Here is a 288,300-nt window from a genome sequence, read left to right as displayed (position 1 = left end):
ATCTGATCTGATCTCCTCCAGTAACACCTGCATCTGATCTGATCTGATCTCCCCCAGTAACACCAGCATCTGATCTGATCTCCTCCAGTAATACCAGCATCTGATCTGATCTCCCCCAGTAACACCTGCATCTGATCTGATCTCCTCCAGTAACACCAGCATCTGATCTGATCTCCCCCAGTAACACCTGCATCTGATCTGATCTCCTCCAGTAACACCAGCATCTGATCTGATCTCCCCCAGTAACACCTGCATCTGATCTCCCCCAGTAACACCAGCATCTGATCTGATCTCCTCTAGTAATACCAGCATCTGATCTGATCTCCCCCAGTAACACCAGCATCTGATCTGATCTCCTCCAGTAACACCTGCATCTGATCTGATCTCCCCCAGTAACACCAGCATCTGATCTGATCTCCCCCAGTAACACCAGCATCTGATCTGATCTCCCCAAGTAACACCTGCGTCTGATCTGATCTCCTCCAGTAACACCAGAATCTGATCTGATCACCCTCAGTAACACCTGCATCTGATCTGATCTCCTCCAGTAACACCTGCATCTGATCTGATCTCCCCCAGTAACACCAGCATCTGATCTGATCTCCCCCAGTAACACCAGCATCTGATCTGATCTCCTCCAGCAACACCAGCATCTGATCTGATCTCCCCAGTAACACCTGCATCTGATCTCCCCAGTAACACCTGCATCTGATCTGATCTCCTCCAGTAACACCTGCATCTGATCTGATCTCCCCAGTAACACCTGCATCTGATCTCCCCAGTAACACCTGCATCTGATCTGATCTCCCCAGTAACACCAGCATCTGATCTGATCTCCCCAGTAACACCAGCATCTGATCTCCCACAGTAACACCAGCATCTGATCTGATCTGATCTCCCCCAGTAATACCAGCATCTGATCTGATCTCCCCCAGTAACACCAGCATCTAATCTGATCTCCCCCAGTAATACCAGCATCTGATCTGATCTCCCCCAGTAACATCAGCATCTGATCTGATCTCCTCCATTAACACCTGCATCTGATCTGATCTCCCCCAGTAACACCAGCATCTGATCTGATCTCCTCCAGTAATACCAGCATCTGATCTGATCTCCCCCAGTAACACCAGCATCTGATCTGATCTCCCCCAGTAATACCAGCATCTGATCTGATCTCCTCCAGTAACACCTGCATCTGATCTGATCTCCCCCAGTAACACCAGCATCTGATCGCCCCCAGTAATACCAGCATCTGATCTGATCTCCTCCAGTAACACCAGCATCTGATCTGATCTCCCCCAGTAACACCAGCATCTGATCTGATCTCCCCCAGTAATACCAGCATCTGATCTCCCACAGTAACACCAGCATCTGATCTGATCTGATCTCCCCAAGTAATACCAGCATCTGATCTGATCTCCCCCAGTAACACCATCATCTGATCTGATCTCCCCCAGTAACACCAGCATCTGATCTGATCTCCCCCAGTAACACCAGCATCTGATCTGATCTCCCCAGTAACACCAGCATCTGATCTGATCTCCCCAGTAACACCAGCATCTGATCTGATCTCCCCAGTAACACCAGCATCTGATCTGATCTCCCCAGTAATACCAGCATCTGATCTGATCTCCCCAGTAACACCAGCATCTGATCTCCCCAGTAACACCAGCATCTGATCTGATCTCCCCAGTAATACCAGCATCTGATCTGATCTCCCCAGTAACACCAGCATCTGATCTGATCTCCCCAGTAATACCAGCATCTGATCTGATCTCCCCAGTAACACCAGCATCTGATCTGATCTCCTCCAGTAACACCTGCATCTGATCTGATCTCCTCCAGTAATACCAGCATCTGATCTGATCTCCCCAGTAACACATGCATCTGATCTGATCTCCTCCAGTAACACCAGCATCTGATCTGATCTCCCCAGTAACACCAGCATCTGATCTGATCTCCCCAGTAACACCAGCATCTGATCTCCCCAGTAACACCAGCATCTGATCTGATCTCCCCAGTAATACCAGCATCTGATCTGATCTCCCCAGTAACACCAGCATCTGATCTGATCTCCTCCAGTAACACCTGCATCTGATCTGATCTCCTCCAGTAATACCAGCATCTGATCTGATCTCCCCAGTAACACCTGCATCTGATCTGATCTCCTCCAGTAACACCAGCATCTGATCTGATCTCCCCAGTAACACCAGCATCTGATCTGATCTCCCCAGTAACACCAGCATCTGATCTCCCCAGTAACACCAGCATCTGATCTGATCTCCCCAGTAATACCAGCATCTGATCTGATCTCCCCAGTAACACCAGCATCTGATCTGATCTCCCCAGTAACACCTGCATCTGATCTCCCCAGTAACACCAGCATCTGATCTGATCTCCTCCAGTAATACCAGCATCTGATCTCCCCCAGTAACACCAGCATCTGATCTGATCTCCTCCAGTAACACCTGCATCTGATCTGATCTCCCCAGTAACACCAGCATCTGATCTGATCTCCTCCAGTAATACCAGCATCTGATCTGATCTCCCCAGTAACACCAGCATCTGATCTGATCTCCCCAGTAATACCAGCATCTGATCTGATCTCCCCAGTAACACCAGCATCTGATCTGATCTCCCCAGTAATACCAGCATCTGATCTGATCTCCCCAGTAACACCAGCATCTGATCTGATCTCCTCCAGTAACACCTGCATCTGATCTGATCTCCCCAGTAACACCAGCATCTGATCTGATCTCCTCCAGTAATACCAGCATCTGATCTGATCTCCCCACAAACACCTGCATCTGATCTGATCTTCTCCAGTAACACCAGCATCTGATCTGATCTCCTCCAGTAACACCAGCATCTGATCTGACCTCCCCAGTAACACCTGCATCTGATCTCCCCAGTAACACCTGCATCTGATCTGATCTCCTCCAGTAACACCTGCATCTGATCTGATCTCCCCAGTAACACCAGCATCTGATCTCCCCAGTAACACCTGCATCTGATCTCCCCAGTAACACCTGCATCTGATCTGATCTCCCCAGTAAAACCAGCATCTGATCTGATCTCCTCCAGTAATACCAGCATCTGATCTGATCTCCCCAGTAGCGCCAGCATCTGATCTGATCTCCTCCAGTAACACCAGCATCTGATCTGATCTCCCCAGTAACACCAGCATCTGATCTGATCTCCCCAGTAACACCTGCATCTGATCTGATCTCCTCCAGTAACACCAGCATCTGATCTGATCTCCCCAGTAACACCATCATCTGATCTGATCTCCCCAGTAACACCAGCATCTGATCTCCCCAGTAACACCAGCATCTGATCTGATCTGATCTCCCCAGTAACACCAGCATCTGATCTGATCTCCCCAGTAATACCAGCATCTGATCTGATCTCCCCAGTAACACCTGCATCTGATCTGATCTTCTCCAGTAACACCAGCATCTGATCTGATCTCCTCCAGTAACACCTGCATCTGATCTGATCTCCCCAGTAACACCAGCATCTGATCTGATCTCCTCCAGTAATACCAGCATCTGATCTGATCTCCCCAGTAACACCAGCATCTGATCTGATCTCCCCAGTAATACCAGCATCTGATCTGATCTCCTCCAGTAACACCTGCATCTGATCTGATCTCCCCAGTAACACCAGCATCTGATCTGATCTCCCCAGTAACACCTGCATCTAATCTGATCTCCTCCAGTAACACCAGCATCTGATCTGATCTGATCTCCCCAGTAACACCTGCATCTAATCTGATCTCCTCCAGTAACACCAGCATCTGATCTGATCTGATCTCCTCCAGTAATACCAGCATCTGATCTGATCTCCTCCAGTAACACCTGCATCTGATCTGATCTCCCCAGTAACACCAGCATCTGATCTGATCTCCCCAGTAATACCAGCATCTGATCTGATCTCCCCAGTAACACCTGCATCTGATCTGATCTCCTCCAGTAACACCAGCATCTGATCTGATCTCCCCAGTAACACCAGCATCTGATCTGATCTCCCCAGTAACACCAGCATCTGATCTCCCCAGTAACACCAGCATCTGATCTGATCTCCCCAGTAATACCAGCATCTGATCTGATCTCCCCAGTAACACCAGCATCTGATCTGATCTCCCCAGTAATACCAGCATCTGATCTGATCTCCTCCAGTAACACCTGCATCTGATCTGATCTCCCCAGTAACACCAGCATCTGATCTGATCTCCTCCAGTAATACCAGCATCTGATCTGATCTCCCCCACAAACACCTGCATCTGATCTGATCTTCTCCAGTAACACCAGCATCTGATCTGATCTCCCCAAGTAACACCTGCGTCTGATCTGATCTCCTCCAGTAACACCAGAATCTGATCTGATCACCCTCAGTAACACCTGCATCTGATCTGATCTCCTCCAGTAACACCTGCATCTGATCTGATCTCCCCCAGTAACACCAGCATCTGATCTGATCTCCCCCAGTAACACCAGCATCTGATCTGATCTCCTCCAGCAACACCAGCATCTGATCTGATCTCCCCCAGTAACACCTGCATCTGATCTCCCCCAGTAACACCTGCATCTGATCTGATCTCCTCCAGTAACACCTGCATCTGATCTGATCTCCCCCAGTAACACCTGCATCTGATCTCCCCCAGTAACACCTGCATCTGATCTGATCTCCCCCAGTAACACCAGCATCTGATCTGATCTCCCCCAGTAACACCAGCATCTGATCTCCCACAGTAACACCAGCATCTGATCTGATCTGATCTCCCCCAGTAATACCAGCATCTGATCTGATCTCCCCCAGTAACACCAGCATCTAATCTGATCTCCCCCAGTAATACCAGCATCTGATCTGATCTCCCCCAGTAACACCAGCATCTGATCTGATCTCCTCCATTAACACCTGCATCTGATCTGATCTGATCTCCCCCAGTAACACCAGCATCTGATCTGATCTCCTCCAGTAATACCAGCATCTGATCTGATCTCCCCCAGTAACACCTGCATCTGATCTGATCTCCTCCAGTAACACCAGCATCTGATCTGATCTCCCCCAGTAACACCTGCATCTGATCTGATCTCCTCCAGTAACACCAGCATCTGATCTGATCTCCCCCAGTAACACCTGCATCTGATCTCCCCCAGTAACACCAGCATCTGATCTGATCTCCTCTAGTAATACCAGCATCTGATCTGATATCCCCCAGTAACACCAGCATCTGATCTGATCTCCTCCAGTAACACCTGCATCTGATCTGATCTCCCCCAGTAACACCAGCATCTGATCTGATCTCCTCCAGTAATACCAGCATCTGATCTGATCTCCCCCAGTAACACCAGCATCTGATCTGATCTCCTCCAGTAACACCTGCATCTGATCTGATCTCCCCCAGTAACACCAGCATCTGATCTGATCTCCCCAGTAATACCAGCATCTGATATGATCTCCCCAGTAACACCAGCATCTGATCTGATCTCCCCAGTAACACCAGCATCTGATCTGATCTCCCCAGTAACACCAGCATCTGATCTCCCCAGTAACACCAGCATCTGATCTGATCTCCCCCAGTAATACCAGCATCTGATCTGATCTCCCCCAGTAACACCAGCATCTGATCTGATCTCCCCCAGTAATACCAGCATCTGATCTGATCTCCCCCAGTAACACCAGCATCTGATCTGATCTCCTCCTGTAACACCTGCATCTGATCTGATCTCCCCCAGTAACACCAGCATCTGATCTGATCTCCTCCAGTAATACCAGCATCTGATCTGATCTCCCCCAGTAACACCTGCATCTGATCTGATCTCCTCCAGTAACACCAGCATCTGATCTGATCTCCCCAAGTAACACCTGTATCTGATCTGATCTCCTCCAGTAACACCAGAATCTGATCTGATCACCCTCAGTAACACCTGCATCTGATCTGATCTCCTCCAGTAACACCTGCATCTGATCTGATCTCCCCCAGTAACACCAGCATCTGATCTGATCTCCCCCAGTAACACCAGCATCTGATCTGATCTCCTCCAGTAACACCAGCATCTGATCTGATCTCCCCCAGTAACACCTGCATCTGATCTCCCCCAGTAACACCTGCATCTGATCTGATCTCCTCCAGTAACACCTGCATCTGATCTGATCTCCCCCAGTAACACCTGCATCTGATCTCCCCCAGTAACACCTGCATCTGATCTGATCTCCCCCAGTAAAACCAGCATCTGATCTGATCTCCTCCAGTAATACCAGCATCTGATCTGATCTCCCCCAGTAACGCCAGCATCTGATCTGATCTCCTCCAGTAACACCAGCATCTGATCTGATCTCCCCCAGTAACACCAGCATCTGATCTGATCTCCCCCAGTAACACCTGCATCTGATCTGATCTCCTCCAGTAACACCAGCATCTGATCTGATCTCCCCCAGTAACACCATCATCTGATCTGATCTCCCCCAGTAACACCAGCATCTGATCTCCCCCAGTAACACCAGCATCTGATCTGATCTGATCTCCCCCAGTAACACCAGCATCTGATCTGATCTCCCCCAGTAATACCAGCATCTGATCTGATCTCCCCCAGTAACACCAGCATCTGATCTGATCTCCTCCAGTAACACCTGCATCTGATATGATCTCCCCCAGTAACACCTGCATCTGATCTGATCTTCTCCAGTAACACCAGCATCTGATCTGATCTCCTCCAGTAATACCAGCATCTGATCTGATCTCCCCCAGTAACACCAGCATCTGATCTGATCTCCTCCAGTAACACCTGCATCTGATCTGATCTCCCCCAGTAACACCAGCATCTGATCTGATCTCCTCCAGTAATACCAGCATCTGATCTGATCTCCCCCAGTAACACCTGCATCTGATCTGATCTCCTCCAGTAACACCAGCATCTGATCTGATCTCCCCCAGTAACACCAGCATCTGATCTGATCTCCCCCAGTAACACCAGCAATTTGATCTCCCCCAGTAACACCAGCATCTGATCTGATCTCCCCCAGTAATACCAGCATCTGATCTGATCTCCCCAGTAACACCAGCATCTGATCTGATCTCCCCAGTAATACCAGCATCTGATCTGATCTCCCCAGTAACACCAGCATCTGATCTGATCTCCTCCAGTAACACCTGCATCTGATCTGATCTCCCCAGTAACACCATCATCTGATCTGATCTCCCCAGTAACACCAGCATCTGATCTGATCTCCCCAGTAACACCAGCATCTGATCTGATCTCCCCAGTAACACCAGCATCTGATCTGATCTCCCCAGTAACACCAGCATCTGATCTGATCTCCCCCAGTAACACCAGCATCTGATCTGATCTCCCCCAGTAATACCAGCATCTGATCTGATCTCCCCCAGTAACACCAGCATCTGATCTCCCCCAGTAACACCAGCATCTGATCTGATCTCCCCCAGTAATACCAGCATCTGATCTGATCTCCCCCAGTAACACCAGCATCTGATCTGATCTCCCCCAGTAATACCAGCATCTGATCTGATCTCCCCCAGTAACACCAGCATCTGATCTGATCTCCTCCAGTAACACCTGCATCTGATCTGATCTCCTCCAGTAATACCAGCATCTGATCTGATCTCCCCCAGTAACACATGCATCTGATCTGATCTCCTCCAGTAACACCAGCATCTGATCTGATCTCCCCCAGTAACACCAGCATCTGATCTGATCTCCCCCAGTAACACCAGCATCTGATCTCCCCAGTAACACCAGCATCTGATCTGATCTCCCCAGTAATACCAGCATCTGATCTGATCTCCCCAGTAACACCAGCATCTGATCTGATCTCCTCCAGTAACACCTGCATCTGATCTGATCTCCTCCAGTAATACCAGCATCTGATCTGATCTCCCCAGTAACACCTGCATCTGATCTGATCTCCTCCAGTAACACCAGCATCTGATCTGATCTCCCCAGTAACACCAGCATCTGATCTGATCTCCCCAGTAACACCAGCATCTGATCTCCCCAGTAACACCAGCATCTGATCTGATCTCCCCAGTAATACCAGCATCTGATCTGATCTCCCCAGTAACACCAGCATCTGATCTGATCTCCCCAGTAACACCTGCATCTGATCTCCCCAGTAACACCAGCATCTGATCTGATCTCCTCCAGTAATACCAGCATCTGATCTCCCCCAGTAACACCAGCATCTGATCTGATCTCCTCCAGTAACACCTGCATCTGATCTGATCTCCCCAGTAACACCAGCATCTGATCTGATCTCCTCCAGTAATACCAGCATCTGATCTGATCTCCCCAGTAACACCAGCATCTGATCTGATCTCCCCAGTAATACCAGCATCTGATCTGATCTCCCCAGTAACACCAGCATCTGATCTGATCTCCCCAGTAATACCAGCATCTGATCTGATCTCCCCAGTAACACCAGCATCTGATCTGATCTCCTCCAGTAACACCTGCATCTGATCTGATCTCCCCCAGTAACACCAGCATCTGATCTGATCTCCTCCAGTAATACCAGCATCTGATCTGATCTCCCCCACAAACACCTGCATCTGATCTGATCTTCTCCAGTAACACCAGCATCTGATCTGATCTCCTCCAGTAACACCAGCATCTGATCTGACCTCCCCCAGTAACACCTGCATCTGATCTCCCCCAGTAACACCTGCATCTGATCTGATCTCCTCCAGTAACACCTGCATCTGATCTGATCTCCCCCAGTAACACCAGCATCTGATCTCCCCCAGTAACACCTGCATCTGATCTCCCCCAGTAACACCTGCATCTGATCTGATCTCCCCCAGTAAAACCAGCATCTGATCTGATCTCCTCCAGTAATACCAGCATCTGATCTGATCTCCCCCAGTAACGCCAGCATCTGATCTGATCTCCTCCAGTAACACCAGCATCTGATCTGATCTCCCCCAGTAACACCAGCATCTGATCTGATCTCCCCCAGTAACACCTGCATCTGATCTGATCTCCTCCAGTAACACCAGCATCTGATCTGATCTCCCCCAGTAACACCATCATCTGATCTGATCTCCCCAGTAACACCAGCATCTGATCTCCCCAGTAACACCAGCATCTGATCTGATCTGATCTCCCCAGTAACACCAGCATCTGATCTGATCTCCCCAGTAATACCAGCATCTGATCTGATCTCCCCAGTAACACCTGCATCTGATCTGATCTTCTCCAGTAACACCAGCATCTGATCTGATCTCCTCCAGTAACACCTGCATCTGATCTGATCTCCCCAGTAACACCAGCATCTGATCTGATCTCCTCCAGTAATACCAGCATCTGATCTGATCTCCCCAGTAACACCAGCATCTGATCTGATCTCCCCAGTAATACCAGCATCTGATCTGATCTCCTCCAGTAACACCTGCATCTGATCTGATCTCCCCAGTAACACCAGCATCTGATCTGATCTCCCCAGTAACACCTGCATCTAATCTGATCTCCTCCAGTAACACCAGCATCTGATCTGATCTGATCTCCCCAGTAACACCTGCATCTAATCTGATCTCCTCCAGTAACACCAGCATCTGATCTGATCTGATCTCCTCCAGTAATACCAGCATCTGATCTGATCTCCTCCAGTAACACCTGCATCTGATCTGATCTCCCCAGTAACACCAGCATCTGATCTGATCTCCCCAGTAATACCAGCATCTGATCTGATCTCCCCAGTAACACCTGCATCTGATCTGATCTCCTCCAGTAACACCAGCATCTGATCTGATCTCCCCAGTAACACCAGCATCTGATCTGATCTCCCCAGTAACACCAGCATCTGATCTCCCCAGTAACACCAGCATCTGATCTGATCTCCCCAGTAATACCAGCATCTGATCTGATCTCCCCAGTAACACCAGCATCTGATCTGATCTCCCCAGTAATACCAGCATCTGATCTGATCTCCTCCAGTAACACCTGCATCTGATCTGATCTCCCCAGTAACACCAGCATCTGATCTGATCTCCTCCAGTAATACCAGCATCTGATCTGATCTCCCCACAAACACCTGCATCTGATCTGATCTTCTCCAGTAACACCAGCATCTGATCTGATCTCCCCAAGTAACACCTGCGTCTGATCTGATCTCCTCCAGTAACACCAGAATCTGATCTGATCACCCTCAGTAACACCTGCATCTGATCTGATCTCCTCCAGTAACACCTGCATCTGATCTGATCTCCCCAGTAACACCAGCATCTGATCTGATCTCCCCAGTAACACCAGCATCTGATCTGATCTCCTCCAGCAACACCAGCATCTGATCTGATCTCCCCAGTAACACCTGCATCTGATCTCCCCAGTAACACCTGCATCTGATCTGATCTCCTCCAGTAACACCTGCATCTGATCTGATCTCCCCAGTAACACCTGCATCTGATCTCCCCAGTAACACCTGCATCTGATCTGATCTCCCCAGTAACACCAGCATCTGATCTGATCTCCCCAGTAACACCAGCATCTGATCTCCCACAGTAACACCAGCATCTGATCTGATCTGATCTCCCCAGTAATACCAGCATCTGATCTGATCTCCCCAGTAACACCAGCATCTAATCTGATCTCCCCCAGTAATACCAGCATCTGATCTGATCTCCCCCAGTAACACCAGCATCTGATCTGATCTCCTCCATTAACACCTGCATCTGATCTGATCTGATCTCCCCCAGTAACACCAGCATCTGATCTGATCTCCTCCAGTAATACCAGCATCTGATCTGATCTCCCCCAGTAACACCTGCATCTGATCTGATCTCCTCCAGTAACACCAGCATCTGATCTGATCTCCCCCAGTAACACCATGCATCTGATCTGATCTCCTCCAGTAACACCAGCATCTGATCTGATCTCCCCAGTAACACCATCATCTGCATCTGATCTGATCTCCCCAGTAACACCAGCATCTGATCTGATCTGATCTCCCCAGTAACACCAGCATCTGATCTGATCTCCCCAGTAATACCAGCATCTGATCTGATCTCCCCAGTAACACCAGCATCTGATCTGATCTCCTCCAGTAACACCTGCATCTGATCTGATCTCCCCAGTAACACCAGCATCTGATCTGATCTCCTCCAGTAACACCTGCATCTGATCTGATCTCCCCAGTAACACCTGCATCTGATCTGATCTTCTCCAGTAACACCAGCATCTGATCTGATCTCCTCCAGTAACACCAGCATCTGATCTGATCTCTCCCAGTAACACCAGCATCTGATCTGATCTCCTCCAGTAATACCAGCATCTGATCTGATCTCCCCCAGTAACACCTGCATCTGATCTGATCTCCTCCAGTAACACCAGCATCTGATCTCCCCCAGTAACACCTGCATCTGATCTCCCCCAGTAACACCAGCATCTGATCTGATCTCCTCCAGTAATACCAGCATCTGATCTGATCTCCCCCAGTAACACCAGCATCTGATCTGATCTCCCCCAGTAATACCAGCATCTGATCTGATCTCCTCCAGTAACACCTGCATCTGATCTGATCTCCCCCAGTAACACCAGCATCTGATCTGATCTCCCCAGTAATACCAGCATCTGATATGATCTCCCCAGTAACACCAGCATCTGATCTGATCTCCCCAGTAACACCAGCATCTGATCTGATCTCCCCAGTAACACCAGCATCTGATCTCCCCAGTAACACCAGCATCTGATCTGATCTCCCCAGTAATACCAGCATCTGATCTGATCTCCCCAGTAACACCAGCATCTGATCTGATCTCCCCAGTAATACCAGCATCTGATCTGATCTCCCCCAGTAACACCAGCATCTGATCTGATCTCCTCCTGTAACACCTGCATCTGATCTGATCTCCCCCAGTAACACCAGCATCTGATCTGATCTCCTCCAGTAATACCAGCATCTGATCTGATCTCCCCCAGTAACACCTGCATCTGATCTGATCTCCTCCAGTAACACCAGCATCTGATCTGATCTCCCCAAGTAACACCTGCATCTGATCTGATCTCCTCCAGTAACACCAGAATCTGATCTGATCACCCTCAGTAACACCTGCATCTGATCTGATCTCCTCCAGTAACACCTGCATCTGATCTGATCTCCCCCAGTAACACCAGCATCTGATCTGATCTCCCCCAGTAACACCAGCATCTGATCTGATCTCCTCCAGTAACACCAGCATCTGATCTGATCTCCCCCAGTAACACCTGCATCTGATCTCCCCCAGTAACACCTGCATCTGATCTGATCTCCTCCAGTAACACCTGCATCTGATCTTATCTCCCCCAGTAACACCTGCATCTGATCTCCCCCAGTAACACCTGCATCTGATCTGATCTCCCCCAGTAAAACCAGCATCTGATCTGATCTCCTCCAGTAATACCAGCATCTGATCTGATCTCCCCAGTAACGCCAGCATCTGATCTGATCTCCTCCAGTAACACCAGCATCTGATCTGATCTCCCCAGTAACACCAGCATCTGATCTGATCTCCCCAGTAACACCTGCATCTGATCTGATCTCCTCCAGTAACACCAGCATCTGATCTGATCTCCCCAGTAACACCATCATCTGATCTGATCTCCCCAGTAACACCAGCATCTGATCTCCCCAGTAACACCAGCATCTGATCTGATCTGATCTCCCCAGTAACACCAGCATCTGATCTGATCTCCCCAGTAATACCAGCATCTGATCTGATCTCCCCAGTAACACCAGCATCTGATCTGATCTCCTCCAGTAACACCTGCATCTGATCTGATCTCCCCAGTAACACCAGCATCTGATCTGATCTCCCCAGTAACACCTGCATCTAATCTGATCTCCTCCAGTAACACCAGCATCTGATCTGATCTCCCCAGTAACACCTGCATCTGATCTGATCTCCTCCAGTAACACCAGCATCTGATCTGATCTCCCCAATAACACCAGCATCTGATCTGATCTCCTCCAGTAACACCAGCATCTGATCTGATCTCCTCCAGTAACACCAGCATCTGATCTGATCTCCCCAGTAACACCTGCATCTGATCTGATCTCCCCAGTAACACCAGCATCTGATCTGATCTCCTCCAGTAATACCAGCATCTGATCTGATCTCCCCCAGTAACACCAGCATCTGATCTGATCTCCCCCAGTAATACCAGCATCTGATCTGATCTCCTCCAGTAACACCTGCATCTGATCTGATCTCCCCCAGTAACACCAGCATCTGATCTGATCTCCCCCAGTAATACCAGCATCTGATCTGATCTCCCCCAGTAACACCTGCATCTGATCTGATCTCCTCCAGTAACACCAGCATCTGATCTGATCTCCCCCAGTAACACCTGCATCTGATCTCCCCCAGTAACACCTGCATCTGATCTGATCTCCTCCAGTAACACCTGCATCTGATCTTATCTCCCCCAGTAACACCTGCATCTGATCTCCCCCAGTAACACCTGCATCTGATCTGATCTCCCCCAGTAAAACCAGCATCTGATCTGATCTCCTCCAGTAATACCAGCATCTGATCTGATCTCCCCCAGTAACGCCAGCATCTGATCTGATCTCCTCCAGTAACACCAGCATCTGATCTGATCTCCCCAGTAACACCAGCATCTGATCTGATCTCCCCAGTAACACCTGCATCTGATCTGATCTCCTCCAGTAACACCAGCATCTGATCTGATCTCCCCAGTAACACCATCATCTGATCTGATCTCCCCAGTAACACCAGCATCTGATCTCCCCAGTAACACCAGCATCTGATCTGATCTGATCTCCCCAGTAACACCAGCATCTGATCTGATCTCCCCCAGTAATACCAGCATCTGATCTGATCTCCCCCAGTAACACCAGCATCTGATCTGATCTCCTCCAGTAACACCTGCATCTGATCTGATCTCCCCCAGTAACACCAGCATCTGATCTGATCTCCCCCAGTAACACCTGCATCTAATCTGATCTCCTCCAGTAACACCAGCATCTGATCTGATCTCCCCCAGTAACACCTGCATCTGATCTGATCTCCTCCAGTAACACCAGCATCTGATCTGATCTCCCCCAATAACACCAGCATCTGATCTGATCTCCTCCAGTAACACCAGCATCTGATCTGATCTCCTCCAGTAACACCAGCATCTGATCTGATCTCCCCAAGTAACACCTGCATCTGATCTGATCTCCCCCAGTAACACCAGCATCTGATCTGATCTCCTCCAGTAATACCAGCATCTGATCTGATCTCCCCCAGTAACACCAGCATCTGATCTGATCTCCCCCAGTAATACCAGCATCTGATCTGATCTCCTCCAGTAACACCTGCATCTGATCTGATCTCCCCCAGTAACACCAGCATCTGATCTGATCTCCCCCAGTAATACCAGCATCTGATCTGATCTCCCCCAGTAACACCTGCATCTGATCTGATCTCCTCCAGTAACACCAGCATCTGATCTGATCTCCCCCAGTAACACCAGCATCTGATCTCCCCCAGTAACACCAGCATCTGATCTGATCTCCCCCAGTAACACCAGCATCTGAACTGATCTCCCCCAGTAATACCAGCATCTGATCTGATCTCCCCCAGTAACACCAGCATCTGATCTGATCTCCTCCAGTAACACCTGCATCTGATCTGATCTCCCCCAGTAACACCAGCATCTGATCTGATCTCCTCCAGTAATACCAGCATCTGATCTGATCTCCCCAGTAACACCAGCATCTGATCTGATCTCCCCCAGTAACACCAGCATCTGATCTCCCACAGTAACACCAGCATCTGATCTGATCTCCCCCAGTAATACCAGCATCTGATCTGATCTCCCCCAGTAACACCAGCATCTAATCTGATCTCCCCCAGTAACACCAGCATCTGATCTGATCTCCTCCAGTAACACCTGCATCTGATCTGATCTCCCCCAGTAACACCAGCATCTGATCTGATCTCCTCCAGTAACACCTGCATCTGATCTGATCTCCCCCAGTAACACCTGCATCTGATCTGATCTTCTCCAGTAACACCAGCATCTGATCTGATCTCCTCCAGTAACACCTGCATCTGATCTGATCTGATCTCCCCCAGTAACACCAGCATCTGATCTGATCTCCTCCAGTAATACCAGCATCTGATCTGATCTCCCCCAGTAACACCTGCATCTGATCTGATCTCCTCCAGTAACACCAGCATCTGATCTCCCCCAGTAACACCTGCATCTGATCTCCCCCAGTAACACCAGCATCTGATCTGATCTCCTCTAGTAATACCAGCATCTGATCTGATCTCCCCCAGTAACACCAGCATCTGATCTGATCTCCTCCAGTAACACCTGCATCTGATCTGATCTCCCCCAGTAACACCAGCATCTGATCTGATCTCCTCCAGTAATACCAGCATCTGATCTGATCTCCCCCAGTACACCAGCATCTGATCTGATCTCCCCCAGTAATACCAGCATCTGATCTGATCTCCTCCAGTAACACCTGCATCTGATCTCCCCCAGTAATACCAGCATCTGATCTGATCTCCCCCAGTAACACCTGCATCTGATCTGATCTCCTCCAGTAACACCAGCATCTGATCTGATCTCCCCCAGTAACACCAGCATCTGATCTGATCTCCCCCAGTAACACCAGCATCTGATCTCCCCCAGTAACACCAGCATCTGATCTGATCTCCCCCAGTAATACCAGCATCTTATCTGATCTCCCCCAGTAACACCAGCATCTGATCTGATCTCCCCCAGTAATACCAGCATCTGATATGATCTCCCCCAGTAACACCAGCATCTGATCTGATCTCCTCCTGTAACACCTGCATCTGATCTGATCTCCCCCAGTAACACCAGCATCTGATCTGATCTCCTCCAGTAATACCAGCATCTGATCTGATCTCCCCCAGTAACACCTGCATCTGATCTGATCTCCTCCAGTAACACCAGCATCTGATCTGATCTCCCCAAGTAATACCAGCATCTGATATGATCTCCCCCAGTAACACCAGCATCTGATCTGATCTCCCCCAGTAACACCAGCATCTGATCTGATCTCCTCCAGTAACACCAGCATCTGATCTGATCTCCCCCAGTAACACCTGCATCTGATCTCCCCCAGTAACACCTGCATCTGATCTGATCTCCTCCAGTAACACCTGCATCTGATCTGATCTCCCCCAGTAACACCTGCATCTGATCTCCCCCAGTAACACCTGCATCTGATCTGATCTCCCCCAGTAACACCAGCATCTGATCTGATCTCCTCCAGTAATACCAGCATCTGATCTGATCTCCCCCAGTAATGCCAGCATCTGATCTGATCTCCTCCAGTAACACCAGCATCTGATCTGATCTCCCCCAGTAACACCTGCATCTGATCTGATCTCCTCCAGTAACACCAGCATCTGATCTGATCTCCCCCAGTAACACCATCATCTGATCTGATCTCCCCCAGTAACACCAGCATCTGATCTCCCCCAGTAACACCAGCATCTGATCTGATCTGATCTCCCCCAGTAACACCAGCATCTGATCTGATCTCCCCCAGTAATACCAGCATCTGATCTGATCTCCCCCAGTAACACCTGCATCTGATCTGATCTCCTCCAGTAACACCAGCATCTGATCTGATCTCCCCCAGTAACACCAGCATCTGATCTGATCTCCTCCAGTAACACCAGCATCTGATCTGTTCTCCCCCAGTAACACCTGCATCTGATCTCCCCCAGTAACACCTGCATCTAATCTGATCTCCTCCAGTAACACCAGCATCTGATCTGATCTCCCCCAGTAACACCAGCATCTGATCTGATCTCCTCCATTAACACCAGCATCTGATCTGTTCTCCCCCAGTAACACCTGCATCTGATCTCCCCCAGTAACACCAGCATCTGATCTGATCTCCTCCAGTAACACCAGCATCTGATCTGATCTCCTCCAGTAACACCAGCATCTGATCTGATCTCCCCCAGTAACACCTGCATCTGATCTGATCTCCTCCAGTAACACCAGCATCTGATCTGATCTTCTCCAGTAACACCAGCATCTGATCTGATCTCCCCCAGTAACACCAGCATCTGATCTGATCTCCTCCAGTAACACCAGCATCTGATCTGTTCTCCCCCAGTAACACCTGCATCTGATCTCCCCCAGTAACACCAGCATCTGATCTGATCTCCCCCAGTAACACCTGCATCTAATCTGATCTCCTCCAGTAACACCAGCATCTGATCTGATCTCCCCCAGTAACACCAGCATCTGATCTGATCTCCTCCAGTAACACCAGCATCTGATCTGTTCTCCCCCAGTAACACCAGCATCTGATCTCCCCCAGTAACACCTGTATCTGATCTGATCTCCCCCAGTAACACCTGCATCTGATCTCCCCCAGTAACACCTGCATCTGATCTGATCTCCTCCAGTAACACCAGCATCTGATCTGTTTCTGCTGAACTGGAAAACTGTAGCATGATGTTTGAGAGTTTGTGGAGGTATCTCTCTCTCAACTCTATAAATTTCTAACAGTGAAGGAGAAAGTGTGTCTCTGTCTCGACCTCACCCGTGTCACAGTGAGCACAGACTCATTCATGTTTTTCTATATTCAGTCTGTGATCACTGAGTCTGTATTTGGTGAAGAGCCATCTCTGTTTTGGATCTCTTACAGTGTGCAGATATTTTGATAACATCCGATAACATTCCAATTTGCTTTGGTTATTACTTTCATTTTTCCAATAGTCCAAACATGAATTTTTGCTTTCTTTTATGATTTGGTTTATTGTGATCTGGTTTACTTCAGCAGTGCTGGTCTGAAACTGGTGTTTGTTAGTTGTTAGTGGGTTTGTGAGTTTTCTAGTTTTAGGCTTCAGCTCTTGGGTTTTAAAGGCTTCATGTTGCAGTGTGTTAGGGGAACTTGAATTTAGGTGTGTCCTCTCTCTCTCTCTTTCTTTGAATCTCTGGGTTGTGAGTATTTTTGTGTACCTCTGCCTCTGCTTCACCTGATGTACAATGGACACATGTTCAATCTTCTTTAGGTTGCCATGTCTTTTTATGCCTTCTTATTTCAATGACCAGATGGTGGACACAAGGTAATGTTGTAGGCGACTTTGTGTTTTTGTTTGTTCTCTCCAATGTCCCATATATCGAATTGAAGATTCATTATTCATTTTATTCTTATTAGCTGTTTCTGAGTTGTGACACAAATAGGCAGAGAGGACTTTGTGGATTGAGTTCTTGTGTGTTTCAGTGGTTTATAATGGATCTTTAGAACTAGAGTTTAAGTAAATCCAAAACTTTAACATAATTTTATAAATTTCAGTTGAGAGGTATATGGCCTAGTTCTGCTCTACATGCATTATTGGGTGTCTTTCTGTGGACGTGAAGGACACATCTACAGAATTCTACATGTAAACCTTCTATAGGATGATTGTCCCAAGCATTATGGCTGTAATTACTGAATGGAAACCAGACTTCACTTCCAAATAAAGCAATGAGGAGTAGAACACTATCAAATATCTTTGTCCAAATTTCTCTCTCTCTCTCTCTCTCTCTCTCTCTCTCGCTTTCTCTCTCTCTCGCTCTTTCTCTCTCACTCTCCCTTTCTCTGTCTCAATGTCTCTTTCCCACTGTACTCCAGTGATGTGTCGTTACACAGTTGGCTAGCTCCTCTTCCATGACAGACTGTTACCTTCTGAAGCGGAAACACATTTGATTGTGAACATCTGGGCCATTACAATTGCAAACTAGAGCTCTGTACATCAATCAGAGTGCTTTCAAAACAAAGAGACCATCCTCCGATCTATCTGTGGGGAAACGGGGGCATTACATGCTCCTGTAATCCCGGCTAATTAGAGGGATAATGGGAATGAGATTTATGAATCCTGTGCTGCTGCAAATGAGCAGGGATGCACACCAGAGCCACAACTCACTCACTCATTCTTTCTATCTATCTATCTATCTATCTATCTATCTATCTATCTATCTATCTATCTATCTATCTATCTGTCTGTCTGTCTGTCTGTCTGTTGTCTATCTATCTATCTATATATCTATCTATCTATCTATCTATCTATCTATCTGTCTGTTGTCTATCAGTCTGTCTATCTGTCTATCTATCTATCTATCTATCTATCTGTCTGTTGTCTATCAGTCTGTCTATCTGTCTATCTATCTATCTATCTATCTATCTGTCTGTCTGTCTATCTATCTATCTATCTGTCTGTCTGTCTGTTGTCTATCTGTCTGTCTGTCTGTTGTCTATCAGTCTGTCTATCTGTCTATCTATCTATCTATCTATCTGTCTGTCTGTCTATCTATCTATCTACCTGTCTGTCTATCCGTCTGTCTGTATATATATGGAGTGGTGGTGGCATAGTGGGCTAAAGCACCAAACTGGTAATCAGAGGGTTGCTGGTTTGACCCCCACAGTCACCACCATTGTGTCCTTGAGCAAGGCACTTAACTCCAGGTTGCTCTGGGGGGATTGTCCCTGTAATAAATGCACTGTATGTCACTTTGGATAAAAGCGTCTGCCAAATGCATAAATGTAAAATATCTATCTATCTGTCTGTCTGTCTATCTATATGTTGTCTGTCTATCTATCTATTATCTATCTATTTGCATTTTCTGATGTGTAGAAGGGATTGTTGGTTGACTGCAGTGAACATATGGAGCTGGTCTGGCAGATGGAGAGAGTGTGTTCTCTCTGGTCCTTGGGCAGACTTCCTTTATCCAGTATCACTAAGCTGACAGCAGAATGTTCTGAGTCTTTTTAAGAGTGCAATACTAATGCAGAGCATCTCAGAACCTGTAATATATGTGCATGACATCATATGAACACTGCAAAAAAAAAAATATATATATATAGTAAAAATATCTAAACATTCTTTAAACAAGACACATTTAATTGAAAGCAAGATGGCATGATATATTTTGTCTTGTTTTCAGATAAATCTGACTAAATTTATTGTGGTTTATGCTTAAAAGAAGAAACAACTATTTGCCAATGGGGCAAGAATAATAAACTTAAAAACAAGTTACTTATTCTTATCCCATGTAACGTCACTAGCAGTAACAGGCAGACGAAGACAATGAAGTGTGAAGAACCCAAGTGCAGTATATTTATAAGATGAAATCCAAAACGAACAAACATGAACGACTTGACTACGTTACACTAAAACAATACCTAACATCCGACAAGGGCAAACACGAAGGCTTAAATACATGAACACACAACCAATCAACAGACAGAACTAATGAACAAAAACCAATGATGAGACAGAACCTTAAACAAGACTAATACACTTTAACCAATGAAAAGACAAGACTGCTAACATGATACTCAATCACTGAACCACATGAATCACATGACATGAACACATGACTAGAAAACAGGAACTGAACGATTAAAATAAAACACATAAACTCATGACCTTACAATTAAACACAAAACATTTTGCTTGTCATGTAAGACACAAGTATCATCATCATCAATACCTTTGTTTCCCATAAGAAATACATAATCATATTTAAAACAAGAGAAATTTGCTCAAAATTGCTTTGAACTAATGTAATCCAGAATATTTTATTGAAATCAATGCTATTTTTTACTTATACTTAAAATCTTTTAATAATATTTTTAATAAAATTATAGAATAAACAATCATTTTTTGTCTTATTTGAACTCAAACTAGTCTATATCTTAAATGTAGTCCTGTATCTACATTTCACAGTGTTATTTGAAGTATATTGATCTTAAAGCGTTTACAGAAAAGCAACTTAAGGGACCATTTGCCTAAAACTGCACAAAATGAATTTGATCTCATTTCAAGATGTCTGTTGTATTTGAATGTGTAAATCTGAGTACTCGATTGAAAAAACTCTTACCAAGTGCATTTTGTCTTATTTAGGCAGTTTTGTTCCACTAGTTGTGAGCATAAACCTCACTGAAAGCAATAGTTCACCCAAAAATGAAAATTCTGTCATCAGTTACTCACCCACATGTTGTCCCAAAACACTTGTGTTCCAACAAAAGGAGATTTTAGGCACAATGTTTCACTGCATCTTTTATCTATACAGTGGAAGTGAATGGTGACTGAGGCTAACATTGTAAAATCTCCTTTTGTGTTCGACGGAAGAGAGAAAATCATATGGATACCATAAGCATCAAAATATGAGAATCTCTCATATAGAAAAATCATAAACAGTATCATCAAAATTCCTACAGTAAAATCACTTTTCATATTATTGCCTCATTGGGAATTATCACTTATGCTGCATTCCTCATTCGTAAGTCACTCTGAATAAAACTGTCAGCTAAATGATTAAATGTAAAATGTTGGAGTAAATGATGACAGAATTTACTTTATCTTTAATGTATTTTATTTCTTATTTTATAACAAATATGTATTGCCTTTTATTTGGTCAATAATATGCAAGTAAAAATAAAAATGTATTTGTTTAGAAATAAAAATACCTAACGTGCAGAATGACCCAGTTTTATTGTCCGACTCGTTTAGACTTCAAGGATTCTGTAAGTAGCCCCGTAATATCAAAGCCATGGTATTACCCTGGTACTTTCCTACATACCACGTTTCTAAATGATTTCCATATTTATTCACATGGCAGTCCAAGGCACTTGACAGGACCCAAATAAACATGAACTTTTAGGTACTTTTTTCTCTTTTCATAATTTCCCTTAAGAAGTTCAAACAAACATGACAATTCTGTCATTGTTTACTCATCCTCATATCATTCTAAACCTGCATAGTGTGTTGTGGCTACACATCGTTGATGACAAATCTGTCATCATGCACAGATTTGAGAGGGAGAGGGGAATATTTTCAGAGAAAAACAACTTAAATTTGGGTCTCTCACCCAGAGCTATTGCATGACTTCAGAAGACTTGGAATATAGCGAAAGACTCATATGGACTACTTTTATTCTTTTCTGTTCTGTTTGGGGCTTGATAGCTCTTGGTCCATTTGCTTCCATTGTTGGAAAAGAGCAGCGTGAACATTCTGCCTAACATCTGCTTTTGCGTTCAATGGATGAAAGTCAATATAACGATGAGGAACTATCCTTAAGTGACTGTTGTTGTGAAAACTGCTCAGACTGTTTGTAGAAACAAGCGTTTATGGTCAGTTGTGATGTGACTCTGGAGATGGAGGGGCATACCATATCCGGAGCTCGCCGTCCAGCTCCGCTCATCCATCCTGGCGTCTTCATTGGCCCCTGCGGTCCCTGCGGTCCCTGACCTTGCGCGGCATTGAGAGGACATCTCCCATTACACCAGTGCATTCAGATAAGCCCATTCCTTTTCTTCAGCATCTCTTTAATGTCAAGCCTGAAATATGAAGTCATTAGGCGATATTAAAACAGTGCTGACAAACTAATTAACAGAAGACATTATACGGGATGGGCTCGATTAATCCGCTTTAATTGCTCTTTTAAATAGAGGCTCCAATTAAAATTAATAAAGATTTACCGGTGATCACACAAAAGCACGCGAGGAGTCGCTGAAGGGCAGGCAGAAGTCAGGCATCTTCACTGCTCAAGTTGTGCTCCCCGTGCAGGGAACGACTCAAAGTGGCAGACCGGACTGAAGAGGGCGTTTGTGTCACACGCAGCTTACAGATTAGTAATTCTGTTTCCTCTAACACAGTCCTCAAGAGATGATTCCACGAGAGCCAGCTGTTTTCAACTGCTGGGGTATGAGGTCGCAGAATGTTCTCATGGGGTCACAGATAGCGGTGAAAAAACCAATGCTAAATGCCAATAATATAATGCAACTAATCCATCTTACCATCTTTTAGAAAAAATATAAAACAAGATATATTTACTTGACAAACCAAATGGAGTTTTGCTTAAAACAAGAAAGGAAAAAAAAACTTAAACTTAATTGAAAGGAAAAACAAGTGTATTATTCTTATCCCACTGGCAGATGTTTTAGTCTTTTTTTTAAGCATAAAACTCTATTTACTCAAGATATTTTGTCTTGTTTTTAGAGAAATCTGTGTCATTTTGTTTTAAGAATATTTCAATATTTTTACTGTAAAACAAGACAAAAATACTAATGTAGAAAGCAAAATATCAGTGTAGAAACAGATTATTGACCAATGAACATTTTTAAAGTTTGATTTGCAGGACATTTTTGTTCCTTTTGCATGATGCAAAACCAGACGTTGAACCATATGAAGAACAAGCGGTCTGTTGCGTTATTAAACCAATCAGGTCAGAGTAAACTGGTCAAGGAAAACCTCATTTGATTGGTTACAAGAAGCAGGTAGCTCCGCCTTCCCATAACGCTTTTTCAGTAAGAAATTCATGCCAAAATTATGAGTACAACAAAGATGGAACAGCGTGTATCTGATTATTACAGGAAAATATTTATGCCACAAACAGTCATTGACACGTTTGTAGTCGTTTATTCTACACAGTCAATCTGTTTCGTTGTTCACTACACCCTTTATTTTCTGGGGTCAAAATCAAAAGTAACAGTCAGTATCTGGTGTGGCCACCAGCTGCATTAAGTACTGCAGTGCATCTCCTCCTCATGGACTGCACCAGATTTGCCAGTTCTTGTTGTGAGATGTTACCCCACTCTTCCACCAAGGCACTTCCAATTTCCCAGACATTTCTGGGGGGAATGGTCCTAACCCTCACCCTCCGATCCAACAGGTCCCTGACGTGCTCAATTGGATTGAGATCTGGGCTCTTCTCTGGCCATGGCAGAACACTGACATTCCTGTCCTGCAGGAAATCACACACAGAGAATGAGCAGTACGGCTGGTGGCATTGTCATGCTGGAGGGTCATGTCAGGATGAGTCTGCAGGAAGGGAACCACATGAGGGAGGAGGATGCGTTGAGATTCCCTGCAATGACAACAAGCTCAGTCTGATGATATTGTGACACATTGCCCAGACCATGACAGACCCTCCACCTCCAAATCGATCCCGCTCCAGAGTACAGAGTACAGGCCTCAGTGTAATGTAACCTGTGTGATAAACGCGAGTCCGACCATCACCCCTGGTGAGACAAAACCATGACTCGTCAGTGAAGAGCACTTTTTGCCAGTCCTATCTGGTCCATCGTTGTTGCCGGTGATGTCTGGTAAGGACCTGCCTTACATCAGGCCAACAATCCCTCAGTCCAGCCTCTCTCAGCCTATTGTGGACAGTCTGAGCACTGATGGAGGGATTGTGTGTTCCTGGTGTAACTCTGGTAGTTGTTGTTGCCATCCTGTACCTGTCCTGCAGATGTGATATTCAGATGTACTGATCCTGTTTAGGTGTTTTTACACATGGTCTGCCACTGCGAAGATGATAAGCTGTCCTTCCTGTCTGTGTATTCCTCTGTTGTCTTAGAGTACGGACATTGCAATTTATTGCCCTGGCCACATCTGCAGTCCTCATGCCTCACTGCAGCATGCCTAAGACACATTCATGAAGATGAGCAGAGACCCTGGGCATCTTTATTTTGGTGTTTTTCAGAGTCAGTAGAAAGATGTCTTTAGTGTCCTAAGTTTTATAATTGTGACCTTAATTGCCTACCGTCTGTAAGCTGTTAGTGTCTTAACGACCGTTTCACAGGTGCATGATCATTAATTGTTCATGGTTCATTGAACAAGCATGAAAACATTGTTTAAACCCTTTACAATAAAGATCTGTAAAGTTATCTGGATTTTTACAAAATTATCTTTAATGTACAGTGTCCTGAAAAAGGACATTTCTTCTAGTTTAGTTGGCACTGCATCAACTTTTCATTTAAGTCTATCTGCAAAGGCTGCGTTGAACTGTGTCTTGTTTGGAAAAGAAACTGACTATATCCAGAACTTCATTAAAAATAAAACGTCAGCCACTCTTTCCTGATGTTAGGATCATTAGGAATCAAATACAAAGAGTCTGTTTTTCCACAACCTGGCACTGCACAATGTTTTGTAAACTTTGCAGAGCCGGCCTTCCGTGCCGACTCTCGTCTCATCACCGCTCTAACCGTGAACCTGTGGGCGGGCCAAAGAGGCGATGATGAAGATGTAGGCGTTGACCTGTTTATGCAGAGGTGGACTTGTGCTGCTGTATTCATCTCTATTACGTAATACAGACGAGGAAGCAGAAAATGAGTCATTCAGGAATATTGGATTCAATAAAGCCTTTTTTTGGACTAACAAATACGTTTTGAGTTCTGAAACTTACAGTATGTTTATATAGTACTGTGACCTCTTATATGTCAAAAGATCCAGGAAAAGTTGATTTCTCAATTCATGACCCCTTTAAAGTATTGCTAATATGTTTTTCTTACACTTACAACTTGATTTACACCTTTACAAAATATGCAATTTATTTTTACGCGTTCAGAAATCTTACTCTGTACATGCAAATATTTAAGCACTATTTTACCTTCATACGGTTCCTTCGATCGACTTAAGCTTGCGATGCTTTTGGGAAGTACAGCCTACATCGGTCGGTTTGATTACTAATAATGAAACCGAAGCACAAAACAGTCTTTCAATGTTACAATATCTGTATTTTTGTGTTACCAACATTCAAATAATCAAATAATGGAATGAAAGTTTAAAGCTGTTGTTGTTTGAACCAGCTGTTTTGATGCTACAAAGATGGAGTTTTTTTTTCTTCAAACTAAGAATGTATTCGGCAACCAGATACTCCTTTTGAGCCTTCTGCCAGTTCATCCATCAGTTATTTTCACCACTTCCAGAGCAACACGTGGAATGGCTAGTTTCTAAGAAGCACTTGGACAAACTGTGATGTAACACACTCGTGTGGTGTTGTGATACTTCAGCTGGTATAGTATCGTAAGATATGATTATGGTATCAATGTAACACCTCTTACAGTGTTAAATCGTCATGTAACGGAGTTGTAAAATTGGATGTAACTTTCCACAGATGCAGTTATTAAGTGATTAACACACATATTGTTTATGTCTTGTGTCTACACTTCTGAAAGTGTACTGACCCCATTGACTTCTATTGGAAGTGTCTCACTGGAATCTTAAAGAAAAGCATTGACGAGTCGCAATCAGTTTTTGTGGTAATCAACGTTATGCTACAAATACTGTTGATTGAGATGAACTTGTATTGAACCTGGAATATTGCTTTAAAGTGAGGCGTTTGCAATTAAAAGCAACTCCGTTTGATCAGGTAATGTGACAGAAGGGACTCGTGTTAAATCTGTTTAATACAGAATCAATATATGAATGAAAAGTTGAACATACTTTGTGTTTCTGTACCAGATGATGACGTTCTGACATTTACTGTCAATCCATAATCAAATGTTTCCCTCTTGTGGTCAAAATTATGAACAGCAACATGTTGATGCATTTACCTTCCTCATTCATTTTCATGTTCAATATGTGAATGAAATATAAAATTCACAGTTTTTATCAGATTTATCATATCTAGCACTCAAATTGTAATAGTAATTCAAGATGTTGCCATGTCCCCATCTTGAAAAACTGGCAATTCATGAAGAAACCTTTCTAATCAATGTTTCAAACAAAAAATGCTTCCTTGGGAATATTGTTTTAATTAATTTATAGGTCTTTCCTTTGCCCTCAAAATCACTTTGTATCCTGTTAGTCTTCACCATTCTGTGATGGTTTTGGTATTTAGTTATTATTCGTCTCATGCTAAAACATTCCAGTCTTTTTGACAAAATTGGTATTAAATGGTTTAAAAAAATTAAATAATGGTGAAAAAAAATCTGTTTTGTTATGTTTTATTCTTTTTCTTTTATTCTCTTTCTTTCTTTTTTATTATTTTCTTCTCTTCTCTTTCTTTTCTTTTCTTTCTTCTTTTCTTTCTTTTATTTTCTCTCTTTCTTTTATTCTTTATTTATTCTTTTATAATCCTTTTATTCTCTTTCTTTCTTATTTTTTATTATCTATCTTTTATTCATTATTAATAAATGTATTATTTTATTCTCTTTCTTATTTATTCATTATTTTCTTCTTTTCTTCACTCTCTTTCTTCTCTCTCTTTCTCCATTTCTTTTCTTTCAATCACTTTCAAATCACTTTCTTTTATTCTCTTTCTTTCTTCTTTTTATTTTCTTTCATTTATACCTTATTTATTTATTCTTTTATTCTCTTTATTCATTATTAATTGATTTATTCTCTTTCATTCTTCCTTTTATTCTCTTTTTCTTTATTTCTTATTTTTATTCTCTTTCTTTCTTTTATTTTCTTTCTTTCTTTATTCTCTTTTTCTTTTTTGATTTATTCTTTTGGATTTTAAAGGGTACTTACCCATTTTCTTTTTTTTATTATATATTTTATTATATATATATATATATATATATATATGTTGTGTAATGTACGACATATTTTGTACATTCATCTATTATACGTTGTGGACACATTACCTTTGAAAACTACCTTGATCTTGCCATGAAATAGCCTGTGATGCTGACATGGCAATACAAATAAAGAAATTCTTTCTTTTTTCTTTTATTCTCTTTCTTTCTTTTCTTATTTTATCCTCTTTCTTTCTTTTTTTAATTCTATCTTTCATCTTTTATTATATTATTTTCTTCTTTTATTATCTTCTTTTATCCTATTATTTTCTTTCTTTCTTATTCTTTTATTCCCTTCTTTTATTCTCTTTTTCTTTACATCTTTCTTTCTTATTTTATTCTTTCATACTTATTTTACAGTATTCTCTTCATTTATTCTTTTATTCAATTTCTTTTTCTTTTATCATTTTCTTATCCTTTTATTCACTTTCTTTTTTTATTCTTTGTTCTCTTTCTTTCTTTTTCTTCTTTTCTTGTCTTTCTTATTTTATTCAATTTCTTTATTCTTTTTTCTTTTATCTTTCTCTTATTCTATTTTATTCACTTTATTTATTCTTTTATTCTCTTTCTTTCTTTTTTCTTTCTTTCCTATTTTATACACATTCTCTTATTTTATTCTTTCTTTATTGTCTTTCTTTATTCTCTTTATTTCTTAATTTGTATTCTTTTATCCATTATTTAATTTTTCTTTTGTTCTATTTTATTCTCTTATTCTGTTATTCTTGTTCGTTCTTCTTTTATTCTCTTTCTTTGTTTATTCTTTTATTCTCTTTTATTATTTTTCTTTCTTTCTTTATTATTTTCTTTTCTTTCATTCATTGTTTCTTTCCTCCTTATTTGTTTTCACTTTCTCCTTTTATTCACTTTCTTTTTTATTCTTTTGTTCTCTTTTTTCTTTTATTATTTTATTCTCTTCTTCTCTTTCTTATTTTATAAAATTTCTTATTTTCTTTATTCTTTCTTTCTCTTTTTTATTCTCTTATTTGATTCACTTTATTGTTTTATTCTTTATTGTCTTTCATTCTCTTTATTTTTTTGTATTTATTCTCTTTCTTTTTTCATTTTCTTTTATTCTCTTTTTATTTCTTAATTTGTATTATTTTTATACATTTATACATTATTTATTCTTTTTAATCTCTTTATTCTTTTATTCTCTTTCATACATTATTTAATTTTTCTTTTGTTCTATTTTATTCTTTTTATTTTTATTCTGTTGTTCTTCTTTTATTCTCATTCTTTCTTTATATTTTCTCTTTGTTTGTTTGATTGTTTTTTCTCTTTCTATCTTTTTCTTATTTTTATTCTCTTTCTTTTATACATTTTGTTTTCTTTTATTATTATTTTTATTCTATTTATTTATTCTTTTATTCTCTCTCTTTCTTTATTTATACTTTCTTTCTTTCCTTATTCCAGCTCTATTTATTAGAGACTGCTGCATGTACAAACCAGCTTTTGAAAAGGCTGGAAGAGCTGTTGGCATGGGCCAGAATGAAGATTAAGCCAACAAAATCATGTGGTCTGTCTGTTAGACAGGGGGTGAGGGACGATCGGATTTCATTTAAGGTGGAGGGGGAAAGAATCCCGGTTGTAGCAGAGCAGGCTATTTGAAGTTTAGGGAGAGAATACATAGCAGATATTTCAGAAAAAACATGGCAAAATTGTTCTGAACAACTGAAAGAGGGCCTGGATAAGATCTCCCTGGCAAATTCAGGGTCTGGTGTTACCAATTTACACTCTACCATCGCCTGATGTGACTGCTAAAAATGTTTGAGGTTTCTACAGCAGCAGAGGAAAGGATGGACGCCAAGACCAACAGTTATTTCAGAAAGTGGCTATGCCTGCCACGTTGTCTCTAAGATGTAGCATTGTTTAGAAGAAATGCTTTACAACTGCTTCTAAAATTACTCACTCTGGGCTACAAGCAGGAAACGTCCAGGGTGTTTTGGAGATACAGGAATCAACAGACCAGGAAGTGAGGGCAGGTCAAGTCCAAGTCTGAACAGGCAGAACTTAAGAGGCAGAGGATGTCCGAATCCAGGCAGTTTCAAGACTGAAGAATCAAGAGATTGTTGGAAGAACACAGTCAGGAAGAGCAGGTCTTGGATAGGGGTGGCCCCCAAACTGTGGTCAGCAGTCTCCCGAAAACAGAGGAAAGCAATGGTAGTTTTGGAATTAACTAGGATGGAAGAGGAAGTTTATAAGGTTAGGGCAGTCAGCCAGCAGCAGCAAGGGTGCTGGACCATATGGAGGGGACATCTGATAGTGTTAGGATGGGCTGACCTATGGAAGGATGGGCTGACCTTTCTATCGTTCTTACTTATCGTATTCTTTCTTTCTTATTTTTTTATTTTCTTTATTCTTTTATTCTCTTTTGTTCTTTCTTTCGTCTTTTATTCTTTCTCTTCTTTCTTTTATTCAGTTTCTTTCTCTTAATTTCTTATTTTATTCACTTTATTTCTTTGATGCAAGTTGTTGAAGTAATGTTTTTTGGATGATCGAATCTAAAAAGGGAGGCACAGGCGTTGGGAAGGGGTCCGCCTCTGGAGCCAATGTTCTCAATTTCTGCTAGAATTTGGGCACGGATACTTGGATTAACCTGTAGAGGATCCATTACCGAGTAGGAGCTGGTAAAGCAGATGCTGAAGAGAGTGTATATGTGGCTGAACAGGTTTGAGCTGTGAAAGGAGGATTAGGAAAGGAAGGAAAGATATGGGTGGAAGCCGGCGGCAGAGACAGCCTCACATTTGAGTCTGTGCCATTTGGGAATGAGGGAGTCTGAGGGAAGGCAGTTGGAATAAAAGGGTTAGATGGCAAAAGTGGAGGAGCAGATGTATCAGGCAGAGGCAGCCTCACGCTTGGATCTGCTCCTGAGTGAGAAGGAAGAAGAGAGGAATTTGGATGCAAAAAATTTACAAAGGCACTGCCGTGAATGGCAACGTTTGATTAGCCCAAGGGAAGGGATAGGAAAGGGGGCCTGCGATGGCTGTTTGAGGAGGTATGTGGGGATTGGAGATGGCAATATTTTGGTAGAATGCTGTTTAAGGAACGTTAAGATGAAAGGAGTGGGGATTTTGGAGGTGAGTAATAGTGATGTCCGATTCTTGAATGAATAATTTTTTGAGCTGATTCTCAGCAAGTAACCGGTCGAGCCGGTTCACAACATCAAACTGAATCGAACTTTAGTTCCGAGATGATGACGCGAGACTCACAGCTGCAGTAAATACTGGCTACGCAGCATGAAGAACTGTCCAACTCAAAAAGAACTGAATGAGCCAGTCCCACTCACTGTCAAAGTTTGCATCAACAGCAAAGGATAACAATTCTTTATGGTGATGTCATTCAGGCCCCGATAATCTATAGTCTATGGTCTAAGTGAGTCATCCTTCACAAAGAAGAATCCCGTCCCTGCTTGTAAGGAGAATGGGCGAATAAGACCGACTGCCAGAGAATCATTGCTCTACCTGGTCATGACCTTCCTCTCAGGAGTAGAGAGGGAATACAGCATCCACGAGGTGGAGAAGTGCCAGGGAGCAATTCGATAGCACAGCCATACGGGCGATGAGGAGGAAGGGTCGCAGCATAGGACTTGCTGAACACTGCCCTCAGATCAAGGTATGTCGACGGCACTCCAGATATGTCCGCATTTTCATCCTGCAATGAAACATAATACTGGTCAGGGGAAACAGCAAAGTTAAGATTGTATGTTAAGCAACCGACAATAAGGACTCCAAGCAAGAACAGTGTTGTTTGACCAATCGATGTGTGGGATGTGCTTTACCAAAAATGGATGCCCCAACACTACTGGAGCTGATGGAGACAGAATAAGGAGAACTGTTCCATATGATTCCTGGAGATAAAAGTGACCGGCTCAGTGGAATGAGTGATGAAGGACAGTGGTGTTCCGCTCAGGGTATGGCCGTTGATAGGTTCATCCAGTTGAAATGTGGGAAGTCGACATTTGGATGGAAATTCAAGGTCCATAAAATTACCCTCAGCACCAGAGTCAATAAAAGCAGAAACCTTATGAGAGGCCAATCCAAACTGCAGTCCAGCCGGAAGAAGTGTCTGAAGTCCATGGGATTTATCTAAAAGTGTTGTGCTTGCCAGTAATCCCTCTACTACTGACGAGCAATATCTTTCAATGGACAGGCTACAGTAAGGTGACCCGGGGCAGCACAATACAAACACAGTCCATTAATAAGGCACCACTGTTTCTGATTTGAGTCCAGGCGACTTGTATGGTCAGGTTCATGGTCAGGTCAAGATTCAGGCAAGTAGGCTGGCGAGGCAGAGCGAGCAGGATGATCTACCGCCAAAGCAGGTGGAAAGCGGCGTCTGTGGTGATGGCGATGTAGACCGAGGCGTTGATCGACTCGAATAACGAAATCCACCAAACTGTTGAAGCATGAAGGTAAATCCAATGAATAAATCTCATCTAAAATGTCATCAGAAAGCCAATGCAGAATGCGATTTTTGAGGCATTCCATTCACAAGAAGCAGCAAGAGTGCGAAACTTAATCGCGTAATCCACAACACATCAACCTCCTTGGGAGAGTCTCTGACCTTGAGCCGAGTGATCAAACACAAGGTGGAGCTCTGAAATAAATGAAATGAAGCGCAGCAGGCATGCTGGTTGTCCCATGTAGCAGTGCCCTATTCACCAGCCCTACCAGTGAGGAGTGTAATGACACAAGCCATCTTCTTTGTGTCTGAGGCGAACGTGGAGGATTGCAATATACAGCACAGGGAACACCATGAGATGAATGCGCTGCAGGATTCAGCCTTACCTGAATACAGGGTAGGATACGGAATGTGTGCTTCAAAACGTCCAGAATACACAGGCGTCACGTGATGGAACCTCCCGCGCAGATTCAGGAGTTTTGAGAGGGGCGGAGAGATGAGATTGGCGAGATGTGAGGCCATCACCTCCAAAGCCTGGTTAATGGCAGAGATCTGGTCTTGCTGACATCCCAGCAGAACTCCCTGCTGAGAAAGGGCAGAGCGAAGAGTGGAATCCTCCGCTGGGTCCATGTTGGGGGCAGATTATTCTGTAACATGTAGGTCCTGGACAGAATGACCCAGGAGCAGAGGTAACCATTCAAAAATGATTTATTAAAAAAGTCAGTAATGCGCCACCATGCAGAGTAGAGAGTAGTGCGTCAGTGGAGTGTGTGCGTTGTGGAAGTCAGGAGGAGCTTTGCAGAATCCTCCGTAGAAGTGATGAGAGATGTCCAGTGGACAATCTGAGCAACAGCAGAAGTATAGATCTCCGGCACGCAACAATAGTGCAGAATTCCTTTGTGGATTACCAGGCTGAACTCAGCGAAGACTGGAAGGCAAACCACAACCCGAACAATGTGGGCAAACCAACAGAGTGGCAAGACAGGACCAGCTAGACAAGGAGAGCGAGGTTAGTACTCAATTTAGCATAATAATAATCTGGCAAAGAAACCAACCAAACAAGATGATGAATATGTAGGGAGTGCAATCAGGCTGGATTAAGTGTTGCCCGACAAGTAATCACTGGCATGATCGGCGGCGCCCTGAGAACAATGAACATTCCCATGGAAACGCCGATCATGCCAGTCGAGTGTGCCTGCGAAACACGAGGGAGGGAAAATAACAAAACAAACCTGTGGGCTTTCCAGAACAGTGACACAATCTTTCTTTCTTTTTCTTTTATTCTATAATCACTTTTATGCCACAAATCTCAATTTCTATCTCATTAAATATTAAGTGCACGTTTTCAGAAATATTGGCAGTAGATTTTCCTCATTTGTTATTCTGAACAATGTGTAGAGGATGAGAATGACACTTTCAGAGGAATGTCTTTAGTTTGCAACAAAAAAAAATCAAAACAAATTAATCTGAGAGAGACACCTTGACACAACAATGTACATTTTAATTGAAAACACAAATCAATTTCTGTCTAGTAGATTGATCTAACTGCTTAAATAATTACCTCTGTTTGTTTTGTTCACCTTTCCTCACAAAGCAATTAAACTAATGTTTTAATTTCTTTAATTTGATCTTTTCAGATGTAATTGTTGCTTGTGTGCCTCACAGGGCTTTGAGTTTAATGCGTTTGTGCTGTTTCTCTGCCAATATGAATAAATAATTCAAGCAATGGGTATAAGCACAAATGATTAACAGTGCTTGTAAATATGCTCATTTATTGCATGTCGGGGAGACCAGGGCTAGTTGTCCCACTTTGTACTCTAGTAAATATTTCTCAGGAAGGTTATTTATGAAAAGTCAAACAAACCTTAAATTCTTGACTACAAAATATGCTTTTGATCATTTCCACTGTTGTTACACAGGAACAATGAACACACTTTGACAGCTAAACACTCTAGTCTAAACACAATTTTGAAATGTTGAACAAAATGAAATTAATCAAACTTAAATCATTTGTTTTTATCTTATATTATTAAATATAATTCAATATGATGGAATTTTGTTATGAAATTTAAATGTGTAAATTATTCCTATAATTCCTGTAACCATTTATCAACCTATTAGAGGTTTACGTTTTAACAGTAATATAATTATAAAACACAATTATTAATTTAGTAATATTCATTAATGTTAATTTACCAAAATACTATTGTTCATTGTTTGTTTATATTAGTGAACTGCAATAATACAGCCGTAATGTTAACATATAGAACCTTTAATATAGAAATGGATCAGTATGTGAAGAAATCAACATTAATGAGTGTGTGTGTGTGTGTGTGTGTGTGTGTGTGTGTGTGTGTGTGTGTGTGTGTGTGTGTGGACGTGTATTTATCACTTTATGGGGACCAAATGTCCCCATAAGGATAGTAAAACCTGAAATTTTTGACCTTGTGGGGACATTTTGTCGGTCCCCATGAGGAAAACAGCTTATAAATCATACTAAATGATGTTTTTTGAAAATGTAAAAATGCAGAAAGTTTTCTGTGTGGGTTAGGTTTAGGGGTAGGGTTAGGTTTAGGGGATAGAATATAAAGTTTGTACAGTATAAAAACCATTATGTCTATGGAAAGTCCCCATAAAACATGGAAACACAACATGTGTGTGTGTGTGTGTGTGTGTGTGTGTGTGTGCTTTTTTTGTCAATATAAATGATATTTAATAAAATCAAAACAAAAACCAACAGGCATTACAGAAATATGATGCAACTGAAATTCAGAGTGTAGTATTTACAAAATAATTATAATTTTCAATGACACTTTTGTGTCATTGAAATTTTGACTGTTTTGAGATGTAGCCTTTGTGACAACTAGCCCCGGTCTCTCATAGTTTGCAGTATTTTCAAGATAATTAATAGATGTTTATCACACCTGCTTCCAAAAACCAAAGAACAGTATGATTTAATTAGTCATATGTAATTAATGTAATTAATGTGATAAAGTAACTCTTGGAGAAATAGTCACTGCGCGGCTGGGAATCTGCAGCGGTGGCAGATCTCCTCTATGAGGTCATGTTGCACATCATTCACGATGAGAGAATGCATTGTTGATGTTTTTAAGACACACCGGTCTGAGAGTTTGCGTGTCCCTCACAATGAATGTGCTGCCTTAGAAATGTGCCTTAAATTGACCACAGTGAACAATGCGGTCAGCATACTTTACTGGGCAGCCTTTATGCCGTGGATTAGTTTCACCTTAGTGACCTGGAGTTCAGCAAAAATGTTTTCAAAGAAGCTTTACACATCTACATGGGATGTGCAGTTAACTGAATGGAAAAACAGCTGGTTAGAGGCTTTGAAAGGTTAATGGAATAATTTCATACTTTATAATTTAGTGGAAACTGGGAATGGTTGTAACACTTTTTTCTTCAGCGCCTGTAACTCACTGAATTTTTGAGCTAGAGTTCTCAAACGTTTATACAAAGTACCACATTAGTTTTCTACAAATGGCACCAATTCAAACCTCTACAAGACTATCACAGACCTCATGAGTTGATGTCAAATACATCTTTCGGGGTGGGTTGTAACACATGCTGGGGTCAGTTGTAACAATCAGACAAAAGAAGCATAATCAGAGGACACGTCATGCAATGTGCTTCAAATGAGGTTTATTGAAATAATAGAACAATCCAGAACAATGTCTCTCTTTCTCTGTGACTGACCATAACTCAAATCCACTTTCTGTTTGACTTAGGCGCATGTGTGTGTGTGTGTGTGTGTGTGTGTGTGTGTGTTCTTAATCAGAGTCAAGACGTGACAAATGAATGTTGGTAACCCTGAAGTGCAGGCTTGGTGGACCCAGAGACTGCATAGAGCACATTTTACGCACACTTCCTTAGGCTTCGAGTTGCCAAATGGCTCCATACAGATAACACATATCTGTGATAACACAGATAACACATCTCTAGTGGCTAACCTGTCATATGCTTACCTCACGTGGAGTCGGTCCATAATACAGAGTCAAACAGTCAGCTAACACCTCCTCCTGCACCTCAGAGAATACTTTGTTGCTGCTCCAGTAACCTACACTGGGAAGATCAATGGACCATATCTGCAGTGATTTGCAATATCAGTTCACTGTTTCATGGCAGATCCCATGTGCCTTCACAACTGCTCTGACTGACTCGCCCTTCTTTGTGACCTCATCAGATGCTTTTTTAAAACTTTGGTAGGCACACCTCTGTCTGCCTTTCTTTTCCACTGCCTAGGCATCCTGTAAAATTATTAAAATCAAGAATGTGTTCTTAGCTGTATGTAAGGGGATGATTGTAACACCTTTTGAAGATGTGTTACAACCCACCACATTGTTTACTAGCTGTATTAGCATACAGCTAGTGATTAGTGGTTTGAAATTAGCAGGGGGGGAAATGCAAACATTTTACCTGAGAAACTACAATTTAATCTAATACACGTCATATGATTTTATCTGCAATAGTAGAAGTAACAAATATAGGATTGTTACCTCAAAATCAGTTTATCTCTATAGAGTCTGCATGCACCTTTTTCCAGCCGTGACAAACACCATGTGGAATTGGGGAGGAAGTGGGTAAACACTGAAATAATCATATGACTCTTATCTTATCCCTGATGGAGGAATTGGTGGTGTTACAACTCTTTCCATGTTACAACGATAACCGGTCTCCCCTTAAACCTGTGTGCTGTCATTTTTTTCTGTGGAAAGCAAAAGGAAAATCTTCATGCAGCTCTTTTCCAGACACACAGTTCATAGAGACAACGACTGCCAAGTCCAAACATTAAAAGAAATCATAAAAGTAGTCCATGAGACTTGTGTGCTATATTCCAAGTCTTCTGAAGCCATACAATAGCTTTGTGTGAGGAACAAACTGAAATTTAAGACCTTATTCACAGAAAAATGTCCCTTCTGCTGCAGCTTTGAGTCTCATGCTCACAACACATGCAAAAAACAATGATGTGGCAGGGCCGGGAGGCATAATTAGCCTAATACGGTTGTGTCACGTGACACGGTGTGCCACAATTCTAACCCTTAAATGACAGTCTCGGTCTTGTGAACAGTATTCAGTTGATTTTAACTTATTTAAATAATGTTTTGCATATATCATACAACATCCATGCATGTGGACGATGTTAAATCTACTTCACTGCAGCATGCGACGAGAGTTTTTTTCTCTGAAACCCTCCTCCACCCCAGCTTCACTTGTCTAGATCTGTGTAACAGTTAAAGGACGGGCAAGGAGGAGGCGAGAACCGGCTTTTCAATATAAATAATAGTTTAATGATAAACTTAAAAGAAGTCACAAACACACATGACGTACATGTCCATAAACGGTCTCTCTCACCCGCACGATCCTCTGCAGTCGACCTTTAACGCTCACGGAGGCATAATTAGTCTAATACGGGACCCGGGTGTGTAGGATCACGACCCGGCCCCGCCCTCCGCCCTGCCACAATCTGCTACATGGGCATTGTTTGTATGCTCGATGCAACATATCTTGTGTTTTTCTAATTGTACAGCAGCACCAGGTCCACATGCTTCACTCCGTATTTCTTTGTATTTTCTAGCAGCATAGCAGTTCTAGTCAGCAAGGACCAATTTCCAGTCATTATGTCATTCACAGATCTAAATCGTTCCGAGAGTTGTTATGGCTAAACTACTCTTATGCTTATCCTTTTATATTCTGTGAAAAAAAAAACATGTTAGGACTTGATGATAAGTAAATAAGTCTATTTGAACCTTTAAAACATAATAACTATTGACCTAAAATATGAATCTTTTATTATTAAAAGCGAAACCACTCAGATGATGTACAGGAATATGCAAACTAAATGACATGATAAATTAGCATATCTTGGCAAGATTTCGGGGAAATGCAAACACTCAAAATAAATAAATAATAATAATGATTCCTATTTTTAAGATTTAACCATTTCAATTTCATAACAATATTCCATCAAAATGAAACTGATAAAACATCAAATATTTAGTTTATTATTTCATTTCACTAAAGATTACTCATTTAAATTTTGTTATGAAATTGAAATGCATAAATCTTCAAATATTTGTTTGTGTGAATGCTTCTACAGAACATGCAACAATATATTTTCATCAGTCCTTTTACTGCAATACTCTCATTTACTATTTATTATACAGCTAAATGACACTTATTTACTACTTTAGAATAGTCATTATTACAGATGTTCCGTGATCTCTCCACAGTGACAACTTAACAGACAATAAATCCACCAGGAACATTTAAACTAAAAACACACCACAACTTTGTCCACAGTGGCGGTATAAAAGCAGAGTATATTCCAATAAAGCAAAATACAAACTAACATTATTTCCCAAGCCGATTCCACAGACAATATGAAACACACTTGATTTATCTGCTCGCTTGTATTTCAGTCGAATGAGTACATAGAAAAACCCAAACCTGTTTTCCTAAATGTTGAAATTGTCTAGGAGCAGAATAATTTAAGTTATTTAAGACTGTTCTTGCACAAAGTGCAACAGAAATGATTAATACTCATAAATTAACGGCAGATGGCTACACAGAAAATGTCCTGTAGGTGGTGCTACAGGTATGAAGGGGACTTGAAATCCTCAGGTACGTCACTGTCTAGTTTGCAGATAACCTTGTAGATGGCTTTTTTCCAGGAGGGGTCGGAGTCTTTCGTGAGTGAAATGGCGCTGTAAAACTCCTGCAGTGTGATTTCAGCAACCTCCAGGAATCTGTCTGGAACCTGATTGAAAAACAGAAACAAACAGTCAGTATACACAGTAGCATCACAAACAGACCTGAAATGTTTGCAGTAATATTTACAGGATAGTCGCTAGTGAACGGTTTGAGACTGAATGAATTGTTGTGGTGCCATCAGCCAATCAGTGTTGTCATGATGTCATTGTCCTGCAGCTTCAGGCCACGTGCAAAGGCAGCCGAGTAACTGTCTTTGAGATGAATCGGAACAGATAAGAGAACTCCAGGTTTTATTGATCTCTTTGTATATTTCTCACACAGTCTGGTCCTGGCATTTGTTCAAAAGTCTATCTACTGATCTACTTTTTTGTGGATCATTTCATTCTAAAGCCATCTCAATGGGAATCCACATGATCGTGAATTTCGCGTGATGGACTTCAGGTGGCAAAGAATTTCCCCCTGCGGATTTCGTCTGTAGTTCAAGTTTGGTGAACTTTGACAGGCGGATTTTCAAAAAGGGCTGGGTAAAAAATTCCAATCACGGCCTTTATTAAAACATTAAAATACTCACTGTTTCAGAAGTGTAGATACAAGACATAAACAATATGTGTGTTAACATGATTTTACTGTCATTAAATCACTTAATAACCACATCTGTGGAACGATATAGACAATTTGACTACTTCGTTGCCATGACGATGTAATTTTAACAAACCCTAAAATGACTGTAAAAATAACAATTTAAACAACATAACAGCTCAAATAATACATAAGTTTTAACAGAATTAATGAAAGTGCTTTTATAAAATTATAAGCTTCACATTTCTGCCTTTTAAACCTCCAAAAATGGACCCCATTGACTTCCATTGTAAGTGTCTCACTGGAACACACATTTGTGCTTTTTATTTTAAAGAAAAGTATAAATACATTTCTGTGGTAATCATCAACATTAAGTCAAAAATGCTGTCGACTGAACCCGGAACATTCCTTTGAACCCCAAGATCATTCCCCAAGGGGGACGTCCTACCCTGGTCTGAAGAAGAAACAAGCTCTTTGCCCACCCTAAAAATCAAAATGTCACCCCAAAGTTTGCATCCTTGTACCGGCCCTGCTTCCAAGACTATTTTTGTGATTTTGACAAAACCTCATCTGTATTAGCTAGCTAGAGAGTGTTACATTAGTGTTAAGTTTAAATCGTCAGGATTCGCAACAACGATAATCAAAGCATAACAGAAATTCAAATGTTTACGTTTGTGAGGCATAAAAACACATTTTAAGATCATCCAAGGTAAGATTTAGTGATCAGACATTTCTGTCTGCTGACTCGAAGCTCTCTCACTCTGGCCCTGGAGCAACCCTTATTATTGAGTGCAGACTTCCCTTTGACTTGCATTGTTAGAATTCTCCAAATGTAAAGGTTAGGGCAACTCATGGCCGGGTCTAAGGGATTGCTGGGCCCTCCGAGATTTTCCTTGTGCCTCTCTGAAACTTCTGATGCCCACCAGATCAATGCCCCAACACAAGCAAAATTATCAAGAAGGAGTACCTTGGTCCAAGGAAGAGATCAACAGTTGCCCACCCTAAAGGTCAAAATGCTGCCCCAAAGATGATATTCTAATACGCCCCCTGGGGCAACTTCAGGAGTGATTCCTGTATTCCGTACATACATGGAGCGATACTTTAGACAGAGGATGCACGAAGTTAAATGCGGTTCAGTCTTGCACAACTTTGCATGTGTACGTGGCCTTTGTCTAAATCAATACATTTGCTTCCAGCCTTTGATGTTATAATAACCCACAGATGAAGGGCAGTAAAAGGCAAGTGTGTTCACGCATGCTTACGAACTGTTAGTACCCACAGAACTCTGAATCAACACTGTGGAATCCATGATGTTTTTGTACCATCTTCAATGTTCTTCTTTGCTCTTTGTTCACAGTGGCAATAAACCAAATACAGTGTCAGAATCATTAGATGCCCGCTCTGGATGGACGCTTTGATTTTTTGCAGCGTGTCGCTTCAAACTTAACTGCTCGGAAAATGCGTGAAGAACTCATTCCCATCGCAGGAATTCACGCCGTGCTTAACATCATTTTGAAGGACGTGGTTTCTGTGGGAAGAAGGTGGATCTATCCGGCAGCATTATTTCCCCGAGAGTGGCTTCGCTTGCCATTGACTGCTTCTCCAGACACAAAAGGGAGACCCTGGGAATGGAATGTCTTGGTGCTGAGGTAAAGACAACTGTCTCTGCACGTTCCCATTGGCCGTCCGTTCGCTCTGGGGATTTCTGGCTTCTTTCGCATCAGTAGCAATACAATCGGCAGTCAGGCGTGCTCAGCGCGTAATCTCAAGTTGTTTTTGCAAATTCTGCGGCTTCCTCTTACCACAGTTTGATGCGGCAGCAGCAACCCTGGCCGCTGGGATAACGGCACAGATACAGGTGGGGCGTGACACGGGTCAGGACGAGGACACACATCATACACAGCCAACGAATCCACATATCTCTCATAGCCGGGCCGATGTGCATATATAAACCGGATGTTCCTGAGCTCAAACAAATAATTTAATAGTCTCACTTGGAATCTGTGCCGTCAAATCTGACTTTCAGTTTTCAGCAATACACGCATTTCTAAACATCATTTGCCAAATGCTTGTTCCTTCGTGAAATATTTTCTCTAATTTGATGATGCATTCAACTACCAATAAGAGTGTACTGTTGTGTTCCCTGCTCCACTTAACATATTGTAACGAACCAAACTTTTGTTTTTGTATAGGCCTTATGTGTGTTTCTTTAATGGGTGTTTAAATGGTATCAGTCCAGTCTTCTTGGGGGGTGGGGCCTGGGAAAGTCCCACTCTGTTCTTCCTGAGATTGGGTGAGGGGGGAAGTTTGTGCAGCTAGTCTGGGTGCAGGTTAATTTGTGGACACATAGTACCCGAGTGTTGAACGGCGTGGGAATGAACCATAGAGCTACTTTAAAAACGTGCCTGAGAGTCCTGACCCTTACAAAAGATCTAGAGTTGCCGCAAACTTGCTGCTAATTATTTTCACACGCAAATGAATTTGTTATTCGCCACAAATGTTTGGATAGAAGTTTGCAGCTCTTTACCGGTAGTGTTGAATCTGCAGCAAACCTTTGGCAACAATGAAGAGTTTGCTGCCAAGCTCATTTGCATGTGAAAATAATTGTAAGTAATTCAACTGCAGTCAAAATAGTTAACTACACTACACTCCCCTAGTGAAAAAGTAATATACCAAATTGTATTTAAAACCTATTTATTTCATGATAAGTATACGACAATAACATATCTACTGTATGTACTAATTAAATTGCACTTATTTCATGCTTTCTTCAAATGCACACAGAGAAAATTTGATCAATTAAAATGAAGTGATAAAGTAGTATACAAAAGCAATTACATTAAGTTCACATATAGTGTACTTTATGAAAGTACACTTGTTAGGTGCTCGTTTCCATCCTATGATTCTACAACTTGTTTGAACAGTGTTAAATGCATCTGTCAAAATAATGTTCTTCACGCACAAAAAAATATTATTTCTCTATTAAATCAGTCTCAATCAGTCTTTGTTTGTGTCTGCATTCAACAACGTTGCACAAGTACAGTTTGCCCTGTGTTTTATTCCATTTTTAAAGCAGCACGTTGCAGTCGATATTGTGTGACTTGAAGTTGTAAGGGTTAAAGTAATTTCCTCATCCCCAATAATAGGGTGCAAAGCAATACTGTATGTTCAATCTTGTCTTACTTTGAATTAAGACAAATTTCCCCCTTGAAAGAAGAAAAATAACAAAACCAACAGAGAATGTACAACTGTTAATTTGCTTGTTAACAACGTGCAATCTGTATATGGTCATTCTAGCACTATCACGCAAGTCATATCATGTTATAACTATCTACATAAACATCCTATGTGTTACAACTACATAGGATTATGTTTCTTTCCAGGAATCAACTGTAACGTCTGTTGATGTTTCTGCTTGGGGACTTGCTATTGGTTGTTGTGTTTGCATAATTAATGAGGAAGGTCTGTGTAGGTTTTACATTTACATTTATGCATTTGGCAGACGCTTTTATCCAAAGCGACTTACAGAGCACTTATTACAGGGACAATCCCCCTGGAACAACCTGGAGTGTCTTGCTCAAGGACACAATGGTGGTGACTGTGGGGTTAGAACCTGTGATCTTCTGATTAACAGCCCTGTGCTTTAGCCACTACGCCACCACCACTCACTTTGGGGACTGTTTGGTGGTTTTATTAACTAACATTTAAAAGTAATTGGGGTTGTAGTTATGTTTCGAGTGAAAATGAAAAGGGATTTGTCATTGAATAAATTGTGCTTAAATATATTATTTTAATACTCACAATTTAATATACTGTCCATCTTTTATACGGTCAAAATACCCTTTTGGAAAAGAACTTGGCAACACAACAAGCTACAAACATTAGCTCATTAGTGGAAAGGCTAAACTAACACAGTTGAACTACTGTAATGTTACAGAGAAATGTTAATATTGTTGCTTTTTATAGTCACTCCTCAACATGCATGTATAGATCAATACCTCCCATGTAACACACGTAAAGGCGTACACACCTGGAAGTCGTTGGCTTTGTTGTAGTGCATGTTGAGTGCGCGGAACAGCTCGGACTCTCTGCTGACGGAGATGTCTTTCACATCATTCACACCGTCTATGATGGCCTGACGAGCAAACTTCTCCATCTGGATGTAGTAGAACTCTCTGAAGTTACTAAACCACTTGATCAGCTGAGACGTGATGCAGCGATTGAACTAGAACACATTTCAAATTGAGAAAATAGGAGTTCCAGGAAGCTTGTAAAAAAAATTCAATAAAAAAATGAAAACATCATTTAAATTACAAAAAAATACAAATAAAAACTAAATAAAAGAAATGGACCATTTCTGCTCATTAGTGTAATTACAATTCCACCTGCATGCTGGATGCTAAAACAAGTGAAATCCCATAGACTTATACTGAAGGAGGAACCCACGTCATATCTAGAGACCAGAACATCAGAGAGACTTGAGAGTGGATTCTTTTGACGTGAACCAGTAAGATGCCACCTAGCAACAAAGTGTAACACCCTAGCAACCACATAGCAACACCCTAGCATCATGGCAGTGAGTTTTGGATGGGCACGTACCACAAAAATTTTCCTCTGTGTGAAATGTGAAAATCTAGTTTTGGATATTTGTTGATGTTTCTATGGCAATGATCTATGGAGGACCAAATGAATATATATTAAATATATAATAACTATTTAAAGAAGTAATTAAATACATAATGAAATAGTTAGAAATCTATATAAAATAACAGAATGAATCATTATGTAAACCAATAAATGTCCCTTGTATTTCATTTTAGCACTAAAAATGTTCATGTACTTCTGGACATCGTCTATTAAGGGCGTCACCTTCAGTTGAATGTCCAATTGACCCTTCACTAAGCTCCGCCCCCCTTAGTTACTGTTGCTCTCTCTGATAAGCTCTGCAGATCTCCCCATTGGAACGGATGGGAGATTGCATGAACAACACAAAATATCCTCAAACAGAATGGATAATATTTTACATGGGCTGGTATGAAGAGTGACATTAATGCATATTCATTTTGTTAAAGAAACTGTTAAATTACAATTTAATGTAATTTGATTAAAAACTGTGGAGACTGTGAATCAGAATGAAGGCAAACGCTTATTACAGTCACTTGAAAAGAGAAAAACTATTTAATACTGATGACACATCTAACAATATCAGCGTAAGTGAACAGAGCTGTTTATAACGTCTCATAACACATTCATTTTGATGCAGTGAATGTTTATTTACTATCGCTTTTATTATGACTTGACTCAACACATAAATGAATAAACGTTCAGTTATTAGCTTTCATTTATCTTGGAGTAAATGTAGGTGTCCTTGCAGATGTTACATGTTCATTTGGGAATGAGAACTGACACGGTTTAATCCAGAACATGCTCTTCTCCAGATTTATTTAAAAATATAGAAAAACACTGAGTGTATCCTGTCTGGGTAACTCGTGTCACTATTACAAATGACCCGGCAACAATGTGTTTTATAAATAGTCTTGATTATTTTGATAAAATCCCGCTTAAAAGTTCTCAAACACACATTAATCCCATAGACTGTCATTGGAAAATTGCAAACGTGTGTCAGAGTAATGGCGCTGGGCAACAGTTGCTAAGACAGGATTGGTCAGATGTGCATTTCACACATCTCACAGAATCAACAGTTGTGCATGTTGTACATACTGCGAATTTCAGCATTTATTTTGCCCGACTTTTCCTTTACATTTTCTATATGGGTTAAAATGAAGCGATAATCAATGTTTTAATTGCTAACTTGTACAAAGTATTTAGTAAAGTGTATTTAATGATTTGTTTAAATATTTATTCATCATCACAAAACGGAATTGCAAAAATTATTGTCCAAGTTCGGAATTACGTACTACCATATTTCTACCATATCTGGGCAGATATATTAAGAGTAGTGTGGGTATAAACTCAGCCATTGACTGTTTTTAAACAGCTTTACCAATCATTCCCCTTCTGCCATTGTTAAAAAAAATAATATTTCCCACCCCAAACTCACACCATTGGTTGAGTCAATGTTGCTTTGTCATGATGCTCAAACTAATGGAGCACACTTTTGAAAGCGCCACAAAGCCAGTCAACCTACACCTGTCTTATAGTTGTCTCTGCATATTAAGCTGGGATAGGAGAAAGTATTTTAACATCAGTAACATTTGACACTAAAACTATTATTCGGCAATTGAATAGTGTTTAATCAGCTGTAATCACGCCTCGTCGTTCCCACCCGATGTCTTGCACACACAATCACAGCTATTCAAACAGCAGCTGACACACATGTCTTCACATCAGCTCTGTTATTATAACAGCTCATCCGCTAACAGAGAGGAACAGAGAGCTAAAACAATCCCTGAAGGGCTGAACTTCTTCTGCGGACTGTGAGAAACCACGGATCGAGGGGTCAGAAGGAAGATTCTTTCTCAGTGAGTTTGCTTGATCGGAATGGAGTCAGACACTGGAATTAGTCCAGCCTTTATGTGCCGTGACTTCCCACAGGAGGGTTGGCCTGGGACAAGCAGGAGGTTGGCCTTGACTCTCCTTACTGATCTCCAGGGGTCAGGGGAGCCCAGTTGCCCTGTTATGCCCTGCTACAGCAGGAAAGGAAGGCTCAATGATCAAGATACAAAATTTCAGTGCTATGTGCAGGGGCGGTTCTAGAGGGGTCTCGGACTATATAACACTTACACGGAGTGAATTTCGGTGTCACACTAGACTGATAATGGTACCCTTGCTGACCCCCTGTGAAAAAATCATGGCACTGCCCCTGACAATGTACTAGAACAGTGCTGTGCATTGAGGATTTAAGTTATTATGTGCACAATACTACAAATCTCAGAAGTGTCACGGATCATTTTTAGGAAAAATACTGGGTGCAGATCAAATCTCCAGAATGTACATAACAAATGTATACACTTACTTTTTATTAGATACAAAGAAATGCATATAAACTACGATGGAAACACATTTAACCAATATATTCCTATGTGTCAAAAAAGTCATGTGACTTTGCCTCAACAAGTCATGTGACTGAATCATTCATGCACATCTGGACTAATCAATGGATCAGTATCATCACATAACATCTGAAATGTTTCTCTGGTTATTCTTAAAAATACCAAAATGTGTCATCAAAATGACTTTTACCTCCCAGAGCTGTATGACACGCTTTTCTCTGAGACATAAGGCCGCATAACAGCGTACTGAACTTCATCAGCAGTTCTTCAATAAAATATTGAAGAGATTGCAGAGTTTCCAGATACAGCTGAATTCAAACCCTGGTTTGCATCGGAGTTTTGTCTGACTGCTCATTATCCGGCTTATTGCACGACTACTTGTCAATAAATAAATAAATGGATATGAAATATGGATTTGAGTTCTTACTTATAGGGACCGCAGAGTGACAGGAGAAGTAGGAAAGGTGAGCCACAATACCCGAATGAGTATCAATAAATGGCACGATTGACAAATCATAAGCCAGTATTTCATGAGCTGTGTAATATTGTGCAATATAGAGCAATACATAACAACACTTTAGGGTTAGAGTTATGGTAAATAATGATAAATAACTACAAGTATTGATAACTATTGGCAAGGCATTTAGATTAAGGGTAAAAATCTAAAGGAATATTCTGGGTTGAATATAAGTTAAGATAAATCAACAGAATTTTTGGCACAATGTTGATTAATTTCGACTCGACCCACCTTTTCTTTAAAAGGTTTAAACACAGAAACATGAAGATTATAATTTTATAAAAGCACTTAATTCCCTCATTAATTCCTCTTTTCAAACTCATGTATTATTTGAGCTGTAAAGTTGTTTAAATCACTGTTTTAAGGTTTACGCCGTTATGTCGTCATGGCAACAAAGTTGTTAAATTGAATTACACAAATGCTGATAGAAAGTGATTTTATTGGACTAAAATAATGTATACTTCACACTACACTTCTGAAACAGTGAGTATTTGAATGTTTACAGATTAAACCCCATTGACTTCCATTGGAAGTGTCTCACTGGAACACACATTTATTAATTGTTTTAAAGAAATGGAGGAACAAGTCTAAATACATTTCTTTGGTAATCACACACACACAGACACTCACACAGACACTCACACACACACACACACACACTCACACAGACACTCACACACACACTCACACAGACACTCTCACACACTCACACAGACACTCACACACACACGCACACACACTCACACAGACACTCACACACACACACACACACACTCACACAGACACTCTCACACACACACACACACACTCACACAGACACTCACACACACACACACACACACACTCACACAGACACTCACACAGACACTCACACAGACACTCTCACACACACACACACACACTCACACAGACACTCTCACACACACACACACACACTCACACAGACACTCACACACACACACACACACACAGACACTCACACAGACACTCACACACACACACACACACACACACTCACACAGACACTCTCACACACTCACACAGACACTCACACAGACACTCACACACACACGCACACACTCACACAGACACTCACACACACTCACACACACACACGCACACACTCACTCACACACACACACACACTCACACAGACACTCACACAGACACACACACACACACACTCACACAGACACTCTCACACACTCACACAGACACTCTCACACACACTCACACACGCACACACACGCACACACACTCACACACACTCGCACACTCACACACACACTCACACAAACACACAGCTATACTCGCGCCTCAGCACTCTTCTATTGTTGTGTGGTGAAAGCTTGCGAGCTGAAGGGTTAACGCTCAATAGAAGAGGTGCTGCTCCCTTTGTCTCCTTTCGCTGACTTGAGAAATGCTTCTATTAACTTTGTCAAAGTTAAACCAGTGATTCAGGAACCGTCAAGCCCGACATTCAGGAACATTTGCGCATCCACTTGCTCAAGCATCTATTTTTGTGGTATTATTTTGGGCTTGTTTGCCGAAGCTATTGCAAGCTCTTTTCTGGATTAGAATAACTAGTCTAGTATGATATAAAGTGCATTCTAGACCAAAACTGTGAACGTAACTCATTATTCATTCATTAATCCTCCTAGAATATATCGTGTATTTACTTTTAAGCTATTTGAAACATAATAGGGGACAGCGGGGCTATTTGTCATCATGGAGAAGTTGTCACAAGTGCTATATGTCATTAACTGTTAGGTTTTGAGTAAAAGTTCAAATCCAAAAGTAATAATAATGAGTGGAGAGTGGTTTTTATTTTGGTTTTAAACACCTGTTTGAAAATATGATTTAATTATAACGTATATATAATTTATTTATTCATTTTTTGTCCAGGCTGAAATCTAATATCACATTTTTGTAATAGCTGCTGAGTAAATAAATGAATGAAATAAAACAATGTTGACATACATTAACACAATGAACGTAGATCTTAACTAAAAGCGTGTTAAAACTGTTAATAACTACAATTTCTGTTTGACAAAACAATGGTTTGATTATTTTATGGTTTGAGTACTTTTTACATTTTTGTTCTTTCATTAATTGGTTGTTACTGTAGGCTTTTTAATGGCAGCTTCTATTGTGACAATTTACTCCTTAGGGTAACTTTTTTTTCTGACCAAAAATAGTGAAAATATTTGATTTTTTTTTTTTTGTAGTCAACACTTTAGAGGGAGTGCCTATACAGAAATTGACTTTCAAATATAAACCCACAAATAAAATTCAGTAAATGTAAACAGTGGCAATATTGACCAATATTTTGGTCGAACAGACAAATGAGTAAAAGTGAAGTACCTTAACATCAGGGAAAAAGTTCTTGAGTAAATTTGAGCTGGGGTAACGCGTGTAGAAGAACATCAGTTTGGCTTTCTTCAGATGGTTTGGGGTCAAACCCTCCTGAATGTGAAGAACGTTAAGGCTTCAAAAATATCATTTTCTGGTCATGTTGTGATCAATGTGATCTGAATTAACTTAAAAAAATCACACACAAACAAATTATACATTTTATAAATGAATGCATTTTTTGATAATAAAATCAAATCAAATGAATAAAACATAAACACAGCATGAATTGTTCTCCAAACAAAAAAACATTGATATCTATTGGTCTAAATCAATTCCATTTGGACAGCTCTGTACTGACCAGGGAGTCGATTACCACACGACAGCATGTGCTAACGAGAAAACAAGCTCATCAAATCAGATAAAGACTTCAATTAGAGACCTGCAGTCTGAGCTACTTGCCTCTTATCTGCCGATAGTAATTGCTTTGTTGTGAAACACGAAGTGTTAATATAATCTAGAAATAACATTTTCTCAAGGAGGATGTAAGGTGTCCGCTTACGTCCCGTTACATTCGAGCAGCACTTAAAAATAGTGAAATCATGCATACTGAGGAATTCAACATAGGTCCTCATACTGTATGCTTCCCTAGTGTGAGGTCGCAAACAAAAGTAAAAACTGCAATAAAAGATTCATAAGCTGACAGAAGGAAACACGTTGGTTCTGATGTAGAAACATAAGAACTTAGAGATGCTGCTAATATTTAACCCTCGTTTCTAATCAAAGAATCACTGATCAGACAAAATACATTTTATAAATATAATGATGTTTAAAAGCAAAGCAATATCGGCCCATACGACACGCTGGCCATTGATGTGTATAATGATAGCTGAGAGCTTGCTTTCCACAAACAACCAAAAGTGACCTCTCTCATCCAGTCCAATCACATTGAGAGTGCAGAAACACATTCCGCACCTTTTCAAGTCCGATGGAAAAAAAAAATCAGAGAATTTCCAGAAGAGAAACTGTTGCTTTTTCTGCCTTTGAAAATTGGCTTTTGTTCCTAACAATTCTTATCAAAGCCTTGTATTCCTTTTTATTTGTCTTTTCCTGGACTTAAAGTCATTACTGAGCCCAGATTAAAGAAGATGCTACAATTTTCTTTGGGGTTACAGAGATCAAAGCGAAAATTCTCCTTGAAGTCTGCGTTAGTGGAACAGCACACCGCTGCACTCAATTCAACGATTGTTCGCAGAGCACGAGAGCTGGTCGTTTGTTCAGCAATATCTGAATGTTAACTACTAGATATTAAATAAAGGCAGTCAGCTAAACAAAGAAGGGGATTTTCAAAAGAAGCTCAATATAAACAAAGACCAAAATCCTTAGAAATCATTTAAAAGTAGATTGTCTTCTTGTGACATCTAAAACATGAAATGTATTTCTTTCTGATTGCATTCAAAGGACACTCGTATTAGTTGTGCATCTGCATGCATGCAATAAACATCCTCTGAATTAAATCATACTCATGTAAAAGAAAGATCACGAGTGGGATCGCTTTAATATCTCAATTGTTATTCCTAGACAGCCATGATATCACATGCAACTCCTCTAGAGTTTCAGAAGAGATCTTTACAATGTCTTAAACTGGGCTCAGATTTACCAAGACACCAAAGTCTCACATATGATGCATACATTCATTTTCAGACAGATCTTATGAAAATGACATGACTGTAGTGACATATTTTGCAAAATGATATAACGTGGTTCCATGCACGTGTCGCGGCAGTTCCGAGGATGTCCACTGTGTGGTGCATAAAGCGAGTTAAATTTGATAAAAACAGACATGTTTTTTAAGGATAATGCTCTATAGAGTTTTAAATCTACAAAACTGACGTCCCTTCCCGGAACGTAAACCTAACCGATGAAGCAACCACGTCAATTTGTCTTGCTTCTACGACACTTTTGCCTTTCGTGTCAACTCACGTTCTCTTCAGGACTTGTACCCAGGTCCTTTGCATCGCAAGTGCAATGATCTATCAGTTTGATCACACTCGAACAAGCTTGTAAACGTATGAAGTCATTGTTGTTGTAGCGCCTCTAGTGTTTGTTTCACTAGGAAACTGCTGCGATATGTACAATGAGCAAAGCAAATATACTTTTGCAAATGTAGTTCTAGTAACGTGATTCCATGAGAACAGCTCTATACTCTTGCTACATGTGAACAATTGTCTCATTTGTGTAGCGTTAATTACCCTAATGAATTTAGGATGTGTGTAGCCTGACAATAATGTACTTTTAAATTTAGTGGGATAAGATATAAGAGAGATGTAATATTTTGTGATGACTTTTTAGGTTTATTTTTGGTTTGACAATTCACCTGCTGCGGCCAAAGCATTATAAAGGATATACTGAGTGACATGAAGGAGCTTCTCTCTGCCATGCTCTGCAGATCTCCACACTCCATCTTGACATGTGGGAGGCACAGGGTTTCCACTGCGACTAGTCCAGGAGGTGCTGGGCGATGGTGCTGACCCAGATGCCCAGAAGTCACCTTGGACCTCATGCCGACGCTTCCCCAAGAGTGCTCCATGGAGTCCGGAGATGATCTCTCCAAGGACGGAGGCAGACAAGGCAGTCCGGAGAAGGTAGAATGCGGCCCATATTTCAGAAGGTGCTCAAGGATCTGGCTGTCGTGGAGGGGAGTGTTGTAGCACAACTGGAAGGGAGTCTGGTGGAGAGGATAGGGTCTCTTTACGCCCTGATTGACTGAGTTTAACTGGGTTAGGGAAGGTTTACGAACCACCAGGGATAGAGCTTCGCTCTGGTGTTCTGGGCTGTTGACGGGGGAGCTCTCAAAGCGGTCCGCAGACCCGGATTTGACAATTTCGTCAGAGTCTAACTGCTCCAGAGGGGAATTTTGTTGGGTTTGCATCTCAGATTCAGAGTACTCCGGACTCTGGCAAGGCTGCGGCTCGGATGATTGGTTTAGTAGAGTCATCGAGAGCTCTCTGAAGACCTGGTCAATGCTTTCACTCAAGGTCCTGGTCAGCTCGCATTTAAGAGTCTCCTGAAGGTTTTTCACCTCCCTATCCGATGTGAAATTGTTGTTCAGATGGTCTCTGTATCTGCCACCAAGACATTTGTCAAACATCAGCCGTGGTTCTTGATTATCTTGTTCCGATCTCCCATTTTCCCTGTCCTCGTTCTCAGAGTAATTTTGGTCGTACACATGCAAGATCTTCTCCTGAAGTTGATGCAAGAGACACTGCATGCTTTGGAGCTGCTCCTTCAGTTTGTGACACTCTTCATCTTTGCTTGTCTTGCCTCTGGTGTTGGGTTGTATGTTGGACCGATTGGGTTCCTGGTGTTGGGGAAGCCTCTGTTTGCGTTTGTTCTCCTTCAGAAATTCTCTTCGACACCGCATGGCTTCACATTCATTTTCTTCTCCGTGCGACCTGGAATTGGGCGAGCCTGCCATGCCTCGTATGATGTTCTCCACCCTGGCGCGTTTGGCTTGGAGGTGCTTGCTTAATGGCCGCTCAACATCTGCGCTTAAGAGTTGACTCCCAGGTGACAGATCCTCCATGCTATCATGGAAAGACATGCTGCTCTGGTCCTCTTGAGCAAAATCGGTCATGTTGGATACAGAATTGACCACGCTTGCACCAGACACATTAGCCGAAGGCAGGTAAAGGAGGTTGTTGTCTAGGGAAGTCCGTTTATTGTGAATAGTTTTATGCAGGAGGTGAGATATGATGGAGCCGTTGTGGTAAGATGTGAGGGGCTCGTCGTACTTGCTTCTGCGGAAACAGGGAAGCAGGAGATCGGCTTTGTTGCCATCCATGCAGCTCTTGCTCAGCTTGTGCATGCTTTGTTCAGGCGGACTCAAATTCATGTTCTCACAGGCTGCAGTTGCCGATTCCGTATGCAATAACGAGCCTTAGGAACAGGTGATCTATAATACTATGAAACATATAAGGAAAAGAATTACGGTAACTCTGTACATAAATGCCTCATATGCCACAAACTGCTGTCATTTTTCCTATTACAAAAGCAAACATTATAACATCTGATACATCAATGTGCCCAAGGTGGATTCCGAACAAACGAGAGAGGTGATACTTAATGTTATTAAACATGTATGATTTAGATCTGGTTTTAAAGAATTATGATTGTTCTATTTATTCTATAAAATATTAATATTTAAAGAACCATTCAAGTTTTTGAGCTTCTTTTTTATCTATTATCATTCATCTACAAACAGATGATTAATATACGATTTCATAGTAGGAGAAATATGCAAAATAATACATCAAATACTAAATAACAACACATTATCATTTTGTTTTACAATGTCACTGTTAAATTTAACGTGCATTTTATAATTAGTGTAAATGTAAACACACAAATTTAAACCCACAGTTCCTTCTATTGGTATTTATACACAGATCTTTCAGATTCTCTATACAATGTCAATTTTACATAGAATTAAAAACTATTAGGCTACAATGGAAAAGCTCTAGAGTACATCATTATATAAACACTTTATACATACATACACAAATTGCAAAGAGTAAAAAAGACTCTTTGCCAATTTGCCATTTGTAAACATGTAATATTAATAAATATTAATATATGCATGAAACATGCATGAAACATGCAGCACATACTTGTATCACAAATATTTAAGCATGTATATGTGCACATGCAAATGTATTGTCTACATGTTTATATTTGTAGGTATTTAACATGAACATTAAAGGCACTCAAATAGCAAAGTTTGAGTTTTTAGTCAAGAAGTAAAACTAAGGGCAATATAAAAGCATGCATTCCTATGGGAGAAACTGATGAGAAGAGAAAGCGCGCTTACCTGTTGCTCTGGAGACGCGTGACTGACAGTGTGTGCTGGTCTGGCTCTCTCTCCCTCTGGTGATGTGGGTGCGGCCAGGCCCGCCCCTCGATCGACACACCAGCCAATGAGAAACTAGGAACAGCATAATGAAATAAGTAAACAGATGCAGCAACTGATGCGCTAAGTATAAAGTTCCCATGTTACACATAATGTGGAATGCGAAAGTGGAAAATTTTAATTTAATACAAATGATTTTATTATAAATTATATTATCAGCAAAAGAATAAAAGGTTATCATGAATTTCAGAATTTCTTCCATTGTGCTTCAATGACAGCATGCATTAGAGCTGGAATAAACTCCTATATATTACAATAAATACACAAAAAAATTACACAATATGTATATGCAATATGTGTCATATTATAAGCTGCTTACAGTGACAGTTCAGTAACTATTGCACATGAAGGATTATTGTACAACGCACAAAATATTTTCTTCAATTTCAGGCACTTTCTATGAAGGGCCAAATTATTCAAAAGTAAGCAATTACATAATTATTTAAATAAATTATTTTTTAAATGTATATACAATTATAAAATGAATCATTAAATCACTAAATAAATCAACAAATGTCACTTGTATTTCATTTTGACATTATCTTTAAGTTGATTTCTCATTCACGCATGAGCTTCATGTCTTTTCATTTTCAGGGTTACGGACAGGAGAGATTATGGGAGGCCCCAGGGTACCAGCTCTCAAAAAGATAGACTTATATATATTTAGTAATAATGTAATATATATATATATATATATATATATATATATATATATATATATATATATATAAACATCTTTCATATCATTCTACCCCTGTGCACTATTTACCACTTTTTTAAAGCCTTAAAGGAAATCATATAACCCTGTTTTATTATGATTCAAAGTTAAATATGAATAAACGAGACTTCTTAAGTGTAATGTATATACAGTACACACACATCAACGTCATATGACAATTATTCGTCATAATTGTGACAAGTCCTAATACAGACAAATTGTTAATTATTTATACTGTATGTTAATTAATTAATTAATTAATTAATTAATCAACAGCCAAATTTCATAATTGTGAGAGCCCTGCAAGGACAACCCAAAATAAAATAGATGACACCGAAAGCACATGCTTTTACTGTACATAAACTACAGCACAATTAGCACAAAATGACTAAATCGGATTTTTGCATCCAATTGTCTCTTTAAAAAAATATATATACAAATTTACGGAACATTTTGTAACTCCTTTTCTATCTTTTTTTATCCTTTCTTGATGCAACACGTCTCCAGCATTTTTGATCCGTTTACTATATATTTTACTCTGAAAATTTTTAAAGTTGAACTACTCTTTTTCTCTTTTTTTTTTTTTTTTACGCAGAACACTTAACGGAGGGTTCTTAGAGGACTTTTATTTAAAATAATCACGGAAAAATCAAAAAGCAGGTTCATCATACGTAACCAAAACACACACAGACACACATGCACATATTTTAGCATGTCTGCACTTGGCTTCCTGAGGGTCAGACATGTAAGGAGGCCAAGTACAGACATGCTAAAATACATAATTGGCTGTAATGTATGATTTATCTATTTAAAATATATATTTTTTTCATTAGAACGATGGCTGTTTCTCGTTATAAGAAGTATAACCGGCCGCTTAGGGCACCCTAAACATTTTTATTTCTATTTGTACATAGTTATTTCTATTTATTTATAGTCATTTATTGTTAATTTGTATAATTGTTTATTTGTAACATATTGTTAACTTTTTGTTAATTTATTTTTACTTTATTTTGAAAAATAACTGCCCTACTAGCCCGATAGCGTTTCAAAGATGGCCGCAAGAGTGGAACGAGTTGCTAAAAAGATTTAACATCGCTCAACGACAGTAGTCATCACTTTTCAAAGTAAGTCGTCCTCTTCAATAATGACATTCTGTCATTTACATCATTTATTTCTTCCAACAGTTCCCTTACATTCTCTAGATTGGTTGAAATTAAATTACATTGAAAACTGAAAATCTCTTACTGTACCAAGATCAGCCCGAGCTGCAGTGTGAAAAATATGTGCCTAAATCATGAAACCAGAAAGTCCAAAGAAACCGATAGTAATAGGTGACGCCGACCGTCATTGAGTGAGGTGTCAATACCCGTAACCCTAAAAATGTAAAATTAAAAGACACAAAGCTCATGCTAAAATGAAAATGGATGTAAACTAATGCCAAAATAACCTACAAGGGACAATTGGTTATTTATCTAGTGATTTAATTATTTTTTCAGTTGATTTCGTTATGTATTTTGTAATTTATATATATATATATATATGTATATATATATAAAATTACATGAACAACCTTTTTTTTCTTCTTTTTTTTAAATCACATTAAACTACATAGAAACTTTTTACCAGGCTTTCATCGTTTTTTTAGTACTTTTCATATGCTGTGTAATATAGATATTATTGTGTTACCCTTATCGTAGAAACAGACTATCAACACTAAAATATAAAATAGTATTCAAATTATTACGTATCAAAAACGAATATGTCTAATCTAAATAAAGAGTGAAATAACCATAAATCATTTCTATATTTATGATAAAAAAGGTTTTTCAAAAGTTAGTGTATTTGTTAACCAATTGGACAAAAGTGAGCATGCTTGAGATTAAATATGAAACAAAACAAAGAAAAATCAAGGGAAATATCACTTTTTACTAGCCATCATTTCCAATCAAGCTGTAATTTTGACAAAATATGCAAAAAGCGTAAACAAATTTAAAAGTTGTTTTTAATTGTGTATTTAGGATACATAAAATGTTAGCTATGAAATTAGCCTTAGCAAGACAAAAGAGTCGGCTATTTTATTTAATAAACGAATTCCATCACATAATTCTATTAAACACAAAACAGAATTTGAGATGTGCTGGAAATGAATTTTCATGATTTGAATGACAATCTCCTGTGACGCATGAACACACGCTGATGGACACTGTTAGTAGACAAATTAAATAAACGTGATTGTGAAAAATGTTCATCGAGACTTTTCTGAAGAAACACCCTATTATGTTTTTTGAACAATGTGCAAAGGCCTAGATTCATTTGATGCTAAAAATCCACCATAAAAGTGACAATTGATTTGTTGTATGGTACAATCCATTCGCGCCCCTCTTTCTGACTCATTATGTTCCGCCCCGCGTAATTTCCGGTGTGCAGCAGCAGCGCTTCCGCTCGTGCTGTGAGAGCTGCTGTTGTGCGCGCGGTGCTCACCGAAGACATGTTCACTCACTCTCGCTGTCTCACCCGCAGCCTCGGCCGCTCCATCACCGCCCTACGACAGGTACGTGTGTGTTTAACGCGTCTGTGTCCCGCCGAATGACGGAATATAGATAATACCGTTAATGATGATTAGAGCGATAGGCCGCGCGCAGGCCCAAGGGCAGCAGGGGACACACACACACACACACACACACACACACGAGCTGTACGGGAGTTATGTCATGTGTTCTTCGTGAACAGTCTTTAAATAAACACTAGAGATCTGTGAGGTCATGTGACATCGCGTGTCAATCAAGCTGTCACCTCTAATAACGCTAGGCGTGCTGAGGGCTTTATCAGTTTGTATTTTGACGAAACACGCCAGGTCTTGCTAAAGTTAGTGTAGTAATGCTTGACTATGTTTACATGAATATTAAATGCCATTCATTGAGAGGTATTTGCATTATTCCACTCTGTGACCTACAGTGATGTGAAAGTATTTGCCCCTTCCTGATGTCTTCTGTTTTTGTGTATTTTTCATACCAAATTGTTTTAGATCTTCAAACGAGATATAATTTAAAATAAAGGCAATCTGAGTAAACATCGCTGTGCTCTTGGAAGAATTTTGGAAGGACTGACACTTCTGGGAAGGTTCACTACTGTGCCAAATTTTCTCCATTTGGAGATAATGGCCCTCACTGTGGAGACCCAGAGCCTTTGTAACCCTTCCCAGACTGATGTATTTCAATCACATTTTTCCTCATAATTTCAGGAATTTCTTTTAGCCAACTTCATGCTGCTGAAAAGTTTTATTTAGGTGTTGATTTGATTGAACAGGGCTGCCAGTAATCAGGTCTGGGTGTGTCTAGTCCAGCTGAACCCCATTATAAATGCAGTTTCATAGATTTGGGGATTTAGTAACTAAGGGGGCAAATAACTTTTCACACAGGCCCAGTTGGTATTGGATAACTTTTTTGCTTCAATAAGTAACATGATCATTTAAAACTTTATTTTGTGTTTACTCAGATTGCCTCTGTTTTATGTTAGATTATGTTTGAATTTGAGACAATTTAGTATGAGATATCAGGATGGGGGCAAATACTTGTTCACAGCAATATACACTCAGGACCACTTTATTAGGAACACCTGTATGCGAACATTCATGCGATTATCTAATCAGCCGATCGTTTGGCAGCTGTGCAATTCATAAAACTATGGAGATACGGGTCAGGAGGTTCAATTAATGTTCACATCAACCATCGGAATGGGGAAAAATGTTATCCAAGTCATTTCAACCATGGCATGTTGGTGCCAGACGGGCTGGTTTGAGTATTTAGTATTTTTTATCACATGAATAAGTAGTAAACATACAAATAGAGGCTAAAGAGTAAACTTGAGTGTAGATTACAGAGTAGGCTGTACTGAATTATGGCACAAATGACAATTCACCTGTAGTCCCATTTTCAGTGCATGTTATTTGCATATACATCCTGAGATATTCTGAGCAGCGTTCTCATAGATGACGCTATTCTTACAAACTGCTCCCAGATGACTGACAGATAAAAAAAAGTGAGAACTCACCTTCTGCCTGTTCAGCGAGACACGATAGAGTACGGCAGCATTTTATTCATCTGCTGGTATATAATCAAAGTGTAATCAGTTGTGTTTCCTCAAGCATGCGTCTTTGTGTCTAGCTGCATTTCTTGTCGACAGTAGCAGGTAAATGTGGGAAATTACCCGCCACTGAGCATGAATACCCATGTTGTTAGATTAGAAATTCTGCAGGGGCACGACATGTAGTGTACGACATTCAACAGTTTATAAGACTTTTTACAACTAAACTAATTACTAAAGCAGTGTCAAACATAACCTGCAGAATGACTTCTGACAAATACTGTACTCTCTACAACATCTTAAATAAATGTTTGGATTATGCATAATAACAGTGTACAGTAGTTGTATATTGGCCATTATGTTCTCTAAACATTGGTATCAGCTTCAGCCTTTAAAAAAAACTCACATCGGTTGACCAGTAGTTAAGATATCTCCTATCTACTTCTGGAGTTATTGTCACGAGAGTCCTGCAAATGGGCGGGTACCCGATGGGTGAACCGCTAATATCCAATCTGATGGGTGTAAAAATATCTACTTTTGTGGTTTGGGTGCAGGTCGAAAATCAATAGGCACGGGCGAACTGCGGGTCAAATAGCCAAGGCTATATTTTTTTTAAATGTCAAATAATGTTTATTGTTTACATCAATTTATTTACACCTATGCATTCATTTATTTGGTCACCTCTGTCTGTGATTAGGCCTAGGGTCTACATGATGCATGTAATAGCCGCGCTGCACTGGGGCACTCCATAAACTCCCTGAAATCAAATTCGATGATGCATTACAAATCGTTACGATAGAACTAGAAGACGTGAAAATAGGGCTGGGCGATTATGGCCAAAAATTTTATCACGATAATCTTTTTCATTTTGTTCGATATCGATATTTATCATGATATACATTTACACATTGCACTTTCTTTTTTTATTTCAAAGTTGACGGAAGAATAAATTCTAAACAGTCAAAATACTCTCTACAAAACTGCACATGGGGTCCAGAGACGGCCAAAGCAGTGGGGTCTGCGGGATCTTTTACCGTCTTTTACCGTTTATCAATTGAAAATGAATGTTAAAAGATCATCTGTTTGTTCTGAAGCACAGTGCCAGCAGTCTAGTATTTGTAGGAATATTTTTACATTAAAATGAAATATTTTTTATATTTCTTTAGATTCAGATACCCAAGTGTAAGGGGGTTAAGATGGGCAAGGAGGCGGCGAGAACCGGCTTGTCAATATAAATAATAATTTAATGAAAACTTAAACCAAAACATAAACACGCATGACGGACATGTCCGTAATTCTCTCTCTCTCGAACAGTCGTCAACGTCTGCCTTTGTCCCTCGCGTGCGCCCCATCAAGCCGATTGGGGACCGGGCGCGCAACATTCTAGCCCGGCCCCACCCCCTCCACTCCACACTCCTCCCGGCGTTACCTCAGGCCGGGGTGCCACCGACATGACCTACACCCCCCCCCCCTTTCCCTGGGGAGAGGTGTGCTCTGCGCCCCGTCAGGTCATCCCCGCCTTCCTCGACCTGGGAAGAGACAGGAGGGGAAAACCAAAAAAATAGGTGAGGGAAAAGGCCAACATGGTGCGAGAGAGAGAAAAAGCTCACTCACCGGTTCTCTGATGTACAGTCGCGTGGTCCTCGAACACTCCTCCCCACTCTCCGGCGGATGACAGCCGCTCCTATCTGGCCGAACCGGAGTCAAACCTCCGACCCCCACCGGACAGAACGCCCCTCCGCTTTTCTGGCGGCACGTGGGGACACTCCTCCGCCCCTGGCAGCGGCCCTACCGCTCTAGGCGGTCGTGTAGTTGCTTCCCTCCAACCCCTCATGGACAGCGGATTCTCTCGATCCCTCCACGTCTCTGGGGACATCAGGGCACTCCGCCCCCGGCAGCGGCTCCCTCGCTTCAGGCTGTCGGGAATCCAGTTCCCACTCGCCCCACGGACGGTGGCCGTTCCACGCTTCCGGGCAGTCGGGCTACTCCGGCAGATGGCAGTGGCGCTCCCCTGGGTGGACTGCAGTGTCGAGGACTCTGCGACGGGCATCCCTCCTCCTTCCCGAGTTTTGGCACCAACGTAAGGGGGTTAAGATGGGCAAGGAGGAGGCGAGAACCGGCTTGTCAATATAAATTATAATTTAATGAAAACTTAAACCAAAAGCACAAACATAAATGCACACATGACGGACATGCCCGTAATTCTCTCTCTCTCTCGAAACGTCGTCACCGGCCGCCTTTATCCCTCGCACTTCCCATCAGGCCGATTGGGGACCGGGCGTGCGACATTCTAGCCCGGCCCCACCCTCCTCCGCTCCACACCAAGTATGGGGCATAGAAGCCCTTGTGATTGTGGAATGATGCTGATTGTGGGTTCAGGGGTGTCCCGAGAGAAAATTTTGAAAACATTTGTATATTTTCATTAAAGTGAGAGACTAGTCTACCAACTAGTAATTTGAGTCTTTCCTTATCCATTCCAGATATCTAATACATTTTCACAAAATTAGAACAGAAATCGATTTGATTATTATTAAAGACTATTATTAAAAACATGCTAATTAATAAAGATACATTTAGAAGGGAAAAACCTTATGGTCTAAAAGGTGCTTTGAAACCATGTTAACTGATGCAGCGCTTCATGTCTACACACATGCAGGGAAAAGAGGCGAAATGAAAACAACACCCTAACAACTTTTAGAAGGGGGCCCTTGTGTGTCATAATCTGTCCCTGAGCCTATGGTGTGGTTCATGCATTTGTTCTAAATAGCCTGTGTGGGCAGATTGTCCACATGTAGATGTAGACAAAAGTTTTGTATTGTTTACACTATTGATGCACTTTTTCATCTTTGTTCTGTTAATTGACACCACAACGTTAGGCTACGCATCTATTTTTCGACCACGCCCCCACCTCTAGAATAGAATAGAATAGAATCCTTTATTTTGGTCACACATTATACACACAGTTTTTTGCATATATACAGTGAAATTTATTAGTTTTCACATATCCTAGCTAAGCTAAGCAGAGTGCAGGGTCAGCCATGATACAGCTCCCCTGGAGCAGATAGGGTTAAGGGCCTTGCTCAAGGGTCCAACAGTGGCATATTGGTGGTGCTGGGGCTTGAACCCTGACCCTGGTCAGTAATCCTGAGCCTCAACCACTGAGCCACCACTACAGTGAGCAAATAAAGCAGTCTTTATTTTAAACGGGTTGGGTATGGAATTAAATTAGAGCTGATGTCGGATAACTGGTTGGATGTTCAGTTAATTACCGTGGGTGCGGGTTAACAAAACCGGCTCCATGCAAGACTCTTATTGGCACTCCAACTGTGAAAAAAACACTAAAACCTAGGAAATTTCTTTATTTTTTTATCTCCGGCATCCTGACTAATTGATGTCGTCCTATTCTTTCAGGGTAACAGTGTTCTTGCAAGATGGACTACATCAGGTGAGTTGTGCCTCTTGTTAGGTCTCACTGTTACTGTAACTGAGTTTTTGGGATATTGCCTCTGCATTGTAAGACACAGGAGGAGTTTTATATAGGTTCATACATTTATATAAGTTTTAACAAAGTCTTTTATTTCTTGAAAGCCAACAAACATGTTTTGATGTTCCTGTGTCTATTTTTTTCTCCAGGTATTTCAGCTAGTCAGTGTGTCGCCTTCACGAACAGTCTGTAAGTAAAAAATCAGAAAAATAAAACGCACTATTGATCCCAAAGGAGGAATATAGCTGAAAAAGTACTTCCTAGGTCTTAAGATCTGTGCCAAAACTTTGTGTGCTCCTTACGTTCTAACCTGTTTTGTAACGCACTACATAAACGGTTCATTTCAAGAGTTTGACGTCAGCATGTTGCTAAGCTAACTCCACAATACTCTAATGCACATAAAAATACTCTGTACACACAATTATGAAAAAGTAATACATTTTCATCAACTTTTTATATATGCTTTTCATACATATGATCGCTAATGTCTGGAACAGAGCAATGGTGTTACCCACAGATACAAAGTAAAAATGTTATTGGATCGTGACGATATTTAATGTTTGTTTTTGATTCTCAGGAGATTTGAGAGCCGGTCAAGTGTGTATCAAATCAGATACTTCAACACAACTGCAGCTCGTAGTATGTATCAGCCTGTGCTTTTTATCTTCACAGAAATGTGACTAGGCATGTGCTCACACCCATGCCTATATTATGCACAAACATTTGCACACATTTAAATTATTTAAGTATATATATAAGAGTGCGATCGAAATGGTTTTATTATTATTTCTTAGATTATTATTATTTACTACTGCTGCTACAATTTTGCTCTCTTATTTTAATGATTTAGTATAATTGTGTATTTTTTATTGCCATACATATTCATACCATACAAACTCTTGTCTTCATAATCAAAATGTAATCTAAAAAATTCCTCCACCTATATGCCCCAATAGTCAAATAGCTGTTTTTTCTTTAACATCTTACCAATCATTAAAGCAACAAAGGTTACGGTGATCATCTTGACAATCTTCTGATGTCATTTCAGGGAATGAAGTTATCACAGTTAACACACCGGCGTTTGCAGAGTCTGTCACAGAGGGAGACGTGAGGTGGGAGAAAGGTAAGATACCTCTTCTGTGTTTTATCAGCTGAGCTTTAAAGACGTCTGTCCTGTTTGTAGCATGTTCACTCTGTTTTACCTCTCTGTCCAGCTGTTGGAGACACTGTCTCTGAAGATGAGGTTGTGTGTGAAATTGAGACTGATAAGGTAAGAGCAGAACACCACTGTTTGAACTCTGTGTCTGTTCTTGGAAGTTGTTTAAATGTTATTATTTAAACAACAATGTTATAAATTGAATGAACAATTTTGTGTGTCACGTTTGACAACATATACGCATAATAATTTCTTCTATTTTTGTGTATTTTACCTATTATATATTTTTTTAGATCTTCAAACGACATAAAACAAAGGCACCTTGAGTAAAAACAAAATACAGTTTTCAAATCTATATATTTTTTCTTTAAGTAAAAACGTTATCCAACGCCTATATCACTCATGTAAAAAAATGAATTGCCCCCTTAAACCTAAAGGGGACCTATTGAGCAAAATTCACTTTTACATGGTGTTTGTACATAAATGTGTACACAACCACCCTACAATGTTAAAAGTCCACCCATTCCTCTTTCTTATATTTCTATTAATCAAAAACAGTGTGTCGAAATGAACTACTTTAGTTTCTGCTCTAATGTGACGTCACGTTTCGAGCAGGCCTTGCCCACAACGGGTGACAGACTCGACCCTATTATCATAGCTCCTCCCCTGAGTGATCCACACTCAGTCCGCTGGAGCAGATACAGTGAGAAGAATAATGTCTCATAAGTGTTCTGTTGTTGTTGCTGAACATCCCGGCATTAGAGCCACTGAACACACAGTGCACACGTTTTGTTTTTAAAGGAAATGTGCACCAAAACATACAAAAATTAGTGTATGTTTGTGCAAATCATTTTACACCAGACTGCTTTGTGAATGAGTGTCAATATAAAGCAGGATTTTCAAAAATAATTATTCTCAAGCATGGATCAGAACCAACTGTTCATGTTCCAGCTAAAACTAAAGTTGCCATTGTCCTGATTGCTTTTACGGAGACCTGAGCTATGTCGTTATTTTTAGCTTACTATCTGTATAATTCATAACCGCACCTATATTATGCACTAAACAGTAAGGTGATTGTCTTTTTGAAAACTATGTAAGTTTTCTGTGAACTTATGTTGAGAGTTGTACTAAAAGTGGAATGTTTACTTGCAAAGGCCAGCACATCTGTACCACAAGGTATGTTTGTTGCCAGACTGACTCACCACAGCTGTGTAGTGTCAATTAACCATTCAGAAACATCCTGGTTCATTCTCACTCTTGTGACTTCTGCTGGAGTCTCTCCTTCATCAGTGTCCGACTCTGGTTCATTCATATGTGGCTGAACTCCGGCATTTATGCTGACAGTCATATTAGTTCTGATTTTTGTTGCTGCAATATCCAAAGCATGAGCTGTAAATACACAGCTCTCTTCCTGAAAGGGGACGGGGAGCAGCAGCTCATTTGCATTTAAGGAGACACACACGAAAAAAACTGTGTTTTTGATTCCACCCAAAAAGAGACATTTACAACATGATATAATAAATGTTCTGTGGGGTATTTTGAGCTGAAACTTCACAGACACATTCTGGGGACACCTTAGACTTATATTACATCTTGTAAAAAGGGGCACAATAGGTCTTTAATAGCTGGCCGTGTCACCTTTAGCAGCAACAACATCAATGAAACACGTCCGATAACTGGAGATCAGTCTTTCACAAAGCTGTGGGGGAATTTTGTCCCACTCTTCTTTGCAGAATTGCTTTAGTTCAGCCACATTGGAGGGTTTTCCAGCATGACCTGCCAATTTGAGGTCCTGCCGCAGCATTTCAGTAGGGTTCAAGTCAGGACAGGACTGGACAAGGCAGTGGTTTTAGCTTCACCACTCTTCCATGGATGGCATTTTTGCCCAGTGCTTTCTGATAGTGGAGTCATGAACAGTGACCTTTATTGATGCGAGAGAGGCCTGCAGTTCCTTGGATGTTGTCCTTGGCTTTTTTGTGACTTCATGGATGAGTTATCGCTGTGCTTTTGGAGACCTTTTGGAAGGTCGGCCACTTCTGGGAAGGTTCTCTACTGTGCCAAGTTTTCTCCATTTGGAGATAATGGCTCTCACTGTGGTTCTTTGTAGTCCCAGCGCCTTTGAAATAGTTTTAACACTTCCCAGACTGATGTATTTCAATCACCTTTTTCCTCATCATTTCTAGGATTTCTTTCGACCTTGGCATAGTGTGCTACTGGGTGAGACCTTTTAGCCAACTTCAACTTTGCTGCTGAAAAGTTTAGGTGTTGATTTGATTGAACAGGTCTGGGTGTGTCTGAACCCCATTATGAATGAAGTTTCATAGATTTGGGGATTTAGAAACAAGGGGCTTGGTACAGGCCCAGTTGGTATTGGATAACCATTGAAAACCTCTGGAATGTGATCAAGAGGAAGATGGATGGTCACAAGCCATCAAACAAAGCCGAGCTGCTTGAATGTTTGCGGCATGAGTGGTATAAAGTCACCCAACAGCAATGTGAAATACTGGCAGAGTGCATGCCAAGACACAAGAAAGCTGTGATTGAAAATCAGGGTTATTCCACCAAATATTGATTTCTGAACTCTTCCCAAGTTAAAACATTAGTATCGTGTTCTATAAAAATGTCTTTTTTATTATTTTGACCAGTTAAATAAATGCTCTAAATGACAATATTTTTATTTGGAATTTTGGAGAAATGTTTTCAGTACTTTATAGAATAAAACAAAAATGTTTGTTTTATTCAAAACTATTTACATCAAAACTAATAATTTTTCCTAACCCTTGCATAGATGCACAGGCCTTTTAAGTTTTTTTTTTCTTAATGTATTTCACAATGTATGATTGTGCCCTTTATGTATTTATACATTTATTACACTTACTACATTACAACATTTTGTAACATGCTCGTTTATATGCACTTTACAGACATGCGATTTACAGTGAGTTTACTTTGACATGTATAACAAGCTCTAAATTGGTACCGTCTCTTTAAGAGAAGCATTTACTCTTGAAAGAGCGCAGCGCATATTAATGAGAGAAGTTGCATGATTGTTTTTAATCCATGCAATGGATGATTAGAAATAATGTTTCTTTTTATCTTTTTGATAACCAAATGACTGGAAATAACAGAAAGGATATTAAGAGACATGAAATGAAAATGGGGTGCCTGGGTCTCGTCTTTGGATACAAAATAAACTGAACGAAGCAAAAGGAAACTTTGACTTGTATAGTGTTTATTGACTTGCTTGTACAAATATATATTGTACATGTTGTCAAATTGAAATCTACAAGTTCTCGAGTTTTGCAACACTTTTTTTTCTAACAGACGTCCAATAGGATTGTTACTGGTATGTAGTCATGCTTTAAAACGGAGAATGTTGTAAAGACAGTCCATGAAAAAGGTTGAGCAAATTCAGAGTTGACGTCATTAAATGCAATGTTAATGCCATTTCTCTGCTGAACTAAAGTGATGGTGACAGCGACAGACAGATCTGGACCCACTGCAGCCAAATTAAGTCAGTTTCCTTCATGCGCTCACGAGACACAACATGCTGTAAAAGAAGAGACTGAATCCAGCTTCTTAATCGGCGGCTTATTATTCAGTAAAAGGGTTGCAAAGCTCAAGTTGTTCTTTGCCACTGCACAACTGAATGAATCAGAATATTTGCTCGCCAAGTGGCTAATAAAATACATGTTTTAGTCGCATTGCACAAAATTTGGTCGCATATGTGAGTGATTTACTCGCAATGTATAGGGCTGATTAGGGCTGCTGATTTAATGCGTTACAATTGTGCGATTAATTACATGAAAAATGAGGTGTTAAAGTCATGCCCACGACCACACATACATTCTGTAATAAGGAGTTTTAGAAACGTTGGAGCAATTCAAGCTTGATGTTTTTAGGAATCTGTGACATTAGGGGCAGTCAGTACATCCTTAAAACACTGTTTATGAGTAGAGATGCTGACATTAGCTTAAAAAGCATCCATCTGACAAATGAGTACATAGACCAACAATTAAAAATAGTGAATACAGAAGTATGCCAATAATAGGCTTCTGTTCATTGATATGGAAATAAAACAAACACTATTTTGACTTTTTAAAGCCACTCTTTTATTGTATATATGCTTGTCTGGTGCCACAATATATGTACAGTATATAAGGTATTTGAATTATTTTAAGTATATATTACGTTTATGGTTTTTAAATTCTACATAATCTTTATTTGGGGGTGTTTCTCTTTGGGGGTGTTTAATTTTTATTAAAGGTGCAGTATGTAAGATTCAGAAACCCTTGTTATTAATGACACCTGTGGCCATTTAGTGAACTGCAGCCAGCTACCTGTTGCTCGTGCTCGCGCACACGCTCCATAGGGACGCAAGCGAGTGAGCATCGACCAAAACAATGAAGAATTTTACAAAGAGACAATGTGATTCACGGCATCATGCTGACAGATGAGCTAGCATAATTACAGTTACACAGTTATGATTGTTTTACTTCAAACTTTGAGACTGTGTATTATATTTGACTCTCCAGGGCTGGAACAGGGCTAAAACAAAGTGTGGATATAGATCTGACAATGCGAGACTGTAGTTTTAAGTAATCACTTTTCTTTGCATGATACATTGACTGCATTTATATGAAAGCCTATGTCTACTTAATAAGCACATTTTACTGAGAATTCTTTTGATGTAAATCTCCGATTCATTGCTGTTGAAGTTTTCAGCGGTAACCAAGGTTAACGAAGGGTAAATTCTGAATGTGATTTGTTTGCATCACTTAAGTTATTGTTACTAATTGTAATTTGTTCTCTATGAATCTAACCTAATAAATTGCGGTGCTTTTACAATTTTTTATTTTTTTGCTGTCGATGGCTTTGCTACCACTTTATTAGCCTATGCTGTTGCAAGCTAAACCTGAATAATGTATTACTGTTGTTACAAACAAGGACGGCTCAAGAACTGAGAGGCCCATGGGCCGGTACACCATGGAGGCCACCTCATGATGTGTCATGTGACTTTGTTCACTTTTATGCTCTACAGGACTCTTGCCAGATTTGGTTGGATTTTTCAAATTGATGGAAGAAAAGTTTGGAGCAATGTCTTACATGGCCAATTCTATGTACTTTTAAACTATGAACCGATCCAAAATCATGTGTAATTAATAGAGATGTGCACAGTATTCAAATACCAAAATCACTATTCGGTTATTCTGCACGTGTTTAGAGGTCTTCAATCTGAAGGAACCCAACAAACCTACAGGTTTTGGGCCAGGTTCGGGTCAGTTTTTCATGTAGGCTATAGAGCGAGTTACGGGCTGTTCACGCGTGCGTCGAGGCCATGTAAACACGAACTGGACAGACATCTTTGATTGTTGTGCCATAACTCACTGTAAAGTTTAAAAGAACTTCAATATTTATTAATGCATCTCGAGACACCTGCGTTCTGTTTCATCATTTGTTGCGTAGCATCAAGGTTTTTCAGTGCTGGTGTCACAAATCGACATTCTGATGAAGTTCAGGTTGCAAAGTTACACGTGTTTCCAGATTGTTTTTCACCTGGCAAAGTTTCAGCGCTTGATAGTAACAGTGAGCCAATGTTTTTTCCCCTTTTCTTCTGGTGTGCAGACAATAATTACAAGTTAAATGCTGAATCCTTAAAAAATCGAATCACCCCAAAGAAATCCTATAAACCGCGGCCTTCACTGCCTCATGGAATGTGAACTGCTCGTCAGAATTACACATTTTCCATCGGTTAAGAAAAGGCTTACTATGTTGCAGCCAGTGACAGATTATTTTTGTTTGACTTTAATTTCTTTATAATTTGAAGATTTATGTATTGTGCTATTTTGTCTCATAGCTCACTGTGCACTTTATTCCCTGCAATCTGAGATTGTGTTTGACGCATCCATGGCAATAAACGTTCTTTAGTCCCGACAAATAACACAATAACTGTTCGTGAACTTGTGGTTAACCAAATATTACAAAAGGTTACCGTGCACATATTTAGGGTATTAAGGCATCTCTCTCTTTATCATTAAACATTAAATGCATGAGGACTTAAACATTTTAAAGTTCTCCATACTGTTGCACGAATTCTGTCGCTTATTTGACTTTATACCATCAGCTTTGTACACAGCCAGAGTAAACTGCACCTTATCTTTGTGTAAATCAGACACTGTTCTCTGTAGTCCTTCAAATAAACACACTGCACCTGTGAGATGCAGATTCCTTGAGTGCACACTCGAGTGCCTGTTCTCGCACTGCTGTCGTTCAGCACACATTCGGCCAAACTAATAGTATTTTACATAAGGCTGATATTTATATGGATTTATAATAGAATCTCAAAATAAATAAGTTGTTTAGAGGCCCCTCGGCAACAGCCCAATCGGCATGACGGTTAATCCGTCCTTGGTTACAAAGGTGGTAAGACCTGGTTGTGGAGCTGAAACAACTTTATGGCATCTGATCCATATAGTATGGAGTTCTGGGTTTATTCTGTGAAGTTATGTGTGCAATCTGTACACTGTACAGTGAGTTAGTGAATTCTCGTCCATCATGCAGACGTCGGTGCAGGTGCCCTCCCCCGCTGCAGGAGTGATCGAGGAGCTGCTGGTTCCTGATGGTGGGAAAGTGGAAGGAGGAACTCCTCTGTTCAAACTGAAGAAAGGAGGTCAGTCATACAATCTGTGCACCACTAGATTTGAACATTTATTTTTCCTAATATCTGTGTTCTGTATTCTACCATTTTATTTTACTGTGTTAAAGGAATATAAAATATAACTTAAGATCTGGTCTAAGCGCTACGTCTTATGGACATACTTTAGAAGCGATATGTTTACATGAACAATTATAATCGAGCTACTGCAGGTTTTGACGTGCACATGCTTAGAGCTGGGCAATACGGCTGCAAATGTTATATCTCAATATTTTTCAGCCTATTGACAATATTTTCTATATATATATATATATATATATATATATGTGTATATATATCGATAATTATGGTTTTGCTCTGAAATTTTAAAGGCATTGAATAAAAACCAACCTATTGCAGTTTAATAATCACATATTTTGATGTTATTTTGATTAATTATGCAGCCCTAATGGATCATGAAATTAGTCTACTAATGCACTTTATGAAACATAATGGCCAAATACAAATTTGTGTTTGTTTTTACAAACTGAGTCAAGTCCAAATAATTGATAGCATGTCACAGATGCTGTACATGGAGCAAGTTGTATTGAACTCTAATGGCAATAGTTCGGCAAAAAAAAATTGATTCTGTCATTTACTCACCCGTGTGCAGTATGTTGCTCTCTTCCATAAGCACAAAAGGAGACAACTGTGCTGTTTGCTCTGTTCCATGCAATATCTAAAGCTTTTAAGCTTCAAAAAGGAGGCAAAAGCACCAATTTAAGTGTAATAAATGTAGTCCATACAACTTGTGCCCTCTATTCTAATTCTTCTGAAGCCATTTTAACTTTTAAGTCATTATTTACTGAAAATCCTGACATCTGCCTTTGTAATTAATAACAATTTTAATTTGAACTGTTCCTTTACAGATTATTTTCAAATGACTGTATTTTACATGTTCATAATAAACATCAAGTCAAAAAGCAAATAGTCTTTCTTGTCTTTCCACCTCAGTCAGTGGTCATTATTATAAATAAGTGATTGTTTACACACAGCTGCAGTGGTTAACACTGACTATATTTAATGTTTCAGCGGGAGCTGCTAAGACAGCAACAGCACCTCCTCCTGCAGTTGAGTCTCCTGCAGCAGCAGCGACGCTGCCTCCTCCTCCTCCTACTGCCACTGTAGGCCCCATCCCCACCTCAATGCCCCCAGTGCCCCCTGTGCCAGGACAACCCATCCAGTCCAAACCAGGTCAGTCACTGTCATGAAGGCACTGAGCTTGAAGAGTTTTACAATTTGGCATTGAAAGCTGAAGTCATTTCTGCACACCGAACACAGTTGCAAAAACACCCAGGTCAGTTTTCAGTCAGGTTTGTGAGTTCCTTCCCCGTCTGCTGTTGATTGAACAAGCTGACGGTCCCGCCTCAACTCATGCCATTGGTTGAGTCAGTGTTGTTGTGTCAGGCTGGATGGGTCACTCAAAATAGAGAGGAATTTTTATTGCGCCAGGGTGTCTATGCAGTGTTTACAGGTTTTAAGAAAATTAACCTATGAATGGCTTATTTATAGCTGTCTGCAGATTAAGCTGGGCTAAATTAAAGTATTTTAACACCGAAAAAGTTACGCACTTCAAAGTTAAAGCTGTTTAACATGGTACGCAGTAATCAAGTTCCCTGTTTGTTTTCAGTGGTAGAGAGGCGACAGAACAGAGAAATAGCACATTTTATTGAAATAGTTTTTATTTTAATTTTTTTATTAGCTTTCACTTTTTTAATCACAGAATACAACTACAGTAATGGCTTCATTCAGAGACTATAGGTCCGTCCCAAATCACACACTTCTGCACTATTCTTCATCATTTTGTAGTATGAGTAGTATGCTAACACTGAAAATGCAACAATAAAGTGTGTATTTGGATGCACCTCTTTAACTGAAATAAGAGTGTGGAAGGTAGGACACTTAAAGGAATATTCCTGGTTCAATACAAGTTAAGCTCAATCCACAGCATTTGTTGCATAATTATGATTACCACAATAATTGACTCGTCACTTCTTTTCCAATGGAAGTCAATGGGGTCAATAATCTGTAAACATTAAAATACTCACTGTTTCAAAAGTATAGACACAAGACATAAGCAATATGTGTGTTAACATGATTTTACTGTGATAAAATCCTTTCTAACCTTTTCTGTGTGAAGTTATAGACAATTTTACTACTTCACTGCCATGACGATGTAATGCCAACAAACCGAAAATCCTTAAATGACTCAAAATTACAAATTTTATTTTACAGCTCAAATAATACGAGTTTTAAATGAAGAATCAACAGAAGTCTTTTATACAATTACAAACTTCACATTTCTGCTTTTAAACCCTCCAAAAATGTACCCCATTTACTGTACTGTACTTCCATTGTATGTGTTTCACTGTGACCTAATATTTTTTAAGAAAAGGAGGGATGATTCGAAATACATTTTTGTGGTAATCAACAGTATGCCACAAATGCCGTCAGTTGAGCTTTAAAGTAATTGATCACCCAAAAATGAAAATTCTCTCATTTACTCACCCTCATGTCATCTCAGATGACTAAGACTTTTAGAAGAATTTCTCAGCTCTGTAGGTCCTTAAAATGCAAGTGAATGCTTGCCAAAAATTTTAAGCTAAAAAAAAATCACAAAGGCATCATAAAAGTAATCCATATGGCTCCAGTGTTTAAATTCATGTATTCAGAAGTGATATGAGAGGTCTGGGTGAGAAACAGATATATTTAAATCCTTTTTTTACTTTGTGCATATTTCCCCCTAGTGGGCAGGGAGAAGAATTTCTTGCAAAAAAAGGACTTAACGATTGATCTGTTTCTCACTTGCACCTATCATATTACTTCTGAACACATGGATTTAATAACTGGAGTCTTTTGGATTACTTAGATTTTCTTTTCTTTTTTTAGCTTCAAAATTTTGGCACACATTCACTTGCCTTATGAACCTACAGAGCAGAGATATTCTTAAAAAAAGTGTTCTGCAGATGAAGAAAAAAAGTTATACACATCTGGGAGAGTCAGTAAATGATGAGAGAAGTTACATATTTGGGTGAACTATTCCTTAAAGTTGTATTGAACCATGGATATTCTTTTAATGCACTTGGCGCTCGAGGCTTGCCATAGTTAGCGGAAGGGGTGAAGTTACCTTTCCACGATGCTATTCTGACAATTGTAAATAATGAAGAATGTAGCAATTAGTGAAACTTCAGTGAAGGCAGCACCTTATAACTGTAAGTTAAATGATTTACCATCAACCCACTCTTTGTGAGTATGTGCGTTGTTTGAGATACAAGTGTTGAACTGATGTTGGCTAGCGTGCTAAAGCTAGCGGCAACACATCGCATGCATTCGAAACATCACATCGATCAGCTGTTTAACGGTGAACACTTCTGTGTTGTAAAAAAAAAAGTAAAGTGTTCCAGTTGGGATGATATTACTCTACTAAAATTCATACACTACATGGCAGAGTGCACAGTGTGTATTGTAAGTGCATAATTTTTTTTGCTCACTAGCTTTGAGCTGATGTAGTAATGGGCATTATTTCTTATATGCATAGGAATACATGTATTTGAGAGGCAGCGAGATTACATCTATTACAGTATAAAATGCTTGTAATTAAGGTTAATTCTGATGCATCATATTGTGAAAGTTTCTGTAGTGGGTTTTCTCTCCGCTTACGATGTAAATTAAGTTGGTAAAGTCTAGCACTGATACTTTTAAGTGTTAAAGAATATTTTGTGTCAGATGTTTGTCACTGAGGGACTGTAGTTGAAGGACAGCTCAGAACCATCTCTTCTGTATTTGTTGTAGTTTCAGCCATTAAACCCAGTGCAGCTCCTGCAGCAGCGGCTGTAGACACTGGAGCCAAACCGGCTCGATCAGAACACAGGGTAAGACATCACTTGTTCAATGAATAACACATATTTCTGAGAACTCACAAGGAAGCATGGCAAATATACAGTTGAAGACAAAATTATTAACCTCTATGAAATATTAAGTTATTTTTCAAATAATTCCCAAGTGCTGTTTAATGGAGCAAAGATTTTTTCAACATAGCATTTCTAAACATAATAGTTTATTTAGGCAACTTAGTGTTTATAATACAAATAGAAACAAAATTATAACCAAGAATAAAAAAATCTACAGTTCAAAATGATTATCCCTCTGATGTTATTAGTCAATGGTGTATCCCTTTTGCTTGATAACAGCCTTTAGTCATTTGTTGTAGTTCTCAACAAGTTTTAGGCATTTCTCCTGAGTCGCCGCAGCCCATTCCTCTTTAGCAAATCTCTGAAGCTCCTCCAGATTTGTTGGTCTCCTAGCATGGACTCTTGTCTTCAGTGTGGCCCACAGATTTTCTATGGGATTCAAGTCTGGGCTTTGTGCAGGCCAGTCAAGGACGTTCACTTTGCTCGTTTGGAGATAGTTCTTCACCAGAAGTGATGTATGCTTTGGTCGTTATCATGCTGGAAGACGAAATGTCAATCCAAACCAAGTTTTGTTGCAAATTGCCTGAGGTTGTCTTTCAAAATCTTCTCGTAGTCTTCCTTTTTCATGATTCCTTTGACACTGATGAGATTCCTAGTTGCAGATGCACTGAAACATCCCCACAGCATTATACTCCCACCACCATGTTTCACTGTGGGAACGGTGTTCTTTGGGTTGAGAGCCTCTCCTTCATTCTCCAAACATAGCCAACATCTCTTTGGCCAAAGAGCTCTAGTTTTGTCTCATCTGACCAAAGGACACGTTTCCATTATGCATCATTTTTCTCTAGGTTGTCCTTGGCCAACTTCAGTCTAGCTTGGAGGTGTCGCTTCTTCAGAAGTTGAGTTTTTCTTGGTCTGCAACCTCGCAGTCCATTCCTGTGCAGGGCTCTAGTGACTGTCTTCGTTGAGACATCAATCCCAGACTTGGCTAAATCATTCACTAGTGTCTTGGCAGTTGTTCTTGGGTCTTTAGAAACCTCACCAGTTTTCTTTCCAAGGTTTTTGAAATCTTCCTGCCTCTGCCAGTCTTGTTCTTCACTGTGTGGGTCTCTTCAAACTTCTTGATAATACTTATCACGGCAGTTCTTGACACATGAAAACGCTTTGATAAACGTGTATATCCTTCTCCTGCTTTGTGAACATTAACGATCCTTTTTCTTAAGTCTAAACATATTTATTTTGTCTTTGACATTATGACAGTTTTATTTTACTTCACTAGTTGTTTTGCAAGATACTAATCCTCCGTTTGAAGTGCAATTTAAAGCCTTGGGGGATTAATTAGGTTAATTAGGTTAAGTAGGCAAGTCAATGGATAATAGTGGTTGGTTCCGTAGACAATCAAACAGGTCATTTTTTAAGGGCGCTAATAATATTGACCTTAGCAGTTTTTTTTTAAAGTTTTTTTTTAATTATTTTATTCCAGGCAAATTGAAATAAATAATGCTTTCTCTAGCATTACAAATATAATAAGAAATACTGTGTTAAAAACCCCTTGCTCTATTAAACATCACTTGGGAAATATTTGAAAAATAATTAAAATTTCATAGGGGGGCTAATTATTTTGTCTTCAACTGTAAAATGCTTCCTCTGGTCCAAATTTATTTACCCGTATGCTACATGGCAACAAGAAATAGATTAAAAATTGACCTGTTTTAGTTTACTAATACATATTCCAGGTCTTGTTGGGTACGATTCATTAGTGCACATTATTCCAAATAAAAATGTTTTCTTTTATCTAAATGTAATAACTTGTGTATCCCACCTCGAAAATGGCTTTTCTTTTTGGCTGACGTCACAGAAGCACTCTTATATTTCAATAGTCATATAGTGACACACCATCAAATACCACCCAAATTAGTTTTTTTCTCATTAAATATTATGTTTCACTTGGAAAATGTGTTGTAGACAGTGTTTAGTTTTGACTTTAAATAGGCTTACACGTGAAATGAGAAACCAAATGAAACCTGAATTCACTTGCGCTGTCACGATCATGCATAAAACTGGATTGATTGAGATCAATAAATCAATAATGATTTGCAACAAATGTTGATCAGTCGTTGGAGACCTAAAATGTTTTTGTTCACAATTGCTTGTATTTGTTGGTTTTCAGTATGAAATTGCAACTTGAGATATTACATAATATATGACATGCACTCTAGTTTTAACTATTGTTATCATCGCCATAGCTTTATTTCACTTGGTTTATTGTTGCAGGTGAAAATGAACCGCATGAGGCTGAGAATCGCTCAGAGACTGAAGGAAGCTCAGAGCACCTGCGCCATGTTGACAACCTTCAATGAAGTGGACATGAGGTGTGTTCCTTTAATAACGAACAATTCAACGTTACAGCAATATCGTTTCTATAATCAAACTAGAGTCTTTTTTACATTTATGTTTAATACACTACCAGTCAAAAATGTGCCAAAACGTACACAAATGGAAGTATGGGAATAATGTAGTGACCAATAGGGTTTCACGGTATACCACGGTTTGATGGTTATCATACCATGTACAATTGCTCTCATACCGTTGCAACCCTAGTGACCAAAAATAAAAAAAGTCTTATTTTTTGATAGTACTTGTAGTCCACACTAGTGTTGCCACAATACCTAATTTCAGTAGTCTGCAAAGAAACCAGTGACATTTTTTTGGTTCTTAAATATTTTTAAGTAGATAGTTTATTTTATTTAGAGTTTTTAAGGATATCGTAAAAGTGACACACAAATTTCAAGTAAATACGGCAAAGCATTGCTAAGATACAGCCTCAGATGCTTTTTGGTGACTTACCATCTAATTTGTTTGTGAGCTATTCGAGAACCGTTTCATGTATCGAAAAGTTTTTAATATATTTTTTGTCATAAGTGTCCCTAGATAATATACAACAAATTATGTGCAAATTGAACTCTCTGTATAGGCGGAGTTAGAAAAGGTAGTATTTCAATTCAAAATGGTGGACTGAAAGTATGGCCGATTATGTCAAATTTGGTATCCACGTACGCAGCATGACCCAAGGAATGAGTGCCGTCACATGTTATAATCGTTTTTACACATTTTGTTATTTTTATACATTTTGTTTCGACCACAAGGTGGCACTTACCCCAAACCCTCAAGGCATTTTGCCGATGATGCATATAAAGTTTCGTAATGATCTGGCAATGCATTTGTAAAGTACAGCATTTTACTACAAAATAAAAATTGGCTGATTCCCAATATGGCGGAAATATGAAAATGAGACTGTGTATGCTAGCAATAAAAAGAAAACTAGCAAACACTATAGGTGCCTCCACACCTTTGTTGCTTGGCCCTTAATTACTTCTCAACATATCACTGCATTTTTACCAAACATTTATTCAGTACAACAAAACTCTTGCTTCTGATATATTGCTTAATTTTTTATTATTATTACAACTACTACAGTAAATATAAAATTTCACTATTCAGTTGTAATATATTGCGGTCACATTTAAATTTCAGGTGTCTAGCTTTTATTTTGACGTGTGTTTTTGATGGAAGTGCGCAGTTTGCTACATGTCCCAGTGTGATCATTAAAGCATAAATACTGTGATTTATTTACTGTATATAAATATACAGGATGGTCTACATGTGCTTGCTTGATTCCCAATGTCAGTGGAGTGTCCAGTGTATGAGCGGTCGGCTTCACACATTCACTTTAAAGCACACAGCTCGCGTAGACTAAGATTGCAGCCTTTCACGATTGACATTAATTTAATTTGATTAATTTGGCATAAATTGTGTGAATGTCAAATTTGTATGTGAGCATTTGGAAGCAGTTGTGTCAGTCAGACAGTGTGTGGATTTTGAATTGAGTCGGTGCTTGGTACTGCAGAAACAATGGTATTGTGACATCTTTTTTTATTTGAGTATCGACTTGGTACCGATGTACCGGTACTTTTGACATCCCTAGTCTGTATACAGTAGAGCTAGATTAATGACAAAATTTCAGGAATGTGATTCTTCCGGAATAATCCGGAATTCTGGTTTTTGTGTAAATCTGTTAAAAAATAAAAAGGCGAGGGAGGTTAAAATTTCATCGGGGTTCATGTTATCAATAATGTCCTGTCCACGTTACGCACACACATTGTTGAGAGCGAGATGGAGGCTCCTGATTTTTGCCATCAGGACTTCAAGACAGACAGGTTAATAAAAAAGCGCTATATAAGTGCAGACCATTTACCATTTACCAAATGCGCCATGGAAAATTTTATTTTAAATACCACGTCTAAAATTCAAATTTACCAAATTCTAATTCAGATCTTTTTGTCTAAAACCTAGCTTCATAAGTCTGGAGTTCCCATGTTCGCTGGACACAGTAATGACCGCTTTTGCTTCATTATCTGATCCAATTAGTTCCTTTTAAAAAGAAATACATTTTTCTAATAATTTTAGTTTTGTAAAGAGATTCATTTGCAGCACGATTGTTCACTATTTTCAACCATTCAAACAAAAGCTTTTATATCAAAAGGTTTTTAATACAAGATTCTGGTACTGTACAGTAGAAAACACTGACATATTGTAAAGTCTGATGACGGCCAGTGAAAATTTCGCTTATTGTCCAAACCTGATTATCAGCTCCGCAATGCCCATCCAAATGGTTATAGATCTGAATCTGGTCTACAGGAAGAGAGTTGTGAAACCGAATACCCACTTAAAGCATGGAATGTAAATATTTGGTCCTAATGTTGGTAAAAACAAAGATAAGAAGGGTAAAATGCACTTTATTAATTTACAAAGAAACGTTAATGTCCATGATCTCCCTCCCTCACCTCTGAAGAGGACACTTACAGGACGTCTCCCCAGCACAAATGGCCATATTGCCTTTCACCCACTCTAATCTCGTTGCCATTGATGGGGTGGGAGGAAGACTCCGCTGGGCCAAACGGCTTGTAGAGGAAGGAGCGTGCTCGGTTGACGGCTTGCAAGCATCTGCACCGGACATCCTCTGAGAGCGGCGTGTGAGCCGCGTGGAACGTTATGGCCTATTATGACGACCCAATAAGATTTAAAGCGTTTTGAAAGTGAAGATTTTTATCGCGTCTTCTCTCCTTTCTATAAGAGCTTGTGTCTTGGGACAGCATTAATTCTGTTAGCAGAGAAACCAGAGAGGCAAAACAGAGTTAGAGACAGGAAAATAGAGAATTACCAAGAGCTACAGCCCAGCCTTTTTCATCTATAGTCTCAAAACATGAGCAGTCAACAGCATACTTGATGGAAGATTTGTGTTCTAGAAAGGAAAGTTACCTTGAATGCCACAAACCACTCAAAACAAGTTATTGCAAATTGGATATCTTCACATTGATGACAGGTTATTGTGTGAATATTTTGCATTTGGTTAGTTGACTCATAACGTCCTTGAGCTTCGTTATTTTTTTGGTGGTTTAGAGTGAAGAAATATAGGTTCTTTATCAACTAAATGGCTTTAACCCTTTTCAACATGTAACGGGTTGACGAATACAAGTCCTCCCATTCAACATACTTCTAAAGCATGAGAAATTGGGCATATAAAGATTAAAAACTACATTCAGACATGCAACATCTTTTGCTGTTTATATTATTAACCCACATACAGTAAATATTTTGGACATATTCAATATTTAAATGTAATAATTGCTGGTTTTGATGAAGTTACTGCATTTAAAATAAATGCCAGTACACATTTTATATGTATTGTGTATATACACTCACCTAAAGGATTATTAGGAACACCATACTAATACTGTGTTTGACCCCCTTTCGCCTTCAGAACTGCCTTAATTCTACGTGGCATTGATTCAACAAGGTGCTGAAAGCATTCTTTAGAAATGTTGGCCCATAATGATAGGATAGCATCTTGCAGTTGATGGAGATTTGTGGGATGCACATCCAGGGCACGAAGCTCCCGTTCCACCACATCCCAAAGATGCTCTATTGGGTTGAGATCTGGTGACTGTGGGGGTCATTTTAGTACAGTGAACTCATTGTCATGTTCAAGAAACCAATTTGAAATGATTCGAGCTTTGTGACATGGTGCATTATCCTGCTGGAAGTAGCCATCAGAGGATGGGTACATGGTGGCCATAAAGGGATCCACATGGTCAGAAACAATGCTCAGGTAGGCCGTGGCATTTAAACGATGCCCAATTGGCACTAAGGGGCCTAAAGTGTGCCAAGAAAACATCCCCCACACCATTACACCACCACCAGCAGCCTGCACAGTGGTAACAAGGCATGACGGATCCATGTTCTCATTCTGTTTACGCCAAATTCTGACTCTACCATCTGAATGTCTCAACAGAAATCGAGACTCATCAGACCAGGTAACATTTTTCCAGTCTTCAACTGTCCAATTTTGATGAGCTCTTGCAAATTGTAGCCTCTTTTTCCTATTTGTAGTGGAGATGAGTGGTACCCGGTGGGGTCTTCTGCTGTTGTAGCCCATCCGCCTCAAGGTTGCGCGTGTTGTGGCTTCACAAATGCTTTGCTGCATACCTCGGTTGTAACGAGTGGTTATTTCAGGCAAAGTTGCTCTTCTATCAGCTTGAATCAGTCGGCCCATTCTCCTCTGACCTCTAGCATCAACAAGGCATTTTCGCCCACAGGACTGCCGCATACTGGATGTTTTTCCCTTTTCACACCATTCTTTGTAAACCCTAGAAATGGTTGTGCGTGAAAATCCCAGTAACTGAGCAGATTGTGAAATACTCAGACCAGCCCGTCTGGCACCAACAACCATGCCACGCTCAAAATGGCTTAAATCACCTTTCTTTCCCATTCTGTCATTCAGTTTGGAGTTCAGGAGATTGTCTTGACCAGGACCACACCCCTAAATGCATTGAAGCAACTGCCATGTGATTGGTTGATTAGATAATTGCATTAATGAGAAATTGAACAGGTGTTCCTAATAATCCTTTAGGTGAGTGTATACAGTATATTGTCTTATTGTTTGTGCAGTTCTTTTGAGAAAACCTCAGATCTACCAACAGCAGCTGCAGGGCAAATGGGTTTTATTAGAGCAGATGCAATAACAATGATGGTGATCTGTGTGCCTTATTTTAAATTTTGAGATTTTATTATGTTGTGATTTTGAGCGGGACCTTGATTGTCAACAGAGATGTCTCATAGTTACCAAACTGATAAACAATGCTGCAATGCTAACATTTATTCTACAAGTTTATGATAATAAAATATAAGTACAACACACACGCACACACCTGGTGAAATCTTCCAAACATCTAGATGGAGCACAGCTGAATGTAACAGAACGCAGGGTTTTCAAACTATTTTCAACTTAACACGGCAGTTTAAAAACACAATCGTTAAGGCATCGCCAGTCAGCGGTTGGTGTAACCGCAGTTTGCAGATGCACGGTTCAGAAACAGTGGTGCGCACCTACTAAGCTTATTACGGTAATAAGAACTCTCGGAACAGAGGCACACTTCCTGACCATTATTTCACTGAATTGGCTAGCGAGTCTTCACAATGACAAAATATCTTGCATCGTATTTTGAGTATGGCCTCTTTTGTACTTATTGACTGCTTTCTTGTTAATGTGCGCTTGTTAAGATGCATGTTAAACAACTGCAATTCTTAAAGAGACATTACCATTTTAGGGAAAAATTAATGTGAACTCTGTTAATACTGTTATATTTAATTAATTCTGTAATTAACTCGTTAAATCGACAGCCCTAATATATATGTAATGTGTGTTTGTGTGTGTGTATTATATATATATATATATATATATATATATATATATATATATATATATATATATATTACACACATATACATAAATACACGTACATACAATACTGTGCAAAAGTCTTAGGCACATAAGATGTTTCACAAAACATTTGTCTTAAAATGGTTATTTATATCTTCTGCTTTTCTGTCAACTTTAGGAAATGTAAATGTTAGACTCCCAAACATTACTTTTGCAAATAGAAAAGATTAGAATTGAAGAACAGGGAGCCCTGCAACAGATGTCATGGCCCCCACAGAGCACAAATGAGCAGCTAACATCATTTCACTAATCCCAGAAGCTGATATCCAGCATGCCAGAGCGAATTGCAGAGGTTATGAAGAACAAGGGCCAACAATGAAAATATTGACTCTTTGCATATATTGAGTGTTTTTGCCAATAAAAGCCTTTAAAACTCATGAAACTCTTATCATTGTTTTCCAGTATACCATAGAAACATGTGAAGAAATTATCTACAAATACTGAAGAAACAAAATTTGTTACTGCCAATGCTAGAGGAAGACTCTCAATGTTGCACTGCTTGGTTTTAATTACATTATAATGTATTTGTGTTGTATGATACGATACAATATTTTTACACCCCTATATATTGATATATTGTAGATATCAAAACATCAAACCAAATGGTGAGATAACTGCATTGTTCTAGTGCCAATAGAATCCAGATGTGCTGCCGCTGGAATTGTATTTTTAAAAGAGTAATGTTTCCCAAAATGATTTCATGTCAACTACCCGTTATCCTTTACAACAGCTGTTTGTGGTTGTATTACATGTTAATATTGTCCTTTTTTCTCTATGACAGCAACATAACAGAGATGAGGAAACAATATAAAGATGCTTTCCTGAAGAAACATGGCATTAAACTGGGCTTCATGTCAGTGTTTGTTAAAGCTGCTGCCTACGCTCTGACAGATCAGCCTGCTGTTAATGCTGGTACGTGCCTCTAAACACACATTGCTTTACTTTGTAATCAGATTACACCCGACACTGGTGAGGAGTGCTGTTAATGTACTCACTAGTTAGATTCTCAGCTTGTTTTGCCATTTTCAAAAATGTACACACACTCAAGCTAGTTCAGCTCTTAATGTGTCACCACTTCAGATGAAGCCACATTTGAGCGTGTGGTTCTGTGGTCATCTGTTTCAAGTCTAAAGAACACGTTTGACAGGTCACCTTTCTGCCTGTTTCTTTCCAAACCTCATTGGCTTGGCCTACATGCAATGCCACGCTTAACACACTTTCATCAAGCCAGTGTGTCTATATTTGCCTAGAGTCGGTCGCTCGCAAGAAGAGTCACACAGGTTCATGTTCTTCATCTGATATTTAAAAATAACTTGCTCGTCCTGCTTTCAGAAAAAAACATTTTTGTTTGACAGTTTTTGCTGAGAAAATTTGCAAGGTTATTTATTTATTTGTCAAACAAATGGGAAAAAAATGGTCTCTTCTCATTTTGGTGTTAATTTGAATTGTAATGTGACTTATGTATTAAAGTTTTTCTTTTACACACCATTCAAAATAAAATAAAAAGATGTCAGACATGGAATTATCTAATTCAAAAACATTTGAAAAAATCAAGTTAACAGGGCACAGTAATATACATTTTGCCACACTAAAATCAGTATAGATGCAGCATAAATGTATATATTTATTAAGAAAGCTTCATTTTTATCTTTCCAGTCATTGATGATACAACCAAAGAGATTGTGTATCGGGATTATGTGGATATCAGTGTGGCAGTCGCTACACCAAAGGTAATTTTTACAGATGATCTTGTCCTCTAATGATGTTCTTATAGAGCTACTGAAAGGGTGAATCTCATAAAAACATGCCATGGTCACGTCACCTCAAAATCAAAAGAAAAATAAGAAATAATGTTTTGCATAAAGGACATTAAGCCTGTTTTTGAGAGTTTTTGTGTTGTTCAATTATGACAACTGAGCACATTTCCCCGCCTAAATCCTCATGACTGCAATGTGTCTAGTTAACATTTACTTTTGACTTTTTTTTTTTAATCCTCATTATTCTCCATGGTTACTCATTACTGTAGCAGTAATTGTTTTAGAAATATCTTTTGCATTACAGTAACGTGAATTACCCTGTCTACATCGGTCGTTTGACGCAACGGCTTGAGCCTGTCTACGCTGAACGAAATGTTCTAAACTGTTTATTTAGGTTGTTGGCAGTAAAAGCGTTAGCGCGAATGGAACTGAATACCCGTTTACTGTCGCCACTAACGTCCAGTGTAGTCTGGGTTCGAGACAAGTTAAGCTCAATCGATAGCATTTGTGGCATAATGTTGATTACCACAAAAATACATTTTGACTTGCCCCTCCTTTAAAAAACAAAGCACAAATCTGTGTTCCAGTGAGACACTTACAGTGAATCCGGAATGTATTCACAGCGCTTCACTTTTTCCACATTTTGTTATGTTACAGCCTTATTCCAAAATTGATTAAATTCATTATTTTCCTCAAAATCCTACAAACAATACCCCATAATGACAACGTGAAAGAAGTGGTGGTGGCATGGTGGCTAAAGCACAGGGCTGTTAATCAGAAAGGTCGCTGGTTCGAACCCCACGGCCACCACCATTGTGCCCTTGAGCAAGGCACTTAACTCCAGGTTGCTCCGGGGGGATTGTCCCTGTAATAATTGCACTGTAAGTCGCTTTGGATAAAAGTGTCTACCAAATGCATAAATGTAAATAAATGTAAGTGTGTTTGAAGTCTGCAAATTTATTACAAATAAAAAAACGAAAAAGATTATGTACATAAGTATTCACAGCCTTTGCCATGACACTCAAAATTGAGCTCAGGTGCATCCTGTTTCCACTGATCATCCTTGAGATGTTTCTATAACTTGATTGGAGTCCACCTGTGGTAAATGCAGTTGATTGGACATGATTTGGAAAGACACACACCTGTCTATATAAGGTCCCACAGTTAACAGTGCATGTCAGAGCTCAAACCAAGCCATGAAGTCCAAGGAATTGTGTGTAGACCCCCGAGACAGGATTATATCGAGGCACAGATCTGGGGAAGGGAACAGAACATTTCTGCAACATTGAAGGTCCCAATGAGTACAGTGGCCTCCATCCATAAATAGAAGAAATTTGGAACCACCAGGACTCTTCCTAGAGCTGGCTGCACGGCCAAACTGAACGATCGGGGGAGAAGGGCCTTAGTCAGGGAGGTGACCAAGAACCCGAAGGTCACTCTGACAGAGATCCAGTGTTTCTCTGTGGAGAGAAGAGAACCTTCCAGAAGAAAAAGCATTATCTCTGCAGCACTCCACAAATCAGGCCTGTATGGTAGAGTGGCCAGATGGAAGCCACTCCTCAGTAAAAGGCACATGACAGCCCACCTGGAGTTTGCCAAAAGGCACCTGAAGGACTCTCAGACCATGAGAAACTACAGGTGAAACTCGAAAAATTAGAATATCGTGCAAAAGTTCATTAATTTCAGTAATTCAACTTAAAAGGTGAAACTAATATATTATATAGACTCATTACAAGCAAAGTAAGATATTTCAAGCCTTTATTTGATATAATTTTGATGATTATGGCTTACAGCTTATGAAAACCCCAAATTCAGAATCTCAGAAAATTAGAATATTGTGAAAAGGTTCAGTATTGTAGTCTCAAAGTGTCACTCTAATCAGCTAAACACCTGCAAAGGGTTCCTGAGCCTTTAAATGGTCTCTCAGTCTGGTTCAGTTGAATTCACAATCATGGGGAAGACTGCTGACCTGACAGTTGTGCAGAAAACCATCATTGACACCCTCCACAAGGAGGGAAAGCCTCAAAAGGTAATTGCAAAATGGCTGTACACCGACGCTCCCCATCCAACCTGATGGAGCTTGAGAGGTCCTGCAAAGAAGAATGGGAGAGACTGCCCAAAAATAGGTGTGCCAAGCTTGTAGCATCATACACAAAGACTTGAGGCTGTAATTGGTGCCAAAGGTGCTTCAACAAAGTATTGAGCAAAGGCTGAGAATACTTATGTACATGTGATTTTATTTTAAATTTTTTAATACATTTGCAAAGATTTCAAACAAACTTATTTCACATTGTCATTATGGGGTATTGTTTGTAGAATTTGGAGGAAAATAATGAATTTAATCAATTTTGGAATAAGGCTGTAACATAACAAAATGTGGAATAAGTGAAGCGCTGTACACACACACACACACACTTCCAATGGAAGTCAATGGGGATTAATCTGTAAACATTAAAATACTCACCATTTCAAAAGTATAGACATAAGATGTGTTTAATACTCACCATTTCAAAAGTATAGACATAAGATGTGTTTAATACTCACCATTTCAAAAGTATAGACATAAGATGTGTGTTAACATGATTTTACTTTGATTAAATCACATACTGACCTTTATGAAGTTATATCCAATTTTACAACGTTGTTGCCATGGCAATGTTTCGCATAAACCCTAAAACAGTGATTTAAACAACTTTACTGCTCAAATAGAATACTAATTTTAACAGAAGAATTAATTAAAAAGCTTCACATTTCTGTGTTTAAACCTTTCAAAAATTGGCCAAATTGACTTCCATTGTAAGTGCTTCATTGGAACACAGATTTTAGCTTTTTTTAAAGAATAGGAGGGTCAAAATAATAAAATAATTGTTTGTGGCAGTCAACATTGACAAATGCTGTCGATTGAGTTTAACTTGTATTGAACCCAGAATATTCCCTTTTAAGGTGTCACATGCATGAAGAGAAAAGATAACCGCGTTGCACAGCTTGTTTTTTGAAATGTGATTTCTGACACAGAAGATGTCAATTATATCAGTAAGAAGTGCGTTATATATTTTGCAGTTATATTTTGTAACTGTGTGTTGACCATGTTCTCATCTCACAGGGTCTAGTGGTGCCGGTGATCAGAAGTGTGGAGGGAATGAACTTCACTGACATTGAGAAAACCATTAATGAACTGGGAGAAAAGGTGAGCACTTTGGCTGGAATGATTCACATTTACTCTTACTGGAACAAGAAGTAGATGCATCTGCAGTGTAACGATACGGTTATTTAATTGTAAATGGCACAGCTAACCAGAAATATTTGAGATAAATGTTACATGACCTAAAAAACAGCAGTGGTGTCAATGGTGAAACAGAAGTGAAAACATCAAACCAAGTGTAAAAAATGTTGCGGTTCCTGCCTTAAATGGACTCAGTTCCTTTTAAAAACTATTAATCAGAGCACTTGGCACATTTTATTTAAAGCATCAGCCTTGAAGACCCATGGAACAAAACAGCAAAATTTTAGTTTTGTGGCTTTGAGTTCATGGCTTTTAGCTTTGAGTTCCTAAACTTTTAGCAGAAAGACACATTTAAATTGTTGTCCAAATCAGACATTTTGGAGTGTCTGTACTTTTTCATGTCTTGCTTTTTTTCTTCTGTTTAGGCTCGTAAGAATGAGCTGGCAGTGGAGGATATGGATGGCGGCACGTTTACCATCAGTAATGGAGGAGTGTTTGGATCCATGTTCGGGACGCCGATCATCAACCCTCCACAGTCGGCTATTCTGGGCATGCACGGCATTTTCGACAGGCCTGTGGCTGTTGGTGGGAAGGTTAGATTTGATATCACATTATCAGTCATTTTATATATTGTAGTGGTATCTTATAGGTTATCAGAGTTCTTGTTGCCTTGGACTTACAGTGACACCTAGTGGTGTGGATGCTGTATCATTCAAAATCAATGCTGTTCAGTTGTAGGTGCAGTCATGATTAAATTGATACACGAGTGGAAGTGTCCAATAACAGGGTAGTTACTGCGATTAAGTGAGTAGTATTCAGCTGGTCATGTGATTCTAAAATGGCTCCCTCCATGTGCGGACCCTCTCCATGGAGAATAAAACAGATATTATAATGTTACTGATATGAGTCCTCATCTCATGTGAGAGGGTTCATGATTTTATTCATGTTTCACGATTACATAAAAAAATTTTGAGTACATTTTTTTTGAGGAAATGTTTCTGTGGCCGGCGCTGGAGGATTCTACAGTATAACAGCGGGCTCTAGAAGTGAAATAAAAACAGTCACTTTTGTGATTTGCTGTATATTTGTCATATTTCCACATCTTGTAGATAATAATAAAACATTTAATCTGGTGAAAAAAAAAATATATATATATATATATATATATATATATATATATATATATACACACATATCCTTAATCTGGAATATAGGCTATATAAAGCTTGATTTGGTGAATACTTGAGCATTCTAATGGAGCAAAGTCTGTCATTTCAAAATAAGAGTCCCAAACAAGGTCCTGTAAATGTATTCTGGGCTTGTTAATATATAAAAGTCCCGTGTTATGTACCAAATCTTTTTTTCTTGTTATTTTTTATTATTTTGGTTGCACAATAAACTGCATCAGAGATTTTATTTATTTTGGACTCTTGTAGCTATTGATGCACCGAAATGAAAATTATGGGCCGAGACCGAAAATTCAGGATGCACTTGGCCGAAAACTGAAAATAGTAAAATGGTTATTATTTTTTATAATTTTATTAATATTATACATTTTATTTTCATGAAATTAATTCATCTGAATTGAAAATCTACAAACTAAATAAAATTATCACATTTTATTGAAAGTAACGCACCAAAATTGGACAGAGAATATATTAAAACATTGTTAAATATATGATTCTTTATTCAGTTCTTTAACAATCAAATTTAACCAATTATCTAAATAATGTAACATTCTAGACAACTACAATGATATGAAAAACAGCAGTCAAGTAATGAACTTAGCAGCTCTGGGCTAGCATCTTGCAAATATAAAAAGTTGAAATATGCTACACAGTGATTCAATGAAAACAACAGGCAGAACACAGAACGGCAGAGACAAACATATTTATACTTTAATATAAAATGATTGTGCAAAACATCAGTAATAAAACTAAAACCATCCTCAAACTGTAAACAACAGATGCATCCTCAAGTGAAGGACATAGTTTTGCAGGGCTAAACATATTTGAATTGCTATATACAGCAAATGTGACCGGTTTCTCTTCAAGAATAAAAGTTACTCAGCTTTCTGGCTGGAGAGATGGTTCCTCTTCTCATCAAGAACATGAGATGCTGCACTGAATCTCACTCTGTGCTGGTGCTTGGGAAGATAAATACCGGTGTGCAGTCCGTGCAAGCCATGGAAAGCGATCTTTCGTCATGCACCAGTAGTCAAGGGGATTGTCGCGTTCACGTGATATGAGCGTGAAGCGATCGTCTGTGTTCCGCAACTGCTTTCGGGTCCTTGAATAACATGTAACGTGCGAGGAAGGGTACCTGGTGGACTTTCTGGTGCCCTCCTAGGGTAAGATGGTGCCCTCCTAGGGAGTTGGTGCCCTACGCAGACTGCGTAGTATGCGTATAGGGAGTGGCGGTACTGCTTTGAAGAATTTCCACACCGCTGACATCGGCCTTTGCTTGGTAGCGCCGTGATTATGGCTAGAACGATCGAGAGTGAAACCTGAGCACAGAGGGGCGGAGGCATATATTTTCAGCTCATATTTTCGGCCTTTTTTCCTCTTTCAGCCAAAACAAAAAATTTCATTTTCGGCCGAAACATTTCAGTGCATCCCTACTTGTAGCCTCTGTGTTCCTCTCGTTTCTGAAACTGCATCCTCTTTTCTTTTCTTTTCTTTGCTTCCTAGCTCCTAATCCCATTCTATCATATCAAACACCTTTTCAGTATCAAGTGAGATGGCAGTGACAAGTCTGATCATTCGCTACTGACCACATGATATTAAAAAGCTTATTGTTATCAGAAGAGCTGAAGCCCCGAATAAACCCCACCTGATCTATATGTATAAAAGATGTCATTACTTAATCAGGTAACCAGAATTTTTGACTATTTTTATGTCGAGCTGGATCAGAGAAATTGGACGGTAACTTATACAGTCGCTTGGATCTTTGTCCTTTTTAAGAATCGGACAGATCCGGGCTTGTCATGTTGGTGGAAGCTTTACATTCTTAAATGGTTCTGTATAAACGGACAGTGGAGTCTGTAGCATAAGATCTAAAAATCTCTGTGGCAAAGCCATCTGGCCCCGGAGCCTTAATTACCTCACCAAGCTCAATCTCAGAATCAAGAAAATAGTTTTGCTCAGTCGTCAGTTTAGGGAGATCTAATTGTTCCACAAAGTTTCTAATGTCTTCATTAGTAAATGAAGAGGTGGAACTATAGAGATCAAGATTCATTCTTAGATCTAGATATAGATGGATCTAGAATTCTTTAAAAGCATTAGTAATATCAATGGTTGAGGTAAATATTTTACAGAATGTTTTATTTTTTTTGCTTAATTTGGACAAATTTATGTTTCAGTGCACAATTAAAATGTTTTAATTGCAATATGCCAGTGTGATAAACTGCAAAGTCTGTGATTTAATGGAAAAAATATATAATCTGCAAGTGATGCACACTTTAAAATGAAACGCCATGTCATGATCATCACTCGTGAGTGAGATGACAGAGTGCACTCTGAAGTGCACATACACAGAACATACAGACCATGTATTTAAATGAAATCACAGTTTTACAGAGATTAATAAGCACACTGGGCCATGGAGCATACTGCTTATCTGGAGGAGAGACACTACCATCAAAAACACACAGAAACGGCAAAAAATAAAAGCTTGATCTGAACGGACGCATGTTTTTGCTTAAATATTACATTTGCTGGGCACATAAAATGTCCTTGAAAATTGTGACTTGTAAACAGTGGGAACCCTGATTTAATGCACCAAACACTATATTGATATTTAAAAAAGGGAAACTGTCTCATGAACTTATTGTAAGATGACATCATCATATATATAATGACGTAGCAGTCTGTATATATGAAAATGCACAAGAGATATTAGTTCACACTTTAAATATATCTTGTAAAATGTATATGTAAGAATTTTCAAACTTGTTTTGTGGTGGGCATGAATGCAATGTAATGGTGATTGAGAGATACACACTACTGGTCAAACGTTTTGAAACACTTGACTGAAATGTTTCTCATGATCTTAAAAATCTTTTGATCTGAAGGCGTATCCTGAAATGTTTGAAACTAGTTTTGTAGACAAAAATATAATTTTGCCACCATATTAATTAATTTCATTGTACAACAATACAAACGGTATAGCAAAGTCTCTACTGGTTGACTTATTTCTGCTGTGGCATCACGCAACCCGAATGACATGTAAAAAATACATATTTGAAAGTTGTTTCTGCTTTTCACCAACTCTCATGTTCTCTGTTCATTCAGGTTGAGATCAGGCCGATGATGTACGTGGCTCTGACATACGACCACCGTTTGATTGACGGCAGAGAGGCGGTCATTTTCCTCCGAAAGATCAAGTCCGTGGTGGAAGACCCACGAGTGCTGCTGCTAGATATGTGAAGAGACGTGGAACATGAACGAACAGACACCTCTTTCCTCACACAAAAGTTCTCATCTCGCACAGAATGGTTATAACCACACAACATCCCCCATCTGCATTTGCATTCGCATTCTGTCGATAAACAAGGGGATGAAACGTATGTTTGGATTTGCATCGATTAGCCTCAAGTTAAGTTGTGATATAATGTCTGCCGGGGATTCAGAATATAACCGTTTGTTGCCCTCGCGAGAAAGCTATTACGCTACATGCTTCTCGCTGTCCTTATTGCTTTATTGTATGTACAATTAAACGCACAGAAAAAACAATCCATACAATTGTTTTTCTCTAAATGGTAAATGAATTAGAGTAATATACAGTATATCTTATTTAATATTTTCATTGTAAAACCAGAAACGCTATGTTCCAATGTGTCAGTTTCAGGTGTTTGTTTTTGTACACTTTTTAGTAAACAAGCCCACAACATGTCACGCACATCTCCAGAGGAACAGATTCTGTCTACCCTGTGTAAAGAACCAAAACTATATAAGGAGGAAAAAAGATTTTAAACAATAAATGAATGAAATGCTCATGGTCCGTGCCTATTATTTTTATTATTATTATTATTTTACAAACTGAGGGACGAGTCAAATACTTTTGTGTTGATTAACATTATGCCACAAATGCTGTCGACTCTTGAGCTTATGGTACCTGGAATATTTAAGGAACTGGTTTTTGTTCAAGATAAAGGGATATGAGGGATTAATATCAAAGGGCCTTTAGTCTGAAACACTTCAAATGCAGTGGTTTAATCCATGTCTTCTGGAGCAATCCAATCGGTTTTGGTGAGAACAGACCAAAATATAATTCCTTTTTCATTGCACTCTCTTTGCACGATCATGACTTCAAGCTCTCCTATGCTTGTGCAGAGCACTAGTAAAGTCTTTCTAGCAAGTCAGTTCACCGTCGGCCCAGTCTGGAGCGCTCCCAGGAGCTTATTTCCAGTCCTGACCGTGCAGCTACTATCTACTTGAATGGGGAAAATACAGAAAGCTCCTAAATGGTTGATCAAGATTGTGATCAAAGAACATATTTCAAATCAGCAATAAAATGTAATAATATTGGAATAATAAATTGTGCTTCTTTACCTCATAAAAGCTAAAACACACAATTTCCCCATCTTGTATGTGCATGCATGTTGGTTGACAAGTGATGTCTAAAAGGTGATTGGCTCTTTTAACAGTAAAGCGGGACTTCCTTTATACATCTGTTGACCGTTGGGAGCTGGAAGTCCTTGGTTGGGCATTACAATTTCTCCCATTCATTTAAATAGAAGTGACCCATCTCAGCTAAACAGTCTCTGGCACTAGATGGCACAATAGGAAGTGTAATTGAGCTTTGAAATCATGATTGCCAAGGAGACTACTTTCAAGATTTATAGTGAAAAATGAATTATATTTTGGTCTGTTCTCACCCAAAAACAATTGGACCACTTCAGAAGACATTGATTTAACCACTGACGAATGGGTTAATTTTTATGCTGACTTGATCTGCTTTTTGGAGCTTCAAAGTCCTGGCCACCATTCACTTGCATTGTCTGGACCTGCAGAGCAGAGACATTCTTGTAAATATCAGCATTTGTGTTAAGCTGAAGAAAGTTAAACACACCTGGGATGACATGAGGGTGAATAAATGATGAGAGATTTTTCATTTTATGGTGGGCTTCTTGGCTCTGGCTGTTGGAATAGCAAATACATCTCCTGAACTACCATATTACATCTGTGTTTGTCATTATAAGTCGTCTTTAAAGGCATGAATGGTTTATTTGATGCAATCACACAAGATCAAGACATGGTATTGAGATATTTTGCATGTTTGAAACATGATGGATGCTAATAAAGCCTTAATTCAGCTCAAGCAGTTTTATGCTGTTCTATTTCTGCAATGACTGGGTATGTGAGAACTTTATAGTTTAAATTATTTTTCCAGAAACTAGAATTCTAATAGATTTTACGGCAGGCTGTTCTCCTTGTACCAGCAGAGGGTGCTAACAGCACAATGATGAGAGATCTCATCAGGAGTCTGTGGAAGTACAGTATCATCATAATGTTTGCTAAAACTTGCTAAAATAGTGCCTCCGTACTGGACAAAACAATACTTGAAGTGTTTTCATTGTGTGTGTGTGTGTGTTGAATATTGCATTTTCACAATTAACCTGATGTGATTAATATGAATTCAACACTCAACTAGCATTCAATCATTATTATGATATTGTACAATTACATTGAAACAAAAAATTAAAGCATAGAAAAATGCCAGAAATGTCCATATTGTTTATATTTGTATTTATTTATTTTTTCAAGGAAAATATAACAAGACACACAACTGTATATTAAATAATTGAAGAAAAATATTATATAAATCAGCACAAAATCGTATTTACCCCCTTTAAAGGCATGAATGGTTTATTTGATGCAATCACACAAGATCAAGACTTGTTTCATCAGACCAGAGGACATTTCTCCAAAAAGTAAGATCTTTGTCCCCATGTGCACTTTGGAGCAGTGGATTCTTCCTTAATGAGCAGCCTTTCAAGTTATGTTGATATAGGACTTGTTTTACTGTGGATATAGATACTTGTATATCTGTCTCCTCCAGCATCTTCACAAGGTCCTTTGCTGTTGTTCTGGGATTGATTTGCACTTTTCACACCAAACTACGTTCATCTCAAGGAGACAGAATTCGTCTCCTTCCTGAGTGGTATGATGGCTGAGTGGTCTCATGGTGTTTATACTTGTGTACTATCGTTTGTACAGATGAACATGGTACCTTCAGGATGAACCAGACTTGTGGAGGTCCACACTGTTTTTTCTGAGGTCTTGTCTGTTTTCTTTAGATTTTCCCATGATGCCAAGCAAAGAGGCACTGAGTTTGAAGGTAGGCCTTAAAATACATCCACAGGTACACCTCTAATTCAGTACACATCCTATAAGAAGCTAATTGTCTAAAAGCTTGACATCATTTTCTGGAATTTTCCAAGCTGCTTAAAGGTACAGATAACTTTGTGTATGTAAACTTGTGATCCACTGGAATTGTGATATAGTCAATTAGAAGTGAAATAATCTGTCTGTAAACAATTGTTGGAAAAATTATTTGTATCATGCACAAAGTAGATGTCCGAAATGACTTGCCAAAACATCTTGGTTACGTACATAACCTCGGTTCCCTGAGACGAAGGGAACTAAACATTGCTTAGCAACGCATATGAGGATCTTCTTACACAACCTAGTTGAAACCTCTCTACAATAATGTAAATATTCTAATATTGACTATGGTGTTTGAGCCCTGCCTGTTTTGGTGCAAAACTGTGCCCTATAAAAACAGGTGCACAGACACCATTTCCTCAGAATTTCTGACTGAGAACAAGGAGTGCATTGCTCATGCCTCAAGAACTCTGAGCCTTGTTGTGTGGCTAGCGTTCGCAACGCATATGGGGAACAGAATCCCATCATGCTGCACTACACAACGTAACTTCCCAGAGAGGAAACAGCATTTATAGCATTTTTATTGCATAGGACATAGAAACAACATTTTGCAAAATATTGTGAACAATACTACTCTCTCGACAAACATCAGTGCGGAGATTGGGAACAGTGTTCTGTGTCTCTTATCGAGCCTTCTTCAGAGCACCGGAGGTAACCACGGGCTCTGTTTTCCGCTTCAAAGCACTGTGCCCGTCAGGAGCGCTTCTGTGGCATGGGGGAGTTCCTCCCGTCGGCTCGAGGCAGGCGCTAGTACGGCTGCTTCCATCTGGGCCACGGCTTGCATGGCCTCACCGGTGGCTTGGCGGCGGCAGGTGCTGGCGCTGAGGTAGCGGGTATACAGGCTTGAAACAGAGTGAGGGCGAGCAGTGATTGCTATGCTCCATTTGGGCATAAAGTGTCTTATAGCTTGTGACTGCTGCTGAGTCGCGAAGTAACTCTCAGAAAACGTAATCACTGCCCCACCAAAGAGGCTGGCTGGAGACACTGGGGCATTCAACAGTGATGTTTTCTCTCTGTCACTCATCTCTGTGAGGGTCAGCCATATATGCCACTCCAGAGCCGATGGCCTTCATCGTGACTTCCGTGGCGCACAGTGCTATGCCAGTAGCGGCCCGTAGCTCTTTGAAAGTCCCTGGATTAAAGCCTTGCTCGTCCATTTGTCTGAGGAGCATTGCTTGGAATTCCTGGAGCACTGCCATTGCGTAGAGTGCTGATCCAGCTTGTCCTGCCGCACCAGGCTGGACATCTGTCTACACAGCTTAGAATCAAATCAAATCATTTTATTGTCACTACCATGTACACAAGTGCAACAGTAGGTAAAATTCTTGTGTGCAGTTCCGAGCAACATAGCAGTCATGACAGTGACGAGACATATACCAATTACAATAAACAACATACTTACACAACAACAATTTACATATCAAATGTACACATACTTACACAACACAATATTTATATACAATGTATAGTAAACAATACACACAATATAGAATACATAATATACAATACAATAAGTAAAGAGTATATGAAATATATATATATATTATATAGGTTGTTGTATTGAGGAGAATATGTTGACAGTCCAGTATGAGATTATAAATGAATAAAGTGCAGTGCTAATTATTGATCCTGATAGATCAAGTGTTCAACAGTCTGACTGCTTGGGGGAAGAAGCTGTCATGTAGTCGGCTGGTGCGTGTCCTGATGCTGCGATACCGCCTGCCTGATGGTAGCAGTGAGAACAGACCATGACTCGGGTGGCTGGAGTCTCTGATGATCCTCCGAGCTTTTTTCACACCGCCTGGTATATATGTCCTGGAGGGAGGGAAGCTCACCTCCGATGATGTTTCTGGCAGTTCGCACCACCCTTGCAGGGCTTTGCAGTTGTGGGCGGTGCTGCAGCCAGTCAGGATGCTCTCTACAGTACTGGTGTAGAACCATGTGAGGATGTGGTGGTTCATTCCAAACTTCCTCAGCCGTCTCAGGAAGAGGCGCTGGTGAGCCTTCTTCACAACGGCCTCAGTGTGGACGGACCATGTGAGTTCCTCAGTAACGTGGACACCGAGGATCTTGAAACTGCTGACTCTCTCTACCGGTGCTCCATTAATGGTGATGGGGCTGTGTTCTCCGTATTTCCTCCTGAAGTCCACTACAAGCTCCTTGGTTTTACTGACGTTGAGGGAGAGGTTGTGCTCCTGACACCAGCGTGTCAGAGTGTGCACCTCCTCTCTGTAGGCTCTTTCATCATTGTCAGTGATCAGACCTACCACCGTCGTATCGTCAGCAAACTTAATGATGGTATTGGAGCTATGTGTTGCCACACAGTCATGTGTGTATAGTGAATACAGGAGTGGGCTGAGAACACAGCCCTGCGGGGCTCCAGTGTTGAGGGTCAGTGATGAGGAGATGTTGCTGCCCATTCTTAACCACCTGACATCTGCCTGACAGGAAATCCAGGATCCAGCTGCACAGTGAGCTTTTTAAGCCCAGAGCCCGGCGTTTCATATCAAGCTTGGAGGGAACTATGATGTTGAATGCTGAGCTGTAGTCTACCAACAGCATTCTCACATATGTGTTCCTTTTTTCCAGATGGGAGAGAGCAGTGTGTATTGTAGATGCAATGGCATCATCAGTGGAGCGGTTGTTACGGTAGGCAAACTGCAATGGGTCCAGAACGATGGGCAGAACAGAGCAGATGTAATCTCTGATTAACCTCTCAAAGCATTTGCTGATGATGGGGGTCAGAGCAACAGGACGCCAGTCATTTAAGCAAGTGATTATAGCTTGCTTCAGTACAGGCACAATAGTTGATGTTTTAAAGCATGTGGGGACTACAGACAGGGAGAGGGACAGATTGAAAATGTCCGTAAAAACACAAGCCAGTTGATTCGCGCACGCTCTGATGAAGCGGCCCGGAATGCCGTCTGGACCCGTGGCTTTACGGATGTTCACCTGCACTGATAGTGTTACGGAGGGCATAACTGGCTTGTTTACGCTCCTCCGTGTTAGAAGAATTAAAAGCGGAGGTCCGCGCATTGAGTGCCGCGCGAACATCGCCGTTAACCCGTGGTTTCTGGTTTGGGTAATCCGTATTGTTTTGGTCGGAACAACGTCCTCTACGCACTTCCTGATGAAACACGTTACACTGTCAGTGTAAACCTCGATGTCGTCATCAGAACATCTCCCAGTCCGCGTGATCAAAACAGTCTCGTAGCGCAGAGTCTGATTGGTCCGACCAGCACTGGATCGAGTGCGGATGCTTCCCGTTTCAGTTTCTGCCTGTAAGCGGGCAGAAGCAGAACGGAAGAGTGGTACGATTTGCCAAATGGGGGGCGGGGGAGGGATTTGTAGCCATTCCGGAAAGGAGAGAAACAATGATCTAAAACCCGGTCCCCTCGTGTGATGAAGCTGATGGTATTTTGGTGCGATTGTTTTAAAATTGGCTTTGTTAAAGTCCCCGGTAACAATGAACGCAGCCTCAGGGTGCGCAGTTTCCTGCTCACTTATATTCCCATACAGTTCCTTGAGTGCCCAGTCTGTGTCGGCTTGTGGGGGATGTACACAGCTGTGATGATGACCGCTGTGAATTCCCTCGGCAGCCAGAATGGTCGACACAGAAGCATGAGTTATTCCAGATCAGGAGAGCAGAAAGACTTGATGAAATGTACGTTCCTCTGATCACACCATGATTTGTTGATCATAAACATACACCCCCACCTCTGCTTTTACCTGCTTTCGCTCTGTCCGCTCGGTGCATGGAAAAGCCCGTGATTTCGATGGCCGAGTCTGGAATCTCCGCAGACATCCAGGTTTCTGTAAGGCAGATAACACAGCAATCTCTCGTCTCTCGTTGGAAAGAGATCCGCACTCTCAGCTCGCAGAGCTTGTTGTCCAGAGACTGAACATTTGCCAGTAGTATACTGGGTAGCGGGGGTCGATTTGCACGACGTCTTACTCTGATGAGAACGCTGGCTCGTTTTATCCTTTTCCTTCTGTGTTTCCGCGGCCGAGCAGCCCAGACAAAGGGCTCCGCCGGCGTGTTTGTAAACAGCGGGTCGGCACTGAAGAATTTGAAGTCCGGTTTTCAATGTGAAATTGTAGAACCAATGTCGAAAAGTGTTTGTCTGTCGTAAACAATAAGGCAGACAACATCCAAGACAAAAAAACAAAGAACTGTAAACAAAACAAACAATAAACCGCAGTGTTGTATTGGAGCTCGCAACGCAGCAGCCATACTCGGCGCCATCTTGAGTCCATATCCCCATCTTGAGTCCATCCTTGAGAAGGATGTTTTGGGATGTGATTTCCATGCCCTGTTACTCGTAGGACAGGGATGTGCCGCTACCGCCTCCTCCTGAGGGGGTAGTTGGTCATAGTCGTTCTTTTCCCCGTGGTCCACGTTCATGAGAATGACATCACTGCACATGCACCGAGAGGGGCATGTGCCAGGACTTGCCAGGACAGGGGAAAAACGGGGCAGATCTGCCTAACGTGGCCTCTTGACAGCGTCCGGACTGCAAGAACCACTCATCAAGGTGAGACTGCACAGGTTCCTCTGGGGGAGACCACTCGAGGTTGAGTTATTCGACTGCCCTTGTAAGGATGCGAAGCATCTCCCTGTCAGTGGCACGTACACGGTCCTTGCCCTCGCTGGGGAGAGGGGTGGTAGCATCATCCACTGACCACTCGCCTGATGCAGCGAGACATGACATCGTCATTATCCTCAATATCATTCCCAACATCAGATCCACCGCACAAACGAGTCCGTAAGCTCCTTCAAAGGGCCGGAGTTCGTCTCGCACCTAGCGTATTGTGGAGATTGAGGGCCTCGCGGGGTATGTGCTGGCATGAGATACACCTCAAATTCATCCTGCTCGACCTCGCTGACCCGCCATGCCTCCTTGTGTGAATCCTCGGATATCACAGAAGAGGTGGGTGGGAGGGCGCAAGAGGTTGAATCGTTCCTCAGAATGAGAGCAATTCGTGAGCAACGCGATTTGAGTCCTCACAGTGAGGACAGTCTGTCTCCATGATAGCTGACTCTGCATGAGCACGGTCCTCATCTCATTTATGTTTGGGTCACACAAATTACAATTGTTTTAAAAGGATAATCTACACCTGCCGACGTGCTGTAGAGAATCAAGATGCTGTGGCCCGTTCACCAGCGAAGCATCAAGTTGCAAGGCGAAGAGATGTTCGCCGGAGCACTGCAGGGGAGAGAAGAGTCTTCTCGCTGCCGTGAAGATTCTGCCCACTGACTCATGTATATTGACGGCGAAGGTAGAGGGCTTCTAGACAAGAGATTATTGCCGTCTTGAAGGTAGAAATTCTGAGGAAATGGTGAATTTATAGTGGACAGTTTTGCGGCAAAACAGGCGGGGCTCAAACACCATAGCCAATATTAGAATATTGCCGTTATTTTAGAGAGGTTTCAACTAGGTTGTGTAAGAAGGCACTTCCCCATATGCGTTACTATGCATTGTCAAGTGTACTGAGTCACAAGGGAACTATAGTTTGCTAATATAAAATCTGTGGAGTGGTTAAAAAATGTGTTTTAATGACTTCAACCAAAGTGTATGTAAACTTCTGACTTCAACTGTGTGTATGTATATATATATATATATATATATATATATATATATATATATATATATATATATATATATATATCCATCCATCCATCCATCGTCAACTGCTTATCCTGTGTACAGGGTCGCGGGGGCTGGAGCCTATCCCAGCTAACATTGGGTGAAAGGCGGGGACACCCTGGACAGGTCGCCAGTCCATCGTAGGGCCATATATATATATATATATATATATATATATATATATATATATATATATATATATATATATATATAGGGTTGGGAGGGTTACTTTTTAAATGTATTCCACTACAGATTATAGAATACATGCTGTAAAATGTCATTTGTAAAGTATTCCATTAGATTACGCAAGGTCAGTGTCAGGCAGGGTGCCAATGTGTTTGCATTCAAAGGCAAAGAGCAAATGTATGATCTTTGAGAAAATCAACAAATTAACTTTCTCGCAATTAGCAACTCTTCCTGAGGCACCACACCCCACTGAGTGAAGACTGCAAATTCACACTTCATTGTTGCCCTTCCACATCTGTCCCATTCTCTCCTCTCTCCCCCTTACCCATTTGCCTTCAGCTCAGAATCACATAAGATCTGTATGTAACAAAAGTCTATATGATGTATACAAATAATGTAACTAGTGTAACATGTTTGGAATCATTTAAAATGTCTCAGTGCATCTGGTATAGTGCTCTTATTCCCAGGTTTGTAAAACTTAATGACAACAAAGTTATAAGGTCTTTGCCAAATGCTGTATAATTCTGGAGGTCTGTCCCATCCCTGCTTGTATGTTAATGAAGTATGTCCCCAGGACTTCCAAACCTAACCACTCCCAAAATTCCCTTTGTTCATGGTTTGGGTATTTAAGGAGATGTGACACATTGTTCATGGTTCTCTGTAATCAGACGATCCCAAACAGTTTACTGTGTGTAATTTATATCAGGTGATTGCAATTCGAATTTCTTATGTTTTGATAAAATGTCTAACTTTGACATATAACTTTCTAATTGGAATTGATGAATTGATTATGTTACCTGGTCAATAAATTGTCAACATTTGATTTTATTCTGACTGACTCTGACATTGTGTTTCCCAAACAGATTAAACGATTCGTATGTTACCGCAAGTCTGCGTCAGATTAGTGACGACCAATATTTGGCATCGATTCAAGTGTACTTGGTTTGCAAAGACAAAAAGGGAATTTCTGTTTAGAACAGCAAACGCTGCTTGACCAATCTAAATTCGGGTGTGTCTTACCTCTGTTTTGATTTGATGTTTCTCCAGATAAGTGTACGTGGGAAACAACACATGGCCAATCCAATGCTATTTATTACAAGAGAAGTTATGTTGGTCAACTTACAGCTGTAATAGTGGCCGTGACCTCTACTGAAGAAAACATTAAGTTACATTCAAGTGTATGCAATTCCATGGGGCTATACTGAAGTATCTTTGATTGTGTGAACTTGAACGTGACCGATCTCAGGTATATAGCAATTACCTCTGTTTGATGATCCAATACTGGCCGCTTGTGATCGTGAGACCCGCGGTGTAGAGAAAAACACATGAGGACCTCAAAGCAACGTAGTTTCTTAATCTAAACGGGTAAAATATAATTAAAGGAGTTAAAGGAATAATCAAACATTCGCTCACTTTTAATGATGCTCAGATATCATTAAAAACCTTTTTCATTTATGGAGTCAGATGAAATAACGAGGTAATACATAAGAGAAAATGTATTTCATTTAATCTTATTGTGTTGCGTAACAAGAAAGACAGTAACGCGCAGAGACCTTCACCCATATTATTGGAGACCGCCATTGGACCGATAAACGGGCTTACATCAGTAACGTATTATAAATGCTTTGGATTACTTCTTCAGTACTGGCAGATTTTTTCACTTTTTTTTACTATAAAAACTGCCAGTACAGTAAGACAAAATACACATGTTAAAAATACATTTTCTGAAAAACCTACAGTTGTTTCTAATACAAGATCAATCTAAGTGATTTTGTTTGAAGGATTTTTAGATATTTTAACAGGAAAACAATACAAACATTATAATCAAGAATATGATTTTTGCCCTAATATCAAAGATCTTACAAGAAAAAAAATATGATCTAACATGAATTTTCTTGATAAATAAATATGATTGTGTCTGTAACATGTGCATGTAAAATGGCTAGAAATAGCATTTTAGCTCAGCGTAAAACTGACAATTTACACAAGGTTTATTTCTATTTCTTCTGCTCCAAACTTACTTCAATCTTACTTCTCCGTCTGCTCGTATGATAACACATCATAAGAAAGTGTTTCACTGCTGTTCAAATGCACTTTATATCACATAATTTATATGTATAACTGTTTTCCATCTGAAAGTACTAAATATTAAATGAAACAAATGATAATAAAATGCAAAGTAATCTCTTCAGTTATCAAAATACTTTTTAATGTAACTATTCTAAATACCAATGATTTAAATTGTAAATGTAGTGGAATACAGTTACATAATAATAGTTACTTATATTTTGCATTTTTAATATGTAATCCCGTTACATGTATTTCGTTAGTTCTTCAACCCTATATACACTCACCTAAAGGATTATTAGGAACACCTGTTCAATTTCTCATTAATGCAATTATCTAATCAACCAATCACATGGCAGTTGCTTCAATGCATTTAGGGGTGTGGTCCTGGTCAAGACAATCTCCTGAACTCCAAACTGAATGTCAGAATGGGAAAAAAAGGTGATTTAAGCAATTTTGAGCGTGGCATGGTTGTTGGTGCCAGACAGGCCGGTCTGAGTATTTCACAATCTGCTCAGTTACTGGGATTTTCACGCACAACCATTTCTAGGGTTTACAAAGAATGGTGTGAAAAGGGAAAAACATCCAGTATGCGGCAGTCCTGTGGGCGAAAATGCCTTGTTGATACTAGAGGTCAGAGGAGAATGGGCCGACTGATTCAAGCTGATAGAAGAGCAACTTTGCCTGAAATAACCACTCGTTACAACCGAGGTATGCAGCAAAGCATTTGTGAAGCCACAACACGCACAACCTTGAGGCGGATGGGCTACAACAGCAGAAGACCCCACCGGGTACCACTCATCTCCACTACAAATAGGAAAAAGAGGCTACAATTTGCAAGAGCACACCAAAATTGGACAGTTGAAGACTGGAAAAATGTTGCCTGGTCTGATGAGTCTCGATTTCTGTTGAGACATTCAGATGGTAGAGTCAGAATTTGGCGTAAACAGAATGAGAACATGGATCCATCATGCCTTGTTACCACTGTGCAGGCTGGTGGTGGTGGTGTAATGGTGTTGGGGATGTTTTCTTGGCACACTTTAGGCCCCTTAGTGCCAATTGGGCATCGTTTAAATGCCACGGCCTACCTGAGCATTGTTTCTGACCATGTCCATCCCTTTATGGCCACCATGTACCCATCCTCTGATGGCTACTTCCAGCAGGATAATGCACCATGTCACAAAGCTCGAATCATTTCAAACTGGTTTCTTGAACATGACAATGAGTTCACTGTACTAAAATGGCCCCCACAGTCACCAGATCTCAACCCAATAGAGCATCTTTGGGATGTGGTGGAACGGGAGCTTCGTGCCCTGGATGTGCATCCCACAAATCTCCATCAACTGCAAGATGCTATCCTATCAATATGGGCCAACATTTCTAAAGAATGCTTTCAGCACCTTGTTGGATCAATGCCACGTAGAATTAAGGCAGTTCTGAAGGCAAAAGGGGTCAAACACAGTATTAGTATGTGTTCCTAATAATCCTTTAGGTGAGTGTATATATATATATATATATATATATATATATATATATATATATATATATATATATTATGGCTGTCAATTTAACGCGATAATTCAGTGCTATTAAGTTTATAAAAAAAAACGCATTAAAAAAATTATGCAATTAATCTCAATGCCCTGGACCGTAATAAGGAAGATTCCTGAGAAATGCAAGCTTGTAGTACCACCTGTTTACTCCAGAGGGCAGTAATTGAAATTTCAGCTGTGTGGCAAAGCACTGTTTACACAGTGAAGAAAACAACCATCCAGCAGTAGAAGAACAATAACATGCGTTACGTTTTTGCGTTCAAAACACTTGGTGGAGCGCAAATCCGAACTAAGGGATTTCAAGATGTGTTCTAAGTATTAAACTATATTTAACTTGACACAGTGACCTAAAAATTTTATGTTTATGACGCAACGCACCCGAGACACTACACAAGCATGTCTGACGCAGGTGTAAATTGACAGGTCCTTAAACAAGCCCTCATAATAAATCTCCAACTGATTGATAAACTCACTTGTGTAATGGATTGCTGTGAACTGTGTGCCAATGATTGACTTATGATCAATAATATGGTAGTAAACATTACATTGTGTTCTAAAGCTGCTTTTTGTATTGTATTTGTGTATATATATATATATATATATATATATATATACATACAGGCATCCCAACCTGCAAAAAGTCATTTCAGGGAGGTAAATTAAAAATACATGAAATAAAACATCTATTGTATAATTTATACCAGAGGTAAAGTTTGGCGTTGCTTTAGTGCGAAATCTATAATCAATAGTCTCTGTTTAGTGTCAGATGCGATCGGACAGTGATTGGTCGAAACTCCCAGTGGTGGGCGGTCTTTTAAAGCACTGCCTCTAACACAGCGCCCTTCTATCATAGAACCTACAAGGTTAGCAAAGCAACGCCATATTTTTAATTAATGTCTATGGAGGAGATGCCTCGGTGTGCTGAATAAACTACTTTTATGAGGAAACAGCTCATCTTTTAATAAATTAACCACCTGTCCGCTAATATTCAACATGTTTTACATCAAAAAATCATTTTGGAATGAACCATGTGAGGAGTTCACTACAATAAAATCGCTGTTTTATTGGAGAAGAAGCGGACATTATTGCGACAGGTTGGTGTCAGTTTACGGCTCTCCCCATTCATTTGTATGGTATCCGCAAACGGCGACTTACTGTCGTAATACGATAGTCGACAATTACACTCAGTTGAAGAGTGGAGATTATCTCTGGCTGAACTATCCAATGGGGTGGTGGTTCGACGTGACGGAACAACATCCGCGGTTTCTGATTGCTCAACGTCCATATCCTGGACTGGAATGTTGTGATAATCAAACATGATAACGTGAACGACTGATGTTTGGACTGTCAGGAACAGATTTCACATTAGTTACTGTTATATGATACTTATTGAATCACCGAATTAAGGTAAGAAAAACTAGTTTCTTATAAAATCTATAATTGGTAATGGTAGCAGCCTAATAACAGAATGAGATATACAGAGACTTGTAACAAAAAATACCATGGTAATTCCACCTTTATTTTATGCATTTCTATGGTTTGTTTTATTCTAAATATTTTAAATAAAGGAATAATTCGCTCAAAATGAAAATTCTGTTATCATTTACTCACACTCAAGATGTTCTAAACCCATATACGTTTCTTTCTGCTGTGAAACACAAAAGGAGATATAAGGCAGAATGTTAGGGACTGGCAGTCACATGCACTATTTACTTTTATTGTTTGGATGAAAGACATGATGACAATTTTCCGTGGGTGTGAGTGTGAGTGTGAGTGTGAGTGTGAGTGTGTGTGTGTGTGTGTGTGTGTGTGTGTGTGTGTGTGTGTGTGTGTGTGTGTGTGTGTGTGTGTGTGTGTGTGTGTGTGTGTGTGTGTGTGTGTGTGTGTGTGTGTATGTATGTGAGTGTGAGTGAGTGAGTGTGTGTGTTTTAATTACCCCTGTAATGTTCCACATGTTTCAGGTGAAGAATGAGTCGGGTTCTGAATGTTTTGAGGAGTTGGCTGCTCATGGTGTCTGTGATCGCGATGGGAAATACAGTACAGAGCTTCAGAGATCACAGCTTCTTATCGGAGAAACTCTACACGGGCACACCTGATTACGGTCTCAAGATTTTAGTATAACAGCTATGAATTACTAAGTTAAATCAAAATCAAATAATCCACAAAACTTATTCTTGAGTACTGGGATAAAACAGGCAACAGGGCTACATTCGTTAAAACCTTCAGAGACCAGCATAGTAGAATTGCAAGGTTTGTTTACAGCAATTAAGCAAGACCTATTTTTTCATTAGATTTTTTAATTGTTTAGAAACAACACATAACAGTAGCTAACACTGTATAAATATGTGTGTGTGTGTATATATATATATATATATAAAAAATATATTAGCAAATTTTGCTGTAAGATGACTATAGAGTGCAACAGTCTGGTTACAGAAGTAAAAATGGCATTCATTTTTCCGTAGACTTTTTTTTTTAATTTTTCATTGGTTTTTACAGATAACTTCTAAACCTTTAAAGACAGACCTACTGTGAGCTTTGAGGTTGTTAATTGATGGTAATATGCTTCTGTTGAAGTCATCAGTCCACGTTATTTTCTTTTGATGTTGGAGTAAAGGGGTAAGCAATCCATTTACTGCTTTCGAAGTTTACCCTGCGATTGTTTACTTCCACGTTCCAAAACCAGGAAGTGTGCAAAGGGTCCAGAAAGCCCGCCAAACAAGTCCATTTGTGACCGTCCACTCCCATGATGCAATGTGAATGAAGCAAACGAGTCAGTCTCCCTTCACCCTCAAACTACTTGTATATATGAATATTTAGCCATAAACGTAAACTAGATAGTTTCTATACTTAAAATCATTAACCTAAAATCAACAGTTTTATGTATATATTTTTATCATTTTATATTCGATTACGTCATTCACAGTGCTTCATGTGATTGCAATTCAGGCCCTCGTTAAAGACTTAAGAGATGCAAACCTTTGTCGTTTTGTCTGATTTTCAAATACTTTTTTGCTTCAAGTCTGAGTTTGTAATGTTGTGATTCACCTTGGAGCAGGTTGGTTTGGTGCATGGCTTACAACTCTTTTATGAAGAATAATTGGAAATATACTGGCAGAGACTGGCAACCAAGACAGCTGAATAAATGGGTGTGCAATGTTGCGCTCTATTGTATTTCTTTAGCAAGCTGTTACATTAAACTAGATTTTCCGATAGATTGCCCTTGTTTTTTTAAGTCATACAAAATTCACCCAAAACAAAATTAGTTTAAATGAATATTCCAGGTTCAATACAAGTTAAGCTCAATGGACATTTGTTTTTGGCATAATATTGATTACCAAAAAAAAAAAAAATTTCAACGTATCCCTCCTTTTCTTTAAAAAAAGCAAAAATTGAGGTCACAGTTTTTTATCCCCTTTTCTCCCAATTTGGAATGCCCAGTTTCCGCTACTTAGTAGGTCCTCATGGTGGTGTGAATACTCACCTCAGTCCGGGTGGTGGAGAACAAGTGTCAGTTGCCTCCGCTTCTGATACCGTCAATCCGCGCATCTTATCACGTGACTCGTTGTGCATGACACCGTGGAGACTCACAGAATGTGGAGGCTCATGCTACTCTCCACAATCCACACACAACTCACCACACGCCCCATTGAGAGCCAGAACCACTAATCACGACCATGAGGAGTTTACCCCATGTGACTCTACCCTCCCTAGCAACCGGGTCAACTTGTGACGCCCTGGAATCCAACTTGTGACTACAGGGTTGGTAGCGAGCATCAATACTCACTGAGATACCAGACAACCTGTTGTTGATGTTTATTTTTAAACACCGGCTTCCTAAAAACACATTCAAGGAGGAAAAATGAAAATGTATTAATGTGCTTGGGTCTCTGAGGGTTAAAGTTTGCGTACCAATTAATTGTTTAGGATTAATCGGTTATATAAGTTCTGTGTTAATTTACAGTACTGTGGAAAAATATTTGCCCCATCCTGATTTCTTCTGTTTTTGTGTATCTCATAATAAATTGTTTCTAAAATTCAAACAAAATCTAACATAAAGGCAATCTGAGTAAACAATAAGTTATCCAATACCAACTGGGCCTGTGGGGAGAAGTATTTGACTTTTAGTTACTAAATACTAGGGGTGTAACAGTTCTCTGTAAAAAAAAAACGAACCGTACGTTCGAGGAGCATCGGCACCACGGTCGGTTCACCTCACGTTTAATGACACACCTGTAGCACAAGTTTTGGTCAAGAAAACAAAGCGTCAAACAGACAGCCACAGTTACAAACTACGGTAATGCACCTGAATGGATCTGTATATGGATACGCTCCACCTGTATTTCATTTGGGTAAGCTTGATGCCATCACTGCTCTGCAAAAGACCCTTTAACCATAATACAAACCGAACTGTGAGAAATTCGAACTGTTACACCCCTACTAAATCCCCAAATCTATGAAACTGCATTTATAATGGGGTTCAGCTGGACTAGACACACCCAGACCTGATTACTGGCAGCCCTGTTCAATCAAATCAACACCTAAATAAAACTTTTCAGCAGCATGAAGTTGGCTAAAAGAAATTCCAGAAATTATGAGGAAAAATGTGATTGAAATACATCAGTCTGGGAAGGGTTACAAAGGCTCTGGGTCTCCACAGTGAGGGCCATTATCTCCAAATGGAGAAAACGCGGCACAGTAGAGAACCTTCCCAGAAGTGTCCGTCCTTCCAAAATTCCTCCATTAGCACAGCAACAACTCATCCAGGAAGTCACAAAAAAGCCAAGGACAACATCCAAGGAACTGCAGGCCTCTCTCGTGTCAATAAAGGTCACTGTTCATGACTCCACTATCAGAAAAACACTGGGCAAAAATGCCATCCATGGAAGAGTGGTGAAGCTAAAACCACTCCTAACCCAGAAGAACATTAGAGACAGCCTTCAGACAGGCTTCTCTGAATTTTGCCAAAATACACCTTGATGATCCTCGAACCTTTTGGGAGAATGTTCTGTGGACTGATGAGTCGAAAAAGGAACTGTTTGGAAGAGAGGGGTCCCATTACACCTGACATAATTCGAACACAGATTTCCACAAAAAGAATATCATACCTACAGTCAAGCATGGTGGTGGTAGTGTGATGTGTCGGGATGCTTTGCTGCTTCAGGGCAACTTGCAATAATTAAGGAAAACATGAAATCTACTCTCTACCAGAAAATCCTAAAGGAGAACGTCCGGTCATCAGTTTGTGTGTTGAAGCTCAAGCGCAACTGGATTATACAGCAAGACAATTATCTAAAGCAAATGAGTCCACCTCTGAATGGCTCAAAAGAATCTAAATTAAAGTTTTGGAGTGGCCTAGTCAAAGTCCTGACTTGAACCCGACTGAGATGCTGCAGCAGGACCTTAAAAGGGCAGTTCATGCAGGAAAACCCTCCAATGTGGCTGTACTGAAGCAGTACTGCAAGAAAGAGTAGGACAAAATTCCCCCACATCTTTGTGAAAGACTGATCTCCAGTTATCGGAAGTGTTTCATTGATGTTGTTGCTGCTAAAGGTGACACGGCCAGCTATTAAGTTTAAGGGGGCAGTTAGTTTTTCACATGAGTGATATAGGTGCTGGATACATTTTTTACTTATACATTTAAATATATATATTTGAAAACTTTATTTTGTGTTTAATCAGGTTGCCTTTTATTTTATATCTCATTTAAAGATCTAAAACAATTTAGTAATTCACAAAAATCATATTTTTCTTTGCTTGTCACTCAATATTTGTCTACACTGTCAGACGCAAAAAATGTGTAGCCTACTGTCATGTCAAATATTAATAAAGAATTCAATTTAAAGGGGTCATGACATGGTTTTTTTTTTATTGTATTATTATGTTCCCTTAGGTGCAATTATAGTATTAATATATTTTTTTTTAAGAAAAACTTTTAAAATCTAGTGATTTATGACCTTTTCCCACCCTGTTTCTCATACTCTGATTCAAACAGTCTGTTTTGGGGGCGTTTTCCATTTAAGACTTCAGTGTTAACGCCCACTGTTATGATTGGCTAACGTCAGTGCCTATGTATCAATTATTGACGCCCCCAGCCAGAACAATATGCAAGTAAACTAAGTAAAAACACTGTGATTATTCATAATGAATGAAATTGCGCTTTAAAAAGTAGTTTAAAGTTTAAAATAGATTACTTACAGTTTGCGTCGTCGTTGTTCCCAGAATAGTCGGCACGGACTTATCTTTGAGCAACAGTTTTCTGGCAAAGCCAGCATCATATTGAGATTTGTTCTCAAAACAGTCATCCTTAAAATGTACAGAACAAACGCTTAAGTTAACACTGCCGTGACTGGAACGTCCGCAAAAAATAAACTGCATCCATTTTTCCCTGACGTCTGGATCTTTCGGCTGCTTATTCAGAGGTTTTGTTTGACCACAGCCAGGAACAGCACATCTGTGTGGCATCGTAATTTTCCTGTGCACAAGTAGTCTCTGTCAGAGCTCGCTGTCCATCGACTGAACACTTGTGAGGCGCACGGCGATACGAAATGAGCGTAGTCTTGCGCTTAAAGCGTAGTTATCTTGTGCTGGAGGCGGTCATATGCAAACGCTGTTACGTCACTTCTAACCGACACGTCACTTCTAACCATGAATCCAGAACGAGCTGTATTTTGAGTTTGATTAAATAAATGATTCGTTTAGAATGGGGAGGACGTCTTAAAATATTAAACTTGCAGGACGTTTTAATGATACAAAGACCTCTTATATACCAAAAGATCAAGGCAAATTTGGTTTCTCATGTCATGACCCCTTTAATAATGATTTTAAATCTGATTGTCAGCACCTTCGGACAGTATATCTCACGGTTGTTGACAAATTAGCCATATTGAAGACTGACTTTGATCTTTCATTAATATCTACTAAAGGTGTTGACAAGAAGTGTTTATAGTATAGAATAATAGAACACTTAAAGCATTAATTTTAGAAGTAGTACACGTAGAACACGTGAAAGTGCACAAATGTTATGTTTGAACATCCTGGTGTCTAATTCTGCAGTAAACGGACTTCAGGCGAGAACGTTTGGCATCTGGACTCTTCTGTCCTCCATCATCCGCTGCGCCTGTGCAATAGACATTCATAACAGAACGTAAGACTTCATCTCTTATAGAATAATGCTTTGTTGCTATGGCTATGGCTTCATCATGCTGTATACTTGTGCGTCTGTGAAGACTGAAATCCGCTGGAATGAAGTTGGCATTTTGTTTCTCTGATTTCAGGCTTTATCACATCACATTGTGGACGTTTGTTCTGGCACTTGGTCACTTCCTGACAGAAGCGTTCATCTATAAAACGGCTCCTCTGACCATTGGTGTGATGGCGCCTCTGATTGTAGCAAGTGAGCACTCTTACAGGACTCATTCACTTAATAGTATGACAACTAGCCCTGGCCTCCCCTACACAAATGCTCACATCCACAGTATTTATGTAGTCGTGTTGACTTGGAATCAACAGCACTGTATCACCACATTTGAAGAGTAAAGTGTCTCTTTGTGTCTGTAGGTTTCTCTATTGTGGGCATGTTTATTGGGTTCCAGTGTATCGCTGAGACGCAGGAAGTAAGTGGAGCTCGAAAGAAGAAGAGGAACTGAGCATCCAGAGACATTCACTTTGGGCACTGGCAAGGGTACATGTTATAATCGGGCATAATCAGACAGCAAAACATGATTCTGATTGATCCGTTGTTTGTTATGAGCCTGTGCTGCCAGACATATGAGGCCCAAACTAATGACCATTTTCTACTTCAAGATATTTAAAAAAAAATGATGAAAAATTGAAATCTGCGTAATATAAGACAAATTATATTTTTTAGATGATTATTTAGAGTTCATGAGTTCCCAGGTTTGCTGGACACTTGTCTGCTCCAATTCATAATTTTACTCCGTTAAATTTGTGGTTTATTTACATATATTTGTTTAATAAAGAGAGTCATAGATTTTAAATGACTCAAATTATAATGCAATATTATGATGCAATAAATATAACATTAGCTATACCATGAATACAGTTTCTTCATGTCCCAGGGCTTGATTTTTATTAAAAATCTTTTTTTCTGTTTGTTATATGAAGCTCTCATTAAAACTGAATTGGGAACTTTTAACCAGGCCTTCACTTATTTTTGGTACTTTTCAAATGTACAGATTTGACTGTTTTCACCTTGTCCCAGCCTCAGACTTTCAATCTTAAACTATGAATATCCATTATAAAATAAGACATATATAACATGAGAGTGAAATAAACACTAACCATTTCATTATTAATTTTTTTTTAAATATATTTTTCAACAATTACAATTACTAGTTAATCAAGTGGACAAACGTGTCAGAGAAGAGCATGCTTGAGATGAAATATGAGACATAACAAAGAAATAAAGGTATGTATCACTTTTTATCAGCCGTCATTTCCAATCAAGCTGAAATTTTGTCAAATTATGCACAATGAGTGAAAATAAGATTTAATTTTGTGTATTTATGAAACAAAATGTTTGCTATGAAATTAGCCTGAGCAAGACAAGAGGCTATTTTATTTAAAAGCGTTAAAAATGTCATTTCCATTTCGTTCCGTTGCACTCTACTTTCTATAAATTCACTGTGCTAAAAGTGCTGAAGTTGAAGAAATGCCCACATATTACTAATAAGGCTACTATTATGGCTTTTCCTGGAATGCGTGTTATTAATGATGTTTACATGACTCATTTGCATGTTAAACACCTGACCTGCTAACATGCAGAGTACAGACAGCACATGTTTCAGGGGAAATACAAGACATGCTCACAAAAGTAACACTTTGAAAAACTAGTAATCACTCTTTATTATTGAATAAGTGACTCATGAGATTGGACAGATTACTGTATATTCAAAATGATTCTTTACAAATACTCTAAGATGTGAACAACAACAACAACAACACAGAGGAATAACACAATGTAATACATCACATGTCTAACAAGAAAATTATTTAAAAATGTCACACGCATCAGATTAGAGAACACAACAGTTCTGGATATTTAAAGCCATACCAAATGAATAAAATGAATTATCTTAAGGAATCAAATTCATAAAGCATCTTTTTGAAAAGAGACAAAAGTGTCAATATGTGTGCATTTTATTTCTAACTTTGGTCTGATTCATAAACTCTCACTACATAATACACAACAACATATTGTGAACACCGGAGTGGTGGTGGCGTAGTGGCTAAAGCACAGGGCTGTTAATCAGAAGGTCACAGGTTCTAACCCGCGGCCACCACCATTGTGTCCTTGAGCAAGACACTTAGCTCCGGGGGGATTGTCCCTGTAATAAGTGCACTGTAAGTCGCTTTGGATAAAAGCGTCTGCCAAATGCATAAATGTAAATGTAAATATATAAACCCTTATAAATATGCTTGTAAATAGTTTGTTTTCTCGTTTATTCTTAACATCTCTCACCAGTATGAGCCGATCATGTACACGCTTGCAGCACTGTTGCACAGTCGGTCAGTATTGCACTGCGCTATAAAACATGACCACATATTCATCTCTGTATTCTGATCACATCCATGATGCACTCACACAAACCTTTCCACACTCAACCAGTTCGACATGAGTGTCAGTGGTCAGAATGTTGTAAAAACGTCAGTTTCATCATGGTTTTGTTCAAATTGAGCGCAGCTTTATCTGATCTTAAAACTAAATGGGTTTGTGACAAGTGCTGGATACGTTACTCTAAAAAAGTAATTCATTACTAACTACTAATTACATATACTACAGTGTAATTAGATTACTGTACTAATTACTCTGTCTGAAAAGTAAAAATGACTGATTACTAATTTCTTTCTAAAACACTTCTCAACCTCGACCAGATGGAAAATACAAGGATAGACATGAAACTGTTCTTTTAATTATTTCAAATAAATCATATAAAATCAAATTAATTATTCATTGACTGGCCAAATAATTTAAGGGGGCCCATGGCAAATTAGCTTTCCGGATTTGCATACAAATTGACGTCACGGCTGATCAGCTCTATTGGATCCAACAATGCTGCATCCACAGATGGTCGGATCTCCACACATCCCCTGTGCGACTCCAATGGAAATGACTGACTTTCAGTGTATCGTCTGTCATTTGTCAGATGCAGTAAATAGGCGGCATTATTGATAACTTTCTGGGTTAAATAAGAGTGGGTGGTTCAAGCAGCTACAGCAGGCACAGTGCATTTCGACAAAACTGGCACTTATTTTAGGAGATCAATACATTTGAAAGAATATTGCAGGACAATAGCAATAGATAGATTGTCAAGATTAAAAAAAGTTCCTTCACTTGTGCTTAGGCCGTTAATATTGATTTCCAGCATTCTTATCTATTGAGCTAAAATAAATGTATTTTTATTAGTTGTGTAAAGAAATGCATGATCAAATTTCTGTTTCACTAAAACCACATTTGGAATGTAAAGTCTTTAAGCAGCTCATATTTGTAAATGTCTTTTATGGAGTGTAATGTAAGGTCTGTGTGTAAATGCACATATTGAAGAGTGTGCTGCTCTGATGGTTTTCCATCCTCACATCTTGACCTCTTTCACTGGGGACGGTTTTGCATCTTCGGGGTGTTCAGATGATTTCTGAAAAGAAAAAAACAGAATAAATTGAAACATTAATTTTGGAATTATTGATGCAAAACTTTCAGAATTTCTGTTATATTTAAGCCCCGCACCTTTTAGACCATTAAATCTCTCACATGGTATAAAGTCTTAGATGGAAATCTGAATGGAATGGAATCTCTGAATAGAAAGTACCCTGAGCCGTTCTTGACCGAATCAAATCTTATTATCCTTGTCTACAGAATATACCTTTATGCATGTCTATGGATTTACCAAGAGACTTGACATGACTTCCCACAAGATTAAGTAATTTTTAGGCTTATTTATTGGGAGTGAAACACCACCATGACAACAACAACAAAAACAACAACAATATGCAATTACAATGTGCACCAAAGCATTCCATTTCAATTAGACCACTCGCATTCAATGTGATTTTAACTGTGTATTCTTCATTTTTCCACATTCATAAATTGAGGATTATGCTTTTATCAAAAAATATGGTATAGTGTTACTTCAAGAAACGCATCTTTCCCCGCAGAAAGCTGAAAAATCTGGGAAGATATGGGGTGGACATGTTTTCTTTAGTGCTGGCTCAAGTAACAGCAGGGGAGTCATTACATTGATAAATAAACATCTACAATTCAAATGTCTCAAACTGATTAAAGATAAATTAGGAAGAGTCCTTTTTTAGCAGAAATTCAGGGGAAAAGTTTTATTTCGACTAATATTTATGTACCTAACAATGATGATCATGGCTTTTTTATAGATCTTGAAGGGTGGTTACAAGCTGCTAGCAACCCTCATGATATAATGTTGGGAGGAGACTTTAATATTTTGATGGACTCAGTCCTTGATCATAGTGAAGCAAAATTGTGTCAGCCCCCTACAGCAACATTCACAAAATCCTGATTCTCAAAAAAAGTTAAAGGCTGAAATCAGTGTTTATATGGAGACCAACTGGTCCTCAGTATCTTCTGTGAGCATGGCTTGGGAAGCACTTAAAGCAGTTCTTAGGGACCGGATCATGCAGTATGCCTCATTCATAAAAACAAAAACAAAGCACGAGAACTTGTGGAGTTGGAAGGGAATATTAAAAGTGCCGAGGCAGAGTTGAAGTGCCGAATGTCATTTGATGGCCTCAGAGAATTGACCCGACTGAAATACAGATATAATACTATTTTGTCGCGAAAGGTGGTGTTTTGGCTATTGGTCATACTTTGAGTTGGAGGGCAAAGCAGGGAAGCTTTTGGTTAAATATATAAAGCAGAGAGAGTGTTTTTCTACCATTCCCTCAGTGAAATCTGCTGGTGGTGAAATTTTTATCTTGGTCATTGATATTTATAATGCTTTTAAAGAATTCTATCTTGATCTTTACAGTTCCACATCTTCGTCTACTGATGAAGACATTAGAAACTTTGTGGAAGCATTAGAACTCCCTAAACTGACGACTAAGCAAAAAACAAATCTTGATTCTGAGATAACCTTGGAGGAGATTGGCGAGGTAATTAAGGCTCCGGGGCTAGATGGCTTTGCAGCTGAATTTCTTAGCTCTTATACTACAGAATTGGCTCCACTTTTGTTAGAAGTTTATACGGAATAATTTAAGAATGGAAAGCTTCCGTGAACATGACACAAGCTCAGATCAGTCTGACTCTTAAAAAGGACAAAGATCCAAGTGAGTGTAAAAGTTACCGCCCAATTTCACTGATCCTGGCTAACCGATTGAGTAAAGTTATGATATCTCTTATACATATTGATCAGGTGGGGTTTATTAGGGGCTGTAGCTCTACTGATAACAATAGGCTGAGAGTGGGTGCTCCACCCCCAGTTGGTCCAGCTGATTTGGGACCTAGACGTAATATTTTGAAAATAAAATAGTAAAAATTACGAGAATAAAGTTGAAGCATTATGAGATTCTAGTCATAATATTTTAAGAATAAAGTAAAAATTATGAGAATTAAGTCCATATTTTGACTACCAGAAAGTCCAGTGCCACTTTTTAGTCCCAGTCCACCTCTGTAAAATGGCCAAAAAAGTGATTGTCAGGGACATAATTTGATGTTCCACCATATTTTCAATTTGGACATGAACTTTATTACCACCTGCTGGTGAAATGCAGGAACTGAGTTTAAACTTTGCGCTGAAACCCGACCTGGTTCTTAAAAGTCTTAGCGCATTGACCTATTTCTCTGGAAAATAGCCAATTGCACTTTGTGCCACTTCATTAACATACAATACTCCCACAGTTTGTGCGCATACATCCACAGATAGCACAAACACACTTTGCGCTTCAAATTAGCACTCTCAAGAAAAATTAGATAATACATTGTACACGGACTTTGTGCCCTAAGTGTGAATCTTTAAAAAAATACCAGATATTTTGAGATTTCTATGAAAAGGCACATTTTGAAGTTGAATATTTTTTTTTTTCCTTAAAATGTGTTTGAAAACTTTTTTGAAATTATTAAGTTGTGTACAATATCATGTATTCAAGTTGAAGGGAAAGTATTTTAATACTTTTTATTTTTGTAGAAAATCTATAAGTATTTTTCAAAACTTTATGAAACCAAATTGGACACATTTTTACAACCTTAACAAGTAGATTTTTTTAAGATTTCTTATTTTTATCACCTTGAACATCCTTGTTTTTCAATGACCTATGAAGCTAGAGAAATGTTCATTATAAATATACTTATAATCCACTCAATACTGAAAAGTATTGATAACAACTAGATTAAAATAATAAATACTGACTATTTCACCAAAAATATATGTGTGCTATGTACAGTATATTTATGCTATTTTAGTATTGCATCGTTACTTTCACGTCACCCGTATTGAAATCAGTGAGTTGAAGTCTTCCATGCGCTGCTCGTGAGGAGCACTGTTTAAACGGAGCATGGAGTTACCGCCTACTGTAGGCAGAGCATTCCAAATCTGTCTTTTATGAGGCTCCATTTCAGTTAGGATACTGCCATAAAAGACCGTAACCTATGTAGGCAGGAGACAACATGGCAGCTCACTAACTTTTATGGCATCAAACAGGCATTAACGACATGAGGGTTAGTAAGCACTGACAGAATTATACATTTTGGGTGAACAATCCCCTTTAAACCTAACCTCAACTATTGACATAACCCCTTAGGTATATTTTTACCTTTCCTATACAGACAGGTGATATATCTAGTGTGGTACAGAGAGAGAATTACTGACTGTACTGCAGCCGTACCTGGACCTTCGAGGTTGTGGTGGGCATTGATGGTGGTTTAATGTGGAAACTCCTCCTGGAAGGGGCTGTAGGGTATTGTTGCCCCATAATGCTGCACTGAAGACCAATTGGTTGAATTCTAGAACAATAACTAGCCATCAAACACATGGCTCAAAATTCCCCAAAGTCCAGACTAAACCATCTCACACTACTTTACCACCACACTATGGCCCAACTGAGAGTAACACCACAACAAACCCATTTCCATTCGTTTAGAGAACTTCCTTGCAACCACGAGAAAACACCCCAAAAGAGAAGCAGACAGCTGAAGAACGAATAGTTGAAGAGACCCAAGATATCAAGCATGAAGGAGTCACAGATTGTGAAAAACAACAATTGTTAACGTAACAATACTTAAATGAATAGTTCACCCAAAAAAAAAATAATAACTTTATAGGTGTCACGTCACCTTTATGTTCCTGATTTAAAATGCCACTGGTTCTTGCATGTCATGTGACCAATCAGACATGACAACTTTGAAAAAGTGCAACTGCAAATAACACTTGAGAGCTGCAGTAGCAGGAAAGATTTTCAGAATATAGTCATATGGACTACTTTTTTTGGAGCTTAACAGTATAAATCATCCACTTTCATTGGACAGAAAAAGAGTTGTTCAGTCATTCTGTTAAAACATCTTATTCTGTGTTTCACAGAAAATTATACGGGTCAAATTTACATGACAGTCAGTAAGTCATGATATTTTTGGGTGAACTACCCATTTTAAGAGCTCTTACATATTGACGCAATGCTGCTGAAATGAAATATAGGACAGAAAAGGAAGCTGGCAGACATCCGTACTGTACAGTGCATCCAGAAAGTATTCACAGCGCTTCACTTATTCCACATTTTGTTATGTTACAGCCTTATTCCAAAATGTATTCAATTAATTATTTTCCTAAACATTCTACAAACAATACCCCATAATGACAACGTGAAAGAAGTTTGTTTAAAATCTTTGCAAATTTCCGGATGCACTAAACACTTTTTCATGAATAAAATCTGTGTATGCTGATTTATCCAAAAAAGCCTCTGGAAATTAACCTATACTTTGGATTTACAGTATTTAATCACATCATAACTGAAGCAACTGAGTTCTAATTGAGAAACGAGATCTTGTTAAATAATGAAACCAGCATACAACAGTGTTCAGAGCTGTGAGAAGAGCGTTCAACATAGACCAAGAACATTCTGAAGATCAAGACAGACTGCGACCCTGAGAGGTCAAACTAAAGCACTTACAGCATTAGCCTCTGAGCGAGACTGCTGGTTGGCCTTCTGTCGGCGCAGGTCAGATTCTATAAATGCTGTGGAGAGAGAGAGAGAGAGAGAGAGAGAGAGAGAGAGAGAGAGAGAGAGAGAGAGAGATCGAGATCAGTTTTAAGGATGTAGTGCACATTGATGCAAAATTATTAAAGAATATCTGTTTCTTAATACTCATTCAATATGAATAAATCATTATTCCTGACTGATCACGAAAGTAAACATTCCTTGTTGTAATTAATGAGTTATGTTGAGTTAAAAAATTTGGGGACATACTCAGATGCCAGGTAACTGATAAAATTAGGCAAACATGCAAGGTAGTCAGTGGGGGACAGATAAGTAACTGTCCCTGTGCCATAAGAAACATGTTAGCGAATGCTTTTTCTAGAGTTTTATTAGCTTGTATTCAACCAGAAATTAAATAAGAAAGAAAGACAAAACTATTAATACATACATTTATAGAAAGCCAGACAGACTGACATACAGTACAGTATGCATAGATGCTTGGATAGATTTAGATATTTTGGCAGATTTAGTCTAAAACATTATTGTAAAGGTGCAGTTACGTGATGAGTATGGTGTTTTATCTAGTGCTCATGTGATAAGTGTGGTGTTTCAGTGTATGTAACAGTAATGTGATTGGTGTTTAGTGGTTATGTGATGAGTATGGTGTTTTATCTAATGGTTATTTGATTGGTGTTTAGTGGTTATGTGATGGGTATGGTGTTATATCTAGTGCTTATGTGATAAGTGTGGTGTTTCAGTGTATGTAACAGTAATGTGATTGGTGTTTAGTGGTTATGTGATGAGTATGGTGTTTTATCTAATGGTTATTTGATTGGTGTTTAGTGGTTATGTGATGGGTATGGTGTTATATTTAGTGCTTATGTGATAAGTGTGGTGTTTCAGTGTATGTAACAGTAATGTGATTGGTGTTTAGTGGTTATGTGATGAGTATGGTGTTTTATCTAATGGTTATTTGATTGGTGTTTAGTGGTTATGTGATGGGTATGGTGTTATATCTAGTGCTCAGGTGATAAGTGTGGTGTTTCAGTGTATGTAACAGTAATGTGATTTGTGTTTAGTTGTTATGTGATGGGTATGGTGTTATATCTAGTGCTCAGGTGATAAGTGTGGTGTTTCAGTGTATGTAACAGTAATTTGATTGGTGTTTGGTGGTTATGTGATGGGTATGGTGTTATATCTAGTGCTCAGGTGATAAGTGTGGTGTTTCAGTGTATGTAACAGTAATGTGATTTGTGTTTAGTTGTTATGTGATGAGTATGGTGTTTTATTTAGTGCTCATGTGATAAGTGTGGTGTTTCACTGTATGTAACAGTAATGTGATTGGTGTTTAGTGGTTATGTGATGAGTATGGTGTTTTATCTAATGGTTATTTGATTGGTGTTTAGTGGTTATGTGATGGGTATGGTGTTATATGTAGTGCTCAGGTGATAAGTGTGGTGTTTCAGTGTACGTAACAGTAATGTGATTTGTGTTTAGTGGTTATGTGATGGGTATGGTGTTATATCTAGTGCTTATGTGATAAGTGTGGTGTTTCAGAGTATGTAACAGTAATGTGATTGGTGTTTAGTGGTTATGTGATGAGTTTGGTGTTTTATCTAGTGCTCATGTGATAAGTGTTTAGTGGTTATGTGATGGGTATGGTGTTATATCTAGTGCTCAGGTGATAAGTGTGGTGTTTCAGTGTATGTAACAGTAATGTGATTTGTGTTTAGTTGTTATGTGATGGGTATGGTGTTATATCTAGTGCTCAGGTGATAAGTGTGGTGTTTCAGTGTATGTAAAAGTAATGTGATTGGTGTTTGGTGGTTATGTGATGGGTATGGTGTTATATCTAGTGCTCAGGTGATAAGTGTGGTGTTTCAGTGTATGTAACAGTAATGTGATTTGTGTTTAGTTGTTATGTGATGAGTATGGTGTTTTATTTAGTGCTTATGTGATAATTGTGGTGTTTCAGTGTATGCAACAGTAATGTGATTGGTGTTTAGTGGTTATGTGATGAGTATGGTGTTTTATCTAATGGTTATTTGATTGGTGTTTAGTGGTTATGTGATGGGTATGGTGTTATATCTAGTGCTCAGGTGATAAGTGTGGTGTTTCAGTGTATGTAACAGCAATGTGATTTGTGTTTAGTGGTTATGTGATGGGTATGGTGTTATATCTAGTGCTCATGTGATAATTGTGGTTTTTCAGAGTATGTAACAGTAATGTGATTGGTGTTTAGTGGTTATGTGATGAGTATGGTGTTTTATCTAACGGTAATGTGATTGGTGTTTAGTGGTTATGTGATGGGTATGGTGTTATATCTAGTGCTTATGTGATAAGTGTGGTGTTTCAGAGTATGTAACAGTAATGTGATTGGTGTTTAGTGGTTATGTGATGAGTTTGGTGTTTTATCTAGTGCTCATGTGATAAGTGTGGTGTTTCAGTGTATGTAACAGTAATGTGATTGGTGTTTAGTGGTTATGTGATGCGTTTGGTGTTTTATCTAGTGCTCAGGTGATAAGTGTGGTGTTTCAGTGTATGTAACAGTAATGTGATTGGTGTTTAGTGGTTATGTGATGAGTTTGGTGTTTTATCTAGTGCTCATGTCATAAGTGTGGTGTTTCAGTGTATGTAACAGTAATGTGATTGGTGTTTAGTGGTTGTGATGAGTATGGTGTTTTATCTAGTGCTCATGTGATAAGTGTGGTGTTTCAGTGTATGTAACAGTAATGTGATTGGTGTTTAGTGGTTATGTGATGCGTTTGGTGTTTTATCTAGTGCTCATGTGATAAGTGTGGTGTTTCAGTGTATGTAACAGTAATGTGATTGGTGTTTAATGGTTATGTGATGAGTTTGATGTTTTATCTAGTGCTCATGTGATAAGTGTGGTGTTTCAGTGTATGTAACAGTAATTTGATTGGTGTTTAGTGGTTATGTGATGGGTATGGTGTTATATCTAGTGCTCAGGTGATAAGTGTGGTGTTTCAGTGTATGTAAAAGTAATGTGATTGGTGTTTGGTGGTTATGTGATGGGTATGGTGTTATATCTAGTGCTCAGGTGATAAGTGTGGTGTTTCAGTGTATGTAACAGTAATGTGATTTGTGTTTAGTTGTTATGTGATGAGTATGGTGTTTTATTTAGTGCTTATGTGATAATTGTGGTGTTTCAGTGTATGCAACAGTAATGTGATTGGTGTTTAGTGGTTATGTGATGAGTATGGTGTTTTATCTAATGGTTATTTGATTGGTGTTTAGTGGTTATGTGATGGGTATGGTGTTATATCTAGTGCTCAGGTGATAAGTGTGGTGTTTCAGTGTATGTAACAGCAATGTGATTTGTGTTTAGTGGTTATGTGATGGGTATGGTGTTATATCTAGTGCTCATGTGATAATTGTGGTTTTTCAGAGTATGTAACAGTAATGTGATTGGTGTTTAGTGGTTATGTGATGAGTATGGTGTTTTATCTAACGGTAATGTGATTGGTGTTTAGTGGTTATGTGATGGGTATGGTGTTATATCTAGTGCTTATGTGATAAGTGTGGTGTTTCAGAGTATGTAACAGTAATGTGATTGGTGTTTAGTGGTTATGTGATGAGTTTGGTGTTTTATCTAGTGCTCATGTGATAAGTGTGGTGTTTCAGTGTATGTAACAGTAATGTGATTGGTGTTTAGTGGTTATGTGATGCGTTTGGTGTTTTATCTAGTGCTCAGGTGATAAGTGTGGTGTTTCAGTGTATGTAACAGTAATGTGATTGGTGTTTAGTGGTTATGTGATGAGTTTGGTGTTTTATCTAGTGCTCATGTCATAAGTGTGGTGTTTCAGTGTATGTAACAGTAATGTGATTGGTGTTTAGTGGTTGTGATGAGTATGGTGTTTTATCTAGTGCTCATGTGATAAGTGTGGTGTTTCAGTGTATGTAACAGTAATGTGATTGGTGTTTAGTGGTTATGTGATGCGTTTGGTGTTTTATCTAGTGCTCATGTGATAAGTGTGGTGTTTCAGTGTATGTAACAGTAATGTGATTGGTGTTTAATGGTTATGTGATGAGTTTGATGTTTTATCTAGTGCTCATGTGATAAGTGTGGTGTTTCAGTGTATGTAACAGTAATTTGATTGGTGTTTAGTGGTTATGTGATGAGTTTGGTGTTTTATCTAGTGCTCATGTGATAAGTGTGGTGTTTCACTGTATGTAACAGTAATGTGATTGGTGTTTAGTGGTTATGTGATGAGTATGGTGTTTTATCTAATGGTTATTTGATTGGTGTTTAGTGGTTATGTGATGAGTATGGTGTTTTATCTAACGGTAATGTGATTGGTGTTTAGTGGTTATGTGATGGGTATGGTGTTATATCTAGTGCTTATGTGATAAGTGTGGTGTTTCAGAGTATGTAACAGTAATGTGATTGGTGTTTAGTGGTTATGTGATGAGTTTGGTGTTTTATCTAGTGCTCATGTGATAAGTGTGGTGTTTCAGTGTATGTAACAGTAATGTGATTGGTGTTTAATGGTTATGTGATGAGTTTGGTGTTTTATCTAGTGCTCATGTGATAAGTGTGGTGTTTCAGTGTATGTAACAGTAATTTGATTGGTGTTTAGTGGTTATGTGATGAGTTTGGTGTTTTATCTAGTGCTCATGTGATAAGTGTGGTGTTTCAGTGTATGTAACAGTAATGTGATTGGTGTTTAGTGGTTATGTGATGAGTTTGGTGTTTTATCTAGTGCTCATGTGATAAGTGTGGTGTTTCACTGTATGTAACAGTAATGTGATTGGTGTTTAGTGGTTATGTGATGAGTATGGTGTTTTATCTAATGGTTATTTGATTGGTGTTTAGTGGTTATGTGATGAGTATGGTGTTTTATCTAACGGTAATGTGATTGGTGTTTAGTGGTTATGTGATGGGTATGGTGTTATATCTAGTGCTTATGTGATAAGTGTGGTGTTTCAGAGTATGTAACAGTAATGTGATTGGTGTTTAGTGGTTATGTGATGAGTTTGGTGTTTTATCTAGTGCTCATGTGATAAGTGCGGTGTTTCAGTGTATGTAACAGTAATGTGATTGGTGTTTAGTGGTTATGTGATGAGTTTGGTGTTTTATCTAGTGCTCATGTGATAAGTGTGGTGTTTCACTGTATGTAACAGTAATGTGATTGGTGTTTAGTGGTTATGTGATGAGTATGGTGTTTTATCTAATGGTTATTTGATTGGTGTTTAGTGGTTATGTGATGAGTATGGTGTTTTATCTAACGGTAATGTGATTGGTGTTTAGTGGTTATGTGATGGGTATGGTGTTATATCTAGTGCTTATGTGATAAGTGTGGTGTTTCAGAGTATGTAACAGTAATGTGATTGGTGTTTAGTGGTTATGTGATGAGTTTGGTGTTTTATCTAGTGCTCATGTGATAAGTGTGGTGTTTCAGTGTATGTAACAGTAATTTGATTGGTGTTTAGTGGTTATGTGATGCGTTTGGTGTTTTATCTAGTGCTCATGTGATAAGTGTGGTGTTTCAGTGTATGTAACAGTAATGTGATTGGTGTTTAATGGTTATGTGATGAGTTTGGTGTTTTATCTAGTGCTCATGTGATAAGTGTGGTGTTTCAGTGTATGTAACAGTAATGTGATTGGTGTTTAGTGGTTATATGATGAGTATGGTGTTTTATCTAGTGCTCATGTGATAAGTGTGGTGTTTCAGTGTATGTAACAGTAATGTGATTGGTGTTTAGTGGTTATGTGATGGGTATGGTGTTATATTTAGTGCTTATGTGATAAGTGTGGTGTTTCAGTGTATGTAACAGTAATGTGATTGGTGTTTAATGGTTATGTGATGAGTTTGGTGTTTTATCTAGTGCTCATGTGATAAGTGTGGTGTTTCAGTGTATGTAACAGTAATGTGATTGGTGTTTAGTGGTTATGTGATGGGTATGGTGTTATATTTAGTGCTTATGTGATAAGTGTGGTGTTTCAGTGTATGTAACAGTAATGTGATTGGTGTTTAATGGTTATGTGATGAGTTTGGTGTTTTATCTAGTGCTCATGTGATAAGTGTGGTGTTTCAGTGTATGTAACAGTAATGTGATTGGTGTTTAATGGTTATGTGATGAGTTTGGTGTTTTATCTAGTGCTCATGTGATAAGTGTGGTGTTTCAGTGTATGTAACAGTAATGTGATTGGTGTTTAGTGGTTATGTGATGGGTATGGTGTTATATTTAGTGCTTATGTGATAAGTGTGGTGTTTCAGTGTATGTAACAGTAATGTGATTGGTGTTTAGTGGTTATGTGATGAGTATGGTGTTTTATCTAATGGTTATTTGATTGGTGTTTAGTGGTTATGTGATGAGTATGGTGTTTTATCTAACGGTAATGTGATTGGTGTTTAGTGGTTATGTGATGGGTATGGTGTTATATCTAGTGCTTATGTGATAAGTGTGGTGTTTCAGGGTATGTAACAGTAATGTGATTGGTGTTTAGTGGTTATGTGATGCGTTTGGTGTTTTATCTAGTGCTCATGTGATAAGTGTGGTGTTTCAGTGTATGTAACAGTAATGTGATTGGTGTTTAGTGGTTATGTGATGGGTATGGTGTTATATCTAGTGCTTATGTGATAAGTGTGGTGTTTCAGTGTATGTAACAGTAATGTGATTGGTGTTTAATGGTTATGTGATGAGTTTGGTGTTTTATCTAGTGCTCATGTGATAAGTGTGGTGTTTCAGTGTATGTAACAGTAATGTGATTGGTGTTTAATGGTTATGTGATGAGTATGGTGTTTTATTTAGTGTTCATGTGATAAGTGTGGTGTTTCAGTGTATGTAACAGTTATGTGATTACTGTGATAGTAATGTGATAGCGGTCATGTGATTGGTGTTTTGTTTAGTGGTTATGTGATGAGTATGGTGTTTTATCTAGTGTTCATGTGTTGACTGAGGTGATTTATTTCTAGGGGTTATGTGATGAGTCTGTTGTTTTATTTAGCGGTCATGTGATGAGTGTGGTGTTTCATCTAGTGGTCATGTGATGAGTGTTATGTTTAGTGGTCATGTGATGAGTATGGTGTTTAGTGTCATGTGATAAGCGTGACGTTTGTACCTGTCATGACTGAGCCGATGAGGAGGAAAACACAGAGGAAGATGTTGCCAGCGAGTGTGCTAAAGTGATCAATGATTTTGCCTTGAATGATGGTGAATACAATTCCAAATATCTGCACACAAAATGGAGTTAATAAACAAAGGTTCAGGGGGAACCTGACCATCTAATAAACTAATTAACTGTAGAATATAAGCCGCTACTTACCTTTCACTGTCGACAAACCTTCCGGCATTCATCCACCTCCTCATCTCCTCCCCTATTCTAAGAGTTTCTGCCTTATAGCTATCCTAATCCTTTCACTAGTCCCAAGGGGTGGGGGTGGGGGGTAAATTAGTGCTTGAGTCAAGCGTCATCCTCAAGCCCCTTCTTTGTGGACTGCAAGCCACATATGTTTACCTATTCTCTGAAATTCTCTATTCTCAGGGGCGGCTGTGGCTCAGTTGGTAGAGCGGGTCGGCCACTAATCACAGGATTGGTGGTTCGAATCCCGGCACACACGACTCCACATGTGTCCTTGGGCAAGACACTGAACCCCAAGTTGCTCCCAAAGGCAGGCTAGCACATTGCATGGCAGCCCTGTCGTCATTGGTGTGTGAATGGGTGAATGTGTCACAGTGTAAAGTGCTTTGAATACCGCTAAGGTTAAAAAAGTGCTATATAAGTGCAGACCATTTCCTCGTTGTTTTTTTAAATTGCAATTATCTTTATACACATTCTCATCTTCCTCTTAACTGTAGATCCTCATAAAGTTGGCTGAGCTTTTGGTCAGAATTAGTGATTATTAATTGGCCGATATTTGGTCATTTATAGATTATTGTCACAGTTGATAACTGCGCCTGCTTGTAGAGATAGATGGATAATTGGTTTGACCAATATTTGTACAGATAATCACACTTTTCTTCTAAATCTGTTATCAGTTCCTCAAAATTGTATATGCCGATAAATGTCACCATATGGTGGGTCACCATGGAATAGCACCCAACAACGGCATAACGCAACTTTTTATATTACATTCATTCATTCTCAATCGAAAAACGTGTAGCAATTTGAGCACAAAAGTTAGAGATAACCCAAAAACATAATAACAACACAAAAATACATTTATGACCTTTAGATGATCACAAAACAACTTGGTATAAACATATTAATAATATTTAACTATTCAAAATGCATGTTATGGTTTTATTTTTGCAGTATTTAATTGTTGTTGTATCAAAAAGCAGATACAATTATAACATATAACATTATATTATAGGCTATATATTGTATACACAGTATCACTGGCTCCAATGATAACTGGGACACTTAAATTATCACATATAAAGGAACAGAACAGACATTTGACCTGTGCTGAGCAATTGAGCAGTCCTGATGAAGTGCCTTCTGATTCTGGATAAGTGAGCTCCACTGCAAACTCAAAACCCAGCGGCAGATAACCCGTCATGAAGAACCTACACAGAACATGATAGATGTTTTTCAGCACCACTGGAAATATCAGCACCTTTCTAAAAAGAACTCATTCGTCAGCAAACCATAAAGCTTTATTTCTCACTAAAGTCTTGTGAGTTTATGTGGTGGTGGATAATTATTAGTCTGTAACCAAATTAGAATTTAACCAAGATTTTATCAAACTATATGTAATCTAATAGTCCATATGACTACAGTAGTGCACTATTTTCTATTGTACATACTGATTATTATCAGTGTTTGTTAGATGTCAAATAAAGGTGGAGTTCACAGGAAATATTAAATGAAACCCTCACCTTGAATGACACAGGCTAAATCCTTATTCCAGAGAAATTGTCAAACAGCTCTAACAGTTCATCCGATTAGGTCATGCTTTCAGCTACTGAAAAGAAAATCAGCCCAGAAAATGCATAATTTGCAGAATTTATCTGGATCTGGTTATTCCCCTAAATCCGGAATCAAGGTTTTCATTTATTAGAGTAGTTACAAATTGGACCCTAACAATTAATAAGGCATCTGTGTGAACAGTAATTTGGGTTACTAATCTCAGGTTCCCTTTTGTAGGAACTTGTGCTGAGTATGAACGCTATGGGACACCTTCTGAGTATCACATGGTCTGAAGCCCTTATACAATCACAGCAATTTATTGGCTGATGGTGCTTAAGCAACACCCCTAGGGAGCTACATCACAGGCTCCATAAAGGCACTTGCTTTCGCGCCATTGGGTCAGATTTTCTGTTCTTCAGTGCACAAATTGTCTAAGCCGTGTTTGATTCTAGCAACTCACATCGTAGTGAGAATTATTTTTCTCCCTTTTGAGTGGCAAACATGTCAGGACTTCGTTGACACAGCATACATTTTTGAGCAATTTCACTGTGGTTCACCCAGACTCCTCCTCGTGTTTGTCTCCTTCCCCTGAGCGAAAGTCTCGTCGGACATGCTCTGAGGCTTAGCTCAGCGGGAATTTTCTGATGAACAAGGCGTGCGAGAGCCACGCACATTGTGAGCCGTTGCCATAAAAACCGCTGTATGAAAAAAATGGGCTCTTTTGTCCCTATTGTCTTTTTCTGTGTCATTCTGGGAGAATGCACATGAATAAGGCAATGGAGGAGTGGCCTCGGCCTCTCTCTCTCCCCTCCCCGTTTGAAGCGCTGCTCGCAGCGGAGGGGATCCTGCAATGGTGAGCCCAGCCGCAGAACAAGGGGGCTGGAATAAGAGAATATTCCCCAACTGAGTGATGGCGAACCAAAGCATGGAGTGCTTCGTCAGTGCCATTATTTTCTCGGGATTCAGGAGACAGCTGTTGGATCTACAAATTATGGGTTTGCAGTCCAACCAAGTGCATTACGTCAAGGAGTAGCTTTTTTTAGTTCACCGTTTGGACTTTCCCTTGATTTCCTTATGCGGCTCGTGCTGAGGAACAAGTTGGTCAAGGCGATGCTATTGTTTGCGAGGGTGATAGACAACAAACTTTGTGCCTTCTTCTATGAATCGAGGTTATCAAGTGCTCACCCCACCATGTATCGCATACAGAAATGAGCACTTGGGGTTTGGATAGGCACTGTTCAGAGGACCACTGTCTCCTGACCAGCCGAAAACCGCTAAAGTATTTATTAATGAAGCAGAGTTAACTATCGAGTCAAGTTCACCGTTCACCCCATAAGAATGCTGGGGCCATTGTTTCTGACCAGCTTGTTCCCAAAATCCTCCATGCTCACAGACTCTTCCCCATTCAAAATGCCTGGGAAGAGGTTTTATCAATGATTTCCCTGCTGTATACACACTTCAGGGTGGCTTTTATGCATACATAGATATAATAGGGGCAATTCTCCCTACAATCTTCCCCGTTTAACATGCTAGGCATGATGTTTTATTCCATGAGTGTCCCTGCTGTATACACACTTAAGGGTGACTTTTATAAATGCCTAGATATAATAAAGGCAATTCTCCCTATATTCTTCCCCATTTAACATGCCAGGGAAGATGTTTTATTCCATGAGCATCTCTGCTTTAGACACTTCAGAGCAATTTTTGTGCATGCCTGGATATAATACCTTATGGAGTTTTGTGTTACTTGCCACAGTCACCTTCAGCTTGCTCACTGGGTTTCTAAATACAATTATTATTTAATTACTTATTTTTATACACACTTCATAATCGTATTTAATCAAACTACAAATTGATGGCTCTAAGACTTTATGGCTATTACAGTTTCGTTTTCTGTTAAAGCATGATTTTCTGTAAAGCTGCTTTGAAACTTTGTGTGTTGTGAAAGGTGCTATACAAATAACAATGACTTAATACAGACAAAACATAATTTACTCAATTGGCCGCAGTAGCGAAGGCACAGGGGTTTCGTTCTGTTGTGCCACTGATTTAGAACAGTCACAAAAAGCCAAGAGCACCATCTAGTGTTTACACATTGCACTACAGGAGCGAGGATGCATTAATTCCTCTGTCTGCCAGTCTAGCGGCTTGGTAGCAGTTACAAAACATTTCGAAATGGGCAATTCAAACAATAGAGCATGGTTATATCACGGCGGCTTGCGTCCCATTCTGTATTTGAGGCATTTGAATGTTAATTCTGTCAATGTCAATTCTGAATGTTGATGAAAAAACAAATAATGTCACAAGCACAGCAGGTTTGTGACAATAGATCTGAAGGATGTTTATTTCCATATTCAGATTGTGCCAAAGCACAGGCGCTGTCTCAAATTCCCTTTTGGGGGCAAAGCGCATCAATTTTGCATCCTTCTGTTCGGACTTACTCTGGCTCCATGCTCTTTCACAAAATGCATGGATGCAGCTCTGATGCCCTTAAGGATTCAGGGCATCCGCGTTTTGAATTATCTCGACGATTAGTTGGTGTTAGCTCGCTCAGAGTGTCTGGCAGCCCAACACCGAGATGTCGTTCTTAGCCATTTGAGGAATCTAGTGCTGCGAGTGAATCCAGACAAGAGTGTCCTGTTGCCAAGGCAACAGACTATGTTTCTAGGTATGGAGCTAGACTCGGGGACGATGCAGGCATGCCTGTCTACAGCTCGCATTCTGTAATTACGGCAGTGTCTAGCAATGTTCAGAGTGGGATGTGTTCTCCCTGCGAGAACATTTCAAATGGCTTTTGGGGCTCATGATTGCTTCATCCGCTGTCATTCCCCAGGGCTTGTTTTCAGTGCAGTCCATAAAGGTACTTCAACCACTGAGGCATGTGCTTCATCCCTTCAGAGCGATGCGTGATATCAGGCATTCCATTGGGACAGCTGTCGCTGCTAAGTGGTAACGACAAACATCTCCTCCGTGTGTTGGGGCGCTGTATACAGCAGTGGCTGTACTGACACATACACTGTCTGGAGATGTTCACGGTGCTTCTCGTGCCATGCTGAGACTGGCACATCGCATCCTTCTGTGTGCACAGAACAAGGTACTGTCTATGAGCCATACTATGTTCCGGGGCAGTTGAATTTAGGGGAGGATCTCCTGTCTAGACAGGGTCTGATACCTGGAGAATGGACATCACATCCACAGATTGGGAAACAAATCTGAGGAGGTTTCGGCAGAGCGGAATCTGACCTGTTTGCTTCGAGCGAGACGTCCCACTATCCCCTGTGGTTCTTGGAGGACATTGTATGTCAGCAAAGTGGTCCTCTCCACATACATTTGATAGAGGGTTTTGACACCTGCTTCCCAAATTCTCTCTGTTGGAACAGGAGTAAATCCATAATTTCTTTTATTCAGATGCTTTAGCTTGCTTGTGCACCGCTGTATGCTTGCCACACAGCTTAGACAGTTGGCAGCTACTGTTTGCATGACCTGAATGTATATCATTCCCAAAGCGTTCATACCCAGTGTGACTTCCTACGAAAGGGAACATCTCAGTTACGTACGTAAACTTGGTTTCCTAAGTGGGAACGAGATGATGCGTAGCTGGCCATATTTTCTAGTAACCGCATAGGCTTGTGACTTCTTGCAGAAAATCAGACTTGATGGCGCGAAAACGAGCGCATTTATGGGGCCCGTAAAGTAGCTCCTTAAGGGTGTCGCTTAAGCACCATCAGCCAATAAATTGGCATGATTATATAAGGGCTTCAGACCACATGACACTCGGACAGTGTCCCACAGCGTTCATACACAGCGTCTCGTTCCCACTCAGGGAACCCTGGTTACTTCCGTAACTGAGATGTTTTCTGCAGTATTTTAAACTCCAGACTTTAGAATTTCTTGTGAAACAAAAGGACCTAGTAAATCTAACTGGATTTCTCCCAAAATGTCACACTTGTAAATATAGTAAATAGCACCGTTTTTGCTTGTTCTATAGATTTTAAGACACCGTTTAATCAATCTTCATTTTAACTATGAAGGATTGTCCCTAAAAACAGATTGACAAAGGGGGATGTAAATTTAAATTGGAAACAAGCAAACAGAACTTTTCCTTGAGTAGCATGGAAAAAAACAGTGTTGCATTCTATTCAACATATACCGTATATTAATTAATTGGCAAAAATGTAACAGCCTTACAAATAAAATAGTATTTGTGCAAAAAAACTGATTTGAGCTGCCATGTATGCCTTTATTTAGAGCACTTTTTTTAATCTTTTTTATTTGTATTTTTTATCATTTCAAACCTATCAAACTTCTTTTCGTAAAAAGTTGTTGTTGAAAAGTGTGCTTGTGCTATCTTTTTTTTTGTTTGTTATCTAATGCAATGACATTCAGACATTTGTAAGTGTCACTTAAGTGTCCAAATTCTTGTTGTGGTCACTGTAGGTTGTGCTCTTACCCCAGGGCTCCTGATGTGAGGAACACGACCCACAGATGACCTAGGTCCAGGGTTAAAGCGTAGATGACCATCCCCACAAATGACATCAGATAAACTGAGAGTGTAGTCTCTCTGGGAAAAGACAGAAAAATATAACACATTTGAATGTTAACAAAGTATGTGATAAAACAATCTAAAATAATGCTCTGATAGTGATCATGTAATGAACAAAACATTGGAATTATTTGAATATCTTTAATCAGAGCACTGAACATTACTGGGACAAACAGACTACAAAAGTGCAAAAAAAAAAAAAAACGGTTTATGTTGCAGGGATGTTTTGTATTAATTTGTTAATCATGTTCAGAGGTATTAACCAACATGTTTCTCACAAAATTGGTTTTTTCCAAGCAATTTTGAATATGTGCCATCATCAAATGCAACACTGTGTTTGATCATGTTAAATGTTTATCAGAAATATTGGCAAATTTAGTATTCACATTGATAAATAAATGTGTTGACTTATATTTCTGGTGTTGCTAGATTATCTAAATATCCGAAACGATTTCTTTATACTTTGTGTGATACCATTGTTATATAATGGTTGTGACACATTCGAATGAAACACATGAAAATAAAAGCACAATTACCTAAGATTATAAAATGCAATTTTTACATGAATGATTCTTATAAAGATATGAATATTATATTTCTGTTTTTCCTAAATTTACAGGTGAAACTCGAAAAATTAGAATATCGTGCAAAAGTTCATTAATGTCAGTAATTCAACTTAAAAGGTGAAACTAATATGTTATATAGACTCATTACAAGCAAAGTAAGATATTTCAAGCCTTTATTTGATATAATTTTGATGATTATGGCTTACAGCTTATGAAAACCCCAAATTCAGAAGCTCAGAAAATTAGAATATTACATGAAATCAATAAAAAAAAAAGGATTTTAAATACAGAAATGTAGGCCCTCTGAAAAGTATAATCATGCATATGTACTCAGTACTTGGTTTGGGCCCCTTTTGCATTAATTACTGCCTCAATGCGGCGTGGCATGGATGCTATCAGCCTGTGGCACTGCTGAGGTGTTATGGAAGACCAAGATGCTTCAATAGCGGCCTTCAGCTCTTCTGCATTGTTTGGTCTCATGTCTCTCATCTTTCTCTTGGCAACGCCCCATAGATTCTCTGTGGGGTTCAGGTCAGGCGAGTTTGCTGGCCAATCAAGCACAGTAATACCATGGTCATTGAACCAGGTTTTGGTACTTTTGGCAGTGTGGGCAGGTGCCAAGTCCTGCTGGAAAATGAAGTCAGCATCTCCATAAAGCTTGTCTGCTGAAGGAAGCATGAAGTGCTCTAAAATGTCCCGATAGACGGCTGCATTGACTCTGGACTTAATTAAGCACAGTGGACCAACACCAGCCGATGACATGGCTTCCCAAACCAACACAGACTGTGGAAACTTCACACTGGACTTCAAGCATCTTGGATTGTGTGCCTCTCCATTCTTCCTCCAGACTCTGGGACCTTGGTTTCCAAATGAGATGCAAAATTTGCTCTCATCAGAAAAGAGGACTTTGGACCACTGAGCAACAGACCAGTTCTTTTTGTCTTTAGTCCAGGTAAGACATTTGACATTTGAAGCCCATGTCCAGGACCTGTCTGTGTGTGGTGGCTCTTGATGCAGTAACTCCAGCCTCAGTCCACTCCTTGTGAAGCTCCCCCACACATTTGAATGGCCTTTTCCTGACAATCCTCTCCAGGCTACGGTCATCCCTGCTGCTTGTGCACCTTTTTCTTCCACACTTTTCCCTTCCACTTAACTTTCTATTAATGTGCTTTGATACAGCACTTTGAGAACATCCAACTTCTTTTGCAATTACCTTTTGAGGCTTTCCCTCCTTGTGGAGGGTGTCAATGATGGTTTTCTGCACAACTGTCAGGTCAGCAGTCTTCCCCATGATTGTGAATTCAACTGAACCAGACTGAGAGACCATTTAAAGGCTCAGGAACCCTTTGCAGGTGTTTAGCTGATTAGAGTGTGACACTTTGAGCCTACAATACTGAACCTTTTCACAATATTCTAATTTTCTGAGATTCTGAATTTGGGGTTTTCATAAGCTGTAAGCCATAATCATCAAAATTATATCAAATAAAGGCTTGAAATATCTTACTTTGCTTGTAATGAGTCTATATAATATATTAGTTTCACCTTTTAAGTTGAATTACTGAAATTAATGAACTTTTGCACGATATTCTAATTTTTCGAGTTTCACCTGTATAAATATGAATTATGGAATTACGTTCTGAGGACAGGAGGTAGTGGCTGATAATGAAACATCCAAATATTGATCAAATAAACAACAATGAATAAACTAATGGTACATTTGTGCTAAGATCATACTAATTGTCATCTATGATTCATTTTAAAGTGTAAATGTTGTTATTTCCAAAACTAACAGCAGGTAAAATTGTGGGACATCGTCAATACTTCTATAAAAGAAAAACAGGGTTCTTGTACATGTAAGAAGGTGTTTTTTGGCCGCAGCTCTCTTTAAACAAACAGTGTATTATGAAGAAGCTTTGTTCTGTACAACCACGCGTAAGAAAATGCCCCACTTCACTGCTGCCATTGGGACCTGCCTGGGGCAATTCTGACTAGTGCGAGAGGAAACTCTGGACCGATTACAAGTGCCAGGATGATGTGTGCTCATTGAACAGGCAGTTTTAAAACTAAAGCTTCACAACAGATAATAGAGAACATTACAGTGAATAGCCTTCATGTATGGAAATATTTGATAGATTTAGTGTAATGCAAATTTATTTTTCATTTTTAAATGTTTCTTTTTCAATGGAATAGCAGCCAATTTCCATGCACCCATTCATCACCATTATATTTTAATTAGTTTTATGGAATTTATAAAATTACAATTTTACCTAAACTTTGCTTATATTGAAATTAAATATCATGTTTTCATTATGTTATATGTTAAAACTGAAGTATGTAATTTCAGTGCCACAGAGCAGAATTGCAAAAATAAACTTTGTCTTAAAAACAGATTTAATATGGCCCTCGTCTGCCATTGATCAAACAAAGAGATAGTCCCACCCCCAAATCACACCATTGGATGAGTAACGTTGTTGTGGCGGGGGACTAAGCAGGCCGCTCAAAGCAAACAGAGAGCAGTTTTCAAGAACATTTAATGGATAATATAATTGTCTCTATTAAGCTTGGATAGGAGAAAGTATTTTAACATAGAAAGAATTAAATACTTCAGCTTTGATGTATTTTGTGAGAAAATGCTGGATTTTTCTCACCCTGTTATTCTGTGATATTTCCCTCTTTACAAATAATGGTTTGATATTTATGACATCATATGTTTATCAGTGTTTCATTGTGTTTCCACATATACTGTATAAGCCATGTCATGTTTAATAGTTCAACTCTGTTACGGCACAGAAAGTTTTTCTTGGCACAAAGCAAAATAATAATGACTAAATAATCTGGTGTGGTGCAACGATACTGACGTTTTTGCACAGATCTTCAACCCTGTAACATTGAATCTAACAGTGTTCTACAAAACACACTTGGGTTCTCAATTCGATTATAAAGTGTGATTTGTTACACAGCAAAACTTGCTCAGTTATCTATTAGAAAGTATATGAATTTCAAACTTACTGTGACAGGGTTGAAATAATGTAGCGCTACAGGATTAGCTCTAATAACTATATAAGTTCAGGCATGAAACTCTAAATGGCACAAGCTGATAGGTTCTTTGAAATTTTTACCTGTTACCCATTCTGCTCACTCAAATGTGATGTGTGGAGTAAGCTGACAGGCTCTTTGACATGTAATCTGCTAGCCAATCAACTTGCGCCTCTCTTTTTGTCTAACATTTAAATTTGCTCAGTTTGCAATAAGATGGTTTCACTGCAGTGTGCTGTGAGGGTTTTCTCTGAAACCCTCCTCCTCCCCAGCTCCGACGGTCTAGATATGATACATGGGGATTGTATTACTGTCTAATTATGCAGCAGCACATCGTATGCTTGATGCAACATGTTTTGTGTATTTTGTTATTGTGCAGAAGCAGATCTAGTCCGCCAAGACCAATATCCTTTTACAGTTTTTTTCGATTGCTAAACGACAGTGAGCACAACTGGAGCTACATGTGCAAAACTCTAACTACAGTCTGCATTACCAACAGTCACCTGAGCTAAACAGTTCACATCACCTGCAAAACTCATTCCAAGCAACACAACTCTTAACACATGGCTCAAAACAGGCTCAGTGCAGCCAAACACTATGCACAACCCTCACTGAGCTAACACACACTGTCACTCAGAACACACTAAGAGGAAAAACACTAGCATCAAACACCAATACACAAAATACAAACTTTTCATCTTTACAGTTTGAACAATTTCAGTGACTTCATACAAAGTCATATTTTCTTCAAAGAAAAGTGACATTCTTTCACATGATTTATAATTTTTTTTAAAACATAACAATTCTTTAAGGTAAATGAAAATGAGCAGTTTGCTTCAATAGTCTGTAGTAATTTACGGAATTACAGTAACATTATCAAATATATCATTATCAGCCAGCACTCTATCTTGAATCTCCCGCAGTTTTATTGCATTGTTGACAACAACCATGTCAACAATAGCATTTTCCTGCGCATCTGAAAATATTTTTGCTCTTCCTCCTGTTGGGGGCAGCCTTTGGGTCCTGTTGTAAAAATATATTTTAGAGTCAAACTTACTGTAATATATATCTGTGTAAATATTCTATAATTGCAATACAAAATAAATTCCTGTAATGTTTTCATTTACTGTAAGGATGTAACTCTCACCTGTTTGTATGATGGAAAATTAGTCTTTCTGAGCTCTCTCTCTCTCTCTCTCTCTCTCTCTCTCTCTCTCTCTCTCTCTCTCTCTCTCTCATATATATATATATATATATATATGTGTGTGTGTGTTCACTAACAAGTCTAAAACAAGACACCTGTTTAGCCTTTCAGCTGAAATCTATTCTGTTTTGAATGTGTGGTTCACAGTTTTGACAGCAGTGTGTTAGCATTTGAACAAAGTGCTGTAAATCCACAGTGTTGTGCAGGTTGTGGTTAAAGTCATGGGATAAGTGTGTAGAGTTTTGAAAACTGTGTTCAAGCAATGAAAAACGAACTAGAGTTTGGTCCACATGAACTGCTGCTGTGCAGACTGTAGTTAGAGTTTTGCACATGTAGCTCCAGTTGTGCTCACTGTCGTTTAGCAATCAAAAAAAACTGTAATATGTCATACCCACATTAACATGCAAAATCTCTCCAAGAGTTATGACTGAACTATTAGTAATTTGAAAAGCTGTAAGCACATATTTAGTGTCAGGATGTGTAGTTTAAGAATTGGTGAAACCCCTGTATTTGTTTACTACTACTAAATCTAAATATATCAGTGGTCCCACAATGCTACGACCCGAGGTGGAGTTTCAGCACTAAACTGTTCAAATGAAATGATAAAAACAATACATTTCCAGAAATGTTGTAGTACAATTGGCACCATTTCCTGAGAACTATCTCTCTAATTATAGTCATCTGAATAGTCTTGGTAATTTAGCATGTTATAATCTGGCCCAGAGGGATGATATAATGCAACCCAACAAGAACTATCCATCAGTTCACTTCTGCATTCTTGTAGCACGTGTAGAGTGAGTAATAAACCCTGCAATCTCCGATCTGACCCAATAAATCCTCTCAAACAGAAGGAACAGTGAGTCCATTATAGATAAAGCTCATTACAGGCTAACTGCAGCTTTAAAAAAAAAATGCCAAAATTAAAGCAAAATCTCAACAAGTCATTAAATATAGGGTATACTTTTGAAACGTTTACGGATTGGCCCCATTCACTTCTATTGTAAGTGTCTCACTGTTACAAAGATTTTTGCTTTTTATTGTTTTGTTTTTTTTGTGGTAACATTATGCAACAAATGCTGTCAATTGAGGTTAACTTGTATTAAATCCAGAGTATTACTTTAATGGTTGGTGAAATACTCCAGTTACTTTACTTTTTAACAAAATTCCTCATCATTTCAGTCTGATCTGAAGTGTTTGAGTGGCACATTTCAGCACAGACTGTTTAATGAATTTGTCACAATGTAATACAGACATTGCAAAGAGGCTGTTATTGAAGGATGGGGCAGTTTAAAACTATTTTAAAAACTGACTGCAAACCCACAGCCTGTGTGTAAACACAGCAAAGCATATCATTTACCATACTGTAGCAGTTTTAAAGACACAGCCTGAAACCTGTTCTTGTTTCATTCTTAGGGTCAGAGAGAGAGAGTGGAAAATGGTCATGAAAAACTGTGAGAATGTTTTTGGTACAAAAACATTTACAAACATTATGAGCCATTTTACTAACAATGGAGCACATGAAAAAAGTTATATATATACTGTATATGTATACTTGATGGCACTTCTCACACACCTTACAGTCTAGCTGATCCCAAAACAGATCCATAACACTCTTTTCCAATTATCTCTTATCCAATGTGTGTGTTTCTTTGCCCACTCAAACCTTTTATTTTTGTTTTTTCGGCCTGCGCCCCTGAGTCTCCTCTTTACTGTTGTACATGAAACTGGTGTTGAGCGGGTAGAATTCAATGAAGCTGTCAGCTGAGGACATGTGAGGTGTCTATTTCTCAAACTAGAGACTCTGATGTACTTATCCTCTTGTTTAGTTGTACATCTGGTCTTCCACATCTCTTTCTGTCCTTGTTAGAGCCAGATGTTCTTTGTCTTTGAAGACTGCAGTGTACACCTTATGTTTTTGGCAATTTCAAGCATTGTATAGCCTTCAGTCCTCAAAACAATGATTGACTGATGAGTTTCTAGAGAAAGCTGTTTCTTTTTTTCCATTATTGACCTAATACTGACCTTAAGACATGCCAGTCTATTGCATACTGTGGCAACTCAAAAACAAACAGTGTTTCTTTTATATATATATATATATATATATATATATATATATATATATATATATTCTCTTTTCTCCCCAATTTGAAATGTTCAGTTACCACTGCTTAGTAGGTCCTCATGGTGGCTTGGTTACTCACTTCAACCCGGGTGGTGGAGGACAAGTCTCGGTTGCCTCCAATTCTGAGACGTGCATCTTATCACGTGACTCGTTGTGCATGACACCGCAGAGACTCACAGCATGTTGAGACTCATGTTACTCTCCACGATACACACACAATTCACCACATGCCCCATTGAGAGTGAGAACTATTAATCGCTAGGGATGCACCGATACCATTTTGCATAATCAGTTTAGAATATCTTTACATTATTAAGTTATTTTTTGGAACCCATTCAACATAAATATTATTATAATTTTAAACAAATGATAATAATAATAATATATTAAAATAGTAATCTCAATCATGCACCCTTAACTTTTAAAACCTCACGCTTTTATTTTGACATTCTGAACTCTCCAGGAAATATGTGTGTCTGTTTGTAGGCAAGTTCACAGAAGTTTAATTCACTTCTTATTCAAACTGTGTTAAAATGCACCTCCGGTGCCATTCTAAATGTATATTATAATTATTGAGCATCAACATCTGAGATGTTGTTCTTGAGTAGCGCTCAAATGTTGAAGGCTAAAAATAGCCGCGAGTGTGTGTAAATAGAGCCTTGCTGTTCACCGATGCGCAGGAGCTGCGCGTGAATTTTGAACATTTACTCATTAAACAGCCTTTTGTGATTCACAGAGCTATCACACGTCTTCAAGTGGCTTTGCATAAACTGCACAAGTCATATGAACTATTTTAACTGTGTTTTTATGGTTCTTTTATGTCATTTTTTTAGCTTGACCGTAACGAACATGACTAACACACAGTATCGGATTTGGATCGGGCTGGTCGGACCGATACCAGAGCCATTTAAAAACGTCAGTATCGGTGCATCCCTACTAATCACGACCACGAGGAGGTTAGCCCATGTGACTCTACCCTCCCTAGCATCCGGGCCAATTTGGTTGCTTAGGAGACCTGGCTGGAGTAACTCAGCACACCCTGGATTCGAACTCGCGACTCCAGGTGTGATAGTCAGCATCAATATTCGCTGAGATACCCAGACACCCACACAAAGACAATGTTAAGCTTCATGTAACAAACCAAATATCTTTCAACTGTGTTTGATATAATGCTATAAAGTGATTTTATAATGTCATTTTAGCAATTTAGCATGATTACTCAAGTATAAGGTGTTGGAGCGATGCTGCTGTCTAGATTTGATCAAAAATTACTTTTTTCAAATAGTGATGGTGCTGTTTTTTACATCAGTAATGTCCTGACTATACTTTGTGATCAGTTGAATGCCACTTTGGTGAATAAAAGTACCAATTTCAAAATCTGTACATTATTCCAAACTTTTGGCCACCAGTATATACAGGTGCTGGTCATATAATTAGAATATCATCAAAAAGTTGATTTATTTCAGTAATTCCATTCAAAAAGTGAAACTTGGATATTATATTCATTCATTACACACAGACTGATATATTTCAAATGTTTATTTCATTTAATTGTGATGATTAAAACTGACAACTAATGAAAATCCCAAATTCAGTATCTCAGAAAATTAGAATATTACTTAAGACCAATACAAAAAAAGGATTTTTAGAAATGTTGGCCAACTGAAAATTATGAACATGAAAAGTATGAGCATGTACAGCACTCAATACTTAGTTGGGGCTCCTTTTGCCTGAATTACTGCAGCAATGCGGCGTGGCATGGAGTCGATCAGTCTGTGGCACTGCTCGGGTGTTATGAGAGCCCAGGTTGCTCTAATAGTTGCCTTCAGCTCTTCTGCATTGTTGGGTCTGGCGTATCGCATCTTCCTCTTCACAATACCCCATAGATTTTCTATAGGGTTAAGGGTTAAGGCGAGTTTGCTGGCCAATTAAGAACAGGGATACCATGATCCTTAAACCAGGTACTGGTAGCTTTGGCACTGTGTGCAGGTGCCAAGTCCTGTTGGAAAATGAAATCTGCATCTCCATAAAGTTGGTCAGCAGCAGGAAGCATGAAGTGCTCTAAAACTTCTTGGTAGACGGCTGCGTTGACCTTGGACCTCAGAAAACACAGTGGACCAACACCAGCAGATGACATGGCACCCCAAACCATCACTGACTGTGGAAACTTCACACTGGACTTCAAGCAACGTGGATTCTGTGCCTCTCGTCTCTTCCTCCAGACTGTGGGACCTTGATTTCCAAAGGAAATGCAAAATTTACTTTCATCAGAGAACATAACTTTGGACCACTCAGCAGCCGTCCAGTCCATTTTGTGTTCTGACGCTGTGTCTTGTTCAAGAGTGGCTTGACACAAGGAATGCGACAGCTGAAACCCATGTCTTGCATACGTCTGTGCGTGGTGGTTCTTGAAGCACTGACTCCAGCTGCAGTCCACTCTTTGTGAATCTCCCCCACATTTTTGAATGGGTTTTGTTTCACAATCCTCTCCAGGGTGCGGTTATCCCTATTGCTTGTACACTTTTTTTCTACCATATCTTTTCCTTCCCTACACCTCTCTATTAATGTGCTTGGACACAGAGCTCTGTGAACAGCCAGCCTCTTTAGCAATGACCTTTTGTGTCTTGCCGTCCTTGTGCAAGGTGTCAATAGTTGTCTTTTGGACAGCTGTGAAGTCAGCAGTCTTCCCCATGATTGTGTAGCCTACAGAACTAGACTGAGACCATTTAAAGGCCTTTGCAGGTGTTTTGAGTTAATTAGCTGATTACAGTGTGGCACCCGGTGTCTTCAATATTGAAACTTTTCACAATATTAGAATTTTCTGAGATACTGATTTTGGTTTTTTTTCATTAGTTGTCAGTTATAATCAGCAATTAAAAGGAATGAACACTTTAAATATATCAGTCTGTGTGTAATGAATTAATATAATATCCAAGTTTCACTTTTTGAATGCAATTACTGAAATAAATCAACTTTTTGATGATATTCTAATTATATGACCAGCACCTGTATATATAAATATACATATTATATATATATAGTGTTTGAAATGACCCCTTTAAAATTGTGCATCTGTACTGTGTGTGTATTGTAAAAATGAATAGCTCACTTGTAAGTCTTGGTTTTGTCCAGCCAGATTCCACAGATGAGTGAGCCGACCATCCCAGCAATAACAAGAGTCAAACCAATCCTCCCAGCATTCACCTCTTCACCCTGTGAGTGAAAAAATAAATATATGTAACATCTACCTATTAGAAAATCATTCTCCGTTATCAGTGGATACAACACACTTTCTGATAATCCAAGAGAGCCATCACTTATTTAGTTGATCTGATCCAGTTAGATAATTTGTAAAAGACAACAATTTGTAAAAAAAAAAATTTGCAATGTATGCACATCTTAGATAACAAAGAGAAAATGCAAACAGTGATCTTTGGCAGAACCATGGTAGGGTGACAGTATCTGATGGGAATACAAGGGGATTGCAATATATTCTGTAGTACTGAACAATTATCATATATCATGGTATTTCCTTGATACTCTAAGGCTCTTCAAAGAACACATATTTTTGTTAATGCAAGCACCATTCAGAAGAATAGGAAATGGTAGGATGATAAACACTGAGCTCATGTAAAGTGACTAGTGGATGTTGACAGTGAGACTCACAGGGTAATGCTCTATGATCATTCTATTCAACAGGGTGGAAACGGCGTAGAAACAGCCCACATTCAGTCCTGTGAAGCACAAAGACAAAGAAACTTATAAGAACAGAGAAAGGCCAAGATTCAAATTGGATGAAATAAAAAAATTAAAAAATAATAACATTATGGTTAAATGAAAAGCTGAAGTGTGTCACTTCTGCGCTACTAACACCATCAAATGGAATTGCAAAAGTAATAATGTTTTTTATAACTGGCTTTTCAGACTAATACCCCCGTCTTCGATTGGTCATTAGTTAAACCAAACAAAAAAGCAAGGAACATACCACTGGACCAATGGAATATACATCAGAACATTGTATTTTGTGTTAATCAATAGATGCGTCATTCGTTGTTTTCTAAAAAATATGTATGAATGGACAGTCTCACTTTAACCACTTTGTTTAATGCATTTTACAATCTTTAAAAAGCTTTCCACAGATTTCCCCCCAAAAGTCAGCACAGTAAATACAAGAATAGCGTGCTACATACTACTCTTACTAGAGGTCTGCACAGGCCTTAAAATGAAATTTGAGACCACATGACCCAACCCTACCCGATCCGAAAGGTACAGTCAGATTTAAAGCCCAAACCTGAAACTGATTACTCTCTTTATAAATTCTTCTCCTAGCAAGTATTTTAGTAATAGACTGTATTTTATGTAAGCATAGTAGTAAACATTTGTAACAGTATTGTGCAGAAGTGAACCGTTTATCAACCACCAAAACTTTGCTTGTTGCAGAGCAATCTAGAATAATTTGTAAAAATGTAACAGTCGCATGAAGTCCTCTTTGCAGCCTGAACTTCTTCAGAAAATCAAATTTTTGTCACCTGCTCTAAAAGCAAGCTAGACACCGGCAACAAATAAAAAATATTATAATAATAAAATATTTTTTCAACACACGGACAGTTGTTGAGTGCATGTGTCGAATTTGTTTTTATTCACTCATGGTCAAAAGAGTTTACTGTGAAGGACAACATGATCAACCTGGCGTAATCTGATTAGGAATGCAGCAAAAAAAATATATATAGCCGAGCCTTTAGTTGTTTTTGAAGTATATTCACCGAGCAATTTATTAGAAAAACCTGCATACCTACTTATTCATGCAATTATCTAATCAGCCAATTGTGTGGCAGTAGTGCAGTTAAATAAAATGTGATCTCAGTTATTTCTGTTATTTCAACTGTGGCATGGTTGCTGGTGCCAGACAAGCTGGTTTGAATATTTTGTAACTGCTGATCTCCTGGAATTTTCACATACAACAGTTTCTATAGTATATAGATATTGGTGCGAAAAACAAATTACACCCTGCGAGTAGCAGTTCTGTGACGGAAACACCTTGTTGATGAGAGAGGTCAATGGAGAATGGCCAGACTGGTTTGAGCTGACAGAAAGGCTATGGTAATTTAGATAACCCCTCTGTATAATTGTAGAGAATAGCACCTCAGAATGCACAACATGTCGAACCTTGAGGCGGATGGTCTACAACAGCAAAAGACCATGTTTTGCACTTCATTAAGACCATAGTGTTCCTGCTAGAGTGCTGCTGAGTACAGTATGCAAGTTTTGAGTTTACACAGAATATTTCCTTGTGGTGATGAGGGCATAGCCGAGCGTCTGAGTCCAAGAGAGTGAGTGCGGTAAGAGTTGGAACTTGTGGGAAATTACCTCTAACTTCTGTTTTGTTTTCAGTGAGAACAGAAAGTGATTTTAAGGGTAATCCAGACCACCAGAGGAGAGAGAGAGAGAGCCGAGCCTTGTGTGTGTGGGGGGATCATTTGAGTGTACAAAAAGACATTAGAGTGAGCCAAAACAAAGATACCTTTTGAGTTTGATTTGCCATCTCCCACTTCCTCCTTGAGAGAGGGAAAGAACATTGTCACAGCGGTGCCAAAAACCGGGAAGGAGTCAGGATACGCTGCCATGAAGTCTTCAAGTCCCTCGCAGCATCCAACAAGCACAACACCAGGCCCTCGTGTAGCTGTGGATGGAGCAGGAAAAGTGCTTCATGGTGCTCATGCAGGCCCAAGAGGAAGACCGGCAGGTGTTGCAGAACTTGCTCTTTGGACACATCCAGTCCCATGAAGTGGCCGCGCTCACATTGGGCAGTCCATCTGCTACCGCTGCTGTCTAAGGAAGCCCAACATGCAGCACAGCAACTTCCGGTGGCCAACCTCCTGGGGTATTCCGATTTTAAGAAAGCCATCCTGCCTAACACCCCTGGAGTCACGAGTTAACATCCAGGGCATGCTGAGTGACTCCAGCCAGGTCTCCTAAGCAACCAGTTTGGCCCGGTTGCCAGGAAGGGTAGAGTCACATGGGGTAACCTCCATGTGGTCACTATAATGTGTGGTTCGCGCTCTCAGTGGGGTGCGTGGTGAGTTGTGCGTGGATGTCGCGGAGAATAGCATGGGCCCTTCCCCATATCCTGTGCCTGTTCCATGGAAATGGGGAATTCCATCCCCAAAACCGGTCCCCCGGTCCTGTAGGCTGTTCATTCCGCTGGCTTCCCCTAACCCTCTCTGCTCTCCAACACAAGCTAGTGAATCTGCTGCCGTGGGTTTGAAGTCTGGGCCGGTCTGCTGGAGCTGTGGGGGTCCTGAGCATTTCCAGGACCGATGCCTCACGATGAAGGTGGAGACATTGGTCCGGGTCCCAGACACACCACAGGCCGCTCCTGATCGAGCAGGAGTGTTTTGGATCCCTTTGAGTATAAAGGGGGGTACATATCAAGCCTTGGTGGATTCAGGTTGTAATCAAACCTCCATTCACCAAAGCTTGATTCAAGCCGAGGCTTTGGATACAAGCCGGCGGGTGAAGATAAGGTGTGTGCATGGGGATATTCATGATTACTGTTAGTGAAGGTCATCATTCAATTTTGGGGACAAAAGCATAGTGTAGAGGCTGTGGTTAGTCCCCGCCTCACCCATCCACTAATCTTGGGTACAAATTGGCAGGCATTTACTGCTTTATTGAGGGAAATCTGTGTGAATGGGTCCTGTAACAGAGTTTCTCAGTGTGTGGTTTGTGATGCACTGGCTGGGGAGGTGGAGCTGGTGCCAACTGTGTCAGCTCTGTGTCAGGATGACATAAGGGAGAGTGAAGTGCCGGCTTCCCTAGCGCTAAGAGGATTTCTCTGCAGGGGATTTCCCTCTAGAGCAGACCCTTAGGCATGCCTTTGACCAAGTGAAAGTGATTGATGACCAAAGTCTTATGTCAGACATTGCATTTGCATATCCGTATTTTCACTTATCAAGGATTGGTTGTATGGAGTGACACTGGACACTCAGACAAAAGAAAATACAACCCAATTGTTAGCATCGAAGAGCCATTGGGAAATGTTATTCCAAATGGCTCATTTTAATCTGTTGGTGGGTCACTTAGGGCAGGAAAAAACACTGAACCGTCTAATGGCCCATTTCTATTGGACAGGTATTCACAGGAATGTTCGAAGATGGTGTGTGGCATGCCATGAATGTCAGCTAATGAATCCGCCAGCCACCCCAAGAGTGCAATTGTGCCCCCTTCCCTTGATCAAGGTCCCCTTCAAACAAATTGGCATGGACCTCGCCGGGCCATTAGAGCGTTTTGAAGCAATGCCTCTGCGCACCATCTCTGCACAAATTCCCAGACATATGAATCTCATAGAGAATGAAACGACCCCAGTGGTAGTGGTACGCAGTCGTCCCTACCTATTACTCAGACAGAGAAAAGTGGTTCGGGAAGAATTAAAGGCCATGCTAGATATGGGGGTAATAGAAGAATCCCAGCCCGGTGGTGTTGGTTCCGATGAGTGATGGCTCAGTTCAGTTTTATGTGAATTATAGAAAAGTCAATGTGGTGTCTAAATTTTATACATATCCAATGCCTCCTATTGATGAACTGTTTGATCGGTTAGTCGCAGCATGCTTTTAATCGACAAGGGATATTGGCAGATCCCCTTAACTCCAACATCTTGTGAAAAATGCAATTTCAACACTGTTCGGTTTACACCAATTTTTCACCCTCTGTTCAGACCACACCCCGCTCCAGTGGCTCCATTGCATGAAGGATACCAATGCGCAGATCACCCTTTGGTATCTAGCTCTACAACATTTTAAGTTCGAGGTGGTTCACAGGCCAGGGGCACAGATGGCTGTTGCGTATTTCCTCTCCAGGAATGGGGGGGTGGAGTAATGAGAGGCCGGATGGTTCCCTGGCCTGAGTCAGGCGATGGGGGTATGTGGTGATGAGGGCGTGGCCGAGCAACATCTGTGGAGAGTGAGGCCGAGAGAGTGAGTCCGGTAAGGGTTGGCACCTGTGGGAAATCACCTCTAACAGCTGTGTTTGCAGTGAGAGCGAGAATGATTTAAAGGGCAATCCAGACCACTGGAGGAGAGAGAGCCAAGCCTGCACTTGTGTGTGTGTGGGCATCATTTGCATGTACAAAAAACATTAGAGTGAGCGAAATTAAAGATAACTTTTGAGTTTGATTCGTCATCTCCCTCTTCCTCCTTGAGAGAGTGAAAGATCCTCGTCACAGTCCTATTACATTTTCCAAATTGTGCACAATTCAACAGAGCACACTGCACTGATCAGTCAATCCCCCAATGCAATGTGCCTACCTTAACTTTCCATTTCAAACCTGATGTAATATCACTTTTTTTAACTTCTCTTCCTTGACTTAATATTTGATCTGACTGCTGTTCAGACATATATTTATTTTCACAGAATTGGATTTAAAATACAAAACAAGTGTAACCGAAGATGGACGTCACTCTCTGAATTAAACATGCACTAAATAAAGTTGTATTACAGCAATGTAGCATACAATTGTTTCAAATGTGTAACGTTGCATAATGCATTCTTTAAAAAAAAAAATGTAAAACATGTATTAATTTAAAATAAATATCACAGCATTCTGTAAGTAGTAAGATAGTATTCCATTGTGAATTTGATTAGTAGCTAAAACCTCATGACCTTTGACCTCAGTTTTATGATCTGAGGAACACAGAATGTATGCACCACTCAAGAGAGCATTATTATCTGATGAAGATCTTATGTAGACTTGGAATGGGTCTGATGTTTTTTGGAGTTGGGCAATAATTGACATCATTTTGATTGAAACAAAATTTTGCATCCTTTAAATTATAACGAAGGTAAATCTCACAATTCCTGAACTCCTGAAATGTCATGTCAACCTGGGCTGCATGATGTTTCAAATGAACTCCTTATCTTATGGTTAGGGTCATAGGCCTTGGGTTAGTGGTAAGAACACAATCTGTCTAGTGTTATTAGTGCAGACCTACCGAGTAAAATATGTGTAGAGTATAGAGGTCGACATATAGAGGTATAAAAAACAAAAAAACAATCTCAGATGCAGTTTATTGTTTAACCAAAAGCCCGAAAATAACCAGAAAAAAATTAAGATTTGGTGCATAACACAGGAGTTTTTAAGGGTAAACAAGCCCGAAATACACCTGAGACTATATTTTGATAAATATATTATGAAAAAAATATCGGCACCTATCGACACTGATTAATCGGTAAAAGTGATATATAGGTCTACCTCTAGTAGAAAGAGTTTTAAGTTGATATAAGAGTGTGAGCGGTGTGTACCGTAGGTGATGATGAGCAGGATGAAGGGTTTGTTGCAGAGCAGTCTCCTGATCGACGCGGAGTACGAGTACTGACCCGCAGGAGCATTTCTAAGTGCCACTTGAGCCACAGATGGCGGGATTTCTGGTTTATCCTGAAACACTGAAACGCACAGTCAGTCAAACACACACACACACACACACACACACAAACACACACACACACACACACACTAATTTAATCAGCACTGTAAATAACTAAACCACTGATGAAGATCAGATTTCAAACAGCATGCCACTTTACACAAGATTACAAGAATTCAAGATACAAACTGTCATATTACAGTCAAGTATATCACAAACAATCGGTCAGTATAAAGCCCTCTAATTATACAGTGCAATGAAATACAAGTAATTTCAATACATTTTCATTTTCTTTGTGTAGCACTTATCACAACATATGTTCTTCCAAAGCAGCTTTACAAAGAGTTCTATGCAAGTCCCCACAACAATCTGCATTTTTTTATAGAACTGGGGCTTCCTGTGGGCCAACAGCCAAGCGCCTTTTGGCCCACCAGTTACCATTGGCCCAAAGAAGGCGAACTGGGGATTGAGGCGCGGTCAGTGTCAGAGGCGTGAAAGTTTAGTGTGACACTCATGCTGTGTTCCATTCATGTCGGATATTCCTACTTGAATTCTCTGATCTCCGACCATAAAATAATTCCATTGCCATATGCTCGGAAAATGACCTCTGAACAACCAAAACAACCAACGCTACCGTTAGCTTAGCAGGGGTTTGACTGTCTCCAGAGACATCTCCTAACAACTCAACTGATAAACAGCGCTGCTACGCTACCATTTGTGCTGCAGGTGAACGATCACCAAAAGAGAGTTTAATTTACTGTAATTTGTACACCAGTCTCTGCAAAAGTTTGTTAAACAAGCTTTAATATCTTGTAATGTAGGAACTTTGATTTATTGATCAATATCATTTAATAAATGTGAATGTTTATCACTAACTTTGTACATCTCTGGGAGCCGACATATTTGTGCAAAATCCCGCTCCTGTGGATTATGTAACGTTTGCACCAGGGCGGCATATTAAAGGAATACTCCAGGTTCAATACAAGTTAAGCTCAATCGAAAGCATTTGTGGCATAATGTTACTGTTACGATCCCTCGTTATCTGCCCCGTGTTTTCTGTTTCACTCATCACTGATCACGTTCCATGTCACGTTTTCCTTGTTGTCCGCCCCGTGTTTCACTGTCCTTGTATGAACTACACTTCCCGTCTTTCCCGGCCCTCATCACCGCTGTCACAGTGTTATTGTCCGCACCTGTTCGTTATTTTGTTATCACCGTGTCTGTCTATTTAAACCCCGCTGTTTTCCCTTTCCCCTGTCGATCGTTATCTTTCATGTTCGCTGTTCTCGTTCCCTGATGTTCATTCTAGTTCTGCTGATTCTCCTGATGTTTGTTGATGTTTGCCCTGGATGTTTATTCGTGTTCGTTCGAGGTTTTCTTGCCCTTCGTGGATGTTCCCTACCCATATTCTACTGAGTGTTATTCCGTGCTTTCATTTCATTTTCCCATCGTGGACTTTTCTTTTGTTCCTGTGTTTGTTTATTTGTCAATGCTTGCTAATAAAAGCCGCATTTGGATCCAAACCTCCCGTCTGCCTTCTCCTGCTTCCCACAATCATAACAGTTACCGAATGGACCAGCTCACTGAACATTTGTTTGACTGTCTGAAGAATCTGCTCTTCTGATCTACAGTTTTATGGATGAATCTTCATGCTCTTTTTGTTTATTCTGCCTATTGGCTGGAGTTTGTTTTATTTATTATTTTTGCTGTGTAATTCTGTCTCACAAAATGTGTATAGAAACACTGGATTTGTGCAATCCTAAGGCAATGATGTCACGGGGTCTCTCGTAGGCATACATGGACTGTTTGTGTTTGGAGGGATGGACGCCAGTTGGCGCTGTCATGCGCGGGGTTAATGCGCACATTTTTCTTTTTTCTTTTTTTTTGTTCTAAGGGATGTTCGGGGTTTGATTGTTCCACTAATGTTGGAATGTGGTCTTTATAATCTTGTCTTTGACCAACAATTTATTTTTTCTAATGTCAAAATGTCAAATGTTAATATGAGTGGATTGTCTCTCTCCATGTGGAATGGGATGGGGCACCCCATAAAAAGAAGAAAGGTTATTTCTCTTCTTACACATAAGAAATTGTTTCTTCAAGAAATGCATCTTTCTCCCCAGGAAGCTGAACATTTTGGAAAGACATGGGGTGGCCATTTTTTTATAGTGCTGGCATGAGTAAGAGTAGGGGAGTCATTACATTGATAAGTAAACATCTACAATTCAAATGGCTCAAACAGATTAAAGATAAATTAGGAAGAGTCATTATTGTTTTAGCTGAAATTCAGGGACATGTCTTATTTTGGCTAATATTTACAGACCTAACGTTGATGATCAGGGCTTTTTTATAGATCTTGAAGGGATGTTGCAAGCCACTGGCACCCCTCATTATATAATATTGGGAGGAGACTTTAAACTTTTGATGGGCTCAGTCCTTGATCATAGTGAAGCAAATGTGTGTAAGTGTATTGAACCCAGAGCAGGATTTAAGGGTGGGTTTTAGGGCAACTCTGCAGGGCTTTTGGCCTGATGGTGGGAATACAGAGCGATTTTAGTCACTTGCCCATACTTAAGTTCAAAATGCCCCCCAAAGATTGCATCTGAGTACCTGCCATGGTTATTGTACACCTTTGCTTGCTGGAAAAAGCACATTTCTGCATTTCTTAAAACCTGTCATGGAAAACTATTGATGCTGCATGCAAGACTATTTCATAACAGCCTGTCAAAAATGGAATGGATGTTCTTACCAAACACGACCAGCACAAATATAACTGTTGCCACTCCAGCTGTGATATAGAACATGACGCTGATGTGTTGAGCCAGTTCACTGATGTCATCAACATTGGGCACGAGAACAGGTGGCACTAAGAAGCCGATAGCAATGCCAAGCTGCAGGGGAGAAAAAGAAGAGTAAGCATCCACAGACCATTCACCGACCATCTGATGCATGAATGCATGAACGAACTTCTTACAGGATTTGTCAAAGTTCGCCAGGTTAGTGGCATGAGTGTGTTTTGTTTGAGGCACTTGGTAGCGAGTACACTAGACATCCACGAGCAGAACTTCATATCCCGCTTGAATATATAATACAGAGTTATGTCTGTGAACCAATCATTACTTATTAACTTTAGATAGACACATTTTTATCAAAGTCTACAAACATTTTCCACTTTAATGTGATTTTAGTTTTTATTGTTGTTTAATCTATTTCAGATAAAACCGTCCCTAAACAACTAATTGCATGTTGGTCGCCCTACATATCAGTTTAAATGGGTAATTCCTGACTTTATGTGGCTAGTCAAACGTCTGGCTATGTGAGATTACAGCACTGGGTCAGTTTAATTCAGCTACAGGTCTAAGTTGAACAACATTCAGGGAGATGATGGGAAATGTTATTTTTGTAATTTACTGGTGCGCTACACAGCAGAGCCTCACCAAACAGTGCAGACATAAGGTCAGCTGGGTCATCTTTCATTTCACAGCAGCTTGTCTTACGTTATAAAGTCTCCAGTCTTTAATACAACTCCAGTGAACCTAATATCCGCCCAATGTGTGCTGCCGTTGCATGTCATGTGTGAGTGTACTGCAATTGTTTGATTGATATGAATTCACAACCCACACCTTATCCAACTCCAAACATACACACCCTGTGGCGTCTCTTCATATCTCAATATCTTGTTTTTATAAGAGTCATAAGTGTCATTGTGAGCTAGCACGAAATGAAAGCATTCTGAATGACAACAAGAAGTTTAGCAGCTGATCTTATAAGACTGTTAAGAAATGACTAATAAAAGACATGCGTGTAAAAACAGAGCATTTTTCAACAGCTGTGTTTTCTTTTGTACTACTCAACAGCAGGGACTAAAAACAAAATGTTTTTCATTTCGGTTTGTTTTGAGCAGAAATTTACTGTGATAAACCCTTTGGTTTCATGAAAAAATTATCAGAACAAAATGAGCCTGTTACCAGCATTTAAAAAATAGTGTATTCACTCCAGAACAATTAAAAGGGATTTCGTTCAATTTTAGTTATATTCTGCAAAAAATGTAGTTTTGTTGTTTTCGATTTTCATTCCTTGAACCATTTTTAGTCCCTGCTCAACAGACTTTCACACTGTAGGCTAATGGTAAATGTAATCATTAAAAAATTTAAAAGTCGTCATTCCCTGATTGTCATTCCCTCTGCCAAAGCTCGGAAATCTCATTTGCAATGTTACTGACACCAAAAGTGTATCTGTTGTCTCATGTGTCTTAAGCTAAAGCGGCACCCCAGTTTGAATATGCAGGATGACAATAACATTTTAGAAGTTGTACATTATCCTCATGCGACCCCACGTCCACATATTTTGGCTTCGCTTTATGCACCACACAATTTTATATAATTAATAAACCAACTGAATACTGTTCACAAAACGTGTGGAAAATTGGACCTTATTCATTCGAAAGTCGAAAAAAACATGTTAGTTATTTTGAAAACATTTCAACTATACAACTAATGACCAACTACATTAGTTACATACTGTGTCTTTCAGAGGCTTTGTATGGAGTTATGATGACAATAAGATGCATTTCAAACTGTTCTGAGACCAGTGCAGACAGACAGCACACTGGAGGTTAAGTCATTCACTAAATAGGGAGTAAGGGAGCATCCTATAGTTCTCTATGCATTTAAGTGCGTTCACTCCTAAAATCTGATCAAAAGTTCAGTTTCAGGCTGCAGATGATGTTTGGATCACTCAACATGTTTTACACACAAGGGACAATGATCATCAGTACATAGATTCAACATTTATAATGAATCATTTTATTTTAACATGGTTGGCAGTGATTGGATGATGCTGGACATTATTTTTAATCAGAATAATTTATTCAGCTTTATCAGCTGTAATGTCTGTAACATCTCAAAAACATGAATAATCAACACTCCTGAACACATAATAAATTATTTGATAAAATTTTTTTATAGAATTTGGTATTATTTAAAATTTCACAACTTAGTCCTAGATTAGATTATTTTTTTTTATTTTTATTTTTTCTTGTTTATTAGGTGATTTTTGTTACAGATCAAAAAGGATCATGTAAAATGCACACAGCAGTCACACTCGGGTTTCAGGAGGTTAAATATTGACATTTCAAAATAAGTGTCCCCAGCACATTACAGGCTTGTTTATAGATAAATGTCCCATGTTATGCACCAAATCAGATTTTTTTTTTATATATATATATATATATATATATATATATATATATATATATATATATCTGGTTGCACAGTAAACACACATATAGGATCATATGGGACTCTTTTATCCTTTATATCTGTGCCCGTCACAGTAAGCGGACTAAAGGTGTATCCCAAACCGCACAGAAGTGTGCAGAACACTATACTACGTCATTTTGTAGTGTAAGTAGTGCGAGTATTAGGTTAACACTGAAAAAGCAACAAAAAGAAGTGTGCTGTGAATACTCAGATGATGCACTTGTTCAACCGTCAAAACAGAGCTAACGCACTCCAGCTAGCAGCTACACATTGCAAGTGTTTGAAACGTCATTTCCATCAGCTGTTAAACAGTGTTTTCTCTGTAGAATTTTTGTGTTGAAGTGTTTCATTTGGGGCGATACTTGACATTTAAAATTCATATACTAAATGGCAGAGTGCATAGTGTGCCGTTTGGGACACAGCTTAAGAATTTTTTTTAAAATTTAATAAATGATTTTAAAAACTACTGAGCAAGATATATGATGGCTATTTTTGTTAATAACCTCTAAATATTTTGACCTAAATTCATGAAACTGGTCTAAGATTCCTTGGGGAAATACGGGTAGAATGGGCGCCCATTGAGTGTTGGCAATTTAGAATTTTGTCGTAAAATACTTAACATGTGAAATTGGGGCCATGCCCTGATGGTACCTGAGATGTTTCTGGCCAATGCCACCTAGTGATCAAAAAATATAATGATATCTTCAAAAATGCTGATAGCTTTTCATTCCTTATCCATATTGTCATGAGATTGGTCTCTTTGCATTCATGCAGAGCACATTGATACAAATGTTACCATGGTCGATCTTTGAATTTTAATAAAAACTTTCTTTTTCGAACTCCTCCTACAGTGTTCAACGAATCCCCAAATTTGGGTCAGATTTTCTTTAGGCCATGCCGGAAAAAAAGTTGTTAATTTTTTTGATTTGTCAAACCATTCTTGTGTAGTATGTCATTGAATTTGATGGCATAATGCCAAAAAGCATCTGAGGCTGTGACAGCACCACCTATTGGTCAGATTTCTGTCTTAATTCTACTTTTGGATTATAAACCACCTTGATTATACCATCTCTATTGACCATTTTACACAATCAAATATTTTTGCCATGGTTGCCATTGCTGTGCTTGGCCCAGTAATTGCTGCTTACAGATATATTTACACATATGTTCCTTAACTAAACTAGTAGATTATGAAAATTGGTAGTTTTGCGCATTCCTAATGTTGATGTACATCTGGAGGCAACTCTGCTTTGAAATCATTTGATTTGAATTCTTCTCATTCAGTTAAATGCAACCAAAACCTGTAATCCAACAGCATTTCTTGAACACATCCAGCATGCTACAGGAAAGACTTTGCTGTACCAACATGTCTTCTGCAAATTATTCAACAAGCTCCTAATGAATTGCCCTTGTGTTAGCTACAAAATCAGGATTTATTATTTGGACATCTTGATATCAAAATGAAACACACATACAAACAATATGTCTTGCAAAACCTCCAGAAAATATCTAAGACAACCTAGAAACAGACAAATGTATGAGAGAATGAAATTTTAAAGTCAACATGAATTCAAAATTTACTAAATTTACTTTCTCAATACATGTTCCTGGTTGTACTGAAAACAATTCAACCTTGCATGTAATTCCAAATGGAGAAAAAAAAGTGAATCTTCATAAAGATTAAAAAACTTGAGGACACGCGACGGCATGCGAGAAGCAGACTTGTGAGTGATTAGCTCTGTGCACTTTGCTAGTTTATTAATTATTTTGATGTTATAATCCAGTGAGATTCGATAAACCCAGTTACATACTTGCACTTTGAGGTAAACATGGCAAAGAAGTAAAAAACCTCAGACTCTGGAGACATTAAAAGACACTTTTTGCGGGCCTGCGGACCGGGGACTCGATTTGGAAGGCACGACGGAAGAAGTAATTTAGCGTCAACTGTCCAACATCTCGGTGATACTGACGAAGGTGGTTGCTGACTTGGAGGATCTCACTGTAATACATTGTTCGATTACGGCGATGGAAACAAAATACTCTGAGTTGGTCACAAGAGTGGCAGATGTCGAGAAACTGATTGATTATCTGGAGTCATCGGAAAGGGAATTATCCACTAATCCACCTGTGTACAAAACAGACTTGGAACACATTTTAGAAAAACTGGAATATTTCGAAAATATGAGCTGAAGAAATAACATATGGATTGTTGGAATTCCTGAGCATGAAGAAGGCAGAGATATGGTGAAATTCCATGACAAGCTCTTCCCAAGTCTACTTGATATAACAGGCCATAAACTGGAAATCAAGCAAGCTAACAGATTTCCGGCTCGTAGATCTGCTGAGGGAGACAGGCCCCAATCAATACTGGCCAAATTTATGAGATCATCTGATAAAGATCACGTGTTGTGCAAGGCGCGGTGCAAAAGAAAGCTTTCTTGGAAGAATCACAAAATGTTCTTGTTCCTGGACTTTGTGAATTCGACAAGAGAGAAACGCGATCGGTTCAAGGAATGTAAGAAACTCTTGCATCGACGAAAGATTGCTTTTGCATTGATGTATCTCAAACAGAGTAAAGATAAATTAGGGAGAATCATTATTGTTTTAGGAGAAATTCAGGGGCAAAGGTTGATTTTGGCTAATATTTATGCACCTAACGTTGATGATCAGGGCTTTTTTATAGATCTTGAAGGGATGTTGCAAGTCGCTGACACCCCTCATGATACAATGTTGGGAGGAGACTTTAATCTTTTGATGGACTCAGTCCTTGATCATAGTGAAGCAAATGTGTGTAAGTCCCCTAGAGCAACTGGTAGGGACTATACATTTTTTTCATCAATCCATAAGATTTATTCTAGAATATGTTTTTTCTTGATATCTAAGTCCCTCATTTCATCTGTTGTTGACTACTCAACTGGAAACATCTTAGTCTCAGATCATGCCCTGGTGAGTTTAGAGATTGCCACATATGGAGATAAAGAAATCATACAGTTGCTGCTTTAATGTATCCCTTTTGCAAAATCCTGAATTTCAACAAATGTTAAAGACTGAAATCAATGGTTATATGGAGACCAACTGGTCCTCAGTATCTTCTGTGAGTGGATTGGGAGGCATTCAAGGCGGTTCTTAGGGGTGGGATCACACAGTATGCCTCATTCAGCAAAAAATACAATGCACGAGAACTTGTGTAAGTGGAAGGGAATATTAAAATTACAGAGGCAGAGCTGAAGCACCGAATGTCATCTGATGGCCTCCGAGAATTGACTCGACTGAAATACAGATATAATACTATTTTGTCATGAAAGGTGGAGTTTTGGCTATTCAGGGCATAGTTTGAGTCGGGGGACAAAGCAGGGAAGCTTTTGGCTAAATATATAAAGCAGAGAGAGTGTTTTTCTACCATTCCCTCAGTGAAATCTGCTGGTGGTGAAATGCTTTCCTTGGTCATTGATATTAATAATGCCTTTAAAGAGTTATTTCTTGATCTTTATATTTCCAAGTCTTTGTTTATTGATGCAAATATTAGAAATGTTGTGGAACCATTAGAACTTCTTAAACTGATGGCTGAGCAAAAACATTCTCTTGATTCTGAGGTAAACTTGGAGGAGCTTGGTGAGGTAATTAAGGCCCTGCCAACTGGCAAGGCTCTGGAGCCAGATGGATCTGAATTTTTTAGATCTTATACTACAGAATTGGCTCCACTGTTGTTAGAAGTTTATATGGAACCATTAAAGAATGGAAAGTTTCTTCCAACCATGACACAAGCCCAGATCAGTCTGATTCTTAAAAAGGACAAAGATCCAAGCGAGTATAAAAGTTACCATCCAATTTCCCTGATCCAGCTAGATGTAAACATTTTGGCAAACATTCTGGCTAACCGATTAAGTAAAGTTATGACATCTCTTATACATATAGATCATGTGGGGTTTATTCTGGGCCATAGCTCTTCTGATAACATTAGGTATTTCATTCATATTATGTGGTCAGTGGCAAATGATAAGACTCCCTTGACGCTGAATAGGCATTTGATATGGTAGAATCGGATTATCTTTTTAAGATTTTGGAAATATATGGGTTCGGAAGTCCTTATTTTAAGTTACTTTATACACACACTGTAGAAGCGTTACAAACAAATAGATTAGTTTCAGATTATTTTACTCTGGATAGGGGCACTCATCAGGGTTGCCCTCTTTCCCCATTATTGTTCTGTCTTGCCCTGGAATCTTTAAGAAAGGAGGATTATTTTCCATGGGTGATGGCAGGAGGTGTGGTGCATAAGCTTTTACTTTACGCAGATGATATTTTGTTATTCGTCTCCAACTCCACTAGATCTATGCCTTGCCTCCACAGAATTATTAATTCCTTTTAGTATTGCTCAGTAACAGCTTTTCAACCAGGCACATTTCAATGGCCCAAACAAGGCATTAAGTATTTGGGCATTTTATTCCCAGCAAATGTATGTGATTTAGTTAGAGTTAATTTTGACCCTTTAATAAAAAGTTTTTCGAGCGATGTGGGCAGGTGGGCTTCATTATATTTATCGATAATTGGGAAGGTTAATGTTATTGAAATGAATTGTATTCCAAAATGTAACTACCTGCTATAGTCTCTGCCTGTAGATGCCCCCTTACTTCAAGCAATTTGTTAGCATTTGGTTGCATAGGCCAATTCACACAGGTGGGCTAGGCCTACCCTAGATTTTGTTTTATTATTATTCCCAGATCTCAGTTCTTTAGGTATTTACAGCTGTGCCACCTGCTCTACACTGTTTTTGGGAGTAGTACACACACCCCTAGAGGGGCAGATACTCTGGGAGGGGTGATTGCTGCTTTTGGAAAGGGACATGAGGCATCAGTGTATTACTCCTGGCTATTTCAGAGTCTGGGGGATGGATCTTCAACTTCTCTTAAAAGATTATGGGAGAAAGATCTAAACTTGGTATTGGAGGGGGTATGGGCTAGGATTCTGAAAAACGTCAAGTCCTCATCAAGAGATGCAAGGGTTCGCCTTATGCAATTTCAGATTTTACATAGATTTTATTGGACCCCTTCTAAATTGTATAGGCTTGGCCTTAAGGACACACCCATCTGCTGGCGATTCCATTCAGAAAATGGAGACACCACCCATGTTTTTTGGGGATGTGTTCAGATCAAAGTTTTGGTTAAGGGTTCAGAGCTTTGTGTGATGTGGTAGACACTCAGTTTTCGTTTTGCCCCAGACTGTGTTTTTTTGGGTTACGAGGTGGTCCTGAATGTGGGTGATAGATATATGGAGAGCTGGGTCCTGACTGGTGTGATGATTGGCAGGCGGAAAATCCTCAGGGGAAGGATGTCATTTGGTGCACCCTCATTTCGTGAGTGGTGCGTCGAGTTGGGCAGGGTGGTGGCGTTTGAGGAGATGGTATATAGAAGGCTGGGCAAAATGGATATATACATCAGGAAGTGGGGCAGCTATCTGGCCTTTTTGGAGGGCTCTTTTTGGAGGGGCAGCAGAGAGGGACTAGTTGGGTTTTTATTTTTTATTTGTATTCATTTATTTATTTATTTTTATGTTTATAAATATTTTCAGTTTTATTGTCTATTTGTGTGTCTTTGTCAGTTGGCTTTTGACCACTGGACTGCTTGTTTATGGTGGCTGGGGGTGGAGGGGTTAATGTTCGGGGAGTTTGATTTTGCATTTTCTGTTATGTCTGTGTGAGTTGCTGCATGGAATCAATAAAAATTAGAAAGATACAAAAACTTTAAAACCACTTTCCTATTTGTCTGATGTAAAAAAACTTTTTACATCAGTAGAGGGCAGATTTTTCGAACCCTCCCACCTATTCTGGTATTCACTGTCCAATGTTTTTTCTCATTAAATATCCTGTTTCACTCAGAAATACATCAGATTTAATGAGTAAAATGGTGGCAGACACATCTCTTTTTTTAACTGACAAGTACAAACTTGACTAACATTATTACTCATAAACCAATAATATTGTTCTCAAAGATGATATTTTGCTATTATTCAAGTGAGCTCAATGTCTCTTAAGTCAACTGATAGACAATTTCGTATACGATATATTTGAGCAACTTTTCACGAGTCACAAAAGTGACACTAAGCAGCTCAGAGAGCTTAATCCCCCATTGAGCTTCAATCAAACATTTGAAATTACAAATTATATTGACATAAACACATTTTCCAATCCAGTGAGTGACATCAGAACGCTGCTTTGCCTTTTCAGCCTCATGCGCTCATAAACACCAGTGTTCACTCTGCACCTGACAGTATGTTCTCTGAGGAACGCCTCAAACTTAAACTCTGGCTAATCCAGTCTGAGACTTGAGCTAAACCAGTCAAACTAGTTGCGTTAGATGGTTAGTAGGTAGTGCCAAAGTTAGTTTAAAGAGTCCCTATTATGCTTTTTGGGATTTTACCTTTCCTTTAGTGTGTAATACAGCTGTTTGTACATGTTAAAGGTCTGCAAAGTTACAAAGCACAAAGTCTCTCCCGCAGAAAACACTGCCCGAAACACCTGGTTTGCAGTCCAGCCATTACTTTCTTGACATACGTCACTATGTAACACATCTGCATAATGCTCAGGAATGCGCGGCTCAGGAAGCCTCGGGAGCTGAAACACGTTTATGGTAAGGGCCATTACATTTACAACACACGCTCTAAGCGGTTGACCAATCACAACAGACTGGACCAGCTGACCAATCAGAGACTTTTCGGAAAGGGGGGCTTTAAAGTGACAGGAAATACAACAGAACGTTTCAGACAGAGGGTGAAAAGAGGTGCTGCAGCAATATACAGTAGGAGAAAAAGAATGTGTTTTTTGAACATTAAAGCATGGAAACCTTTTCTAGTAGACCCCCAAAATAAAATTATGAACCTGTAAATGAGCATAATATATAAGACAAAATGTTTTGGTACACTTGATTTCACTCTCAAACTGAATGAATGGGTGAGTGTAATGACTTGAGGCCATGCTTACATTTGGTGCTGTTGTAAAACCAGTTGTCACCACTCGAGAATCAAGGCTTGAATTTCATTATGTGTAATTAGAGTTTGTATTTCACTGGCTCAACGAAAGGTCAACAAAGCCCATGTTTACTTACAATGGGTCTGTTCCTTTGAAACTGCTTGAGCACATGCAAATGTTTCACAGTTGCCAGCTGTATTTTCTCTCGTCAACTGAAGTAGCTGCTTGCTTCAGATCACAATATGATGATTTCACAGATAATCCGCAATGACCATGTAAATATGCAATAATTGACTATTGGTCTTGTTCAAAAGTTAAACAACAGAGCAACAATCACCAAGACACATCTTACATTATGTTCATTCAATAAAACACTGACTGCATTACAGATTTAACCTGGAAAAATGCAAGAAGCAATGTTGATAGTTCATAGATCAACCATTGCAGGTTTTGAAACTACAGTGTTTTGGTTAACAGTTAATCTTGGGTTACCCAACCCTTTCCTAAATTTTTTCAATGTGAACTTCACCTCACCTTTCTTTATGAAAGGTGTGCATTCCCGAAACCATGACATTTGTGAATTGTGCACACAAGTAGATAAAAGAGAACTTTTGTAGGCTGCAGAATTTAAGGGTGTACTCACACTTGGCCCGGTTGCATTGTACCATGCCCAAGTACAATTATCCCCCCTCCCCAATCCCCGCTGGCATGCACTCACAATGCACTTAACGTTCCGGGCCTGAGCACACTTACATCATTACGATGCAACTTTTTTTTTTAAGAAAGCAGGAAGAAAAATGCTCTTGCCCAGCACAATGTAGTCCATCATTGTAACTTTACTTACTTTGTGGCTTATTTGGAGTCGTTTGGGGCACGGAGACACACGGCCCTCTCACATACCTAATTGTCGACAGTATTGTACTATTTGAATGTATCCTTTTTTCCGATGAGCTGCCAGATTTACGGGGTGCATCCTGTAATTTTAGATACTGAATCTGCAGTTTTATCAGCTTGTCACGTCATTGCTCAATGGTTCGTCGGTATCCAGGAGCACGGAGATAGTCATGAATTTGAACAAATATCTCGTAGTTCTTGTGTATTCTTGTGTGCTGCATCCAGTTGTTCCTGTATACTCTTGTCTGCCCAAAATTCCAGTAAACACTGCACCTAGGAACCAAAGTGATCCCTTTGCCCATTCGCATCATTGACGTCATGTTTCGAGTTCTGTTCTCAGTCACGGTTAGCGATCACACTAGTCAAACGAACTGGACTTTGGGGGTCAAACGTGCTCGGGCATGGTACAGATCGCCTAGTGTGAGTACACCCTACAAGCACAATTAATGAAAGCAGCTCAATTTAAAGCACAACTCTTTTCATTGATATTGTAGAAATATTTGATGAATAAAACAACTAAAGTAAAATTCAGTTGACTTAAAGTTCTGTTTGAGCATTTTAACACTGAGTGATACAATAAGACCAGCCCATTCAAACACAACTGTATGTACATTTCAATGGAGCCATAATGTGTTTGACTGATATGGGTTCTCCAATGGCCAATAACAATACAATATCTAGAGAGCAGGATGGACGGTATAAATTCCCATACATAAAACAAGTGAAACTAGCAATTGTTTTATAGAATATTTACTCAGATCTGCTTAGACCTGGAGTGGTGGTGGTGTAGTGGTCTACAGCACATAACTGGTAAACTGGTAATCAGAAGGTCACTGGTTCGATCCCCACAGCCACCACCATTGTGTCCTTGAGCAAGGAACTTAACTCCAGGTTGCTCCGGGAGGATTGTCCCTGTAATAAGAGCTCTGTAAGTCGCTTTGGATAAAAGCATCTTCCAAATGCATAAATATAAATGTAAACCTGGTGAAAAAAACCTTTGAAAACAGAAAATGTTCAGATTTCACATCTATCTATAGGTAGATTTTGGAACTGACACCAGGGAAAGTTAACACTTCTGCTTAACAACAAACAAACACAGTTATCGGCCAAAACCGACAATCACAAAATGGCTAAATATCGGTCAATATGTATGACTCTATCACTAGGCCGTACCCATCTAAACCCAACAAAAATATTTCATGGTAATGACAGTTTGACAAATCAGGTTGTTTGAGGAGATACAAATTAGAAATCTTTTAAAAATCGAGTTTAAAACGTGTCAAGTTAGTGTTAGTATATGTAATATTTGTGTATATGTTAACTTTTTCTTTTTTTTTACATTTAAAGCTTTTTTATAGAGTGTGACGTCATAGACCTGTCCACAAAATTTCTAAAGTGAAAATTATTTTATAAATATTGTATTCAATATTTACAAAAATTTGCTCAAACTTCAGGGAAAAAAACCTTGAGTTCAGAAATTGTTTATTAACCATTGGCAAATCTGTTTGTAGATTTAGGATTTACGAACACAGTTATCAGCTAATGGAAATTGGTCAAATATCGGCGATGTTAATCGTAACATAAACATAAACAAAAACATCACCTGACAAAAGTGGATAATACCAAGTTGCCACAGTTTTAATGTAGTATCTTAACATCTGTCGTGTGGTATTTTGGGGGGAAACGATGGTACGATGGTAGATTTCAGTCAGGGAACCCTACTTTCAGGTGCTCGTTTATTGGCATGCAATAGATTTGCAGTTGAATAGGCCATAAAACACTTGTGACATTAATAACTTGGTTGGTGATGTGCGCCTTTACGCACCTGGTTTCCAAACACGCCGATGGCGCAAGCGGTGGACACCTCATCCGAACCGAACCACACGGACGCGATCTGAGACGGCACTCCCAGGATGAACACCTGCGCGAATGAACAGGCGAACTGTCCGAGCATCGTGACCCAGAACAGGCTGGGCTGCACGCTGGCCACTTTGATCCACGTCCCGACGCAGTTGATGGACGCGGCGACCAGCGCGATCACCCGCAGCCCCTTCCGATCCAACAGCCATGTCACTGGAAAGATGAAAGGGATGTACGTCAACATATAGATCATGGAGAGCCAGTCGATGGCGAAGGAAGTCACGTTATAAAACTTCATGAAGATGTTGTTGATGATTCCATACTGGATCCACTGGAACGCGTTGCACAGCGAGTACGAGCTGAAGAGGAACACTATGAGCCATCTCCTCCGGTATAAACGAGTGGGACCTGTGCCGGTGTCTTCGCATTCGGTGATTTCAGTGCGATCAGAGGTCAGATCGGAGCTTCTCGTCTGCTCCGTGTGAATCACTTCGTCTTTTCCAACGCGACTGTGGCCCTTTTCGCACATTTTGTGCTTCTGAAATCCGCTCAAATCCGCACGAACTCTAAAGCGCGTCGGTGACGCGTGAATCCAGCCGTAAAAGAGTCACATTCCGACCGACTCAATAAAAAGTGATCCAGCGCAATGGTGGATTCAGAAGTCACGCTCTTCACTCCAGGAAACAGTGCGTCTGATATCACTGTGATTCTCGCGTGCGAGGTTTTAACTTCACTTCAACATCATCATTTCTCCAAATGACATGAGACTGAATCTCTGGCATGTGATCTGCGCTCATTCCTGAGCTCGTGCGCAACACATCCTGATAGACCTGAAGAACACTAGTGTGTGTTGCCTATACAGTATGTGCTGCATATATTGTGTCCTGCACATTGTCCTGTATTTTACAAAACACCACACCACAAATGTCTGGGGCCCCAGAGTTTTTGGGGCCTCCTACTGGCAAGAAAGTGATCTGAATTTACATTAATCAGGATTTACATAATTCATGTCAAATCCAAATCTATTTATTATCCATGTTGGGCCATGTTTGCTACATCCTCTGTCCTGTAAATTACAAATAATCAGTTTGACTGATTTATTATTGTATTTTTTACAGATATTCACACTTTTCTACTTAATCAGCTATAGTTCTTTAGTATATGGTGATAAATGCCTCTTGGTGAGTTTCTAAAGGACAGCACTCTATAATAATACAAAACTGGAAACCAGTTTTACCAAAAAAGTGAACACAAATTCAAACTTTGCTTGGGGCCCTTAATAACTAATTACTTCTATCTAATTGTAATCAGATTACCTAACCAGAAATAATCACATTACTAATGACGTACGTTTTGGTTACTTTTTAAATCATTTTGCCGAAAAGCGTAATTTTTTTCCGTTCAGCCGATTTAAAATAATGTTTATATTTCCTCCTTGTTCATTGTCGCATGTAAGTCACTGTCATCAGCACCTCACGTTCCTCCCTTAAAATTAATTTGTTCTGAAACAGAAATGTATAAATCTGAAAAATGGGATTTTGAGTCTGTAGGGGCGTACACGCTTCAGCTATCACAAAAAGCAAAAAAATAAATAAATATTAAATTCAACATAAATAATACTATTTTAGAAATGTGCATAAAGTAATGTACTGAAAGTAATTACATTTATTGTTCAGTGTATATAAGTCAGTAACTGTAATATGATTACTGGTATTTAAAATGTAATGCCTTACACTACTTTAGTAGAGTAAAGTATGTAGTAGAGCTGCACGGTTATGACAAACATTGTAATTGTTGTTTTTTTCCCTTGATATTGTAATCACGATTATTCATTTTGATTTTAAAAATTCTTTTTTTGTTTGTGTGGCAAATTAAAAGCCATATTTTTTATGTAAGCTTCAGCTCCAAAAAACAAACAAATAAAAACAAAGCTTAGAACTTCCTTAATTAGCACGGTTATATTGTTTTATTATTATGGGAGCATTCTAGTTTTGTGGCACTATTACTGATTGGCTTATTTAGTCAAAGAACATGTCTGTGATTGTTACAGTGCTCAGCCATTGTAAAAAAAAAAAAATGTAAATACTACATTTTAATTCAAAGGGAATAGATCTAAATCAAATGCTGTAACTAACACTTTTCATGATTAATTTCAGCAGCTGTAATTATAATCTTGATTTTCCCCGATTTATTGTGCAGCGCATGTATTTTGATTACTTTAACTAATTACTTTGAAATCCAATTACACTCAGTATGGGTGATGATACACCCACCAGTTACTGTATATTGTATTTCATATTAAATTATTTGCATTCTGAAGCTATTGCATTGTTGTAAATTGTGTTATTTTTAATATCAAGAGCAATTTCAACAGAACATTCTTATGGCCTGTGAATGTGGCAACTTACAGTCGGTGCAAGATTAACTGAATTCTTTGTTTGGAGGAGGTTAAGCTGTTAATTCCTCTGTTAGTAACGCAGAACCACACACACACACACACACACACACACACACATCATAGGAGGCCTCATGTGGACTAGAAAGCATAATTGGAATATCTTAGATAATTAAATATCTTAAGCCTGAAACAATGTTGAATTTTGCTTAAATTCAATACACCAGACAGGAGCATCATGTCAAAAGCATATCTCTCTCAGTATTATCAGTGACGCTGTCTACATTGGAAATTTTTCTTTGTGGTGTGTCACACTGTCAGTAAACGGATGCCCCACCCCATTATATTGCTGACACTCTGTAGAGCTGCTTTATTATCCCATCCATCTGAAATCAAATGATTTTTACCAAATATCATACATAATATAAATATAATATATAAAATATAATATTCTTCCCATAAATTATATTTCAAGAAACAGTTAAATATTTAAGTCCTTTTTCATTATAAATCTCCACTTTAACTTCCACATTCTTCTTTTGTTTTTGGTGATTCACATACTTTGTGCTTATCGCCACCTACTGGTTGGGGCTGGTTAAAGGTGGATCATTTATAGGAATAAAATTACATAAATATTCTTCTGTTTCTCACCCACATCTATCATATCACTTCTGAAAATAGGGATTAAAACACTGGAGTCATATGGATTACTTTTATGATGCCATTATGTGATTTTGAAGAGTAAAACTTTTGGCACCCATTCACTTGCATTGTATGAACCAACAGAGCAGAAATATTCTTCTAAAAATCTTCATTTGTGTTCTGCAGAAGAAAGTCACACACATCTGGGATGGCATGAGGGTGAGGTTCATACAATACAAGTGAATGGGTGCCACATTTTTGACTCTCCAAAAAGCACATAAAGGCAGCATAAAAGTCATCCATAAGACTCCAGTGGTTAAATCCATGTGTTCAGATGTGATATGAGAGGTGAGGGTGAGAAACAGATCACTTTTTCTTTATGTGATTTTCGGAGAGTCAAAGTTTTGAACCCTGTTGACTTGCGTAATATGGCGCTGAAATATTCTTCTAAAAATCTTTATGTGTGTTCTGAAGAAGATAAAAAGTCACACACACATATGAGATGGTGTGAGGGAGAGTAAATGATGAGAAAATGATAATTTTTGTGTGAAATATACCTTAAAGAACAAAAAGGCTCATGACAAATATTTTAAGTCAATAAACCATAACATGTGGTGTTTGCCCACAAATTTTAAGCCATGTTACCATGTTGTTTAGAATGACAAATGCAGTAAATGATTGAGTAAAATAAATGGCACATCAACATTTGAATAAAAATGTTTGCAGTATAAAGAATGTGAACAGGTCTTGTAAATGACCGCCATTTCTTTTAAGATTGTCGCCATTTTTAAGCAAATTTTTAACTTAGCTCATTTTAAATTCCACCCAGAGCACTAATACGCATTCATTCAACTGACACGGAAGTTATAGACAAAAAACAACAACCTTTAGAATGTGGAACAGGTTTTGTAAAGCACTGTTAGTGCAGTGTGTGGACCTTTTACACGGCCCCTTAGGAACTGTACAAATTTAGGGGGGCCACTGGGGGCAAGGCTTATTGATACAGGGGCACTGGGCCCCCAAGCCTCCCCTAAGAACTGCCCCTGAATTATATTAATAATAATAATAATACAAATATAAACAGCATTAAGCAGCTCAATTTTGTTTTGATTAATGCATATTAATTTAATAACAAATTCCATCAAATTAAATCATCTTTAATAAAATAAAATTTAAAACCCGAAATATTATTAATAAATAATATATTTAATTTAGTTAAATATTACACTATTAAATTTGTTTATTTTTTTTTACAAACTTTAAATGTGTAAATACAAAAACTGTCTAATATATATATATATATATATATATATATATATATATATATATATATATATATATATATACACTCACCTAAAAGATTATTAGGAACACCTGTTCAATTTCTCATTAATGCAATTATCTAATCAACCAATCACATGGCAGTTGCTTCAATGCATTTAGGGGTGTGGTCCTGGTCAAGACAATCTCCTGAACTCCAAACTGAATGTCAGAATGGGAAAGAAAGGTGATTTAAGCAATTTTGAGCGTGGCATGGTTGTTGGTGCCAGACGGGCCGGTCTGAGTATTTCACAATCTGCTCAGTTACTGGGATTTTCACGCTCAACCATTTCTAGGGTTTACAAAGAATGGTGTGAAAAGGAAAAACATCCAGTATCGCGGCAGTCCTGTGGGCTGAAAATGCCTTGTTGATGCTAGAGGTCAGAGGAGAATGGGCTGAATGATTCAAGCTGATAGAAGAGCAACTTTGCCTGAAATAACCACTCGTTACAACCGAGGTATGCAGCAAAGCATTTGTGAAGCCACAACACGCACAACCTTGAGGCGGATGGGCTACAACAGCAGAAGACCCCACCGGGTACCACTCATCTCCACTACAAATAGGAAAAAGAGGCTACAATTTGCAAGAGCTCATCAAAATTGGACAGTTGAAGACTGGAAAAATGTTACCTGGTCTGATGTGTCTCGATTTCTGTTGAGACATTCAGATGGTAGAGTCAGAATTTGGCGTAAACAGAATGAGAACATGGATCCATCATGCCTTGTTACAGGCTGGTGGTGGTGGTGTAATGGTGTGGGGGATGTTTTCTTGGCACACTTTAGGCCCCTTAGTGCCAATTGGGCATCGTTTAAATGCCACGGCCTACCTGAGCATTGTTTCTGACCATGTCCATCCCTTTATGGCCACCATGTACCCATCCTCTGATGGCTACTTCCAGCAGGATAATGCACCATGTCACAAAGCTTGAATCATTTCAAATTGGTTTCTTGAACATGACAATGAGTTCACTGTACTAAAATGACCCCCACAGTCACCAGATCTCAACCCAATAGAACATCTTTGGGATGTGGTGGAACGGGAGCTTCGTGCCCTGGATGTGCATCCCACAAATCTCCATCAACTGCAAGATGCTATCCTATCAATATGGGCCAACATTTCTAAAGAATGCTTTCAGCACCTTGTTGAATCAATGCCATGTAGAATTAAGGCAGTTCTGAAGGCGAAAGGGGGTCAAACACAGTATTAGTATGGTGTTCCTATTAATCCTTTAGGTAAGTGTATATATATATACTGTAAATATGTATTTGTTTTGAGAGTGTAACAGAACTGAATTATTGCGCTCGATGAGGCCAGTATAACTTTAAACATATATATAACTGTAAACAAAATTAAATACAGACAGACTTACCTCTGTTTGAGCCATGTGGTCAAAAATTTCACTCGCTTAAATATGACATCACAAAGATCAAAGCATTGTTATTTAAAATGGGTCATATTTTTTTGCCAAATACAGTCAGTCATGATTCATTTTTTTAATAACCATTTTCTATCTATTCTATGAAAATGAACCATAAGTTTTGCAACACAAAAATAAATGAAATTGTACTTTTGTACCACTCAAAAATGGAGGAATCAATAAGGAATCATTTGTTTAATAATTGTCTGCAGTTTTCACAGCCATAAAACAAATTAATTCACAGAAATATAGGTTATGAAATTATTGCATATATTGTATCACATCTAGTGATAAGTCCATGTAATGAACAAGGAAGTATAAAAATCATATATATAGTAGATAACTATAATAAATTGGCAAGATGTAAACAGTTCATACATATGTGCATATGTGACGCCTGCGTCAGAAAAAAGAACAATTCAAATGCAACCGAAGGCAGAAACGGTGAATAAACATTATGAGGAGCTGGTTCAGTTAACATGGTGATGCCACTACATGGGTGTTTATCCTTTCATGGCTTTTCCACGATGATGGAGTGAGTGTATTCATGAATTCATAACAACCTGTACACAATTAATTTTGAACTAAATGTACTGAAACAAACAAATAAGGCACTTTATAACCACAAAGGAAATACAAATAATACAAAAGTTTTGTAACTGCCAACAGGCGCCCAATCTAAAGTGGGCATCAGCGCGTTTATCTTTGTTTTGTTTAAGTCTCAAATCTCCAAACTCACAGGTCAGAAACGCACCTCACTCTTCCCCAAAATGTCCAAGTGCTTCGAGCAAGTGCTTCAGTTAGCCAGAGAGGAGCAAACCTGTAAACAGTAACATGGAAATGTGTCATTCTTCTCATTTGGTCTTCAGCTGCTCCAGGAGGGGGTTGGCCTCTGTCTCAGGGGTCTTGATGCTGTCCGTACTCACGATGCAGGTGGGCCGATGGCGATTGAGCATCAGAATGAGCTGCTGTCGCTCGTGTTTAAGCTCCTCGATTTGTGCTTTAAGATCAGAATTCATCATCTCCAGACGTTCAGACTCCTTCAACATAAGACAGTAACTTTAAAGATGACATGCACATGCTTTATGTTAACTCTACTGTAGCTTACATAAAGCAGTGGTTCTCAGCTGGTGGGTCACATGTCTGTTTCGTTACGGTCGCAGACAGCAAGGAAAAACAATACTAAATTCAAGTAATAAAATGCAACTAACCATGTAATCATGCATAGTTATAGATCGTATTTAGGCCTTAGAAAGCAAATTAATTTCACATATTGTTGGGGTGATGCAGTTTATGATAAATGTTAATAAACCTTAAATTAATATAATATAACAAAAATCTATGTTTGATTTTACAACTTTTTTTACACGTTTGTTTTTCCTGATGGGATATATGTGTCATGAAGTTAAATTAATTGAGAATGGTGTTAGGTAAGTTACTCAAAATAGTAATCCACCACATTACTAATCCATACCAAATTATTCATTATTTCTATAAAATTGTGTTCAGATTACTTTAGTGATTACATAATCGAAAGATGCAATCAACATGCTAATTAATTTACTTTTAAGTTACTTTCTTAAACACTGTGTTTTTCAACTCAAGTAATTCAAAATAAGACATTCGCTCATCAGCAGCACACGTTTCTCCCTTAAAATGACTTATTAGTGGGTGTACGCCCTTCAGCTATCACAAAAACACAAAGAGATGTTCACATGATGGTATGTTTTTATTTTTTCTCCCCTTTTCTCCCCAATTTGGAATGCCCAATTCCCAATGCGCTCCAAGTCCTTGTGGTGGTGTAGTGACTCAATCCGGGTGGTGGAGGACGAATCTCAGTTGCCTCCACATCTGAGTGTCACATCAATCTGTGCATTTTATCACGTGGCTTGTTGAGCGCGTTACCACGGAGACCAGAGCCATATAAAGAGAGAGTTGTGACAACTCCATTGACTCCAATGGAACGTTTTTTTTACAGCAATGGCGGCTCGTGGAGCCTCTCAATAGTTCCCGGAAGTAGCAGCAAACACCGTAGAGATGCATCAGAACAAACCGCTTATGCACGCACTTTTAAAAGGTGAGACGTTTAAAGAATAATATTATCTTATTCTGTATATTATCAGTACATCTAAATAAAAATAACTTGTAAATTAAAACCTTATAGTTGAGTATTACTCATTAAATTAGGAGATAAGGGATGTTATCGGATAACTAACAGATTAGGCAAGGATTGGAGCTGGATAAAGTTAGTAATCGAACACCCTATTAATTGTAAAATCTTTGCAAATACCTCACACATTTTTTTGTTGTTGTAATTTTTATTTATATTTAGATTGCTCCTGCTGACTTGAGCCAACAATTTTTTCTCCTCTCCATGTCAGTGGGGAAGCCATACATTCAGCACACCTTTCTCTGAGCAGCACAGCAAACCATGGTGAAGACTATGCAACGACAACATGAAAGAAAGGACACATACAAAATGCTTGGCATGCTATTTAATTTATTAGAAATGTATTCATAAATTGCTGTAAATAGTTATTGCATTTATTTGAATAAAAATACAAAAAAAAGTAATATCGTAATATATTATTACAATTAAAATAACTGTTTTCTCTTTTAATGTATTTTAAAATGTAATTTACTCCTGTGATGCCAAGCTGAATTTTCAGCCTCATTACTTTTGAACGGCAGTTTATATACGAGTATGCTCAAGTTGTTTTAAAGCTGAATATATTGTGTATATGAATAAGTATTGTAAGAATTATACATTAGATATATAATATTTATAATACATAAATAATTATATTACTATATATAGAATTGTAAGAATTGTAAACAATAAGCTTCATTTCACTAAATTTTACATTTCCGTAACTGCTGCTAATAGTTAATAGTTCATTGACCCATTGTGCGGTGCGAGCTGGAAATCACCTGTCACCAGCCTGTCTCTGTACTATCTGAAAAGTCATAAATATGACATTAGTTACCATGAGATTAGTGAAAACAATGAACATGAGGTAACATAAAAAGGCAACAGAAACCCTAGCCTGAAATAAGTTGAGGCAAATAACGGTGAGCGAACACTAATCCTCAAATATTAGCTGATTTGATCTTTAAAAAACAACATCGCTGTAACGACATACTCATGCTACATACATATGTCGGTGTGTTACATAAATATATAAAATAAATGCATTTATTGACTACTAATTACCAGAAATCTCAGTTCTGTCACTCTACTCTAACAGTTTGAAATGACCGCAAAAGCACTTCCTGGAACTATCTGAAGTCTACGTGAATCACGTGACGATCAAGCATTTAGAACTTCCGTTGTCGCAACACTCTCTTTATATGGCTCTGGTGGAGACATAGCCCATATGGAGGCTTCACGCTATTCTCTGGGGCATCCACGCACAACTCACCACGCGCCCCACATTATAGCGAGCGCGTGGAGGTTACCCCGTGACTCTACCCGCCCTAGCAAACGGGCCATTTTGGTTGCTTAGGAGACCTGACTGGAGTCACTCAGCACGCCCTAGATTCAAACTTGTGACTGTGGTAGTCAGCGTCAATACTAGCTGAGATACCCAGGCCCTTGGTAATTCATGTTTTAAATTCTACATAAATAATACTACTTTAGAAATGTGTACGTGTAATTCATGTAAGTGATTAACTTAACTGAAAGTCAGTAACTGTCATCTGAGAACTAGAATTTAAAATATAATGTGTTACACTACTTTCTGCCAAAATGTAATTAGATTACAGTAAATAATTATTTGTAATCTGATTTCACCCAAGACTGGTTGAGACACACTTACTATCATTTAGGATCATACTTACCCTTTGTAAATAGTCTGTCCTTTCTTTCTTTTTGTTTCGACATCTTGCTGCTGCTACTTTGTTTTTCTCTCGCCGCCTTTTCCTGCGCTCTTCCTCTTCATCTTTCTATGCGAGGGGAAACGGCAATAATTAGTATAAAATAGATACTGTTTGAAAAAGTGGTTATTTTTGCAATTCTGTTTAGTGAGACTAATGGTGCATAAATGACACACTTCACCTTTAAGAAAATAAATAAGGGTAAAATAAAAATGAAGAGTAAAAATTTTGTTGTAAACAGCAGTTACTGGTAGAGCAAACCAGTGGCACGAGCAATGTTCAGCAGAGTTGTTTGGTCACTGCACCTCAAGTGGTGAATTAAGGAGGTATAAGGGGTTAGCAATTATTTACAGCTTTACAAGACCGGGGGGTACAGCTGCAACCAAATTTCCACAGTGGGCGCAGAAGCATTACTTTTTCAAATTTTTTCCACAATGTTTGGCCAAGTTTAATGCCCTTTAGCCAGTAGGTGATGATGACACCACTAGTGATGAAAGAAACAAAGCTTTTCCTGTTCCATTGATTTATTGGACCTTTGACCTTTGAAGATACACAGTATGTTATGAAATGACATCATACACACTGGAGGTGGACATCAGCAATTCTGCTAAATAATTTCGAGTTATTTGAAGTTTGTAACATTTATGTTTTCATTTATTTTGTGGTGTTAGTCATATGAGGTCAAGAATAACATGTCCATTGTGTTTTGGGAAGATAAATGGGAAATAAATGTAATAAAAAAATTTCAATTTACTGTATTTATGTTGACAAATAAAATCCTCAATATAAGTTTACAAATATGTTTGCTAAATATCAATCACAAACCACGTAGTGGCATTATCCACTGAATGTCCACCCTGCTGCTGCCCATTTAACTGGATGGACATCTGAATTTTCAAGTCATTTATCTTGACCAGTATGACTAATACTATCTTTAACATATCCCTGTAATATTGAAACATGAAAATAGTTGTAAAAGTATATTTTATTTTATTTTTCAAAAGTTTCAAAGCCGGAATATCACCAAATTGTACAAAGCCGCAGTTCCGCTACTCGGATATGAATCTGGTAGATCGAATTCCTCTGTTATATTTTGGAATTCATGTTTTTAAGCTTAATTTTCACGATAATTTAAAGTTCATGTTCAGTTCATGACACCTGGCCATTAAAGCCCCACTGCATCATCCGAAACCATAGCGACAGCTCCAGTACCCACACAGGCACAAGAGTTTTCCCCTTTAGGATTACAAAATTAAAAAACTATTTTATATGATATATTTATACATTATATCTAATATTTTTCCACATGTAAATAAAGCATTTCACAATTTTTAACCATATAATCACATCATCTCTAATTCAATGCATACTCTTAAATATTTATACACTGTATCATATCAAACATTCAGAAAAGGATTAGGGTTAATGTTTCAGAAACAATTTGCCCTTTCAGAAAATTACAATTCTTTCCTGCTCATCCTCACCATGAAAAACAACTGATAATTTCTATGGATGCCTTTAACATCTTCACAGACTCCACATATGACTCATGTGATGTATTTCATGTTTTCTAAATTCATATGAAAGTTTTGTGAGGGTAACAGACCTACAGACTGAAATAGCACATATTGTCAGCCACTGACTGTCTTGTGAGTTTTATTCCTGCAGAGGGCACTTGACGCTTTGAACACCGAATCCTCCATTCATCCACATTTAAATCTAAGAGCACTTTATATCCATTTGGGGACATTTTACACTGATATTTATTTGTAATAAAAACTGATAATTGAAAGGATTCATACCTGTGAATGAAAATCTGCCTCAGCATAATCTATAAAATAATTTTTAAGTAATAATAAATGAATGTGAGTTCATGCATCCTGGCCAGTGCTGAGAAAAGTAACAGGAACCACATGACTCCTCCATCTAGTTGGGCAATACCAACTCGTTCAATGGAGGGGGGACTTATTTTTGTCTCAATACGACAGACTTACAGTCACGCAATTGCATGGTATCTCAAACGAAATTATTTTCAACGTTGAAAAAATATATAAACATGCATGAATTGGGGGGCAAATCACCACCCTTCACAGTATTGGGAGGACATGTGCCCCCCCACCCCCCATCTCCCCTAATTCTATGCTATTGGTTTTATATACACAATCTTGCTTTTCTGACAGAAATGTTGTCCTGTGCAGGGTTGGGGAGTAATAGAATACATGTAACAGGATTACGTATTTAAAATACAAAATATAAGTAACTGTATTCCACTACATTTACAATTTAAATCATTGGTTATTAGAATACAGTTACATTCAAAATGTATTTTGATTACTGAAGAGATTACTTTGCATTTTATTGTAATTTGTTTCATTTAATATTTAGCCCTTTCAGATGAAAACATTTATACATATAAATTATGTGATATAAAGTGCATTTGAACAGCAGTGAAACACTTTCTTATGATGTGTGACATTCATACGAGCAGACGGAGAAGTACGTTTATGCTGAGCTAAAATGCTATATGGAATACACTTCAAAAGTAACTCTCCCAACACTGGTCATGTGTCTACCTGTTATGGTGTGTGGTCTTTTGTTGGGCCAAATAGCAGTGCTTTTTGCTTTACTGTTGGATTTCATGTTTCCATTGTATTGGAAACTGATGTGATTAGATTGATGGTTTTATTTTACTTTAGAGCCTAATTGTGTAGGGAATTTAAGAGATCATACCACCAATGGAACAATTAAAACAGCTGTTTTATTCATAAAGTTACTCTCTATCCACTAGATGGAGACACTGCAAGTAAGTATATAAAGTTTGCCAGCTGTGCACACTCAAAGAAAACAACACCACCAGTTTGCTTTAAAGCTGCTGTGTGTCATTTCTTTCTACACCTCTCATCCTCAAACAGGTAGTCCCACCTCAAACTTACACCATTGGTTGAGCCAGAAATGGACATACTGAACTGCTCAAATAAAGAAAGTAATGTTTTGACAGAACTGTCTCCAAGATATCTGATAGGCTGACATATTTGGGCTGCATACAGATTATTTTTGCTGTCACAGAGACAGCTGTGTTTTCTCAAGCAAATAATAAAAAAAAGTGTTTTTTGCCCAAAAAATGATTTAAAATATACCCAAACTAAAGGCCTGTAGACTCTCACCTCAGTTTTAATCTGGAGTGGGCGCTTGCCCAGCTTTCCAAGTAGATGTAAAGGGGACAGCATGACCCCGAGTTTGCAGAGGTCGGCATATTTCAGCTGGTCAGTAAGTGTGGTAGCAGAGATACCCGCCAGTGGGCCAAGACTGGGCAGAGAGCCTGCTGTCACCGAGGGGTCCGGGATCTGTCCGGGCATCATGTCACAAACGCCCGTGACCGCAGCTGCACAACATAGCAGAGGCATCAGTGAGTAAAAATAATCTCAAGGTAAAACAAATATATTTGAGCACTAAAATGAGTGATCAGTAGCATACAAAAGATCAATTTATATATGTCAAGTCAATTCAAGTATCAAGTATATATATATATATATACAATTCCTATCCTAGCTTAATATGCATAGACAACTATAAGTCAGCTACTCATTGGTTAGTTTTACTTGAAAAATGTAAAAATTGTGTCTCTGTGTGGCTATGAATATTCCTATTTATTTTGAGCATGCCGTCCAGCTCGACATAACAACATTAGGTGTGTTTGACTTGAACTGGATCTCGATTTGCCAATCGGCGAGATTTCCCTGTAGCAGTCGAGGATGGAGCTGAAAAGAAAGCTATCAAGCCGGACACTTTGCGCTTCACACAATGTTTGCTTTCTTTATCGCAGACAACCGTGAAATTCAGATAGACTGATGGTTGAATTTTACATATAATAACCAAAAACTTTATTCATTTCAAAAGGTTATTTGCTGCTTAATACAGTGCCTGCTGTGTGTACAAGAAGAAAGAATTTTACTTTTTCTGATAAATAGTATTATATTAAAATTATAATGTTTTTTTTTATGAATAAACACATTACTATGACAAACATAATATAACATGATAAAAAACTGTTAAAAAAACACAGATTTGTGAAAGATTTTGCCAAGGGTGTCAGACTAAACACCTTAGTAATGGCATACTAATATACTACTCTTATTTCTGCCATAGATTGATGTAGCAGAAGTAGTACAAGCAGTAAGTGTAGTATGCAATTGCGAACGCAGCCCATGAAACACGTCACCGAAGTCAAATTGTGAATCTGGCCAATCGTGAATAAGCTGTGTTGTCATTCAGAGCTCATTCAGTGTCTTTGAAGCAACTGTGCTGGCTGAGCTAGCCAGCTGCTCTCGAATAGCTCTTGTGGTACATTGATTAAACACATCACGGTGACATGGCAGTGGCACCATCTAAAGTCGGACAACATTTCTAACCGAAATGCACTGCTTCAAGTCCAACGCCGATTGGTCTGCACAGCACTGCATAAAGTCAAACACATTGTAACCTTGGTTGCCTGAAAGGAGGGAAGGAGACACTGTGTCAGTAGCTTACACTATGGTGGCATCCTCACAGGAGTACTGATCTCTAAAACTCTACAATCACGGCAAACTCTTTGGCAGATGCCGTTTGTGGATTCGCCTCCAATGTGTGCGTCATTGCAGGTTTATAAACCAGAGCACAGTGCCATTTCATCAGGATTCTTCGACTCAAGGGAGTAGCATCTCTTGGCCCCTTAACAGTGAGAAATCAACAGTGTGGCAAAGCTATGCAGCATCTCATTCTTCCTTTCAGGGAACCAAGGTTGCATTCGTAACCGAGACGTTACCTTTCAAGTCAGTCACTTTGATGCTGCGACGGAAGCTGATGCTTTAGGAATCCTATAGAATAACACCATGCTACAGATTTACACTGATTTACAAAGGTAATGCCCACTAGCCAACAGGGTAGTGAAAAAGCATTGATATAATCTCCAATTCATATTGAAAGATAGGAAGGAACAGAGAGAAAGTCAAGTCAAGTCAATTTTATTTGTATAGTGCCTTTCACAACACACATCGTTTCAAAGCAGCTTTACAGAAGATCAGTATTAACAGACGATAAAACTGTAATGTCTATGAAGTCGATGAATCATCATTGTGTAATTAGATAAAATACGATTCTTAATCATGTTTAAAAATAATTAAATACACAATTTATGATAATGGTATATGAATGACACTAGCTATTCCAGGTAGTGAAATATTGTTCAGAAAAATCTTCTTTGCACACAGTGGGATGGGAAAAGTTAAAATGGATAAAGACCAAGAACATAATACAATGGAACTTGCTGACAGGGCAGTGAACAATTGAAAATTACAACTCTTCACAGACATACTACGGAAGAGAGAAGACTTCATGATCATGAGACCAATCTTATAACATCAGCAATGACACTAGCCAAGCAGGGTAGTGAAATATTGATATCAACCCTCTGAAACATCCAAGTTATAGAATCTGGCAAAGGTGTTAGGGTAAGCCCAGCCTGCAGCCAGAGAGATGTCTTCTAAGGACACGCCCTTTGCCTACACCCAGGAGGAGGCCATACATACATCCTGGTGTAATGAGCCCATGAGAAACAAGCGCAATGACAAGCCTGGTCCAAACTCTGAGCAAGAGTCATTGGCAACAAGGCTTGAGGGTACCTGAAACATTTGATTGAAGCCAAAGCATATAGCAGCAGCACAGTCAAGTCAAGTCAAGTCAATTTTATTTGTATAGCGCCTTTCACAACACACATTGTTTCAAAGCAGCTTTACAGAATATCAGCATTAACAGACGATAAAACTGTAATGTCTATAAAGTCGATTAATCATCATTGTGTAATTTAGATAAAATATGAATTTTTATAGTGTTTATAAATAATTAAATGATAATTGTATTAATAACCCCAGTGAGCAAGCTGTGGGGAAAGGAACACAAAACTCCATAAGATGTAGATTAATGGAGAAAAATAACCTTGGGAGAAACCAGACTCACTGTGGGGGCCAGTTCCCCTCTGGTTAACATTATGAATGTAATGTAAATATTAATTATGTATAGTGCAAGTTATGCTTTAAATTATTAAACTAAGTGATAAGGGTCATTGATTAAACATAGATTGTGTTTGAACTGTCAGATTAATGACTAATGTCTTTGAAGTCCATCCTGGATTAACTCCAGAAGTTCACATAGATGCAATTGTCCTTGTTAATTGGCTGATGAAGGCTTTTGTTGGCAATAGTTAGTCTAAGCATTTCATTTCAGGATCGTAGTCCATAAATAGACCGAGGTGATGCAGGTTGGAGTTGGCATCATTTCATCCTCTGAAGTCCGTCATAATAGATTGAAGTGATGTTTGGCTGGCACCGGCTGCATTTAGTCATCATCATTCTTCACAGTCTTCAAGGAGAGTATTTGTAAGCTTACTGCCTTTAATTGCTCAAAAGGGGAACCAGTAAGCATTTTCAGCACTAGCGCTGAACTCTCTGAGGATGACGTCTCCATTCCCCCATCGCACATTTTGATAAAAGATGGCACGCCAGAGCCAACATAGGGTGTGACCGAACTCCCTAGCATTTATGTGCACCACAACTGCAGTTTTGCTGGTGCGGATCAGAACGTGAAAGTCCTGCACGTCTGTCCAACAAGGACTTCAAGCAGTTCTAGGTGATTTATATGCCACATACTGTAGTTTGCACACCAGTCCAGATGCCAAAGACCAGATGAACATAGGAACATAGGCTCCCCAGCCTGTGTTGGATGTGTCCATCATGACAGCTTTAAACAACACCCTTCTGATAGAATGTGGACGTTAGTAGGAGACTTAAGTGACTATGTTGCCACATGTAATGAGGGACACTTGAGTTGACCCTACACTGGAGAGGCTACGTATGTAACAAATCCAGAGGGGTATGACAGCCATCAAACCCAAAGCTCACTGGAACTGTTGCAGCAGTAGGGCTAACTTTGTACAGGTATACAGTTCCTTTGTCTCTTAGATCGGTCAACATGAACCAGACTAATGGACGGACATGAGACTAAATCTATTTCTGAATATCCCTCTTGAAAGGAGACTTCCTGGGTGACCGATTCAAGTGTCTGAAGTCTAATTGAGGTTGCAGCACACTGTCCTTTTTGGAAACCAGAAAATAGCATCTATAGAAGCTTTTCTGTATGTTGCATGCGGTACACTCTCTATTGCATCTTTGGCAAGGAGACATTGCATCTCTGAGTGCAAAATTGTGGGTCCCACATCATGACAGTGTAGGAGAGGATGCTGTTAAATCGAGGCAGCTGCCTCATGGACTGAAGCACATGTTCAGTACCCAGCTAGAGATTCCTGGAAGACCGTACCACCTGTCTGAATTGCAGGCCAGAGGGCACAGAGGCTCGCCTGTGACCACAGGGTCCGAATGCCTCCCACCATCAGGGGCAGTCACTCAGCAAAACCGTGTTGGTTAAAGCTGAAAATTCAAAAGGTTTTGTAGGTAATTTTGTGCCTCGTGCAACCACAATTGGGTTTGCAAACTTTATTGGAATGTGACAAATATCTGTCATGGAGCCAACAGCATCAGAAACTGAAAACACACTATGAACCTGTTCTCATTCCCTGCATGAAATGGCAGGGAGAGCCAGAAGCGAATTCATGACAGATTTAGCCAGGGGTGTCACTTCATAGACACTGGGTCACCCATAGGCCGCAAATTTTCTGGGCAGGGATCTTGGTGGCCAGAGCGCCAATTCATGGAGCAGCATGCTTAACAAGCACTGCAAAGGTGGCAGTTGCCTCAATCCTTGCGACCTGAACCCTTGCTGAATAGGGAGAATGGCAAGTCAAAATAAGCTGCTTGTGCACCTCTGGAATAAACGACACTGGCCAAAACTGGGAGGCACAACAAAACATTAAACACTGTTCATCCAGTGGCAAATCATCCTCAAACTCTCTGTGATCTGTTTCCCATCCTCCATAGATATAGGGAGGAGAGGGGACCGCCATCAGATTCCCAGAAAGCAAGCCAGGAGCAAAGTGATTTGAGTATCATGTGCTTGCAAAAAACACAAGCTCATTCAGCCCAGAGATAAACAGTGCTCGTGCCTGACAGGAATAACTGCTAATGATATAGCATCCCCCTCATCATAATCTCATCCAAACAAGATAGTATCATGCATGCCAATAGTGAGGCACAGATCGTCACGGGTATACTGAACAGGCGAAGCCACCTGTGATAGAGAAGAGACGCAAGGCTCAAGTCAGCAAAAAAATTATTCTCAAATTCTCTGTGCTCTGTATCCTGTCCTCGCTGTATATGGGAGAAGAGGGTCTGTTTTCCGAGAAAGCAAGCAGAAAGCAAAGCATTTTGAGTTTTGCAATCAACACAATCAAACACGGCAAGTGCCATCAGCCGATGAGTTTACCGTGATTGTAAAGGTTTTCAGAGATTTGCATTCCTGCGAGGAGATCCCATCACGTCAGCTGCTGATGCAGCGGCGAAGTGAACCTGAAAGGGAACAATGTTTATTTTTGCAATTCCGTTCAGTGGTGCAGAAATGACACACTTCAGCTTTAAGCAGGAGCTTGATTTACATACCCTTTGCAGTGGACAATTTAGCTAAAAAAATTTATATCGATTTTTTTTAGGATTTGTTTATATTTCATGTATGCATATCTATAGATCTATATATTGTATGTATGTAACAGTAGCCAGCTGGTACATGATAGCTGTGCAATGTGTAAACCTCACTCTCCTGGCCTTAAGAGACACAGTAGTGAATGAGGCTAGAGACTATGGCTTTTATAGCCTTATTGCTAGCGTGTCTGGCTCCCATGCCGGGGATCACCGGTTTGAATTCTACTCGGGTGTTGTCGAGTAGGACAGGTGACACTGGTGCTGTGACTCAGATGGGAGTAAGTTTATGGGGGTGAGTGTAATGCTAGCCAGCTGGTACGTGATAGCTTTCCACAGTGTAGAACTCACTCTCCTGGCCTTAAGTACGCACTAGTTTTATAGTCTCCTTGCTAGCGTGTCCGGCTCCCATGCCAGGGACTGCCAGTTAGAATCCTGCTCAGGGCAAGCCGAGTAGGACCATTGACACTGGTGCCGTAACCCAAATGAGAGTAAGGTTTAGGGGGATGAGTGTAACGGTAGCCAGCTGGTACGTGATAGATGTGCAGTTTGTAAACCTCACTCTCCTGGCCTTAAGAGATGCACTAGCAACCGAGGCTAGAGGCCATGGCTTTTATAGCTTTCCCCTTTTATCCCCCTTTTTTACATATATAAGTAAAACAATTTAATCGATGAAAAATGCCATGCAGGCACTGCATGACACAAATATACTTTTGAATCAATTAATTCAAATTGTCAATTCAAACTGATTCACAGACTTTACATTAATGAAATCAAAACACGTTTTACAACTGAAGTTTCAATCTAAAATCATAATGTTAATCAGCAATAAAAGCCTATAACACGTGAATGGCTCAAACTGAAAGAAATTACGACGGTTCTGTTTAATAAACGTAATTAATAAGCAGAATTGCACAAATAATTCCTTCCTGTCAGCAGGTACTAGTCTAAACAACAGAGACAACATATTAAGCACACTTACAGACTGATTATTGATTATTTAATGTGATTAATTGTGCAGCCCTACCGTCTATCCGGGCTGCTAATACAGAAACCTCCCCGTGGTGCAGCCTGGGAAACGCTGACTGGTACAATCTGATATTTCTATCTGATATTACCTTCAAAAGTAGGCCAATATCTGTATACCTACCCGAGCAATCAAACAGATAACCACCTGAAATCCAACCCATCAAAAACCCAACTATGCAGCTTCCATCTTAAAAATCGAGATGCGAAAAAAAGAACTGAGCATCTCATAGGATGGATACAAACTCTCCAACCACCCTCACCCTGTGTACCTGGGAGTCACACTCGACAGGACACTCTCTTTTAAAACTCACCTTCAGAACACCAAAGCCAAGATCAACACTTGTAATAACATCCTGCGCAAACTGGTAAACTCAAAATGGGGTGCCGATCCACCAGCCATCCAGGCAACTGCCCTAGCCCTGTGCTTCTCCACAGCCGAATACTCGTGCTCAAGCTGGAGCCGCTCCCACAATACCAAACTGATTGACACAGCCCTCAACGACACCTGCCGCATTATCACGGGGTGTATAAAGACAACGCCAGTCCCGTGCCTCTACGCCCTAGCTGGCATTGCCCCCCCCCCCACATCAGACGATCCATCGTCGCTCAAGACGAGCGGAGAGCACAGGAGTTTGACACCAGACACCCCCTGCACGGACACATAGCACCCCCACCCCGTCTGAAATCGAGAGCCAGTTTTCTACTGACAGTCCCACCTCTCCAGACAACCAAAGAAATAGCAAGGACCAACATTTGGAAAGATGAATGGAACCAGCTAAACACACGAGCCCTGGACTGGATGGAGAGAGGAATCACCCCGACTGAATGTCTCGCCAGCGGGCACGACCTCCCATGGCTAATCTGGAAGACCCTTAACAGATTACGAGTGGAACAGGGCATGTGCAAAGCACTTATGAAAATATGGAACCACCAGACAATGCCCCATCTACTGGAGTGTGAAAACCAACTACATCAGCTGTGATCTGCGCCAGATATTGGCAGAACGACATCTGAGATTGCAACGGACTCGAAGAAGAAGACCGTCTATCCATTCATGCAATCCAAGCTGCACACAAGAGATCTTTCTGATTCTGATATCTCTCTACATCTGATGAATGCATTTAATATCCACATATAGACTCTTCAACAAGTAAAGACCCTCTTTTCCACTTATTTTAAAGAGAGGCACAAAACTAGACCAAGACACATTCCCCTTAAAGCCATGGAGAGAAGACTCGAGTACGTCAGCCAAGATCCGCCCGCTGCCCATGTTCCCCTCATCCAAATCTGTGCACTGTTCTGTGTGTCAGCCCAGAGGAATGCAGCCGCAGAGGAACAGGAAAATGTAATCGGCCGACACAACACTCTCAATGTGCTTCATCAAAACACTGATTCAATAAATCACTGCCATATGTGTCCTGCTGAATGGAAATGCTCAGCAGCTAAGATTCTGAGGAAGTTTCATTAGTGGTTTTGTTTGCAAATGCATCACGATTAATGTTGCTCATATTAGGAATATTGATATGAACAAACTTCTAACCCCTTAACATCCGGACTCTTTTTGTGCATGAGCTTGAAAACGACAAACCCAAAGTAAAACTGTTCCAGTTCTTGAAGCCTTTGGTCTACAAACACAAACTTGGGCTCGTTTGAAAGTAAACACTTAGAAATGTGTTATTCAAGAGTAAAAATGTATCATTGCAGCATAAAAAAATGTGAGCTTTTCAAATATTTTGAATAGTGACCACAAATATTATTTTTGTATTATATACAGTATGTATTATTTTTTTATTTGTAGTGCCCCAAAAACACATCTGTTACAAAGCCACATGTCTGATGAAGGTCTGACACAATTTTGAAGTCAATATGACCAAAACTCTTTGTTCAATAATGATTTTTGCAAGTGTACTTCCAAAAAAAAGGACACTTGGAGGCGCCAATAGACCACTTGTAGTAACTATGTAAACCAACTGATGAAAGTGGTTCAAAACGCACTATTTGTTTATATTTCAATGTAAAAAATACCACACAAACCAACCAAAATATACATGAAGATATAATTTCTTTATTATTTGGGAATATAAATGCATTCATATATATTTATGCATTTTATAAACAATGTGAAAAGAACATTACAATTTGAATTAGACATAAACTTTTACTTCCAATAAAGATGCTTCTGTTAATTGTTTCCCCCATACAAATGTGAATTGACAGTACTTTTTCAGAGCTTTTGCTCTGCTGTTCACCCAGGGTCTTTAGCCACTGCCTCAAACTGGGGAGCCTCGCTCTCCCCTTGGATCACCGTCAGTGAAGCCTGGAGCACACCTGCTCCTAATGCAAATTGAACGAAAAGCAGTGAAAAACAAATGACTAAGTCACTGCATTGGGAACAAGTGTGCTCCGTGGTGTAACTCACGGTGAGTGAAGCCAGGGAGGGTGGCTCATCTCTGCTTGAATGACACGTCCAAGTCCCCTGGACCTGCAGCTGGATACTATTGGATGAATGGGGTTTGATGAGAAAATGCAGTCGGGAGCATGTGGTCTCCAAACCCTCAGTGATGGTGATTGAAGGAGGGTGGTTCAGATCGTGGGTTCAAAAGCCGAGTTTTTTGTCAACAGTAACATGTTATAACAGCACACCGTGCATAAAGCACAAAAACAGTCCACGGTTTTCCACTCCGAACCTTCGTGAATCAGTATAAAGTATATATACAATCCTCATATTGTTGTTTTCATCAGTCAAAAATGATCTAGCGTTTCATTGGCCGGCTTTATCCAGAGGCAAACATGGATGATGCAGATCTTTACATCACTCCTGTCGACTGTCCTGTTTGGCTATTTTGAGTGACTACCCAATCACAGCTGCTCAGAACTTTTTGAGGGAGGGCTCATTTTGTTCGTAAGGCCCTCCCAAATATCAGTTTGGGTGTTTTGCTAATGAAACAGTACACAGAGTTCAAGATTTCACAGAGAACGGACATGAACGATAACGTGTTGAATATGTAAAACCTGTTCAAAGACAGATCGATCAATATTTCTTTATATTTGTACATTTATGGAATAAAATCTCTAATGGATTTTATTTGTTGGACTCTTGCAATGAAAAGCATACTGAAATCTTGAGACCCAGATCCTTCATTATATATTGGATGTCAATATTAGTTTACAATTTCACAGTTTAAACATGCATTAAACATAAATGAAATGTAAATAAATACACAAGGTGTGACCCACCCGTCATTAAGAGGTTAAACTTCTGCACGGAACGCGGCCCACAACATTTGTGCTACACACATGAATGATATGCTAGCTCAAATCGTACGGCATATCAAGAAGAGACCAGGCCCAGGTGGAATCTGGGAACTTTTTTTGTTGTTGTTGGAATTCTGTGGAAATGGATTTAAACATGGTAAAACTGCCTCAAAATCATTTGAGAGGACTCCAGTTTCATTACAGATTTTCTGGAATCCATGTTTTATGCTTTAATTCAATTTTAACATCAAAATGGTGTATAATCAAATGAATTCCTAAAACATTAAATGAAAATACAATAATTACTGTTTAATCAAAAACTTTATATTTTAAATACAAATCTAAAAACATTATATTTATATTAATATTGATTTTCTTAAAATGTAAAATTTTTGGTCAAATAAAGTGCCACACAACAGAGATTTACAGTTTAAATGAAAACATTGAAAATAATTTGTGATTATCTGTGGCACAAGGCTGCTATTGTTGATAATATTAATAATAATTCATTAATTAAAAACAATTTTATTGTTATTAGAAGTAATATTACCACTTCTATACTGAATATTACATTTATATGTACAGCATTACATTATTACAATAAACATTTGTCATTCAATTCTGCGTTTTACTCTTAATTACAGTTTTATGAATGTAATGATCTGAGAGTGAAGAGACATGAAGACTTTTAATAAACAAACTAAAAACCCTGGGAACAAGGAATCAAAATAAACGAGAATACAAACACTACAGCCTGGAAAGGAAAACAGGAAAACCAAGGAATAAATACACAAGGGGCAAATGAGGAACACCTGGAACTAATAACCAATGAACAAAGAGCACGAAAAGAACTACAAAACCCATAATAACACACAAGACAAGAGAAGGACAATAACATACAATACCTTGACTCAATACCATGTTTTCCTATGTGTTTTCTGGATAGTGGAAATCATAGTGCCTCTTTAAAGGCTTCTGAATACCTTAGAAAATTAGCAATCATGCAAGGCGCAGGGCATGTGTGGAAATTTGTGAATTATGGGTATCATAAATCTTTGGAGTATGATGAGATTATGACAGATACTGTATGGGCCTGGCTATTACTTTCAAGAGATCGGACTTAAGATTTTTGTCTGATGGACATAAAGTGGGTGTAAAGATACCATAGACTTACACTGAAGGAGTGACTCAAGCCATTTCAAGGGACTAGAATATCATAGAGACATGTGCGTATGCTCTTTTGACTTGGGCCAGTAAAGCAACAGCCTAGAAACCACCAGAACACCCTAACAACCTCATAGCCATGTGCAATGATGGGCAAAATGTCAAATTCAATTAATTGAGTGTCTGGGTTCATACAGAATAACTCACTCTAAACCCCCCAAATATAACCTCATCAAACTCCTGTATCTGACTATTTCTTCCTGCACTTATGAATCTCAAGAATCAGGTACATTTTTAAATGTGATCAAACATATTTCATGACCATGTTGCATTTATATTCTATGGGTGGACAGAAACATTGAGGCAGGAAGAAGTCATTTACAGCACCATACACTCATGTACACACATGCCCCATCAAGCCCCAATGGAAAAATGATTCCACAGTAAAAATCACTACTTTTGAAACTTTCAGCACACATCTAAATAAAACTTTATACAAACCAGTCGAGACAAGCATGTACTGAGGAAAATGACAGCATCAATAATTTGGGAAAATAAACAGAATATAACAGTGTTCTCTTTGTTTAGGTTTTCACTGAGAACGCTATAGCTGCAGTGTGCTGTACTGAATAGGGCGGAGACGATTAGTCGACGTTAGATTTAGATTTAGTGTTTAGATTAATCGATTATCAAATTAATCATTAGTTGCAGCCCTAGTACTGACTAACTTACCATTACCACATTATATTAATATTGTGCTTCATTATGACAGTATGTGTTACTCTAATTGATAGATTTCTCTCTTACTATGGACAGCAATTCTGTAAATATCAAACAGGGAATGCTTTCTAACACAAGGCTAAAGCCTGCAATACATAATAATATAAAATGCTCCAGATTCGATTACATTGTTTGTCTAAAACTATTGTCTGTGTGATAAATTCTGCACAACCAAGCTAAATAATACAGTACATGTATTGACTTAAAGAAATTAAGCTTGTAACTTGTTTTTTATTCATTTATAACTGGACTTAAACTAGACTAAATTTAGTAAAACCACACAAAAAAGGAATATGCAAACAAAGTAAACACACACACAAACACACACATTCTCACACACACACACATACACACACACATTGTGTGTTTCCATGTTTTGTGGGGACTTTCCATAGACATAATGGTTTTTATACTGTACAAACTTTATATTCTATCCCCTAAACCTAACCCTACCCCTAAACCTCACAGAACCTATAAACCCAACACAACCCCTCAACCCAACACAACCCCTAAACCTCACACAACCCATAAACCCAACACAACCCCTCAACCCAACACAACCCCTAAACCCTAACACAACCCCTAATCCCAACACAACCCCTAAACCTCACAGAACCCATAAACCCAACACAACCCCTAAACCGCACAGAACCCATAAGCCCAACACAAACCCTCAACACAACACAACCCCTAAACCTCACAGAACCCATAAACCCAACACAACCCCTAAACCGCACAGAACCCATAAGCCCAACACAACCCCTCAACACAACACAACCCCTAAACCTCACACAACCCATAAACCCAACACAACCCCTCAACCCAACACAACCCCTAAACCCTAACACAACCCCTAATCCCAACACAACCCCTAAACCTCACAGAACCCATAAACCCAACACAACCCCTCAACCCAACACAACCCCTAAACCTCACAGAACCCATAAACCCAACACAACCCCTCAACCCAACACAACCCCTAAACCCTAACACAACCCCTAAACCCAACACAACCCCTAAACCCAACACAACAGCTAAACCCAACACAACCCCTACACCTAACACAACCCCTAACACAACACCTAAAGCCAACACAACACCTAAACCTAACACAACCCCTAAACCCAACACACCCCTAAACCCAACACAACCCCTAACACAACCCATAAACCCAACACAACCCCTAAATCTAACACAACCCCTAAACCCAACACAACCCATAAACCCAACACAACCCTTAAACCCAACACATCCCCTAAACCCAACACAACCCCTAAACCTAACACAACCCCTAAACCCAACACAACCCCTAAACCTAACACAACCCCTAAACCCAACACAACCCATAAACCCAACACAACCCCTAAACCTAACACAACCCCTAAACCCAACACAACCCATAAACCCAACACATCCCCTAAACCTAACACAACCCCTAAACCCAACACATCCCCTAAACCTAACACACCCCCTAAACCCAACACAACCCCTAAACCCAACACAACCCCTAAACCTAACACAACCCCTAAACCCAACACAACCCATAAACCCAACACAACACCTAAACCCAACACAACCCCTAAACCAAACACAACCCCTAAACCCAACACACCCCCTAAACCTAACACAACCCCTAAACCTAACACAACCCCTAAACCTAACACATCCCCTAAACCTAACACAATCCCTAAACCCAACACAACCCATAAACCCAACACAACCCCTAAACCCAACACAAACCCTAAACCCAACACAACACCTAAACCCAACACAACCCCTAAACCTAACACAACCCCTAAAGCCAACACATCCCCTAAACCTAACACAACCCCTAAACCCAACACAACCCCTAAACCCAACACAACCCATAAACCCAACACACCCCTAAACCCAACACAACCCCTAAACCTCACACAACCCCTAAACCCAACACAACCCCTAAACACAACACAACCACTAAACACAACACATCCCCTAAACCCAACACAACCCCTAAACCTAACACAACCCCTAAACCCAACACAACCCCTAAACACAACACAACCCCTACACCCAACACAACCCCTAAACCCAACACAACCCCTAAACCCAACACATCCCCTAAACCCAACACACCCCCTAAACCTCACACAACCCCTAAACCCAACACAACCCCTAAACCCAATTCAACCCCTAAACCTAACACAACCCCTAAACCCAACACAACCCATAAACCCAACACACCCCCTAAACCCAACACAACCCCTAAACCCAACACAACCCCTAAACACAACACAACCCCTAAACCCAACACAACCCCTACACCCAACACATCCCCTAAACCAACACAATCCCTAAACCTAACACAACCCCTAAACCCAACACAACCCCTACACCCAACACATCCCCTAAACCAACACAATCCCTAAACCCAACACAACCCCTAAACCAAACACAATCCCTAAACCCAACACAACCCCTAAACCCAACACTACCCCTAAACCCAACACAACCCCTAAACACAACACAACCCCTAAACCCAACACAACACCTACACCCAACACATCCCCTAAACCAACACAATCCCTAAACCTAACACAACCCCTAAACCCAACACAACCCCTACACCCAACACATCCCCTAAACCAACACAATCCCTAAACCCAACACAACCCCTAAACCAAACACAATCCCTAAACCCAACACAACCCCTAAACCCAACACTACCCCTAAACCCAACAAAGCCAATAAACCCAACACACCCCCTAAACCCAACACAACCCCTAAACCTCACACAACCCCTAAACCCAACACAACCCCTAAACCCAACACAACCCCTACAACCAACACAACCCCTAAACCCAACACAACCCCTAAACCCAACACAACCCCTAAACCTCACACAACCCCTAAACCCAACACAACCCCTAAACCCAACACAACCCCTAAACCTTAAACACAACCCATAAACCCAACACAACCCCTAAACCCAACATAACCCCTAAACCAAACACAACTCATACACCCAACACAACCCCTAAACCCAACACAACCCCTAAACCTCACACAACCCCTAAACCCAACACACCCCCTAAACCCTAACACAACCCCTAAACCCAACACAAACCCTAAACCCAACACAACCCCTAAACCTCACACAACCCCTAAACCCAACACAACCCCTAAACCAAACACAATCCCTAAACCCAACACAACCCCTAAACCAAACACAACCCCTAAACCCAACACACCCCCTAAACCTCACACAAACCCTAAACCCAAAACAACCCCTAAACCCAACACATCCCCTAAACCCAACACAACCCCTAAACCTAACACAACCCCTAAACCCAACACAACCCATAAACCCAACACACCCCCTAAACCCAACACAACCCCTAAACCAAACACAACCCCTAAACAGAACACAGCCCCTGAACCCAACACAACCCCTACACCCAACACATCCCCTAAACCAACACAATCCCTAAACCCAACACAACCCCTAAACCCAACACAACCCCTAAACCCGACACAACCCCTAAACCCAACACAACCCTTAAACCCAACACAGCCCCTAAACCCAACACAACCCATAAACCCAACACAGCCCCTAAACCCAACACAGTTGATGTTACAGAAATTACACAGGGGACCTTCTAACTAGGTACATTATGAAAAGTCACATTTTGGATTTTTAAAAATGAACAAATGCATGTATTCAATCTGTAGATATAATTTGATATTACAAATTATATTTATTTGTATTGATAATATTTATTGAACTTTATTGATAAATTGCATAATTTGTATTATTAACAAGTATTACCTTGATTTGTTGAACACATGCTAAAACCCATACTGTCTCTTTAAGAAAACCAGCATTACTGTAAAGAGTGTCTGTAAATGAGTGCATTTTAACAAGAGAGATGGCTTTATCTCATCTGTGCTATGATTAGAATTACATTTGATGTTTTTGTTATTTTTGATTATCAAATGACTGGTTATTAAAAGAGACATTGTTCAATGACAAATTGGTCACGTGGATTCGCTCTTTCACCTGTAAGGCAGGACTACTTTTTCTATACCAGCCACACTGGGCATTCCAATTTTTCCCATTTATTTTTTAAAAAGTGCTCCGTATAATCTCAACCAGAGTTTTAAACTGTGCCAGTTCTGTGTGGACAAGCATTTACATATACTGCACAAGACTTCACAGAATGTGTTCAGTCTGTCTGATATCAACATGCAGAGACACAGACAATCTTTTTGCATTTATTTGTTAATACGCTAAACAGATCCGGAAACTGGTTAATTATTTGAGTTCCATGTCAGAAATCATCTAAAACATCCAGGTTTAAAGTAAATAAATACATTATAATCCCAGTCTTTGAATGTGTTCTTTTGGACTCACTGTATAGATATACATAAGACAATTCAAGCAATTAAAAGGGACTAAGGTGATGATGATTCTAAAAAAACTCCATGAGTACACTGAGTACACTGCGTAAGTGCTGGTTTACAGTAAGGTAGTTGGAAATCAATCAGCAGAATATGATGCTGGTATCTTTGCCGCACAAAACCAAGACAAAGTCTATAAAACACTTTATATCACAGACTATCTGACTGTAGAGCCCTTTATAGATAAACAATGCCCAGCAAGCATTTTCACTTGTCCAGAACTGGGTTTCAGTTCCACTCAAAAAGAAGTTGGTGATCAAATCTGGAAGCAATGTGTGAAACTGGTTCTCATTGCATAACAGTGCTATTACAACTAAATGCATAATGCGACAAAATTAAACTGACCTTTATGGTGCTGATGGCTTTAGCAAAGTTATTATGACACATTATCTATGTATGCAGTGTTGTGATCACTAGTAATTCCACACAGGTAACTTTAGTGCACTATGACTCTCACAGTCATATAAACACGTCTGTAAATGTAAGCTACTAAGTAAGTCATGAAACTAAAAGTGTTTGACACCTGTAGGGTAGTTGACATGACAGCAGAATCATTTGAGTCAATTTCACTGGTAAATAAAATAAGTACATTTTACTTAACATTTCGAAGCTAGTGTTCCCAGCATACACTGGGCTTGAATAATTAATGAGCTTGCATGATTTCATTGTTTGCCAATTTATTTCCCCCATTTTTATTGTTAATTTTGTTGTTGCATTTGGTAACTTCTTGTTATGTATAGTCTGAGCAGGTTCATTTTCAACTCAAAATTACCCGTTCATGATCAAATAAATTGTCACGGTTATCATGTTTTGTGCACCGGGTGTTATGTGTGCAGCTCTGAATCTCCCTTATATTGACAGTAATGAAACATGATGCTGTTCCATAAACTACATAGCACGCATTAAGCTTCATTGTAGGAGGCTTCCGTATGTCATGTGGTACACGATTAAATGTGTTAGTAAGGATAGTTCTAAACGTGTTCTATTAATATACACATTTAAATTTGACTTGAAATGTGAAAATGATCTCATCATTTTCTCACTCTCATGTCATCCCAGATGTGTGACTTTCTTTCTTCTGCAGAACACAAATGAAAATTTTTAGAAGAATATTTCAGCTCTGTAGGTAAAGACAACACAAGTGAATGATGATGCTTCTGAATACATTGATTTAATCACTGGAGTTTTATGGATTACTTTTAAGCTGCCTTTATGTGCTTTTTGGAGCTTCAAAGTTCTGGCCACCATTCACTTGTATTGTATGAACCTACAGAGCTGAAATATTCTTCTAAAAATCTTAATTTGTGTTCTGCAGAAGAAAGAAAGCCATACACATCTGGGATGACATGAGTGTGAGTAACTGATGAGAGAATTTTCACTTTTGGGTCAACTATCTCTTTAAACTTACTCACTTTAATCAAGTGTTACAACATGTTACAACATTAGAAATGTCATCAAAACTATGGAAGAATTGCACAAATGGAAGAATGGGAATTGCAGTATGGTAGCCTGCAATCGCTACCCCCTAACCGTTCAAATTACTTTTGTTGGACACTTTTTATTTTATCTAACAAAGCCTTTTTTCCAGTGTATATAGTGACCAAAAAATGTCTTGCATTTAAACCGTATTGCAGGAGTTCCAGTGTGTGCTGGAGTCTGGATACTTTTCCTTCACTATCTCCAACCAGTTGTAGTTTTCAGAGCCTTTAGAGCTAAATGTTTTACAATCACAAGAAACATATATTTTAACATAAAATCCTAAAAAGTGAATGTCCATGTTATTGTTTTATAACTACCCTTTAGCTCCAACGCACTTCAAAGAAAGACAATCGGCAATGACACAATATGCGAATAATAAGATAATAATAATGGGATTTAAATGCGCCACGCCCTATATAGTGACTCAATGAATTCAAAGCGGAAGTTCTTCTTATGTAACCTGAACCTGAGCTTACAGCAGTGTAGAGTGTATCTGTATTCCTAATACAGAACAAGAAATGGACATGTTCCGAGTGAAATGTGTTCAGATCTGTAAATACAGAGGTATTTGATTGTATATGCAACAGTAAAACAATGCATGACATGGGGTGTGCAACAATATCCAATGCTATTTTTCCTATAAAGTAACATTTGGTGCTTGCATGCACTCGGGCTGTCTCCAAACCTCGTGCGTTCCCTACATAATGCTTTTCTGAGCATCGTTGGCGCGTGAAAAAAGTCTAGTTAGGCAACTCACTAGGTTTTGTTACACATCCTAAAAGAAATGCAGCGGTTGGACGCAAATCCGTGCAAAAGTTCGTCAAAGTCGCGCTCGTACCTGACTTCGGTCCCGCGGTGAGCGTGTGGAGTCCTTTTGTGACGTCAGCTGTCGGTCGCGAGTAGATTTTGAAGAGCGGGAATCGTTGCATTAGCTCGTTTCTCGAGCGCTGATCCCTGATCGGGAAGAGCGAGGAATGCGGAAGTCAGACGTCAGCAGGGAGGATGAGAAACGAGCTGCACATGGAGAAGAAGTGGAGAAGCATCGCTCCACCCCTTAGAAACCAGAAAACAAACATTCTGTTGACCGTCGGCGGTTTGCGTGGTCTGAGCTGCAGGTCATCTGAGAAGGCCACGTGAAAAGTACGCTATAACATTGTAATAGACTGCTACTGAACGATTACCATATTATACCATAATATTTACACGTTACCCAAGTTACATCGGATAATTTTAAATGAAGTTCAATTTAATCATCATCATTTTGTTGCATAATGTTGATTGCCACAAAAATATTCTAAAAAAATAAAATAAAGTACAAATCTGTTTTCCAGTGAGACACTTACGATGGAAGTCAATGGGGTCATTAAAATACTCACCAAATCAAAAGTATCAGAATCAGCTTTATTGCCAAGTATGCTTACACATACAAGGAATTTGTCTGGGTGACAGGAGCTTCCAGTCAACAACAATACAAACAATACCAAAAACAGCAGCAAGACATGGGCAATTAAAACAAAAAAGAACACAAAATAAATAATTATACATATACGTACATACACTCACCTTCACCCACATACACACACGTAGTGCAAATGTAATACAATCTGTATATAAAGAACAAAAACCTGTATATGATGTACAGAGCAATGTAGGTAATGGCAGAAGTGGATAAGTTGGATAATCTAAATTTAAATTAAAATTAAACTGTGTATTGCACATAATTATTGCTCAATGGGGCAATTTAATTGTTCATTAGATGGATGGCCTGAGGGAAAAAACTGATCCTGTGCCTGACAGATCTGATGCTCAGTGCTCTGAAGCGCCGGCCAGAAGGCAACAGTTCAAAAAGGTAGTGGGCGGGGTGAGTGGGGTCCAGAGTGATTTTACCAGCCTTTTTCCTCACTCTGGAAGTGTATAGTTCTTGAAGGGGGGGCAGGGGGCAACCAATAATCCTCTCAGCAGACCGAACTGTCCTTTGTAGTCTTCTGATGTCTGATTTCAGTAGCTGCACCAAACCAGACAGTTATTGAAGTGCAGAGGACGGACTCAATGACTGCTGAGTAGAACTGTTTCAGCAGCACTGGTGGCAGGTTGAACTTCCTCAGCTGGCGAAGGAAGTACAACCTCTGCTGGGCCTTTTTCACAATGGAGTCGATGTGTATCTCCCACTTCAGGTCCTGTGAGATGATAGTGCCCAGGAACCTGAATGACTCCACTGCTGCCACAGTGCTGTTTAGAATGGTGAGGGGGGACAATGTTGGGGTGTTCCTCCTAAAGTCCACAATCATCTCCACCGTTTTGAGCGTGTTCAGCTCCAGGTTGTTTTGACTGCACCATATAAACACAAGACAATCAATATCCATGTAAACATGATTCTAGTGTGATAAAATGACGTACTAACTGCATCTGTGTAAAGTTTTGCCAATTTTACAACATTGTTGCCATGGCGTCGGGACGCGGAAACTCTAAAACGGCATTTTAAACAACAGAAGAATTCATGTAAATGCTTTTATAAAATTATAAGCTTCACATTTTTGCCTTTAACCCCCATTGGCCCCATTGACTTCCAATGTAATTCCGGTTAGGGTTATGTTAGGTTGTGACGAGTCAAGTCGAAATAATTTTTGCAGTAATCAACATTATGCCACAAATGCTGTCGATTGAGCTTAACTTTTGAACCAAGAAAATTCCTATAAACCTGAAAATACAATTATATATTTTCTTTAATTATCAAACTGATATGAGGTAAAAGAGATATTTGCACTATTTCTAGTTCACTAATCAAATAGAGATAATTAAGATCAAAGTATTACACTAGACATTCAGCTATATAATAAATCAATATGGATAATTGGATATTTTGAAAATTGCATGTTAATAGGAATTATGTAATTGTTTTGTTGACACATTGGTACGTTGATATATACCATGGTATTTGCATGGTACTCCACTAAAATATCCCCCCCAAACAACGTTCTTGTTAGTATTAATATCAAATGCACATGCAAGATGCTTTATTGCCATTAGACAGATTAAATGTAAGAAGTGGTAAACTGCCATTGTTACCTCATGGATGAAGATATTTCTACCTTATCTAACTCTAAAACTTTGTTTTGTTGGTGTAGCTATATATTCAAATTAATTTATATTTTTGGACTTGTATAAAGTTCATTTATGTTCAAATATTTTGTTGAGTTAAGATTTTTTTCAGTGTAGTTTGATAGAATGACAGAGAAGAACATTCTTGTCTTTTATCTCCATTGTGTCAGGTGCAATATATTTAGAGTAAAGGAGGTATTGTCACCTGATTCGCTTTAAAAGAGCATAAGAGAAAATCATAGGACTATTCTATAGCCTCCAACTATACACTAAATAAAAAAGGCAGCCTGCAATTGTAACCTGAAGGATTTCTGTTTCTATGAAACAAAGCACACAAGCACGCAATGCATGTTTATCGTGAATATTTATTCAGCAATCAATGCTCATTTTACTCTTTTCATTTGACACAGAAGTCAAATTTAAAATGTAGAAAAATAAATTATCATAAAATACATCTCCATCGATATAGCGCTGGATGTTTTCATGGAAAACTCTAAACATTGTGGAACGATGTGAAATCACAGTCAACTGATGGCTTTGAGGTATGCAACAACTGTGATATGACTTTATACTAAAGCACAACACAAGTCGATAAACTATTGCCATAAAAACAAACACAAAATGCAGTCAATTCCACAGGACAGAACTTAGCACCAGATCAAACAAATATGAATCGGATACATATGTACTCATATATGTATTTGAATATACTCATGATATCTCTGTGCATGCTTTTCAAACCAGAACATAGTTCATATCTGCTCATAAGATAATTGTCCATGCTTGAATTTGGGCTACATCAAATGTATCTGGAAGAAAGGAACATCCCGCCTTACAAGTCACACATTTCATGGATGCAGCCATTGAACAGCTGGCTTCACAATGACATCACATATCTGGACATCATAACACGGTGATATCCAGTAGTTAAGAACAACATCATGACATTACATCCTCTATGCTTGCGTTTATAAGGCAAGAAGGGTTGGAGAGTTAAGGATGTCTACGCTAGATTCTGCTTTGGCCATTCCACCTTTGCAATTGTCAAGTCCCTCAGCTAGGGAGTCCAGCTCAGGGCAGGTGAAGGTAAAGACAGACATGTAGTTGCTACATGTTGGCGTGGAAGTGCTCACCACTGGGGTGCTTAAAGGTTCAAGGTCATTGGCCACCGACTTGTACAGGGTCTCCCAGTCTGTGATGCCCAGTGAGCCGGTCAGGTCAATGTCAGGGACAGAGCGGGCCGTTTCCACAGAGACGCGGTCCTCGTCGATGTTTGCGAGGAGCTCGCCCTTGATGTCGAGAGAAGGCTCGAGATCACACAAACTGACCTCTGCACTGGAACACAACAGGAGGTTGGAGTTCCCAGAAATAGCGGTGGACGGAACCATTGGGATCTCCAAGTCCTGAAGAGAAGCTGAATCTTGAGGACAGTCCTCTGGAAGTTTGGTGGCCGCTTCTGGACTTGGAAGAGGCTGGGGAGACTCTGGGAACATGAAGTCCAGCTCTTCAGGCAGTTGGCAAATGGGTTTATGAGTGGCAAGAACGTACTCAAGCCTCTCCTTTTCCTTCAGGAGATTCTGAATTTCAGCCTGTAGAGCAGCCTTGTCCTCTTCTAGCTTGTCGGTTTCCTGGAGAATTCGAAAGTGTCATTATTCCACAGACAGACAGAAGCAATAGTTCACCCAAAAATGACAATTCTGACATTATTTACTCCTAACTATTAGGACATTCTTTTGTGGAACTGTTTTCATATGGACCTTTTCCCAGACTGTGATGACGTGTTTCCACTAGAGGTCGACCAATAGTGGATTTTGCCAGTACCGATAGACAAGGTGCTTTAAAAGGCAGATAACTGATTAATCAGCCAATCGTTTGTTTTAATCAATTTATAGATTTTTTTTTTCCCTAAGTCTTTCTTTACTATGACGGGCACAGACGTATAAGAGTCCAAAATTATTTAAATCCAAAATGCAGGTTATTGTGCAAAAAAATCCCCAAAATAAGCAGAAAAATAGATTTGGCTCATAATGAGGGACTTTTAAATATTAACAAGCCCAAAATACACTGGGGACTCTTATTTTGTAATGACTGTTACAATGCTCTATATTTAAGTATTTACCAAATTAAGCTTTTTATAGCCTATATATATATTCAACAGATGAAGAGTTTTGTGCATATATATATATATATATATATATATATATATATATATATATATATATATATATATATATTTCCCAGATAAGGTTTATTGAGGGATAAGGTTTTATTATTATTCACAAGATATAAGTTAAATGTATCTGCCGACGGGGCACAGTTCCAAATATTCAAATTTTTTGCATGTTTTTGCTTCAATTTAGAACACTAATCAGAATAACAAAAGATGCATCGAAGTGAGAATTAAAATATGGATAATTTTAGTCAACAATGGAAGGTTTGGAAATCCCAACGAGGTGTCAGTAATTGTTTTTCTTTCACTTCTAGATGTTATACTCTAGAGTCAAGCCATTCTAGCTCACAGAAACATGGAGGAACATGGGAGGAATAAAAAAAATATCTGCATAGATACTGATACTTCAAAATTCAACTAGGCACCAATTAATCAGTAAAACCGATATGTTGATCTACCTCTAGTTTCTGCATATACCATTTTTTTGCAGTGTAAATCTAGCAAACTTCTTTATATTTAGAATTTTTTAATTATTTAGTATACATTGAAAACATCTAATCCAACTGCTGGGGGAGTGACAGTAAATTTGGCATTTTCTGGACAGTTGCAATCAACCGCCCTTTTTGTTTTCCTGTGGAAACGGGTAATCAAGAAGCTAATGGGCAAGCAAGAATAACTATATTTGCCCCCGTCACCACTACAGAAGTTTACCCTGCTATTGTTTACTTCTGCGTTCCAAAACCCAGAAATGTGAAAAAGGTTTATTGTGCGTAATATTCCAAATCTTGTGAAGTCATATTTGACGTACAAAGTTTTATAAAATCAAATATATATTTCATATCAAATACAGTGCATTCAGTGATGTTTGGTCATGAGACACTGGTGAACCAATGACATTTCGTTTGCAAAATCATATCGCAAAAACGATTTGCGAATAAAGCAGCGTTTCCATCTCATGTGTTTAAGAGAACAAAACCGTCACTTCTAGGAAATGGTCACAAAATATAAATGAAAACGGAAGTTAAAGCCACTGGCTGTTTTATTAAATGTAATAAATTACTTGTGGTTTAGGACGCACAGACAAAACACTCTGACGACCTTCATGTTTGCTAGCATTCAGCTGCAGAAATTCAGAATAACCAGAGCAACATTTCAGATGCCATGCATTAATATTGATGTTATGTATTCACATTGCTTTTTTCATATATACATCTACTGTATATCCCTGATATACTGTAAATTCTATAAATGTGATTCCATCGTAGTTTATGCGCATGTCTTCAGACCAAAGGAAAGATGTGTCCACCTCAAAGATTTAATTTGCATCTTGGTGTTGCCATCTAGTATTTTTATGTGATATCCTAAAACTGCACTACTTTGAGTTTGCATTATTTTTTATGGTGTTTATTTGTCATTTAAGAGCTTGACAGACCCTTTTCAACATTTAAAAATGACATTTTGTGTTCCACAGAAGAAAGAAAGTCATGTGGATTTGGAACAACATGAGGGTGAGTAAGAAACAGAATAAGCTATTTCTTCCATTTCCAATCAAATCCTCATCTTTTGAGGGTCTACTCACCGCCTGGAGGGTGTCTGTGAGTTCTCGTCGTCTGTTGCGACACTTTGCTGCAGCCATCTTATTCCTCTCCCTCCTGATCCTCTTCTTCTCCTCTTCCTCCGGTGAGAGCTAGTCAGAGCCAACATTGCACATATTAACTTGCACACTCAATGCACAAATCCTTGACTTCTGTTGACAATTCACCCCAATGGCAAAAGCATCTCTCTCTGCAATGCGTCTAAAAATAGCCTATTGTTGCAGACTTGCTGTGACTTGAATATAAAGTGGATGCTGGTCTAGGCAACAAGCCAGAACCTGAGCTGCATCCCCATCAATCTCATCCGGCACGTGCTTCACAGATGAGCATGCATGTCTATTGCGAAACAAACGTGTACCTGCTCGCTCTTGCCCTTTCTGGCAGCGCATTTCCCCTTGTTCCCAGCTGTCTTGGTCTTAGTCGGTTCGTTGCTTTTAGCTCTACCCAGAGACGGAGATACAGACGTGATGATGGTCGGCTGGACCATCCACTGCAAATCCGGGGTGCTGGTGATCGCCGTGACCGTCGGAACAAACGAGCCTGATGACTCGGCATCCATGCACGAGCCCTGTGCCAAATAAGTGATAACAATTCATTATGATGGAAAATAAACTGCGCTTTCATTCATGCATCGTAATGCAATGCTTTAATATCGTATTTGTAGTGGCTTATTGCTAATGCAATTTATGACTCTTTAAATACACGCAAGCGTCTAAAAATAGGCTCGTGCTGATCAATATTTAACTTTTGCATTGTCTCTGACGTCAATGCTTACGCAGAGCTGCTGTGGGCTCTCCTCAATGGATTTATTTTTCTCAATGAACAGCTGCATTCGTATAATAATTTACCAATTGCAAAGGATTCGCAAATTACTGAAGAATGAACCGTCATGAGGCTATTATAATGAAAATACCATTGCAAAAATATATATTTAAAACAATATTAACCAGAAACTGCCTCCAAATAAACATTATATATGTTGATATTTCATTTAAAGTGTCTAAATGAAAATGAACCAAATAGATCTGGTATAATTATAATGTAAGCCTTATCGTAATGAAAGCATGCATCACATCGCAGTTCATCATGACATGAGCTGTACCTGCGTGCTGTCCATCAGCGCATCGGTGCGGGGTTTGAGGGTGTCCCCGCCGGGAGAGGATGAAGAGTCCGCTTCAGACTTCGCTTTGCTCAGGAACATTTCTCCAGCACACACGGGCAAAACTATCTTTTAGATCCCAGGTTTTAAAATCCGAATCGCTTGAGTCGTTCTCTCCAGGTTTATTAACCTGGTCAGTGATACAAAGCGCGCCGAGCGCCTCCTATTTATAGGCCGCCTGAACTTTATGAATGAAACGGGATGTACCATTCCAGCTGTGGGGAGCGACTCGATCAAACATATGATGCTTACTCCAGGAAAACAGCCTTGTTTGTCTCATTGCATTGTTGTATTTCAATCCGCGTTTTTCTAAAGTGTCGATGGAAATTGATGTTTCTAAAGCATATTTTGGGCGCAGGGCGTTGCACACCCCTGTGAGAGAGAAATGTGGTAGCTACGTGCTAGATATTCATTCATAAAATTCTGATGGACCGTGATATTCATAACGACCCATAAAGCACAAAGTTTCCATGAATAATGTATGACCTCATGTCATAATTAGGTGATTCGATAATTTATATTTACATTATTTGATCTGATAAAGTTGCCATTTCATATAATCCAATACTGTAGGAAGGACTATGAGAAAAAAAATGACACCATCGAACATACACTAAAACAATATCTAATGCATATTTAGCGACTAATTGAATGATAACAGATTTTGTTAATCCATTCTGCGATTGTATATAATTAAATGTATATTTAATGTGCTGCCTGTCTCTATCCTCTGACTAGCATCGACACCTGCTCCTACGTCATGCAGTGACGTAACAGACTCAAACCGGAAGATGGCCATATATGGATAGCTACGTATTGGGATTCCAGCAGAGCTCTGGATTCAAGCGGACTGAACCTAACGCTGCTTCATTGTTTTGTGAAACGCATTTGCTTTTATTTGTGCAAACCGCTTATTTATATGCCTGCCAGCATGTGCAGATAATAATTTTAAAATGTACCCAGTGTCTATTAGTGCCTATTGAAAAACAAAAACAAACTTTGAAAAATAATTCAAAACGTTAAGAGCCAACACAAAGGAAATAAAGTAAATCAAATATAGGGTTTTAGTTACTTAAATCTTAATTGGTACATTTAAAAATATGTTTTTATCTTATTTTTAAGATGAACACATTTCAATTTCATAAAATTCCAACTGAATTCACTTTTAACAAAATTAAAGGTATACAATTTTAAATATATAGTTTAAAAAAAATAATAATTTAAAAAATAGGCTACAATATTATTTGAGTGTATAATAATCTAAACAAAGAGTGAAATACACATACATTATTTCAGTATATTCTGTTAAAATCATTTCTATCACATTAATTAAAAATAAATTACATCTGTCCCACAGTTGGGGCATCTTTTCCACCACATCAAACAATTTTGCCCCTAATTAAGTTTTTAAAATTAGTGTACTTGATAATTAAGTGGACAAAAGTGTCAGTGAAGAGCACGCTTGAGATGAAATATGAGACAAAACAAAGGAAAATCATTGGAAAAAAAGACTTGAAAAAAAATCTTGGCCATTATTTCCAATCACGCTGTCATGTTTGCCAAGTTAAGCGAAATGTGTTTATTTAAATTGTGTATTTAGGATACTTAAAATGTTATGTATGTAATTAGACTTAGCAAGATAAAATAATCATCCATTTTATTTGACAAACATTACAATGTTTTATTTCCATCAGAGTCATTTCCAGCACAGAATTCTATTAAATATTATTTTTAAGATTTACACATTTCAATTTCATTAAAGCAAAATTGAGTTGTTTTCAGCTGTACAGGATGTAATAAAGTGAAGAATGCATGTTTTATAAACCTAACCATCAGTGGAGTAAAAATGTAATTTTGCAACCTCTGAATTGCGCTTGTCACTGATTATGTGAACACAATAACTTCCTGGTTTCAATGCGGTATCTAAACCAGTGGCGGCTGGTGATACATTTTTTTTTTTTAAATTGGCGCTTTTTTTGTGGGCGAAAATAAATACAAAGCAGTACCAAAAAGCATATTGACTACTTGAACATAAATTTTGCTCTCCTTTCTTTCTGGCCAGCAAATTTCTCAATGACTCTCTGATTAAAGTCAGTCATCTCAGTAACAAGTCTCTTTCCCATGGAGAGCAATGCCAGTGCATTCAGCCTTTCCTGGGTCATGGTGTTTCTGAGAAAAGTTTTTATTCTTTTCAAGGTTGAGAAGCACCTCTCAGCTTCAGCCGTGGTCATGGGTGTGGTAATGAGAACTTTTATGAGAGTCACAGTTTCGGAAAAGACTTCTTCGAGATTATTTTCCATAAACAGCTGAAATAGGTCCACAGCACCACGGCAGGCTTTGAATTCTTCCTTGCTGTAGATGAGACTGAGCTCTGTCTTCAGCTTGCTTCCACTGAGCAACTTTCATGGTGCTGCTCAATGCATCTTCAGGAAAGGTATCCACACCTGTCCCCCTGCAACAAGGTGGCACAGACAAGGTGGTCTGTGAAGGAGAAACGCTCCCTTGTGTGTCCCAGGATCACAGACCTATAGGGATAATTAAATTAAATTATATATATATATATATATATATATATAAATATATGTAAATGTAAGGAGTAGGCCACTAGTTGTCACAGTTGCAATGACTTTCAAAATAAAAATAGAGCCATTTGAGTTTGTGTCCCATACAAGACAGTAGTTTTTGGTGGCTTCATATTTCATTTGATCATTTATTTTTATGTTGCCAATTTATTATTTTTGGGATGCTGTTGTATAATATTAAAATTATGATTTTTGTAAGGATTTATACCAAACAAAAAATGTTTTCTTGAGTCTGTAGAATATTATATGAGGGCAGGACATCTGCAGCACAACTGTAACGCAGACACAGACTGGTTGGGATCCATCAGCAGTATTTTAATGAAGACACAGAAGAGGTACAGGCAAAGGTCAACACGGGCAACAGGAATATAGGAGGCAGGCAGAATCAACGTGAGAGCAGGCAGGAGATCGGGGCAGGCAGCAAACAATCAACGAACTTGGAACAGGCAAAGGTAATAAAGGGCTGGTGGCTAACAAACACGGTACTGGAACAAGGCAGGGTCGATACACAATAGACAGGATAGTAAACTGGAACAAACGCTTGGAATTGTAGCCGGAGCAAAACAAGACTTCGCAAAGAGTGTTAGAACAAGGCTGATTAAATAGGAAATAACAAACAAGGCACAGCTGCGTAGTAATCAGACCTAAGTATGTGGGTTCATGGGAAATGTAGTCTATACTCAGAACTCCGGTGAATCTGATCTCCGATGACTGGAGGGGGAGGTGCTCTCGTTGTTCGTGACAGAGCCCCCCCCCTGTGAGCGGCTCCGGACGCGAGGATGCGACCTACGTCAAGGTCTCCCCCGGGGTCGAGGGGCCGGTCTCTCCGGGTTGGTCCGGTGGAACTCTGCAATGAGATTGGGATCGAGGATGTCATTGGTATTTACCCAGGATCTTTCCTCCGGACCGTACCCCTCCCAGTCCACCAGGTATTGGAGCTGACCCCGGTGTCGTCTGAGTCAAGCAAGGTCCGCACCAGGAAAGCTTCCTAGTTGTAAACTAAAAGAAACTGGGTTGATCTGTCTGAGAATCTTAAAGGGACCCACATACCTAGGACTGAGTTTTTTCAGGGGAGGCGAAGAGGAAATCCTGGGTGGAGAGCCAGACCCATTGGCCAGGAGCGTAGTTGGGGCCAGGGCGACGATGACGGTCAGCTTGTTCCTTGGATCGGTTCACTGCCCGTTGTAAATGGACATGGGCTTGGTCCCATACCGCCTCACTTCGCCGAAGCCAGTCGTTAACTGCGGGGACCTCCGAAGGTTCGCCGGACCAGGGAAACAGGGGGGGTTGGTATCCCAGGATACATTTGAAGGGAGTTAAGTTGGTAGCAGGTTTGAGTAAAGAGATTTGAGCATACTCTGCCCACGGGAGGTACCGACTCCAGTCCGACTGATTTTGGTGACAGTATGTTCGGAGAAATTTGGTTATTTCCTGATTCAGGCATTCTGTCTGGCCGTTGGACTGGGGGTGATAGCCTGAGGTAAGACTGACATTAATATTTAGGAGACGAAAGAAGGCTTTCCATACCCTGGATGTGAATTGGGGACCCCGGTCCGAAACGATGTCCTCTGGGAGACCATAATAGCGGAAGACGTACTGAAGGAGCTGTTCAGCGGTCTCGAGGGCAGTGGGTAGCTTGGGTAGAGGGATAAGACGGCAAGCCTTGGAGAACCGATCGATGACAGTGAGGATCGTGGTGTAATGTTGAGAACTGGGGAGATCGGTGATAAAGTCTACGGCGATGTGTGACCAGGGACGTTTGGGTATGGGTAAGGGTTGCAGTAGGCCAGCTGGAGACTCTTTGGGTGTCTTGGCGATGTCACAGACCTGACATTTGTTGACAAAGTCGGTGGTATCTTTCAACAGAGTCTCCCACCAGAAGCGGTTCTGAAGCAGGCGAACTGTAGCTGTGGTGCCTGGGTGCCCGGAATGTGACGTATCATGTACCCAACGAATTACCCTCTCCCACAAACTGTGAGGTACAAATGTTCGGTTGGGTGGGCATTCGGGAGGGGAGGGGTTGGAGGTGTGGGTCTGAGTGATGTCTGACATGATGTCCCACTGGATGGGAGCGAGAACCAGTCCGGGAGGAATTATGGGATCATCAGAGGGGTTTTGAGGTGTGGCTTCGTGCTGTCGAGAAAGGGAGTCGGCCTTGACATTCTTGGAGCCGGGTAGATAGGAAATTGAGAAGTTGAAGCGGGTGAAGAATAAGGCCCATCTGGCCTGTCTGGGGTTGAGTCTTTTGGCCGAGCGCAGGTATTCAATGTTGCGATGATCGGTAAAGACCTGAAATGGGTGTCTGGCCCCCTCCAACCAGTGTCGCCATTCCTCTAGAGCGGCTTTCATAGCCAGGAGTTCCCGGTTGCCGACGTCGTAGTTTTGCTCGGGAGCAGACAGTTTGCGAGAGTAAAAGGCACAGGGAAATAATTTAGGTGGGTTACCCTGTCATTGGGAGAGAATGGCTCCAATGCCTGTGTTGGACACGTCAACCTCTACCACGAACGGAATATCAGGGTCAGGGTGATGTAAGATGGGAGCTGAGGTAAAGCGCTCCTTCAACTGATGGAAGGCCCGGAGAGAGTCGGAGGACCAGTGAAGTTTGGTTTGTCCCTTTTTAACCAAAGCAGTGAGAGGTGAGGCGACAGTACCGAAGTTCCTAATGAACCTCCGATAAAAGTTGGCAAAACCCAGGAAACGTTGGAGCTCTTTAACAGTGTTAGGTTGAGGCCAGTTTAGGACGGACTGAACCTTGCTGCTGTCCATGGCCACCCCTTCCGGGCTGATGACGTAGCCGAGGAAGGAAACTGCTCTTAGATGAAACTCACATTTCTCTGCCTTGGCGTATAGTTGATGTTGGATCAAGCGCTTCAGTACCATTCTGACTTGGGCAATGTGTTCTTCAAGGGAATCAGAGTAAATCAGGATGTCATCGATGTAAACGATTAGACACCTATTGAGCATGTCCCGGAAAATGTCATTGATGAAGGACTGGAATACTGAGGGGCTGTTGGAAAGGCCGAAAGGCATGACCAAATATTCATAGTGGCCAGAAGTGGTAGAAAATGCGGTCTTCCACTCGTCCCCCTCCCGAATGCGAATTAAATTATAAGCGCTTCGTAAGTCCAGCTTGGTGTAGAATTTTGCTGATCTCAGTTGTTCTAGGGCGGAGGGAACGAGTGGTAGAGGATATCGGAATTTAATGGTAACCTCATTTAGGCCCCGATAGTCAGTACAAGGACGTAGGGAGCCATCTTTCTTATTAACGAAGAAAAAACCAGCTGCCGCTGGAGAAGTGGAGGGACGGATAAAGCCCTTGGCAAGTTCCTCGTCGATGTAGGACTTCATAGCAAGAGACTCTGGTTCGGACAAGGGGTAAATTCTACCAACAGGGGGTGTGGCGCCGGGCTTGAGTTCAATGGCGCAATCGATGGAGCGATGGGGTGGGAGTAGAGCAGCCTTGGACTTGCTAAATGCCTCTCTGAGATCAGTGTATGCATGGGGTATCGCAGGAAGTGAGTCGGGGTTTTTACTAGCGTGGGTAGTGCCCACGGTGATAGGTCGGACTACTTGAAGACATTGCGTGGAACAGCCTGGGCCCCACTGAGGTATTTGCCCTTCCTGCCAGGAGATTTGTGGGTTGTGCATTCGGAGCCAGGGAAAACCAAGGATAACAGAGTTGCGAGGGGAGTTGATGACGAAGAATCGTAAAGTTTCCGAGTGGAGTAAGCCCACCTGCAGGGTGATGTCACAGGTGGAGAAGCACACTCTGCCGGATCCCAGAGGCCGACCATCTAGCGCTGCCACTGTCAAGGGAGGATTACAAGCGATCAGGGGAATTTGGTAATGCTCACAGAAACTCTCATCAATGAAGTTGCCCGCCGCCCCGGAGTCTATTAAGGCATGAGTGTCAATACTGTCCGAAAGGTAGGTAAGCTTTACAGGTACTTCGAGGCAGTTTCCAGACGGGGTAGAAGAAATTAATAGACTTACCCCGGGGCGTGGCATTTGTGACGGGTGCGTCGGACAACTGCCGCGTTGATGTCCAGCCCGGCCGCAGTAGAGGCAGAGGCGATTGGAGAAGCGGCGTTCACGTTCTTCGGGTGAGAGTTGTGTGTGGTCGACCTGCATGGGTTCTGCTGTGTCGCTCATCGGGAACATGGCAGAGGAAGGTGGTGACCAACGACTGGGACGTCGGGAACGGATGAGGTTGTCCACTCGGCTTGCCAGAGCGATGAATTGGTCGAGTGACACCCCTTCATCACGGCAGGCCAGTTCGGACTGGAGTTCAGTGTTTAAGCCCTGACGAAATAGTAATTTGTGGGTTGCTTCAACCCAACCGGTTTGTGCAGCAAGGGTACGAAAGGAGAGTGCGTAGTCTGCCGCCGTGCGGTTGCCTTGGCGGAGCGCCAGTAGTTGTTCACCTGCATTCTTACCCCCTTCAGGGTGATCGAAGACGTCGATCAGACCTTGACGGAAGGAGTCGAAGGTGAATTGAGCGAATCCCTGGTTGGTCCAGACTGCAGTGGCCCAATCGAGGGCTCTACCCGTGAGTACAGAGCTCATAAAGAGGATTTTGCTTTCGTCAGTTGGATACAGTGCAGGTTGTTGGGAGAGGAAAACTGAGCATTGCATGATGAACCCCTTGCATCTAGAGGGCGTGCCATCAAATTTTTCTGGCAGTGCGAGCCTTGGGCTGGTAGAAGAAATGAAGTGCGGAACAGTGGTGTCAGCTGCGCTGGCTTGAGGTGTAGCGGGCGCCGAAGAAGAGACAGACTGGGGCTGCGCTTGCATGGAGCGTAGCATCTCTTCGACAGCTGATGTAAGTCGAGCGAGCTGATGTTGTTGCGTTGTTAAGAGATTCGCTTGAGTTGAGAGCTCTTCTGCCATGCGGGAGATAACCGCTGGATCGATGTTCGGCGAAGTCTTCTGTAACGCAGACACAGACTGGTTGGGATCCATCAGCAGTATTTTAATGAAGACACAGAAGAGGTACAGGCAAAGGTCAACACGGGCAACAGGAATATAGGAGGCAGGCAGAATCAACGTGAGAGCAGGCAGGAGATCGGGGCAGGCAGCAAACAATCAACGAACTTGGAACAGGCAAAGGTAATAAAGGGCTGGCGGCTAACAAACACGGTACTGGAACAAGGCAGGGTCGATACACAATAGACAGGATAGTAAACTGGAACAAACGCTTGGAATTGTAGCCGGAGCAAAACAAGACTTCGCAAAGAGTGTTAGAACAAGGCTGATTAAATAGGAAATAACAAACAAGGCACAGCTGCGTAGTAATCAGACCTAAGTATGTGGGTTCATGGGAAATGTAGTCTATACTCAGAACTCCGGTGAATCTGATCTCCGACGACTGGAGGGGGAGGTGCTCTCGATGTTCGTGACAACAACAATAATGTAAAATGGTATTTAGACTCAATTCTATAACAAACTCAACTCTGCTGCAATCCTTTCACACTCCTCTGGTCTGAGCGCCCGGTGCCTCTTTATTGGCCGAGAATCACTGCTTTGCTCACCAATGGTATTGGAGAGAGTTTCCTTTTTTTTTTTTCCAGTGAACGCCTTGTGAAAGGGTTTTTTTGTAAATCAATGACAGAGTTTGGTTTAACTGCTGCCATTATCTCTGCGAAAGTGATCAGCCTAGCAAAGTTTAGCGGAGTCACCTGCGCACTCGCAGTAGTGGCCAAGAGCGTAAAGTTGAATGACAGGTGACGAGAACCAATCAGATTGGATAAAATAACATGTATCCAATTCTGATTCGCCAGGGACGCAGCGACCTGCGCCCGGAGGAGAATCTTTAAGAAACCAATTAGAGACCAGCTTCAGGTCACATGCTGCCCGAAAATCGAAGGACTCAGATAGACATCCATTTGTCCGGCGTCCGTCGCCCATGAAACCGCATGAAACATATTGAAAAACATAGAAAATTGTTAACCGATTTTATTAAATGCTGAGGCTCTTACTACCAGCCTGCACGTCGTATGAGTAAACTATTTTATTATTTTATTTTTATTTCATTTTTATATCATTTTTGTATTCATGTATATTTCTGGAATTTTGATGGGGGCTGCGCCCCAGCGCCCTCTATTGACAAGCCGCCACTGATCTGAACCCAGGTGTCCCATGCTGCTGACGCAACACCCTTCTGGTCGTGCCACACTGGAGCAGATGCAAACATGTCTAATAGAAGATGCTGCTTCTAGGGTACCATTACTCTTGGAAACAACATGCTGACTTCCTGTGTGATCATGTAGCACCCTTATGTCGATTCAAACACATATGACTTTCCATCTTACCATATTGGATTTGTGCTCTGCCAACAATGATTTGATTTGAGAGTGAATAACTTAAATTGTGTTGTGATAATCATACAAGGTGATTGTATGCCTTCTCAGAATACTTGTAACATGACACACACAAGTCACTTGGACTACTTTTATGACATTTTGGGTGCTTTACTAAGTGATTCTCTAAAGTGTACTGCCATACTGAACTCAGCCAATGAGATATTCATACAATTATTTCCTTTTGTGTTCCACAAAAGAAAAAAATCATAAATGTTTAGAATGACATGAGGGTGAGTAAATAATGTCAACATTTTGGGTGAACTATTCCTTTAACTCCGTTTAGTGTGTAATGCAAAGGAACTTCATTACAGCATTACAAAAAAAAAAAAATGTTAGCCTATTTTTAAGATTGACACATTTCAGTTTCACAACAAAACTGAATGAATAAAACTTAAAATATTTAGGTTTTGTTTGTTATTTTGTTAAAGATTACTCCATTTAATTTGATTAAATTTTAAATGCATTTTTTTTAGATTTCATATCTTTTATGTATTTTCTAAGAAAATACAGACATTTTCTTTGCCCCTCAGTTTTCAGTCTTTTCTTTTCACCCGTTATGCTGGGACGTTTCCCTTGTTTAAAATGAATTTGATCAAACAAAGTTTGATCTTTCTGATATCAAATCAAACCGAGGCATTCTCTTACTGTCTTTGACACTATTTCATTGATTACTCTTATATTAGCCTAATATATAATAATAAAAGTTCTGTATTTGGCAGTAAAATAAATAAAATACAGTGATTTTACAGAAGAGGAAAATTTGAGAATATTGAAAGAGGAAAATTTTGGCAGTTTGGGCACAAAGCTCAAGGACAATGATTGTAAATAGTGTGGTGCAGTGAGGCACAGTAGTTACAAAAAATTTTTGCACCGACTTTCAACCCAAAACGTATGTATTTGACAAAACATGCATTTGTCATGAGTTAATCATTTCTTTCCATAAGGTTATACAATGAGATTGTAACAAGGCACAGTAAAACTGTGATAATACCAGAATTTACTCCGAAAATACCGGCTATCTCGGGAATTTCAAACTGTGCCTATTCAGTACCCAAATATATGAATTAGTTCTAATTATAGGCAATTGTAGCCAATATATGTGTGTGCTACTTCAATTGCTTGTTGAAGTGTCAAATCTTTAGCTTTGCAACATGCTAATGTCAAACACTATAGAGCGCAACATTCAGTCAGAATTATTGTGATTTAGCCTTGACAAAGGACATGTTTTTGTCATACTGTTGGTCCTGGTTTTGTTATATGTACTTGTTCTCTCAGTTGGTGTATGGGTCCATATGGTTGGCTGGTTGATAGAATGTAAGCATTTGGAATGGAGCAGGGTGGGATCGCTCATTTCCTGGAATGATTGGCTACCTCACAATACATCCATTCATTCTGGAGTCTTGGATGTTGGTTGAACACCAGACGAGCTGGTCAATACAGACATGGTTTTGTTGTAAAGAATTATAGAAAGGTATGTATTTTTGAACGGTGTGCCACATCATGATATACCTTCAGTCTAAATGTGAATTCAGTTTGCTCTAGAGGCAAAACAGACCAAGTGAGGTCCGGTCCTCAAGTGACACGCTCAGTTTTGTTTTTCGCTTTAAAGGAATGTGCCAGATACAGTTTAAGTTAACCTCAATCGACAGCATGTGTGGCATTATGTTGATTTCGACTCGTCCATCCTTTTCTTTAAAAAAGCACAAATCTGTGTTACAGTGACACTTGAAGTCGATGGGGTCAATTTTTGGAGGGTTTTATACACTGAAATGTGATGCATATAATTTTATAAAATTATATGCACTTCCATTAATTCTTCTGGTAAAACCCATGTATTATTTGAGCTGTAAAGTTGTTTAATCATCGAATATAGGTTTTACATTATTACAGAGAGTTGTAAAATTGTCTATAACTTTACACAGATGCAGTTAGGAAGTGATTTTATCACACTAAAATCATCTTAACACATATCGTTTACGTCTTTTGTCTTATACTTTATGAAAGAGTAGTTTAACGTTTACAGATAAGCCCCATTGACTTCCATTGCAAGTGACTCACTGTGACCTCGAGTTTTGCTTGTTTTGTTTTTTTTTTTAAGAAAAATAAATGTTGTGCTAATCAATATTATGCCGTAAAGGCTGTTGATTGAGCTTAAATTGTATTGAATCTGAAATATTGAACCCAGAATTTGGGTTATTCATATCTAAATTCAACATGTAGGGAAATTGTATATAAACACTTGTTTGTACTGTAGCTGGCAAAAATGGTACCTCTGACTAAATATCACGTTTCAGACTTATTACAGATGTTTTTATTCATAATTCTCATTATTAATGTGTAGACTTGTCACTGAATGAGAAAACATGATTTTTAAATTGGTAAAATTTTTTCAACATTAATTCTCCTCTAGAGAACATTATACATCTGCTAATGAATACATGCAGCATGTATCAGTAGTGTCGATAGTCTCAGTGCTTTTGTTGTTGTTTTTAGTTAATTAAAAAAGAAAATAATAATCCTTATAAATAATGGAGTGTTGATTTCATTTGCCACAATTCAATATTGCAAAACTGGTCAAATCAAAGCCGTTGAACTGAAGAAACAACAGGACCAGTGTGAAGTCTGAAACATTGTTCAATACAGGAAAAATGTAAATGTCATTATTGCCACATTTTCTAAACACAGATGTTTCGGTCAAAATTGTGACAAACTGTGACATACATTTTTAGAGGGGTCACAGTAACAAATGTTGGCAGGACAAGTACAAATCTGAACTATTTGACTGACTGAACCATCAGATAAAATCCTTACATTGGTTGTACACCAATTTATCATTATCGTTTGATTTTTGGCTAATTTGTACTGGGTTTTACTGTACTCATACTTATCGATTGATATATTTCATCATTGTTAATTTCATCAAGAAACTAACTATGTTTAAACCTTCAAAACTAATATTATTGAATATATACAGTGTATGTATATACAGTTGAAGTCAGAAGTTTACATACACAAAAGTTAATTGTGCCTTTTAAGCAGCTTGGAAAATTCCAGAAATTGATGTCAAGCCTACACCATTAGCTTCTGATAGGATGTGTACTGAATTGGAGGTATACCTGTGGATGTATTTTAAGGCCTACCTTCAAACTAATTGCCTCTTTGCTTGACATCATAGGAAAATCAAAAGAGATCAACTAAGACCTCAGAAAATTAATTGTGGACCTCCACAAGTCTGGTTCATCCTTGGGAGCAATTTCAAAATGCCTGAAGGTACCATGTTCATCTGTACAAACAATAGTACACAAGTACAATGATCCCAAGATACCTCCAAAGTTGTGGCAAAATGGCTTAAGGACAACAAAATCAACTTATTGGAGTGGCCATCACAAAGCCCTGACCTCAATCTGAGGTCAAACTGAAAAATGGTGTCCGAGCAAGGAGGCCTACAAACCTGACTCAGTTACACCAGTTCTGTCTGGAGGAATGGGCCAAAATTCCAGCAGCTTATTGTGAGAAGCTTGTGGAAGGGTACTCAAAATGTTTGACCCAAGTTAAACAATTTAAAGGCAATGCTACCAAATACTAACAAAGTGCATGTAAGCTTCTGACCTGGGAATGTGATGAAAGAAATAAAAGCTGAAAGAAATACTGATTTCTAGTATTATTCTGACATTTCACACTCTTAAAATAAAGTTGTGATCCTAACTGACCTAAGACAGGGAATGAAATTAAGGTGTGTGTAAACTTCTGACTTTAACTGCGTGTGTGTGTGTGTATTCGTTCCTCAAATATTATGGAACTTCAAGAGAAAGCACGTCAAGAGTATATTTTCATAACTCTTTCTTGCTACATTGATTATTTAATGGCAATATTGTCTTTGCAACTCTTTGTACAATGTCTGTACAAAAATGTAATAATATTTGCCTTAATTCTCAAATATAGTTTTCAAAAACAAAATGATTACAGTAGCTGTTCTGTACTTTACAAACACAGTAGAATGGGAGCATGTGGTGTTTGATGTCAATATAGCTAGCATATTTGTGAAAACAAAGTTACAGGAGTGAGATTTTCTACTAATTCAAGATTTTTAAACATTAAAATAAATATCTATTGAAATAAATACTGACTGATTGGTTATTTTCATTAACGAACAATTTTGAAATCCTTAAAATCCTTCTTGTCAATGGTGCACTCGTTCTTGAACTCGGCTTTGGAGATTCTCGACTGAGGGCTGCCGGTGGTTTGAAGCCACTTCTGCATCTGTTGGACTTTAGAGGCGGGACCCTGGAGCTGCCCCTGAACCGTCCCAGCATCGGTGTTCTGCACCCAGCCCACCACACCCAGTTTCTTCCCCTCTGACTGCAAATACAACACACACACACACACACACACACACACCTGGAGTGATGAGCTAGTCCTGGTGAACTACTGGCATTTCCCATGTCTGAAGAGGAGACCGGGCTAGTAGTCACAAGGGTTATATCTCAGTAACTGTAAGGTTGAGTCAAATGTATAATTACACAAATGCTTGCTCTTCTCTAGAAGTGGTTTTAAATGTTGGCTTCAAATATCTAGTTCAAAAACCATTCCTCAAAATAAAATTCCAATTTCATCTTTTTTAAATGTTAAGAAGCACAATAAAACCACACTTGCAACCTGGCACAAGACAACAATTAACTACATAACAAGTATAGATCTTAACCCAAAAGTTGAACTGTGTTCGCAGGACAAGGGTATACATCAGTCAGGGCAAGTTGTTTTATGTAGTCATTTTATCAAATTTGTTAATTATAATTTCTGTTGGCCAAAACAATGATTTTATATTTCTGTATGTTACCTTTTATATCTTGTTGTTTTATGAATTGCTTTGTGTTTCATAATTTAATCAGTAATATTTTACTGTTTTAATGCAGCTAAAGGCCATTAAATAGTCAAAAATATGTTTTGTATATACGTTTATAACTCAGCACTCTGGAACACTCTTTTCTGACTGGTCAATGGAGCCACCTAGCGGTCTGATATCAGACTGCTCATCCGGGTATATGAACTGTCTTTACTGCTTCTCGGATCACTGTATGACCTCTACAAGTAAGCTAATAAAATAATTTCAATGCAAATCAATGTTTCATACCCATTTATTTATTTACTTTCTTGGCTAGTATTGATAAGTTCATAAGCTCATGTTCATTAATTACAAAATAAACCAACAGAACTGTGACCCAAACCAGAGGTAGATTTCAGCTGTTCAGGGATTTATTTCTTCTCACATAATTACATATTTTAAACACATATCAATATTTTATCTCCATGTTGATTTGGTTAGTAACCATGTAATACATGGGAAAATGTACAGTCAGCCAGTTATCACAAAATAAACCCCTTCAGGGTATTACAAGAGTTCTCTGCTACGCGTCGGGGTCCTGATCACGCCGTCGGGATATTTTGCGATAACAACCAGCTGACTGTACATCATCACTCAAATAAAATATGTTTCTTGCTCCTTGAAAACATGAGCTTATAAACAACTTAAAGAAAAAAATTCACCCAAAATGAACATTCTCTCATTGTTCACTTACCCTGATGCCATCCCAGACGTGCATGACTGACTTTCTTCAGCAGAACACAAATTATGATTTTTTTAAGAATATTTCAGCTTTGTTTGTCCATACAATGCATGTAAATGGGTGCCATCAGGCTGCTGGCTGTTTGATGGTCTAAAAGTCATATTTAGGCAGCATAAAAGTAATCCACACGACTCCAGTTGATCAATTAATGTCTTCAGAACTGAATTGATACGTGTAAAAAGTAATCGATAATTAAAACATTTTTAACTTTAAATCGTTGCTTCTGTGACATTTAGACTGTCAAACAGCCAGCAGCCTGGTGGCACCCATTTACTTAAATTATAAGGACATACAGAGCATCAACATTTTTCTAAAAATCTTAATTTGTGTTCTGCTGAAGAAAAACAGTAATACACATCTGGGACGGCATCAGGGTAAATGAATAATGAGGGAATTTTTATTTTTGGGTGAACTATTCCTTCAATCATTAATTTAAAAACGTTTTCATACACAGCAATGTATTTTCATACACAGTGTTCCTATAGTGACAACATCTGCATGCGTCTATAAATCAAAATCAGATTTTAAACAAAATATACTGTAAGAATATACAGTGGAGTAGAAAACTAACACCTACTCATGCCGTAGTGTCATTACCTGTGTGTATTTTCGAAAGAACACCCCCTGCACCCTCCCATACACCTCATAATCTACAGACAGCAGTTCTTCAGTGGACATGATCACCTGAAACACAGAAATAATAGTCGTCATTATCATCCTTTTTCTATTGCTGCCAAAGAACAAATATAGTAATTACATTTACCATGCAAAGACAACACGAGACATACCATACCATGACAAAACAAACACAGATACAAAAACAACAACAAGGGCACATGCATATATACAGTATGTAAAAAAATAAAATAATAATAATTTTACACTTTCAAACTCTTTTGAGGCCACAAAGGCATTCCAAAGAACATCTTTAAAACAAAAAAAGGTAAGTAGTGTACAAAATGAGATTAAATAAACATAATATTTTCTGACCAAAATTTCAGTATCATCATTAATAACTTGAAACATGAGCAGGTGAAGACCAGAACATCATCATTTTAAAATTCCCTGATATTTCCAGGGAATTTTATCGTCATGGTTTTTCCATGACGATAAAAACCCTAGTATAAGCATAACACATGCTGCACACCGTACCGGCGGACAGATGATAATAAATGGCTTCAAGTTTAAAGAATCGAGTTTATTTGCCTTGTCTGGAGGGTTTTTTCGGAATGTTTAGCTCGTGGACTGGCTTGTGCGCGCTGACCGATGACATCTCACAGCGCGTCATTCTCCCGGGTTACGTCATGACGTCAAACGAAAGCAGCCAATAGTAAATATGCAGGAAATTTGCGTAAACCCGACTGTAGATATTAATTTAATTTATCCTGAAGCGATGCAGCGGTTCACAATCACAGAAAACACTCATAGCTGTTGAGTTTGATGCCGAATTAGCAATAAATATATTATTATGCCGAAGCGTTTATGAGCTGATGATTACTACATGGTTTAGAGCAGGAGTTGTCATTGACTTCAGAGCCACACATCCCATAATAAAAGGAGAATTCAGGTTAAAGTGTACATAGATACAAAGCTTTTCTTAGTACGTTTAAAAAAGACATCTCACCGCAATATTCTTTTGTAATCTTGAATTGGAAATGTATAGTATATTTAACAGGCCATATTTTTTAACAGGTAATTTTGGGCAGAAAATGAACTTAAGACAAAATTAACCATAAAAACTGTGTAAAACAGTGGAGCCATGTAAGACCATTAATTATTCAAGCCCAGTGCATGCTGGGAACACCTGCTTCTAAAGTTAAGCTATTTTATTTACCTGTGACTTTTCATCAGATTAACAGATACATATGACAAGGTTTTCTGATAGATACATGATAACACATTGTAAAGATAAAGAATCATAAATATTATTTAATTATAAGCTGCTAGAACATTCATTTGACATGTTTGAATTGAGCACAAATGTAGAATTTACTTAATCTATTTCATGCTTAAACTAACTTATTCATAAACTAACCTTTTGCTATATTTACTTCACCACAAATTAATGTTTTTTTTTTCAGTGAGACTTCTGGACCCAGTTATCTCTGTACATATTTGATGCATTTTGAAAAATAATTGCCATAAATGATACTACGATTCTTTTTTCAGACTTCCACATAATTAATGACACTATAAATGTATTCACTTTTCTTTGAAAATGTCACTTTAACAACGTTTTTGTGTTGACCTACTTTATCCATTAACGACCTTTGACATGTCCTGGATTCATTCTTATTTAGATTTATGCTTTATAATGATTTTACACTCATGAAACAGGTTGTTTCTTTTGGCTATAAATCCATATTAAATAAATGAAAAAAGTAATTGCATTTTTATTTTTTAATTTATATATATATATATATTGATAAAATATATTTTTTAAAAAACAAATATTTTACACTCATGAAACATTTTGTTTCTTTTGGCTTTAAATAAATATAAAATAAATGCTATAGAAAAAAAATCATCACATTTTGAAACAAAATTTTAATATATTTTGATATGATTTTTTTTTTTAAGAGATTAAAAATGATTTTACACTCATTAAACAGGTTGTTACTTTTGGCTATAAATCCATATTAAATAAATGAAAAAAGTAATTGCATTTTAATTTTTTTATTTATATATATTATATATTTTGCAAATGGTGCCACACCATCATCTCACAAATAATTTTTAGGGAAAAGAGACTCTATCTGCAAAACTTCCATTCTTGAGCAGAGAGGGCATGAGTCAACGGCATAGTCCCTCGGGAACTCACCACAACTCCCAGCTCGATATGCAATAGAGTCAGGAGAGAAACTTGAGGCAACATTCAGACAACATGTTCCTGGAGGAGCAGAATGAATATATTCTGTCACGACAAGCTTCTGAAGTGGAGAAAGTGTTTCCTCTGAAGCCAGTTTCCTCTGAGCAATGTCACAAATTCAGAATATCGAGAGAGATTTCACACATGTTTTCCCAGACTGAATGATCAGGCTGCTGTTAGACAGGCTTCAAAAACTGTCAACGAGGAGAACTGATTTAAACAATGAACACCATCAACCAAGAGTTTCTGAGAAACACACATGGTTGTCCAAAGAAATCCACTCAACGGAGATGATGCAGCAACAGAAGATTTTCAAATCAGAGGTGAGAAGACTCCAGAGAGAGCAGTTGACCCATCAGGACAGTGTGATATGAGACGAAAGAAATACAAGGTAGTCAGAGAAGGAAGAGAAGAAATCTGTGGAACGGGACAGATATGGGAATGAAAAGAGAGAAATCAGAGAAAATATGGAAAGATGGGCAGAATGGGAGCTAGAGAATGGTGGCCAGGTGGAGAGGAGAGGCAGGAGACAATGTCTGACCTCCTCTGAGTGGGTAAAGGGTCAAGATCTGGTGCATATGAGAGAATAGGACCAATAGACAGTCAGAGAGAGAGTAATGGGGTGGGATACATGGGACAAGAGGAATTAGGGGTATGTGGAAGGAGTAAATGATGCACAGAGGGAGCGACATAACAGAGGAAGGGACATGCATGACGGAAAAGAACAGCTTCATCCGACTCAAGGAGACTGGACAGGTCTCACCTCATGCAAGAGCGTTTCATAAATGTGCTCAAAGTCGAGAGGAGAGAAAATAAATACGGTTTATATCAAACTACATGAAATGATGCCACTGGAAGCAGGAGGAAGAGCGCTGCCGCAGAATTGGTCCCGGAAGGACTTCCCAGCCACAGAGACAGAAAAAGGCTCCAACAGGTGGAACTCAGTCTGAAAGAGTCCAGATGCTCCTCACCAGCTCATCACGTGCAGTGTGTGCCAGCAACGCTTCTCGCAAGACAGATTGGAGACTCACGTGAGGGTATGTGAGAGAAAACGTCCTCAACAAAAGATCTTTGGCATGTCGCAGCACAGAGCCAAAGGAACGGAGCTGGAGGACCTCATGATGACCAACAGCCGGAGCAAGACACCAGAAGTAAGAGCTTGTCAAGTATTATATTTTTATTTAGGTTGGATTAGGTTTTGACTTGGTGGGTTCACACTAAAAATCACACTTAACATGCCAAGTCTATCAGTTATTCGTGATACAAAGACAATGTAAGCCGGTGTTTGTTCAACTTTGAGCACTTTGGACTTCTGGAAAGTAAAGTTTCGTTAAAAAAAATGTCACACTCTCACAAGTTTATTTAATTTGTCTAACAGTAACTATCAGTGTGTGTTCATGCATCACAGGAGATTTACATCATTCAAGTCATGAACGTTCATTTCCAGCACATGCTGATGGAAATTACATTTTTAATGCTTTCAAATAAAATATTTGACTCATTTTCAATTTAAAGAAACAGTTTTTGTGAAATTACAGATTGATTGGAAATGACAGACAATAATACACTCATTGTAAACCCCACTGCTCAATTTACTTAATTGTTTTGAGTAAGCTCAAATTAAATCATACAAATGAGTTCAAATACATTAATCTCGATGAGTATTTAGAACTTTCTCTTTCTTTTGAGTTCTCAACACTAGCACTTTTAAGTAACCTGAATTGTTTTAATATTTTGAGTTTAATGAACTTGTCTCTTTAAATTAGCAGGAACTTAAATTTAACTGAAAGGCAGTTGATTTCTATTTCCCAGCATGCTTTGTATGACTCTCGAAATGGAGGGTAAATGTTAAAATGATGTGTCATGTAATGTGTCTTTGTAAAAGGGGAGATTTATTAGTCTGTAATGTTTTACTGTATTATTTTGAAGAGTTTTTTAGAAATCAACTGCCTTTCAGTTAAATTCATTTGTTTAAAAAAATGTCCCTACTCAAAACAATGCTTAAGTATTTTGATCATTGGGGTTATAAGTGATATATCTTTTGATTTCATCTCATATGTGTTGCCACATTAAAAGAGCACCTTTGGGTATCCCAGATGAACGTCTGATGATTGATTTTCCATTTAAAGATGCTGTACAACACAGAATATTTTAGTAGATGTGTTATTAGTAGACCGTCAAAATAAATGTGTTGAAGGTGAATAAAAACCCATTCATGAACCCACTTTTGATGAAAATGATGGTATAAAGTGAAACATGTATAAAGCTGCACAATGAAAGTTGTGCTCTGTAGCGACATCTGTGGTTGAAATGTAAAATTGCAAGCAATTTGCAGAAGAACACATTACATCAGTCGTGTTTGGACTGCTGCTCTGGCGGATGTATCTCATGATTAGAGCTTAACTGGACATCACATGTGTGATCATGATTGAAAGATATTCAGAGCCGGAGTCATACTTGTTATTTTCATGTTGATATAGTTCAAATTAAACATTTAAAAATGAAATATTACTTGCTTTGATGAAGATAAACAACACTTTTATTTACATATTTGGAATGAATGAATTGTACACTTTTCTGACACTACACTCAGATGCTTTTACATCGAGAAGACGAGACAAAAAAGGCGCGTCATGAAAATTATTAAATTATTTTATTAAAGCATACTATTGATGAAAATATGACAATGTTTAATGTGTTGAAAATTTCTTTGCTTGAGTTGTGTGAGTTGAACTGGCTAAATGAACCACTTTGAAACGGGATAAATACCTCATTCAAACACATCCTATTTATACATGAGATTCCTCAACATATCCACAACACTAATGGAACAAGTTACAACTGCACAACGAAACGAATGAACATGTGAACTTGAATTAAATGACGCGCTAGTCAGAATAATCATCATTTGCGTTGCGTAACTTGCGTTGTGAATTCACTGTTTCCATAAGAAACACACTACACACAATGAAATATTCTTTCATGGAAAACGAATAAGTCTTTAAAGCGTGAAGAATTCAGAGTACAGTAGACTAACTTCTAAAAATGAGCGAATACTCCAGTCTATTCATTATTATTTCAGGTTTCTCACAACAAGGACAGTATGTACTTTATACTGTATGTTTGATACATGTTTACATTAGAAAATGATTATACAATTATTAATTAAAGTTTGGTCTGTTACAGTTTTACACTTTTTTTTGTCCATTTTGCCCATCATCATCATCATCATCATCATCAAGTAAAATATATTATTTTCGATGACTACAATTCTATGGCATTTTTTATAAAACTGACTAAAATAAATAAATATAACATGACGAAATATCGACTATTTTTAATTACTATTTTTGATTAAAACTGTGACTAAAATGAAACAATTAACATGGCAGTTGATAAAGCAAGTGAAACTGTAGGCCTAATAACACTGTGTACTAAAAACATAAAACAAGTACATAAAATATACTTTATTAAACATGAAAATAAAATGTTCGTGAAGTCAATTTCAGAAGTCATCTGTGTTAGTCATGGACAGTAACTTCCCCTGACAACGAATCATGATCTCATGTTCATTTCATAAAATCATTACCCCTACCAGACAACATACTGTATCCAATTAAATGTATTGCAGGTAAACAACTTCACCAAACGGATAACAGATAAACATCCATCCAGACTGCAGTGATGCCATCCTGAACTGTGAGTTTGACTGAAATGAACTGAACAGCGTCCTCAGTCGGAACACATGACAGCCGCACTTCTTTCCTGTGTTTACGGACATGAGGTCATGACGCAAAGAGTGAGGTCATGAGGTAATGACATACAGAGGCGGAAATCGCGGGGGGGTCTGAGGGTTGTCCCCCCCCCCCCATCTGAGGGTTGTCCCCCCTTAAAATATCATTAAAATATGTGTATTGTAAATAATATAATGATATATTCTTAAAATAATTGTTTAAGAAATAAAATAATACAAATGCAAAAAGGGCAACAACAAAAAACCCTTGGTGTCCCCTTCAAAAATTGCTCTTGAGAATTGTTATGTTTATTGTCCCCCCAACATTTTGATGAAATTTTCACCCCTGCCGACATAAGCCAGCGATTTCACGCCAAATCCAACCCGACAGCTTAAAAAACAAATTATTTTAATAGGCTTACCCAAATGAATCGGGGTAAGGTAAGGACATTGTTTTGAACACTGGTTGTTTATGTACCTAATCAATATGGGCAATTTGTACATTTTTAACCAGAAGAAATCGTACATAGTGCAGAAGTTTATAAGTCATAAATCCACGTTAGTACTTTTACAAATGCATTTGCCACAGCGCTTGATGATTTAAGTGAACTGCACTAAATGTAAAAGGTGATAAAACTGGTGATAAACTTGGGGACCCAGTCACAGCAAATACAACACTTTCACGTTTGCATTTATGTAGATTTGAATCTATAATCTTGTGATAATAAAGATTTTCACATCCATGTTATTTGTCAACTACCTAATTAAGAAAAATTTTTGAAGGCCTATTTGTGTTTGAGATCAATGATTTTGTTTAGCTATGATAATGTTTACTTCATGTTTACATACGATTCACTTCCTCAATCTGTTCACATCATGCTGTTTATATCCACAGCAGAAGAAGAAGAACTGGCTTCAGAAACACGAGGCCTTCGTTCAGACCATGCGGCAGGGTCGAGGTGAACAGCCACAGTCTGTTTCAAAGCTGAACTCTGAATGTATGACCTGGCCTCACTGCGGCCGGAGGTTTGCCCCAGGACCAGCAGAGAGGCACATCCCAAAGTACCAGAACATCAGGAGCAGACCGCCACCACCCAAACAACTGCACAACACCAGCAGGAGAAAGATTGCACACTGATGGAATATCATTCTGGAACTGTCATGTTTCTCTTTTGGAAGACAAGTGATATGCTATTAATGCTTTTGTATTGAACTTTAAGGTAGTGTATCATGTTTAGTGTGAGATGTAATGCTATCCTGCAGTGACTGTAACGCCCAAGATTGAAAGATATGCATTTCAAATAAACATTTGCTGCAATAATGTCTGTTATGAAATTCTGAAGAAATGTACACCAGCAATAATCTAACATTGAGCATAAAGCCTTCAACATAAAAACATGTTATAGTATTGGCATATCTTAATAAGGTCATTAACATTATTCTTGACATTATTTACAATGTAATAATTTTGCAATGCTTATAATCTATAGATGAATGCTATCTTTTTATATGATATAGTGCTAGTTTATAGAGTTCAGAGGTTGGATAATAAGTCGGGATTGATTTTTATTTCATAGAAGAAAATCACAAACACTTTATGTAGAGAGCAAATAAAAGTTGCACACATAAATTTTAGAGAAAGAATTCTCTTACCATGTGATCACATTAATATATTAATATGGGGGGTGCCACCTTGAAAATTATTATATCTCTGTTACAGTAAACAATTTTACTCATTGATTTTTTTTATTTATATCATTATTATTTAATATTACAGTAATGAGAATGAGATTTATTTAATGGAATGGAAATGAGAATGGCAGGAATTAAGAGAAAATGTCTTTAATTGTCAAATAACATCACAATGCAAAAATAAGCTAAATTGTCTTTAAGCTACATATGTATTTTTCTTTAGATTTTGGGGTGAAATGTGACCTAGACGGGTTTTGATTCACCTGTATACAAATTGAACAATGCATGTCAGTATCATCATTGATTTACATGGTAACAACGAAGAATAATTCGAAAGACACTTATCTAGTTTTACATGCAAATAAGACTTTATTATAGAGCAGCAAGTTCTGTGAACACTAATATATTTATATGGTGGCTATGTTCAGGTTAGCATACAATCATACTAATCTTAGAGTGTAAGTTCTATATTGTGCACATTATTCAAATTTATTGTATGCATTAGATGACCTACTGGATGACCTACTGTGGGCTATGTTGGGATTGGAATACTAGCTTACTTACTACACTATTTTCTGACTGATATTTAAAAAAGAGAGAGAGAGTAAATGTTACATTTTTGCCACATAAGTGGCTATTTTGCATTTTAAGTTAAATTTCATGTTAAAAATGTCTTCAGTCAAATAGTTAAGCAGGATGCATTTGACTGCATTTATTCAATGATTCTATTTAACTTTCACTATTGTCAGTTTGATCGAATCCTCCCTTGTTTATATTACTCAAAAAATTTATGTAATCAAGTGAACATAACTTAACAGAGTTGTTTTAATGCTATCAAGCTTTACTTAATCTATTTGTGTTGGGACAACATTAATATGTTTGTGTGTTTGTTTGTTTGAGTGAAACTGGGCAGGGGATTTCTAACTTGACATTGCAAGAAATGGTTAAAATTAAGTATTCTACATTGTGTCTTAGATGTAGATGTATGTAAAGGGGGAAACTTGAAGTGTTTCATTTTCTGATGTGTTGAGATTTAGAAGTGGTATAGTTCTATAGGAGTTTTGGGGTTTTCCATCATGGTGAAGAGTGGACCTTAAGTTTATCTTGAGGACACATGCTAAAAATTCTCTATATTGAAATGAATGATTGAATTGAGTTCAGCCAAATAGATATTTTTGAGTGTGATTAATTTGACCAGTACTGTACAGTAATATTAATATAACACCCATCCTCCCTACCATGTTTGGCCTCTAGCAGCAGGTGAGGAGACGGTGCAACTGGCAGTGGGGAGGGAAGTAAAGGGAGCTGTTCAAAAAAGGTACCCAGTAGGACACAATTCATTTTCAACGAGTCACGTGAAACTGCTGAGAAACTAAAGAACACCTATGTGAGGATCTATCCCCACGGAATACCAATGCTGGAACTTTCCCCCCTTTAAATCTTTGTAAATTGCCCTGAATCTAAAGTTCAGGCAAACCCCTGTGGCCAACATGCTGCAAATTTGCCACTCATTATTTTCACATGCAAACAAGCTTTGTGGCAAACTCTACATTCTTGCCACATGCTTGCCATATAAGTGTGTGCAGTAGTGACAAATTGTCCATTGTTGCCAAAGGATTATAGCAGGTTCACCACTACTGGTGAAGAGCAGCAAACATCTGGCAATACTTTGCCGCAAATCACAAATCTCATTGGCATGTGAAACTAGTAAGTGGCCAATTTTTTTGCCATAACTCAAGATTTTTGTAAGGAGTATATACATTTGGTTTCCACTGCAAGCCCACAAGTCGACCGGCCAACGGGTGCTCCCTAGGTTTGTCCCAAATCACATACTAATTCTGCACTATTCTATGGCATATTGTATCGTAAGTAGTGTGAGCAGTAGAATACAACAAAAAGAAGTCTACTACGAGTACCTGGATGATGCACTTCTTCAATTTAAAAAACAGAGTGTGGAATGCTGGACTCTTCTTGCACTCAGTGCTCACAGCTTCTCTGTAAATAGAGAAAGAGGCAGAGTTTCCTGGCAGCCAGGTTGGCCTGAACAAAACAAATGTAATTAATGGTGAATGTGACAAATAGCGAAACTTCAGTGGAGACAGCACATTACAAATGTGAGTTGAATACTTTACTAACATGCTGTGTGACTATTCATCCTTTATGTGAGATATAAGTGTTGAACTGAGTTTGGCTAATGCGCTAAAGTTAGTGACAACACATCACGACGAATGCTTCCATGTAGTAAAGAATGACAAATGGTAGAAGTAGTTTGAGTAGTATGGTATGCCATTTTGAACTAGGTCTATGTATATGTAAGGAATAATTGACGACGGATCGTCAAATTGTTGAAAAGTAATGCACACCCGTGGTGGTAATGCGGTAACAACACACCGTGGACTGACTGTTACACCTCAGATGCGCATTATTTTTAAATTCAATGGACCGAGTCAAATTATTCTGCTTATGCCACGGTTACCACACCTTAATATATCGTTTCATCTCAAGATATTTTCTGGTTTTCGTCGCTAAAACGCTCTTATGAGAGAAACTACTGTCTTCTGCCACAGATTCAGCGTCTTGCTCTGATACAGTTTAACACTTCGTTGCTAGTTCGAGGTATACCTGGTCTATTATCCAGACACAGGGAAAGTTCTCAAGCACAGGCTTGTGAGATTTGTCATAAAGTGTGTTACCGAACACCAGACACAGACTGACCTTACAATGCCAGATGATGATTTTCATGGAGAAAGATATGTATCCTCCTAGTCAAAAGAGAATGTGACTGATTGGACCCCAGAAAAGACTCGTAAAACCTCAAACTGAGACTAGGAATCAGGGTAGTGCCCAGACAGAGGGGTGATCACAGTACATGTTACACTAAGAGAAATAGGAGAGCTCCCCGGTATTTGACTGATTCTGTTTCTGATGTTGAATGTGAGGACCAGATCCTAACCAAGTACAATAACTACTGTTATAAAGCGTGTGATGTACCACAAACATTCAAGGAAGCTATGATTTCAAGTGAGTCACAGATCTGGGCTAGGGCCATGAAAGAGGAAATGGGCTCGCTTAATGAAAATTACACATTTACACTAACTATGCTACCAGAGGCTTAACGTGCAGTGGGGGGTAGATGGGTCTATGCTGTCAAAAGTAATGCAGATGAGACTGAGATATACAAGGCCAGATATGTAGCAAAAGGCTATAGCCAAGTGATGGTTGTAGATTACAAAGAGACTTTCTCCCCAACAGTAGATATCACTTCAGTACAAGCCTTGATGCAAATGGCGGCACAATATGATCTTGATCTCCACCAGATGGATGTAAAAACTGCCTGTTTACATGCTTCAATTGACTGTGAGATTTACATGGAACAGGCAGAAGGATTTGAAGTGAAGTCAGTCATAGGTGAAAAACTAGTCTGTAAACCGAACACATCACTGTATGGTTTAAAACAGTCAGGTAGAAACTAGAACAAAATGTTACATGAATACCTCAGTGAAAATGATTTTGTGTGTACAGTAAACAAACTGAAAAAGATGATCTGATTATTGCTGCCAGTTACAAAGCTTTACTGAATTACGTGAGAAAGGTGCTGACGGCAAGATTCAAAATGAAAGATCTGGGAAAACCCAAATATTTCCTAAGAATTGATTAAAGTAGTCCTAAAAATGAACCAGAAAAGGCACATGTCAGACTGTAAACACAGGTCGACACCATGTGAGCAAAAGCTAGATTACAACAGTTATGGTGATCCTGTTGATCTGCTGGCTTTAGGTAGTTTGATCAATCAGATTACATGTACTATACCTGATCTAAGTTGGGTTGTCAGCAAACTATCTCAATATTTGTCTGAAGTAAATGCACAACACTGGGTAAAACATGTGATGAGGTACTTTTGTTCATGAACTATGTTACAGGAAAAGTGATGGAAAACTTAATCATCTTAAGCATATACTGATGCTAATTGGGCATCAGATCTAAATGACAGGCAGAGTATGACAGATACTGTTTTAGTCTGACTCAAAATGGTCCAAAATGATTTCCTGGAAGTCAAAGAAACAGTCCACAGTTGCTTTGTCTACATGTGAAGCAGAGTATATGGCACTGGCTGCAACCGCACAGGAAAGCATGTATCTTGTACGGTTGTTGAACGACATGGAAAATGACTTTCTATATGTGCCAGCACAAATCTTTGAGGATAACCAAGGTGCCATTGCTCTATCAAAGAACCCAGTGTGTAGTCAAAGATGTAAACATGTTGATCTAAGATATCATTTAATTCGATCAGCACTCAATGATGGCAAAGTGACAGTTGAGTATTGTCCCACTGAAGAAATGGTGGCTGATGTCATGACTAAACCAATGAGAAAGATTGAATTATAATAAGTCCAGAGTTTCATGTTTGGTATTTATATCCAACACAAGAGAAATGCTAAACTGTATTCATGTGTAATGTTGTTATAATTTTATACAGTATTGTACAGAATGAGAGCAAGTGGGGGTGTTAACATTTGTAATAGGTGTGCCCTCATACTGCTCACGTCATGTGTATGTGACCTGTCTTCCATAAATGGAAATAAAAATAAAAAGGTTCAGCGGAATACTGTGTAGTAAGTGTAAAAATGCAGGCAAACTGCTAAAAATAGATAGATTTGCCCCTTGAAGGTCTCTGCGTTGTCCTGTCTTTTATGAGCGCTGAAGTAAAGCAATTATTGTTAATGATTTGCACTTTACGAATTCATCCCGAGATTAATTTTATCTGATTCCAATTTTATATTAATCTGACTCCAACTTTGAACTGATCTCTAATTTGATAAAGCCTCTAATTACTTTTTGATCATTCCTTTATTTGAATCTTTTAAGTTATTGATTACTCTGAATCCTCTTCTATTCATTTACCTTTTGATCAGTTTCTAATGAGATTCAAACTGATAGTCTTTAAGTGGCCTCCTCCTACATTGAAGCTTCAGTTATGATAGAAATTATTCTTAAAATGGGATTCTCCTGCTCGGTTCCTCCAGAGCAGTTTCTCCTATTTTAAAGACCCAGTATTGATATAAATGATTTCAGAGAAATACAGAATAAATCAAAAAGTAACAATTTATTTGCCAGGTAGGGTTTAAAACACAAGTTAAAGAAACAAGTCAAAGAACATGCCTGGCAGTTGAGAAAACTACATGTAATTGCAAAGCATGGGAGATCTGAATGCAGATTCCTATTATTACAGTTACACACATCGAGGTGTGGGATCATCTGACTAGGAGGGAGATAGACCTCCAGAATTATTCAGTATTTGGCAAAGACCTTATAACTTTGTTGTCATTAAGTTTTACAATCCTGGGAAAAAGAACACTATACCAGACACACTGAGACATTTTAAATTACCAAACATGTTACACTAGTCACATTATTTGTCAGCAGAGTTGTCTGGGATTCATCAATAGTGAAATGTTTTGTAATGTGTTCACCCCTGTCATGATTCCTCGTGCAATTTGAAAACCCTACGACTTCCATGACAAGACAGACAGTTGAACAAAAAACAAAAAGCATGACAAAAAAACACATTTAAAATAAGAAAATGCTTGTTGGGACTACTGCATGTATCCCTACATGGAATTCATCTTCTAATTAATAAAAAAATATATAATAATGTTCAATGTTGATATCATTCAGTTTTAACACTAAACCCAAAACACCTACAGCACAATAGATTACAATAGCCAGGTCATTTACCTTATTCTGATGACGAGTAAATATTGACCAGGCGAGGTTTCGTTTATTCAGTTGCCATGACAACTAGGTTTGCGCATACGCGCCTTCCAAGGACTTCTGAGAACAGCGCGCGAAATTTGACGAGTAAATATTGACCAGGCGAGGTTTGTTTATTCAGTTGCCATGACAACTAGGTTTGCGCATTAGTGCCTTCCAAGGACTTCTGAGAACAGAGCGCGAAATTGCGATGCTACTGCCCTGATTAGGCAAAACTGAATGGAATAAGACAGTTTTGCCTAATCCGGGCAGTAGCATCGCAATTTCGCAATATGTTCTCAGAAGTCCTTGGAAGGCACTAATGCACAAACCTAGTTGTCATGGCAACTGAATAAACAAAACCTCGCCTGGTCAATATTTACTGGTCAAGTGCAAGTCAGACAGAAACTAAAAGAAGGAAAGACATTATATTAATTTTTATTAAAATTGAACGAAAGTACATTTAAATTTTGTGCGATCTACCAGCATTGCCTTTGCGATGGACTGGTAGATCGCGATCGACGTATTGGGCACCCCTGCTGTAATGTCAATACATTACGGCCATACTGTACAGCTGATTATGGGTTACAAGGATTGAACATCAACCATAATGAGATAAAACTGAAATTTGTGGCTTTTAACACTTCTGTGTATAAATTTGAAGGCTGTTTATTGGATCAATACAGGTAAACATCAACAACGCATTATTTTACGGAGAGCTTACAACCTACTAGTTGAGTCTTGCCTTAAGAACAGGTGGTGAAATCAAATTAAGCACTGACTTAGTTACAAACTAACTAGTAGTTACTAAGCCCTTTACATCTTAACTTTACATCCTAATTTACGTGAGAACTTAGGGTAGGGTTGCACCAGCCCTATGTAAATAAAAATAAATACGAACTGTATCTAAAATAAATAAGGGGTGGTAAATAAATACTAATACAACAGGCTGAAAAAATAGACATTTATTAATTTTAATATCTTATATATTTTGTGCAATAGCATGCCATTATGGTTGGAGATATCAAGTAGGAACATCTCAAATTCCACTTTGACTGGAACCCAACATAATCTTTTGCATCAATAACTGAATAATTGGGCTTTAGTTTCCCAGTTGGGACTGTACTACACTTTGAGAATCCATTCACTAAATGGCTGAGTGCACCAAATTGTTTAGGGTGTCATTTGGTACACAGCTCCAGTTTTTCACATATTCTTTCAATATAGTAGGCAGTATGCAGTCTACACCATCCAGAATGCTAGTATCCCATTGTGAACACATCCTACATATCTCAGACGGTGTAACGTGAGCCCTCCAATGACTGTTTGAGAAACCCCGTACAACCGGAAGCGGAAAAAATCTCCCGCGGCATGAGTTTCGCCGCCATTTTGCAGCAGCCCTGTTGAAAAGAGTGTGAGCGCAGGCACGGCGGGATCTGGCCACTTTATTCTCTTTCGGCTCGTTTCCTCAGGATTTATCCCAACATAATCCAAGATATTTCCTGACAGGTATGAGAACCCTCTCTTAAGATTTCATTAGCGGAGAGTCCGCTGTGTTTGACGGTGAACTGATGCTTCGGTTGTTTTCAAACAAAAGTCGCGCGTGAACGGACGCCTCACACCGGCTTTACGCAAATGGACTCTGTGGCGGCACGCGGCTCCACTCGTCACACACAGACACGAGGGACATTTTCACACATTTATGTAGAATTCACTTCTACTAGTATACTTTCTGTTCACCTACCCTGGTAAAATGGCATAGTGAAGCGTTGATGTGGGGTGCTGTTTGCTGGCTAGTCAAACACGATGTTGCCCCTCCTTCCCTCAACTCAAATACACTGACACACGTTACCATGCAAACAAACTTGTTAACACGCCCAGCCATGGTGGATGTGTGCTATAAAATATAAATGTGTCATTTTACTGTAGATAATGTGTCAGGTCTTCTTAAATGGCACATTTGACGTGATGAAAACTGGCGGAGTGTCCACGTAGCTCGTGTTGTGGCCTAGTGAATGTGCGCTGACTCAGAACAAAGCGGACACGGCCCGTTTGGAGACTAGTCAAAGCCTAAAACGTGTATGTTGATGCCCAATTGTGTATTTGCAAAGGAATGTGTTAGTTAAGTGTCCTACATTCTCTCTTGAAAGCCGGTCTGTAATATCAAATTCTACTACGGCATGAATCGGAAGGTATGAACGTTTCGGAGATTGTAATTACACCGTTTCTAGACACGAATTGCTCTCAGACTGAAGCAGTTTAATTGGAGTCTTCATCTTCCAGCACACATGCTCGGGAGTCGTGCAGAAGCGGAAATGATGCAGCCATAGTAACACGTGGAAGCCCCAGTAACTACGTTTCCATTCAAGGGTTTTTTGCAACAAAGTGTAGGCGCATCCAAAAGTTTACCGTTAAAGCTGATGGAAACGCAAATTAGCGCTAAGATTTCACAAGTGTCGACATAATATTTTTCCATGTAACTCTAGTGCATAAACTCCGTCGATACTTAAAATGTTACGAAAAACTGGTTTGGAAACTATTTTTGTCGAGAAAATTGCATTAACGCAAAAATATAGTCACATGACTTTACCCTAATCGTTAGCCTGTGTTTACCATGACAAGATATACATCCTTGAAAGCCAATTTATTGTAAGTGAAGCATTACTCGCACTGTTATGGATTGGTCTTGATGGCATATCTGCACAGATCAGATGCTGCAAACACATCTGTGTCATGACACTTCCAGGAGTGCCAACACAAATATTTCTGATCATGCGCCTGTCATGAACAAGTGCAAGGAGAACAAATGAATACAAAAAACATTATTTCTATGCACAATGGTTTTAAATAAAAAATAAATACACAATACTAGGAGAAAAGCTTCAGTGTGCTTTTTTTGGACCACTAACAGCCCAATTCTATAAAATTGTTTAGCTTTAGAAAAAATACCAGCAAAATTCCCTGTATTATATAAATTACCAAATGAATAAAGCATTAAATAAAATAAAAAATTAATTGCCAACAAATAAAACAAAACATTTTTTAGACCAATATATGCTTTTACTCAAACTTAAATTGGCTTTACAATGTTCTGTAGGTGAAAGTCGGCTGAATAACATAATCAGAATGTTCTACACTTTTCAGAACTTTTTGTCCAATGCAGAGTTCACTTTAAGAAAACAAGCTTTTGAACATTTTAAAACTTTTAAATGTAACCCTCTTTACCTCGGATCACATTTGCTGAGCTTCTACAGAAAATGTAAATTGCATTGACATTAAATTAATTCTAATTCTATTAATTCTAATTTTTAGATGAAAATCGAGTTCTGTTGGCCGTTAAAAGTTGCTGGAGAAAAATGCGGGACATAATGCAGTTGTGATGCCTTTTGCTTTAGATGATTGTTCAAAATAGTCAATTGAATATCAAGAACGTATCATTTATGTAAACCCTGATATTACACCGCATCAATGTTTCTTTAATAGCTGTGCACACAGTATATACACATCGATGGATGGTCCTTGTACGAAGACTGAAAGTTTCCCCCAATACTTGGTGCAGGTTGCCAGCTTGAACAGGGTCACGACGATCCGCTTTCGGGTCGGAACCGATGACAACCTGTGATGGCGCAACATCAGGACAAATATTACAGTCCTATCAGAAGGACAACATGCTCCCTTTTGATTACAGTTCCTCGTCTTCTGATTGCAATTATTTGTGAAATTAAAAGCTAGATAAAACCGTGCGAAAAGTGGTTGGAATCTAGGTTACTGATGCTATGCACTAGCAAAATGTACCATAGTAGTCTTTGAAAATACCTTGGTGGACCATGTAAAAACCATGGTTAATGACTATTGTAAGTGGTGTGTATGTATATTTTAAATGGCTGATATATAGTGTTATGTTGACACATTTGAATTAATATTAAAAGAAAAATAAATGTTGCAAAAAATTACTGAACTTATTTTCGGATGTAATATTGACAACTTGGTACATTGTGCAAGTTTAACACTTTTGTTTATCAGTCATTAGGACACCGTAATCTGCCGATACCAATAAACTCACTATGGCCAAAAAAAATGAGATGATATATCACGAATGGTACGAATTGTTTATTACCATGTCATACTTGTCGCTGTATTTTGAGGGTATGTTGGCATGGTGGCATTTTGATAGTAATGAACAACTAGTCTAGATCATTAAGCATTTTATTTATGCCATGTCTGGAACTAGGCTACCAAGGGTCATTTCAATATTTGTGTTTGTAGTTTGCTGTTATCATTATTTATTAGTTGAAGTTGAGTTGACACAGACATTTTTTGCCAACATCAACATCAATATTTTTTTTTTTTTTTTTTAAGAATGCCTAAGTTTAGCTATATTGTCTATTCAGGTTAGTACTTGGGTCAATAATGTGACTTTAAAAAATAAAATAAAATTTGGTCAAGATCTATAAAATTATTTAAATACATTACAAATGCAATCCACACAAAACACTTACCGTAATTTCCGGACTATAAGCCGCAACTTTTTTCCCACGCATTGAACCTCGCGGTTTATACAATGACGCGGCTAATATATGGATTTTTCCGCTTTCAAATTTTATAAAAAAAAAAAAATCTATATATATATATATATATATATATATATATATTCTGTGACGTGCTCAGTTTTTCGGCAGCGTGAAGCTTTCATTACACCAATGAAATTGCCGAACGGGTTAAGGTCAAAACAGCTTTTTTTGACTGTTTTACTGTTTAGATTAAATCGAGCGCGCTCAAACTTCCCATCATTCTGATTACGGTAGTAATTTTGTCACCCTCACCATGGCAAAGACATGGAGAAACGCATATGATGCTGCTTTCAAGTTGAAGGCGATTGATCTGGCTGTTGGAAAAGCAAATAGAGCTGCTGCACGGGAGCTTGGTCTTAATGAGTCGATGATAAGACGTTGGAAACAGCAGCGTGAGGAATTGACTCAGTGCAAAAAGACAAAAGCTGAGGCTATTCAACTCCGACACCGAAGGAGATGACTTCAGTGCACAGGACGAGGAAGATAGTGACCAATTACTTTCTTGGTAGGCTACTATTTACTGCAAATGTTTTATTACAAGCCGTGTGTGGCAGCGGGGGCGTGGTCAAGCGCCCGTCCGGGAGAGAAAAGCTGTAAGGGCGCTTACACCTGCGCTAAATTATGTCTAACACCGGTGTCTAATTTCAAGTGCCCTGCTTCACGTGTCCTTGGGAAAACTGTCACACGGGCACCAGTGTGACAGTTTTCAGCAGGGCACTTGACGTTCCAGGTAAGGCTTTTAATGGCCACAGCAATGTTTACAATCAATTTTATAAAGTTTCTCAATTCTTCTATGCGCCAACACTAGACTGACGTGTGTCACTTTCTCAGCTCTGTGGCTGCTGCCTTTTATGCCGCTCTCCCCATGCTTACTGAAATTAGACACGGTGTTAAGACATAATTTAGCGCAGGTGTAAGCGCCCTTACAGCTTTTCTCTCCCGGACGGCGCTTGACCACGCCCGCTGCCACACCGTGTTTCGTTAAAGCCTATTTATTTTTGTTACAAGCCGTGTTTCGTTAAAGCCTGAGTAAAGTTCATTTGTTTCAATGTACCGGTAGGCACCTGCGGCTTATAGACAGGTGCGGCTTATTTATGTTTAAAATTATATTTTATTTAAAAATCAGTGGGTGCGGCTTATATTCAGGTGCGCTCAATAGTCCGGAAATTACGGTACTTGAAGACACCTCTATTAGATGAACATGTTTTTAATTATTCAAAGAAATCTTTTTGTGGCTTAAGTAAAAAAATGTCATGTCGTGTAACCATCCAGGTTAACAGAAATTCTTGGGGGAAAAAGTTGGCATGTATAGTGTATTATAATCTTGAATAATTCTTTTTTTTTTTTTAATGTTTAAATGATTATTTAAAAACACTTGACCACCAAATCAAACGCAGGTGGTTTAATTAACATCTAGGTTTTTCATGTGACAAACTATATAACTGAACCCTGTAGACCAGGGGTCCCCAAAATACTGGCCACAGACACAGTACCCCTCTGAAAGTTTTTGACCCGCCCAAGGAACCATGTCTATCACATGTTTTGACTGCTTTAGTGGCTTTTCATGCCTGTAAGACTGACTATTGCGTGAGCCAATAGCATTCAAGTGTGTGCTGTTGTGGAGCATATCATTGGTTTCACCCGCTGAACCAATACGCCCCTTCACTGAAGTTTGAGTCTGAACGAGAGGAGACCGCTCATTAATGAACCAACTAAATGTACTGATACGTTGTCTGGTAAAATAATGTATGAATCAGTTATCTCATTCATGAACAAGAGGATCTGCTGAACAACTAAACGAGAGGAGTCAAGTCCTTTGTTCAATTCTTCAATCTTGTTTAACAAGAAAAGGGTCTGGATTAATTATGAATACAGTTAAGTGATAATAAACTTAGGCTATTACTATGACATACAAACTTTGAAATTGATAATTATTTTTAGACTAGAATTGTTGTCTTTTTTTTTGTTTTGTATAGCTTGATTTAAAAAGTCAAGCTCAGCAGTTCACAGTATGAAAGATATGCTTTGTTGTCATTTGTGGGTAAAGGCTTAGATGCTTAAACAATCTTCAGTTCTACTAAGTATCTTTGTAGATTTGTTGACAGGCAAAATGTTATAAATGATGGTCACACTTGTTCCATTAGTGTATCGTTTACTCGTTTAAAGCATAGAATACGGACTTTTGGCGGCATCTGCTGGCACAAGTGTAATTTGCAGAAATGGTCGATAAACTAATATGAACAAATCCTTTTGGTGAACATATTCAAAAGACTTAAGTCACTGAGATGAATCAAAATCATCACCACAACTGGATGGAGTACCCATTACAATTTATGTGAGCCAATGGATGGATCCACTGATGTAAGGTGAAGTGTTAAAATGTAACATTTCACACAGATTTGAAGTTTTCTCATTATCCTACAACAGAAAAAACATGTAATGAAAGTTCTGTTGAAATGTCAGGACCTTTCCCCTGCCTCTGTCTTGACATGCACACATCAGCGAACAGAGAGAACATCATAAAGTTCAATTTATGGTACTGAATTCACGATTCTATTAGGGATATGCACGAGTAATCGAGTACTCCATCTGCACAAGCTACTCAAGTGTTAACATCACAACTCCAATATGCAAACATGTTGCAATATGGAATTGAGGACACGCATTTGTGCGGGTCTCCATTAAATGACTTAATTTAAAACAATTTTGTGAAAATGTAACTTCCTTTATGGGGTGGGAAATATGTAAAAAATATTTTAATGATAATCGACTTAAAAATGTCATAATATCCAATTGTAATGGTCAACCCCCCTGCCAAGGGCCGGTGAATATTTTGCTATAATAATTAAATACATTTATTGAAACATGAAAAAAAAAATACCTTTTTAAATTCAAAATGCACTTTAAACAAAATGAAAAAAAGAAATAAAAAAAATATTCTATATAACCACCTCCCTAAATCTCCAGCGGCCCCATTTGCTATCATGCAAGCATTCGTCAATGACAGCAGGTGAAAAATTACCAATAACTTAAAAATTAAGAACTAAAGACTATTATTAAATGAAAATGTAATTATAATAATCATCATAATAAATTAGCCTTATAAATTCCCTTGTGTTCCCAAAATATGCTGCCAAATGTGCTTGTTTTTGTTGCGTTTTGGTAATGCAGTTAATGCTGCCTAAAGAAAATAAAATGGAACTGTAGGTTCAAAGTGAACATGTCTTGAATTACTTTATGATTTAATCACTTTTGTCTTTAATACAAAGATGCCTGTATATATTACTAGACCTGCAGAGTTGCGTTCACAATGTGTAAGAGCGAACTGCTCCGTCACGAGATGATCGGAGATCATGTGCAGCATACTCGTGGACTACGTTATTTTTCCAAACAGTTTTCAGTCGAACGAAACAAACATTTGCGAAAACTGCATCCCGTTGCACGTCTCTGACAGCGAATCAGACAAGAGCAATGACTGCTTTTCTTTTCTTCAAGCGCGTCTGTTTGACTAACTGCACTTGTCACGTGGCACTTCGAGACGTCTTACTGGTTGCCCGCCTGTTGCGGGTAAAGGAGCAAAATTACTCATTGTGCTGGGTGCTGTTTCACACCCTGGGCACACATAAAAAATAACGTTCAGAAAATTCTCTTCAGAAAACAGCTAAGATCAATAGTTATTGGGAAACGAGGCCCAGAACTCTATGCTTGTGCATGTCTAGGAGAAGCATTTTCATTTCACTCGTGAACAGCAGAGCTCACGGAGCATGCATATCAAACCAGACATGCATCTGCAGCCAAAGTTATATAACAAGGCAATACTTGCGTGTTGGTTCTTATTGAATTCTACTGTATTTGTGTTCGGTTCTTGTTGGAGTCAGAGATTTACTTGTGGTAAAGACCAACAGTTTTGTGAAATGGAAAAATAACATGTATACATTTGTAAAACCTATAAAATATCAGTAAAATGTAAGTTATGTGATGGAGAGAAACAACTCTAAGTGCATCAAACAGCACATGCCCTCTTTCAACACACCTGACTTGGCAAACTCGCCACATTAAACTGTATGCTTATTTGTGTCATTTTTCATAGTTTCATCATGAAACACATTATTTACTGACTATAAAGTGACATCTCCGTGCAGAGGCAGTGATCGATAATGAAATTAGTTGACATTGATTTTTATTATCGATAATTATTAAATTTATCGATTCGTATTTGCAACACTAAAGTTTTAAAATAGATTTTAAAAGGATTTCTAATTTAGCCTTATTTTTCAATGACCCATTTAGTTTTTTAAAGTTTCATGTTTTTCTGTTCACTGCTTTATTAGTCCAGTGGTTTAGGGTTGGGCACAAGTACTCGGGTACTCAGACGTGGCAGCAATGATAGATCATGAAAACGGTGATTGATGGTGATCATGCATGATGTGACTTTTCACTTCTAAATCCAGTGACCATTAACCTACAACTAAACACTTAAACTTAATTTTGTGATTGATTACATTGTGATTTTGAGGGGTACATTGATTGTCAGATGTCTCAGAGCAACCATACTGTTATACTGATATATATCGTTACTATAATCAAAGCAGAGTGTAATTAACCGTGTTTTGAACACCTGTCTCTTCAAAACGTTTGCTAAGCACATTTTATTATCATGTAATGTAAGAACTTTGACTCTTAAATGGATATTATTAAATAAAAGTGAATGTCACTGATTGTAAACTTTCCTGCCCTGGACACCGGCATGTTTGCGTGATGTAACACACACCTGCATCTCGACGAAATGGGAATTGAAGATTTCCACGAGTTTCCAAGTTAGAAGTCCGACATAAAATGTCATTCCGTTGGACTTTCCCCAGTTAAAAGGTGGAAATTCAGACTGTCTGAGTTGAATGGAACGCTTCATGAATCATCACAGCAACAACAATACGGAGCATCACGTCTTTCCCCACAGAAGTGAACACTTGTGGACACAAACACACACACCAGCCTTGTGGCAGTGGACTCAAAGCGATGAAGCAGCGCATATACAGCAGACGAGGGTTTCAAGCAGCTAGACAGAGCGCAGCTAAATGGAACAGAATGCAGTGTCATCAAAACTGACCTTCAACTTAACACACATATTAAAAATGTGATGGTTATAGTGTCTCCTGTTAAGGCAACCACGATTTGAAAATACACTGTTTAGCCAGTCACAAAAAAAAACTGGTGAGGGATTACTACGGTATCACGAAGGAAGAACAGACAGATGCGTGTTGTGCACATTCTAGTGTTGTCACGGTACCAAAATTGCAGTAGACAGTAACGATACCAGTAAAAATGTAACTGTTCTCGATAGTGTTGTCTAAAGTACCGACTTCGGTACCAAGTCGATACTGAAATTTAAAAAATGTGACGCTTTGAACGCTGTTAAGCGGAATCGTAAACACCTCTGATTGGCCATTGTGTTCATGCGCTCATCGGATATGTCTGTGATTGGCTACAATGATCAGCGCTTCAAAAACATGTTGTAAGTATACATCAATGACGCTCTTCACAGAGCGCTTGTTTAGATACACACAGGACCGGTCCGCTGATAGACGGCTGCTTGTGCTTTCAAAAGCTCCCACTCCCGTTTTTAAAAAACTTTCAAACTTCCGTGTACTCTCAAACGCTCCCGTGCATTGATCATTGTAGCCAATCCCAGACATATCCGATGAGCGCGTGAACACAATGGCCAATCCGAGGTGTTTACGATTCCGCTCAACAGCGCTCAAAACTTTTGACAACACTAGTTCTCGATACCAATTTCAGTACCACAGCATAAGTATGGTAATATTACAATGTGCTATTGAACACACCCGTTTAAAAAGTGAAATTTCATTGTAAATAATAAATGAAAAGAAATGCATGTTTCCTTCGTGTTTTTCAGTCAAGAATGCATTGCTTAAGTGTTTTCAAGTAGCGCCCTGAAATCAGTTTTATTCTTTACCAAATTATTATTTTTTTTTTCATACAGTTGTATGCGTTTGTCACTATTTCATCAATTTCAGGGCTCAAGCTTATATTTTGAAAGGTGCTTTTATGACGTTTTTTTGCCAAAATCTTCACTTTCTGGTTTGCAACGCTTCTAAGTCACGTCTGAAATCTCATTTCAGTACGCTGTCCTTTGAGTCTGACAAATGTCATATAGGTCATGCATGCATTAGATTAATGGGAAAAAAGGCATCTTGACATCGTCAAATGTATCAGCTATTGGCGATCACTCTGACATCATCGATCCCCGAGATCATCGTCTGTTTGCTAACCCGAATGTGCATTTCTCTCTATAAATTAACAAAATGTTCAGACAGTCTCTTGCTGGGTTTTTCCCGACACATTCAGAATCATTACCGCTTTTGCTGGTGTTGCTGTGGCTCTCTTAGTGTGTGCACTTGTAAAATATATATTTTAAAGGCTCATTAATACAGTTTAGTATTTATCTGTAATGTAGAACAGCGTTAGCAATGTTATTTATAACATTCTCAGACCTGGAACTCAAACCATTTTCTGAATTCCCCCAAAAATATATAAGTAATTAAATTAATATCATAAATGTGCGACGACTAATGGCTTAAATTAATGACTACTCGTCGACTAAGAAAATCTTTGGTTGGGGGCAGACCTAAAAAATTATATAGTTACACCGATCAGCCACATTAAAACCACCTGTCTAATATCATGTAGGTCCACATTGTATCACTAAACTCCACAAGACCTCTGAAGGTGTCCTGTAGTATCTGGCAGCAGATCCTTTAAGTCCTGAAAGTTGCGAGGTGGGGCCTCCATGGATCAGACTGGTTGGTCCAGCATATCTCATAGATGCTCAGTCGGTTTAATATCTGGAGAATTTGAAGCCAAGTCAACACCTTGAACTCTTTGTCATGTTCCTCAAACCATTCCTGAACAATGTTTGCACGGTGCATTATTCTGCTGAAAGAGGCCACTGCCATCATGGAATACCATTGCCATACTGTGTGTTGTGACACCTTTCTATCATGGCCAGCATTGTTTTTCAGCAATTTGTGCTACAGTAGCTCTTCTGTGGTATCAAACCAGACGGTTTAACTTTCACACCCCATGTGCATCAATGAGCCTTAGGCGCCCATAACCCTGTTGCCGGCCCACTGGTTGTCCGTCCTTGGGCCACTTTTGGTAGGTACTAACCACTGCAAACCGGGAACACCCCACAAGACCTGCCATTTTGGAGATGCTCTGACCCAGTCATCTAGCCATCACAATTTTGCCGTTGTTAAAGTCACTCAGATCCTTACGCTTGCCCGTTGTTCCTGCTTCCAACACATGAACTGAATGTTCACTTGCTGCCTATTATATCCCGCCCCTGACAGGTGCCCTTGTAACGAGATAATATTATTCACTTCACTTGTCAATATTTTTAATGTTGTGGTTGTTCAGCGTATCCATTTTATTCCTGGTGGTCTTAATGGGCAAATGGATGTGGGATGAACTTCCACTGGAACTCGTTCTGTAGCATTCGCTAATGTAGACAGCAGTCATTTAGACCCCGGTTATAGCAATATATACAGGTGTAAATGGGGTGCAAAACTAACTATCAGCTTTTTGGCCCCCGATCCAATATTTAAATATCTGCCAATACCGAGTCTTGATCCGATACTTATATTTGCCTAGATAATAGAGCTGCAGACTGTTTTTTGTTTGCTTACAAAAATAACTAAGTAAACAAACTAAAAGATGTCTTCAGCTTAATGCTTTTAACTTGCATTTTTATAAAACTTGCATATAAAATCGACTTCTACTTATAGTAGTAGTATAATATTTTCTCAATGCTTATTTTAACTTTATTGTTCAGGTACAAAAATAAATCACAAATCCACTGATTTCTGTATGGATGAATATAATCTAACATACACTTACAAATGGTTTAAACCGCTTGACTTGAATAGTCACAACAAAACATTTATTCTTTTAAAAAGAAATTCACATTTCCACTTAAAAGTGGCGTAAACCGTTACACTTGAACAGGCCCAAGTTCAACAATATTGAAACTGTTATTATTTGTTCTGTTGTCAATCTCAAAATGCCATTGTGACATACTGACAGCCAGTAAAAATCATGAAAGCATCACACACACCACAGAGATGCATTCAAAAAATAAGAAATATATATTCATAACGAGCTCTAAAACTGCTCCAGTGAGAAATCATTAATATCTATGGTCTGTTTACTGTCTTTGTTTTGCTCTAACACAAATCACTAATTATTAAGCAAATGCATGAAGACGCGGTGTCGTTATTGAAGGTTAAACCGTTATATTTATTAGTGGTATTGTGACCAACATTAATCTGATTTAAACTGGGATGAGTGACTGAGAAATTGACGTCTTTGAAACTGAGCGCTCAAGTTAAAGTGAGTAAAGCTAAAAGCGCTCCTGATCGCTCAAACAGTCTCTCACTCAACACAACGTCTGATTGTCCCGACTCATGTCATGTATTTGCATGTTTATTATTTGTTTTATTTTGTTTTTAAACCTGTTAGCAGTTATCCTCTTCGCTGTGCAACGAGTCCGTATAACTACCGTAACGACTCAAGAAAATGGGCAAATTAATATTCATACACATGTAATTCTTACACATTTTTAAAAACAAATCTGCATATTCATCTCAATTACATCACGTCTGAAAGTTTAAATTCGTAAATGCTTAGAATTGCTAACAACTCAGGCACCATAGGCCATTCTGTCATGCTTCAAGGGCTGAGAAAGCACTCATTCATTAGAGGAGCAGTGTATGTATGATTGCCTGCATGCTGCAAAAAAGATCACTGATTTGGCGGACGATTTGGCGGACGATCGATTGGGACATCTCTATGCAAAAACTTTTGTGATTTTGAAACACAAAAAACACATACGGAGGTAGTCAAAAACACGTTTGAAATACTGTAAAGGATGTCAGGGATACAGGGATGCAGCGAAGCACCACTCATCTGTCAATCAACCGCTGTTAATCAAGCGGTTATCTGTTCATGACTCTGGTGACATGCTTTTGAAAAGCAATAGATAGAATAAAAGCCTTTATTTTTGTCACCCATTATACATAATTTTTTTCTCTCGCATATATAGTGAAACTATTTTTTTCTCGTGGGTCAGAGCGCAGGGACAGCCATAATACGGTGTCCCTGGAGCAGATAGGGTCAAGGGCCATACTCATGGACCCAACTGTAGCATCTTGGCGGTGCTGGGGCTTGAACCCCTGACCTTCTGGTCAGTAACCCAGAACCTTATCCGCTGTGCCGTTTTTATAATTTGAAGTTTATTTATTATTTGTGATTTATATCGGCCACCCTTCCTATGGATATCGGCCATAATAAAAAAAAAAAAAATCTGTTGACCACTAATCGGAACAAGTTATTATTTACACTCGGGGATAGTCCCGATACTGGTATTGGAATCTAATCTGATACTGGGCTCACTTACTATTCAAAAGTCTCTGATACCATCTGATGTATTAATGTAATTTGCGTAAGCTTGCAGTGCACAAATTAAATTCTTGATGTGTTAATATTACACAGAAAAGGCTGCAATTTAATGAAATAAATATAAGCTGCATGTGCACATGCAGTTAGTTGATTAAATCACTGCCTTTAGCAGTTTAAATTCACTCGTAGCAATCTGCACTTCCTCAGCTGTGAAACATGAAGTGGCATTGCTGAGTAAATCGTCAAAATAAGAGTTTAATTTTAATAGACAAAAATATGACATATATCAATATTCTATAGTTCTGTATATGTAATAATAAAATAATTGTATTAAGCAATACCTCACATCTGTGATGCTCTGTTGTGCTGCTCTTTATTTGACCGTTGTATTTTTGTTGTATTATCTAATAGAATGAATAAATAAATAAATCACTTCATATAATAAAATAATGCAATGGTATGTTGGAAATTACTGATAATTGTTCTATTTTCATTTAATGAAAGTTTTTATTTAATTTGTATAGACAACCTTTAATGATAACATTTAATTAAATGTTAAATATGGAATTTGTGAAATAAACTTAATTGTAAAAAATACATAAAATGGATTTCATATTAAAAATCTTCTCCTTAAATATGCAAATAAAAAAAATCTTAGACAGCATTGACATCTTATTTGAGTTATAATAGCTGAAAACAATAAAGTTAGCAGTTCAGTTGATTTTTATTATATATATATATATATATATATATATATATATATATATATATATATATATATATATATATATATATATATATACACCTAAAGGATTATTAGGAACACCTGTTCAATTTCTCATTAATGCAATTATCTAATCAACCAATAACATGGCGGTTGCTTCAGTGCATTTAGGGGTGTGGTCCTGGTCAAGACAATCTCCTGAACTCCAAACTGAATGTCAGAATGGGAAAGAAAGGTGATTTAAGCAATTTTGAGCCTGGCATGGTTGTTGGTGCCAGACGGGCCGGTCTGAGTATTTCACAATCTGCTCAGTTACTGGGATTTTCACACACAACCATTTCTAGGGTTTACAAAGAATGGTGTGAAAACGGAAAAACATCCAGTATGCGGCAGTCCTGTGGGCGAAAATGCCTTGTTGAGCTAGAGGTCGGAGGAGAATGGGCCGACTGATTCAAGCTGATAGAAGAGCAACTTTGCCTGAAATAACCACTCGTTACAACCGAGGTATGCAGCAAAGCATTTGTGAAGCCACAACACGCACAACCTTGAGGCGGATGGGCTACAACAGCAGAAGACCCCACCGGGTACCACTCATCTCCACTACAAATAGGAAAAAGAGGCTACAATTTGCAAGAGCTCACCAAAATTGGACAGTTGAAGACTGGAAAACTGGATTTCTGTTGAGACATTCAGATGGTAGAGTCAGAATTTGGCGTAAACAGAATGAGAACATGGATCCATCATGCCTTGTTACCACTGTGCAGGCTGGTGGTGGTGGTGTAATGGTGTGGGGGATGTTTTCTTGGCACACTTTAGGCCCCTTAGTGCCAATTGGGCATCGTTTAAATGCCACGGCCTACCTGAGCATTGTTTCTGACCATGTCCATCCCTTTATGGCCACCATGTACCCATCCTCTGATGGCTACTTCCAGCAGGATAATGCACCATGTCACAAAGCTCGAATCATTTCAAATTGGTTTCTTGAACATGACAATGAGTTCACTGTACTAAAATGGCCCCCACAGTCACCAGATCTCAACCCAATAGAGCATCTTTGGGATGTGGTGGAACGGGAGCTTTGTGCCCTGGATGTGCATCCCACAAATCTCCATCAACTGCAAGATGCTATCCTATCAATATGGGCCAACATTTCTAAAGAATGCTTTCAGCACCTTGTTGAATCAATGCCACGTAGAATTAAGGCAGTTCTGAAGGCGAAAGGGGGTCAAACACAGTATTAGTATGGTGTTCCTAATAATCCTTTAGGTGAGTGTGTGTGTGTGTGTGTGTATATATATATATATATGCGCTCATCCTCCAAAAAATGGTATCGGGACATCCCTATTAACATTAAGTTATTAAATAATTCACATTCTTACTGAACAAATCCTAAATGAAAATACACTGAACTATATTTCAAGAGGAAAATGCCAATACTTGCATTTCTTAGGTGTGTTAATTTAAATGATATTTAACAGCACATATTCTGATGCATCCACGTGCTTTTTTCGGTATTACCATTGAAAGAGTTAGTTCACCCAAAAATGAAAATGATCCCATAATTTACTCCCCCTCAAGCCATCCTAGTTGTATATGACTTTATTCTTTCAGCCAATCACGATCAGAGTTATATTAAAAAATATCCTGGCTCTTCCAAACTTTATAATGGGAGTTAATGTTACCTTTAGATTTTGAAGCCCAAAAAAGCACAACTATCCATCAGAAAAGTAATCCATACGTCCTTTTGAAGTGAAGTGATGCGTTATTGTAAGAAAAATATCCATATTTATAACTTGATAAACTGTAATCTCTGGCTTCCGGTAACAGTCATCCACACATTCAAGAGAGAGTCGAGTTCCCACGTATGACGTAGGTGTAGCGTAAGAGAAGTGAGAAGCAAACACGGAAGCGCAGAGGACAGAGCTAAACAAAACCTCGGTCATGAATTAGAAGACGACAACAAGGATTTCTAAAGAAAAATGTTGGAGGATTTCGATATAAGAGAAGAGGAGATTGAGTGTTTTACCCAGCCCTATTTGTTTGAACCGGAGTACACCGACCAGGTACTCTCAGAGTTGGAGGCTGCAGCAGTGGCACAAAGAACTGGTAGATGGAGAGTACGGGAGACATGGTGGTGCTCATGCGTGAAATGTCAGGTAATGCCAACAAAGGCTGAGCGTGTTTACTCTCATGAATGAACGATTGGAATGACTGGATAGATGCACGAACGCACCATTTTAAGACTAATACAAATCTACAGTAAAGCTAAAACAGCTCACTACTTTTCGCCCTTTTCCTTTGCTTCCGCGTTCGTCACTTCTCACTTACTCTTCTCAGCTTAAGCTACACCTATGTTATATGCCGGAACTCGACTCTCTCAGAAACGTGCGGACGGCCGTTACCGAAAGCCTGTGATTATAGTTTATAAAGATATGGATTTTTTTCTTGCACAAACGCTTCGCTTCAGAAGGCCTTTTTTTAAACCCCCTGTGGCCATAAGGATTACTTTTCTGATGGATCAATGTGCCTTTTTGGGCTTCAATATCTAAGGTACCATTCACTCCCATAATAAAGATGGAAAGAGCGAGGATATCTTTTAATATAACTCCAATTGTGTTTGACTGAAAGAAGAAAGTCATATACATCTAGGATGGCTTTAATTATGGGATAATTTTAGTTTTTGGGAGAACTAACCCTTTAACGATTAATTGATCATTAAATTCCACAACAATCGATTATAAAAATATCAAACAAATGACATCCTTGCTCAGGACGGTTAGACCACTTAACATTTTTTACTTATAGCCCAAGAAAGAAAAAAAGAACTATTTCAAACTCATAGAATAGATGTTTTTACCCAGTTGTGGTTGTGGTGGATTAACTTGGCTCTTTATGTCTGCACAGATCACAAAGACATGGCCACAGAGCATATAAATGGAAATGGTATGGATGAACCGGTGGATTCTTCGACTGCAATTACTCATTCAGAGCACTTCCAGACACTACTAGATGCGGGCTTACCGAGAAAAGTCGCTGTCAAGCTAGATGAAATTTACATTGCAGGTAAGACATGCATCATATACTCACTATATGATTGCATGTACTGTGGCATGCGTTAATGGTTATTGATCCGAATAATAGCTTTTTCATAACTGCCTACGATTATTTTTAAGTGACTTCACCAATATTATGCTGGGAATTGATACTGATTTCCTGATTCGATTCAGATTCACAAGCTCTCGATTCAATATCAACTCTATTCGATATAGATTCATAATGGTAACGGATAAAATTTCCTTAGGACTGGGCAATAGGACAATGTTATTGGATATCGACTAAGTCTTGCAAAGATCTCGATGTCGATTGCGACACTCATTGACAGACGATGATCGACAATATCAGGAAATGGCAAAACTATGGATCTGGGAAGTTGGCAAATATAATAAAACTGTAGCTCAGGGTGTGAAAATGGCATTTGCAACTGCCAAATGCGACGAGGCTGAATCCAGTTCTCAAGCTCCTCATCTAAATGTATTTCATGCACTAGTAATTTTGCTCCTCTTCCCGCAACAGGCGGGCGACTTTTAAGACCTCTCTGAGTGACACATGACCAGAAATGTTGTTAGTCACAAAGACGTGCTTGAAGAAACTTATATTTTTAAGAACGGACAAAAGGCAGTCAATGCTTGTGTCTGATTTGCTGTTTATTCAGAGGTGTGCACCACAGCCTTTCTTGTGGAACAAGCACACGCAAAGAGTTTTTGTATTTATTTATTTATTTTTTTTCATTTTTTTTCTCTCCATTGTCTGAAAACTGTTAGCAAGAATAAAGTCATCTATGAGAATGTTGCAAATGATCTCCAATTATCTCAGGAGGTGTTGAGAGTTTCAGGGCTTAAAGTATTCCGGCACCGTGCCGGATCTCCGGCGTGCGGCCGTGAGGGGGGAAAAAAAAAATATATATTTGGGAACCTGCGCACGCGGTTTAATATTTTCTAGTCAATTTATTTCACCTACCAATCATATGAGAGGAACGCAGCTCTAACTAACGTTACAAGCCTATCACAAGCAGAGAAGGGCGGGTCCTGGCAACACAGTATGATTGACACCCATACTAGAGGTCGACCGATATTGTTTTTTTCAGGCCGATGCCGATCTTTTGAAATCCGGGTCGGCCGATTAATGCTGCCGATTTATTTTGGCCGATATGTGCTTGTTTTTAACCTCTTATTTGAACCTTTTATTTGAAAGATAAAATGTAACACAAATAATTACTTAAGATAGACAAAATTTCTCAAATACATTTATTGAACACTTGACCAATCTGCACTTGTACACTTAAATTAAAATTGTATAATGTAAAAACATATTGTATAAATAATGTATAACAAATATATTAAATAAACAAAGCAGGTGTTACGAACTGCTCCGAGACACGAAGGTTGAGATCCAAATGCAGCTTTAATTAAGGGGCAATCCAGACATGTAATCCAATATTCAGAGCATCCAAGAGAAGCACAGGCATAACTAGGGATGGGTATCGGTAAGGTTTTAATGGTATTACTATCTTACCGATACTGCTTATCGATCCGGTACTTCAATGGTATTCTTAACGGTTCTTTTTGTTATATATATATATATATATATATATATAACACAAATATAAACGTTATGTAGGCACAGTGATTTAATTTCAGGAAGGTCTACTAACATTACTGTTCAGGTGTGGTCTAAAAAGAAATCTAATAAAGTAATCAATTGTAAAATAACACTGCATAGTTTATCATATATTAATGCTTATTAAAGCAGAAGTTATTCATTCAAGAGCTGTAAGTGATTTTCTCTTTGCCTTTTGTTGTTTGATTTGCAGTAATGGCTCAATCGTCACATGTTTAATAGACAGCTTCCCCTTTAAGACCGAGTTCAGATCTAATAGGCTCCTGATGCAGCATATTTTCTCCCCAACTATTTCCATAACTACGTCCATTTAAGACATAAACTGTGTTTAAGTGAATCTCCAAGCCAGTCGTTTTGACATATTTTTGTGTATAGTTGATCGTTTAGACACGGACATGAAACCCAAAGTAGTCTATACTTTGCTTGTCTCTTAGCGGTGTGTATTGGAGCGCGCACCGCCTTGGGAACGGTATCTCTTGCGCTCTTTTTATTATTAAACGCGTCCCGCAATTTAGCAACAGTAGCTAGACTGCATTTTACAACAATCACCGATCGTGCTGATTCTGACGTTAAGTTTGAGTTTTAGGGAGAAATGTCAGTGCACCGCTGTGAAGGGAAGGATGTTGTGCTAGACAGAATGCGGCTTATGTATAAATATTCATTTTATAATCTTTGGAAGGCAAAATCTAAAATAAAATCAGACTAATATCACATATCTAAACCAGGCTACGTTTGAAAGTTTAGTTCTGTCACTCATTTAGCTGGGCTGTGTTGTGCTCGCTGTGCGCGAGATCTCTCTCTCTCTGTCTCTCTCTCTCTCTCTCTCTGTCTCTCTCTCTCTCTCTCTCTCTCTCTCTCTCTCTCTCTCTGTCTCTCTCTCTGTCTGTCTCTTTCTCTCTCTCTCTGCGAATAGCTAAATTGCATCACAGACAAATGGTTTCATATTATTATATATAGAAATGGCTGGCGAGATAAAATAACTTTCTCTTTATAGCAATAATAAATGTATTTTCTTAATTTCTCCAGTACCGACAGCAGAACCGATAATGTCTGAGCTTACCAAAGCCAGTCCTTCACTAGCCTATAGTGCGTTGGTATATTTTTATTACTTATTTATCTGCATTGAGTGACAACCCTCTCAAATATCAGACATACAAACAGAACAAATAAAAGTCTCAGATTCACTGTCTGTAATTGCAAAATTCTTGCTTCCTTATTGTGACATGATAGCAACCCTTCTGCTGTGATAATGCAACTTCAACTACGCTATCAATATCCAAAGTAGCCGAACGTCATGTCGCGTTTTTTTCTTGAAGTTGGCAGTAACATATCAAAAGTTTTTAATTAAATCTAAAGAAGTTATACAAATTTAACCCTTACTGTTTTCTCCAAGGAACTTAGCTCCTTCCTTAGGCACTGGATGAGGTCTGTTCACTCTGCTGGAAAATGACTCTAGGGGCAGCATGCGTCAAACACTTGTTCCACAACAACACTAGGCTGCCCACAGATGCGCCTGCCTAATAATCGGCTTGATATGCGTGGATATTGGCCGATGCCGATTATGTAAAAAATGCAAAAAATCGGCCGATTAATTGGTCGACCTCTAACCTATACGTCAATATCACGTTAGCATTGTCGGTGAAATGGAGCGCAAGTTTATGAAGCCTGGGGATGATGTCCTAGCAATAGATAAAGGACTCAAAAATAAATTGTGCTGGGCGTGGACTGAAGCAAGTAGAGATGGCGAGCCTTTTGGCAGTTGGTGCCAGAAACTGAGAGAGCCCGATTTGCTTGAGGAAGCTACTGTATGCCAGCAGCGGTAAGAAAGTGCTTGCTCGTCATGATTTAGACTCCGGTCATAGAGCCGCTGCCCGTGCACTCAAACTTACCACGACGTTGCCGGAGAACGTTTTTGCCTAGCAGAAGACAAAAAAGCGTTAACTAGCCTGTCGGTTTCAAATCAACATGCGCGTTACATGAGCACTCCATCTTCTGGTCCAAATGTCTTAAAAAGAACGAGTTTGCAGGACTTTGCTTACAACCCGGAAAAAAAGAAAAAATAAGTGATAATGGCCTTGATTTTCACTTCTAATCTTCAGTTTAGCAGTTCAGTTCTTTAGCACTTTGAGCACTTGTTATTGTTCAGAAGAAAACACTTTATTTGACATAGTACTTTTAAATAAATGGTGCAAAGCATAATCATTGAAGAGAAGTGAATCGGTCCATCTCAGTCTACCAGTTTAAGCACTTTAAGCTCTTGTTACTGTATTTTTGTTATTATCGTCAATATTTGAAGAAGTCTGTCTGTGCAGTTTCTCTCCAAACCCCCAACCCCCCCAAAAAAGGTTCAGGCTTAGGATTTTTTTTCACTTTAACCCCTGGAGTTTATTTTGCTTTATTTCCACACGGTTAACATGCATTGTGAATGCAACTCTACAGTAGTGCCTGACCAATGTATCGGTGGGCCGATATTAGCCTTTCACTGATATAATGGTATCGCCTTATAGGTTTACGATATGCGCAGATATTAAAACTTTTTTCAGAACATATAATGCAGAAAACAATGCTCTACAGACAGGGTGGATTGGAGCGGTGTGGTGTCTTAGCATTAAGTTGCTAACTACTTTGTTTACTTAACTTTAACAGTATGTATTTCACAATGACCCCATTATTTTCCCTTTTCAATATAAATAATATAACGTTAACTCTGTCCCTGACAACCATTTCACTCATGTTTATCATGTTAGCCAGCTATAGGTTGTCAGTGCAGTCAGTAATGTAACAGATTGAAAGGTAAACATTAGAGCATCTCTTTGCAGCTCTGCAGTCAACGGTGCAGTGGTGGATTGTGTCAGAGTGTTGATTTCATGCTACGCTGTTACCTAGTTGGTGAGCTGCAATGGTGGAAAGTAAATAAAGTTCATCTTTTACTCTCAGTGACTACGAGCTTATAGCTAACTAGCTAACCACGTAGTTACTTTCATTGCTTGTCAGCTGAGTTGAAGCTAATGTGTAAACATGTATTCACCAATCTGTTTTGTTCAGGAGTCGCAGTTTGGTACCCCCTTAAACTGAACAATTCCAGTCGTTGCATTTAAATAATGTAATATTTATAGGTCTTGTTTTCCACCCACCGTTGAAAGTTTCCCCTGAACTTGTATAGCAGAATATTATATAAAACCGCTGCTGCTGTTTATCTCTTTGTCTCGGCTGATTTAAATGCTTCTTGTTTTACAACCTGACACTAATTGACTGGCAGTGTTAAAAAGTTAGCATTTGACTGATACTAAACATACAGTACTGATGTTTATTTAGCTATTTATTGTATTTGTATGTATTTTCTCAGTGTTCATTTCTAGAATTTGTTGACAAGGTATAATAATTAGGGCTGTGGATTTAACGCGTTAATTCAGTGCGATTAATTTGACTTAATTTGACTAAAAATAACGCGTCAAAACAATTTACGGCATAATTGCAATGCTCCTGACCGTCATATGGAAGATTCCTGAGAAATGCAAGCTTGTAGTACCACCTGTTTACTCCAGAGGGCAATAAGTTAAACTTCAGCTGTTTGACTGCGCAGTTTATTCAGAGAAGAAAAACACGCTCGCAGCAGAACAACACAAACATGCGTTGCGTTCAAAACATTTGATGGAGTGCAAATCAGAACTAAGTGATCTCAAGATGTGTTCTAAGTATTAAACTATTTAACTTGACACGGTGACCTAAAAATTTAATGTTTATGACGCAACGCACCCGAGACACTACACAAGCATGTCTGACGCAGCTGTTCATTGACGAGTCCTTAAACAAGCCCTCATAATAAATCTCCAACTAAATGACAAATTCACTTGTGAAATGGATTGCTGTGAACTGTGTGCCAATGATTGATTTATGATCAATAATATGGTTGTAAACAATACATTGTATTCTAAAGCCACTTTTTGTATTGACTTATTAATGATGAACTCTTCTGCCACACAATGTAATGCATTTTAATTATCTGAATATTTTTTTATTTTATATTTTTCTATATAGATAGATAATAAAAATAACTATGTATCATCATTTCATCATTGTATATTGAATTATATTTATATGAGGGGCTTTCTCAGCAAATATTTGTGTATGCGATTAATCGGGACACCATGTAATTAATTTGATTTAAACATTTTAATCGATTGACCGATCTAATAATATCAAATATTCTTTGATAATATTTAAGCAGCCTGAGTACCTTTTGTATAGTCATATCAGTGCAAAATCAGCGAACAATCCACATAGAAGAGGTCTGTTTTCATTCCAGCTCAAAAATGAACTATATTGGTCACCATATCGGTAATCTGTGAATTTCCCCCCTCTAAAATCGGTATCGGTCTCAAAAATCCCATATCGGTCGGGCTCTACTCTGCAGGTTAATATATATATATATCTTTGTATTAAAGAATCAAAGATGATGGTGATTTAAATCTTAAAGTAATACAAGACACGTTCACCTTGAACCTAAAATTTATTAGTCTTATTTATTATGATTATTATTGTCTTAACATTTATAATTGTATTTAGTTCTTAATCTTTAGACTATTAGTTATTTTCCATGTGTTGTCATTGACTGATGCTTGTGTGATGGGAAATGGAGTTGATGGAGACGGTAAATGTTTGCAATTGGGGAGATGGTTAAATAAGATTTGATTGATCTCTTCGTTATTTTATTGCTTTTTTTCCATTTAGTTTAATGTGCAATTTGAATTTTGATATGTCTTTTTGTTTGTTTTTCATGTTTCAATAAATTAAATTTTTAAAGCAAAAAATTAATTCCAACCCTCAGCAGGGGGTTGACGATATAATCGCATATTGCAGTGTTTTATTTTTTTATGGTTTATCAATAAATTTTTTTTACACATCTCCCAGCCCTAGATACAATGTTGATTTTGCTTGCATATGAAATAAATCTTCTCTCATCTAGTGTTGTTAATTGTAAACTGAACTTCTTGCCCTTTAAGGTGCAATTCTAAAAGATAAATTCTACAAACTAGGCTTTTATCAGGGGTGCCCACACTTTTTTGTGTGACGATCTTTTGAATGACCAACTAAAAAAAACAGTTTCATTTAAATAAGAAAATGCTTGTTGGGACTACTGCATGTATCCCTACATGGAATTCATCTTCTAATTAATAAAAAAAGATATAATAATGTTCAATGTTGATATCATTCAGTTTTAACACTAAACCCAAAACACCTACAGCACAATAGATTACAATAGCCAGGTCATTTACCTTATTCTGATGACGAGTAAATATTGACCAGGCGAGGTTTTGTTTATTCAGTTGCCATGACAACTAGGTTTGCGCATACGCGCCTTCCAAGGACTTCTGAGAACAGAGCGCGAAATTTCGATGCTACTGCCCTGATTAGGCAAAACTGTCTGATTCCATTCAGTTTTGCCTAATCCAGGCAGTAGTATCGCAATTTCGCGCTAACCTAGTTGTCATGGCAACTGAATAAACACAACCTCGTCTGGTCAAGTGCAAGTCAGACAGAAACTAAAAGAAGGAAAGACATTTTATTTTTATTAAAATTGAACGAAAGTACATTTACATTTTGTGCGATCTACCAGCATTGCCTTTGCGATCAACTGGTAGATCGCGATCGACGTATTGGGCACCCCTGGAATATAATATTTAATTCGTTTTTCACCATATTGGTCAATAAAAAAAAAATCCAAAATCTGTATTGTCAATAGAAATCTTAAAATTGCGCATATACTATATTTTTTTTGTTGCATGTTTATTTACATGCATTAATTTGTAGCTTTTACAAATTGCATTAGTGCTGCAACAATTAATAGATAAAATTGATTATAGAAAATTAAAATCATAGATAACGAATTTCATTCAGTTTAAATTTAATCAATTGTGCAGCTTTCATGGATTTTAAACTGACGTCTCAGAAGTCAAAGTTTGCCGTTTTTAGATGGTTTCTCCTCATGTAAGCGCATTAAATATTATGAGCAATGGGGATGTGACTTTTCAGCTCGAGTGAATCTGCTCTACGTTTACAGATGATTGTACTACAATTGAAGTCAGAGGTTTACATACACTTAGGAAGTCATTCAAACTAATTTAACCACTTCACAGATTTTATATTAGAAAACTACAGTTTTGGCAAATCATTTATGACATTTACTTCATGCATGACAAGTAATTTTTCCAACAATTGTTTACAGACAATTAATTAAAAGTGAAACAATCTATCACAATTCTAAGTTAATAAACTAAGTTAACTGCATTTTAAGCAGCTTGGAAAATTCCAGAAAATGATGTCAAGCCTTTAGACAATTAGCTTCTTATAGAAGACGTACTGAATTGGAGTTGTAACTGTGGATGTATTTTAAGGCCTACCTTCAAACTCTGTGTCTCTTTGCATGACATCGTGTGAAAATCAAAAGAACTCATTCTGAGTTCTATGAGATTAATGTTGTTTGATGCGAAAATTGCAAAACAATCCCAGAACAACAGCAAAGGACCTGGTGAAGATGCTGGAGGAAACAGATAGACAAGTATCTATATCCACAGTAAAACAAGTCCTATATCAACATAACCTGAAATTATGCTTTGTAAGGAAGGAGCCTCTCCTTACGAAGATCTTACTTTCTGGAGAAATGTCCTCTGGTCTGATGAAACAAAAATGTAACCGTTTGGCCATAATGACCATTGTTATGTTTGGAGGGAAAAGGGTGAGGCTTGCAAGCTGAAGAACACATCCCAGTCATGAAGCTTTGCTGCAGGAGGGAATGGTGTACTTCACAAAATAAATTGCATCATGAGGAAGGAAAATTATGTGGATATATTGTAGCAACCTCTCAAGACATCAGCCAGGAAGTTAAAGCTCACTCACAAATGAGCCACTGGGAATGTGATGAAAGAAATTAAAGCTGAAATAAATCATTCTCTACTATTATTCTGACATTTAACATTTTTAAAATAAGGTGTATGTAAACTACTGACTTCAACTGTATATAATGCTGAACAATATGTATAATAATGCGAAGAGTCTTGACATTTGATTGTCCTGATAATCCCAAATTGAATGTCTGATTTCACCAGTAAATTTATGGTATGGCAAATATTACTTAACTGGAGTCCAACTTTTCATGATTCAGGCTTTGTTCAATTTTTTTGTAGAATTGAGTTCAGTACCATAAATGTCCTTACAGCCTTTTTAAAATCCTTGTTCAGGTCACATTTAAATAAAACACAGGAAACAAAATGTAGTTTTTAAATCTGATTAATCAAATAAATAAGATTAATTGATTATCAAAATAATTGTTAGTTGCAGCTCCAGTTTATATTAGTATGTAGAAAAAGCACTAAATCAGTCTCTAAGGTTAGTGCAAGTGATTTATTCACTTTGTAGAGAGCAAGTGATTTATTCACTTTGTAGAGAGCAAGTGATTTATTCACTTTGGGTGCTACTCTGTACCAAATGGCATCATTGATTGGTATTGGTATGATATTAACAAACTGATAACTGTCTGAATTTTGGTTAAAAAACTAAAAACAATTGCCTAATATAATACAGTTCTGATGCCTTCTCTGTGTCTGGTGTTAGAGCAAGTGTGCTGCCAAATGTGCACATGCTTGACAATGACAGCTGCTGGACATGATTAGATGATGAGTGCTTGTAAAGCGTTGTTTACATGAGATGCAGTGAATGGCTCTGCTCGACTGTGTCAAATTGCACATGACATCAGCTGAGGAAAGTGCTGCAGAGTAGACCTGAGAATGTCAGGATTTTAAAACTGCATTGATAATTCTCAGTAAAGTGAACTCTAAAGGTGGTTTTTGTATCTTGCAGGTCTCGTTTCACACAGTGATCTTGATGATCGGGCAATTGAAGCACTTAAAGAGTTCAATGAAGAGGGCGCGCTGCAAGTTCTCCTGCAGTTTAAAGACAGTGACCTCTCACACGTTCAAGTATGTATGAGACTAGCAAAACCAAGATGGATTTGAGTGTTCCATAGTTTATGTATCTTTTGTCTTTTGTATTTTCATTATTGTTGAACAATGTCATGTTAGAAATTTCCTACAACAATGGATACATTTAAATGTAATAGCTAAGAATGAATTGAAAAGAGTTATCTACATTTGAGATGATTTGTAAGGTTTATGACTAGTAGACCTGTTGGTAAACAATTAAATCTGTAGTAATCAGTCATCTAAGTATTTCTAATGAATTGATTGTTTTAATTTTCAGCCCACTCTGTATGTAGAGCACATGATCACACATGCTCGCCTGTCATTCATGTTTTGAACAGAATAAAAGTGCCTTTCTGTGTGGAGTGATGAAGACTTACAGACAGAGGGAGAAGCAGGGGACCAAAGTGTCAGATTCCACTAAAGGACCAGATGAAGCCAAAATCAAAGTATGTTTGGTAGAGGGAGTTATGAGTTGTGTTCTACATTTGTCAATTGAGAAGTCTGAATGTAGCTGTTAAAGTGCACCTGTTATGGTTTTAGAAATGTCTTTGTTTTAAAGGTTCATACAAAATATTTACATGCATCCAAGGTCAAAAACACTTTAATTTGCTCATAATTTTTCCCAGTGTAAAAACGACTCATTCAATTATCGTTCTAAAAGATTCATTCTAAACTCCTCCTTTCAGAGAGCCTGCTCTGATTGGTTAGATGTCCTAGTCTGTTGTGATTGGTCTAACGTGCATTACAATGCGTGTTTGAAAGGAAATGGCCACTACCATATCTGTGTTTGAGCTCCGTCTGGAAAAAGTTTTACTTAAATTTGAGCCTGAGTCTGATAGTGATACATCTGATAGTGATACACCGAACCACCATTGCAAGCACAACGAGAACGGGACGTTTCTCAGTGGTAATTTTATATGTAGTTTGACAACGTGAGTTAGCCGGTTAGCAGAGGCTAACATCTAACAGGCTAACAGCGTGCACAGACCATGCATGTACATGTAAACAGACCAGAGGTGGGTTTTTTGTTACCAGATTACGTATGTTAGTACAGGAAGTCAGTCTGGTATTACTAACGACTCATTTCAGGTGTTTGGAGTCTGTTATTTTTTGGGGGGTCAAATCTATTTGTCGTGCACTTTGATTTTTGAAACTCTGCAGACTTTTTACATTCAACAAACAGCTATATCACACACTACATTAAAGGTAATATTTGAAAAACCATAATGGGTGCTATTTAAACCATTTATCTGTCCTTTGTCTATCATACTTTAGTTGTTCTTTCTGTTGCTTTACCATTCTGCCTGTTGTTCCTACAATCTATAAACACAATAAGAGCAAATGAAACACAATTTGCTGAATTTAAGTGTTAACTCAATTTGACCCAATTTACACCTGGTATTAAGATCATTTTTTGTGATCCAATCACATGTGGTCACACTGAATAGAACCTATTACATTTAGAGTATATATTTATGTAATTTAATCACAGCATTTGGATTTTAATCTCCACTCCGCTTTATTTATATCGCATTTAAAACAAGAGTTGACCAAAGTGCTTCACAGTGATGAGATTTAAAACATAACATTTAAAAATGTCCAAATACACAAACGCACCAAAACTGTGTCCTACATGTCATTTGTCAGACTCAAAGGCCAGAGTAAAGAGACGAGATTTCAGATGTGACTTAAGTCTTCAATGATTGAACTGTTTTTATGGAAAAGTGAAGCTTCTGGCGAAAAACTCATGTCATAATAAAAACACGATTAAAAAAAATCTAGATGCCTGAAATTGAAGAGATTGTGACAAATATATTAAAACTGTATAGTAAAATATAATATACACTGTAATAATGGTCGTAATAATAATGGTAGTAATAATAAAGCAATGTATCAAAAGCAAGTCTGCTGTTGAATGAAAGTTGTCACAAATAAATGCTATGACACAGAATTTTTACTATTTCCCTTTTTTACATTTTCCCTTGTTTAAAGTTAAGAAATAATTGATTAGACACCACTTTGCTAATTAAATTAAACTTTAAAACATGGAGTTCTGGAAAATTATTTGAGGGATTAAGGGATGGTTCACCCAAAAATTTTAATTCTCATTTCCTCACCCTCATGTCATCCCAGATGTGCCTTCTGCTGAACACAAGAACATTTTTCAGAAGAATATTTCAGCTCTGTAGGTCCATAAAATTAAAGTGAATGGGTGCCAAAATTTGTAAGCTGAAATGCACAAACACCGCATAAAAGTAATCCATAAAATTCCAGTGATTTAAATCCATGTCTTCTGAAGCGATATGATGGTATGTGTGAGATAAATATTTAAGTCCTCCTTTTGCTTTTAGAGATTTGTATTCTTCGTGCATCGCCCCCTATAGAGCAGGGAGGAGAATTTATGGTAAAAATGTTAATATTGTTCTGTTTCTCACTCACACCTATCATATCACTTAATATTAAACAACTGGTGTCTTATAGAGTACTTCTATGCTTGCAATTTTTGGCACCCATTCACTTGAATTGTATGGACCTACAGAGCTTAAATATTCTTCTTAAAATGTTCTTGTGTTCTGCAGAAGAAAGTCCGTCATCTTGGATGACATGAGGTTGAGTAAATGATGAATTTTGTTTTTTGGTGAACTATCCCTTCTAAACTAAAATTGCTAAAATAATTATTAAAATTAAGTAAACTGGTACGTTTAATAGCACATTATTGTATTGGCATAAAGCTGAATAAATAATTCTAATTAAAAGTAATGACCAGCATCAACCAATCAGTGCCAACCATGTTAAAAATATATATTATATATTCTGAATCTATATCACTGCTAACTATTGTCCCATTTCTAACCAGTATTTGGTGTAATGTGTTACAAAGTAATTAAACTGTGCTGTAATTACTGTGATTTATTCTTATTTAATTAGTTAATAAATTGTTACTATATTGTTACAAATGTTGCCTACAATGCTGACATGAAAAACAGCCTCTTGCATCAAATGTACTTGCTAGAAGAAATTATGAAGAGTGATCCGTTTTGACTTACTGATTTTATAACCCATTACGAATGGTTTAAGAACAGTTCAAGAATAACTTATTTGATGTTAGAGGATTTATTTGAAAGAATTCTTTTTATTGATGTTCTGGTCAAAGCTGACATGGGTTTTAGAAAAGTGATTAGTAATGAGTAATTTAAATAATTTCCAGGACAAGAAATTAGCACCGTAATCGAATTACAATGTAGATGCAATTAAGTAATTAATAGGGCAAAAAAAAAATTAGTTCCTTAACATTGCAATATATGTTTATTGCTCTTAAAATTCCAAAATAAAAGACTATACAAGTGCAAAGTAATGCATTCTTAGTCAGAGGTAGCATTCAATAAAACCTTGAAGCCTTGAAAACACATAGGCTTAGCTTACTGAAAAAAGTGCATCTTGTAATTCTTCTTTCAGATTAAAATAACAACGACTTGATGTCTAGCATTCAATAAAAAAATAAAAAGGTCACCCAAAGTACTTGTTTAGAGCAATTGAAAGAATACAGTAACCAATGTAAACTTGAGGGCTTTAAGCTAATACAGAGTGCTTTTCCAACAAAAAATAAATAAAAATTAACAGCGACAGTGGGAGCCAGCAGCCTGTCATGGCGTCCTTCCTGAACCAACAGAATTGAACATTTATGTTGAAAACACAGCCCTAGCTTACTGAAAAAAGTGCATCTTTTAATTCTTCATTCACATAAAAATAACAACAACATATAGTAGTAATGCACTCTGCCACTCACCTTTTTCTTAAACTCAAAAATAAAATTCAAGTAAAAGTGTACAAGAGCAAAATAATGCATTCTGATATCTAGCATTCAATAAAAAAATAAAAAGGTCACCCAGCCACCCTTTCTTAGAGCTATTGAAAGAATACAGTAACTATTGTAAACTTGGGGACTTTAAGCTAATACAGAAAGTGCTTTTCCAACAAAAAATAAATAATGAAAATAAACATTCAGAATTCAACATTTATGTTGAACATACTGAAAAAAAGCATCTTCATTCACATGCAAATAACAACTTTCACTCTGACACTTTCCTTTCACCTTAAGAATACTGTGCGTGCGTGTGCGCGTGGCGCCTCTTCAGGTGCTGGTGCAATGCCGTGGCACTAGAATGGAAGGCCATCTCCATTTTGCAAATGTGACACATCACGGAATTGTTTCCTTTTAAATGAAAGAATTCCCATACTTTAGAGGAACGAGTGCATGCCGCCTTGCACTTCTGATAGTCTGAGGAGCCACTCGTGTTGCTACTACTCTCCGGCGCCGCCATCTTTGTTTTGGGTCTGACGAATCGACGCGAGGGAGACGCGTTGTCCCAGCCCTAGTAATTAATTACTTTTTTGGATAAACTTAACCAACACTGCTGTCAAACATGTTGAGTGATCCAAAGCGTGAAAATGAACTTTTAATCAGAGTGAATGCACTTAACTGCATAGAGAACTATAGGATGCTCCCTTGCTCTCGATTTAATAAATTACTTAACCTCCAGTGTGCTGTCTGTCTTGTAATGCACTGGTCTCAGAACAGTTTGAAATGCATCTTGTTTTCATCATAACTCCATATAAAGCCTCTGAAAGACTTGTTTATCAGCTTTTGTATGAATACATTTATTCTCCATGTGATAATGTACAGTAAATATATGAATGCATTTATTAATGATAATGAATTGAACCGTATTGTACAGTGATGCCAACAAAATATGTTTTAATAATGAAGCGAAATGACCCACAAATGCTATTTTTATTTTTTATTTTTTCCTCCATCTTCCAACTTGAGAGAATAATGTCCCAAAATCCACATATGTAGACATCATGTATATCAGTGTGCTGATGCATGATAAATTAATGGATACAATTTTTTTTTTGTGGCATATCAAGCAAATCTACAGTCGCTACTCTTCACAACCAAACTTAAGTGCTTCAAGGAAATGCTGTTGCGTTACGTGACTCAGAGATTCTGAAGTTTAACACTTAAATGACAGTGTAGATTCTTGTGAAAAGGATTCAGTCGATTTAAATTATGCGTTGTCTATAGCGAAGCCAAAATGCAATGTCCACACATGTGGACGCAGGGTCACACAAGGTTAATGAGGAATAAGATAGGGATGCACTGGTGTATTGGTCACTGATATTTTTGATAAGTTAGATTCAGGTTTGATTCACTAAAGATGCAGCCAAGTCATTCATTCGGGAGTCAGTACTGAATATTTTGCATTGTAGATTTCAAAGAACTAGCTCGTAAGAGATTTTGTGTTTGTCAGTGATTTTAACTAGACTGCAAGACAAATCAATTTCTAGCTAGTTGATCCCTAACAATGATTAACTTTTGCTGCTTACATTAGGCTTTGCTTGAGAGAACTGGTTACACGCTTGATGTGACGACCGGTCAGAGGAAGTATGGTGGCCCTCCTCCGGGGTCGACCCATGCAGGAGTTCAGCCCACCATTGGCACAGAGGTCAGTATATGAATGTAAATTGGTGCCTAAATGATTTGCATGCACAGATTTGTAAATTAAGCTACAAGCGTGATACATTTTTTTTATGCACCGGGTAAGATTTGTGACAGTGTATTTGTGACAGTGTAAATCAAATTGCAAGAGTAAAAATGAATTGCATGCATAGAGAACATTTTATAAAGTTGTAAATCAAGTTGCAAGTGTAAGAAAATTATTAGTAATACTTTAATGCATTGCATAAGTGTAATTTGAATCTGTAGTTTCGTATAACGCAAAGTAAATTTGTTTGTATTCTTTGGACTTCCTTTATTTTCTCGCGCTTACACTTTTGGCACTGATTTTGCACCTAAACATGGCCAAAAACATGGCAAACAATGCAATCAGTGTTATGCAAGCAAATAAAGGGTGTAATGAAAAATGAAACAGATTGACTGTGTAGAATCAGTCTGTCTGTGTAAAATAAACAACTGCAAATGTGTATATATTTCAGTTTAATATTTAATAGATGAGAGATCCCATATGAAGAACAAGCGGTCTGTTGCGTTATTAAACCAATCAGGTCAGAGTAAACTGGTCAAGGAAAACCTCATTTGATTGGTTACAAGAAGCAGGTAGCTCCGCCTTCCCATAACGCTTACAAAACTTTTTTCAGTAAGAAATTTATGCCAAAATTATGAGTACAACAAAGATGGAACAGCGTGTATCTGATTATTACAGGAAAATATTTATGCCACAAACAGTCATTGACACGTTTGTAGTCGTTTATTCTACACAGTCAATCTGTTTCGTTGTTCACTACACCCTTTATTTGCTTACATATCTTTGTATGTTTGCAATGTTTTTGGCCATTTTTAGGTGCAAAATCGGTGTCAAAAATGTAAAAGTGAACAAAGGAAGTCAGAAGAACACAGATAACATTTATTTTGTGTTAAAAGGCAATTACAGATTCACAACGCATGAATTACACTTATGCAAAGCATTAAATATTTTTTTTCTTATGCTCACAACATGATTTACACGTTTATAAAATATTCTGTGCGCTTGCATTTTAATTTACACTTTCACAAATCTTACTCTGTACGTGCAAATCATTTAGGCACAATTTTGCTTTCTCGGTGTGACAAACACACTGCTACTTGTGTATCATATCAGTGATGCACTGCTGTATTAATCTGTACTAGTGTCAGAAATGATCACTTTTAATTATAGACAATATTTGCCTCCTGAAAATAATATTTAGAGACTTTTTTTTCACCTTTTTATTAGGGCATATTTTGTTTAGCCTTGTAAAAATCACCCATTTGTCAGTGCTTAAATTTAATCTATTGGTTGAATTTTTTTTACAATTTTCTTTTACCTAAATAAAAGTTACAGAAAATACAAATACTTTTACTGTCAACTTAGTTTATTTTTGTTATTTTGTCCGCACTTGTACAGATTTTTGTGGGGAAGATCCCAAGAGATCTGTTTGAGGATGAGCTGGTGCCTCTGTTTGAGAAAGCTGGACCCATATGGGATCTCCGTCTGATGATGGACCCTCTCAGTGGACTCAACAGAGGATATGCCTTTGTCACATTCTGCACTAAAGAGGCTGCTCAGGAGGCAGTCAAACTTGTAAGTGATCAAGTTTTTACCGCACTTTAACTAAAACAGTACAGTCGTTTGATGTCTATGTGATTTTTCCTGCAGTGTAACAACAATGAAATTCGACCGGGTAAACACATTGGAGTGTGCATCTCTGTTGCCAATAATCGTCTTTTTGTGGGGTCTATCCCCAAGAGCAAAACTAAGGACCAGATAGTGGAGGAGTTTGCCAAAGTTACTGGTAAGTGTTGGTATTAAAAACTGTTTAGAGGTGCATGTTTCTTATACATTTCCAGTCAACATTCAATGGCTCAGTCACGTGAGCTTCAAAATGCTCAAATTGCTTTTAGCACCTTTTAATTGTCATATAAATGGTCACATTTTTAAGGCTAATTTATACTTCTGCATCGAACATACGGCTTAGGCTCTGTGTAGTGGCCAACTCATTGGTTTACATTTAAAGTTCTCCGATGGTGTGTCTGCGTCATTCTGCGAGTACACAGCCAAATTGCTAACTATGTTTCATAAATAAAAGTAATACAATAAATGTAATCTCTGGATTAAAAAGTATTCATTAAATTATTGTATTGTAGCATCAAAAATGTGTTCAAAGAATGTAAACATGTTGAAATGTAGGTACACATTATTTATTGTACATGTTGCCTGCATTGCAGTCAGAAAATTACTGTATGCTTGCTCCTGAGTCGCTTAAATAATAATACATATCTATTTTGGCATACTTGTGACATTCCGTGCTAAAAAATAAATCATCAAATTATCTGAATAACACGCAATGGGTGTCGTTTTAAAGACAATGCATATAACCAACTCTTACCTCGTAACTCTCGTATAATGCATTGACATTCAAATAAACTTTGATATGTGACGCAACCTCAGATATCGTTGTTATCATCTTGGGAGGCAGTCTCTGGTTAAAGTGGACTAATCACAGCTGATGTGGTTTGTGTCGACGCGACGCACAGATAGCATTTTTGAAAAGGTTAACATCAGACTACGGCGCTGATTCAACGCAGAAGTATAAATCAGCCTTTAAGGTGCATGTGTTCTTCATACACCTTAAAGGATTAGTTCACCCAAAAATTAAAATTTGCTGATAATTTACTCGCCCGCAGGTGAGTTTCTTTCTTTATCATAACAGAATTTAAGATTTTGGGGATTTAATTTAAGGCCTCCATTTTTTTGACTGTCCTAAATGCATATTTAGACCTCAAAATAATCCACACGACTCTAGTCGACAAATAAAGTTCTTCTGAATCCAAACGATTGACTATTTTTAGAACAAAATAATACTTATATGCTTTTTAACTAAAAATGTTCACTTGCGTACATCTCTGTGATGCGCACTCATGAGAGGGATGTCGTAAGCTTGTTGGTAATGTCACACATCGTGGAGTCAGGAAGCGAGTCATTGTTTACAAGAGAAACTTGTACAGACCAAGCGAAGTTCACAAACCAAAACAGTCATAATAAAAACAATATTTCCAATTAATAATAAAACATTACTGCATTAAATAACCATCTCTTTATTTCGGAGCAATGCCGTTGCGTTATTTACTTGTGCTTATTCTTCAGCAGAAATATATTGGCTATATGACTGTCAGGAATTCAGGCCACACAATAGTAGTTAATGAAGCCAAGTGTGAGAACATTTACTGCGATTCACAGGATTTACACAGTGAGATCAATGGTACAGGTGATATCCCACAGAAGAGAAGCTTCACAAACTGAAGAAGAGGTTACAGGAAAAACAGCAGGTTAAACACTAAACGGATATCAATTAAGATCAAGAGCAAATACAGACAGGTAAATAAACACTGCGTGAGAGCAGCGCAGTCAAACTAGAGTCCTTTGTGTGAGACTTGACAGTAAAGTGGCATGAAGGGGAGTTATTTATGCAGGCAGTGATGAGCGAGTGAATGGAGTGCAGGTGCGGTGAATTAGAAATAGAGTGATGAGGAATGGAGTGCTGCGGGAGGTGCAGAGCCGAGGGAGGCGTGACAATTACAAAGCTTTCACACATACCAGAGTTCGCTGGAAAAACAGCATGAGCACAGCCGATGAATTCAGATATCGACCCTTTGTTCCTTTCGATGGTCTGAAATCATCAGGGGTAAAATGTTCACTGCACACCCTCCAGTATTTGAGAGAATGTAGGGGTGTACTGATATCCAGGTTCAGCCCGATAAGCCAGAGCTTCAATCACTCATGATCATGGATAGGCAATCGATGAAAAGTTAATATTTTTCCCAGCGTGCATTTTCTTTGGGGTTTCTGAAGGTTGAAGCAGCCGGGATACACACACCAAATGGCCATTTTAAGAAAACACTTATACAAATGTACAGGAAAGACAATTAAACTTTTGTAAATAATGACATGCTTCCTGACTCCTCCTCCACGTGACGTGTGACCTTACAACAAGCTTACGACATCCCTGTCATGAGCGTGTGTCACAGATGTACGGATGCTAACATTTGTAGTTGAAGTATAGAAGTATTGTTTTGTTTCTAAAAATAATCAATCGTTTGGGTTCAAAAGAACTTCATTTGTTGTGTGGATTATTTTGATGTCTAAATATGCATTTTGGACCGTCAAAAACTGGAGAACACTTGCATTGTTTAAAAGAAGAGGCCTGAAATTAAATCCTAAAAATCTTAAATTCTGTTTTTGAGAAATGGTGAGTAAATTATCAGCAAATGTAAATTTTTGGGAGAACTATTCCTCTAAGAAGTCATTTTTACATATTTAACTTCAAATATATAAATAGAGGTATATGATTTCCTTGTGACATAAATTGTTTTAAATATCAAAATATTTCTAAATACTTAGTTTTTTATTACTCATTTTATTAGATTTTTTAATAAATGCATTTTTTCATATACACTGGCAGACAAAAGTTTGGATTAATGTACAAATTTAGCTGTTTCGGGATGAAATTGGTACTTTAACCTGTTGATATGCAATTTCTATAAATGTAATTAATGTTAACAAATTAAACATCTTTTCAAAGGTCTAAGGGTTCAACATTTATATCCGATCTCTGTTTCATGATAGCAATGCTACAGAAATGGCAATTTGTGCAGGAGTACAAATGAAAACATGCAATATCAAAACGGGACTTCATACATTTATTATGAAATCGTGATCGCCAGATGAATCCAGTTCAACACACTTGGGTCAATTGTACATGACAAGTGTTCATTGAAAAACATCCAATAGCACTTTTTGTCCATAAAAGTGAAAAATCTGAGAAATGTTGATATATTCTCCATTGTTTACATGAGATCTCGCCTGGAAGAATTACCCTTCATCATCGTTCCTCAACAAACTGCAATCTGAGCAGCATTCATGTTGTAAAACTGTATATGATCTTATATATTAGGGTCTCCTAAACAAAACCAGCCTGTCTCTAAAGTAGTTTTATTCATAATATCCAAGTAGTGCCGTCAGATTTTGTGTGGTCTTGAAAGGTGGAGCCTTAATTTTACTCTTCCAGATTGTACGCTTCCAGAGATTTTACAGAGAAAAAAGCTTCAGGAACCTCATTTTTTGTTGGATCATCTTCAAATTTGAAACTTAACAACTTTAGACTTGTGGCTTTGAGAACATTGTATTTCTGGGTTGTCTTGACATTTTATTATTGTTTTTTAGATTATAAAAACATGTTCAGCACAAAATATTTCCATTACTATAAACTTCAGCTTCTCTAACTTTTAAAAAATAACAACATATATTAATTCTGAAACTTGGGAAATAAAGCCCAAAGTGTCTTCCTTCAAAAGATACTACAACTGTGTCCATACTCCAAAGGGTCCGTAAATACAACCATTTAAGTTCAGGTATGTCATTTTCATGGTTTTTGCTCAAAAAGGGGGCACATATCAACAGGTTAATTCACCAAAGTGGCATTCAGCTGATCACAAATTGCTGATGTAAAAAATAGCAGCATCACTCCAACACCTTATCCTTGAGTAATCATGCTAAATTGATCATTTGATAACTAGAAAATCACTTGCTATTATATCAAACACAGCTGAAAGCTATTTGCTTCATTTAATTAAGCTTAACATTGTCTTTGTGTTTGTTTTTTGAGTTGCCACAGTATGCAATAGACTGGCATGTCTTAAGCTCAATATTAGGTCAATAATGGCAAAAAAGAAACCGCTTTCTCTAGAAACTCATCAGTCAATCATTGTTTTGAGGACTGAAGGCTATACAATACTAGAAATTGCCAAAAAACAGAAGATTTCATACAAATCTGTATACTACAGTCTTCAAAGACAAAGAACAACTGACTCTAACAAGTACAGAAAGAGATGTGGAAGACCAGATGTACAACTAAACAAGAGGATAAGTACGTCAGAGACTCTAGTTTGAGAAATAGACACCTCACATGTCCTCAGCTGACAGCTTCATTGAATTCTACCCGCTCAACACCAGTTTCATGTTCAACTGTAAAGAGGAGACTCAGGGGTGCAGGCCTAATGGGAAGAATTGTAAAGAAAAATACAATTTTGAAACAGAAAATGTTCGAGTGGGCAATGAAACCGACATTGGACTGTTGTTGATAATTGGAAAAGAGTGTGATGGATCTTAACCCCATTGAGCTTTTGTGGGATCAGCTAGACTGTAAGGTGCTTGAGAAGTGCCCAACAAGACAGACACTTCTATGGAACAGGAAGTGTGGGGTGAAAGGTCACCGGAGTATCTGGACAAACTGACAGCTAGAATATCAAGGATCTACACTCACCTAAAGGATTATTAGGAACACCTGTTCAATTTCTCATTAATGCAATTATCTAATCAACCAATCACATGGCAGTTGCTTCAATGCATTTAGGGGTGTGGTCCTGGTCAAGACAATCTCCTGAACTCCAAACTGAATGTCAGAATGGGAAAGAAAGGTGATTTAAGCAATTTTGAGCGTGGCATGGTTGTTGGTGCCAGACGGGCCAGTCTGAGTATTTCACAATCTGCTCAGTTACTGGGATTTTCACGCACAACCATTTCTAGGGTTTACAAAGCATGGTGTGAAAAGGGAAAAACATCCAGTGTGCGGCAGTCCTGTGGGCGAAAATGCCTTGTTGATGCTAGAGGTCAGAGGAGAATGGGCCGACTGATTCAAGCTGATAGAAGAGCAACTTTGCCTGAAATAACCACTCGTTACAACCGAGATATGCAGCAAAGCATTTGTGAAGCCACAACACGGACAACCTTGAGGCGGATGGGCTACAACAGCAGAAGACCCCACCGGGTACCACTCATCTCCACTACAAATAGGAAAAAGAGGCTACAATTTGCAAGAGCTCACCAAAATTGGACAGTTGAAGACTGGAAAAATGTTGCCTGGTCTGATGAGTCTCGATTTCTGTTGAGACATTCAGATGGTAGAGTCAGAATTTGGCGTAAACAGAATGAGAACATGGATCCATCATGCCTTGTTACCACTGTGCAGGCTGGTGGTGGTGGTGTAATGGTGTGGGGGATGTTTTCTTGGCACACTTTAGGCCCCTTAGTGCCAATTGGGCATCGTTTAAATGCCACGGCCTACCTGAGCATTGTTTCTGACCATGTCCATCCCTTTATGGCCACCATGTACCCATCCTCTGATGGCTACATCCAGCAGGATAATGCACCATGTCACAAAGCTCGAATCATTTCAAATTGGTTTCTTGAACATGACAATGAGTTCACTGTACTACAATGGCCCCCACAGTCACCAGAGCTCAACCCAATAGAGCATCTTTGGGATGTGGTGGAACGGGAGCTTCGTGCCCTGGATGTGCATCCCACAAATCTCCATCAACTGCAAGATGCTATCCTATCAATATGGGCCAACATTTCTAAAGAATGCTTTCAGCACCTTGTTGAATCAATGCCACGTAGAATTAAGGCAGTTCTGAAGGCGAAAGGGGGTGAAACACAGTATTAGTATGGTGTTCCTAATAATCCTGTAGGTGAGTGTATGAAGCTGTCATTGCTGCATGTGGAGGATTTTTTTTTTATGAGAAATCTTTGAAGTAGTTTAAGAAGTTCTGAAATCTTTTCTTCAAATTGTCAAGTTATTAATGTCCTGACTCAGGGCTCTACAGTGCGAGTATTTCACTCTCATTTGCCCCTAAAATTAGATATGTGCGAACCGGAATAATTATTTACGAGCACAGCGTGCGACTACAGATTACAAACGTAATGCCCCGATCCCGCTGCTAATTGTTTAAAAATGACAAGACCCACATTCCACAAGCAGCTTGTGCCAACTACAGTAAAGTTTTCTGTGATGACGCAGTCCAGTCAGAGAGAGAAAGGTGAACAATGGAGAAAAGTATCAGTATAGGCTATAAGTTAACGTGCAGATATCACATTTTATTTTAAGCGAAAATAGATGAGGAGAAAGAGGAATCCGGTGAGGGGGATTCGCAATCTTCAACTAATTAAGTCACTTCACAAGGTTTACCTGAGACGGCTAACATTAGGGATGCTGAGAACAGATGTTAGCGATGCTACCGTGAACCCATCGGTCACTTCAACGTCCACTGTAGCCGGTGGAGGGAGAACATTTCAATGCGAATTGGCTCAAAATGTTCCCATGGCCAGAGTTCGAAAACAATGTCATGTTCTGCAAATATTGTAGGTGGGCAACTTCCGTGTCAGGAAACCCGCAACTGAAATGGTGATGGGTCGTTTGCGAAAGAGTCTGCTCTTGTAGGTGAATGTTGGGAGCTGGCTCACATATCAATCTATTTATAAAAATGTAAAAAAAAATTAAGATATGAATAATCAAACGATTAAAAAATAGTGAAAAAAAATAAAAAAAATAATATAGGCCTAAATGCTAAAGCGCACCCATTCGTTGTGACTGTCTGCTTAGACTAACAGCCTCACCAGTTGTTCCTGTCAATCAGACACGCAGTGTCAACCAATGAACCAAAGATGCGTGAAGGAGGACGGAGCCAATTTAATATGTTCAGATTGTATTAGTTTTGAATTGTTACATTTTATATGCACTTTGTTTATATACATTAAAATGTGAAATGGAATCTTTTTTTACATTTATTTCAATTTGTGGGATGCTGCATTTTTGCAAATTGTCATATTTTTCTTTGATATGGTGCAATATTCTATTATCTGTACCGCCACTACCTATACGCATACTACGCAGTTTACGTAGGGCACCAACTCCCTAGCGGGGCACCATCTTACCCTAGGATGGCACCAGAAGGTCCACCGGCTGCCCTTACTCGCTCGCTATACGTTATACAAGAACCCGAAAGCAGTTGCGGAACACAGAAGATCGCTTCACGCTCATATCTGACTCAAGTATGCCAGACGGTCAACATACAAAAGCAGCGGGACATCTGATATCCTTTGATTCTAGTAGGCATGGGTAAATTTTTTTTTTTTTTTTATTTTTTTTTTTTTTTATTAACATTTTTATTGATTTTCCAGAACATTTAAACACACACACATTTCCATCCGAAAAATAAAGCAATGCTCATACAACAAAATACAATGAAAGGATGACATAGCACGACCATAGACAAAAACTAAATACATTTAGAAAATAATAGAGAAAAAACTAAAAAAAATAATAAAATAAAATAAGACAGTGATGCACCTAGCCCTTGAGTTACAGCCTTGCCTAAATGTAGGTACCGTATTCTATCAAAATGTATCCATCAATCATGTTTCCTAGTTAAATGCTATGTTTTTGAGCCGGAACGCCGTTACACCTTCAAGGTGTACGTACGAATGAAACTTTCCCCATTTCAAGTTGTACTGCTCCACTTTATCAAGCAACCTATAGGACAGATGTTCAAGGGCAGCCAGCTGACCCAGAGCGGCGTACCACAAATCCAGTGCTGGTGCAGAGGGGGCTTTCCATTCTTTGACCAAAAGTTTCCGGCCTAGCTTGAGGACAGTCTGGATCCAGTTAGAGAGTGGAGGGGCCAGGTCACTTAATGCAGAGGGGTCCCCCAAAATAAACAGACTAGGGGTGAGTGGGATATTCTGTTCGACAATTTTCTCTACGATTGTATGTAGGGAAGACCAAAATGCCTGAATTTTTGGGCAACTCCATAGCATGTGTACAAGGGTACCATTTTTGTCCCGACACCTCCAGCATTCTGAGTTATCAACCAAACCAACCTTATGCAGCCTGGATGGTGTCCAATAGATTCTATTCAGTATTTTGAATTGGATAAGTCGCGTTCGCAGTTCCCTTGACATTTTTTTCCCATTGCTAAGAATTCTGCCCCATTCTGCATCTGTAAATGACACCTTTAAATCAGTTTCCCATGTTATTTTAAGGGACAAAATATTAGAATCAGAGGCCGTAAGGATCATAGCGTAGTAGGCAGAGGCTTCATGGCCCCGCCCATAGATTGTTAGAACCTCCAACATGTCACCGCTCGGTGGGACTACTGAAGGGGAGCCGAAGACCTGCACCAGTAGGTATCTTAAATGAAAATACTTCCACTGTTGATTACGTGGTAAGTCAAATTCCTGACTATGTGCCTCAAAAGACTTTAATGTCCCATCCTGGTACAAGTCACCGAGCACCCTAATCCCTTTTTGCAACCAAAGCTTCCAAAGGAAGGGAGATTTATTTATACAGAGCTTGGGATTTAGCCAGATCCCGGCAGTCTGGTGCAGATACGGATCAAATTAAAGAATCTTAGCTACTCTCTTCCAGACCCACTGAATGTGAGACAAAATGGGATGTGACTGATACTGTTGGGCTAATTTAGCTGTGATGTATGCAATGGGTGTGAGAGGGGAGGACACCGCGCTTTCGAGGTGGAACCATGGAGGAGCCAGATGGGGGTCAAAGTTTGTTTTAATCAGATCCGTCAATATGGGGGGGAATGTTAAACCAAGATTTTTAATGCCTTTCTTAGGCCAGGCAAAAGTGCCTGACTGGAAGAGGGATTTGGGACAATATGGAGTGAGAGGAAGAGCCTCAGATTTTGTCCAGTTGACTTTATAGCCCAAAATGGATGAGAACTTGTCAATAATTATGAATAGTCATCCAAGAGATTGTTCAGGATCTGTGACAAACAAAAGGATATCATCTGCATACATCATCAATTTATGACATTTGGAGAGGCGTTATCCTGAGTGGCCCACATAATATCAAGAAGTCTTCTGATGTTGTCAGCCGAGGAGCGCGAACGCACGAAGCCGACCTGGTCAGGATGGATCAAGGAGGTTATTACCTTGTCCAGACGGTTAGCTACAATTTTAGATAGTATTTTACTGTCACAGGAGGTCAAACTAATAGGTCTAAAATTCTTACAGTCTAGAGGGTCTTTTCCTTCCTTCAAGATAAGGGTGATAATGGCCTCGGATAATGAGGGAGGGAGTTTACCCTTCTCGAAAGCTTCATTATAGGTGTCTAAGAGTAATGGTGCAAGTTCCTCAGCATAAGCTTTATAAAACTCGGCCGTAAAGCCATCTAAACCTGGTGCTTTACTTGAAGGGAGGTGTTTAATAACATCCCTTATCTCCTCAATAGTAACAGGTGATTCAAGACGTTCGAGCTGGTCCCCTGACAACACCGGTAGATCAAGAGTTGACAGAAAAGATGTAATGTCATCCCTGTCCCCCCCCCCCCCGCCTCTGAAGTATAGAGTTTTACATAAAAGTCTCTAAAAACTGTATTAATCTCCTTGGGATAAGTCAGGACTGACCCATTGTCCCTCCTAATAGCAGGAATAGTACTCATTGCTTTTTGTTTAATGTACCTGGCAAGTAGTCTACCAGCCTTGTCACCCTCCTCAAAGTATTTCTGCCTTGCCTAAAAGAGAGAGAATTCTGCCCTCTGGGTCATAATTGAATTAAAATCGTATTTTAGTCTAGTCAACCTGGTAAGATTTTCAGAGGACATATTTTTTTTTAAAGTTAGATTCTGCCGTTATGATCTGTTTTTCAAGCTCCTGGAGCTTAGTATTGTTTTCCTTCTTCCTAAATGACGAGTATTGAATTATGTGGCCTCTCAAAAAGGTTTTCAAAGCCTCCCATGCTACCTCTGCTGACGGAGCCGTTGGGAGATTGGTCTCTATATAGAGGTTGATTTGTGATCTAAGTGATTTCCTTAAAGGTCTCATCTAATAGAAGGCTAGAGTTTAGTCTCCATCTAGTTGACCTAGCCGGCTTATTACAGGACAGAATATGGAGAAATATTGGACTATGGTCTGAAATAATTATATTACCAATGTCACTCGCCCCCATGGCTGATACCAGCGAATGAGACACCAAAAAAAAAATCTATTCTGGAAAACGAGCTTTGTGGTGAAGAGAAGAATGTAAAATCTCTCGAAGATGGGTTTTGTAGCCGCCAAATGTCTACTAGACCGGATGCTTTGGACATATCTTTGAGCACTGCGTGTGCCCTAGTGGTGCGGACAGATGGAGAGCTACGATCTAATATAGGGTCCATTTACCTCATTAAAATCACCCCCCATGATAATTGGATAGTCTCCCATATCATTTAGTTTCATCTCAAGTAGCCCAAAAAAAGCCGGATCGTCTCTATTTGGGGCGTACATATTCGCAAGTATAATACTATTACCCTGGATCTCACAAAGCATCAACAGTATTCTCCCTTCCTCATCTGCACTCTCTTTTAAGCATTTAAATTGTAGCCGCTTGTTAACTAGAGTAGCCACTCCTCTGCTCTTGCTACTGCCACAGGCAGCCGCCACGAAGCCCACCCAATCACCCCGGAGCTTTTGAGATTCTTGTGGTAATAAGTGGGTCTCCTGCATAAATACCACATCACATTTTTTAGATCTAATGAAAGTTAATACCTTCCTCTTCTTCACTATGTTGTGGAGGCCTCTGACGTTCCAGCTCATAAGTTTCAACCCTTTTGTACTACTAGCTGAAATATTGTAAAATGAGTGTTAAACAAGTTTTGCTGTACTTTCCAAACTGACTTATTTATGAATAACATCACTAAATAATAAGAGACAAAAAATACATTAAATTTAAACATACAGATAAGAAAAGCAACGAAAATGCATCTGTACAGCCAGACGCAAACACTAATCTCAATTTGGTCCGTGACTCTCTAACTTAAAGCCGCTTTGACCGTGCCCCACCCACCCTGCACCTGTTGTCCTGCCCAGAATCAGGGGAAGGACAACAGGTGCAGGGTTGATATTTCAAACTTAGACAACGAGTTACACATTAAACAGAAGTCTGCATAAAGAAAATAACCGATTGTGTGACCCATGACGCCCCTATACATAAACCAGAAAATGGGCGAACATTGAAAGGACAAGGCTTGGGCTGCCTCACCGATAAAGCCTCACTTTACACCATGAAATTAAGCAGCGGTGTTGCCTTGCTCAATAAAGTGATTTTAATAACCTCCAGGTGAGTCCTCTCTTGATTAAAACGAGAGGAAAAAAAAAAAAGAAAAAAAATAACGTGTATATATATACACATACATAATAACAATATCTTTTTTCCCTTTTTTTCCTTCTCCCTCCCCTTAAATATGTATATATAATTAAAAAATAATAATATATATATATATATATATATATATATATATATATATATATATATATATATATATATATATATATATATATATACACACAAAATAAATAAATAATAAATCAAAAATAAAATAAAAAAAGAGTGCGAGTGCAGCTGTGTTCAAGCGCGTCCGAGCTAGTGATAGACCCACTGAAAGGCTCGGCCCTCTCATGAGGGGAAACAAACCAAACCTCCCCGTGAATCAAGTCCTTTAAGGAGGTTTTTTCCTTCTTTTTTTCTTCTCCCCTCCCTTTTTTACATTACAATTCAGCACCAATAATTAAACCTCCTGACATAATGAGTGAGAGAAAATAATAAATAAAAAATAAACAAAGGATCAGAGGACCCGCCATTAGTCCATATAGCCAGAAAACCTCCAGAAATATTATCCACTTATGCTCAGACAAAAAAAGAGGACGACGAAATGTCTGTTTGACAGTCAAAAATGGAACATTTAGTGGATTCATCTTTACCCTCATACACTCCTGGACCAAAGGAAGACCAACTGAAAAAGAATCCGCAAAGGGCTCAGCCCCCCACAATTTAAGGCCATGGTACTGTGGCGCGAAATACCATTACGCCAAAACACAGTAACGCCGAGTTAACCAAGGGAATGAACGTAAGCCAGGGCTTTTTTATGGTCATCAAATCGGCGGGGGCCCTGCGCTGATCTCACGGTGAGCACTGCCGGGTAATCGAGAGAAAATGTCGTGCGTTTTTCATGGAGCATCTTCTTACACTCGTTGAACTTTATGCGCTTCTCATTAACCAACTTGGAATAGTCGGCGAAGACCATTATACGATGCTCCTTCCAGGTAACTTTACCCATCTTGCGTGCAGCCTCTGCGATGCGGTTTCGGTCGCGGAATCTGAGAAATCTGGCGATGATGGGTCTTGCTGGCGAGGGATGTTCCGGACCTGAGCTCTTGCGCAATCCTCCAATCCTGTGCGCTCTGTCAACTTCCAGTCCTCCGGGGAAATCGAGGTTCAGGATCTCCGGTAAAACTTTTGAGGAATGACAAGGTGTCTCCGTCCTCGCTGCCCTCAGGAAACCCGATGAACCGTAAATTATTCCTTCGCTCCTGATTCTCATTGTCGTCCAGTTTTTGGCAGAGGGCTTCCACCTCTGTAACTGTGGCTGGAGGGTTCGCCTGCTGTCTCTCATTAGCCTTCTCGAGGAAGCCCAAACAGCTCTCGACTTGAGAAATGCGATTTGTAATTTCAGCAAGTTTGCTATCTGTAGCACTTGTTGTCACCCATATAGCCTCGAGCTTCTTGTCGTGGGCGTCTGACTTTTCCAGGATTAATGCGGTAAGTTTAGCAAACTCTTTGGCTACATTACCGGGGATGGTGCTAGCGTCCGGTTCATCAGCGCCGGGCTCGTCATGAGGCTGCGGTTTCTTTTGGTTAGCTTGGCTAGCTTTAGCCACCTCGTTAGCCTTCGTTCCACCCGAGCCATTTCTCGGAGGATTAGTGGTACTTCTGGTATTGTTTGGCATTATTGTCATATAACTTCAACTTTTCATATGGTAACTCACATAAAGTTGGACTCTTTGTTAAGTTTTAAAGTTAATATCATGCTGGGATGGGCGCAGCTCTTTCTCACGCAGCCATTCTCGTCAACAACGTCACGTGACTTGGCATGGGTACATTTTTGATTTGGGTGGTATGTGCTGTTCCACAGATGTGTGTCCCTTAGTACACACGCGCACACACTCATACACGCAGTAGAAATATTTATGTAATAAATTGTTTGTTAATAAACTCTATTACATTTTTCACTGTGCTCCTACATTTTTTTTCATTTGGGAGCGCATGTACTCCTTGGGAAAAAAGTTAGCGTAGAGCCCTGTGACTATACATTGTGATCAGTTGAATGCCACTTTGGTGAATAAAAGTAACCATTTCTTTCCTTAAGAGCAAAATATGTATGTTATTCCAAACTTTTGGCCACCAGTGTTTTTGTATTATATTATGCAATAGTAAAATATTTCTGTCCTAATTCACTTTCACAAGTTTTTTTTAATGCTGTTTTATTTATTTCGCATGAGACCTTATTTCTCATGAAGCAATTAAGTTGAGATTTCGTTTCATAATTTTATCACACTGTGCATCTCCGTTTCACTGCATGTCATTAACACTGCCCGTATGAACTCGCTATAACCCGGAATATTTGCCAATAAATGATCGTTAAAGTGAAGCCGGAGCACTTTGCGTTCACTATTAAAGTTTGTGTTCATTTATATTTTCGTGGGAGTTTGGCGCGAGCCTCTGTTGACGGCCCACGCATCAAGCCAGACAGGAGCTGCTGTGGTTGACATTTGCATTTGAGTTCAATGACACCCAAACATGCCATTCATGGCACTTATTTATTTGCTTAATTCCCTTATTTGGTCATTTAAAACGTGATTGGAATTTATAGTGCACAATAATGGCAGTTATCTCAAATAACCGTGGTTAGATCAAATAACTGATCAGATGATTAACCAATAGCCTGTGCACCTAGGCCTGTCACAATTATTAATTTAACCATTAGATAAATAGCTATTTATGCATTGTGTAAGGCTACTGCTGTAGGTAATTCAGCCTTTCTAAAGTTATAACCAATAGTTACAGTTATTTAGTCCTGGTTAATGTTGTAAAGGTTAGTGAAGAATTAAATATATACTATAATGTTGTACAATAGATTTGATTGAGAATCTTCATCCTCTCTCCCAACAGAAGGCTTGAATGATGTCATCTTATACCATCAGCCCGATGACAAAAAGAAGAATCGAGGCTTCTGCTTTTTAGAGTACGACGATCATAAAACAGCAGCTCAGGCGCGACGCCGATTAATGAGTGGTAAAGTGAAGGTTTGGGGGAATGTGGTGACTGTAGAATGGGCTGACCCCATTGAGGAACCTGACCCTGATGTCATGGCAAAAGTAAGTTGTAGGCCCTTAAACGGTTAATCTCACAAAAACTGACAAGAACAAGTCTTGGTCTTATTTCACCCCCAAATTTATGTTTTTACATTTTGTGTAAATAGTTTGCATAAATGTATATTTGCATTTTTGTTTTTTAACTGACAACCTTGATCAAATTTGTATACAGTGTTTGAATTGGGACATTTTCATAACAGTTAAGCACATCTCACTTGTAATAACTTGCACAAAAAAGATTTGTGTAATGGTTCAAGGAAATGAGGAAGAAGGAAACGGCAATTCAAACTCATGTCACTTATTTTATAAATTAAACACGTCAGCCTCAAGCATGATGGTAAAACTTTCAAAACAGCTGACAGCGGCCAACACAAACAGCTTGTCAGTCCTTTCTGGGGTTTTGGGCAGTCCTCTGTGTGCGTTTTACGGTATTAACGTCAGTCAAATAATTGATCGGTAATTTCCAGGACTATCAAAATCCCTATTAGTAATATGTTCAATGAAATGGCAATAAAACAATCAATATATTGGGTAAATAAATGATATTCATAATTATTTGAATGTATTTATTATATAAAACAAATTTGCATGCTTTTCTCAGCAAATATTGATTTGTGATTTAAATTTGATTATTCATCGTTTTGTGAAATACGATAAAATAATTGTCAGCCTTTGTATTTGTACTGTATGTCGTGATAGCATTTGTTGTTCTGCATTTAATGTATGCTGATTTTAATAAAAACTTAGTAATGAGAATATAACAAGAATCATCATTGACAAAAATGAGAAGTTAAACTTTGGGATGTATTATGGTATAGAGAATTTGGAGCTATCACAATGCAAAATACCTACAAAATTAGACTAGGCATTAGACATGAAAAATATAGAATTTTGATTTCGATTTTTGGGGTGAAATATGACCCAGACATGCTTTCATGAGATTCACATGTCCAGAGCCTTGAATTTTATGGTGTCTATCATTACGCTGCAGTGATCTTCACATGTAGTTTTTGTGTGATATTTCTCAGGTCAAAGTCCTTTTTGTCCGAAATCTGGCAAGCACAGTAACTGAAGAACACCTGGAGAGGACCTTCTGTCAGTTTGGCAAACTGGAAAGAGTTAAAAAGTTAAAAGACTACGCTTTCATCCATTTTGAGGAGAGAGACGGGGCTGTAAAGGTCATTATCTTGTCTTACTGTATCTTTTAGAGGTTGTCATTTACGCATAATATTAATTCAAGTGTTTTTCTACAGGCGTTAGCTGAAATGCATGGGAAGGATTTAGAAGGAGATAAAATTGAAATTGTCTTTGCAAAGCCACCTGATCAGAAGAGGAAAGAGCGAAAGGCCCAGAGACAAGCTGCTAAAACCCAAATGTAAGATGATTTAGTAAAAAATTCTATGTTCCTTAATTAGTCATGCTGACTTAAATGGCTGTGTATATATTATAAAGCATGTCAAACGTCTTTCAGGTATGATGAATATTATTACTACGGGCCACCGCATATGCATCCTCCAACAAGAGCACGAGGCAGAGGTGCTCGAGGTTATTCATATCCACAAGACTATTACAGCTATGAAGATTATTATGATTACTATGGCTATGACTATCACAACTACAGAGGAGGTTACGATGATCCGTACTACGGCTATGAAGACTTTCAAGCTCACGTGAGAGGAAGAGGCAACAGAGGGGCCCGGTGTCCCACACTGACCAGAGGCCATGGCTCTACTGTTACCAGAGGACGAGCTGGTTTCTCTCAGCGCGGGGGTCCGGGGTTCAGCCGAGGTGGCCGTGGCTCTAGAGGAGGCTTCCAGCAGAGATGTCGACTGGTACGTGATGTGTGGGCCGAGCAGTCTTGCAGCATTGGCAGGAGGTTTTAAAACACTGTATGCTAGACGATGGTCTATTTAGGGTCTATTTCTTTCCCTTTTATCTTTGTTTTCGTGACAGGACCTATGATCAAAATACATGTCTTGGCTTTTGTTTTCCCTCCCCTTTTCATATTGCTTACCAAATGCAAGGCACCTTGTGGACGAAACGGACCAAAGGTTTGCACTTTTCCTTCATTCTTTGAAGATCGACTGTACAGAGTCTTCAGAACAAGCTCATTATGTATATTGATGAACCAGTAGGAAATTGCAGATGCTGATACCGATAAAAGCGTTGTGGATGATGATTAAGATAAATGTAATACATATTTTACATAAACATTGTAACATAACCATAACCATTTTGATGTTAGTTTGATTTAATTATACAGCCCTAAAGATCGTGAAATTAGTCTACTGATGCACCCTATGAAAGGCCAAATAAAGTGCTCTTCATTGCGATATTCACTATTGTTGAATTTTACAATTCAGGTGCAACTATTTCCGGATAATACGGTAAATAATCAACAATCAATAAGCTTAATCTATTAAACGATTAACAGTCAATTGATTAATCATTAACGTCCCTCCTTAGTAAATCATTGTCAACAGTATGTGTTTTTTATTGTAATACAGTAACTGTTCCCATTGTTTTCAATTTTATATATATATATAATTACACACACACACTGACATACTGGTCAAAAGTTTTTAAACACTTGACTGAAATGTTTCAAGATCTTAAAAATCTTTTGATCTGAAGTATGATTAGATGTTTGAAATTAGTTTTTAGACAAATATAATTGTGTCACCGTATTTATTTCATCATAAAACAAATATGTAATAAAGTTTTTTTTTTTTTTTGAAAGCGACATTTTTGTCTGAATAATAAAGAAAAGCAGCCAATAAGTGCCCATCATAGATGGGAACTCCTTCAATACTGTTTAAAACTCATCCCAGGGTGATGTGATATAGATAGATATATAAATATATTTTTTAGTAAAACATCTGGATGTGTTACGGTAATGAGAAATGAAGGGTAAAAGTGTTCTGAAAATAATATCTCAATGCAAAAAATCTTAATGGTCCTAAATATGCATGAAACGCATGTAAAATATGACATGACAATCACCCAATGGATTACTTCTGCATCTACTTCCTGCTTCTCAGGCATTTCCAGTAACAACGTTCAGTGCACTTGCATGCAGGCAATTAGGCTATTCATGGAAAGACAAATTATTTTTGAATTTTTTGGGCTATCAATTGAAAAAAACAATTGTGGCTTTAACGTGACAAATTTTTAATTGGCTGAAATTTGCCTCTAAATATGTTTTATTTCTAAACGTAATTACGCACCGCTCCTGAAGAGTAAATCAAATATATGTAATATGTAGCAGTGCACTGCTGGCCTTCTCAGCTCTTGGTTTATATTCTTTATTTGATCTCTTCTCCCTCCGTTATGCTTGACTCCAACAGTAAGTAAGGGAGTCGAGGCATCTTCAATCCGTCTCTCTACCTGCGCTGCTGCACGCTGTGTGCGCCCTCGAGATGGAGCGCAAAGGTCGTGAGAAATGCAAAAGAATAAAGACTGATGAAAACAGTACGATTATAATATATATTTTTTTAGAATGCATATTCTCTGCCATACGGTTGTATTTTGCATCACCACAATAGAAACGATAGTTGAACATCTTTAGCGGTTTGCACGTTTACATTGTCCGAAACCATTCAGAGCCCTAATGGCCCAAACATACTAAGCAAGCTCGACTTCATGTGTCAATTGTAAACATAAGAGTCTTACTCTAGCAGCATGACAGTACAGAAACTGCAAAAATCACTCCAAGTTGACTTGCTTTTGCACTTTGAAGGCATTTATAAACAGAATGGCCTCATTCTAATGATTCATATGTGAAGTTATTTTGCACTGAATAAGTGACACAATGTCAGATGCAAACCCTTTAAACCAATCATTTTACAATAGACATTTTTCAAGACTATATATTTAAACCGTGTCCTTTGGTTCTGTTTCGTTGGTGTTGCATGGACCTGCATGATTATTTTCCATTGTTTACACCATGAATAATATTTACATATTTGTCCATTTCTCCAGGGAAAGGGGGTCGAGGCTGGTCCTGACCAGGTAGTATGAAGACTGACTTGTATGGGGGTTACACCGGATGCTGCCAGTTTTCATAAGGTTATGGTAGACTCTGATGATATTCCAGCCTTGAAGCATATCTCCTGTACTGCCACTCCTGACATCCATAAGAGTTCTATAGTCATGATCTTGGACTTGCAGTTTTCATACGGAGCCCAACCATATATATAAATAAAAAAAATAATAAAAAAAAAAACTCACAACCCCCTAGTTATAATCTACAAACCTAAATGTGCCACAATTTTTTTAATCCAAGTTCAGACTCTCAAGGATACTGCTATGTTAAATGTGTTTTGCACTTTTTTTTTTTTTTTTTTTCTCCTGGGTTTGAAGTGGCTCAAAGAAGCTTGATGCTGATGTATATTTTTGTGATTACTACAAATTTGTTGTCGGAATGTCCATGTAACCCAAACTGTTTAGATCTGGATGGAGAACATCTGCAGGTTTTCGGTGTAACTGCCTGGCATTGATAAATCAGGCATTCCAGGAACGTGGTTCTTTTGAGAACTAGTCTTTTAAGGGTCGGTTAACTACCTCAGTAGAGAGGATTCAACTACCCTGCCTGTACTGTACATAAAGACACTTAAACACATAGGAGCAGGGCTTGTTTCTAATGAAATATGCACGAGGGCAGCTGATGATATAATATTGTCAAACGGCTGCTGCGCTCACATTGCAAACAGTGAAACTGGGCATGCAAACGAGTCTCATATGATGAGCTGGAACAAGCCCTGCTTTTATCCCATTTTCAACTGAATTAGCTGCTTTGCTTCTTCAGATTATGTAGTTTTTGGGTGTATGATTGTATGATAGTTTGGAATAAAATGTTACTTTTGTATTGGCTTAAACATCACAAATGCATCAGCTGCATTTGCTAAGCCCTGCAGTATCCTTTTTTCTATACTCTGAAAACCAGTTCGGCTCTCTAAAGAACAATGAATTATGTTTCATTCCATCCAATAGAGGTTTTTAATCAATCATGAACTTTGAGTGATCATTCTCGTTTTGGCTGTAATGCTCGCCATGTTCCCCTGGTCTCATATACTGGCAAGATAAGAAATGAGTTGTGTATAAACGTGGATACTGCAGTTTTGGTTTATATTCCATAAATAGCAAGCAGGTGACCGAACCATTGAACCGGTTTTGTACACAGTTAACTCCCTCTCGATAAAGCTGTAACATTGCAACATTTTGAAAAGATGTGAGCAGTTTTAATCTATTGTTGGTGGCCAACAACGTTTTTTGCATTCCAGCAAATAAATTGTTTTATACTGTAAAATGAGGTGAGTGTAACTTATTTTTGTAATAAAGGTTTTGAATTCTATCTTAAAACTTGTTCGCTGTCATAATCTGGTCGTCTGCAAAGCTGAAGTAATTTCCGGGGCTGCAAGTTTCTTTTCTTTGTTTAATATTACATGATTGGGTTGTATAGGACATAGTTAAAGCTCAAAGCACCTGCCTTTGTTTCACAGGATATGGTGTTGCCCACTGGATTAATCCACCTCTGGAATTAATGAACAAAAGCCATCAGGACCAAAACAACAGTGTTGAGTCATTTACCAACATTCAGTTTGTCTCACTGACAAGATGTCCAACAAAACATATCCATATTGCATCCACTCATAAGCAGAAATATTCAGCAGAAATATTTTCATTTTTTATTTTCACATATTTCATTTAATAGCATTATTGTGGAAATTAAAATGTTACAATGGATATGAAAAAGTTATTGAAAATAAATAAGGGGAAGGTATTTGATTATGGAGATGGGTATATTAGAAAAACCAATTCTAGCTTTATCTGTCGAGACAATCCATGTTGGGCAAAATAATTGAATTTGTGTCACTAACTGTAATTAGATTTGCAGTTATATTAATGCATGTTAAATACTGTCATCAGAATCAACAAATTATCTTGTTTAACACCCTGAAGGCAGAAAAGCAAACAAAAAAAAGACATGCTAATGATTTTAAGAGAAAAATAAGTTTGGTTAATTGTTTGGATTTATTTTATATAAAACACTGTCGTATGAAAAAGAAAAGTGGATTTCGAACATTTCTGAAAGTTTAAATTTTTAGACATTGTAGAACGACTATTTTTGGGTTTTCTCAGCAAAGGTTTTTTTTTTTTTTCTTACTTTTTTTTATTTTATATATATATATATATATATAATATAATATAATATATATATATATATATATATATATATATATATATATATATATATATATATATATAATGGATGCAAATAAGAGACATCAGAAATATTTTTTGTTGTTGCCCAACATGTCAAGTGTACCTGGCAGAAATTGTTGACCCTCCAAAGGAAATTAAAAGCTACAGTGTCCCTTTTACGGTGTCCAAAACCTCTCCAAGTAAGATTTCAGGTGTTTTATTGAACATTAAATCTAAATAACTGAAAACTGTTAATGCAAACACCTCAAAAATATAAAAATACTTTAACTTATAACAACTGAGTGCCTAATGATAACATTCATTTCACCATGTCATCTTATTCCATCACTCCAAAAATTGTGTACTTGCGCTCTTGATTTTGATTCAGAACCGTCTGCTGTAAAGTGCCATTTTCTATGTCATGTTCATTTTTCATGAAGTAATAAACCAAATTGTGACAAATGTTTTAACAGTTTATTGTACATGCTAACACTCCCTGTAGTTTGGGCTCTGAGTGAAATAATTGTGCTTGTAATCTATTAATCAAGACTAATTTGAGATTAATTACTGTCAGAAAATTAAAAAGCTGCATTTTATAATTGGTCCCATCAGCTGCAGTGTAAAACGACCCCTATTTTGTGCAGATCAACAAGTGGTTGTTGAGTGGTACCATAATATAGATCAGGGTTTCCGTTAGTCTGTAAATACTGGCTTTTGACCGTTAAAATAATGTCCGACAAATTCAAACATGGTCGATCACAATGTCTGATAAAAATATATTACAGGATTAAACTTCCTGAATCTTGCTGAGTCCTAATCTTCAACTTCTCACTTCAGAATCCCATTAAAACCGCTTTGTGGTGCCATGTTCTGAGGATCTTTCTTATGCAAAATCTGAGGGAAAAGAGTCAAAAATAAAGAGCCATGGTTAGAATCAAGTCACTTATTCTTTTTTTTGATCATTAAAAATGGGGATATATATTAAATAACCATATTATGTAATGCATTTTTTTTTTATTAATCTAATTAGGATTTAAGTACTTATAATTTTCTCTTTGTTTGGAAAGTGACAATTGTCAGTAAAAAAACTCAACTTTGTTTTTATTGATTAACATGTGTAATTTTACTCTATGCCACATTTTTGTCTGTTGTGGAACATTATAATTATAAACTTCTCAAGATTTCAAAGATCTCCCCAAAGCAATGCAACAAAGAAAATAATAGTCAAAAAACAACGAAAATTCTTGCAGAAAAGACATGATAAATTATAAACCTTTCTTTCAAAAACATGACCGAAATAATGCGGGCCCAGTGCTCGAATTGAAAGGGGCTGGAAAGAAGTAAAAAATAGACTTATGGATATCCCCAAGATATTAATATTTTAGTAAAAAAATAATAATGACAAATCTGATTAAATTCATGTAGTGAATGAATTATTTACAATCATTTCTATAGTTTGTTTATGTGCTAGTTGTCATGTCTCTTTAAATTATAAACGCCCCGCCCACATCTAAAGACCGCTAAGAGCACGATGTCGTTGCCATGACTGCATGCATGGCGCCGCTCTGGTGAAGCTAACTTTAGCTAAAAATGGAGAATAATAAACGTGCACTAACAGTCGGGAAGGTAAAGCTTCTTACTGACTTTTTTGAGGGGTAATTTTCTCTCTATATCTATTTTCTACTATATTTATCCACTCCATGTCGGGGCTTTTGTGTTCCTTGCATGAATTGGAAACATTTAGGCTTAGTCAATGTTCATTATTAATAGACCAGTTTCTAGGGGAGCTAGAGATCGCGATGAAGATGAGTGACAGCTTTTTAGCGATTATAAAGGGAGCGCTCTTTGTGCGCTTTCTATGCAAATCCATTCACAATTTGTATAAAACTTGTTTTTCATGCTGCTAAGAGGAGGACCAACGGCCAGAACACCCTGCAAAGTTTCGGGAATTACATCCGCATATGAATGCGGGATTCACTCTTGATATAGCAATGATTGACATATTGATAACCATAGCATTGATTGTTCCTGAATAAAGCATCTTTATAACAGTCCTTTGCCGCCGCCTACTGACGTCACGATGAACTGCACTGAAAAGTCCCCACCAACACACCTGACGCATGTCTTGTCACAATTAATATTTTTAATATCTAATAAACTTGTTTCATGCATTTAAACAAGTCTTTTGGAACAAACATTATTATCACAAAGTGTCACATCAATCATCCAGTTGTTTTTAAGAGTAGTAAATACTATATTGGTAATAATGCTACAATTATTCTGTTGGATGCACTACTGTTCAAAAGTCTCTTCTGCTCACCAAACTTGCGTTGATTTGATCCAAAATACAGTAAAAACAGTAATATTGTGAAATCTTAGTGAGCCTGGAAGCCATCTGATTATTTTCTACTGTTTTTAAGACCTTTCAATGTTTTTTGAAGTCACATGTTTTTACAGGTCTTAAGTGTATTTATATGTTGGCCCCTGGTA

General features: G+C 38.8%; 8 protein-coding genes and 1 pseudogene across 12 annotated transcripts; 4 read left to right on the top strand and 5 right to left on the bottom strand.

The window, feature by feature from the left end:
* Positions 1-37,842: 37,842 nt before the first annotated feature.
* On the bottom strand, positions 37,843-55,942 carry LOC127662816 (prospero homeobox protein 1-like). The gene is made up of 6 exons (XM_052154174.1): positions 55,829-55,942; positions 53,762-53,875; positions 51,299-52,854; positions 48,904-49,011; positions 43,040-43,234; positions 37,843-38,476 (listed from the first exon to the last, which is right to left on the bottom strand). Exons 3-6 carry the CDS (start codon positions 52,784-52,786, stop codon positions 38,309-38,311), a joined length of 1,959 nt encoding a protein of 652 aa, XP_052010134.1. The 5' UTR covers positions 52,787-52,854; positions 53,762-53,875; positions 55,829-55,942; the 3' UTR covers positions 37,843-38,308.
* Positions 55,943-57,008: 1,066 nt separating this feature from the next.
* On the top strand, positions 57,009-93,023 carry LOC127662849 (dihydrolipoyllysine-residue succinyltransferase component of 2-oxoglutarate dehydrogenase complex, mitochondrial-like). The gene is made up of 15 exons (XM_052154224.1): positions 57,009-57,129; positions 62,073-62,106; positions 62,295-62,334; positions 62,723-62,784; positions 63,194-63,268; positions 63,360-63,415; positions 69,863-69,971; positions 71,028-71,189; positions 73,788-73,867; positions 76,181-76,278; positions 82,528-82,658; positions 83,403-83,476; positions 86,607-86,690; positions 87,152-87,319; positions 91,019-93,023. The coding sequence occupies exons 1-15, from the start codon at positions 57,067-57,069 to the stop codon at positions 91,151-91,153; spliced, it is 1,371 nt and encodes a 456-aa protein (XP_052010184.1). The 5' UTR covers positions 57,009-57,066; the 3' UTR covers positions 91,154-93,023.
* An 11,844-nt stretch (positions 93,024-104,867) lies between these two features.
* On the top strand, positions 104,868-111,785 carry LOC127662592 (ergosterol biosynthetic protein 28 homolog). Its single transcript, XM_052153850.1, has 5 exons — positions 104,868-105,035; positions 105,590-105,729; positions 110,685-110,775; positions 110,906-111,024; positions 111,189-111,785. Exons 2-5 carry the CDS (start codon positions 105,597-105,599, stop codon positions 111,275-111,277), a joined length of 432 nt encoding a protein of 143 aa, XP_052009810.1. The 5' UTR covers positions 104,868-105,035; positions 105,590-105,596; the 3' UTR covers positions 111,278-111,785.
* Positions 111,786-111,969: 184 nt separating this feature from the next.
* LOC127662591 (feline leukemia virus subgroup C receptor-related protein 2-like) lies at positions 111,970-164,418 on the bottom strand. Of its 2 annotated transcripts, XM_052153848.1 has the most exons (11): positions 163,512-164,418; positions 151,317-151,458; positions 148,449-148,589; positions 142,818-142,885; positions 142,261-142,364; positions 132,131-132,241; positions 127,232-127,337; positions 125,887-125,998; positions 118,773-118,837; positions 117,495-117,612; positions 111,970-114,283 (listed from the first exon to the last, which is right to left on the bottom strand). In XM_052153848.1, the coding sequence occupies exons 1-10, from the start codon at positions 164,073-164,075 to the stop codon at positions 117,532-117,534; spliced, it is 1,494 nt and encodes a 497-aa protein (XP_052009808.1). In that variant the 5' UTR covers positions 164,076-164,418; the 3' UTR covers positions 111,970-114,283; positions 117,495-117,531. The 2 variants fall into 2 exon arrangements, with proteins under 2 accessions (XP_052009808.1, XP_052009809.1); XM_052153849.1 differs by lacking the exon at positions 117,495-117,612.
* A 5,113-nt stretch (positions 164,419-169,531) lies between these two features.
* Positions 169,532-194,982, bottom strand: LOC127662658 (jun dimerization protein 2-like). Its single transcript, XM_052153946.1, has 4 exons — positions 194,801-194,982; positions 176,362-176,579; positions 173,162-173,266; positions 169,532-170,361 (listed from the first exon to the last, which is right to left on the bottom strand). Exons 1-4 carry the CDS (start codon positions 194,889-194,891, stop codon positions 170,176-170,178), a joined length of 600 nt encoding a protein of 199 aa, XP_052009906.1. The 5' UTR covers positions 194,892-194,982; the 3' UTR covers positions 169,532-170,175.
* Positions 194,983-197,849: 2,867 nt separating this feature from the next.
* LOC127662814 (protein c-Fos-like) lies at positions 197,850-202,027 on the bottom strand. Its single transcript, XM_052154172.1, has 4 exons — positions 201,929-202,027; positions 201,185-201,394; positions 200,811-200,918; positions 197,850-198,689 (listed from the first exon to the last, which is right to left on the bottom strand). The coding sequence occupies exons 1-4, from the start codon at positions 202,025-202,027 to the stop codon at positions 198,030-198,032; spliced, it is 1,077 nt and encodes a 358-aa protein (XP_052010132.1). The 3' UTR covers positions 197,850-198,029.
* An 11,250-nt stretch (positions 202,028-213,277) lies between these two features.
* Positions 213,278-217,837, bottom strand: LOC127662770 (acylphosphatase-1-like). 2 transcript variants are annotated; one of them, XM_052154077.1, is made up of 3 exons: positions 217,760-217,837; positions 217,151-217,237; positions 213,278-215,288 (listed from the first exon to the last, which is right to left on the bottom strand). In XM_052154077.1, exons 2-3 carry the CDS (start codon positions 217,229-217,231, stop codon positions 215,073-215,075), a joined length of 297 nt encoding a protein of 98 aa, XP_052010037.1. In that variant the 5' UTR covers positions 217,232-217,237; positions 217,760-217,837; the 3' UTR covers positions 213,278-215,072. The 2 variants fall into 2 exon arrangements, with proteins under 2 accessions (XP_052010037.1, XP_052010038.1); XM_052154078.1 differs by having other exon boundaries at positions 217,706-217,801.
* Positions 217,838-219,257: 1,420 nt separating this feature from the next.
* LOC127662712 (uncharacterized) lies at positions 219,258-224,293 on the top strand (annotated as a pseudogene).
* A 7,614-nt stretch (positions 224,294-231,907) lies between these two features.
* Positions 231,908-285,723, top strand: LOC127662673 (heterogeneous nuclear ribonucleoprotein Q-like). Of its 3 annotated transcripts, XM_052153968.1 has the most exons (13): positions 231,908-232,107; positions 248,275-248,433; positions 257,905-258,023; positions 258,365-258,472; positions 263,420-263,533; positions 264,971-265,147; positions 265,223-265,358; positions 279,404-279,609; positions 280,635-280,784; positions 280,860-280,981; positions 281,078-281,438; positions 281,631-281,657; positions 283,588-285,723. In XM_052153968.1, exons 2-13 carry the CDS (start codon positions 248,286-248,288, stop codon positions 283,624-283,626), a joined length of 1,707 nt encoding a protein of 568 aa, XP_052009928.1. In that variant the 5' UTR covers positions 231,908-232,107; positions 248,275-248,285; the 3' UTR covers positions 283,627-285,723. The 3 variants fall into 3 exon arrangements, with proteins under 3 accessions (XP_052009928.1, XP_052009931.1, XP_052009930.1); XM_052153971.1 differs by lacking the exon at positions 248,275-248,433; XM_052153970.1 differs by lacking the exon at positions 281,631-281,657 and having other exon boundaries at positions 231,912-232,107.
* Positions 285,724-288,300: the final 2,577 nt, after the last annotated feature.

This window comes from Xyrauchen texanus, chromosome 22, assembly GCF_025860055.1.
Source record: "Xyrauchen texanus isolate HMW12.3.18 chromosome 22, RBS_HiC_50CHRs, whole genome shotgun sequence".
NCBI lineage: Eukaryota > Metazoa > Chordata > Actinopteri > Cypriniformes > Catostomidae > Xyrauchen > Xyrauchen texanus.
Note: the sequence above shows the minus strand (reverse complement) of the source record. Positions and strands in the feature narration are given on the sequence as shown.

What these genes read in the sequence shown, in the direction of transcription:
- LOC127662816 (XM_052154174.1), bottom strand. Translation starts at nt 52,786, where the DNA reads ATGAATTTGAGTCCGCCTGAACAAAGCATGCACAAGCTGAGCAAGAGC. An exon ending in GCTCCTTCATGTCACTCAGT is followed by an intron (nt 49,012 to 51,298) that starts ATATCCTTTATA and finishes AACGTTCTTCAC; the next exon opens with ATTCAGGAGGGTTTGACCCC. An exon ending in ACTTTTTCCCTGATGTTAAG is followed by an intron (nt 43,235 to 48,903) that starts GTACTTCACTTT and finishes AATGTGTTCTAG; the next exon opens with TTCAATCGCTGCATCACGTC.
- LOC127662849 (XM_052154224.1), top strand. Translation starts at nt 57,067, where the DNA reads ATGTTCACTCACTCTCGCTGTCTCACCCGCAGCCTCGGCCGCTCCATC. An exon ending in GTTCAAACTGAAGAAAGGAG is followed by an intron (nt 69,972 to 71,027) that starts GTCAGTCATACA and finishes TTAATGTTTCAG; the next exon opens with CGGGAGCTGCTAAGACAGCA. An exon ending in TTCAATGAAGTGGACATGAG is followed by an intron (nt 76,279 to 82,527) that starts GTGTGTTCCTTT and finishes TCTCTATGACAG; the next exon opens with CAACATAACAGAGATGAGGA.
- LOC127662592 (XM_052153850.1), top strand. Translation starts at nt 105,597, where the DNA reads ATGAGTCGGGTTCTGAATGTTTTGAGGAGTTGGCTGCTCATGGTGTCT. An exon ending in ATAGACATTCATAACAGAAC is followed by an intron (nt 110,776 to 110,905) that starts GTAAGACTTCAT and finishes CTCTGATTTCAG; the next exon opens with GCTTTATCACATCACATTGT. An exon ending in GGCGCCTCTGATTGTAGCAA is followed by an intron (nt 111,025 to 111,188) that starts GTGAGCACTCTT and finishes TTGTGTCTGTAG; the next exon opens with GTTTCTCTATTGTGGGCATG.
- LOC127662591 (XM_052153848.1), bottom strand. Translation starts at nt 164,075, where the DNA reads ATGTGCGAAAAGGGCCACAGTCGCGTTGGAAAAGACGAAGTGATTCAC. An exon ending in TCGGCGTGTTTGGAAACCAG is followed by an intron (nt 151,459 to 163,511) that starts GTGCGTAAAGGC and finishes TCTCCCCTGCAG; the next exon opens with CTTGGCATTGCTATCGGCTT. An exon ending in CTCGCTCAGAGGCTAATGCT is followed by an intron (nt 117,613 to 118,772) that starts GTAAGTGCTTTA and finishes TTATTGTTCTAG; the next exon opens with AATTCAACCAATTGGTCTTC.
- LOC127662658 (XM_052153946.1), bottom strand. Translation starts at nt 194,891, where the DNA reads ATGCAACGATTCCCGCTCTTCAAAATCTACTCGCGACCGACAGCTGAC. An exon ending in CACTCCAGATTAAAACTGAG is followed by an intron (nt 173,267 to 176,361) that starts GTGAGAGTCTAC and finishes CCCCTCGCATAG; the next exon opens with AAAGATGAAGAGGAAGAGCG. An exon ending in GGACAGACTATTTACAAAGG is followed by an intron (nt 170,362 to 173,161) that starts GTAAGTATGATC and finishes CTTATGTTGAAG; the next exon opens with GAGTCTGAACGTCTGGAGAT.
- LOC127662814 (XM_052154172.1), bottom strand. Translation starts at nt 202,027, where the DNA reads ATGTTCCTGAGCAAAGCGAAGTCTGAAGCGGACTCTTCATCCTCTCCC. An exon ending in GAAAGGGCAAGAGCGAGCAG is followed by an intron (nt 200,919 to 201,184) that starts GTACACGTTTGT and finishes GGCTCTGACTAG; the next exon opens with CTCTCACCGGAGGAAGAGGA. An exon ending in TCACAGACACCCTCCAGGCG is followed by an intron (nt 198,690 to 200,810) that starts GTGAGTAGACCC and finishes CGAATTCTCCAG; the next exon opens with GAAACCGACAAGCTAGAAGA.
- LOC127662770 (XM_052154077.1), bottom strand. Translation starts at nt 217,231, where the DNA reads ATGTCCACTGAAGAACTGCTGTCTGTAGATTATGAGGTGTATGGGAGG. An exon ending in TCTTTCGAAAATACACACAG is followed by an intron (nt 215,289 to 217,150) that starts GTAATGACACTA and finishes TTGTATTTGCAG; the next exon opens with TCAGAGGGGAAGAAACTGGG.
- LOC127662673 (XM_052153968.1), top strand. Translation starts at nt 248,286, where the DNA reads ATGGCCACAGAGCATATAAATGGAAATGGTATGGATGAACCGGTGGAT. An exon ending in CAGATGAAGCCAAAATCAAA is followed by an intron (nt 258,473 to 263,419) that starts GTATGTTTGGTA and finishes TGCTTACATTAG; the next exon opens with GCTTTGCTTGAGAGAACTGG. An exon ending in AGAGAGACGGGGCTGTAAAG is followed by an intron (nt 280,785 to 280,859) that starts GTCATTATCTTG and finishes GTTTTTCTACAG; the next exon opens with GCGTTAGCTGAAATGCATGG.